This window comes from Caretta caretta, chromosome 8 (genome assembly GCF_965140235.1).
Source record: "Caretta caretta isolate rCarCar2 chromosome 8, rCarCar1.hap1, whole genome shotgun sequence".
NCBI classification, from domain to species: Eukaryota; Metazoa; Chordata; order Testudines; family Cheloniidae; genus Caretta; species Caretta caretta.
In genome coordinates, this window is record NC_134213.1 from 22657710 (window position 1) to 22920679 (window position 262970).

General features: G+C 43.0%; 1 protein-coding gene across 4 annotated transcripts; it reads left to right on the forward strand.

Annotated features, from left to right (window-relative positions):
• The first annotated feature begins 25310 nt into the window (after nucleotides 1-25310).
• On the forward strand, nucleotides 25311-237910 carry HTR4 (5-hydroxytryptamine receptor 4). 4 transcript variants are annotated; one of them, XR_012669597.1, is made up of 9 exons: nucleotides 25311-25539; nucleotides 90964-91048; nucleotides 124218-124343; nucleotides 127030-127230; nucleotides 146842-146995; nucleotides 150210-150775; nucleotides 184614-184689; nucleotides 207340-207399; nucleotides 233967-237910. XR_012669597.1 is itself a non-coding variant. In XM_048861979.2 (8 exons), the coding sequence occupies exons 2-7, from the start codon at nucleotides 91023-91025 to the stop codon at nucleotides 184672-184674; spliced, it is 1134 nt and encodes a 377-aa protein (XP_048717936.1). In that variant the 5' UTR covers nucleotides 25311-25539; nucleotides 90964-91022; the 3' UTR covers nucleotides 184675-184689; nucleotides 233967-237910. The 4 variants fall into 4 exon arrangements, 2 of the variants coding, with proteins under 2 accessions (XP_048717936.1, XP_048717935.1); XR_007358115.2 differs by lacking the exon at nucleotides 184614-184689; XM_048861979.2 differs by lacking the exon at nucleotides 207340-207399.
• Nucleotides 237911-262970: the final 25060 nt, after the last annotated feature.

Consider the following 262970-nt stretch of genomic DNA (forward strand, 5'->3'; position numbering starts at 1 on the left):
CCGGATGACTGGAAAAAGGCTAATGTAGTGCCAATCTTTAAAAAAGGGAAGAAGGAGGATCCTGGGAACTACAGGCCAGTCAGCCTCACTTCAGTCCCTGGAAAAATCATGGAGCAGGTCCTCAAAGAATCAATCCTGAAGCACTTGCATGAGAGGAAAGTGATCAGGAACAGCCAGCATGGATTCACCAAGGGAAGGTCATGCCTGACTAATCTAATCGCCTTTTATGATGAGATTACTGGTTCTGTGGATGAAGGGAAAGCAGTGGATGTATTGTTTCTTGACTTTAGCAAAGCTTTTGACACGGTCTCCCACAGTATTCTTGTCAGCAAGTTAAGGAAGTATGGGCTGGATGAATGCACTACAAGGTGGGTAGAAAGCTGGCTAGATTGTTGGGCTCAACGGGTAGTGATCAATGGCTCCATATCTAGTTGGCAGCCGGTATCAAGTGGAGTACCCCAAGGGTCGGTCCTGGGGCCGGTTTTGTTCAATATCTTCATAAATGATCTGGAGGATGGTGTGGATTGCACTCTCAGCAAATTTGCGGATGATACTAAACTGGGAGGAGTGGTAGATACGCTGGAGGGGAGGGATAGGATACAGAAAGACCTGAACAAATTGGAGGATTGGGCCAAAAGAAATCTGATGAGGTTCAATAAGGATAAGTGCAGGGTCCTGCACTTAGGACGGAAGAACCCAATGCACAGCTACAGACTAGGGACCGAATGGCTAGGCAGCAGTTCTGCGGAAAAGGACCTAGGGGTGACAGTGGACGAGAAGCTGGATATGAGCCAGCAGTGTGCCCTTGTTGCCAAGAAGGCCAATGGCATTTTGGGATGTATAAGTAGGGGCATAGCGAGCAGATCGAGGGACGTGATCGTTCCCCTCTATTCGACATTGGTGAGGCCTCATCTGGAGTACTGTGTCCAGTTTTGGGCCCCACACTTCAAGAAGGATGTGGATAAATTGGAGAGAGTCCAGCGAAGGGCAACAAAAATGATTAGGGGACTGGAACACATGAGTTATGAGGAGAGGCTGAGGGAGCTGGGATTGTTTAGCCTGCAGAAGAGAAGAATGAGGGGGGATTTGATAGCTGCTTTCAACTACCTGAAAGGGGGTTCCAAAGAGGATGGCTCTAGACTGTTCTCAATGGTAGCAGATGACAGAACGAGGAGTAATGGTCTCAAGTTGCAGTGGGGGAGGTTTAGATTGGATATTAGGAAAAACTTTTTCACTAAGAGGGTGGTGAAACACTAGAATGCGTTACCTAGGGAGGTGGTAGAATCTCCTTCCTTAGAGGTTTTTAAGGTCAGGCTTGACAAAGCCCTGGCTGGGATGATTTAACTGGGAATTGGTCCTGCTTCGAGCAGGGGGTTGGACTAGATGACCTTCTGGGGTCCCTTCCAACCCTGATATTCTATGATTCTATGATTCATTCTATCTATTCTACCTTGTTCAGGCAATGAGAGTGAAGTTCACCCCAATGCAGTGGTGGTCACACCTGTTCTGGGACTTAAGACACATACTAGCCCTCTGCACTGGGGCAAATTTCACCCTAAATTTATTAATTATTGAAATAAAACATCATCATAGTCTCTTGTTTTGTCATGAAGACTACATGGCACAGGACAGCACTGGGAATAGAACTTTCTTTCACACAGAAGGTTCAGAAGAAGTGTGTGTGTGTGTGTGTGTGTGTGTGTGTGTGTGTGTGTGTGTACAAGAGGTGGGAAGGTGTTGAGTGTGTTGGGATGTGTGTGTGTGCATTTGTTTTGTGAGTGGGTATGTTTGTGTGAGAGTGTGTGGGTATGAGAGAAAGTTTACTGTGTGTACATATGTCTGAGAATGTTTTTTTCTTTTGAGAGGAGGTGGTATTTAAATAAAGACAAGTCTAAATAGTTCTGGGAGATTTAATGTTTGGAGTTTAGAGAACAAGACTTCCAGGTCTGGATTCCTCTGGGATTTTCCAATGCTGTATTCTTCCTGTGAGTGTTATTTTCTCTGTCAGAGAGGGTGGGAGACAGAGACAGAACTAGTCCAAACCCTTCACTGTGTATGATGGTATACTGGACATAAGCCAACAAATCACATTACATTCCTTCTCTCACCAGAGTCCAAGCTGCTGTTTTGACATGCAGACAGCAAAAGGATAAGGGGTGGCTTTTGGCAAGATCCTACCTCCTTCCAGCTCTCACTGGGGGAAAAACACAACACAAGTGTAATCCTCAACACAAACTATATCAGTGTTTGTGTTACACTGAGCCATAAGAACATAAAAACACACAAATTGCCATATTGCCATACCAATGGTCTGTCTAGCCCAGCATCCTGTCTGCTGACAGTGGCTGGTGTCAGCTGCTTCAGAGGGCATAAACAGAATAGGGCAAGTATTTAATGACCCATCTCCTGTTGTTCCGTCCCAGCTTCTGTCAGTCAAATGTTTAGGGACACCCAGAGCATGAGGATTGTCTCTAATAGCCATTAATGGACCTATTGTTCACTTTCTCCACACCAGTCATGATTGTATAGACCTCTATCATCTCCCCCCATTAGTTGTCTCTTTTCCAAGCTGAACAGGCCCAGTTTTTAAAATCTCTCCTTGCATGGAGGCTGTGCCATACCCCTAATCATTTTTGTTATCCTTCTCTTTACTTTCCCCAATTTTAATACATCTTTTTTGAGATGGGGCGACCATAACTGATCGCACATGATCACCTGACAGTGTACAGAGATACAACAAGAAGTCCTTTGGAAAAGGGAAGCGGGGATTGTTCAGAAGAGACACAAAAAAACCACCATCAGAACACAGTATGATGCTGTTCCTCTGACCCTGGTGATTAACTCTTGAGCAACAGGAAGATAGTGATTGACTTGACCACCACCCGGGAAGGGAGTAACAGGCTGAGACTGCAAAGTGCAAGACAGTCATGAATTTGACTAACCAAAGGGTGGCACTGCTGATTTACATTGGCAAATGCAGGAGTGTTGACTTCATAGTCTAAGAGTTATCTCTGAGATGCTGAAGGAGGCAACACATGAACTTTCAGAAGAACTGTGGCTCCTTTAAGAATAATACAAAGAAAGGGTCAGGGACTTCATGAATCCTGAGGCCTCGAGAGCTGATCTAAATGAAGTCATCTGATCTAAATGAAGACTGTATTGGCAATAGTCCTTTGGTGCTAGGAAACCAGACTCTGGGATCATAGTCCTCTGCAGTTCTGCTTAGGGCCCCACAAGTTTTCCACAAAGAAAAGCGAAATTGTGACTACAACTTTATTAGACATATGCTGTTCTTTTATAGCTGCCTTTCATCCAAGAGTCTCAAAGCACCTTACAAATGTTGAATAAGTCCCAAAGCCACAGCTCCCCTTTGTGATTGTCAAGACTACCATAAACCTTTGACATATGGGGAAACTGAGGTACTGAGGGGTTACATGACTTGCCCACAGTTACACTGTAAGTCAGTGAAAGAGACAAGGTTGGTGAAGTGATATCTTCTATTGGATCAACTTCTGTCGGCGGAAGGAACAAGCTTTTTGAGCTTCACAGACCTCTCTCTGAGGTCTGGAGAAGGTAACCAGAGACAGTGAGTCAATGGAAGAACGGGGAATAGAGGCCATTCTGCTGCCCTAACCACCAAACATACCTCCTGTCCTACTGAGGGATCCTGGGGCCACTGCTTGTCCAGTGCTAGCCTGGGGCTGTAAAGTTCAGCACCCTGCCCATATTGCAAGTGTCTTGAGGTGTGACACAGCCAGTGCTACTGTCTGGGAGCACCATTAAACCTGATTGGGCATTGAGGGGACACTGAATGCACCTCCTCTAAGAGGATAGTGGATATCTAGCCTGACAATGCCATTCTGCCTGTGCACTGAAGGAAGGAAGAAACCACCTACCACAGGCTTATGACTGCCCCCATTTTCACCACTGCTCTGGCAGAGGCTTGCAATACAGTCAAAGCAGCTCAGAGGCTCCTTTCAGTTGAGGCACTCTAAGCAGAGAGATACTAGCCCTTTGCCAGGTGCAGGGCCGGCTCCAGGCACCAGCTTTCTCTTCCCGCCACGGCAGCTTTCAGCAGCAGCTCCGCCGCTGTTGCAGCGGTGGCAATTCAGTGGCGACTGCTCTACCAATTTTGCTGCCCCTGGCCAGGTGTGAGGAATAAGGAGAAGAACAACAAGACTGAAGCTGAGAATTCAATGTGTGGAAGCTCCCTGCAGCAGGGGCTGCTATTGGAGATGCTCAGCAGATGACATTTGAAAGAAGGGGTCTGTTCAGGCATTATGCAGTAATGCTGACATACGGCTCTTTTATTCACGCCTCTGTTGGAAGAAATGAATCTTTGAAGAGGAAATGTTTGCACACGGGGGCTTGGTGTTCTGCTGCTGGCATGAGGTCCTGTGAGCTCTTTCTTGGTGTGAAGGCAGCTCCACTAGTTTTTCTTTTGAATTTGCTTTATACAGACATCCGCTCTCTCTAGCTAAAAGATGCACTTGTTCAGAGTCTCCTAAGCTTGAGATTCCTTGAGGAACACTGTCATAAATATAAAGGGAAGGGTAACCACCTTTCTATATACAGTGCTATAAAATCCCTTCTGGCCAGAGGCAAAATCCTTTCACCTGTAAAGGGTTAAGAAGCTAAGGTAACCTTGCTAGCACCTGACACAAAATGACCAATGCGGGGACAAGATACTTTCAAATCTGGAGGAGGGGAAAAAGGCTTTTGTCTGTCTGTCTGTCTGTGTGATGCCTCTGCCGGGGACAGATCAAGAAAGCAAGCAATTCAACTCCTATAAAGTTAGTAAGTAATCTAGCTAGAAAATGTGTTAGATTTTCTTTTGTTTTTTGGCTTGTGAAATTCGCTGTGCTGGAGGGAATGTGCATTCCTGTTTTTGTGTCTTTTTGTAACTTAAGGTTTTGCCTAGAGGGATTCTCTATGTTTTGAATCTGATTACCCTGTAAAGTATTTACCATCCTGATTTTACAGAGGTGATTCTTTTACCTTTTCTTTAAATAAAATTCTTCTTTTAAGAACCTGATTGATTTTTCATTGTTCTTAAGATCCAACAGTTTGGGTCTGTGTTCCTGTACCAATTGGTGAGGATATTATTATCAAGCCTTCCCCAGGAAAGGGGGTGTAGGGCTTGGAGGAATATTTTGGGGAATAGGTCTCCAAGTGGTCCTTTCCCTGTTCTTTGTCTAAAACACTTGGTGGTAGCAGTGTTTTAACTAATCCAAGGGCAAAGACTTTGTGCCTTGGGGAAGTTTTAACCTAAGCTGGTAGAAATAAGCTTTGGGGGGGTCTTTCATGTGGGTCCCCACATCTGTACCCTAGAGTTCAGAGTGGGGAGGGAACCTTGACAAATACTAACAATACAGCTAGAGAGTAAGGCACACTGGGGCCACAGCTTCAGTAGGAACCCTCAATTACTTGGAGAGATCTCAGCTAGGCAGGGTATGTATATCTATGTCCAGAGAGCTGGAGCAAATGGGTATAGGTTACAGAGAGGGCACGAGGCAACAGTAGCTAGACAGCTGGATGGAGATCTTTCCAAAGCTACTTACAAATCTACATCTATCTGCCAGCCATCAACAGTGCAATTTTTGAAGTGGCTATTTTTGTCACGGTGAGTGTTAAAGAAACAGGGATGGGGTAGGCCACAAGGGCTGTTCTTGAAAGCCCTTCATACACAGAATTCCCACTCGACTCATTCTGCATGGAGATGGCTTGGAAGATCAGGCCCTACATTTGCTGGGGTGTGGAACTTGTGATTTCCTCTCCTACGGGACCTCTCCCTCCAGCCCAGCCTGTTGGAGTGGCCCAGTGATTTAGTCTGAAACTGGGAAAACTACATGAAGGACATGCTGAGGTCACTCAAGAATTGCCTTTTATTTAGCAATAATCATGCAGGGCACAGAAAGGAGAAGTGAAAAATAATGCAGAAGTTAATTGAATGTTGAAAGCCAAATAGCAGAGAGTTTAAAACAAGGGGTGTGGGAATTCCATCACTGAGGCTAGTTCCTCTGAGCTGATGAAATTTAATTCTCTGTAGTGGGCACTGATTGTGGGGCCTGATCCTGTGGGGCCTGATCCTAACGTAGATCACTAGTTGTCTAGGGCTGCCTACATGAGTAAGGGTTTCCAAGATCAGGCCCAAGAGCTAGCAAAGGATGCCAGACTTCTGAAGGGGATGCCTTTATTTAGCACCTCTAGTGCACTGAGCTGTTGCACAGAATTTAGAATAATCTTTGACAGGATTATAATAAACTTAATTTTTATTGAAAACTCGTATGTTGAATTATCATCCATAACCATGTTTGTGCATTTTAAAAGTCCATTATGCATCTACTGTAATTTACCATACGCACATGCAGTTGCTGCATTTGCTGAAACTGCACGTGCAAATGAGCATGCAATCGTCAGAGATGGTTTCAGACAACTGGTAGGCTGAAGTGTGTTTCCATAAAGGATTTAAACAATTTTGATTAAAGAACTTTTATTTTTTTAGTCTGTTGGTGGATCAGAAACAGAACAAAAGGGCTACACTTATCAGATAAATGACTATGAATAGTTCTCCCAGCTCTAGGCCCTCCACGTTTCCTCTCATTCAAAAGACAGAAACTCTAGCAACACAGACTTCTTCATGCCATACTGAGCCATCTGCTCAAAAACTCCTCCAAGGCAAAACTCACACTTACTTAATAATCACCACCATTTCCTGGCACAATTGGCTTTTCCATGGTGGTCTCCCAATCAAGTACTAAACATGCTTACTTAGTTTATGAGCTCATGCAGAGCAAGGTGGCATGGCTGCCTCTGGAAAACGCAGGCCTTTTAGCTGGCGGTGTCAGTGGTTAGGCGTAGCTTAAACAACAAGAAAATCATCTGGAGAAGCAACACTGGAAGCCTGAAGCTCCTGGTTTAGCTCAGAAAATTAAAGTTTCCTCAAGGTGAAAGAGTGGGAAGAATTAAGTCACTATTCTAGTTTATTTTTGTTTGCATGTTAATCGTAGTGTAGCGTACAAGTGGAATCTTCTTACTGCTGCCATGGAAACAAAGGACCGTGTTCAGTCCACAAAACAATTTACAGCCATCTGCAATAGAAATAGTTTCTGGCCTGTTCATGTAAAATAATCTGGGGCTGTGGAAGAAGAAACTTTTAGGGCAAAGGGATGTTTGGAAAAGTTTACAAAATGTTAGCAGACTCTTGGACACCGGGCAACATTCCTGCAGTGCTCATTGCAGGTTAGGTCATGTGCTACACATAAATATGTATATTATATGCTATAATCATATGTTTGTGTGTGGTATGGATACATACAGTAGATCATATATATAATAATTATAGATATTGTTAGGATATAGATATTCAGGCCTGTCTGTAAAGGCCTATACGCTAAGAATTTAGGTGTATTCTTATCACTTGGCTAGTTATACAGGTACCAAAGAAAGAATCAAAATCACTGTCTGCCGGGGCCTTCTCTTACTGTGACAGTTTGAGGCTCTGTGCTTAGGCTAAGGCCTTTGGGTAAGCAGCAGAGGCAGCCATAAGATGAGAAGCGAACGGTCACATCCTCACATTCCAAACTAGTCCCCCTGAAATAAGGTGCTATTGGGCTGTTAGGAATACAATCCTGTCCTGATAATGCCTGTCACCTCCAGAGAAAGGGAAGTGCCTAGAAAATATAAAAGGAAACTTAGTTTGATAGCATCCTGTCTGGCAAGAACTCACTTATCAATAGCTGGGATGTGAAATCCTCACTTCTGTATTGTTTTGTCATTATAGTTCCCACTTTGCTATTGTTTGTCTGTATAATCTCTCTCTGGTTCTGTGATTGTTCCTGTCTGCTATATAATTAATTTTGCTGGGTGTAAACTAATTAAGGTGATGGGATATAATTGGTTACATAATCATGTTAGGATTGGTTAGTTAAATTTCAGGAAAATGATTGGTTAAGGTATAGCTAAGCAGAACTCAAGTTTTATTATATAGTCTGCAGTCAATCAGGAAGTGGGGGGGTGGGTATGTGGGTGGGGGAGATGGGAACAGGGAATGGGGGTGGAGAAATTGGAATAATGTTTTGCTAAGGGCAGGAATGGGAGCAGGGACACAGGTGTAAGGCTCTGTGGTGTCAGAGCTGGGAAGGAGGATACTAAGGAAGGAAACTGGAATCATGTTTGCTGGAAGTTCACACCAATAAACATCGAATTGTTTGCACCTTTGGACTTCGAGTATTGTTGCTCTCTGTTCATGCGAGAAGGACCAGGGAAGTAAGTGGGTGAAGGAATAAGCCCCCTAACAGATATATGAACTAATGTATGTTTACATATGTATACCTATTAGAGATTATATTGCAAAACCAATGAGTGAACACTGGCTTAAATTCCAAGTGCCTGTTTGATTTCTACATGTTCATTGTGCTTCTCATTCATGATTCACAAACATTTGTGGGTTGAGAGTTTGTTCACACTGATGTTCTGGAGTTGCATGCAAACAAGCATATTTGTGCACAAATAAGAATATTCACTAATTGTTATTTGTTGTTCACCACTTGCCGTTCATCATTCTTCTATTTCAAAAGTTTCTGGCACCCAGTCAGGGGGAAGAAACAATACCAAGTTACTTAGCTGACCAATCACCCCACAAATAACACATAGCAAATTATTAAAAGTGAACAGTATGCAAAGCAGACTGTTTTACCTTAAAACTATTAATGGAACAGGTCTGAATAGCACATAGGACCCTGCTTAACTTTATGCCTATGAATAGTCCTGTTGAATTCAATGGACCCACCCACTTCTTAAAGTTAAGCAGGTTCCTTAGTGTTTGCAGGACTGGGCATTAAGGGCACGATCCAACATGTGCGGAAGTCAGCGGGAGACCCTCCATTGCCTTAACTGGTGCTATGGAAAGCGAGTTCCATTTCCTAAAAATTGACAAAAAGCAATAAAGGTTAATAATTTAATTGCAGTGAATAACCTGATCGGCTCTAATCTCGTGCTCTGTCTCTCTTTCCCACCTATGTGGTCCTGATAAGTATGTGATAAATTTCGGGGCATGTGATAAATTATATTTATCATATATCTTGGCTCACTAGTCTATTGCTCCTGGGATTCAGACTCTTAGTGACGTCAAACTACCACCATTCCGAAAAGCAAAAAAGCACCTGCCAGAGAAACATTTTATTTTTTTCTTCCCAATACAGCAATGGCTTGAAGCCCAGGATGGGCAACATTCAATCCTGCACTAGCCTCTGTTAGGCACTGTTATAAATATAAAGGGAAGGGTAACCACCTTTTTGTATACAGTGCTATAAAATTTTTCCTGGCCGGGGCAGTCCTTTTATCTGTAAAGGGTTAAGAAGCTCAGGTAACCTGGCTGGCACCTGGCCCAAAATGACCAATGAAGGGACAAGATACTTTCAAATTTGGAGGGGGGGAAAGGCTTTTGTTTGTCTGTGTGATACCTTTGCCAGGAACAGATCAAGGATGCAAGCCCTCCAACTCCTGTAAAGTTAGTAAGTAATCTAGCTAGAAAATACGTTAGGTTTTCTTTGTTTTGGCTTGTAAAATTCGCTGTGCTGGAAGAAATGTGTATTCCTGTTTTTGAGTCTTTTTGTAACTTAAGGTTTTGCCGAGAGGAATTCTCTATGTTTTGAAGCTGACTGCCTGTAAGATTATCTTCCATTCTGATCCTACAGAGTTTTTCTTTTATCTTTTTTTGTTTTTCTAATAAAGTTTTGTTTTTTTAAGAATCTAATTGGGGTTTTTGGGTTTTAAAAATCCAAGGCTGGTTTGTGCTCATCTTGTTTATTCTCAAGCCTCCCCAGGAAAGGGGGTGTAAGGGCTTGGGGGGATATTTTGGGGAAATATGAACTCCAAGTGGTCCTTTCTCTGTTCTTTGTTTAAATCACTTGGTGGTGGCAGCATACTGTTCCAGGACAAGGCGAAATTTGTGCCTTGGGAAAGTTTTTAACCTAAGCTGGTAAAAATAAGCTTAGGAGGTCTTTCATGCGGGTCCCCACATCTGTACCCTAAAGTTCAGAGTGGGAAAGGAACCCTGGCAGGCACAATATGGCTTCTATCTGTCTGAGCACCATACAATTTTTAAGGGATTTCTTCTCACTAAGCCCCTGTGAGGAAGGGTGGTTCTTTCATAACCCATTTTACAGATGGGGAACTGAGGTACAGAGACTTATCTATGGGCATACCGAAAACTTGGGGCACAGGGGAATGGAACCTAAGTCCTAGGCTAGTGCCCTAAACCATTGGACCATCCTGCCTCTCTGCCTTGCAGCTATGGTAACTGGAATATGGAAGGGGAGATTCCCAGCTTTCCAATGGGATACACACCATGTGCTTCTAACCATGGAAGCTCCCAGGATTTTACAGTTATGATATTTGTATGTATAGAAAAGCAATTTAAAGTCATCCTTAGGGGTTTTCAAAATGTCATTATATTTTTGTTTCTCTCACTCAGAGGTCTGGAGGGAGAGAGAGAGAGAGAGAGACTTTCTAGAGAAACCATTGTCAATACCTTCATTTGAGGATCTGAATATGACGGGATCCCCCAGGGTGCAGTCTGGGACTGGGATGCAGCCTGAGACTGTGCCCCTGAACTCTCCCCAGCCTGGGCTGTCTCTCACAATGCTTTGCTAGTGACCAGCAGCAACCCCTCCAGGAGCTGCGATCACTCAGCACAGGTGCATGTGGAGCCCCACACCCAGCTAGATTGCATGAATGCTCCCAGAGCCACTCATGAATCACACAGAGAAAGGCACCAGCTAAATCCCTCAGTTCCCAGCACTGTACCCCACGAATATTCTGTCTTGCACTACTCAAGTTGGGCAGTTCAAATTTATTAATTGGTTCACCACTTCAACAATGGAAAGTTGACATACACGAGCCTTTGCCAACCTCAGCAGATTTGCCCCACTCTTCATACAAACTCACTGGTAAAGATAAACAATTAAACAAATTTATTGACTATAAAAGGTAGATTTTAAGTGATATTAAGTGATAGTCAGAGTGGTTACCAAAAGAAAAGAAAATATAAGCACGCAGTCTAAACTCTCAACCCTATCTAGATGAAGCAGTTTATCTCACCCCACTGGATACTGCTGTCCTTAATATACAGGTCTGTTTCCTAAACCTGGGCCAATCTCCTCTGTTGGAGTCTTGTCTTCTTCTCAGTGTCTTAGTTGCTTGCAGCGAAGGTGGGGGCAGGGAAGGGCCCAGTATGTGTCCACTCTGTCTGTTTTATACCCTCAGTCCATGTGCTTGGGGAGCACAAGTCCAGGCATGTCTGGGGGGCATTGCTGAATCTCTCCAAGCAAGGTTGAGCAATTCCCCTGATGTGGCCTCATGCAGGTGAGTCATTGCATTGTAGCTCCCTTGCTGGACAATGGCTGTTGATGGGTTGTTTGACACCCCACCTGGGTGTTGGTTACTTTCCTTGCTGTTGCCTCTGGGGAGCTAATATCTGGCTGATTCTCCAACTTACAGCATGTTTTAGTGGCCACCATACAACACAATTCTCATAACTTCCTATGCATTAATGATTCACATAATTAATATCCACATTATGATCTGCTGAAAGTCATATCCATTAACCTTTCCCTGATACCTTACAAGGCATGCTTTCTATGTAAGATCCCGGTTACATGAAAATGAGGAAATGGGGGTTACAGTACGCTCCCACAAGGTATAGAATGTCACACTGAAATCTGGATGTAAGTATAGAAAGCAAACAAAGAAAAGAGATACCAACTCAGAGAAAAAGAGAAGTGAAAGGCAGAGTTGTAAGTAGAGCCCGGAAAAGGAAAGCCACATGTTTTTCTCCTTATTTTGAACACATTTAAGACAAGGGATCAGTGCTTGAAGTTAGGCTCCTAAGTCCATATTTAGGAACCTGATTAAGTAACCTAATTTTCAAAAGTTTTGGCCATCCAGCACCTCCCATTATCTTCAGGACTTCTGAAAATCAAGCAATTTGTTTACGAACCTAAACAAAGAGGAATAAGGTTATGCACCTAACTTAGAAAATTTTGGCCTAAAATTTTAGTTATTTCAATTCACGTTTGAACTTGCACACCCTTAGACACACACACACACACTGTGCAGCACCTACATTCTTATTCACACTCACAGACAAGGCTTGCATAATATACGTATTATTTACCGTATACTGTAAGACATTTTCAGTGCATATTTGTTTAAATTTTTAAATTAATTCCTTTAATCTGTGCTTATCTCCACCCCCTCTTTTGTGTTCAAGTTCCTCCAACATCTGCGTGATGGAGCTTTACCTATGCAAATGCTCATGGGAAAAATTTTGTAAGCTACCTCGCTAATGTCTACAAAAAATACATTTGCTTTCTGTGAGCATTTGTACCAGGAGCCTCGTCATAAATGTTGCATTCTCCCAATCAGAGAAGAGAACTAATACTGTGTTCTATTAAACAATTTCAGAGAAGGAGTGAAGTAGAAAAACACACACAGCTTGTGGGCATTCTGAGAACAGAAAGAGAGGTGAAATTCATCATAAAAATAGGTTTCAGAGTAACAGCCGTGCTAGTCTGTATTCACAAAAAGAAAAGGAATACTTGTGGCACCTTTAGAGACTAACCAATTTCTTTGAGCATAAGCTTTCGTGAGCTACAGCTCACTCCGATGAAGTGACCTATGCTCAAATAAATTGGTTAGTTTCTAAGGTACCACAAGTACTCCTTTTCTTTTATCATAAAAATAGTCCATGGTGAAGGCTGAAAAAGCTGCCTCATAAAGTTGCAGTTAGTAATTTTTAAAATTTTTTTATAGTATTGCTAAGTTCAAGTACAGTTAATAAAGGGATGGAAAATCTTCCGAGGTTACTAAGATTTCTTACAGTCATTTTTTCTTAATTTTTAGATATTGTTTGGCATTTTTATTCAGAAAATCTTTTGCAGGAAGAAAAATTGTCTTCTTAAAATAATAACTTAGTTTGTTCAACTTTTCTGTTTGTGATGGGGTGCCTGCCCCATAGTGGGCTCTAAGGGGTTAACAGAGCCCTACGGAGGCTATGCAGGAGGCAGCCAATCAGAGAAGGGCTAGGAAGAGCAGCCAATAAGGGCCTGGCCGGCCCATATAAGAAAAACTGCAGGGCAAAGCAGCTTGAGCAGCTGACTGGAGCTCCAGGGGAGAAGACCAGGCTTCTTGCAGGAGGAAGGAACGCCAGCACCTGGGACAGAGCAGTGCTGCAAGCAGGGATCAGGGGAGCTAGAGAAAGCTCCTGGCTGGCTGCTAGGGCCTGCAGGCTGAGGCCCTGGTGTAAGGGCAGAAGAGGGTGCTGGAGCCACATGGGAAGCAGCCCTGGGACAATAGACTGCAGTTGTCACTGAGAGAGTGGCTGGACAGAGATTGAAGCCCCCCCCTCCCCCCCGGAAGGGGAGAACACAGAGTGTGGCACAGCCGGAGGGCAGTGTCACTGAAGAGGATGCCGCAGTCCTGGGAGTGGCGCAAGTCCTGGAACAAAAGTGACAGTGGTGTGGCACCACCAGAGGAGGGAGTCCTGGTGAGCAGAGCTAATTCCCATGACAGCCAGCAGGAGGCACCAGAGTGGTGAGTCCCACCCCGTCACACTGTTGCTTTGCACAAATCCATTATTAGAGGTCCCCATTATCAACTCAAAATTGTATTTCATAGGCATTTCATGCTGCTCATTACCATTGCCTCTGAATGTCTACATATATATGCTATAATTTAAAACACTACCTATGTACATTTCAAAAGGAATTGTTCTGGGAAAGTTCTCTGGCCTGTGTTATACAGGAGGTCAGAATAGGTGGTCACAATGGCCTGGGAATGTGATTCACTTGCCTCTGTTATTCACACTTGCATATAGTTATAGATGATGTGGACTGTGATTTGGGTTTGGCTGCTTATATTTGGCTGCTTTCTTCACTTACAGTGTTCAAAAGGGTAGTGGTTGTGGATTTAGGGCAGTAAGCCCTACCCCCATGCAAACCTTTCTCTACATACTTACAGAGGCTGAAATTCACTCCTGACCAGACCCCCGGTGTACACACTGGGCCTGATTCTCCTCTCACATATGCCACTTTTACATGGATGTCACTCCATTGGCTTCAGTAGAGTTACTCCCAATTCCCACCAGCATGAGCAAAGAATCTGGCCCTTTGTGCTGGCCCTTTGCACAGGGATGAATTTCACTCAGACACCCAAACTGAATGATCCTGATTTTCTATCCTGCACAGTGGAAAGTCTTGAGAAGTTCTTCTAGAGACCGATAGAGAATCTCCACTGAAAAGAATGGGAGCTGGATGCTGCAAGATCAGCGTGGTGAGACTAGAAAAAGCAAACTCATTGAGCATCTGGTAGGGAATGCAGCATGCAGGCAAGAGTCTGCCCCCTGCTGCCTGTCTATCACTTACACTCTCCAACCAAACCCCCTCCTAAATGAAAACTTTCCTGCAGGAGAACAGAGACAAAACAAACTCAGCTAAAGTTTCTCTTGAAAATCAAAGCTCTTAGCAAACTTTCCTGGCTAAGGAGCGAATCCGAGCTGGCACTGTGGGGGCTCCTTTCATTTGACTGCGTGACTCACACAAGCTGGCTAACGGGGTGTTTAATAAGCTAGCAGCTGAAAGAACAATGTGTGTGGGCTGCAGAAACCTTTTCTCCCTTTCTTCTTTCATTTTTTTTAAGTGCCTATGATACAATTCCCCCCCCCCCCTTTTTTTTTTTTTTACTCCCTGGGGAATTGAGAAAATCTAATCTGGAAGGGTTGATGGCTTGGGTGCAACTGTCGCTCTTTGGAGAGATTGACCTCTTCTCACCAGTCACAACAAGGGTTACTTTTTGCTGCCTTGAGAATGGAGAAGCTAGGGTAGCTGGTGCTTAATTGCCCTTGGATCTGTGGGATGGAATTCATCACCCTGAAGTACAGAGGGTAAGGTGGGTGCTGGTACGATATGCATTTGTAGGGATGCCCAATGCGTGCATGCACAGGTCACACGGACACACTCCGAGAGCACGAGCGGCATGTGCACTCACAGCGACAGCCAGAGAGGTACTGTCTGCACATACGCATGATCAGATAGGAACCCTATTGTGTGGGCATACACCCACACTCACGCCCAGACACACACAGCAACTGTCCACCCGTAGAACACACAGCCCTGCTGTCCCTTATCTTAACCAAGGGAGCTATCTTCCCTCCCCACCATTTCCCCTTTCCTTCAAGCCAGGCTCAAATATCTCAGCTGCCTCTGATTTCACAGCAAAAGTTTGGCCTCTTCTTTCTCATGTTGGTCCTCCCCACTCTCCCACCCCCTCATATTAGCCAATGGTGCAGAGGAGAGGGAAGGGAAGGGGTTTACAGAGAGGGGCGATGGGACCTGAAACTCAGAAAACATGTCTCTTCTGAAACAAAGGCTGAGCTTCCTACTATAACGAATTATCTCTTCTAAACCCTTTGAAGAATGGGGCAACTTTTAACCCCCAGTCTGACAAAGGCCACGGCTGGGCCTGATTACCCACTGCCCTCCCTCAGAGTTAGCCCTCTGACAGCTGTGAACAGGGAGTTCAGAATGGGGGTAAAATGCTACCACATTAGATTGATTGGTTTGGTGGCTGAACCGAAAAACCAGAAAATCTTTTAGTTTTGGGCCCATCGGAAATGCCAATTTTTAATTTTTTCTCAATGAAACAACAAAGAACAACGAAGAACAAATCCAAAAAAATGTTTTGGATTAAACGATGTTTTTCGTTTGATCCAAAATTAAACATGTTTAATTTTCAGAGTTTTTTTACCCTTTTGTTTTTGGTTAAATCTAGTTAAACTTCCAAACAAACCATGGTTTTGAAATGAAACATTTTGATTTTTTCTGGGGGAAAAATTACTCTTTTTTTGTCAGCTGAAACGATTCACCAAACTTGAGCAGAATTCACAAACAGGTTCAGTTATCCTGAAACTGCATGGCATGTCAGATAAACTATTAGCTGAAAAAATTTACCCAACTGTACCCTTTTACCCAACATGCTGGCAAAACTTGTAATTTTGGGAAATACCCCCCCCACCACCGTAGGGTGTGTCCCAGTGTAGACACTGCAAATTCATTTGAGAATTTATAACTTGGAGCAGCAATACCTCTTCCCCCTGTGCTGAATTGTGCCTTGATATTAAGGTACCAAGAACTCTGAGGAAATAATAAGACACATTTAGCTACAGCTGGTTGAAAAAGAGACAAATTTTTCACAAAAAAAGTGAAAAGATTGTCTGTTTCTTCATTGACAGATGTTGAAATTTGATACCAGAGCTATCGCCGCAGTACAACTGTGCATCGGTTTCTCCATCTATAAAATGGAGTGGGGAGGTATAAAACTTAATTCATTCACGTTTGCAAGACACTTTGAGATCCTAGGCAGAAAGGGGTTCTAGTAAATGCCAGGTATTTCTAAAGAACAAACTGCATTTGTTTTCTTCTAACTTTGCAGCAGTTTGGAAGAATTCTCTCCTTATTGGACATATTTTTGGTCTAAGGAATGCAACACCACAGAGACATCCACATGTCATCTGGTCTCATGCCCTGCTGCATCTTCTCTCTTTAGTCTCACTGAGCTGTTTTTTTTAAAAGGCACTGAATTGGCGTGTTAAAAAGACAAAAAGAAAATGTGTTTATAGGCACTGTCCCCAAATGGTGACTGACCACCTATTTGCATACATGCTGCCTAGCAACATTACCTAGCAATGCCATGCTATGAGGATGGAAAGCAGAAAATGAGCTGAAGGGACACATAAGCACAATGTTTGCCTGCTGGAAGATACGAGGGTCTGCTCAGATTTAGGAAGGATTTTTTTTTCAGCCCTGACAACCCCCTATCCCAGTGCATACATTCGTAATGGGTTGTTTGACACATGGCTTGCTTTCTATTCACACCTTGTAAATGGAGAAAAAGGGAATCTTAAAATTTGTTTCCCACAAAGAATGAAAGAAAGAAAATTTTGTTACTATGTATGACATATTTAATACTCTGACTACAGGACTCTGGGAGGCAGGAGTTCAAGGTCTATTCCCAGCGCTGCCACTAACTCACTGCGTGAGCCTGGAATAGCTTCTTGATGCCTCAGTTTCCCCATTTATACTCATGAGGTAATAAATACTTTTGAAGGGCCACTGTGAGGATTAGTTCTTTAATGCTTATAAAATAATTTGCAACCTTCAGATGGAAGCCGCTAGTGAAAAGCAAGGTATATATTATGAATAATTATTGATACACTATTAATACAAATTCTCACCTGTAAAGCAGAAAGGCAGGATTTAGCATTTTCTAAATTTGGATTTTAGATTTGTATTTCCACATAGCATTACAAATACAGTATGATGAATTAGCACCGCTAATTGTTCTCCTGGTAAAATGTGACAAGTCATCCTAAGGTAGTCTGAGGAAACTGACCTTTCTGATAATCTGCCTTATATCACACAAACTGCACACACATGCTAAACACACACTGACCACACACACATATCAAACACACACATGCAAGCTAAACTCACTCCACCCTCCAAGTATATACATGTAAACTAAGCACATTGAGCACCCATGACACAGTTGGTAAAAGGTCCAGGTCAAGAAAGAGTAACTGACGAAGAGAGAAAACTGCATTGAACTAACTGAACTCTTGCCAGTGGAGAGAAAGTAGCAACACAATTAAGAAAAAATAAAGGTATTTTTCCCCCAGCACTCCCTCATCAGTATCAGGAATGTATTTGGGTCCAGTCTAAATTGATATAAGATATGCTGATGAGAATGAGCCCGTTGCAGCAGGAACAGAAAGGCTGCCATGAAGTTACATGTATCAGATGTAAAGGTGATACCTGGATAGAGGAGATAACGGGAGCTATTTCATCCCTTGAAACCTCATGTCCACCTAAGTTACTGCACACAAAAGTTGTGGAGGGAGAGTTGTTTTTCCTCAGACTCCGGTCATCTCACTAGAATCAACACGTCTTTTGAAAATGTTGCCCCCAAACACTGAAAGCAAATTGGTCTGGCTGTTTCCAAGTGCACCAGTTCCCCGGAGCCAAACCCTTTTGTGCTACTCTAACCTTCACCACCAACATAAGGCCATTCACCACCTTGACCACTTGTGTTTTGGACCACTCCCTTGCCCTCTTTCTGCAGACTGTGAGCTGTTGCCTAGGAACTGTGCCCTGTTTTCTGTTTGGAAAGCACCTTGCGTATTGTGGGTGCTACTGGAATGAAAAAGAAATACTACTACTACTAAAGTATAGAAAAGAAGATAGTGGTAGCACAGAGACTGTAATGCACCTGAAGGACTGAGCTGATCCCAAACTAGAACGTTTGGTCTCAACACTCCTGAACTCTGATGGTGTTCAAAATCTAAACCCAGAACTAAATCCACATTTTGCAAATGGCTCATCTCTTTCTAATGGACTAATCCCAAACCCAGCTGAAACCTAATGGCCCTGAATGTTGGCGTATTCAACTTCCAGATCTGGACATTGCAACTTGGGCCTGGACTCATGGATGGGCCCAAGAACAAACCCTATTCAGAGGTAACCTCCAAACCGTTGGTTTGGAGTGAGAGGGCAAGGAAGTGTTAAACCTTAAATTGGATTCAATATTTTAATCTTGGATTGGACTAAAAAGGAGGGTGCAATCTTGTTCGAGGCAGGGGAATGGATCTAATAGGTCATATAAACCTATCAAACCTCCTATATTCAGCTTTTTCTTTTTTGGAAAAAGTAACCCCAGTAACCAGGCAAAGGAGACTGTGCTGCTTTCAAAGGGAACATGCCACACACATAAAAAAAGCCAAGCCAGCCAAGTCAGTTTTATCTCCCTTTCTCACATCTATGATTGAGACCACAGCTAACAGGCATGCAAAACGGCAACAGAGTTACAACCCCAGCAGCAAAGACAGAATTCCATTGAGGACTGATTGTGACTCAGTCTCAATGAATCATATCAAGTTTCCTTAAAACTAGAGCCTTGATTTGTTATTATTACAGAGGAAAAAACACCCCCCTTTACTTTCCCGCTCTGTATAATCCTGTCAGGTTTTTCTTTCTTTTTTTTTTTTTAAATTGAATTAATATTTTGGCCTCATGTTCATGCTGGACACATTTATAGTCTGGGAGGGAATTTGCATTAAAACAAGGCATGATGCAATACACCAAGAAGCATGACGAATTAGCATGCAGCACTCCCTGTTCTTAGGATTTGTGAAGGTTCCAAGGTACAAGACTCCTGTGTTCTTTCTCCTATCTGCAGTGGTCTTTTCACCCACGTTATAGCATGCACTTCAGTATAGCTAACGGTGCTGGGCTCCAATGAACAGTTTTGTAGCAAGGTAGTGCTCAACTTCCACTCTACTCCAATCAATCAGACATCAAGGAGTCAATACCCATGTGATAAGATAAGATAGGTAAGATCCCATGGGATGCAAGTGTAAGGGAAAAAAACAACTGAAGACAGTTGGCAGTTTTTCAAAGAGACATTATTAAGGGCACAAGAGCAAACTATCCCACTGCGTAGGAAAGATAGGAAGTAAGGCAAGAGACCACTCTGGCTTAACCAGGAGATCTTCAATGATCTAAAAATCAAAGAAGAGACTTACAAAAAGTGGAAACTCAGTCAAATTACAAAGGATGAATATAAACAAATAACACAAGTATGTAGTGATAAAATTTGAAAGGCCAAGGCACAAAGCGAGATCAAACTAGCTAGAGACTTAAAGGGAAACAAGAAAACCTTCTACAAATACATTAGAAGCAAGAGGAAGACTAAGGACAGGGTAGGCCCGTTACTCAATGGGGGGGGGAGGAGGGAACAATAACAGAAAATGTGGAAATGGCAGAGGTGCTTATTGACTTATTTGTTTCGGTTTTCGCCAAGAACGTTGATGGTGACTGGACATCTAACATAATGAATGCCAGTGAAAATTAAGTAGCATCAGGGGCTAAAACAGGGAACAAACAAGTTAAAAATTACTTAGATAAATTAGATGTCTTCAAGTCACCAGGGCCTGATGAAATGCATCCTGGAATACTCAAGTTGCTGACTGAGGAGATATCTGAGCCATTAGCAATTATCTTTGAAAAGTCATGGGAGACGGGAGAGATTCCAGAAAACTGGAAAAGGCCGAATATAATGACAATCTATAAAAAGGGAAATAGGACAACCCAGGGAATTACAGAACAGTCATCTTAACTTCTGTACCTGAAAAGATAATGGAGCAAATAATTAAGCAATCAATTTGCAAACATCTAGAAGATAATAAGGTGATAAGTAACAGTCAGCATGACTGAACAAATCTTGTCAAACCAACCTGATAGCTTTCTTTGACAGGGTAACAAGACTTGTGGATAGTGGGGAAGTGGGAGATGTGGTATCTGTACTGTTTTCTTTTTACTTCAACATCATCTTAATAAAAGCTTTTGATACTGTCTCGTATGACATAAACAAACTAGCGAAAGGCAACCTAGATGGAGCTACTATAAGGTGAGTGCATAACTGGTTGGAAAACCGTTCCCAGAGAGTAGTTATTGGTGGTTCACAGTCATGCTGGAAGGGCATAATGATAGGGGTCTCGCAGGGATCAGTTCTGGGTCCAGTTCTGTTCAGTATCTTCATCAATGATTTAGATAATGGGATAGAGAGTACACTTATAAAGTTTGTGGACAATACCAAGCTGGGATTGGAAGGGGTTGCAAGTGCTTTGGAGGGTAGGATTATAATTCAAAATGATCTGGACAAACTGGAGAAATGGTCTGAAGTAAATAGGATGAAAGTCGATAAGGACAAATGCAAAGTACTCCGCTTAGGAAGGAACAATCAGTTGCACACATACAAAATGGGAAATGACTGCCTAGGAAGGAGTGCTGTGGAAAGGGATCTGGGGGTCATAGTGGACCACAAGCTAAATATGAGTCGACAGTGTAACACTGTTGCAAAAAAAGTGAACATCATTCTGGGAAATATTAGCAGGACATGAGAAATAATTCTTCTGCTCTACTCTGTGCTGATTAGGTCTCAACTGGAGTATTGTGTCCAGTTCTGGGTGCCACATTTCAGGAAAGATGTGGACAAATTGGAGGAAGTCCAGAGAATAGCAACAAAAATGCTTAAAGGTCTAGAAAACATGACCTATGAAGGAAGATTGAAAAAAACTGGGTTTCTTTAGTCTGGAGAAGAGAAGACGAAGAGTGGACATGATAACCGTTTTCAAGTACATAAAAGGTTGTTACAAGGAGAGGGAGAAAAATTGTTCTTCTTAACCTCTGAGGATAGCACAAGAAGCAATGGGCTTAAATTGCAGCAAGGGAGGTTTAGGCTGGACATTAGGAAAAACTTCCTAACTGTCAGGGTGGTTAAGCAGTGGAATAAATTGCCTAGGGAGGTTGTGGAATCTCCATCATTGGAGATTTTTAAGAGCAGGTTAAACGAACACCTGTCAGGGATGGCCTAGATAATATTTAGTCCTGCCATGAGTGCAGGGGACTGTGAACTAGATTATCTCTTGAGGTCCCTTCCAGTCCTAGGATTCTATGATGCAGGAGAAGTCTGTCCTGTACATTTCTCCATTAATGACCCGCACTGACACACCAACCCTTCTGTTGCCTTTGGCTAACTGGGGAATATCTGCCTCTTCCAATTTGCTGTCACTCACACACTAAAGAATCACTAAACACTTTGCTGCCCCTAGGTGACCTGTTGGTTTTGTCTGGATGGGAGGACTGGCCTTGCATGTGGCTAATTCCTATTGTGCAGAATATTTACCCTCAGACTTCTTTACCATAATACACACACACAGACAAAAAGGATCAGATGTGAACAATGGATGTAACAGAGATAAAAACAACGAGGGTCCAACTCACAGCCTGTCTGCAGAATGGGTGGATTCTGCCTTGGGAACTCAGAACAGACTTTCAATAGCACCATTAAAATCAAACTTAATTTGCGTGATGTGAAGAATTTCCCTTGTCACCCAGTTGAGCTCACAAACACCTTCACGCCGAGTACAGGAACCAATAAGAGATTTGTCAATGTAGGCTCTATTCTGTACTCTAATCTCTTAGGCCTGTTGAGGGTCAGCCTCTAAAACATCAAGAGGACTTGGACCACCCTCTGAATTAGACTCAAAGTTTCTGGATCCAAATCAGGGGGTTCATGATTTCAGAATGTATTTCCCTTTATCTTTCTGTCCTTCTGTCTTTTTTCCTATTCTCTTATTTTTGGAAATAAACCAATAAAATATAAATAAAAAAGTGTATTTCCCTAAAAACATCCAGGGACCAGTAGAGTTGATCAGAGCTTTGAGTGTTTTGCTGTGATGCAACAAAGCAGTGTTTGGTAGGGATTTTCTTTAATGTAGTTCCAACTCCCTAATTCATCAATCCCCAGTCATCAATTTAATGTTATGGATTAGGGTGAAAGAGGACAGGATCTCATGTACCATAGTGTTGGTTGCAGAATAAGAACATAGGCAGATAGATAGAAGTGATTTTGATTTATGCTACAGGTAGACAGTTACGAATACCAGAGTTATGAACTGACCAGTCAACCACACACCTGATTTGGAACTGGAAATATGCAATCAGGCAGCGGCAGGGAGAAGAAAAAAAAAAGATGCAAATACAGTACATTACATTGTGTTAAACGTAAATTACTAAAACAAAAAAAAGGGAAAGCAGCATATTTCTTCTGCATAGTAAAGTTTCAAATCTGTATTAAGTCAATGTTCAGTTGTAAAGTTTTGAAAGAACAACCGTAAGGTTTTGTTCAGAGTTACGAGCAACTTCCATTCCCGAGGTGTTCGTAACTCTGTGGTTCTACTGTATATATGCTCCTGTTCCAGCAAAGCATATGCTTAACTTCAAGCATGTGAGTAAATCCATTGACTTCAACAGCACCACTCATGCTTAGAGTTAAGTCAGTGTTTAAATATGTTGTTGGATTGGGACCTATATGCTCTGAGGTTTGTCATTTTATTTTGTCAGGCTTACACTTACGGACAGTAGTCCTGTGGTAGTGTTGCAGATATTGTCTTAGCAGCAGCCTTCTTGCTGTCATAATTGTTCTATCAGGCCTGTCAGACAGTATGCCGTGGAAGGTATCTTCTCCATTGCAGGAGGAGATCACAGTGAGTGGGGTGTGTGTTGCGGTGTGGGGGGTGCAGGAACAGCAGTATCATGATCTATCAGTAGGAACTAAAACCACGAGATTAAGGCAAATAGATGTGGGATTAATATTAAAAACAAAAGCTATGATCACGAGCAGCACTGGAAGCTCATAGTACTGGGAAGATACAAAATGAAATCTCTGTTGAGAATTCATTAAAATTAACCTTCAACTTTGGGAGGGCTCCTCTCAGGCCTGTATAGACCAATGGATAGAGCCTGTGCTGTGGGGCCAAAGTTTGACAGAATCTGGTCTGTGGTTAGAGACAGCATTTCTTCCTGGATCCAACCCTGCAAATAATTTTCTTAACACATAATATATTATTATTCTTAATCTTGCATTTCATTACTAAAGTGACTAACATCTAATAAATGTACGTAATGAACAAAAATAAATTGTATCGTAGCCTTGTGTGTCAGATTTTGTGCAACTAGGTTGTTAGAGCTGGTGGAAAAAGCTGACAAATTTTCACAGACCATTGTTGAAAGTTTTCCATCCAAATCTCAACCATTCTATGAATGGGTTGGAAAAGGGAAAGGATGAAAGATTGAAAAAATTGGGGGTTTTCTGTGAAAAATGTTTGTTGTATTTTGGAAAATTTGAAAAAGTTCAACCACCATTATGTGCTGTAATGTGGTAGATAACCTTCCTCATAAACACAGGCACCTTTATAGGCTGTCCATTTTCCCATACTGAGAACCCTAAATTTTCACTTTGGTGTAAAATGCCCTTTTATATCCCAACCTAAGTGGCATTCTGAGTATCCAAAAGCTTGACTGGAACACCCTATTACAGTGTGGTCCTCCTCTGAAGAATGCCTGTATTAAAATGGCACCTTTTTTTACCCTAATCCTGCAGTGGCATCTGCCTGAACTCAATTAAGCTCCTTGCGGGGTCTGGGGTCTGCTTAGGTTGATGTCATCATGGCAGGACCACGGTCTTATTCAAGAGACCTGTTCTCATTGTGTATCAGAGTCCTATCTGCTGACATTCATAGTAAAAACCAGTTGATTCAAAGATAGAGTGTGCTTTGGATTCTGACCCATCTTGGGCATGATCAACAGTAGGGGTTACTAAATTCCAGGTAGTCACAGCTGGATAAGCCTGTTACTGGAAATGTGATTGCACAGGTATCACTTAGGGTGTAATCTGAAGACCACACAGTTACACAGAGATAGCTGTGGCCCTAATATGTCCTGAAGAGTTGGAGATACTGGTGATGATAAGCTAGGTGGAAGGACAGCAGCTTGACACCCAGAGCCCAGGCTGGGTCTGCAGGGCTGGCGGTTAGAGAAAACAAATTTTCCTTGGCAAACAGATCTGATTTGGATTGAAAATCACTGAGACAGTCAACAGGAGCCTCACGGTCACATTTTCATAGCCAGGTCAGACAAGAACAGGACTTAGGGTTCTCCTGTTTGAAAGCTGCACTCCCTGTTATAGATGCGCTCACAGGGCAGAACTGGGATCCTGATCTGGGATTGTGAAGACACCCTCGTTTAGGGCGCTCACATGCGGGGTTTTGGCTCAACCCCGTATTTAAGTGAGCATTTTCAAAATTCAGAGCAGGATTTAGGTTCAAATTTCCAGCACCCGGAAGATGCAGGAGCCTATGGAGCCGGAGGCCCACTTCTCAGCAGGCCATAGAGCTAGTTCCATGTATGACATCCGCTGAAGATCTAGCCCCGGCTTAGGGTGATCTGGCTACTCCGTGTCCGTCTGTCTATCTTCCTCCCTACTACAGAAACGTCAGACTCGTCTTCCAAAGGAAGGAGGAGAGCTGGGAAGCAAGTGCTAAGCTGTCCGCAGGACGCCGCAGGCAGGCGGGGACTTCCCCAGCCAGTGACCCGGCAGTGTGACGGCTGAGAAGAGTTGACGCTCTCCGGACACGCAGCGAGAAGCTCCCGTCCCCAGAGCCCGGCTGGAGCAATGAGGGCACGGCCGGGTGCGCGATGCCCGCTCCGCACCGCCACTGCCCGTGCCGCCGCTGTCCCGCCTGCCCCGCTCCTCCCGGCTCCTCCCTAGCTCAGCCGGCGGGCGCGGCTGGCAGGCCGCCGGCCGGCGCTGATTGGCTGCCTCTGAAAGGCGGCGCCGGAGCATCCAGGACTTAGGAAGCCCGGGGAACCGGCGGCGCGGTCAGCCGGCGGGGGAGCTGCTGGTCCGTGCGCTCGTGGCTGGCCAGCAACTTGGCTGGGAGCGGGGCCAGCGAGCGGCGCCTGCCCGAGGGGAGCGGGCTGTGGGACAGGCCGGGGAGGCAGCCAGCCCGCGGGAGGATGCAGACGGCCGCGTAGGGAGCTGGGCCATGCCCCGGGGGGCCAGGCTGCGCACACGGCAATGGTAAGGCGCCGCTGCCCTGCCCGGGGTGCAGCCCCGATCCTGCCAGGGTCCCTTAGTGAGCGCCCGGCCCGCGGAGACCTGCCTCCCCGAGGGGCGCGAAGGGCCGTCGGGCTGTCGTCGGGCTTTCTCCGTCTGCCCCGCGCGCCGGAGGGGCAGGGATGCGGCGTGGGGCCGGAGTGGCTCCGGAGGCAGTGGCGGAGTCTGTCCGGGGCACGTGCTCCGAATTAGACTTGGGGTGGCGGGACTGTGGGTGTGCGGCGGACAGGAGGAGCTCTCCCACGGGGGCAGACTTTGAACTTGGCCGCCTGCCGGGTCAGTTCCGCGTCCCTTTCACACTGAGGAACAAACACCCCATCCTCCGTGGGGAGGGCAGCTCCCTCCGGCCCGGGCAGGGGGCCGAGCCAGTGCGCTCCTGGGGCATTTCCACCTCCAAGAGTTGCGGCAAGACAACTCCGCTTTGTAGCTCTGATTCCGGCTCACGCGTGCATCCCCCGATTGATTCACGGCAGGAGGATACAATACAGAGAACTAATGCTCGAGGGACGAAGAAGCACAAGCCAGGAGCTGTTTTCAGCCGGCGTTTGAGAGCAGGGCTAGGCTCGCTGAAGCGGGGAACTAGGGGGAGGGCTGATCCACCACCTGGCAGGAGCTGTAGAGGAGACGGCTCTGGCCCCAGTAGTGACCAGACTGCGTGGAGAAGTGGCCCGTTCGAGTTGGGCAGAGAGTAGGGAGGAGACTGGCTGGTGCAAGCCCCGGAAAAAGGGGGCCACGGTTCTCCTTGCCACTTGGTGCTACTCAGCAGTGGCACGGGCGTTGGAGAGAAGGTGTCTCTCTCTCTTGCGCTCCGGCTTCTAGTCTTATCTGAGTCCGAGGGTGAGAAGTTGGTGCATCGCCTTGCTCTTGGAGCCTGCGAAGCCCTAACCGCGGGTTGATTTCCTTGCAGCGTGAAGCAGGAGTGTAGCTGAGCCGTGAGGGAGGACACTGTCCTTGATCAGAATGCCATAGGCAACGGAGTAAATGCCTTTACGGGGTCTCCGTTGTTCCTGGCCTTAAAATATTCCATCAGTAGATGCACTTTGTCCAAGAGACTGTGGCTAACAGTCAACCCACTGCAACATATTGCCCTCTCTGCCCAAAACACCCCAGAGGCAACAAGTGCTTTTAGTCTGAGGAGCTCAGGGGGACACTTTTCAGTCTGACTGTGTTTGATAGGGTGTATTCTGAACAACCATGATGTTACTAATCTCTGATTACCGGCTAGATACCACAGCATGTGTTACCGGGCCAAGTTTATTATTATGAGGTTACAATAGCAAATCACCACCAGACTTTGTATATGAGTATAATTCTTAAATCTCTAAGCTTCATGGGCCAAATTGATCTGCCAGATAAACCCAATGAAGTCAGTGGAGTTACACCAAGAAAGAATTGATCTAATTTTGTCTGATTTTATTGGTCAAGGTTTATAGAATTGCATATGTAAAAATACTGTCATAGTGATTGTACATGCATAGGGAAAGCTATCTAATTAGTGATTGTCTGGGCAAATGCCTACAACTACAGGTGCAAGGTTTGTGTCTATAATTTTGGGCACAAACTACAAATCCAGTCTATTGCTTATATGGTGCCAGAAGACTGACTTAAATGGCAAAGCAATAGAAGGTGGAAAGTACAAGTTTAAATGGCATGTACTACTTGATGGAAGGAGATCTCTCTAGCCATTTTGTACTGCCTTCGATCACCATAGTGTCCAGGTACCTCCCCCAGGTTAATGAATTGTTATAGCAACATCCCCTGGTACCCTTGACTTGATGTCACTGAATGTGTCTGCTAATATTTTCAGTCAGCTGGAATTGTTAGTAATGATCCACGTGAAGGTGAGGCACCTGTGACTGTCTGTTATCTGGCAACAGCAGTAGAGAATGCAGATGGTGTATCAAGGAGTGTGCAGAGAAAGAGGGGTTTGCTGGGCTCTGCTGGAGTTGATAACCTTCATTTAATTAAGCTTATATTAGAATTGCTGTTGCTTGCTTGAGGGATCAATGTTTTCTGGTGAGTAATGGTGCTATTGGAATTAAAACAGCTTTCTACTTTGACAATTACATCCACAGAGAAGGGCTTTCCATGGTGTTTGGATGTGATAGGGCAAACCTGTGGTCACTGCAAACTCCTGTGACTGAAGGCAGGGCTTAGTACTCTCCAAGTCAGACTCCACATCACCAAGGACCTAAACTAAAGTCATGTGTGGGTGTCTTTCCATTCACTCCAGTGGGCTTTGGATCATGTCCTAAGAGCATGGCCACTTCATGGATCTGAGCGTTGTGAAGAGAGAGTATCTATCTCCTTCCGTGGATGTTCTCTCTGTGAGAGAGACTGAATAACTGGAGCATGAGGAGCCCCTTCTGGAGAGCAGCTTGAGAGAGGTTGAGTTTGAACTGGCAGTTTTCTTTAACCACAGAGCCATCTTTTATGGCTCCAAAACAACTTTCCCCCATGGAAAGTTCATAAAGTCTGAGGAATTAAACATGCAGCTGCAGTTTTTGGCTGCATCAGTGCAGTCAGCAGAAGATAAGCTCTAGTTTATCAGGTCTGAGCACTGAAATGAAGGGGTGGCAGCTAACCTGGGTTGGCTCTGTGGAGCATGTGATGTCATGACTTCTTCATTTCTCTTATTTCATGGAAGGAAGTGGACAAAGCTTTACGTGAATATAATCTTGTGTTTAATTAGGGGACAAGGAAAGATTTAATTACTCAATCACTTTGGCAGCTGACTGCAGTTGCCAGGGATAGAGGAGACTGTGCACTGGTTTTGATAAAGGTTACTAGGTTTTATTGTTTCTGAATGATGACTCTGTTCCCAAATCCACTCCAAGGAACTGGCTGCAGTCAGGTCTGAGATTCAGTCCCTAATGAAGGTTGTCTTGCAGTCTGCATAAGGCTGTGAAATACCAAGGAACTGAAGAGTTCACATTGTACAGCACCTAAAGCCCACAAATGGGCTTGGCTGCTGCATCTCTTCTCCACTTTAAAAGCTGAAAGGACCACTGATCGGATTTCCCTGTAGCATTCCCTCCAGGAGGGGGAACTCACGCTATCCTCAGTGGTTAGCACTATATCCTTTGTCTCACAGAAAAATGTGCATACACTACACATGTTGGTTGATTTTTAACTAAAGATTTGATAAACTTGTCAATTTCCTTTCAAATAGTTGATTACTAGGGACAGATCTAACTGTCTGTGATCCTCATGGTTTTGTAAACAATGACTTAAAAGTGAGAAGAGAGTAGTTCACGGACATCTCTTGCTCATTTATTCAAAATACCCTAGGATGTCTCCAAACAGTGCACTGTGCTAATGTATGCCAATTCTATTCCTGTATCCATTGCCCTGGTGTCTTCCCTCCCTTTGCCCCCCCCCCCTCGACTACAAGGTGGTCTACATCCACCTGTCACCACTTGTACCTATTTAGGATCTCATGTGCTACCCTTATTCACGTTGTCCTGCTCTCCATGAGTTGTCCCTTGGAAATCTACAGGACTGCTTGGAGAGTCGGGTACTAACCAACATGAGTAAAGGTGACAGAAGCAAAACCCTTGATTGTAAGCTCTTTGGGGCAGGGACTGTCCTTTATATCTGTACATAACCAGTGACCCCTTTTTACTGGGCTAAACCAATACATTTAAAACAAAGTTTAAACTTCTTCCCATGACTCATCATAAGTCTATGGAACTCAGTGTCACAAAGTGTTATTGAGCAAAGACCTTGGTAGGATTCAAGGAGCCAGATCCACAGCTGGTGTAAATCTGCAGAATGTCAATTGATTTCAATGGAATTGTGCCAATTTAAACCAGCAGAACATCTGGCCCAAAGAGTTTAGTAATGATTTATATGAATAATACCTCCAGCAATTGTAATCCTAGCTAGTTTAATCTACCACACCTATAAACCCTCATGTGTCAGGGCATAACTCAACCACTACCCTCCTTGGGGTTAGGAAGAAGCTCTGTAGACTGCTCCATAATTATCCACTTCAGATTTTCTTGCACCTCCCTCTGAAGCATCTGGTACAGACCACTGTCAGATAAGATAGCCGATTAAAGGGATCATGGTATGAGCCACTGTGACCATACCTGTGTTCCTTTGTTCAGCTTGTTAGGTAATGTCCCAAACTTAAAAACAAATCTGCCTCAGAGGTCCCCAGATTCCAGGTAACATGGCTCTAGGGAAATGGGCTGTCTATTGAAATTAAACAAAGATAGATGCCTATCTAGAAACCTTGTTTTGCATTTTGTCACTTTGCCTGGAAAAAAAACAACCTTGCTTAGAAAGGCAGTGGGACAAGAATACAAGAATTAGTCTAACGGAGGGAGTATTTCCATTTCTCCTAATAGTTGCTCTATCTTTAGATAGTCAGTTATATTTTAACTCACCCCCTTTCTTTGCCTCAGCTCTGCTCTCATCGATCTGATGCCCTCTCCTTTATGGCTTATGTAGGGAAAATAACCTACATAGTGGTAAAAGCGTCAGAGTCCTGTGGCACCTTTTAGACAGATGTATTGGAGCATAAGCTTATGCACCAATACATCTGTTAGTCTATAAGATGCCACAGGACTCTGCTGCTTTTACAGATCCAGACTAACATGGCTACCCCTCTGATACTTGACATACACGGTGGTAATTTTTGAGTTGGATTCTTGTGAAAAGTGGATTCTAAAAGGTAGGAAGGTGTCCAGTTAATTGGATTGTGACCTATTGACTGCCACTATTCCATATAATCTTTTACCTAAGTTGCCGCTGGTGTAAATTAGTGTCCCTCCATTAGGGTTAGGCTTAGGCTTAGACCCATATGCTCAGTGGAAGTCAATGGGACTTGTGGCAATATCCTGTCTGATACATTTTCATGCTAAAAATAAATATTGCAATGGTCTCTATTTTTTTTCCTTGTTAGTCTCTGTTCCCTAGGGTGCCCTTTAGTCTCATGACACCTTCCACTACAAATACCTTGGTTCTCCATACTGCACCAATGTGTGCATCATGAGGTGCAGTTTGGTGTGCATTACCTCCCAAGAGGTGGAGAAGGGACAGTCAGTAGCTTGGATAACATGAAACTGACTCCCATATTTTTGAAGCAGCTGACTTGAAATTACACAATGTGACCAGATTAATTAGACTTATTGTTTTAACAAATTTCATTTGGGGTGGGGGTGAATCCAAATGAATAACAGTGGTTGCAGACACATGAGTTACACTGGGAGACAAATCCAGCAGTATACAGTGGAAAGCAAATTAATTTGAGGAAAAGACAAATTGAACTTTGCCAGCTTTATGTAATTAGGGAAACAATTACAGAAAATAGCAGGAGGTGCAATCAGCAAGTAGCAGTGATGGAGGCTGGGTGCAGGGTGACAGCTGTTCTCTAGGGATGTAAGTCACCCAATGCATAGGGGCACCATGAAGCAGATGCAGCCCCACTCTTGTCCTATTTTGAAGGCTTCTTAGGGGAGCAAAATGGCAATAGACCTCGTGCTGGGCCCCCTGCTCAGGAGTGACTTCCCTCTTGTATCCCTGTTGCAGTCTGACTTAAAAATGTTTATTTTTAATTACTTTTACAAACCTTTCCAATTTAAAATGTTTGTTTTGTGCAGCATGGGCTGGTTTCAAAGCCCATTCATTGGCAACAACGGGAGTCTTTTTCTATTGACTTCCACATGCTGTGGATCAGGTCCTGTATTTCACATGGCTTACATACATGTTTTGTGCTCAGCATTCTGCTGGCACATCCACACATACTTTCTCACTCCACCTCACTATTCTGTACTCCTCATCATATGGCCTGACTTTCAGGCATGCTCCACACCCACCACTCCAACTCAAGTTAATCAGAGCTGCGTGGGCTCAGTAGCTCTGAAAATCACACCTGAACTGTCAGGCTTGTACACCCATCCTCTCCCGTTCCCACATCCACTCTGACTCCCCATCCTCTTCCTTGCACACCTCTGACTTGGTGGCCCACGTTGATCTTTGGTAGCGTGAGAGCTGTCCAGCCAAAAAAAAAACAGTGCAAAGCTGCAGTCACAGCCAGCAAGACTAGAGTGCAGACCCACTAGTGCTCAAGGTTTATGCTGCAGCAACATGGTTCACAGCAGCAAGTGCTGGAATTGTTATTTCACAAAGAATTCATCCAAGCTTAGAAAAAGCAAAACAAAGAGACAGCATGGGGCAACAAAAAGGCATTTGCTCATTCCAGCTGCTCCAACTCAGTTTACTCAGTCATATCACTGTGGAAAGGCTCATTATTTTCTTAATTCCCCCCCCCCCTCAGTTTGAGATGGTAAAGAGAAGTCCTGCCCTCATTACAGTTCCCATGGAGACAGATCTGATGCTGTACTTCAAAGAGGGGCTGGGCAGGCAGCTGGCATTTTTGTCTCCGCTAGCAGAACTCACTGTCTGGGAGGATCCTACTGCCTGGCTCTGCACCATCAGTTATCTCGGCAGTCTGTTGCTTCATCCGCTAACTAGGCTCCCTTAAAGCCAACTAGCAAACAGTAGGGGCTTTGCTGATAAGGAGGAAAAGATCCTGTACCTGTGCTATGCCCAAAGTTGATGTGAGAAAATTCCCACCTCTGTAAAGTGCTGCACATTAATTTGAATGTAGTCTGGTGCCTGGAGCACAGAACACAGATGTTGCACATTGGAGGAGTCCAAGGATATGTCTACACTACCCAAAAAAAGTGTGTACTTAATTCAAGTTAGCGAATTCTGCTTAAAATAGCTGTGAAGACACAGCAACTCCACTTTTTAAATTCAGATAAGCAACTTGAGTTCAACCACAGTCCTCTCTATAGGCTTTAACAGAAAAGGGGTAGGCAGGGAATCAGAACTCCTGGCTCTGACACTGACTTCCTCTGTTGGCTTTGGTAAATCCTGTCTTCTTATTCTATTGGTATAATACGGACTTACCTCCCTCACAGGGTTATTGTGAGAATGATTACATCACCTTACCTCTGAATTTAGCCTGTAAATTCTAGAATACTTATCCAACTATAACACTTATGTCCATAAAATGTGAACTGGACAAATTTTGACATTGTCCCTTTAAATGTCAAATCAGCCACTCTAGTAGTGCAGGCATCAACAAAGGTCCTGCTGTTTTTTCCCTCCAGTAAATTAAAGCACCTTGCAAAGATGAGAGAGGATTTCCTGATGGCCTGCTCTGGGATATTCTTCCTCATCTGAATAGTCCTCCCTCATGCCACGAATGCGTAGAGTTTTGTGGGACTCATTGGCTGAGCAAGCATGTACAGGATTAGGCCCCAGGTCTGTAATTAATGCAGCAGCAGGAGGGGATCCAGTTTGATTTAATACAAGTCTAAATTTTTAGAAAGTTTGCGGAGTAAATTACTGAAATCTGCTGAAACACAGGCCCACTTTGTTGCTGCACTGGTTACAATTGTCATTGTTTCCATCATAAAATTTTCCTGAGGGGTGGGGCAGGGGGAAGGGGATGGTTTGAAAAGCAGCACAGCTGATTTCACTGAGATCAGGTGAAGTGGCAGACTGTTTCTTTTCATGTGTTCATTTTGCAAAATGTTGTCACTTTAACCCCTCTTTTTTGAGGGGCAGAGGAGGATGGGTTTCAATAACTCAGAGCTGGATTCCAGGTTTAGCAAAGGCCCGGGAAGCCAAAATGAGATGTCTGTTGTGAGTCACATTAAGTTGCAAAATGTACATCCTGCTGAAATCCTTTTTATTCTGTCTTGATGCATGAAATGTTTGTCTTTAACAGGGGGTTCTTAGCCTCTTCCATATTATGATACCATCTTGTAAGAGAATGGTTTGGCCAACCTCTCCTATATGTTTTGAGCCCCACTTCCCAGCGTACCCAGGAAGAAAGGGGGGAATGGTCACAATGCCCTTGGAACCTGATTGTGAGAACACCTAGTTTATAGAACAGGGAAGGTTTTGGTGAAACTCTAACATACTCTTCGGTTCCCAGATAAACCGTCCCATTGGTAATGTATACCTTTTGTGCTATATGCAAAGATGATGGGCCAGATGCTCAGCTGGTGTAAATTAGCATAGTGCTATGCTGATTTATGCCAGTTGGGAATATGTCTCAGTCTTTTTCAGATCATCTAGTCTGACTTCCTGCTTAAGACACAGCTGAAGCTGAAAAATCTGTAAGAAAGACACACACAAGAAAAATTTAAACTGGCTGAGGATTTGGATCTAAAATGGCACCAGTGATTCATTGTAAATCAAGGGAGAGGGGGAATAAAAAAAAGAAACCAGTATTTGAAGAAGGAAATTGTTTCCTTTTAATAATTAAAAAACAAAAAACAAACCTGTTTAAAAGTGTATTTCACTGTGAGAATTTCCAGACAGCACATGTAAAAGTGTCTGGAAAGAGAATAAAAAGCAGCAACTTCAGGCAGTGGTTAGACCTCTCGCTCTCCTTTCATCCCCGGCACTACGCTTCACTTTAGACTTTTCCTTGGAGCTTTGCTTTGTGGTCAGGACTAGCATTTTTATTAGGTTTTGTGCAATGTTCAACTAAGCATTTATAAGACTATGAGAGCCCAGCTATATTGCATGAGGACAGAATCTGGCACCCTTCCCCATGTCCCACTGAAATCAGCAGGATGACGCCGTAAGGTGCTACTAGCTGGAGTAAAAGTATCCAAAGCAGGCTCACGGGGATAAGCAAAGCAAAAGATGGGACATTTTAGCCACCCAGTGTCCCATTTGCTGGTGTGATGTGCCAGACATCCGCCAGCACAGATGGAATACCTTGATATTCTGTTACAACCAAGGGCAAATGCTCAACTTAGGAAATGTTTGCAGCATGTGGGGCATCCCACAAATGCCTCCCCATGGATAGGAGTGGCAGCTCCTAGGGGACTTTGCATGCCTTGCTGGAGCCTGAAGGATGCTTTTGCTCCTCTCTGCTCCAAAGGCACCACTCCTATGTGGGCACCAACCTGGCAAATTTGGCTGACAGCCAGGTACTCACAGACAGAGTGGCTTTGAGGAGAGCCATTAAGGAAGAAATGACTTGAAAATGCTGCTAGTTAATCCCCACCCAAAGCCATAACCATCCAACACAAGAAACCACAAACCAGGGAGCAAATGGAGATAGATCCTATTAGAGAGATTCTGAGGACTGAATTGGCCATAGAGGCTGAACTGCTCTTAACACTTTAGAAAAAAAAAGAGGAGTACTTGTGGCACCTTAGAGACTAACCAATTTATTTGAGCATAAGCTTTCGTGAGCTACAGCTCACTTCATCGGATGCCTTCCACTGAATGCATCCGATGAAGTGAGCTGTAGCTCACGAAAGCTTATGCTCAAATAAATTGGTTAGTCTTTAAGGTGCCACAAGTACTCCTCTTTTTTTTTTTTTTTTTTTGCAGATACAGACTAACATGGCCGCTACTCTGAAACCTAACACTTTAGAATGATCCCTTCAGGGCAGGGGTGGTGATAGGGCAGTGGGTGGGAGGGGAGCTTCCTCTACTACTGCCTTTGTTGTACTTACTCTGTGGGTAGTGGACTTTGGCCTCAGTGGTTGTGATTCTAGAGCCTTTCAAAAGCACAAAACTCCGCTGAAAAGGACAGTAGGGAAAGATGTTGGTTTCAGCTATTCTTAGGGAAGAGGCAGAGGCTGCAAAATAGAAGGAAGAGAGGCAGATAAGATCCAGAGCCTTAACTGGTGCTATGTAGATGGATTAGACAGAGAGCATTTCTCTTCTGTGGGATGCTTGGGAACAGCTGTTCTTTAACAGTATTGTGAAGAAGTGCTGACAGCCCTCTCCCAGCCTTTCACTTACATAGGGGAGCTCTTCCTAGAAAGCAGGACAAGATTTTTACACAGGAAATATATTCCTGGACAGCTCTCTTCCTTTGCAGAGGCTCTGACATCTGGTGGGCAATTGGACATTTTCCGTATTGCACCTGTCGCCTGACAGAAATCAGATGTTTAACTGTTTGTCAACTGTTAATCCAGTGGGATGGAAAAAGAAGATGTTAATAGGGCAGCTTCCTTTTCTGGAGAGTGGCAACGACCATAATCTCCTCCCTCCCTGGGATGTTTACAAAGCCTAATGAATTAATCTTTACAAGGGCTCTATTGGTGCAGAGTGATACGTGCGTGCTGAGAGTTATGATACTCCCTGTGCTCTAGCTAGGAGGATGGAAGCCATGTGTCTGATTGGGTGTGGGGGATGTAAATTGCATTTCTTTGGGCCAAAGAAGTCCTGATCTTCCCCTCCCTCCCCCCAGGAGAGCATTTCTCCAAGAGAGGTCCGGTGGTGTTACCAGGTACAGGAGCTGTTAGTTTTGGGGGCAGGGTGAAAACTGAGAGAGGATGCACACATTGGTGCCCTCCATCTAGCCAGAATTGCCTACTTCCCTGGTAGGGTGGATTGCATCTGCTCTCCTCTGCTGCAGCCTCCTTCCCGGGTGAACTACCAGCCATCGGGGGCCCTGGGTCAGGGTGTACATGGCAAAAACTGGTTTGCACCTCAGTTGAATCTGTCCCTCTGTCATTTTCTTCATGAGAAACCTTTCCCAGCATCAGTATCGATGTGGTCCAAAAGAGAATTCGGCACTAATCAGTAGTAAATCAGCCCTTAAACCCCAGGAAATACATGGCTTTGCAGTGCAGCTGCTTCTACTGCTCTGGGAGGGACCCTCTGGCCAGGTGAGCTACCCACCATGAAAGTCCAGAGGTAAAGAGAATGTCTGGAAGAACAAGCCCTGTGAAGTTGGTTGCAATATTTAACTGGTCATGCACAGGGTGACCAGATGTTCTGGTTTTTAAAGGGACAGTCCTGTATTTAAGCCCTCCTGCAGGTGGCCTGACTTTCTTAAACAGGCATATTGGCTGATATTTTCTGTCCCCCCACGTCCCCAACAGTGTTGGTGGGCCCTACTGGTGGGGGATCCAATGATGGGGGGTGAGTGTGCAAGGCTGGTGGTGGGGCCCTTGACCTGCTTCCCCTCTCGCTGTCCTCTCCCTGCTTTGCCCCTTCACCCTCAAGCCCCACTGCTCCTCCGTTATTCCCCCATCACCAGGGCGCATCCCGTCCCACTCCCAGCACTGTGCAGAGAACCAGCCCCTGGTCAGCACGCTCAGCTCATGAACAACCTGGCCGGCAGGCTCCTTCCTTCCTTCCCCCACTGCCTCTGGCTGGGCCAGCACGCCTGGAAAGCCCAAGACTCTCCAGCCTGCAGTGCTGGCCAGGAGGAGCCGAGCCTGCATGTGCCAAAGCCACGCACAGTACTGGGACAGGGAAGCCTCTCTGCCCCTCAGCTAAACTCTGGAGGGGGAGGGGAGGGGAAGCAGTTTCCAGACTGTTCATGCCTCAAACCTGTAGGCTCCATAGCAGCCCCCGGGGCAGGCGCTTAGCACTCTTTTCGCACCCCTGCCTCCTGGGTCTTGCCCCCAGGGAGTGCAGGGCAGCTCCGTCCCCTAGGCACCCTCCCCTGCTGAGCCACCTCTCTGGCTGGGTTTGCTGGAGCCCTGCAGTCAGGTTCCCTGGGCCCTGGTGCACAATGCATTGTTGGGGCTTAACCCCTTCCTGCCCATGCTGTAGCGGGGCGGAGAGGGGGACAGGAAGTTGCTGGGTTATATTGGTGGCCAGAAGTAGCTTGGAAGTGTTAGCTGGCTTTTGACACTGTGCAGGCAGGAAGGGACAAGCTGCTTCCAGCTTCACAAGCAGTTGGGGGAGGAGGGAGATGAACTCTGCACAGACACAGGCCAAGTCCCGGCTCCGCCCCTCCCCCACTCCTGCCCTGCAGCAGGAAGCAGCTCCCATCCCTTCCTTCCCGCACAGTGCTGAAAGGCTACTGCTGGCCACATTCTGGTATGAACTCTGGCAGAAATCTGAGGATGGGATCTTGCATCCCCCCCTCCCCACCATGTGTTGCCTCAGGAAGATGCAGTGCCAGGTACCAGGAGAGGCAGGTCTGTCCTGGGGACCCAGTCAGTCATGGAGGGTGGAGAGCACCAGGCAGGGAGGGTCAGGTGTCGGTCAGTCACCCCTCCCTCTGTGAGAGAGGTGTATGGGAGTGTGTGTCACCCCTCCCCGGGTGTATGTAGGGGCTAGGGGTGTGTGCCACCCTTCCCCATGTGAACCCTAAAGCAAGAACAAAAAATAGTCTCCAGGAGACGCCACTGTGTCTCAGAAAACACATACAATCTGCACCGAACACAAACTCGCTGCTGGCCTGTTAAGTCATCTAAGTCATTAGAGATGTAAAGGTGCACTACATGGACAACAAAGGCATAGTTGTCACACAGATAAACGCAGCATAGATTAGTTATGTTTATCTTGGGTACTTATGGCCCCCCATTACCACAGCATCTTATAGTCTGACATATTTATCCTCCCACAGTCTCTGTGAGAGGGCAGTACTATTACCAACATCTTAAAAGCTGAGGGAATGTGACTTGCCCAAAGTCACATAGGACAACTATGGCAGAGCAGGGACTTGAAGCTGAGTCCTAAGCTAATGTCCTAAACCATTAACAATCCTCTTCTTAGGTTACAGTCACAAACTCCTTTGGTCCTCCCCTTTACTTTACATTGGCAGCTGATAGCAGTTCCCTCAAATGCCATGCAACCAGTAGTCTGTGTGTCCTGCTCTCATCCCACTTACACTCTTAAAGGAGAAGTAACCCATTCCACCATGACTGCCTTGAACACCAGTTCTAACAGCCTATCAGAGCATTTGGGGTGGCAGGTGACAGTTTCTCCTCCAATCGAATTTTCACCCTAACTCAGTCTTGTTTGTTTCAATTGTGAATTCTCCTCTTATTTCCCCATCATTCCCATATATTTAAAAATAAGAAATCCCAAATCCAGCAGTGCTTGGGAGAAGCTCAGGTTAGCCATGAACATCCTCATGTCTCCTAGTGGCCAGACCTTGAGGGGGAGGTAAAAGGTGGGGGAGTCATACTTCTGGGAAGTCAGAGATGTTCTTTTCTAGGGGCCAAATGCCAAAGTCCATACTGAGGTTTCACTTGGTTCTTACTGAGACAAAACTTTTGATTGAAATTAACAGACTTTTGAGCAAAGCAAAACCTGAATGAAGAATCCAGAATTTGTCTACCTCAGCTTGTGATGCATGACTAGGAACACTGAAGCGGCTGGGGAATGGAGAATGGAGCAGAATGGAGCAGGGGTTGATCTGAATCCAGGCATCCATCCAAGTGAAAGACTGCAAAATTGGCCTCTAGCATCAGGCTGATTTGACCCAAGGGACAATGCATAAATATCTTTTTGGCTACATCTAAACGATGAGCTATTGGTGCGATTCCCCGCACACATGCACGTACTCGCGCTAGGTCTTATCAGGCTAGCATGAGTGTGTGTATAAATAGCCGTGGAGCCATGGTAGCACAGGCAGTGATGGTGGCAGCATGGCTGAGCTGTGCCAGGAACCGGTAGGTACATTCTCCACATGGCTAAGCCGTGCTGCTGTGGCTACGCAGCTATTTATCCTCGCATTAGCGCCCTGAGAGTGTGTATGAGTATGTGGATGAGAGTTGGGAATTACATGCCTCGCTCGTAGTGTAGATATAGCCTAATTGACATAACTGATTTGGAGAGAAGGGGCTGTCACAAGATGAGGATGGTGATGGGTAGTGGACATTCATTGCTGAAGAGGTGATGTCTACATTTTCATGGAGAAGGAGAGATGAGGGATACACAGGGTTGGTTTTAAATTGTCTTTCTCAGGCTTTCCAGGAGATGTCAGCAGCTCTAGTACTGAAGGGTGTTTCCTTGCTTGTGATGCAGTAGGAGACATGAAGAATATGTAAACAGGTTAGAAAGCCTGGTCCATCCTCTATGTGAATATGGAACTGGGATTCAGTGACTATGCCCCTGTACCATCGAAGCCAATGGGAGATTTTCCATTGAGTTGAAATGGGAGCGGAATGGTCCATTATGTTAACTGGATTATTGGTGGTGGGTCTGGCAGAATCTGTTTACAACATTCCTTCTCCGTGAGACAGAGACGGAAAGACAAGTCCCTCCCAGAGCACCATGATAGGAGACTAAGGCCAGGTCTACGCTACAGACCTATATCAGTAAAACTATGTTGCTCCAGGGTGTGAAAAATCCACTCCCCTGAGCAACATAGTTCTACTGACCTAGTCCCCATGTAGACAGAACTATGTCAGCAGGACAACGTCTCCTGCTGACATAGCTGCCACCTTGCAGGGAGGTGGATTATCTATGCTGATGGGAGAAGCTCTCCCATCTGTGTAAGAGCATCTTCACTAAGGCTCTGGCTACACTAGCACTTTTGTTGGTATAAATTACATTGCTCTGGTGTGTGGGGGAAAAACACCCCTCTGAACCATCTGAGTTACACTGACAGAAGTGCTGGTGTGGACAGCGCTATGTTGGTGGGAGACACTCTCCCCCTGACATAGCGATGGCTGCTCGTTGGGGGTGGTTTAATTATGTTGACAGGAGAGCTCTCACATCAGCATCGAGCGGCTACACAAGCAATTTTTACAGAAGTGCAGCTGAATTGGTATAGCTGTTCTCCTGTAAGCTCGCTAGTGTAGACATGGCCTACACCGATGCAGCTGCTGCATGAAGCCAAGCCCTTTCTAAAGTCACAAATGGTTGTACAGCTCTTTGAGATCCTTAGACAGAAGGTGCTATATACACTCTGTTCAAGAGGTGTTAATGGACCACTTTATCTTGAATGGTCCTTTACAATATGTGCTAACTACTTATGCTAAAAGAAAAGGAGTACTTGTGGCAGCTTAGAGACTAACCAATTTATTTGAGCATAAGCTTTCGTGAGCTACAGCTCACTTCACGAAAGCTTATGCTCAAATAAATTGGTTAGTCTCTAAGGTACCACAAGTCCTCCTTTTCTTTTTGCGAATACAGACTAACACAGCTGCTACTCTGAAACCTACTTATGCTAAACAATCTGTTCCACCTTGCATTTTGCTGTGATGATGCGAGTACCAGGAAAAGCTCCGTGGCTGGAAAGCTTGTCTCTCATTGGACTAACTTCTGTTGGTGAGAAAGACATTACCTCACCCACCTTGTCTCTCAAAACTACTATGAAAGATCACGTAGAAACATTAGCTAATACAGAATGTAACAACACTACTTATGTAATGATACTACACAAAGAGAGAGAATGCTGTGCTTCAGGGAATGCACTGGTTACTAATCTTTTTCAGAGCACAATTCAGGGTTTTAATTTAAGCTGTTTGTTTTGATCCTGCCTCTCTTGGCAATAAGGTGTACTATTTTAACAGCTGAAAGCAGCAGATAAGCTACCTTTGCATTCCTGCTTGCACTTTGGCCATAGCTGAGGATCGGCCTCATGTAAAGATGTGCACTTTGGTTAGAATTGTTTTAAGGGATGGTGAGTGCACAGTATTCTGCATGTGATTTCACAGTTTATTACCTTGGCCATGATGGGCTACTGCAAGCTGAGGATGATGGCTCTACAGGTGTAGCATTGTTGCTTAAGGAGAAACTTTGCTTAGCTGGCAGAGAAATTGTTAACTATTGCAGACAGTGCCCAGAGCTTTTCACATGAAACAGCAGAACTCTAGTATCATATTGTATCAAAGATTTAAAAAAAACTTCCAAAACTTGTTACATTTTGGATTGGGCTCTAATATAGTACATGAACTGGAACCATAAACTCACTGAACATTAAATCCCACCAAATGATGGTAAATCCATCCTCCTCATTGTATCCACTCATTGTACTCCACACCTGCACATAGCCATTATATGGACAACATACCCTCATATCTCAATGTCTGTACTTTGACCCATTAATCTTTTACCCCCAATCGGGGAGATTGCAGATTATGTATTCCTTATGTCACCCGTTCCTAAACCGAATTTCGAATTTCCCTTGATAAGCTGTACCTTATTCCCTGATAACCAGAAACTTCTATGCTTAAACTCTGTACTGTTTTTTTACTTCAACATTATCTTAATAAAATTATTAAATCTGTTAAAAATGCAGGGACAAAGCTGAGATTGCTTGGGTGCCAGCCACAGATATAGTTTTTTCTCTCTGTTTCAGGCTGCGTATATTAAGATTTGGTGCCAGAATTGTTTATGTAACCTTAACTTGTGAATTCCACAGCATTTATTTATTTTATTTATTTATACAGATGTGTTCAGTGATTTTTTTTGTTTCAAATTATGTTTAATAACCTCAACTGCAATTAAAAAAAAATTCTTTTGGAATTATGACATTGGAGTGCCCACAGGCTTGCATTTGCACTGTAATGTCATCACAAGGGGATATTATCTATAGACTTTGATTAAGATTACAGCGATATGCTGTATGAGCTGTAAAGGCTGCATGGTAAATGTATACTTCATGAAAAACACTGCTCAGCAATTATTCTTCAAAACATTAAAACCGAAATACAAGAAATCAAAAGGAATTGGGCCCAGATTAAGGGTCTAGCTTCCTGCAAATTACATTTTGCTAAAAAAAGATATTATTTGTATATAAGCTGAATCCATGAAAACGGGGAAGTTTAAAAACGGACTAAATGATACAAGTCTAAGTGGATTTTCACATAGAATTAGCATTCAGGCTACAGTTTTGATAGTCATAGATATTAAGGTCAGAAGGGACCATTATGATCATCTAGTCTGACCTCCTGTTGAAATCCAAAACAGCTGAGATATTTATTAACATACCACTCACTGATCACTTGGAGAGAGAGAGAGACTTTTGCTTGACTTCTCCCACATTTAAGAAGAATGTTCTGTCGGCCTCTTCCCTCCATTTTCTCAATAGTTTTTAAATGAGAGTTTGTTTTCTAAAATTTTCTCTCCTGGGGCCTGATACTGACAGCACTGCTCAGCATAAGGGTGCTCACTCTACAGCTGGTCTCACTGAGTGGGGAGCAGTTGTGTAGTGCCATTCAGTGTGAGTATGGGTGGCAAATAATAATTGTTAGAAGGCCTAACACCTGTGTGTCTATGGGACACCCTCCCAAAGGCTCTTTTGGACAGTCCTTTCATTCGTCTTTCACCAAGCTCTGAAACAGAAATAAAGGAGCTCCAATTTCTGGTTGCTTTCTCCAGCATCTGCCATTGGACCAAATCCTGAGGTCCTTACTCAGGCAACCCCACCAATTAACTGAATGGACCAGTGGTGTGGTTTTCAGAGATGTTGAGTCCTTCCAGTTCCCATTTAAGATTGCAGCTGCTTAGTATCTCTCTGGATTTTACCCTAGTCCCGTGGGACTTGTGACTTCAGGGCTTCAAAGATTTGGCACCTAGACTTTACTTTTATCAGTGAAGGAAGTCACTCCACTCTTGCTTTCACACTATCAAGGTCACAGGAATTATTGGTGCAATAAAGTCACCTTTTAATGAGGGGGAAGAACTGGAGCTGGGTATGACAAGGAAAGTTTTAGCACAGATCCCATCAGCAACTGTGTTAACATTTCAACACAGCCCTGCTGTGAGACAGAACAATTATGCAAGATGATAAATGAAACAACTTAGGAACACCTGTGCCAGCATACACTGCTTGGGAAATTCCAACTCCAGAACAGACACTGTATTTTGATACCATGGGGATTGGGACTTTATAAATACCTAGAAAGATAGGCAGATAAGACTGAACTTCGGTGCTGCATGATGATTTTGATTAGAGTTATTATCCTGCTGGAGGTAAACAAAGTAAAATTATATGCTATAAATAAGTGTCCCTGACCTGTGGCTGGGTCAGTTCACCATCTGTACACAGAACTGTAATCTCTGTAGGGATCTGACACTACCTGGCATCTCTGCTGAGATCTGTTTGTAATGCTGTATTGACTAAGGCTTGCTGAAAATTTCCCATCACAACTGTGTTTGACAGAAAATTGGATTTTCAACTACAATTCTTTTGTGAAAAGTGTCTAATCTTTGTTTGTTTGTTTTTGTTTCGGGGGGAGGGAGGAGAAACAACAGAAAACTGAAATATTTCAGTTTGGACATACTGCCACAGTGCCTTGTGGGAACAGTAATTCAGTTGCCCCATGTCCTTCCATGGCTCAGGTTCTCCAGCAAAACTACATCTCCCTTGATACACCATGGACAGGGCTCCCATTGTGGACTGCCTCCCGTCTCCAAGATGGGAGAACGTGGTGCATCCTGGGAGATAGAATCTGAGTTGGGAGCTTGGCCTATAGATGAGAATAGGACCATGAAGCACCCAAACTACAAGTCCCATGAGGGATTGCAGCAGCATTTCTGAATCAAAATATTTTGGTTTTCAGCTGAATTTGTTTTTTTGACTGAAAGTTTATGGTATTTGAATTTTTGCCAAGAAATCTACATTTTTCCATGGAAAGTTTAGTAGAAACTGGTTTTGTTTTGTTTTCATCAACATTTTCAGCTGACAAATTGACCATTTTCTGACCAGCTCTCCCATTTACATGTAAGCCAATGAGAACAGTGAATGAAGGGCAACTTTCAATGGTTAAGAAAGAGACAGCAGGAATAAAGAGAGACTCAAACGACTTCTCATAGCATGTTTTCCTTTTTCCTTGTTTGATTGAAAAATGCATTTCATTGTGGTTCCTGGAGATTCACTGATTGCTTAGAGCATAGAAGATTAGGGTTGGAAGAGACCTCAGGAGGTCATCTAGTCCAACCCCCTGCTCAAAGCAGGACCAACACCAACTAAATCATCCCAGCCAGGGCTTTGTCAAGCCAGGCCTTAAAAACCTCTAAGGATGGAGATCCCACCACTTCCCTAGGTAACCCATTCCAGTGTTTCACCACCCTCCTAGTGAAATAGTGTTTCCTAATATCCAACCTAGACCTCCCCCAGATGCTGTGGACCAGATCTTCAGCTGGTATAAATATCATTGCTCCATAAAATCTCTATGGCACTACACTGATTTACATCACCTGAGAATCAGGCCACGTGCCTAATGCTTACTTGTGTATAGTTATAGTTTAGCCTGTGTACCCAGGCAGCCTATAGGAAGTTGGAAACAAAGTTTTGGTTTTTTTTTCCTAATACTTCCTGCCCCATTGATTCAATGGGCCACATCAATCATTTCAGCCTCAGCTAGTACACTAAAAAGTGTTCCTCCATTACTGTGTATTGGCAGGATTTTGTCTCTTAGTTCTGTAACAGGAAGTGATGAGAAAAGGAGTACTTGTGGCACCTTAGAGACTAACCAATTTATTTGAGCATAAGCTTTCGTGAGCTATAGCTCACTTCATCGGATGCATACTGTGGAAAGTGTAGATCATCTTTTTATACACACAAAGCATGAAAAAATGGGTGTTTACCAATACAAAAGGTTTTCTCTCCCCCACCCCACTCTCCTGCTGGTAATAGCTTATTTAAAGTGATCACTCTCCTTACAATGTGTATGATAATCAAGTTGGGCCATTTCCAGCACAAATTCAGGGTTTAACAAGAAAGTCTGAGGGGGTGGGGGGAGGATAGGAAAAAACAAGGGGAAATAGGTTACCTTGCATAATGACTTAGCCATTCCCAGTCTCTATTCAAGCCTAAGTTAATTGTATCCAATTTGCAAATGAATTCCAATTCAACAGTCTCTCGCTGGAGTCTGGTTTTGAAGTTTTTTTGTTGTAATATCGCAACTATCATGTCTGTAATCGCGTGACCAGAGAGATTGAAGTGTTCTCCGACTGGTTTATGAATGTTATAATTCTTGACATCTGATTTGTGTCCATTTATTCTTTTACGTAGAGACTGTCCAGTTTGACCAATGTACGTGGCAGAGGGGCATTGCTGGCACATGACATATATCACATTGGTGGATGTGCAGGTGAATGAGCCTCTGATAGTGTGGCTGATGTTATCAGGCCCTATGATGGTGTCCCCTGAATAGATATGTGGGCACAGTTGGCAACGGACTTTGTTGCAAGGATAGGTTTCAGCTTTCTTAGGTCCTCCCACTCCCTACAAATCAGTCCTGATGAAAACTTTGCGAATACAGACTAACACGGCTGTTACTCTGAAAGGAAGTGATGAATATCTCAGGAGATATTCAGACTTGGCTGGAATAGCAACTGCCTGGAGATTTTGCCACAAAGCCTGTCTTAGGGCCTTTTCAGTCAATTTCTAGATCCAAGAGGTTTGGATCCGTTCAGATGAAGTGATAGGCAAACCTCAAAGGGCTGAGAGGTCTGGTGAGAATGGATGCTTATCTGCTTGTGTTCTCACAGAACAATTTCTAGGATCAGGAATGCCTTCTGAATGAGGGGGGAGTGCTGAAAATGGCTTGATTACTTCTAAATATGGAAAGCTGTCTCCTTCCCCTCCAAGATTTCTCATCCCCTCAAATAGTCCCAGTGAATCAGTTTGGAATTACTCCATGACATGGGCATGACAAAGACTAACAAGAAGTGTCCATTTTGAAGATTCAGTTTTTGGTTGTACTATCGCTGTGCTGCTCAGTTTACACGGTGTGTGGGGATCTACTAAAGGCTTCAAGCTTTTCATGAATGCTTGGCTATTTGCAGCCATCTCTGCAAGTTTTGTCCTGTATTGATTCTGCTGTTCCACATGACAGACAGCTCTCTCTTCTCTCCCCTTTTCAATGCCAGCCATATTCTGCTGATATTGTGCTTTGCATGTCCACACCTATAGCCATTTAAAATGCCATAGATAGCACACAGCTCTGGGTACTACAAAGTACATTATGAAATCTTCACAGAGGCTTGATTGAGGGAATGCTTGATCTAGGTCAGCACAGAGAATCCTTAACCCAAGGTTAAGTGCTCCAGTGGTCCTGCTGCCCCAGCTTGGGTGCCAGTAGGGGAGAAGTTAATATCTGAAATGAAGCTAGAGCCCTTTCTTCTTTCACTAGCTCCTCCCAGATACGTTGTTTTTTTCTTCTTCAGGAGGGTAAGTAGAGAGGTTCTGATTTGCTGATGTTTCCTGAAACAGGTGCATGTGGACTCTGGTAATTACATGACATGAGAAAGGGCAAAAGGGGCTGGATACAAGTGTGGGCTGCTGCACATGGAACTGCAGGGTTGTCTGAAATGCACCAGGAAAAAATAATTGCCAATTGCACTTTGCCACAGGCCTTCTCAGGATTACCTTAATAGAAAGCAGCTTTCTTAGGTCCTCCCACTCCCTACAAATCAGTCCTGATGAAAACTTCTTGGTCAAAAAATCATTGCTGGCTACATTTACAATAATCGGTGCATGATTCAGAGAAACCACCTTCTTCCATTTAGAAGAAACAGTCTCCTCACCTTACTACAGTTATCAGGTGCATTCTGGAAAATACTGTTCGGATGCTGTTGGTAGTTGGTAAGCACAGGAAGGCTGTAGTGGTCTGGGGAGGGTGGGTGTTGCCTAGTGGTTAGATAAGCAGGCATGGGTTCCAGTCTCTGTTCTGTTATTGATGTGCTGTGTCACTTCCCTGCTCTGACTCCCCCTGACCCCATCTGAAAACTAGGGATAATGAACGTTAACCGATGGAGGATGAGGTGGGTGTTGAGGCCTAGTTAATATTTCAGAGCCTTTTGCCATCCTTGGATAAATTAAATAATTCTGCTTTTGTTCCAACAGTCCATATCCCTGTTCTAGTCAATCTGGCAGTCTGGAGATAATACTGAATTAGCTGGCAAGTGTGTGGAGGGAAAGAGGTGGATGGAGGAGGAACAAACGCTCCTCCCACTTTCTTCTCTGCTGCCTCCCCACCCACTTTCTCCTGGGGCTGGCAGCAAACCCAACACCTCAAATTGACTGGATCACTCTCATTTATTCACTCCCTTGCTTTTTCTCTCTGCTACGCCAACTGCCAGATAAGGCGTGAAGTCTTCTGGGGCATTTGGCTCTGTAACCCTTTCCCTTCTTCTGCATCTTAATTTCTCCATCCCATCAGTTCCTTCCCTTGACCAAGGCAGTGTTCCTCCCCTTCAGCAAACGGCTGGTCCCCGCCATAGCTGTTCGGGTCCCAGGACATTTTTTACAGCTTTTGTTTAATAAAATAAAATAGTAATAATAAACAAATCAGAGCATAGCCTGAGGAGCCAAAACTAGGAAACCCAAGAGAGACTCAAAGCCTCAGGCTTGGCACGCCAGAACATTTTTAGGTGATTAAGACAAAAAAGGCATGTTAAAAAAACACCACCACAAAAAGAACCCCAATGACTTCTGAAAAGAAAAATGACAAACACTGTGTACAGTGATTACCATTCTTCACTTAAGTTCAAGCCCTAGGCAAAAATAGTATCATGTACAGGATGCTCTGTAGTATTGTTAGTACTGAATCAAACAGGGAACGCTGCTGAGAGACATTCCAGGGCACAGACACACACAGGCCCAGACTGCTGCTTGCAGATCTGACCTTCCTCTTCTTTGCATGGATTGTAAAACAGAGGTCCTGACATCCATGATCACTAGCGATCGCAGGGCACTTATTGTAAATGTCAGGATGTTAACCCCACATTCCTTCAGATACTGTGTTCTGCCTCCTTGTTTTGCTGCCGCGCAATACTCATCTCAGCTTCCTGTTTTAAACTGGTATGCAGTCTGGTGGTGCTGTGCACTTGTGAACAGTGACGAGGCTTCGCTACATTGGCAGCTGCCCTTCCAGTGTAATTGCGGCGATTGCTGTGTACTGTGTGGATTGCATAGCAGTTTGTTCAGCTTCATGCTTGCGGGTTGCAATCTAGGAAGGCTGCCATGTAAACGTCAGATGCTGTCATTATTGGCCAGGATCTTTGCAGGCAGGGCTGGTTGAGAATCCATCAGAGGGAAAGAGGAGGAGCAAGTTTCATCTCCCCTACTCTGGGGCTGTGAGGGCCAGTTTGGCTCCTAATGCAAGCTAAGGCTCTCTGGGGCAGCTGCGCACAGCACCCTCCACTCACATAGCTCCTATGTGCCTCAGGGTATCTGGGAATGGAGGTCTGCCCTGGCCATAGCTCCTCCTGCCCCTAACATGTCCGCTGCCTTCAGTGGCTTACCTATGGCCTACCTCTGCTTCACTTCCAGCTAGGGTTGCCAACCCTCCTGGATTGTCCGGGAGTCTCCAGGAATTGATCTTTAATTAGAGATAATGTCACGTGATGAAACCTCCAGGAATTCATCCAACCAAAGCTGTTAACCCTACTTCCAGCCCATCCCAAAATGCCCCTGTGGAGGCTTCCCCTGTTCTCCCCATGGTGGTGGTGGTAGGGGGCATACTCTGTACCGGCAGGAAATCAGGGAGTTTGGGGCCTTGCTGCATAAAGTGCCTGTATGGCAGTGATGAATTCTCCCAGGATCTCTATAGGATGCAGAAAAGGGTGGCAGTTTGAGGCTGTTTCTTGGCCACACTAGGCGTGTAATGGTCCCCCTGTATGGCATGGCCCACTCTCGCGCTGAGGGAGATCCAGACCACTGTCCAGGGCCCAGCCTGAGTATCCTATGGTCCTGGCCCTCCTCTGCCCCTCCATGCTTCCCTCAACTTTCCCGTGAACAGCTGAATTGCACTAGGTTTTGCTGCGGGAGGCCTTAAATGCCATGATCAAGCAGGATTTTCCCCTATGAATATAAAGACTTCAGTTCTCTGCTTGCTTATTAAACCACTGAGTCTTGTTACTCTTTGAGCAAATTGGCTCTAATTGCGCTGGTGCTTTCTTCCTATCAGTAATTAATAGATATGCCACATAACAAGCCTGGGCTTAGTTGTGTACCATAAACATTTGCAGAAAGACATTACAAGAGCCCATATTTTGGCCATAGTATTTCATACTCCAGAGAATAGGATTTACAGTACATGTGATTCTTAGCCTAGTCATGTGATGGTGTCCAGGTGAAGCAATTCAGTCTCTTACCCGCTCTCCTGCATATTTCACTTTGGAGCCCAGATCCCCTGGCTTGTTGGGATATGAAGATGAATCAACAAAAATATTTCTTTTGAGATTTCCCCTTTAGCTCAGGCTGTAACTACATGATGGGAAGGTGAATTCTTGGGTGAGCAAGCTCTCCTAGAGGAAGAAGGAAGATCTTTATAAGATGTTTATAGGATGTAATAGGGACAACCTATCCTAAATTCTAAATTACTGAGGGACAATCTACACTCATTGCTGTATTTGCTTTTCACGAGCTACTCTTAGTATAACCTTTTATGAGTGATGTACCCAAATATTTGGATGCTAATACTTTAACTATCTCACTGAATTTATAAACCCTAATTTGGGATATTGCAGATTATGTACTATATGTATTTCATGACTTTTAAACCAAACTTTGTACTTTTAGATAATTTAAGCATTATACCCAGATGTACAGACACTTTCCTTAACCTAGGTATTAGATAATTTTAACATTTGCTTTAATAACAATCTTTAAATCTCTCCATTGCTAGAATTTTATAAAATGTCCTGTCTAGCTGCTCTGCACATTCCTCCCACCCCTTTCTTTCACAGGCTTCCTGGTTTTTATAGCATCAAATTCCTCGCCTAAAAAGCATTTTAAATGCCTCTTTGCTTACATCTCTGCTTTCATTTTTCTCTTTCTCTCCCCCTCTGTCTTTCCCATTCGTGATTTTTTTTTGGCCGCCCCAATGCTTGGAACACCTTTTCCACTTCCTTTCTTCTCCTTCCATCTGGATCTTCTCACCAGTAACATGATTGCTGCTCTGAGTCTTGGTGTTGCCTGGATTGGACTTTGAGCTCTTTGGGGCAGGGAGTGCACCTTATTCTAGGTTTTGCTAAGCTGTATGTAAATTTTTTGTATCAGATAAATGAACAGCCACAATCTTATGTGAAAACAACAAGGAGTCTGCTGCCACCTTAAAGACTAACAGATTTATTTGGGCATAAGCTTTTGTGAGTAAAAAACCCACTTCTTCAGTTTCATGGAGTGAAAATTACAGATACAGGCATAAATATATTGGCACATGAATTTATGGCACGCGTAGATACAGACTAACATAGCTACCGCTCTGAATCTTATGTGCCATCCATAAAGTGAACAATGTGAGTGAAAATCCCTGTTTGGGACTCAATCCTGCTAACATAAATTTACTCACTTGAGGAATCCCCTTAAACTCACACGAGTAAAGTTATTTCCAGATCTGTTAATAGGATCAGAGCCTTTGTTTGTTTGGTGGTGTGAACTAGCTCTGTAACCCAACTCTGTAATATTGTGTGTAGCCAACGATGAAAAAGGATTGCCCAAAAAGATACACTTTTGCTACCCGGGCAATCCTGACTGTTGTGCACCTGCACGGACTCACCACTACCCACATCTGAGCAGGTGACAATTTATTTGCAGGTAGCCAGAGTTCACTTAAACATGAGCTTAGATATGTCTGGTTGTGCATGAGGCTAGGGTTATCTAACTACATCACTGCATTTTCTACCCTGCATCCAAACTCCATTGATAGAGACAGAATTGTGATTTAATGGAAGGTGCTTGGTCTGTTCTAGGTAGAGCCTCTATTTTCTGAGGATCAAATTACTCAGAGATGGGCTTGACTCTGAAACAAATCTGACAATATTTTCATCTTATGCATGTGAAAGAAATGAAGGAGGAAAGTGCAGCTATTTCTGCATTTATAGTGAGGCACATTGCTGGCCAAAGGTTAGTATTCTAATAGAACAAAGGAGGGAATTTTAAAAATGTCTACATGACGTAGGAACACTTTCAATGGAACTTGTGCTCCTAAGTCATTTAGGTGCTTTTGAAATTCCCACCCCAAGTATTTGAGAGGCAGCAATCTGTATCTGATGTCTATGTGGAGTTACAACAGCATATGGAAAGGATACAACTTTAGGTCATAATGTTTTAATGTTAGTGGCATTGCTATCATGGGCCTTATCTACATGAAAGAATTGCCCCAGTTTCAACCATTAGTGTCATGTCTACTACATTGCAGCTTTGTCTGTCTACAGTAGGAAGCAATGTGTTGCATTTTGCTCTGGTGCAACTTGATTTGGGTACACCAAAAGCTGCTCACTCACTACAGCACCTGGTGGGCACAAGGCCTCGGTCTGTTTCTCAAGCCTTTTCCCACTGCCAATTCTATTCTCTCTTTGGCTGCAGAGGCAATTGTTCGATTGAAGGGAATGGGAGAGCCCACGACATATGATTTAAGTAGCACCGATGCTTCCATAAATAGGCAAGCACACACGCATTCATGGGAAAGGATGAATGCAGAACCTTTCTCTCTAACTGGCTTGAAAACCTTTTTAGCTTGTGTACATGGAAACTTGGAGTGGAAATAACTCGGCTGTAGAACCAGTTGAAGTTTTTCATTCACACATTTATTGTTATGAAGAATGCCTATTTGGTCAAAATTCAATAATCTGAAAAAAAATATCTTGTCAAAATCCCAAAAGTGTTTATGGGGGGAGGGTGGATATTTTTGACCAGCTCTACTAAATTGGATGTAGGTAATTAGTTTTAGTGCAAGTCTGTGTCATAGACTCCTAGAAATGTAGGGCTCCAGAGGTAATCTAGTCCATTCCTCCACATTGAGACAGGATCTTAAGTGTACCTAGGCCATTCCTGACAGGTATCTGTCTAACCTGTTCTTAAAAACCTCCAGTGCTGGGGATTCCATAAACTTCCTGGGCTGGGCACTCTTATTTGTGATTAAAAGCATATTTCAATATAACTAAAATAGTAGTGCCCACATACAGACTTGCACCAAAAGAACAAGAGTGTGAATGATAACTGATTTAGGTGCTTCGGTTCCAGCTTTGGTGTAGACAAGCCCTTTATAGTCTATGCAAGTGAGCTCTTTAAAAAGATCCGCCATACAACTGCAGGTGCAAATATTCCCTGCTACACCGATCTAATTATCTGCATGCCCTGTTGCTCCCTAGGGCATACTCAAAATTAATTCAGTGACCATTTAGGTTTGAAGGATAGAACTGCCCTGCCCTGAGAGTTAGAAGCAATGAGCCCATTCTTCGTGCATGACACTGGGTTAAAATCCCATTCATGCTGCTCCCGCTGATGCGCTGCTTCTGCAAACTCCTCCTTTCCCTTTGCCCCCGTGCTGTCACGCCCAGCAGCACGATTCAGCATGGTTGGCTAGCAGTGCCCAGGTGAGCGGGAGCCACTCATTACCATAAGTGGCAATCAATGTCATAGTTTTGCATTGAAGTGCCCGACTCACGTTAAAAAGAGAGGTCAAACGCACTCAGTCCAGCCACATGAAAAGACTTTATAGTTTTCCTTTTTCTTCCTAATGACAGGAATTTTTTATTCTTGCTGATTTTTCTAAATGTTTTTTTAAAAAAAACTTCTTTTCTGATATGAATAATTAGTGCCATATTTGATAGCTACCCATTTTCTGCTAGTCACCAATCACACACCTTTCCCTTTATTGTAAAAGACACGCACATACATATAGCAGTTAACGTGAAACTCAGCTGCTGTTCTGACAAACATTTTTCAGCAATCTTCCCTAATTCTTTAATGTAAAACAAACAAAACAGAAAAAGAAGAAAGGAAAGTGAAATCAGTTATTCTCCCTAGACCAGATCTCTTCACCGAGCACATACCTCTGGTTTTCCTGCCCCTTCCCATGCTGTATCTTAATGGCTGATTAGCTATTATGAAAAGTAGGCAGAAAGGCAACTGATTGCTTCAGATAAAAGCCTGAATTGACAATGTTTCAGGTGTAACCGGGATATCATCTAGCTCAACAAAAGCAAAGCAATTCACAATCTGCTCAAGGAGACAATGTGGTTCTTCCGCATAATAGACAAGTGACTTGAACTAAATGTGCTGAAAATTCTGTTTCCATCCAAACCTCACCCTATAAGACATGATGTAATTCACTGTCAGGCTAGTGGAAAATTGAACACCTGATCTGTTGCTTTCAATGAGGTAGGCTTCCAACAATATAGGGAAAAGATAAGACAGCAGGGAGAAGAAGGAAGCAAAGAAGCTGATAGAGAGATATGGAGCTTACATCAGGCCAGTTTCTGATACCCTTTTCCCCCACTCAGTAGTACCTTATTCCTTGAGCAGTTCCATTGAAATCACAGGGGAAGATACTATTCAGTCTAGCCAAAGATTTAAAAACCTGCTGCCCCCGAAGTGCCCCCAGCCCTGGAAGAGATCTGCTTGTTGGTTCCATCCGGTGAAAACTCCACAGTTTGTGGGTCTTTGCAGCCATTATATTAAGCTGGAGGAGAGTAATAGAATGGTGCTTTCAGAAAGAACAGCTATCCTAGTGGGGATTTTGAGTGGTGAACACAGCATTAATTATCTGCAACTGTTGCTCACCGTCTGCAGTCAGCATGGCAACCCCACTTCATTTAATTTGTTGCCAAATTATTTCCCCTTAAAATTCAAACACCACTACTTATCCCCAGGAAGAGCAGCATATTAATAGCTGGCACTTTGATTCCGGCTCTGTTAGCCTTCACTAGGGCATAGTATGTTCTCTCGCGCATCCAGTTAAACAACAAATATACTTTCAAGAAACTTGTGACTTCTGGTTGATCTCTCTCAGGAGTACAAATACTTGAGTAACACGGTCTAGCATTTCAGCCCAGACTTCCTTTTGCCTGCTGCGGACTCAGTTTCTTGGCTATGTGTCAGCCTTAAACTACTGGCCTACAGCCCTGGTGTGATCCCAGCTCCGCTCCAGCTTGAGCTAATTGTTTAAGGGGGAGCAGATGCACCCATTCTGGCAGAACTTCAGACTGATGAGAGAGTGCTTGTGGTTAGTGGAGTCCCCAAGTATCTCTCCTGAAGGAAGTTCATATTAAATTAGAATCCACTCATGTCTGGCAATGGGGTTCTAAGAGATCTGACCAGCACAGAAATACAAAGCTGCTAAAGTAGGATACATTGCATAGGGTGCACTTTACTAATTCTACAGTCCATAGTTAGTCTTTTTTTTTTTTCTGACACTTGATGCTTATTTTGGATTTGGCTCTAGACTTGCAGCTATGACTGGAGGAAGGATCATCACTCAATCATGTAGAAAAGCTGCTCTTCTGGATAAAGCACATAACTGGGAAACAGGCAGCCTGGGTCCTGTTCCCATTGGGCTCTCCCGCATACTTCCAGTATGAAGTCTCTGTGACTCAGATTCCCTATCTGTAAGAAGAGGATAATGATTCTGACCGACTTCACAGGGCAGCCATGTGGCTGAGTCCCTTAATGTTTGTAATGTGCTTTGAAGATGTACAGTGAGATCTAAATGCAAAGTATTAGTATGATCACTTATTATTTAGAGCTGGTTTAAAGCCAAGAACTTTGCAAAAAAAATAAAGTTTGCCATAAAACATTGATTCTTTTTTGTTAAAAACAATCTGGAACATTTTGACTGCATCTTCTTTTATTATTTATTAACTGGACCCCGTCAAGGTTACTTAGGCCAAGGTTAATTAGGCCAAATACACCTGTAAGGATGGACAGACAGCATATATAAAGTAATTAAATAAACCTTAGCTGCAAGTGATACAATGCCCTTAACACACCTGTAAAACAGGTTATAAAAGCCTACAAGATGCATCAGTGGAGATATTGGATAAGACCTCAGAGTCATCAGGTGGAAAGGAAGGAGATTCAGGAAATCATGTCATTGAGAGATGTCTGCATTTGAATTGACTTGCAAAATATGGCTCATCCTCCTGACAGCTGTGCAGGCTACATGCTGCTCAATTTTTTTTTTAAATGACAGTTTCACGTTGTTCTGGAGTTACAGCATCATCCCAAATAGAGGGGCACTGCATGATTATTTAAAGGCTGCTTCATTGTAAAATGAACTGGAAGGATATACAGAACTTTGCATTATTCAACAGAGGGTATCAGCTAGTCATACAGACTCTATTTTCAGGGGCTGAAGGGTTAGATTCTATGTATGAAAATACCATTTGCAATCATTTAAGTGCTCCAAGTGAAGTGTCCTGAGCAAGCTGAGATGACTTGCTGAGATTTGCCAATATTGTCATGAATAAAGGCAATGAGTTTAGTTTACCATTACTCCAAAGATTCACAAGTATGTTCAGGAACCCTGGAAGTTTTACATATTTAAGCACAGATAATTATGCATCTGAAAATTCAGTGTAAAGGGCAATATTTATTTTTCATTATTTGTTGGTCTCCTGTTAAATATGTTTGACAGCTCAAATTTTCCCTATCTACATCTCCGAGGGTTTGTACTGCTGCTCATCACCAAAACACCTACATACCAAAGTGAGATATCTAGTGGACGTCACAGAATCTGTCCCAGTGGGCTAGCTTGCCTTTATTATATTCACTGCTTTCAATTATATTCAGCAGTAATGCAAGAAACCTACAGGCCTGTATCCTGTAAGACACTAGCTTCAGCAAGTTAGCATAAGGCTTGAGGCCTATGAATTTTGAACAGATAAACTTTGCACAGATACACTGCCCAACACAAACCCAAAATACTGGGGAGCTGAAAATAGTGTTTAAGGGGAGTTCCTGACCATAGGAACAGGACCCAGCCAGAAGCGGTTCCTGGCAACAAACTGATGTACATAACATGCTACATTCACAAGGTGGCCATGGTAATGAATTGATGTATATGCTAAGATCAGTAATAAACTAACCTATAGGAGAAGGATACTTCAAAATTAGAAAGGTAAGGATATACAAATAAGGAAAAAGGGAAATACCCCTGCTGAATATGCATCACACATAGTGTCATCAGTATATCATATTATAGAAGTGGCATCGCAGCCGAGAGATGTAGTCCTTTGGAAGGTGCCAGAATGATGGCCACTGGTGATGAGGAGGAAGATGATGGCTACCACTTCAGGTTGTTTTGCAATGGATGGTGGGAGTATATGGATGTGCAGATGTACATTCTGTAGTATCTCTATCTACCTTACTGAGTTGGGGTGTTTTTGACTGTGCTAAATACATTAATAAACTATTTTTAATTGTAGAAGAGTTCCTATAGTGTCAGTGTTGCAACTGTGCACATTGGGGTTCCCAACTATATATAATTTGAATAACACTGGGCCTGATCTTGGGATGAGAACCTGTCACTCCTCAAAGAAATAATGGGGGATTCTTAAGTAATCCATATAATTAATTTGTAATCTAAACATCGGGCTATACTGCTGAACCTGTTTTCAGGTCGCTCAATCACAAACATACCCAGGCTCTTTCCTTTCTATCCCGTGTATATTAATCACTAGATTCAGTTCATACCAGAGCATACCCCATGTGCCACACAACTTCTCTCCCAGCTCCCCCTCTGAGCTCCTTTGTTCCTCCCAGATATATATCTACCCAGTTACTGACCCAATTGTCTCATGAGCCCATCAATTGACACCAAATGTCAGGAATCTTCATTAGGAACTTGCTGACTGACTCCAATCAAGACTTTAGCCTCCTCTGTCCTGCAGCAAGTTCAGTGACCAGGGTGCTACAGTAGCTAACACTTCCTCACAGAGTCTTTTGTTCTTCACCCTTCCTTTGTCATATATATATAAGTAAACACCACATTTGTAGAAACCTGGTTTGTCTCCTGAGGAATCCACGACCAGTAGAAAGGACTAAATTTGCAACAAATGATTCAACTAGTTCTTATCTCCTCCCTCACTGATAAAAGCACATTGCACTAAGTGTCTGTGTTAGCCAGAATAGAGCATCATCCTCAAATTATTTTCAAAGGAAGACATGAAGGTATTGGAAGCACAGGAGCTGTTCGCTCTCTCTCACGCTGGCACAAATCAGAAGTAACTCCAACGAAGTCAGTGGACTTGCACTGGTATCAAATTGGTGTGAGAAGAGAATCCCTCCCAATGGAAAAAAAATCCATCACCCATCTCTTTGGAACAGGTTCTCAAAGGTAGGGTAGGATACCATTGAGGAAATGCTGTGGTGGAGCTGGGGAGGATATTTTAGGGGAAGGGTATTTTAAACAAATCGTGTGTGTGTGTGCATGCGCTCATGTGCCTATAAATATATGTCCCAGTTGGGGATTGGGAATGTTTTCCCAGTATAAACAGCTTTAACAATGGGAGTAGAGACTATGTGAAACTATTCCAGGACTGCATAAATCAGAATCTAGCAGAAGAAAATGACAAATCTCATCCTGAGAACTTTTCCCATGCATAATGAATGGGGTGGGGGCAGGGAGGCCAAAATGACAAATGATTAGTTTCAAGTGACAGTGGGGGCTGTTTGGCTTTGGGTTTTGGAAACCATTTTACTGAGGTAGCACTTATCTGCCTTTCTCCTAAAGTGACTGTAATGGTGTCCTGGACACATGCAACTTATGTTTCTCATACATTGGTCTTATGTCATGCCCCTCACTGCTGAGCTTACAGTGAAGCATGTATGCCAGAAGGATAGCACCATGAAAGACATGGAATTTTGAACATTAGGAGTAGACATGGGAGTTAGAGCAGCTCCAGAAGCTTCCGCGGGTAGGTCTTCATGTCCCTTTGCTTTTGGCAAGCTCCCCCAGACGATTATCTGTTACTTGAATGGTTTTCAAACATTTTAGGCTGTGTACCCATTTCCAAATAATGTCTACTGTGTACCCCATCTGAGACAGGCAGAGGCGACGCATGCCCCCTCCTCAGATTTCAGCCTTCCCTTTAGCAAGAGCTCTAGACATTTTCAACTGTGGGATGTACCCCCCGCAGCAGGGAGCGGCGGAACTGTTGGGGGAGGGGGGAGTGGCGATGTCAGGCAGCTCAGTGAGGGCACCTCCGCCCCCTGACTCACTTCAGCAGGCCTGGGTTGCAGGGGGGGTGGGGGGAGTCACAACCAAAAATTGTAACTCAATTGAGCTGAGCCACTTGCCCTCCTGAATGTTCCTCCACACCCCCAATGGGGGCACACACCATGGTTTGAAAACTTCTGTACTAAATAAAATACGTTGTCTACCGTTACAGCATTTTTCTCATATACCCACTGACGAGAGCTCAGAGTACCCCAGTTTGAAAACTGCTGTCTTACTTGAATCTGACACGGTTAATTTGAAAGATCAAGACTGGAATTTCCCATCATCTATTGCGGCCCAATCCAACTCCTTTGAAATTTGGTGGAATTTCGATCCAATCCAATTCCTTTGGACCTAGTCCGTACTCCTTGAAACTATAAAGCGGACAAGTGAGAACTCAACCCTTCTACAGCACAGTCCAGACTTGCATTCCGTTCCCTGAGCTTGGACTCCACTTGCTTTGAAATTATTAAGTCTGAGAAGCATTTTGAGTCATGTGTCGCAAACAACCAACCCAGGGATCTGTCTTTGCTTCAGAATTCCATTCTCCAGTATCACCTCAGCCACTAGCTCTTTCCCTGCTTTAGGCTTATCTGACTGGCACGCATCTCTCATACTGCAGACAGGGATCAGCAAACTTTTTAGTAATCAAATGTCAACCTGGTGCATATTCACTCGTAAAAACTTTATTAACATGGCAGTAAGAATGCAGGTACTTAGTGCATTCGGCTCTGCATGCCCTTCCAGACCATGAGAGCTTAATTCCCAAAACTCACATGATGAAAAACCAGGAAATGTGCAGGTAAGGTGCACTCTGTCCCTTTTAATAAACAGTTCCTCAGGAAGGTCACTGTGTCTTAACCCTCTCTCAGCCCCTTTGTCCAGTGTGATCTCTGCCACCACCACCGAGTCCTCCCCAGATCAATAGTGCTGCATGGATCACTGTGAGGATCCACTGTGTTGTGTCAATAAGAGTACTGATTTGGAATTGTGGAGAGAAAATGGCAGGTTTTGTTACTGAGGGATAAAATAGAGTTGTTATTCTCAATTTCTCAGGTACTATTACAGTCCCTGTGGGGGCCGGGGCCATGCCTATGTTGGGTGGCAAGTGTCACCTTAATGCTGCATGTTTTGGATATTAAATCCTCACAGTGTGGAAGGGCATGGGAACTGCTGAGTACCTGCAACATGAACTTCGTGCTAACAAAAGCTTTTGCATGTGAATATCAAACATTAGTTGTCACGGGGTATTTGGCGGGGAGGGGATGTGGATCTGTTGACTGGGATCTCAGGTGAGACCACCAACTCATCTGACATAAGCCACTGAACAACCTTCACATGGGATGACTTTCTAATCTCTACTAACTGGAGCCACATTTGAACTGATGATTTAGGTCCCTGAGCCATCCAGTCCCTGTCATCTGTACAGTGCATGTTCTAAGATGCCTTAGGGGTGCATGGATCAACATTCACGTTGCACTCCCTGTCAGAACCCAGCCCAGGCCTGGGAAGCTAATGATCCAACCAGCAGACCAAATTCAGTGGGGAATCCTGGTCACGTGCCCTCTGAGGCTAATGCTAATGAGCATATGCTTAGAAGAAGTTTCCTTAGCTCTTCAGCTAACATATTTACTTGTCTCTCTCTCTTTTGAATTCCTATGAAATTTCCCAGAGGGTGGGGCAGGAGTCAGTGAGCCGGATTCTCTTCTCATTCTGATTTCACAGCAGTATAACTCCATTGACTTCAGTGCAATTGCTGCTGATTTGCTTAATTTTAGTCAGGTAGGTAATCACCCACAATGAATCTAGGTTAAGAGCCCTCCATGTAATTATGTGGCAAAACCCTACAAAATGTAACTGTTGCTATTGTCCAGAAGATAGTAATTAAACTGTACTTAACAGCAGAGGCTTAAAGGCATAGATGGCTTGTGAAGGTCAGCTCATAAATATTACTGTCCATAATAATTCCAAAGTACGTTTGTTTACCTCACTTTGGGGAGTAACATTTAAACAATAAGATCCCGTAAAAGCTGCAGAGGTATTTATTGTATTTGTAACCATTTGTACAGAGGGGTTTGAATCTGAAAAGTGCTTATCTAGTGCACTGAGGTAAGTTTTGACCAGGAAGTGCCTGCTCTGTGTAGAAGCTTTGTGGGAACCAGGCAGCACACTGAGAATAAACTCAAATAGAGCAAGGCTTAAGTACTCTGACAGTTGATTCTGGCATGTTGTGCACTCAGTGCACAAACACTAGCCGGCAATTTAACAGGTGTGTAATAATACACTTTGGGGTTCCCAGGGAAGACAAGCTGCTGACCTGACACTGTGCAAGTCAGGTTAAAACCCTCATTATGCAGCATTCCAAGCTGTTCCTCCCATCAAGCTGGGAAACAGAACTTACTTTCTAGCTGCAAATATTTGCCAGATGGTTTCAGTGTATGTGAAGTCCTTGGTCCTCTCGTGTGGTTCCAGTGCCAGATTTCTATGAACTATCTAGATTATGCTAATATAGTTGGGCTTTTAGTTTCATTAGAGAAGAAAGCTAAAGACCTCCCTGTGCTGCACACAGCAGCCTGTCTGGGCCTTCTGGCCTGATACCAATTCACTTACTTGTTTTGTGCTTTGCAAGTGAAGCGCCTTCTCTCCCCATTTCTAGCTATGAGTCCAGAAGTCCTGAAAATAATGTGGGTACAGAGTACAGGTAATGGACGACTCTACCACCAAACCCTCCACCAACGTATCCCAGCACTGACCAAGAGACAGCCAGCTGAGAGAGTGAGTCAAGCTCCCTTAATCTTTCTTCTATGAATATGTAGTCCATTTGTGATCTTGGGGGAGAAATATCTGTTCAGTAGCATCTGAACTGGGACAAACTGACTTCATTAAGGCCACTAAACAGCCTTCAGATGGAAATGACTACTTGGCCATCTTGTGCCTTTGGCCCCAGGGCTGGAGGGATTGGGAATAGGAGGGGCAGAATTAAATTTTCCTGTGGGCACCTTAACTGAGAATTTCCCAACTAATGGAGAAAGGATGGTTGACTTGACTCTTAACCTTAATTTGTATCAGTGACATATCTGATGGTGCTGGAGCTGTTCTCTAATAGCATGAACACTGTATGTTGACCTGGTTATTGGTTATATATGTTTACTGTGTAAACATGTTGATTTAGTTTAATAGGAAGGATTTTTCAGGAAGAAAAGCTGGAAGGGAAAGAATATCTTTTTTTTTTTTTTTAAATGAGATTACAAGTTTGGTTGATAAGGGTAATAGTGTTGATGTAATATACTTAGACTTCTGTAAGCCATTTTTTGGCTTGGAACGGTACGACTTTGTGTTTAAAAAAATAGAATGATATAAAATTAACACGGCACACATTAAATAGCTGACTGATAAGTTATCAAATGTAATTGTAAATGGGGAATCATCATTGAACGGGTGTGTTTCAAGTGAGGTCCATCAGGGATTGGTTCTTGGCTCTGTGCTATTTAGCATTTTTATCAATGACTGGGAAGTAAAAACAAAATTCTCACTGATAAAGTTTGCAGATGACACAAAAGTTGGGGGAGTGGAAAATAATTAAGAGGACTGGTCACTGAAAGAGAGCTCTGGATTGCTTGGTAAACTGGACAAAAGCAAACAATATGTGTTTGAATATAGCTAAATGTAAGTGTATATGTCAAGGAACAATGAATGGAGGCCATATTAACTTATAGTATGGAGAACCGTATCCTGAGAAGCAGTGACTGGAAAAGATTTTGGGGTCAGGGTGGATAATCAGCTGAACGTGAGCTCCCAGTATGATATTGTGGCCAAAAGGGCTAACATGATCCTTGGCTGCTTACAACAGGGGAACCTCAGGTAGCTGGAGAGAGGTTATTTTACCCTCTGTATATGGCACCAGTGCGACCACTACTGGAATAGTGGCAACTCCCATCTTTTCTTGTGCTGTATCTTTATGACTGCCTCCTGTAATTTTCACTCCATACATCTGAAGAAGTGGGTCATAGCCCACGAAAGCTTATGACCAAATAAATTTATTAGTCTTTAAGGTGCCACAAGGCTCCTCGTTGTTTTTACTGGAATACTGTGTCCACTTCTGGTGTCCACAATTCAAGAAGGATGTTGATAAATTGGAGCGCTTGCAGAGAAGAGCCATAATTAAAAAATTCTAATTACAAAATTAGAAAACCTGCCTAACAGTGATAGAGGCAAGGAGCTCAGTCTATTTAGCTCAACAAAGAGAAGGTTAAGGGGTTCCTTGATTACAGTTTGATTAGATAATGGGCTGTTCCGTCTTGCAGAGACAGGTATAATCTGATCCAATGGTTGGAAGCTGAAGCTAAAATTCAGACTGGAAATCAGGCATACATTTTTAACAATAAGAGTAATTAACCACTGGAACAATTTACCAAGGGTGATGGTCGACCACTGAAAATTTTAAAGTCAAGATTGGATGCTTTATTAAAGACACACTCTAGGAATTATTTGGGGGATGTTCCATGTCCTGTGTTACGCAGGAGGACAAACCAGATGGTCCCTTCTGGACGTGGAATCTCTGAATGTCTCAAGACAAGTCACCCCTCAGTAAACACTTAAGAGTTAGGAGACAATGTCTGAACTATGAGCTTTGAAAATTCTCTACTTCCTGACTCCAGCCAACTTAGAGAACTGGTTTTGATGAGCAAGGCCAAAGCCCAGGAGCTCACAAGAACAAAGGAACTCTTGCTGGATTAAAAGGGACTCTCTCTCAAGAGATTGGGAGATATTTGGGGGAATCGGACTAAGATGTAGGCACTTCCTGAGGTTTGAAAAAGTTTGCCCTGTCTAGGTTGCCACCAGGGAATGGCAGGGCTTTAGGTAACACAGACACGAGTGTAGCCTGTGTGGTTTTTTTAAAATCCTCTTTCTCTAATGCTTTTTCTTACTGTTAAAATGAAAAATACTTTGATTTCAAGAAGGCTGTCTGGTCACTGCACAACACTGGTTGCAGACTCCCAAAGGGAAGAATCACTGTAAAGGGAATTCTCTTGGACCTGCAGGTAAGCACAATTGATCAACAGGATGCTGGAGCCCAGCGTGCCGCAGCCCAGCACTATCAGCAGGAGACTGGTGGAATTCCACCTGAGGATAGGTAAAGGGCTGACACCTGAGGGGGTGCCTTCAGAGAGACCACAAAGGGGAGGGACAGAGGTGCAGCTGGCCCTGTAACTGTGGCACTGAATTTGCTGTGTCTGACTCTAGTGTCCTCAAAAGAAATCAAGGCAAAGCAGCTGATTTCAAAGGCAGGTTCAGAACCAAAATACTTTGATTATAAATAGCTTTGCAATGCACTTCAGAGTGACTGGGGAAAAAGAAGACATAGTCCCTGCTCTGAAGAGCTTTCAACCTAAATTAGATAAACTTAGAAAATGAAGCTAGATAAAGAAACGAAGTAGAGCACAGAAATAATACTCAATGTGTATGGATTACTTTTCATGCATTTGCTTACATGTTAGAGGTTATTTTTACTGTAGCTCATCCTTCCATTTGAGCATCACAACTTCCTCTAGTTTATTTTAGCCAGACACATGGAAAGAGGTTTCCACTGTCTATACTACGGAAACCACAACAGGAAAAGGAGGATTAACAGGCTCCATCCTCAGCTACGTCTGAGATCTGGCCCCATCTGAGGGCTGAGAAGAGGTGGCAGAGATACAGTTATGCCACCTTCCCACACCCTTGCTATCCTGGGTCTGCTTTGGTCCCTGACATACATTAGAGCAGCCAGAGGGTTATGTCAGTTAGAGTCATTTGATTGGCCGAGGATCAGGTGGAACTTTTTGCATTTTGGTCCCACCTCCTGGTTTTCCCATCATGCAGCTTACATGTCCTCATGCTGCAGGAATTCTCAACTGCTTGCTTAAGGCAGTTTTAAGTCCTTTCTGTGCTGCTGTTGCGGGGCAAGATTGAGCCTAATAACTCCATAATTGTCTATTCATCCTTGTTTTCCTGTGACAATTATATCGGTACAGATTGGAGGGAACTGGATAACACATATTGTAGAGCACGGTGGGGTGTGTGAGAGAGCACTGCCAATGATCTGAGAATGGGAATCCCCAAATGCTTGCTGCTGCTTTCTTTCCTTTTTTTTCCCTTCCTCCCAGACTTTTCTATTTGTGCACAGTTGCTGGTATCCAATAGCTTACCAATGAGGTCAAGCACGCCTGTTGAAGTTATTACCCAAAGTAGGATTTTGTATTCCTTCAAAAAAAAACTGCAGCAATTACAGAGAAGCAAAAGATGTTAATGGACTTTGTCTTAGAACCAGACCAATATATGCAGATATCTTACCTACATTGACACTCAATTGCTCCCAGGGGGAATTTTGAGTCACTGTAAATGCGCAGAATTTATGGCCCATACCGATTTTTTTTGCTTACTTGCAGAAAAATGACTTCTGATGGGGAAGGAAATGGAAGCTGCAAGAGTGGTCATGTGCCTACTCCCTGGCACTGCAGACTGTTGGTTTGGGCCCAGAGCAGCCAGCAGAGACGTGTGTGTGAGAGAGACACTCTGTCCCTCTCGCTCGCTATTGCAGCATGCTCGGCGTGGAGGGGCGGGGCTTTGGGATATTTCTCAAGTGTTAGGCGTGGGGAAGTCTTTGTTCCCTTAAGCAGAGGAGAATGTAGCAGCTTGCCTCCTTAGTGAATTGTTACCATTGTTCTTAGTGAATTCCCCCAGGAGTATAAAACGTGTAAAAAATTTTAAGGTTCCTTTACATTGCCAGAATGGTGTAAAGGGGGCCTTATTGTAAAGGACAATATGGCCTTATAAATGCTTTTGGTGCTTTTAGTGATTAAACTGGTCTAAATTTTTGGACTGAAAAAATTTCCTGTCAAAATGTGCTCCATGACCTATTTGACTGACCTTTTCGGAGATGATCAGTACCCAGTATAAATTATACGTTTGAGTCCCCAACCTTCACTTGCTCTTTAGCAGCCTATGATTTAACACTGAGAATATGGCTGCAGATATTTGTTGACTAATAATTAGAGGTAAAGGGTCAGTACTAGCTACATTACTATTATACAGGGGGGGTTTGGTGATTTCCTCCAATGCTCCCCACTCCCATTCTCCATCCATTGTATGGTAGTTTAAATAAATTACCAAAATAATTGAAACTAGCTGGATTGTATTGCATTATTTTGAAAAAAAAACCCGCAGAATTTTAAAATATTGTGCACAGAATTTTTTTTTTTTGGTGCAGAATTTTTAGGCACAGAATTCCCACAAGAGTAACATAATAGCTTTTCATAGTCTATCATTGTGCGGCTATAATTAGTGATTCTCTTCCTTGCAGATTAATGCCTTGATTCATAGCTTTTATCATCCGGTTCTGTGTACAAAACAAGCTAATGGTATTCTTTTTAAAACTGCTGTTTTATTTACTGATCTTTGGTCTAAATCCTTAAACTGATTAAATATCGATCCTGTTGCACTAAGTATCAAATTACCGTGCGAGCTGAAATAAATCACATGTTACTGAATTATGCAAATGGACTCATGGACTCTCTGTAATGGGCTCTATTTACAGGTCTGCCACCTTTAAGGAAAAACAAATCTTATAATGTTGAAGTGTCTTTAGCTGGGGAGAAGGGGCCTGCACTGACCGCTCTGGAGGGTGAATGCATCTTCTTTGGCATTATTGTGTGGCCATGTGGCCTGCCACTTCTACCATTTCTCAGCTGCAACCTGAATGGACCACCCATCCTTAGGGTTATAAGGGAGTTCAGGCCTTCATCGTTCTTTCAGTCTGTGACCTTTCTGCTGAGATTGCCAATGAAGATGCTAGTTCTTCTGTAATGTGATGGCAGCTTTTGTGATGCAGACCTCTAGCCACTAGAACTGAACTGAGAAAAAAACAAAACAAAAACCTCCGAACACCACCATTCAGTTCACGCAGGCCGCTGCACAAACCAACCGAGTTGGGAAAGACTCGATCACTTCCAGCCTGGGTCAGATCTGAAGTAGCAACCTAGAAGTGAAAGGATTTGCACCTCTTAGTGAGTCACTGTTAACTGCAGGGCTAGCATCAAATCAGGCTGAAACTTCCCAACCCACAAAGCCTCAGCTGATAAAGCCCGCACTCTGTAAAGCTTATTGAGAGATTTGTAGCTGGGGTGGCAGTGGGATCTGTTCCCTTTCATCTTGCATTGCTGATGGAGAGGATGAGTAAGATTGTGTTCTGCTGGCAGAATAGGGACATGGAGAAGATGGAGTCTAGTACATTCTTTTGCTGAGTGGAAAATCATTATGGTTGTTTTTATTATAGTAACATTTGGAGTCTTTAACTCCATTGTGCTAGGTGCTCTACAAACACATAGTAAGAGACAGTCCCTGACCTTAAGAGCTTATGTTCCAGATAGACACAGGAGAGGAGAGGATACAAGCACAGAAAGGGGAAGTGACTTGCCCAGGTCATACAGTAACAAGTGGTAGAGCCTCCCATGTGTTCACTAGGCCACACTGCCTCTCTGTAGACCACAAGAGATGTTCTCAAGCTGCTTATTCTCCTCTTCGAGAAGTTCTCCTTTCTGAAGTTGGTCCAATAAAAGATATTACCTCACCCATTCTTGTCTCTCTAACATCCTTGGACCAACCCGGCTACAGCAACACAGCATACAACAGTGGAAGTTATTCTTCTCTTGACTTTCATAATGCTGTCATGTGAACGGAGCCTCTTTCTGATTTACTGCCCTATCCCCTGTGATAAGTATTTCAGGCGGTGCTAAGCACCCTCCTTTCTCATTGATTGCAATGTGAATTTAAGGCGTCCGGCATCTTGCAGGAAGAAGCCTAAAATCTCGGCGTCTTTAGGGAGAGCTTGTAAAAATATCCCTCAAGGTACTAGCCATGCAACTTTCAACAATGATGCAATTTTTATCACTTCTAGATTGAAGGATGTGCTTGTCCCAAACCTAAGGAACCAGGTGGAATTTACAGCCACCATTTCATCATCAGGCACCTAGATACAATGATGACTGCTGCATTAGAAATACTGATGTGAACACATCCCATAAAAATGGAGTTGCAAAGGTGACTTCAAGCAAACAAATTATGAATCAAGCTTCAAAGAAGTTGGAAAATTAACCCTAAAATCAACAACAACAAAAAACAATTTCTGGAGAGAACCTGGATCTGCAGGACAGTCTGGTGAACATTTTGCACTGAAATCTGTTTGGACATTAAAACAGGCAGCGGATTGTGTCTGGTTACACTCGTTCATATGGGCAGTTCTCAGAAAAGGCAAAATGCAGACATCAAGCCTTTTCTGTCCCAGTAGATGGCTTTTTGTTTCCTTATCTCAAGTCCCTTTAACCATTAAGGTATTTATACCATGAATGTTTCTGCAAGTTCTCTTCCTTCCCCCGCATTTATTATCTTTTATACTGAATGATCTCAGGGTAATCCTAATGCTTCCTCCTGGATGGGATCCCATCCCAAGGTGGGGCTGTTTGCTTTCTAGGAGTACTGCATCTCGCTCCAGAATTGAGAGAAGTGATGGGAGTCAGACAGAAATTACCCTCCACATTACCACCCTCCACAAACATCCCTCAAAACATCTGCAGTTTAATAGATAATTAATTTGCCTTCTTTCTCAGTCCCCACTGCTTAACAAGAATCTCCATTAGCTGTTAGTGGCATAGGGCCTTTGACACATCTAACCCTCAGAGAGGAGTGGTGCATAGATACATATAGATATAAACAATAGTCAGTTCATTCCATTAGTATTTATTTAGTATTTGCATGAGAGTAGAGCCCTGAGGCCACAATCCATTGTGCTAGGTGTTGTACAAACACAGAGACACAAATAAAAGGCAGGCCCTGCCCACACTCTAAATAAGGACAAGATGTGGCAGATGGGTGTTGAATATAATTGGGGGAAGAAAAGGAGAGAGTAACAGGAATACAAGGTTTCATATATTACAATTTGGAGGCTTCACTGGATTTTGTTCCTTTTAAAGTAATATTACTTGAATTACTTCTAGGCCACATGTCTAGCCAGGTTGCAGTGTGGTCCATTAAACGCTCCCCTAGTTTGGGAGTAGGGCATACATAGCGGGCCATGGAGAGGGCTTCTGGTTTTTGGTTTGTGTTTATTTTTTGGCAGCTTTTGTGCCTTTCAGCTCCTTCAAAAATAGATTTTTATTGGTTTACTTCACTGCTGACTGCATAAATATCAGTAAAAACTGGTTGTTTCATTAGCAATGAAATAAAGTCTTTTTCTTCAAACACCCACATAAAAGCTTTTTAAAGCAGTCTCAAGTAGCATTGGTTTCCTATGGGCCCAATTCTCTCCTACCCTGGACACGGTTTCTTCATTCACAACACCTGCAAAAGGAGTGCAAAATGACGCCACACCACATGGTAGCATTTTAAACCCACTTTGCACTTGTGTAAATAACTACACAAGATGCAGAGCAGTCCTGAATCAAGCCCTATTCCAGATGTGTAACTTGCACACACAAATGACTTACTATGCTGCTGCTTTGTTTGATCCAGAACTGAGCCATGAAGACAAGTATCAGGAAATGATACAGGCTGGAATGTACAGCAGGCATTCTGAACAAGGTGTGAATTCCACTTAAAGTCCCTGTAAGGGAAACTTGCCATCTTTTGTTTTTCTTTTCCCTAGCAGAACGCTCCAGATCCTTTATAATTGTTATCCATGGAATATTTTTCTCTAGTAATTCCTTATCTGTAGACCATTTACTAGAACATTTTGGTAATTGAAATTCTATGCTTCATTGGTTTCAGAGTAACAGCCGTGTTAGTCTGTATTCGCAAAAAGAAAAGGAGTACTTGTGGCACCTTAGAGACTAACCAATTTATTTGAGCATGAGCTTTCGTGAGCTACAGCTCACTTTATCAGATGCATACCGTGGAAACTGCAGCAGACTTTATATATACACAGAGAATATGAAACAATAACTCCTCCCACCCCACTGTCCTGCTGGTAATAGCTTATCTAAAGTGATCATCAGGTGGGCCATTTCCAGCACAAAGTTTAACTCTGAGAATCAGTTGCCCAGCTTACATAGTACACAATTCAAACTAGCTTTCTATGCATCTTGTCCAATATTCACTGAAACTTGCTGTTTTCATGAACTTTCCTGACAGTAAACTTGGTTGCTAGAAAATTCCTGGCAGGTGAGCCCTAAAGGAGCATGAACACAGTCAAAGAGCATTTGTTTAAAAATGTGAGTGCATATTTGTAGAATTTTTGGGCAGTATTCACTCAGCTCTCGTTTTCAACAGTTTTGTAAGAAGAAGAAATTATGCTCTAAGTGCAGCTATTTTAATGTATTTTAAGACAGAAATGGAGGTTGATAGCTTTTATTGCAAAACCAAATATCAGTACAGTCACTCTTCTCTCCAAATTGTTAGTGTAAGGTCTCTCCTAGCCAAATCATTCCTGATAAGCAGGCATTCAGCTACCTCAGGAGAGTCTTTTTTTTCTCTTGCCTGCCCTTGTCACGTAGGGCTTCTCTGAACAGGGATGTTCAGGAATGGTAAGATGAATTAACTGAAGGTGTGAAGTTAAAGTGCATTAACCCCTTAGTCAATCGCTCTTCTTCAGAAGTAAAGTGGCCAAATTAGTTTGCTTCAGGTTAATGCTCTTTGAAGGATTAATGTGCCTCAGTCTCCTACATCTGCAAAATGGTGATAATAGCACTTTCCTACCACACAAGGGTGTTATGAAGATACACACATTCAAGATTATTACAGTAATGGGGGCCATATAAGTGCCTTAAATAGGTAGAATCGGGCACTTCTCTGTTAAGGATCACCTTTGGCCAATCCTTAGCTGATGTACATTGGCATCAATCCACAGTGAAGCACCAGCTGAAGAAGACCTGGCCCTTTCTACTGAAACAAAATAACATGTAGTTGCAACCTCCAAATGACTATAATTATTTATCTGAATATGTTTATGCAACCCAGGGGTGAATGTGTGTTACAGGACCCTTGCTGTGCTCTGCCACAGAGGATGTGAGTAGTTACATCACACTGTAGAGAACTTTGGCTCTTTAGCTGTAGCAGCTCATGTGTGTTTAGCACTGGAGAAGCCAGGTTCATTCTCCCATGTGCTGGCCAAGAAGGTGGTGGTCACATTCACTTATCTGTTGCTATTTATAGGTAACATAAAGTTCCCACACCCAGCGTGGCTTGGACTGAGCAATGTTTGCTGGACAGAAGGCCGTTGGTTTTAATGGGAGATTGTTTACAGCTTTGAGGCATGGTTGAGTGGGAAATTACAATCTGTAAACATTGCAGAGAGAAGAGTGAACACTATTTATTCAGCATAATAACAGAGCAACAGTGGGGCTAGTCAAACAGCAATTAACAACAGGTTGTGCTATAATTAGTGACTCAGTTTCAGTTGGCCACCTCTTACGCAGGCCATCAGTAAGTCATCAAATATTGAGGGCTAGTAGAGGAGCAAATAAATATATCAGACACAGTGAGGAGTGTTTGGGGACATGGGAGCTCCTTTTCTTTTCCTTATTTATTCTGGCAATTATCATAACAGAAGGGTTTTGAAGTGGCACTTGGTTCTCTATTACTTGCATGAAATCTTGAACAGTCTCCAAGGTGCTTTCTAAAGAGAATAAAGCACCTTTGAAAAGAGCTTCAAGTCTCACTGATTACAAAGGAGTATTCTTCCCCCTCCTTCATTACAATGGGGAACATAATAAAGTTGTATTTCTCATGCATAGGTGTATATTTTACACCTGTGGGTTGTTGATTTTTTTGTCCTCGTAGCTGCTATTGTGCGAATTATCTTTCCATAGTTCTGTTGGCTGAAAATCTTAGCTAGATGGGCTCTGAGATTTCAGTACTTTATCACTAAAGGGAAGATGCTTGATATCAACATCAGCTAAGTATTCAAGGATTGTTGTATTTTTCCTTTTAGAGAGTAAATTTCTGTGTTTAAGAAAATGAAGGATTGATAGCTCTGGCTAGAGGCAGCTGAGTAACTACTGGGTAAATTCCATCCATCTCGCTCTGGCTAAACCACTCAATCCTGACATGTAACATCTCATGTCCTCCTAGCCTCAGATCTCCACAGAACTCTACCAATGCTTCTGAATCCTCCCCTCCTGCCCTTCCTGTCCTGGACCTTCCACAGTTTAGCCAACATACCTCAATCTGACACGCTGTTTTAGCACATCATCAGACCTCACAGATCTTGACTCTGCCTCTGGCCAAGTTCAGCAGAAACCTGATGAGGCTGTAGAAATATTTTTGGGCAATGTCTCTGTTTGTCTGCTATGCAAACAGTTCTCACAGTCACTCAGACGTTTCTCTGTGTGATTCGGTATGATTAAAAACTGGCCCTACAGTCCAGTTGGCCCAGCTTTGTGCGCCCAATAACTATGGTTTTGGCAGCCCCTCTGATGTCTGCCAATGGGAGTCACTCTACCTTGAATGGTCAATTAGAATACGTGCTATAAACAATCTGTTCCACCTTTCATTTAGCCATGATGCTTGGAGTACGTTTCCTAGACCTGAGAAAGAGCTCTGTGTGGCTCGAAAGCTTGTCTCTCTCACCAACAGATATTACCTCACCCACCATTTTTCTCTAAGGGGAGTCTCCATCAGTGTGATCTAGGTGCTGCTCTGTGCAGTCAGAATTGGCAAACCCAACGCACACTGAATTGATGTCAGTGCTTTCAAAGAACATGTCCATAGAATCCAAGTAATATCACCAGAGATGGGCATTTGAGGGCAGGGGAGCTGGAAGAGGGGGAGTTTGCACAGTCGTCCTTGCAAATCTACATGATACCCTCACCCTCTCCATGAGTGTGAGGGAATGGAATGGAGCCCCAGACCCTGCACTCTCACAATGTAGTTAAATCTACGTCCCTTGGATCCGGTTGATGGGTGTCAAGACAGAAAATCCTGCAGGAACCTCTGAACCCAGCCTCTCATATTCCCCCCCCCCCACCCCCCCATAAAATCCCTCTTGCAGCCCAAAGCCCATTATGGAAACCGCTCATGGACATTGGATCCTGAAAATTCCCTTCATTATCCAAACCCTCAGTTATCAAGACTAATTTGTTGCTACAAATTCCATTCAAATCCTCAAGGGTTTTGACTTTGTACCAGCATCCCTAGAGAGCAGTTCATCTTCATAGAGGTCTATGGACAATGAATAACCTTCACCACCTCCTCTGAGGTAGGCAGGTACAAGTATCCCTATTTTAGACCCCAATCTTCTCCCTGAAGAAGAGACACAAAGTGGCCTGCTCAAGACCGAACAGGGAGTTCTTGTCAGAGCTTGGATTAGAAGTACAGGAGTCCTTGGCTTCCAGTCCTGTGATGTGTCATCATCATAATTACAATGAATAATCGCAATAATAATCTGCATGTAACACTGTGGGTCTATATGGTACTTCCCAAAGAGAATGAAGATATGATATCTCTCCTGAGGAGTATATATCTAGACTACACCTAGAAACACTCTGTCTTTCCCAAGCACATCTCTCACTACGTGTAGAGATAGAAATTTTACACCTGCTGTTCCAGTTGTGATGTAACCACATCCCCAATCTGTTTGCATCTCATTGGGTCTTTGGCTGCATTCTGTCTGGCTCAGACATTTTTATTACTATTAGACCTTTGATGTTTAGTCCTGTTGAATTTTCAGTTCATTATTTTCCCTGTGTCTCGCCCTGCAGATGTAAAATAAACAGACACATTAGCAACCCAATGCATCAACAACACACAAAGAGATGCTGTCACCTCACCTGCTGCACATGGTCTCTCGGGGGGGGGGGGGGGGAACAGAGTGGGGAGTGTAATACAGAGTCTAAGCACTGAAAAAAATAACTGAGATTGATGCACTGACTAAGGTCATTTTCCAGGAGTTATTAGCATCCTGTGCTGAGCTAGCCTTGCAGCTAGATTTGAAAAACCCACCTTTGTGAAAGTGCACATGCCTGTCTATGTACTGTCTAAGAGCAGAGAAAAAAATGCCATTCATTGAAATGGAGACTAAACCATGCTGCATTTTTACCTGCCAGATATTTAATGCCTGGGGCCAAATATAACCGTTGCCTAGACTGCTATTTCAAATGGTTGTCCATCCAGGCAAAATATATACAGGTGCATCTCCCATTAATTTCGGCAAGGAGGAGAGAGCCCTGGAATGGGAGTCACGAACCTTGAGTTTTCTTTCTGGCTCTGCCCTGGATATACTGTGTGATCTTGGGCATATGGCTTCCCTTCTCTGAACCTCAGTTTCCCCAGGTGGCAAATGATACTGACTCATCCTTGTGAAGAGCTTGGAAATCAATAGATTAAAAGAACTAGGTGTTATGCAGCCTTATCCAGTTTCAACAGTATAGCACATTGTGCCAGACAGCAATAAAGCCAAGATGAAACAACATTAATAAGTTAATACTAACTCCACAAGACTTGAATCGTCCACCTAGTCTCAGTTCATTGAATGGATCTATTTGCATCACTAAGGGCCACTCAAGGGAGTGATGGTTTGCAAGACATAGACTTTATTTGGAGATAGCTATCTGAATGCCATCTGTCTTCCGAACTCATAATTAGTGTATTTCTAAATCATGTCATACGGTAAAGGCTGATTCCTGCAGTTTACCCATCCCAGGAAAGAGCTGCAGGATTGGTCCTTCGTGGGTGAAAGGTACATTGGATTTTTAGAATTACTTCACTTTGAATAGTCTAAAAGAATTGGCTTGGCAGGGGGAAGGTGACTATAATACGCTGTCTGCCTTCCCTGACCCGGAGTCCTTCAGAAATAAAAGGGTCTCTAAGCTATGTCAGCTACTGTGGTCCTGCGGGGACTACAATGCTGGTTGAGGATCAGGTAGAGCTCCATGAGCTCCAGTCTTCCTGCCACCAGCTATACCTCCGGCCTGTGGCTCTCCACTTCTATAGAGAGTGGGAGGAGTGGGCAGCATAGAGCTGGCCACTCCGGCTTTACACTCTCTGGTCAGTGCATCACACTTAGCAGCCATGGGATTTTAGTCCTTGTTCTTCAGGGTTTGAGTTTTATTGTTTCACTATAAGAGCTCAGCATATAAATTTGGCCCTATCCCCTGACCCAGGGTCCCCTTCAGGAGTCTATCTACTCCCTGCAGGTCTCGCTCCCGGTCCCCAGGCCCTTTGCCTGGGATTTAAGGCAAGCCTCTTCACTCCCTTTGGCTGGAGCTTTCCTCTGACAGACTGGTTTCTAGCGTGCTCTCTGCTGGTCTGTACTTCCAGACCCTCTGCCCAGTAGCTCAGGAAAGCCTCTCTGCTCCCTCCTCATCTCTTGCTCCCTGAACTCAGGCTACACTTTGTATCCCACCAGGCCTGGCTCTGAATCACAATCTTCTACCCTATGATCCTGGGACTTATTCCCCTCGCCTGGGAAGATGGGCTGAGCTTGGAACATGGTATAGCTGAGCCCCAGTCCCTTAAATGGCCCACTCATCCTGTGACACTACATCAGTGGCATCCTTATTTGCCACTGTAGGGCAGTTTCCTGGCTGCCAGAGCAGTACAAAGTGGCCACATTAGGGGCTGGGTATTGAGCCCGTGATGCTCATCTTAACAGCTTCCTCTTAGGAAATATTGTGTAGTATGTTCTCTGATCATGGGCAGATAACGTCTAGGCTTTCCCATAGCCATTTATCCTCCAAATTATTAGTATTTACAATGACTGAACAACAGTCCTTGCCATGAAAACATTTGGAAGGATCTCTATTCTTAGAGAGGATCAGAGAAGTATATGGTAAGAAAGTTTCATTAAAAATACCCCACACAGTTTCTGCTTACACATTTTTTACCTTTATCCACTGACATGAACTTCTTAACAGCTGCCACAGACCTCTGTGTATTTTTCTCTTTATTTGGTATAGCTCTGGAGAAAAACATGCTCTGTTTGGAGTTCGTGATCATTTTAGCTCCCTGATCAGCTAACCCTCCCCACCCCTCTTTAGTTTAAATAAAGTGAACTATAAACAGAATGGGTTTGTAAGATTATGCTCACCCAATTTTCTGTCTGAAGAATCCTTTTAATGGAGGGTGAAGAAATGGTAGCACAAGTGTGAGTCTGTTTGGTTAGTTGCATGTACCATGGTTCAGAGCTTTGGGGATTTATCTCAACTGAATGCTAAGATCCATTCAAAAACCAAAAACCCAGTGAGGATGCAGAATATTTAGCATTGAGGCCATGCAGTTTTACAGTTCAACAAGAGCGGTGTCAGAAGAATTCTTAGGGAAAGCAACTGTAAGATAACTTCTGCTGCAAAGTTGTCCTTTCAATCATGCCCCAAAACACACAATTATCAGGTTGGTCATCCAAAATTAATAAATGCATTTTAGAAATACAAGGTGAGTGAGATAATATCTTTTATTGGACCAACTTCTGTTGGTGAAAGAGACAAGGTTTCACACTTACACAGAATAGAAGCAGCACGAAAGTTTATCTCTTTCACCAACAGATAATGGTTCAGTAAAAGATATTACTTCACCCACCTCGTCGCTCTAATATCCTGGCACCAACACGGCTGCAAGAAGAAATTAATTTTAAACAGTTCAAACTTTGAGCTTAAATTATTTGACAATGTTCTTTTTGAAAGCTATAGGGCCAGAGAACCTCAACAGGTGTAATTCAGTTTAGTTCCACTGAAGTCATTACTCAGAATGAGTTGTTGTAAGATATTTCCAAGGGCCTGGTCCCATGTAAGGTGACCAGATAGCAACTGTGAAAAAAAACGGGACAGGGGGTGGGGGGTAATAGGTGCCTATATAAGAAAAAGTCCCCAAAACCAGGACTGTCCCTTTAAAAACAGGACATCTGGTCACCCTACCGATGAGAAGCTAAGTATTGTCATTTCCCACTCAACTCAGTGAACTCTAGAACCTCAAAGAAGATGATTGACACCTCACAGAATCAAGCCAAAGGTCTTGAGCTTATTTCCTTCTTTTGGTTGCCAAGCTCTTAATCTAGCTTGTGACAAAGATAGAAATGTTCTGTGTTTGTACAACGGCTAGCACAATGGGGTCCTGCTCTATGATTAGGGATCCTAAATGCTATGGTAATGCAAATAACAAATAATAATGATAACAAAGGAGCCAGGATAACATTATTACAGCACTACAAAATTGCAGTCATGCATGGCATCTTGATGGAAAGGGGTATGCTTCCAATACTGTGAGTAAAGAAAATGGCCAGAAACTGGTGATGGTGCTAATAGGAGGGAAAGTGCAAACATGAGCTAAGCTATCATTGTCATTAAGATACAGCTATATCATGCTCTCTGCAGTGAAGTCTGTGCTCCTGTGGAAAGTGAAATCAGGACTCCTTCAAGATTGTGATCTGCTTTGACTCTTTGTTCCTCTTTCTGGCACTGATGAGGCAGAGCTATGAAGGGGGGCTTTTGACACAGTGTGTAAATCAATCTGTAACTGAAAAGGAAAGGAGACAGGTACTGCTTGCACAGCCTGAAGGGAGACTAGTAATAATAACAACAGTAATAATACATTTTAAAATGGCTGGACTGTGGGTGACTCTGGGCTCTTTCTATTTCAAATCAGCACTAGGGTAACATTTTCGTTAACTATTCTTTCAAGTGTGGCAATTGTTGGACTGATCTCTCGTGACACTTAGAACAACATACTTTGTGACAGTTTGGGTTGGGCCAGATGGCTACAGGAGAGTGATCGAAGGCAGATATATTAGCCCCAGATTAAGCAGGTCCCTTTTCCCTGGGTAAGGTAACAGGGGCGGCTCCAGAAGAATCAAGAATTTGCTGGAACCAATTAAGGCAGGCAGGCTAATTAGGACACCTGGAGTCAATTAAGAAGCTGCTAGAATCAATTAAGACAGGCAGGCTAATCAGGGCACCTGGTTTAAAAAGGACCTCACTTCAGTCAGTGGGGGGTGCGCAAGGAGCTGAGAGTGAGAAGGTGTGCTGGTAGAGGACTGAGGATGCTTTCTGGCATCAGGAAGAAGGTCCTGTGGTGAGGATAAATAAGGTGTTGTGAGGAGGCCATGGGGAAGTAGCCCAGGGAGTTGTTGCTGTCACACTGCTGTTACAAGAAACACTATAGACAGCTGTGAACCCAGGGTCCTGGGCTGGAACCCGGAGTAGAGGGTGGGCCTGGGTTCCCCCCATCCCCACAATTCCCTACTGGATACAGGAGGAGTTGTCCTGGACTGTGGGTCCCACCAGGTCCCTGGCTGTCCACCGACCCAGTAGGTGGATCAGCAGAGACTGCGGGGATGGTTCTCCTTCCATTTCCCGATGCTGGCCAGTGATGAGGATAACTGAGTGAACAGCAGGTTTGAGCCACTAGCAAAAGTGGCCAAACTGAGGGCTGCTGTAAATCTCTGAGGCGAGCAAATCTGCCAATAAGCACAGGACCCACCAAGGCAGAGGAGGAACTTTATCACAACTTGTGTTCCATGACAGGATGGATGCTTTCCCCAGTCTAAGTGAGAGATTCCCCGGCTTGCTCCCTCTGTTCTCTAGCCAGCGTTGACTAGTAAGAAGTGTTGCTTTATAGACAATAGATCAGATTCTACTCTTGATTATACTGGTGTAAATCTGGAGGCAATTTTATTACTCCACCTTCACATCTGTGCTGGGGGGAGCAGCATTTGGCCAAGTATGCCTTTTGCAATACTAACCTCTGGCACAAGGCTGTCTCTGAGTAAAGTTCATTTTAAATATATGTTTTACCAAATAATAATTTATTACAGGTAATTGATAATAGCAAGGTTTTCATAGATTCATAGATACTAAGGTCAGAAGGGACCATTATGATCATCTAGTCTGACCTCCTGCACAACACAGGCCACAGAATTTCACCCACCCACTTCTGCGAAAAACCTCTCACCTATGTCTGAGCTATTGAAGTCCTCAAATCATGGTTTAAAGACTTCAAGGAGCAGAGAATCCTCCAATAAGTGACCTGTGCCCCATGCTACAGAGGAAGGTGAAAAAACTCCAGGGCCTCTTCCAATCTGCCCTAGAGGAAAATTCCTTCCCGACCCCAAATATGGTGATCAGCTAAACCCTGAGGTTCTCAGCTATACAAGATAACAACATACAGCTGCACTGAACTGCAGTAAGCCTTGGGTTATAGTACGTATACTTGCGGTACTGATGTAATAAAAGTGCTATCAGTCATTTATTTTACTCAGTCCATCTCATTTGCTCCATCTTTCCTTCAGTACCTGCCATTAGATTTTTAAGCTAGTGAGTGTTTCCATTTCTCTTAATTCGTTCATTCCACATTTCTGCAGTGGGTGTTTTCTTTTCCAGCTAAACAACGAAATACATTTAATTGACTACAGTTACTACCTGTCTTTTGTTTGATTTGTTGAATATGTTTTTCTGCATGGATGTTCTTGCAATTCACCTTGCAATGCCATCCAGTTACTCTGGTTATACAAAGGAGGGGAAATTTACAATGAACTACAGATAAAGTTTATGACAAATGTCAGTGAACCAAAATGCCATACAGTAGCTCTTTAGTTTCCTTATGACTTTCCAGCAAAGGCCGACTCATTGGAAAGCTGCACTGTAATGTCCCTTTTATTCCTTGTTGTTGATAAGGGAACAATAATAGTCTGCATGAGTGCAAACAAAAGAATTTAGTAGAATGTCTCTCTATGTCTCTGTTATCATCACACATACTTTCATTGCACTCAACATTCTCTTCTTTCCTCCCTTCACTAGTTAAGCCTTTTACATCCTGGTCTTTCTAAAATATTCACAAGCTCAGTCTGGCAGTTGGATCTTGATATGATCACTGGAAAGATATCCAGCATCTACCTTTTCTGCATCCACATATATGCTAGAGCAGTTTGACTACTGTTTAATAATAATTTTCAAACAGTAATAGTGGTGGATTTTGGAATATATTAAGTAATAATAACAATTAACCACATTACATGTATAGATTTGCTTCCCATCCAGAGCTCTTTAACAAATTTAGGATGATACACACACAGGTATCCTGTCATGTGTCAGTGGAATGCAGACACCTTTGGGGTGAAACACAGCAGCTCTTTAGCAGTGCATAGCAACATTATAATAAACCAGAATTCAGCACAGAAAATGAAGAAGAATCCCATGTCTAGCTGCAAATGCAGGGAGTGTTTGAGGTTTTTATCCTATCATCCCTAATGAAAACTTGAAAATAAACCTCTCTCAAATTCATGATTTTAAAGGATAAAATCATGAAATTGCGGGAAATATTTCTTCTATCATTAGCACTGACATAAATATAAAGGGAAGGAAAAAGAAAAGGAGTACTTGTGGCACCTTAGAGACTAACCAATTTATTTGAGCATAAGCTTTCATGAGCTACAGCTCACTTCATCGGACCTGTAGCTCACGAAAGCTTATGCTCAAATAAACTGGTTAGTCTCTAAGGTGCCACAAGTACTCCTTTTCTTTTTGTGAATACAGACTAACATGGCTGTTACTCTGAAACCTGCCATAAAGGGAAGGGTAACAACCTTTTATGTATGCAGTACATCAAATCCCCCCTGGCCAGAGGTACAGAATCACTTACTTGTAAGGGGTTAATCAGTTCCATTAACATAGTTGGCACCTGACCAGAAGGACCAATGTGCTCTTTTGTTCTGTTCCCTCCTGGGACAAAGAGAGAAACCAAGCAGATAACCAGCTCCTACTGAAATGATACATCTAAAATTACAAGAAATTGTAAGTAATAGCAAGTAAATGCATTAGATTATCTTTTGTTTTAGCTTGTGAATTTTCCTTATGCTAAGAGGGAGGTTTATTCTTGTTTTGTAACTTTGAAGTTGAGCCTAGTGGGGAATCCTCTGTGTTTTAAATCTTTTTATTACCCTGTAAAATTACCTTCCATCCTGATTTTACAGAGGTGCTTATTTTACTTTTTTTTTTTTTTTATAATAAAGTTCTTCTTTTAAGAACCTGATTGGTTTTTAGTGTCCTAAAAACCCAAGGGTCTGGTCTGTGCTCACCTTGTTAACCTATTGGTTGGTATATTATTCTCAAGCCTCCCCAGGAAAGGGGGTGAAGGGGCTTGGGGGGATATCTGGGGGCAGGATAGGACTCCAAGTGGCCTCTCCCTGAATGTTTGTTTAAATCACTTATTGGTGGCAGCAATACTGCCAAGGACAAGGAAAGGAATTTGTGGCTTGGGGAAGTTTTTAACCTAAGCTGGTGGACTATAAGCTTAGGGGGTCTTTCATGCAGATCCCCATATCTGTACCCCAGAGTTCAGAGTGGGGAGGGAACTGTGACAAGCACATATTAGATCTATATATCTGTGCACACAAACAAAAAGCAAAGATTTCTGCAACCAGGTATGAGAATTTGAATATGCCTGTGGAAAGACTTCAGTTGATGACGCGCTGAGATTTGGCAGTTGACAGCACAGCAGTGCAGTATTAATTCCAACTTTACATCGGCCTGTAAGATGCTTCTTATGCGTCTAGTGTACAGTCTCAGAATTCTTGCCCCATATTCTCTGTGCTGGGGGAATGGGCCCGAGAAAACAGGAAGCTAAGTTGCATCCATTCACTTGTTGCTATGGGATGACTATTTTTTTGTGTGATCACAAGTAGAACTTAGGTGTTTTGTTTTTTAAAGTGAAAAATAATTTAGTGGGGACGTTTCAAAAGAAAGGTCTTAAGGGAGTGGGACAGGTGAGCCTTAGCCCACAGCTTCAGTCTCCTGTAATGGGAAGATGGGGAGAGGGTTGTGAGGTTATTCACATGCCTCAGTCATCTCCACCTTCTGTTTCTCTGTTAGAGCTAGAGAAGGACTTGAACTCAAATCACACCCCCAAACCCTATGGGCTTGTCTACACTACAGGTTATGTCGGTATAATTTATGCTGCTCAGGTATGTGAGAAAACCACCCCACCCTTCCAAGCGACATAAGTTACGCCAACCTAAGCGCCGGTGTAAACAGTGCTACGTCAGTGGGAGAGCTCTCTCCCGTTGGCATAGAGCATCATCACCAGATGCAGCTGCGCCGCTGTAGCGCTTCTAGTGTAGACTAGCCCTGAGTGTGGTGAGGATGGGGACATAGGACTGCTGGTTCAGTCCCACCTTTAGTTTTGCAGCTGGCCTCTACATTGATAAGGGAGCTGAACCAAAACCCCAGATCCAAACATTATTAATGTTTGTTATTTGTGGTTCAGTGACTCCAGAGGCTTCAGCGAAGGACTGGGGCTCCATTGTGCTAGGTGCTGTACAAACACATAGTAAGCAACAATCCCAGTCCCAAAGAGCTTACAATTGAAATAGACAAGCCAAACAAAAGGTGTGGAGAAGGAGGGTTATTATCTTTCTTTCCACTGATTCCCAGAGAGATTAAGTGCCTTAACCACAAGACCACCCTTCATCTCTAGCTCCCCTTGAATTAAACTTTTAGAGGGAGGTAAAATCTAGATCTGTCTGAATGTTGCAGCTGCAGCCCACCTCTAGTTCAAATGAAAATGAGTTTTGAGACTCCCCACTGAGCGGGAAAGCCTGCTCTCTTTAACGTGTCTGAAATGATCAAGGTGCATAGCCCAACAAGCAAGAAACTCAGGTGTAAGTTTTCAGTAACGTGATTCAACACTTCTGTTGTCAGCATCTCAGGAGTGACAGAATGTGGAATTAGAAGGGCTTGAGTGGGATGGAAGGAAATTGGATCCAGAATGTAGCAGTGTCTCACTTAATCAGTAGCTCTCAAGAGAAATATCTGGCAGGATTTGCGCAGCTATTACTGTTGTGTGTGGTGGGTAGGACATTTTGTTCTCTGCCAGGCATACCCATGCTACTAAGGGGCAGTTATTGGTAGGAGCAACCAGGCTTGCTGCAGCAAACCAAATAACTTTGGTGGAGAGGTAAGAGGCACTCCTGACAAAACATGATTGGTTTGGGCAGGACTCTCTGTCTCTCTCTCTCTCTCTGTTTTACAGTCTTTGAGAAGACAGTTTGTATTTCTTAAGGGCTCTGAATAAAGCTTTCCTGTGGTTTCTTGTAAATTGGCTGTTTGTTAGGGAAGATATATTTATTTTTCCAAATATTTCCCGTCTTGAACTTCCCTCTGCATCCTTCCCCCAATGGGGCTGATGCAAATTGCATTGGAGAGGGGGTGAAGTGGGGTGGGGGCTGCCATGGTACTGGATGGGTGAGACCGATGATTAACTCAGCAGTGGGTCTTGCTTTGGCCAGCTGAGTGGGTTCTGATGACCTCAACACTGTCCCCAAGGTACTCTTGCCCACACTTGACACTTGTTTCAGCCCCCCTCCCCCAAATCAGTGTCAGTCTCCTTTGCAGCCTGTGAGGATTAGGGACAAAGCATTTACTTTGTGCTCTTAGGTGGCAGCAGTAGTTAATGTAGATTAAAACAGGAGGAGGAGCTTTCACCTCACAAGCCAAGCAGGGAGAGATCTCACTCTTCTTAGTGGCTAGATCCAGAGAGGAGGTAGAACTTTAACCCCTAGGTGGTAGATGCTCAGGAGTAACATTTTCCTGAGCGTTGGCTCAGGGCAGTAGGAAAGATGACTCCTTAGCTGTTGTCGTTAAGTGGATCACTCAGATGAGTGGGTCTTTACTGTTTCATTACAGTTTCTGACAGTCTGGAAGTCCCCCATCTAAAATAAAACAAGACTCATTTAGACAGGAGTACCCAACAGATGGAAGAGATGCAACCCAGCCCTGACTCAATGCAAACCAGCAGCAAGATGTCTGAAAGAGGAGGGCGTGCAAATGTGGTGGAACTGGAGTCAGGATCTGGAAAAGATACATTCTTCCTGGATCAGGTTAAGCATGGCTTGTTCACTGGCAGCTCGAGGTAGATAGAATTTTGGCTACATGAGAGAAGGCAGAAGGTGATCTTGGCTTCTATAACCATTTCTCTTGGCAGGGGGAGCAGATTCCGTAATGCAGAAACACTGCTCATGATCCATTATAAATTAAACATTTGGAAGAAGAAGCTACTTTGGCAGGGCTACAGGAACGCACAGGGCTCTATCATGCCAACAAGGGAATCTCTGTAAGGGACAACAGAAGAGATACTTTCTGTATATAGCAGAATACATAATGGAGTGTGGGGTATATGATTGGCACGAGTTGGAAAGGACACATTATCCATGAGCGACAGAGAAGGTCATGCTAAATGAGCATCAATTAAACCCTTTAATACCACACCACATTGTATTCTACGTGTGTTGTATGTTTTACAGTAAAACTGTTCGGAAGAATTTTTAAAAATATTATTGATGCTCTTTTCATATCCTCCAAGGGTCTCTAGATGCAGTGAGCCAACTGCATTGGACTAAGAGTGAGAGAAAAATGATAACTAGTCCTATTTTAGAAACCTCTAAAGAATGACCAGAAATAGCTATTGAAGTCACTGTTTTAAGGCCCTGTACATCAGGACCTTTCAGGGCTAGCTGGAAGTGCTGTATCCATTAGAACGTCACTAATCAGTCCTTTTTGGGGGTCTAAGACTGATGATGTTCCTAGCCCTGAAAAGTTGAGAGATATCGGACCTGAAACCTGTCACTGGTTCAGGTCTGAATGTTGTCTGTTTCCACATTTATGGGGGAAAGGTAACATTTCTGTGAAAGTTGGATTTAAAATGGGGGAGAGGGAGACAAACTGTTTCAAGGTGTTCAGAAGTTAGGAATATTGGAATGTGTCTTGGGCGGGAATAGATTAGAGGGCAGAACATGGGTAAGATTGTAAAAGGTGTATGACAAATTAATTTCCCACACAATTCCACAATTTATCATACGGATAAGAACATAAGAATGACCATATTGGGTCAGACCAGTGTTCCAGCTAGCCCAGTATCCTGTCTTCTGACAGTGGCTGATGCCAGGTGCTTCAGAAAGAATCAACAAAACAGGACAATTACTGAGTGATCCAGCTCCTGTCATCCAGCCCCAGCATCTGGCAGTCATAGAATCATAGAATATCAGGGTTGGAAGGGACCTCAGGAGGTCATCTAGTCCAACCCCCTTGCTCAAAGCAGGACCAATCCCCAATTTTTGCCCCATATCCCTAAATGGCCTCCTCAAGGATTGAACTTACAACCCTGGGTTTAGCAGGCCAAAGCTCAAACCACTGAGCTATCCCTCCCCCCAGAAGTTTAGGAACATCCAGAGCATGGGGTTGCATCCCTCACCATTGTGGCTAATAGCCATTGATGAACCTGTCGTCCATGAAAGTAGCTCATTCTTTTTTGAACCCAGTTATACTTTTTGACTTCACAACATCCCTTGGCCACGAGTCCCAAAGGATGACTGTGTGTAGTGTGAAGAAGTACTTCCTTTCCTTTGTTTTAAACCTGCTGCCTATTAATTTAATTGGGTGACCCCTGGTTCTTGTGTTATGTGAAGGGGTAAATAACACTTCCTTATTCACTTTCTCCACATCATTCATGATTTTATAGACCTCTATTATTTCTCTGCTTAGTCATTTCTTTTCCAAGCTGAACAGTCCAGTCTTCATATGGAAGCTGTTCCATAACCCTAACTATTTTTGTTGCCCTTTGCTGTACCTTTTCCAATTGTAATATATCTTTTTTGAGATGCGGAGGCCAGAACTGCATACAGTATTAAAGGTGTGGGTGTACCATGAATGAATATGTCTCTAATGCATGTTTACATGCATACACTGATCTATTAGAGTTGGTCAAAAATTTTCCATTAAAACTTTTGTTTATGGAAAATGGCTTTTTGACAAAACAAATATTTTAAACAAAAACTTTCCCTTTCACCAAAAAAATTGGGTTGCCATTGAGGAACTTAAATCCTGCCAGCTGAAATTCTAAATTTTTCTGCTTTAAGTGAAAAGTTTTTGGTTTTCAGTTTTTCTAAGAAAACCCCCAAAAAGTGGAAGACAATTTTTGATGGGGGAAAAAAAAAGTGTTTTCATCAAAGTTTTTGATGGGGAAAAATAAATTATTTCCTGACTGGATGAATTATCCAATTATAGATATAGAATATGTCTGAAAAATGTGCTGTTTACTCAGGAAAAAGTCTGATTTTCAGCTCAGTGAAATGCTGTATTCTTTTATTTATGTGAATCTTATTTATCAGGATAGCAGCACTACAGTTAAGGCTCATTTTGCATTTTCAGGATAACTTCTGGGTTTTGATGACTTACTTATTAAGATATTTATGGTCCTAGCTCCACCTTGGTAGATTAGTTGCCATGCTAGGTGTGACTTTTTCTTATTATAAATTGTAAGTTTTAAATATTTGAAGCTTTCTTTGAAAAAAGTATGATTGGACCTTAATGTCGGATATCTTATTTTTCCTCCCCACAAACTACAGACCGAAAATCATCTTCATGTAGGAGGTATACTTTTGAAGGCAGTTAACAATTTTGGATGGACTTTGCATATTTAAAGGTTTACCAATGCCTGAAGTTAAAATTCAAACGAGAACTAAAAAGGGCAGAAGTAACTGTTGTTTGAGCAGGGACTGTCTTTTTTGTTCTGTGTTTGTACAGCACCTTCCACAATGAGGGGCCTATTACTGAAGATCCTAGGTACTATGGTCATACAAATAAAAAAATAAGTAAATATACTTTAAAAATATTGTGAACAATTTAAATGTGGCTCAAACTATTTGGGACTGAAGAATCATTTACTCTGGTGAGAATTTTCTTCATTGTGATCTGGTTATGTTGAGAGATCACAGATCTATGATGACTCTCATTGTACTGAAACTGTGAGCTTTGCATGTTTCAAAATGATTCCCAATTAATTTCTTAGTTGCTGCTCTAGCAAAGCGACATGGGGGGGCAAGAGTATCACAAGTAGGTAACTATTTATCCCTTACACGCACCCACACTTACATTTTGATTTAGAATTGTAACCAGTGTGGATTACAGTGAAGGAATTCTGAAACTTCCTGCTACGAAAGCAATTTTTAGTAGCTACTTTAGCTACTAAAGCCACTTTTTGTCTGTGTAGCAAAAGACCAGATTCCTCCCTCCTTGTCTGTGACAGAGGGCAAGTTCTAAAGAATAAAGGTAAATCCTTTCAGATTTTTTCTCTTTGGAGATTTCAGTAAAAATAAGACAGTAATGACTTTTAAAATACTTGTGGCACCTTAGAGACTAACCAATTTATTTGAGCACGAGCTTTCGTGAGCTACATCCGATGCTGCATCCGATGAAGTGAGCTGTAGCTCACGAAAGCTCATGGTCAAATAAATTGGTTAGTCTCTAAGGTGCCACAAGTCCTCCTTTTCTTTTGCGAAAACAGACTAACACGGCTGTTCCTCTGAAACCAGTAAATTTCCAGCGTCATTTCCAGGGTGTCTGTCTAAGAACTCCCATTCTCTTTCCATTGATCCCAAGAAACTGTATATCATTATTGTTTGCGTTAGTAGTAGCACTATAGCAGTGACACTCTGTTAAGCTTTCTGTAAACTTATAACGAGAGAGACCCTAATTCTAGGTCTAATTTCAGTTGTTGGGTTTAGTGTGTGGGTGCTGGGTGACCTGTGATAAAAAGGAGGTCAGACTAGATGATCTATGGTCCCTTCTGGCCTTAAACTCTATAACTCCAATTGAGGCCTGGAAGAGTTTACAATGTATTTTGAAGACATGATCCTAGAAATTAGTCCCATTTTTTTTGCACTGGGTCACCTGTAGCAAACACGCAAATTGTTTATCATAAAAGCATATTCATTTCTGTTAACTCAAGATGGAGTTTTGATACTATTAGAAATTACATTGATATTCATACCAATTAAAGTCATTGGGGCATGCTACATTTTGTTTACCATGTGTTGAAAATCATTCATTTCTTTATAATTACAGCAGTACCATGTATTCATGTGGCTGTACTCTGCAATGCTATAGGAAAACTATTTCAAGCTAACATTAAGTCAAGGTGTGAACTTCATGTAAAAAGTGAAACTAATTTACCCAGCCTTCTTGCTTGCTTTTTCCAGCCAGGTTTGCAACCCTCTTCAACTGACTGTTTTTGTATTATTATTCTTTTAAAATAAAAATATTACTCATTTATGACAATGTTGTTGTAGCCATGTTGGTCACAGACTATTAGAGAGACAAGGTAGGTGAGGTAATTTCTTTTATTGGACCGACTTCTGTTGGTGAAGAGACAAACTTTGAACTACAAGAGCTCTATGTCACTCAAAAGCTTGTCTCCTTCACCAACAGAAGTCAGGCCACTAAAAGATATTACCTCACTCACCTTGTCTCTCATTTATGACAGGGATTTTCAAAGAACCTTAAGAAAATTAGTTACTTCTTTAAACATCCCAGCTAGATGTGGGTGGGAACATTTTCAAAAATATATTTTCATTGAAATAAGCTGTTTCTCCAAAGCTTGAAATGTTTCACAGAGAGGTATAGGTTTTAACAAAGTTTTCATCCAGAGGGTTTCTGAGGTCAAGAACTCTCAGGTAACTTCTCATATGAGAGATAGGGAGGGAGAACTGAAAATCTGATCTTTTTGAGGGGCTTTTGACACAAGTTGAAAATGTTTGGGAGGTTTTGCTTTCATTCCGATGTGGAACAAAAATAAATTTTGAAACCGCAAAAGTTGACACAACACGGAATTGTCATCCTCTGGCCAACTCAACCCCAGCCTATAGATTGATACACTGATCTTTCCAGTTATTTTGCATGGGTGCAAGGGGTTGTTCTTGTAGAGCCACTCACAGGATTGGGGCCATAGTTATGGATTTATCATGTTGCTTTTATTTATAGAAATAAAGCATGTGAAAAATATACCAGACTGGGAAATGTGTTAAGTTAAGGGGACATCTGTAAGTGGTAAAGACATCTTTGTGACTTAGTTTTTATAAAAGGACTATTCAACAGAGGTCTAATGCAGAATTCAGCTTTGAGATTCGGATCTATGCAATATTCCTTTGAGGCCAGTGGAAGTTTACTTGCAGAGGAAAATAAAATGGGACAACTTGGTCACTGGAGCTGTCATGTGTGGCCTTATCTACCCCAGGTAATCGAACCATTGCTAACTGAACTGGTGGGACAGCACCAGTGTAAACAGTGTGCAGCATGTGCACACAAGGCATGCTGTTCTGGATTGAGGTCTGCTGCAGAATTTCCCCCATAGTTACACTGGCATTGTACTCCGCTGATGCAGTTAAACAGTCTTCTGGGTACCTAGCTCTGTAGTTTCAGACATTGCTCCCTGAAGCAGTGGCTTGTGGGATATTTTGAAAGGCTTTCAGGGTTCATGTTGAACTTGAACTTCCCAAGTGTACAGAGGGCTTGTGTGTGTAATATCTGGTTAAATCCTGCCATGCTCTATCTCCCAGAGGGCTGCCAGGAGACTGAATCTTGATTACTCAGTTCTATATGATACATACATGTTATAAGCTTTCACGCTGTGAATTCCCATATTTGTATTTTGTGCTGGGGGGTTGTATTCTCTTGAATGAGATTTTTGTTTTATTTTCATGATGATTGGAAATCTTCAGCAAACAGGTGACTTAATTGAAAATGCAGCACTAAGGCAGAGACAGACAGTGCACCCAGGTCAGGTCTGGAGTCTGAAAGAGTCACGTGGGAAAATATACACAGGTTGTGTCTATGCTTCCAACCAAACTGTAGCTGTATCAGCCATGCAATGTAGGTGGGGTGATCTGTTTGCAGAGAATAGAGGTGGGCAGCATGTCAATAGGTGGGAGGTCGGTAGCAAATGCAGGAGCTGCAGCTGCTGTGTTCTGCACGTTTTACCTGCAAACCACCAGCTGACTCCACACCTCCTCTCTCTTGTGTTCAGGGAGTGGGATTCTGGCTGCCCACTGCTCAGGAGTGTAGATGAAGGGAAAAGCCCTGGCTACATTCACACAATAATGGCCAGAACCTGACATTTCTCATCTTTCCTGCATTGCATCATCTGTCTTACTGAATACTGAGAAATTAGAAAGGAAAATCATTTCCTTGCCCTTCATTTTCATCACGCTTTATAACAAAACACAGCAATGATCTGCAAACAAAATGGAACAGACAATGCTGGCAACATCAAAGATCAGCAGTCACAGGTCAGAAACTACAGACAGAAGAGAAGCAGTCTCCTCTCACAAGACGATGCAACAATAGGCCACAGTGATAACTTACAAAGTGCGAGCTCCCCTCAGTTATAGGAGAGGCTTTTAGGCAAGATCATGGCATGGCAGGTGGATCCACTGGGGTATTCTTGCCATGATGAAAGGTACTCAGTATTCCATGACCAGTGACTGAGTGTTCTCAGCTGGATGTCCTTGCACCTTAGGGAGCAGCTCCTACTGACGATGTTCCACAGGCGAGTTTGATAGTCCTAGGGCAGGCTGGGAGGCCTTTTTTCTTCATTGCAGCCTTTGATTGCTCCACTGAGTTTTATTTACTCTCCTCAAGGCAGGGGTCTGCTTTGGGCAGCAGCACGACATTGACTGATTGCGACTGCATCACCTACTGCATTAATGTTTGTGTTTGTTTTTAATAACCTCTTTCCTGCCTAGCTACATATGATTATTGGTGTGATCTAAATCTGCAAATAAATAGAATAAATAAAGGCACTGGATGGCAGGAGGTTATGGGGAAGGAGCTCAGCAAATAGACAGATACAAATAACCCCTCTCTCCTGCCTCAGTTTAACTCAGAGACATTTAAAAAAAAAAAAAGGGAACCAACATGAAGTATAAAGAGAGCAGCCAAGTAAGTGCTTAAGGATCTGGACCAGCTCCCATTGAAGCTAATGGGAGTCTTAGCATTCATTTCATTAGTATGGGGATGGCCCATAAGCCTCTCTCCCATTCCCATCCCCTGGTCTAGAATCTCTCTCATTGCCATGCTGTGTCTTACCTAACCTTGGGCCAGACAGTGCAAGATTAGTCCAGTGAATAAGTGTTTGTAGGATCTGACCCTTAGATTGTACCTTGAGGAAAGGACCCATGGCCAAATTCTGATCTCTGATATACTAGTAAATCCAGAGTAACTCAATTGCCTTCAGTGACATCGCTCCAGGTCAGTTACTGTGTAAATGACTTTAATTGAGTTACTCTTGATTTATATGACAACTTGGGTCATAAGCAGGGATTGAACCTGGGCTATCTTCATCTAAAATGACAAGCCTCTACTGTTTGAGTTAAAGAACTAAATGCATTAGGTAAGAGTGGTAGCAGGCCCATAAACTTTCTATGTGGACCAGCTACTAGAGTGGGACAAAGACTCAGTGCATGTTACATTTACACCAGTGTAAATGAGATCAAAATTTGATCCCAGTGTCTTTGGGTGAAAGCTGACCCCACTGAAGTGAATGGGAGTTTTGCCATTGACTTCAGTGGAGCCAGGATTTTGCCCTTTGTCTTTAAAGTGCTATACACACTTATGATTATATATGAGTAGATAATAAAGACAAAACTATAAAAGGATTAGCTAAACCTGTTTTTGACTCACTCTCAAACATAAGTTTGTTTATCTCAGTGTTATCATAAATAACTACATTTCCTCCATGTGAGCAATGCAAGTAATTCCTCTCTTGTAAAAAGGTTTTAAAGCCATGTTGATTTTATTTTTGTGTGTTATTTATTCATTTTGTTTTCAAGCAAACTCTGGCTAGAGGGGCACAGGGGCAATGGTGCCAATATAAGGGCATTTCCACAATGGGGAGAAGCAAACAATGGTCAGACCATTTAACTTATAATTATCTTTTCTCATTGTCTCCACTCCAGGACCAGGTTTCTTCTATGGGCGCTGAACTCCCATAGGCTACCTATGCCTATTGCCTGTGATGGAAGAACTTGATGCTAATGTGAGGTAGGAGAAACTGTGCGGCATACTGTACATTGCAGATCTTCTGTCTACAGAGCTGCAGGAGGTCAATAATAACATAGTGTATTTGCAAAGCTGCAGGATGTAGGATTTTTCTGTTTGCCTGTATTGTTAAGTTATTGTTACTGCAGCAATAGTTGGTTTTGGGTTTCCTTGAGTATGCATGGTTAGGTAGCTTTGCGCTGTTATTTTTATAAATGTGTAGCCACCACAGCCAAACCCACAGTAGTGTAATACAACATTACTAAGCTCTGTATCATACGCCACAAGTCAGATCCTCACCTAAGGGAGCTGTTTAAGTTGAGGGTAGGGATGGGGAGAGAGGAGGGCAGGTGTCAGTTTACACCAGCTGAGGATCTGCTCCTAGGTTTTTATTCAAAAATTATTTTTTGGTTTTTATTCTAAAAATTAAGAGCCTGGTTATCCTCTTCCTGACACTGAGGTAAACCAGGAATAACACCACTAAAGTCAGTTCAGAGACACTGGCGTAAACCTGATGTCCCTAAGCGGAAAATTAGCGCTGTGATTGCTTTGTGCCAATTCAGTGCGAGTGTAAAATGCCGGAATGACAGCCCTGGAAACTGAAGTTCCCTATTTTTATTGAGGTATCCCTAGGGGAGAGACAGGGCTGCTTTCTCTCTCCCTGCCAAGGTAGCCCATCCTGAATTAAAGTTCCTCCTGTCGTCCTGAGATAGGAGTTCAACCTCAGTGGCTCATGTAGCACTTTGCCTCTTTGATGGGACTGCCCCAAGGTTGCCAGTCAGTCTGATGGCAGTGCTGTTTTGTGTGGATTGAGACCCCACCAAACTCATTTCACATAAGGCCACCAAACAACTATCAGAGAGTAGGAATTTGGGATTGCTGCTGATAGACCTTGAATCTGCACTGCTGACTCTGAGGGGAAGGCAGAATTCCACTAGCAATTGAGAGAGGCATCCAGAATTAAATGCTCCAGTCTTCTTAAAATCTGTTTTCTATATCTTCTCCATCGCTTGCATTTCAGTTTATTTTTCAATGCAGCATTTCTCTGAAAAAGTTCTCTGCATTACAGTGCTTAGACACCTTCTTGAGAGGTGCCTGGGAAGGTCCACAGAACAGATCAGTTATCAATTAAAATCAAATAGATCAAATACATTTGCACTCATTTTCCAAGGATTCTTTCCCTAATGAGTTGCCTAACAGAGAGCATAAGTGTTTCAAAAGTCTTCGTCGTGATGATGAGTGGTGAGTTGCAGAATCAGACTGAGGTTAGTGCGGGATAGCTATGTAATGTGGGGGGTTGGGAGCCTAATTCCACTTTGGGGACCTGAGTATCCTCTCACTTGCAATGGTGCAAATGATGAGTAACTTCATGGAGGTGATTGGAGCTACATGAGGGAAAACCAGTGTTCATGACAGGAGAATCATGCCCCTGGTGTAACACTTGACATCTGTATGGTTGGATTATGGAGAAGGGGAAAAAGCATGAAGCTGAATGTATCCGAAGACTCTCTGCCTGTCCTCTCTTTCCACTGGGATTGACATGAGACAGGGCTGCTTTCTCTTTGAGGCTGTTCAGGTGGGCCCCTAGAAGAATGCTTTGCCTAGCTCTCTTACCACTGGGGAGGCCCTCATCTCAGTTCCTGGTTGGTGGGCTGGTCACCTCAGCAAATACATCCCTTTCTCCCTGGCTGGGTGGGAGGAGAGAGGGGAGGTAACTAGCTCTCTCAGGCAATTTCTGTGAACAGCAGTTTTCATTTTGGGGGCTGCCACCCAACCCAAGATAATATCTCTGCTTCTCACTCACTTTCTAATATAGCAAATGAAGTTTTTGGGTTCTAATGGCCATACAGCATGCTGCCCTTGGTTTGTGCACTACTCACACTCATGTCAGACGGGAGAGTTCCTTGCAAGACATGTGCCTTACACCCCGGAGTTAGTCAGTTTGGGCCTGATCAAAGCCCGTTCAGGTCAATGGAAAGACTGTCACTGACTTGGGGTTTGACTCAGACTCTTCATCACTTCAGGAAAAGCACAAACTCCTTCTCCCCCCCCCCCCCCCATGCAACTCTATAAATTTTTTTGGAAATCAGTGTTTTAATGAATATTGAACAGGTCACATTTATAACCTGGCAATTGATTCTGAGAGGTAATGTGTTTTGCTTAATGAAATTTGTTTTGGCTTTGCTTTGCCAGTAACAGAGCACAGTGCTTATGCTGCTGTTCTTTTTCTGTGAGGGGAATTCTAGTGCTGATACCTAGAGTGCTATCGTGTTACTTCCATTTTCTCTCCCCTTCCTTTGAATATTTCAGAAATCTCCTCCTCATTATTGATTAATAAAAGAAAAAGTATTAAAACTTCCTAAGAAACTTTTCACCCCCTAGGCTGGTTGTTGGCTTTTTGCATTTCACTAGGAATGGCCACATTTGATCAGGCTAATGGTCCATTTAGACCAGTGGCTCTCAACCTTTCCAGACTACTGTTCCCCTTTCAGGAGTCTGATTTATTTCACCTCACTTAAAAACTACTTGCTTACATAATCAGACATAAAAATACAAAAGTGTCACAGCACACTATTACTGAAAAATTGCTTACTTTCTCATTTTTACCATATAATTATAAAATACATTGATTGGCTTTCCCCCACTGCAGAGAAATGTTTATGCTAAGACAGACTGTTTCCTTTGAATTGAAAACAAAAAATACTCCCCTCCCCCCACCATTTTAATTCCTATCAGAGTTAGATGTTGTGAGAACCTTCACTCCCTATGTTGCCATTTAAAATGTTTTAAAATAAAATTTGTAGTCCAAATAAGTGAAAAGTGTCCCTTTAAACGTGACTGGAAAGGATCCTCTTTCAGAAATGCTCCCCCAAAGTACATTATCTCCTGGAAACTATTTTGTGTTGTAGCTAATTTTGTCTCATCCAGGTAGAACAGTGAAAGGCTCTCTGATGGGAGATGGCTCTCTCTCTCACTCAGTAATTATTTAATCCTGCTTGTCATTCAGATGTTAAAAGATAGCATAATGCAACTCTCTGTCTTTGTATGGACATTTGAAACCTGTCCTAAATACTTATTGGTTCAGTGTTTTGCATTTGGTTTGATATGTCAAACACTGGGGTCAAATCTCACTCTCATTTATAACTTAAAAATGAATTATTTTTCCTTTGTTCTTATTGGATTTGTTCATGAACCATATAACACAGGCCCTCATTTTACACTATGCTGGAAAGTTTTATACACAGCACATCCCTTCAGGCATGTACTTTTGTTTTAACCCCACAAATCTCCAGCCATGGGATTTTTGTTTTTGAGAGGTTCGCTTGTCAGCTACCAGTAGAAAGAAAAGGAGGACTTGTGGCACCTTAGAGACTAACCAATTTATTTGAGCATGAGCTTTCGTGAGCTACAGCTCACTTACACGGCTGTTCCTCTGAAAGCTACCAGTAGGTAGCTGATATTTCCATGCTTTCCTGATTTCAAGGTTAGCTATTTCACCTAGAAGTAACATATAGAACATTTTTATAGAAGAAAAGAGTTTCCAAATTTTGTTCTTAAAAATTGCTCAAGGCCACATAGTAAACCAGTGAGATTAAAACCCACAAATCCTGACTTCCAGTCCCCCATTGCCACTCACAGATAATCCAGTGGAAAGTCCAGACATGTAGGGGGAGCAGATTCTAGAGAGGCACTCTGATACCATGTGGATGACAGTGGGATGGATGGATGGAAGGATATCAGGCAGGCATATTGGAACGGAACTTCCTGAAAACAGAATTTTGATCTCATTCAGCAGGCCCTTCCTTAAGCATGTATTTAAGTTTAAGCATCTGAGTAGTCTCATTGACTTCATTCAATGGGACTACTTACATGTTTGAAGTTAAGCACTTACCTTGCTGATGGGGACCTTAGTGGTGCTACTTTTGCTGAAATTTATGGAAGACATTCCAGCAGCAAAGCCTTTGGCAAGATAGAACCTAATTAGAGAAAGAACAGAGTCTGTCTCTCCCTATCTGCATGAAGCCAGGTAGTCAGAATCAGCTGTGTGACTGTTGTACAGAATGTTTTACTTGAATGAAAAGGTCATTATAGATTATGAAGGCTTTCGTGCAGAGCTGTGCAGAGTCTCCTTTGTGACTGGTATTTATCACTGTCGATGTGATTGGCAGACCTCCTTCTCTCTAATTCTAGGGTGGAAAACTAAAGGACCTGGCAACTATTTTAGATGTCTATTTCACAGGATTTTTCAACTTACTGTGTCCTGCTTGTTGTTGTTGGACACATTCATTATATGCAGCCAGTTAACGAGATACCACCAAGAAGTTTGGGATCAAAGTTTGACTTAACTGTTTCAATGTGGAGAAGAACGTCCCCTGGATTTTAATAAACTTTTTAAAAAGAAGCCACAATCTATGGACTCATCCATATATCTGCATGCAAATCAGATAGGTGGCTTATAAAATGGCCAGGTAGATTAATAATAACTCAGTTTGCATGTATAGATAAAGGGGATTCCATGCTCCAAGAACTGCACCTACAGAATTTGGTGGTGCATCTTACCAGGCCCTCTGAAAGTGCAACTCTTCCTGCATGATTAGCATTGCAAGAAGGGGGATCCCTTAGTTCAGTGGTTCCCAAACTAGGGGTGCAGCTTGTTCAGGGAAAGCCCCTAGCGGGCCGGGCCGGTTTGTTTACCTGCTGTGTCCGCAGGTTTGGCTGATCGCAGCTCCCAGTGGCTGCTGTTCACCGCTCCAGGCCAATGGGGGCTGTGGGAAGCAGTGGCCAGCATGTCCCTTGGCCCGCACTGCCTCTCGCAGCTCCCATTAGCTGAGAACGGCAAACTGTGGCCATTGGAAGCTGCGATCAGCCGAACCTGCGGACATGGCAGGTAAACAAACCGGCCCAGCTTGCCAGAGGCTTTCCCTGAACAAGCAGCGCCCCTAGTTTGAGAACCACTGCTCTAGTTCTTTTGAGCATCTGCAAGTCTGGGCAGCAAATGTTATGCTTTGCCTAGACAGCGCTGAAGAATGGGGTTACCAAAAGAGTCTTTGAAAGTCTTCCCAGTCCTTCAGAGGCTTCCATTATCTCACTCTGTAGTGTTCCTGATAGCCAGGATAAAGTAAAACTGCCCATCACGGATCCACTCGCTGTTTGACTCATAAGAAGCAAACGCAATCCCCCCCTATTATCTGGATGCAGGACTGGTGAAATCTTTTGGGCAGTTTGACATTGGCTGATGGTCAATCAGACTCACCTCCTTCCCCCTCTGTCAGCACTGATGCTTGTCATTCATTCATTCAGCCCCCAAATGGCCACTTGTTTCCTAGCAACCTTAGCATTATTGCTGTGCATCCTCTGCAAGTCTTGTGCTTTTATGTATCAATTTATTTAAAATCAAATAGAATAAGGGGAGGAGGGAGGAAGAGAAAATAGCTGCAATTTGGTTGCCTCTGTCTTGTGGAAGAGGATTCCTCAAAACGAAGGGAAATTTTTTGCCATAAAGACTGAGAGAGGTTTCAGGAAGTGATCTATGATGGGGGCATTTAAATGTTCTGAATAGAACTAGAGAATTTTTTTTCAGGGAATACAGTTTCACCAAAAAATGCATTTTTGGGGCCCCCGAAATATTTATGAATTCAGGTTGAATTTGATATATAATTTCAGCTGAAAAAATACCTGATCTTTTCCCCCCCAAAAATGTCGAAACGTTTCATTTTGACCATTTCAAAATGTTTTGTTTCGACTTTTTCATTATGAAATGGCATTTCATTTTCATATTTGGTCAATTAAAAACACAAACACACACACACACACACAATGTTTAGGTCAATTCGAAACAATGTTTTTGATTTTAGTTTGAATCAAACCAGATTTGTTTTCAGATTTTTTTTTGGTTCCATTCCTGAACTGAAAAATCCATTATTCACTCAGCTCCAGTTTTGAGTGACTCAATCAGACTTTTAACACAGTCTATTGATTGCTTCAGAGTAAATTACTGGACATATCACTTCAATCAAACACTCCCGGTTACCTCTTTGCTGCCATATTGGACTCCAGGCCCATGCATTTCTGGACCTTGCCTTAGCTGTTAGCTTTTGCCATTCTGCTGAAGTGACCCTTAGTGAGGTCTTTCGTATAATGCCTTTTGTATAACCATCAGGATTCAGTGTCAGCTTTAAATGTCGTCCGCTTTGTGGGGTTGCCGATACATACATCCCAGGGAAGAGACATTTGAGAGTGTCACTCTAAGCTCCCACTTGTAGTTTTTCTGCTGGGCTTTGGGGCATTGTCTCTCACAACTGCATGTGCTCTAATCCATTTTGCCTGGTGGATGGGAGTTCAGCTCCTTCATTTTGTGGACCACTTTTTAAGGGAAAGTTTCCCCAGTGGACTGACTTGCTCTCCTGCCCTTTCAACCCTCTACTGCCTGGTTCTCATCTGCTTTAATCTGTAGACTACCTTGAAATGCTTTGCAGATCACACAGCTCAACGGCTGCTGGCTTAAGCCTTTTAAAAGTTCCTTCACCCAGCCAAAAGCAGCACCAGCTCTGATGTGGGTTAGAGGTGTACAAGCAATTGGGAGGCTGCAGACACCAGCTAGCCTAGTCTAGGGCTTTGTCTGGTAAACTGGTCCACTTGTCCCCAAAAAGCTTTGAACCACTGATCACACACTATCTCTAGCTGGCGGATTTCCATTAAATAAGCATCCAGTAGAACACACTCCCTAATCTACCTACAACCACATTTCAAGTATTCAGGGTAGAATGTCTTTTTTATAACCGTGTCGAGGGAGAAGCACTGGGTATCTCTACTGGCATTGTGGCCCTTGGGTACGGCACCCGACTGGCAGGGCCGGCTCCAGGCACCAGCTTTCCAAGCAGGTGCTTGGGGTGGCACTGAGAATGGGGTGGCAGTCCGTGTCCCACGGCGGCAATTCGGTGCCAGCTCTACTGCTCTTCCCGCTGTGGAGGCTTTTGGGCGGCAGCTCCGCCATTGGGGTGGCAGCAATTCGGCGGCGACTGCTTGGGGCAGCAAAATTGGTAGAGCCGCCCCAGACGACTGGGAATGAGGAGACCTGAGTTCTTTTCCCAGCTCTGATACTAATTCATTATGTGATCTTGGGCAAATCATGGAACCCAACTGGGCCCCAGTTTCCGCATCTGTAGCAAACCTGTAAGAACTAGAAACCCTCAAACTGCAGGGCCCATTTTTGTGTGTGGTTTAACTTGTTTTATTTAATTTCATAATCATAAACTTAACTCTGCCATCCAGCTAGACTTGGGAAGGTAGAGAAAAGTGAAATGCAGCAGTAAGTCAGGAACACAAGGATTACAGGGGGCTAAATCGCAGCAAGGTATGTTAGCCCCAGCTACAGAAGGAATGCTTGGTTAAGACAGAAAGGAATTTTGCCAACTTCTCACAGCTTCCTGCCTTCCCTTATAGATAGGTTAGCAGGAAGTAACTTCCCCTATAGACAGGTTATAATGGGGGTGTTTCTTGTGCTGAAACAGCTCGTGCTGGGCCATTGTCAGAGATGAGATATTACTGGACAATATGGACCACTGGTCTGATCTGGTAGAGCAGCTCTTCTATTCCTGCACACTGAAATCTTCAGATGAAGTACAAAGTGTTATAATTAGTCGGTTTCAGTTCAGGGTGTGATCACAGTTATATTGTTATAATTAGTCGGTTTCAGTTCAGGGTGTGATCACAGTTATATTGTTTACTGAACACAGTTATGTAAAAGGTCTGTTGTTTTTCTCAGGTGTTGAGGACTTAGAGCTATTTAGGAATTATCTTTTGCCTTACATTGCTACAGAGTTCAGTGCCTTTACATAAACACTCCAATGGCAACTTGCGTAGGAGGTAGACTCCCTTTACTAAATAAATAAAAGAGAAAGCCGTCTGGGTTTGTCATGCTGATAATTGCTTTTTATTTTGAAATCAAGTACCTGAAATGACTGAATTTTAGGATAATATTAATTGCCCCCAAACTTTCGGTATTATCAGCTGAAGTTCTGACAGGCAATTGCTAAAGGTGTTCTGCAGATCAGGGCATATTGAGAAATGCAGGGCCTGCTAGGAGTACAGCAAACGGTTCATTAATCTCATCCCGACTTTGAGAAATGAGAATCAAGGGGAAGGAACAGGGAACCAAATTGACTGAATTAGTTTTGTTTATTTGGAAGCATGGGTGGTATTCTGTTATTTAATCCAGATGGCATCCCTCTAGATGGTTCATTTAAAAAAAAATCAATATTGGCTGGCCTAGCCATTTGGCATAGTGTGTTCTTGCAGGTCAGCTACTTCAGAGCACTTAGGAATCCAGGAAGGAGAAGACCTTCTCTGCAGCCCCACATTCCCTGAGAGTCAGGTCTCTGATCAGAATGAGTCCCAATTCCTGAACCTCACTGTATCGGCCAAAGCAGCCACTTTTCACATGTAACAGTGGGAAGAAATTTGCTTCAGCAATGCCATGGATAGGATTATTGAGGTATTGTAAGGAAGGCAGGGAAGAGGTGGCAAGTGGCCATGGAAGAAGTGGCATGGGCAGAGCTGTCTACTGTTAGGATGTCATTGCGATAACTTTACAGTGAGATGGAGAAGATGCAGGAAGAGGGATGGACTCAGGCCCGTCTCTCAGTCTAATCCTTTGGGAAAGAGGGACCCAGAGTCACAATAAGAGGCACAAGGGGACAGATTCTGCCACCCTTACTTGCATGGAACAGCACTTGCACAGCACTGTCGGGGAGGCAGGCATGAGACAAGCCTGTTTTCTCTCCTAAAACACCTCAGGCTTAGTTCAAAGGGTCAAAGGATCACAACACATTCCAGCAGTCACTTTAGACTTTGTGTTTGCCTTCAGGAGGGAACACAGAGACAGCTGGCTAGATAGAAACACTGTACAAAGGAGACTCAGAAGGGAAAGGAGACACCTGGTGGCAGGTAAGGCAGAAAATGGACTTGGGTTTAAGGAGAGATGATTGGAGGAGCTACATGCTTTTGTGGGTTAATGGAAGAGAACAAGCCCTATCTGAACATGCTGCGGTATGTTTGCTTTCCAGGAATCACGGTTTACTGTTTGCAGTGTGTCCATAGAACACAGAGGGCCTTTTGTAGAGCCCTTACTAGCTTCTTCAGTTGAAGTCATTAAAATATAATTTCTCTCAACCTTTTGGCTCAGATTCCTTTTTAGGTGCATTAGCCAAGATCAGGGCAAATGCCAGGCTAAAATGACTGAAGAAGATCTCTGTGTGGCTCACCAACAGAAGTTGGTCCAATAGATATTCCTTCACTTATCATGTCTCTCATTTTGTGAACTATGACCAGCAGGGCGCTCTTCCTCCCTCTCTCCAGGCTCCTTTCCCAGTGAAGATCAATTGTAGCCATTCTGTAACCTCTGCTGCATCCTCTCTTGCAGGTGGGGCACTAGATCCAGTGCTTGCATGGAGATGGACTTGATTTAGTAGGCCTTTTACTACCTCTACCTTCTCTGACCCTGTCCTCCTAGCAGGAGGGTTGTCGAGGCCAAAGGCATGATTAGGTGAAATTGGGATATTTGCATTCCTCAGTGTTGTTCCAGTGACATTAACCTCTTGTTCAAATTGTTAAACTGATAAGGGTATTAACAGAATCTCTTGAGGAAAGTGGCAGTGGGAAGAACAGGAAATGCCAGTGGAAAGAGGAGGAAATGGAAACTAACAGTCCAATCCTGGAGGTCCTTACTGAGGCAAAGCTCCCTCTGTCAGTTCACACCAGCTGAGGATCTGGCCCCACATAAAGCACCCTGCTGACACTACCAAGAGAACAGCATATGTGTTTATGTTGTGTAGACACATGGGGCCTGTCAAGGTTCCTTCCCCACTCTGAACTCTAGGGTACAGATGTGGGGACCCGCGTGAAAACCCCCTAAGCTTATTTTTACCAGTTTAGGTTAAAACTTCCCCAAGGTACACACTATTTTCCTTTTTCTCTTGGACTTTCTTGCTGCCACCACCAAACACCTAACAGATATATAACCGGGAAAGAGTCCGCTTGGAAACGTCTTTCCCCCCAAAATCCTCCCCAAACCCTACACCCCCTTTCCTGGGGAAAGCTTGATAAAAATCCTCACCAATTTGCATAGGTGAACACAGACCCAAACCCTTGGATCTTAAGAACAATGAAAAAGCAATCAGGTTCTTAAAAGAAGAATTTTAATGGAAGAAAAAGTAAAAGAATCACCTCTGTAAAATCAGGATGGTAAATACCTTACAGGGTAATCAGATTCAAAACATAGAGAATCCCTCTAGGCAAAACCTTAAGTTACAAAAAGACACAAAAACAGGAATATCCATTCCATTCAGCACAGCTATTTTATCAGCCATTTAAACAAAACAGAATCTAACGCATATCTAGCTAGATTACTTACTAAGTTCTAAGACTCCATTCCTGTTCTGTTCCTGGCAAAAGCATCACACACACACAGAGAGCCATTGTTTCTCCCCCCCTCCAGCTTTGAAAATATCTTGTCTCCTCATTGGTCATTTTGGTCAGGTGCCAGCGAGGTATCCTAGCTTCTTGACCCTTTACAGGTGAAAGGGTTTTTCCTCTGGCCAGGAGGGATTTTAAAGGTGTTTACCCTTCCCTTTATATTTATGACAGGGCCAAATTATTAGGTGTGGCTTGGCCATTTGTACTGCACCACTGGCAGAATCTGGCAATAGTGCCAGAGTAATTGGCCACCACAGGATCATCCCAGTGTTGGGCCCATGATCCAGGGAGCGCAAAGGTGAGCTGTGATAGTTTTATAGACACAAAAGGAGCAGCATGATTAATTTGCACTAATGCAGAGTTACAGAAACTGTGGGGAGACTGAAAAGTATATTAAACTTAGGAACAGAGTAGAGGTGATAGCCATTTCTAACCACACATGGTCCTCTGTCTTATGACAAAGCATTCACCACCACCACTGTACTGCTTGTGAGTGTCAGGTGTGGCTTCATATTTTTGTGCCTGTCTGTCTAAAATCCTTATTAACTGAATAAAGCAGCATGTAATGCTGTCTACGCTGAATTCTCTGCAGTGCCTCGGTATGGCTTAGTACCAGTGGCACAATATATCAGCCGGAGCACTTTTCATATTGTTGAACTTTTCTCTCAGTTTCTAGGGAAACATTTTATAGCACTATATTTATCAGAACGTCTTTCCAAACACCTCCACCAACACTTAATTAATGGAATTTTAAAGCTTTGCTCCAACTACTGCAAGTTAATAGAGTGCTCACCGACAACAGCTGTGGAGCTAGGGAGACATTTATACATGCAATACATTTACAGGGTGAATATGCATAATAGGGGCATCTCTCCCTGATCCATCTATACATCCTCAGTATCCTGGATTGGGAGATATAACAATGTTAAATTTTACAATCTGACTCTTTAACAAGGACAGTTTTATCTGGGAAGATTCCTCATTGTAATCGAACACAAATACAGAGTAACTTAAACAATAGAATTTTATGGCCATATTGGAGAGTGCAGTCTTTCTTGAACTTGAGTGCCTCTGCAAATAATCGCCGCTGTCTCTCGTTAAAGATTCGGTGGGGGGAGAGGAGATTTTTGGAGTTGATTGGAAAATATTGTGCATTAGGGTGCAGGATTGGAATAGCAAGAGGTGCTGTAGGTCAAGATTGTGAAGGGGCCCCAGGAAAACAATAGAAAGAGGCACTGCAATTCAGGATTGAACTGCATAAACCGATCTGTGTGGGAGTTCGGGACCAGATCAGCCGTGTGTAGGTCAGGGTTAATAGGTCTAGTACAGGTCACAAATGAGTTGCATTGACAAAGCTGTATCTAGTAATCAGGTCTGGAATAGTTGGTAGTGTTACAAGACAAAACTGAAGTGCACTTGCTGTTAGTGGGAACCTCATGGCTCTCTGTCTGCCTCATATCTACCCACATTGAAGTTAAAATTCCCAGGGCTTTTGGAAAAGTGCAGGGGGACAAGCCCAGTGTTCTGGAAATGGTTCTCTCCGAGTAGAGCCAGTTGTAAGGTCCAAAGCTGCAGTGAGCTATTGCTGAGTGCAGAACACCTACTGCAGTGCCACATTAGCCTATGCAGTTCCTGAACTGGCTGTATCCATATTACTGGTTTGGAAAGAACATTTGCTATATCTTGAATATGAATGATACTTCATAAAACCCAGTTCTGGTTGCATGTACTTGGCCTATCAGATATCTGTGGCAGATATGGATAATATATAGCACTGTAGGTGAACTGTCTCCTTGAAATAAAGTGCACACACCATGCATATGGAATTGATACTTATTTGTCTTGCCAAATCGAGTGCTTCCACTATTTATTTTGCCCCTGATATATTGTGGCAATGAGTCATTGATTATATGACTTACTGGTCTGGCAAATATTCATGTCGTCTGCTGCTCTTACTACTGTGCAGAAGGAAGCCATTTACAACAGTAACTTATCGTCTTGCTGCATCTGTTAGCCCAGTAGTTAGCATAATGTGTCCTCTGAACAGCAGTCTCTGCCTCTCTAATGATAAGGCTTCATTAAAAATGCCATTCCTCTGAACATTTGCCCTGGTGTCTTGAAATGATGCAGAAAATCCTGGGGGAATGAAGTTTTCAGGGGGTGCTTGGCAGTTTGAGAGTTAATTCAGTGTAGGTCAAGGTAAAGAAAGAACATTGAGGTGTCTGGGGAAGTGTTACAGGACAGAAAATTGTCTGTATAGCCAGATTTGTGTGTGTTGAAATCTTGTAGCAGAACTTTCTTCATCTTTCTGTCATTCTGCATACTCCACCTCCCACTTCTAAAGGGGAAAAGGTGTTGTTGACCATGTAAACTCTCTGGGTCAGATTCACGAAGGAGCATGCCAAAGGTGTGCCCGTGAAAATGCCCATGCACCTCTTGCACCCAGCTTCGCCTGAGCTGTTTGTACAAATCAGGCAACTGCAAGCTAAACTGTGCAGTTTGCAAGCATATATGTGGGTTTTTGAGTGTCCAATTGTGGGTGCATTTTTGAAGGTGGACTTATAGGGCTGGATCCTAATCTATTATATTAATGTAAATCCAGAATAACCGAGAGATTAATTTTGCTCAGAATGTGTATTTTGGAAAATGTGGCCTTTCTTCTGTGGAAAATGTGGCCTTTTCTTCCCATGACATGAGACTGGCTAAGCTCAAGTGCAGTGTTGTTTAATATCTGACCTCTTCTTTGGAGCACTATAACCTGTAATTGCAAGGGCATGGACTTGATACTACAACAGCCATTTTCCACCTGTAACTTCTGTGCCTTAAGCACCCCCTTGCTGGCTATTGTGATAAATATTGGAATCCAAACCTGAACTCCCCAAGGAACAATTGGTGGTGTGATGGGATTTCATTCTTATACACCTTCCCCTTTCCCCAATTCTGTTCTCTGTTACACCCACCAATGCAGCTCCTGTGTGTATGTGCGCGCGTGCGTGCACCAGGGGAGAGGGGGAAGGCTTGGGTAACTGGAGACAGAATTTAGCCCCATATTTGCAAGATTCTCTTGTGCTTTTTATACCTGGGTATGGCAAGTCCAGAAACCTAGCCACTGCCCTTTCAGGAACATAGCTACAACAGGGCATTAGTCTGTGGCTCATGTTCATTGCTTACTCAGTCAGAGCCCTCATTTGCTTTGATGGGAATTTCCAGTGGTTAGGCAGAGAAAGGCCAGGAGGCTCCGGCCAGCTGAGATTAATATTCTTTCCAAAACCTTTTGAAAACTTTGGGCTAAATTAGTTTGGACTCCTGAACAGTGGGTAGCCCACGAGGGAAGCAGCTGCAACCTCTCCAAAGTACTTGGGCTCACAGGGGCAATCACTGCCCAAAGAGTAGGCTGTTCTGGCTGGGGAGGGACAGTCCATTGCCAGCTTTTGCCAGGTTTTAAAGCTGCCTTTGCATAGCCCCTTTGCAGAAAACACAGCCTGATGTCCTCTGCTGCTAGGACAGGAAGGGAGAAATCTGGCCCTGGAACTGCCATTATTTACAATATTGGCTTTTATGGGCAATAATAGGGCTAAGGTGGTCAGGCTCATCTGGCAGCTTCAATGAAATATCTGCTCTTTATTTTCTGCACTTCAGCTACTGTTCTATGAGTTTTTTCTTTTGAGCCCAAGAGCTTTAGGTCTCATCCAAGCAGCCGCCTTGTGTTTTCATATTGTTTGCTCTTTTTCCTTCAAGCCACGCTCAAAACCCTCATTACGCTGTCTCCCTGCAGCAATGCAGGGATCTTTGTGTAAAACTACATCCAGTGACATGCTGAAAACAGCAGTTGATCTAATGGGAGCCTGAGTTTATTGGGAGTTTGTTTCAAAAGCTGTAAACTGACATAGCTCCTCCACCCACCCAAACCCTCTTATTAAATTTAGTAACACAGTTTAACTGGCAAAAGCCAAAAGGAGGAAATGAAGGCTTATGATTCTTGGGAGTTAATCACAAAGTGACCACAACTGGCAGCCCCTCCTTATCTTTTTGGCCATGGGTGCCCAATTTTTGCCCACCTAAGAGGTACCTTAGCAACTTGCCAGGAGCCTGGGGGCAGCACATAACTGATCTGAGCAGATTGCAGTTGTGGCCCATGGAGACTACAGGTGGCAGCTTGCAATGCTTCATCCTGACCCTAGAGCAGGTCTGTTTGCCTCTGGGCCTGTCCTTTCCCCAAGGACGAGAATGAGTGTAAGTGGTTGAGCTTTCAGTACCATTTTGTATAATTAAGAGGCAGGTCTGGCATTCAAATAGGGCCAGATCCAATTCCATTGAAGTCACTGGAAAGAGTTCTATTCCCTTCAGGGGGCTTTATCTCAGGCCTGTAGTCTAGTATACATACCAATGTATCTTAAAATTAGTCACACTCAGGGTCTGCATGCTCAGAGTCTAGATGTGACCTTGCTTTGTATTTAATAAAGAGAGTTGCGCTTTAAATTTTATTTCCCTGGTCACATTCTGAGTTCCTGAAGTACAGAGGCTGCAGCATGCTCATGAGAAGATACTGTCTGCTACCTGACCATGTTAGGCAACACGATACATGAGTCCTTTAATCTCAAAGCTCCATGGGAACTATGTAGGCACACAAACTCATCTTAAATGCACATCCTCACTTCTTCCACAATCCTTCAGGCCCTCTTCTGCTCCTGCACTTCCTTCATTGTTTCCTCCAGTTGCAGATCTTTGGATAACTCCCTGCTTCTCATCCTCTATAGCCGACAGGCATCAACTTCTAGTAGGGTTCCGGAGTTGTCTTCCACTCTTGGTACAATGCTCACTGTCTTATTTTCCAGGGTGGAGGAGACTTTAGCATTTAAATTTGCTGACATTCCAATGAGGAACTCCTCTATTAAATACTGCGCCATTGTGGAGCTGCAGGTTGTATCTTCGGGGGTTTCCCTTTACACTTGGCTATGTTTTCTTCTTTTTCACTTCGCTTGGAGCAATTTTCTCAGTCTCTGGTCAGAAATCCTAAAGGGATGTTACCAAGCATGTTTTAGCACAATTTATGTGAAAAGGGTCAGCTCCAGGCTATTAAAAATCAAACTTAAAATGAATTCAGTGGGAGACCACAAAGCAGCTGCTTGCTTCCTTGTACTCACTCATCATCTGACCCTGCAGCTCAAAAAGTTTTTTTTGTTTTTTTTTTAAACTGAATATCATCCCTGGTTTACAGATCAGAAAATTAATCTGCAGAATGGTTAAATTACTTGTCCAAAATCATAAAGCAATCAGTGAGAGGCAGAGCTGCAAAAAGAACCCATTGCTACTGACTCCCAGTCTTGCGGTTTAACCTGTAGATTATACACACTCACTCACATGCTTTCTCTAGAACATACGTGTACTGTCTTCTCTGCTGGGCTTATCCTGTTCTGTCAGGATGCTTGTCTCCAGGATCCTTATGCAAGTGATTATTCAGGGAAGATATCCATTTGCAAAATAATAGTATGAAGAATTCCCTTCAGAAAGCCTTGCACATCTTTACCAATGTAAATCACAACTTGATGTTCAAAATCACTGCACAATCACATGCAAAGTAACCCTTCTTGCCACATTTTCACTCATGATTGAACTGTCTGTTTTTGTTAGATAGTTGATTTCTCCTCCAGTTTACTTAAATTTGAGCATGGCTTGGGAAGTGTTCAGAAGAAACAAGTACTAAGCTGCAGGGATAGGAGCAAGGTTTAAACAAAACAACACGGCCCTAGTCCAGGATTTTGTGTCAGGTGGCCAAACAGGAACAGACATCTGAGCCTAAATGCAAAGGCAGGATTCACTTAGGCAATATGGTAACAAATATATGCTTTGTTCTCTGGCAGATCGCTGGCTGCTACCTCAGGCATTTGTGTTGCTGGGTTCTGTTCTGTATGGGCAAGCAGATGGGTTTTCACAAATGTAGCAGTATTAGATGGGGAGACTCCTCCCTTTCCCAAAAGGTTTGTATTGGAACAGGATCTGGGGAGCAGATCGGGTGCAATGAACGTATTTCATATCTGTGGTGCATTTTCTTGAAGGTCCGGAAATTTGCAAGTCCATTGGGAAGTGAATCTAGCAGCATTTGATTAATTGGCTGCATGAACTTCAGAGACTGAACACATGAACCCTAACCATGCAGATAGATCATGCTTTAAAACTCAATAGGATGTACAGTACCCTCTGAAGACCACAAAGACAAAATTACTTCCTGTCATCGTCTCATAATGAATGAGTTGTGAAATGATTTCTCTGTGGTTGAGGACCTGGTTTTATGAGGGATGTCTCAAATAAAAGACCTTCATGGAAATCAACAAGTTAGCTCCTCTGTGCCAAATCTTCCATTAGTGCTAGTGACAGTGAGGACCAGTTTGATTCACCTAAACTCTTGAAACTTGGAGTCTGTCCAGGAAACATTAGGAGTTGGACACCTGATAGCTATGTAAAAACAATGAGGAGTCCTTATGGCACCTTCGAGACTAACAAATTTATTTGGGCATAAGCTTTTGTGGGCTAAAACCCACTTCATCAGATGCATGGAGTGGAAAATACAGTCGGCAGGTATAAATACACAGCACATGAAAAGATGGGAGTTGCCTTGCATCTGATGAAGTGGGTTTTAGCCCACGAAAGCTGATGCCCAAATAACTTTGTTCGTCTCTAAGGTGCCACAAGTACTCCTCGTTGTTTTTGCTGATACAGACTAACACGGCTGCCCCTCTGAAACCTGATAGCTGTGTGTGTCCCACTCTGTCCAGAATAGAAACTGGCAGTGAGAAAAATACACAGCACAGCTCTCTTAATAGCCAAGTTGACACTGTCATTCTCTGCCTGAACACTTGTTCCTTTAATACCCCTAATTGAAAATGTATCTTGGGAGAGTTGAGCACGACTCTTATGTTTTTTTTATTTGAAATTCTTAATAATCCACCTGAAAGATTTCACAAGGAGGTGAATAGAGGCTTCACTCTGATGTGAAAACAAGACCGCAGTGCTGTCATAGTAATTGGTCCAATAAAGGATATTACTGCACCCACCTTGCCTCCCTCAGACAAATTAAAAATAAGAACTGCTATTATTGGGTTCTTATCAATAATTACCTGAGGAGAGGGGGGCGGTTATTTTCAGACTGGCGCAGAAAACCATCAGAGAGGGAAAAGAGCTTCTTCAGCTCAATGACCTATCTTGATGTCAATTTCAGTGCGCTAGGGTGTATTTCTAAATACAAGTTGTGACACTGGTAAAGCAGGTGCCAGCTATTGCCCAGTCTATAGGCGTCAGCTAAGCACTGACAGATTCATAGCTGGTAACCAGACGAGTTCATCTATCTGTTACCATTGTTCAAGATAGGGGTTAGACTTGTAAGGATGTGTGCAGTTTTTAGACTAAATGCTTGTAAATTGCTGTATGTGTTAATCTCACTTGCAATGTCTGTATTCCTGATACAAGGTAAAATGTTTGTTTTTATAATTGTAAAAATATCTGCTCTGAACTTGTGAACTCAGACAGGAAGAGTGGCTCTGCACCCGCCCATCTAAGAACTTCAGTGAAATTGAATGGTCCCCGTGAAATGTTTCAGTTTTTACCATAGTGGTAAACTGTGACAAAAGAGCTTCATAGGTATTTTTCTAGCCAGCTCTAATTTAAATACAGATTTTCCATGTTACAGCTCTTTGTTATAAGCCTGCTTTCTACAGTGTAAAGCTACTATCCTATAGCTTGTGCATTTGGAATTTTCAAGGAACCTGAAGTCTGTTGTAAAGAATGGAATTGAACTCAGGTCCTAAGTAAATGCCCAACCACTGGACCATCCTTCCTCTCAACTTCCATTGGCTTCCTTAAGCACCTTTAAAAATCCAAGCCAGAAGTGTCTTATAATGATACTAGCTTTATTATAAACCATGCAAAATTATTTCCTTCCCCCAACAAAAATAACTGCAATGGAAATTAAAAGACTAAAAACTACAGCATCATCTAAGCGCTGGTCTACACATGGAAGTTTGCGCTGGTTTAACTACTTTAGTTAAACAAGTGCAACTTTGTTTGTAGACTTCCTAACACAAGAGTAGCAATTCAATAGTTAAAACTAATACTCTGTGCTTGAGATGCCTCACTGGGTCTAAGTATTGCACCTGGCTACAACAGGATACATTAAACAGTACGTTGAGACTTCTGTGTATGTACAACATGTACAGTTTGTTTATCAGTTTTCTTGTATCTGAATCTTGATTATCTGAAACACTCTCATCATCCCTTATCATCATTATTTAAGCTCAGTACCAATGTGGACACAAGAACAAATGGATATAAACTGGTCATTGGGAAGTTTAGACTTGAAATTAGATGAAGGTTTCTAACCATCAGAGCAGTGAATTTTTGGAATAGCCTTCCAAGGGAAGCAGTGGGGGCAAAAGACCTATCTGGCTTTAAGATTAAACTCGATAAGTTTATGGAGGAGATGGTATAATGGGATAACATGATTTTGGTAATTAATTGATCTTTAAATATTCATGGTAAATAGGCCCAGTGGCCTGTGATGGCATGTTAGATGGGGTGGGATCTGAGTTACTACAGAAAATTCTTTCCTGGGTCTCTGGCTGGTGACTCTTGCCCACATGCTCAGGGTTTAGCTGATTGGCATATTTGGGGTCGGGAAGGAATTTTCCTCTAGGGCAGATTGGAAGAGGCCCTGGAGTTTTTTTGCCTTTCTCTGTAGCATGGGGCACGGGTCACTTGCTGGAGGATTCTCTGCTCCTTGAAGTCTTTAAACTACGATTTGAGGACTTCAATAGCTCAGACATAGGTGAGAGGTTTTTTGCAGGAGTGGGTGGGTGAGATTCTATGGCCTGCGTTGTGCAGGAGGTTGGACTAGATGATCATAATGGTCCCTTCTGACCTTAGTATCTATGAATCCAAAATGAGCTTATACCACTGATGTGTATCAAATACATTCAGTTCCCTTCATGTCCCTCTATTTCTGAGATAAATAAGAGACAAGGGTATTTGTGTGTATATCTATATACCAGAGAGAGAGAATGATGTCAGTTACCTTGGTGCAAATGGAGTTATTCTGGATTTAAACCTCGCTAATTGAGAACAGAATCTGAAACACAGAGTCAGTTATCATAATTCTTAGTCTGAAGCATTGAATAGACTTTGCCTTTTGGATCTGAGATTAATGACAATTAATGGGAACACTGCTAGGAAAATAATCTGGTTGATTAAATCTGAGCTACTTAGCATAGCTGTGTGGTATTCATCTTTTTAATATAGAGCTCTCCGTGTTTAAGGCGTACATAGGGGATGGGATGGGCTGGAGCCACTTACCCTGAATATACAGAATAATCACATTATTCTGATTGTAGGTGTACTTTGGTGTGGTTCTCTCTCTGCTTTGTCCTCTATCTGCTTTATTAAAATGAAATGTATCGTTTGGCAGATGTCATGGGCTTATTTCTGAAGAAGGAATCCTGAGCTAGGTCTGGGACAAGACATTTCTGAATAAAGAGGCGTCAGATCTTTGGTTTCACTCAGTACCTACAAAACAGAAAGGGATACTGCAACAGAGCACTGCAGCCATCCCCCTTGCGCTTTATGGTGTGTACAAATAAGGAACACAATGACATGCACTCAGATGTGAGGGCATGTGGGCCAAAATTGTCAAGCTTCAGCAGGTATAAACCGATGAAGGTCCATTGACTACAAGGGACTTATGCCCATTTACAGCAGCGGAGGATGGGACCCAGGAGCTCTCTATTTCTATTGGACCTTGAACCAGCGCCCTGAATCTGAGAGGTGCGGGGGGGTGCGGGGGGGAATGAACCCAGATCCAAATTTTGTTGTTCAAACCCATGTCAGATGCTAACGTTTCCCTCTGTAGGTTAATTAGCTAGGGGTGAAATTGCTGTGGGAGCATATGGAGGGCCCCACAGGGCACCAGCCGTTCCTGTACCCACCTGATGTCTAAATGGAGAGAGTGTTATTAGCACGTACTTGATTGACTACGCATCCCACATAAAGCATTTTTAAAAGCATTTAACTAGTCTGTCTCCTTTTCTTGGTACTTGATTCTAAGCGGTGTCAAGCAGCTATTTAAAAACTTTGATCCTATAAGACATCTTAGCTTTTGGTCCAGCTAGCTGAGCTGGTACATACAGCCGGCGCATAGCATCAATGATTTTAAACAGCCTAGGCCTGGACATAAATTACTCTCCCAAATAATATGTAAGTTCTTGAGTTTCCTCAGGTCCACCAGGCATGCATACTGCAGTGTTACTGTATTCTGCTGCAGCTCATCATCCGCAGTATTTATTATTAGTCATTTGGCTGTTTACTTAGCTCTCTCTTCTGGTCCTAGCTAGAGACACCCAATCTCCTTATGGTCAGAGGTGGATCAGGATGAGCATATCAATATTATTAAGAGTTACAGTCACTTCCTCCACCTGACACTGTGAGAGGAGGATATACTCTCTTGCCCTGCACTCCCCAGCTTGGGTTTCTCAGGCATTAAAGACCTCAACAACATGAGCATCCCTGGCTGGATTCTGGTTTTGAACTTTGTTTTCGAAGGGCGCATCTGCACTGCAACTGGGCATGTGCTTCCTAGCTCGGGAAGGCAGACGCACGCTAGCATTGCTCAAGCTAGCGTACTAAAAATAGCAGTGCACTGTGTGTAGGGCAGCTGGGGCTCGCTGTCCGATACGTACCCAGGGGGTCCTTGCAGCTTTGTTCTCAGGGGTCTAGTCCAAGCTGCTGCCCACACTACGCACAACTACACTGCTATGTTTAAGGTGCTACTTCAAGCAGAGCTAGTCTGTGTCTGTCAGCCCAAGCTGGGAAGCACACTCCCAGCTGTAGTGTAGAGATGCCTTGAATGACGTTATTGCTGGTGAAAGGTGATAGGGTGAGACTCCAGAAAAGGTAAAGCTTGTGGAGTGGCAATGCAAGGTTCGCCTGTGTGGCCCCATCAGGGTGTCTCATCCCCATTACAGAGAGACCATCTTTAATTTTGAGTGGCTGGGTTCAGCCTCCTGGGCCTCCTTGTGTGAAACTAGTGTGTAGGTCTGACCTGAAAACAATCATTTGGGTTCACAAAGTGTGTTGAGGTTTTCAAAATCGGTTTTCATTATACATTGGAACGCAACCTTTCCTGAAGTAAGACTCTCCACAGCCCAGTGGTTAAAGCACTGCCCTGTGATGTGGGGAACCCATGCTCAAGTCCCTGCTCTACCTAATTCAGAGCAGAGTTTTTCATCCCTGATCACTCCAAATGAGGCAGCTCAAGGACTTCATCCTGGGTCTCCTATACCTCAGGCCAGTACCCTAATCCCTGGGATGCCGAGACTCAGAATTTCTCTTTTCCTGGACCTACAAAATTGATGTTTCTGCAAAAAGTTTTGTTTTAGACAAAACATCGGTTTCCATCAGAAAAAAGTTAACCAGCAACATTTCAATCGGCTGTAACAGTGCTGGTTTTGTGGTGCAGATACTGATCCAACAGGAACTGGCCTGAGACCTATTTGGCACAGCCTACGGAATAGATGTTGGATGGGGATGACTTCCTGGCACTGCTGAATGGGGATGGATTTTCAGTAGAAAGGTGCTTGTTTCTGCTTTATCTGATGTTATTTGCTACAGAATAATGTTCTCCACATCCCACTCCACAGCAAACATCATCTAGTGGAAGCCAAGCAGCCAGCAGTCCTCTCCTGAGCTTTCATCAGAAAAAAGCAACATTGTTTTTTCAAATTATTAGGGGAGAAACAAACCCCAAACAAATAAACCAAGAGCATGATTTTATTATTTTGCTTCATGTAAAGTCATTTATTTGTGCCTTGTCAATAATTTAATTAATCCAAATCTGTTTCTAAAACAGAAGTGAAATGTGTAATTCATTTTAAACCATTAGATATGGTCCTGCCATCTGCACAAGCAGGAAGAGGATAGCTGTATAACTGATGTATAACTCATGAAAATATGTACTGGATTCAATGGGACACCACGTAGCAGAAAAGATATCATGCTAATTGAATGCTGACCTCTAATATTTGTGGAGGGTAGTATACACTGTAAGAGCCTGACAGGTATAGGTCAGGTAATTACTTTTCTACTGTAATGTTTTTGCACTGAGACAAAGATCATTATTTTACTCATGAAGGAACACGTACCAATTTAAAAAGCATTTCCATTCAGCCTCTGATTTTGTTCCTGAAAATAATTGTGGGTGCAAATAACTGGATGTTCATTTTATTAATTAAAATATTTAAGTGAAATGCAACTGCAGATCCTGAGGGCAAAAGCAAGGTTCTTTTTAAAAAAATCTGGTTCCATACATTCTCCCAAAGCTTTAAGGTCTTTGTGAAATCCGTTATTTCCACTAGGTCAACATAGTCCAAGACATCACCCTAATCTTTTAATCATCTTCAGTGAGTCAATGAGGGTCATGATATGTCCTGTTTATAAGATATTTATTAATGTCCCTGACCATCTCCAGCAGATGCATAATCATTTCTTCCTCTATATTCTGATTTTTTCTCTCCTGTTTTAAAATGACTCCCTGTTGCCTTCCAATCCCCCACTTTGCTGCGCTCTGTTATCCCGGAAATGTAAATCCTATTGTGCCTTCATTCTCATTCTCTCTCTCCTTTTGTGTTTGCAGAAATCACATGAATTTCATCTTTCATTTTCTCCAAGCTTTAAATTGGATAATAAGCGTAGCTGTAATTATTTCACAATAATCCACTCTGGTGTCTAAAAGCCTGATCCGGGCCATGGCCTAATGCAGGCAGACCCCAATATCAGTAGAGGTTCACTGTGGGACTCCTTGGAAGCTCTGCTAGCTCTTCTCCTGTAAGGTGTCCCATTGACTCCAACACCGAAGAGCAGTGTGTGCATGCACACTAGTGATTCCCAGTGCAGTATTAGTGCCTGAATGACTTTAACCAATTCACTTCCAAACCATTATAACAGCCGGGAGCCCATGGCATAACATGTCTAATAAAAGCTGATGGAGAAATACTACTGCTAATACAGCATGACTAATCCATATGTTCTAATTGCTAGGTAAAAAGTGTAAAAGCATGTAGTGTCATTTAGAAAACATTGGGTGTTTACAAGAAACTAGGAACTGAGCTTGACAAATAATTATAGAAAACAAAACTTCAGCCCACACTAATAACTAGATATATGAGCTTTTTCAATGTACCTGAAAAACTGTTTTAGTATCTCCTTATATGTGGGGTTTTGTACATTCATTCAGCATCAGCGTTTCACTTTTTTCCTTAAATGACTTCTATATTCTTACTAGCCAATAATTATTTTGCCTGAACTTCTTTCCCTGATAACAGCAAACTCTTGAATCCCCACAGTATTAAACAAGCAAACATGCTCAGGAGGCAAAATGTTCAAATTTGAGAAAAACAATGTCATGCCAAACCACTGATTTTAATTTACATCCATATTCACTTCTTCCATTATTAAGAGCTTTGAATTACTGTAGTTGCATAATTAACAAATATTCCCATTTGACAATAGATTATTCAAAAGGCACATGCACAGTAATGCATCATGGTTGAGCACTCATGCTGTGTCTTCAGTGATACATGCTTCTATTTAAGGTTTCAGAGTAGCAGCCATGTTCTGTATTCGCAAAAAGAAAAGGAGGACTTGTGGCACCTTAGAGATTAACAAATTTATTTGAGCATAAGCTTTCATGGGCTACAGCCCGCTTCACTGGATGCATGTAGTGGAAAATACAGTGGGGAGATTTATATACACAGAGAACATGAAACAATGGGTGTTACCATACACGCTGTAAGGAGAGGTTTCAGAGGAACAGCCGTGTTAGTCTGTATTCGCAAAAAGAAAAGGAGTACTTGTGGCACCTTAGAGACTAACCAATTTATTTGAGCATGAGCTTTCGTGAGCTACAGCTCACTTCATCAGATGCAGATAAGGAGAGTGATCACTTAAGGTGAGCTATTATCATCAGGAGGGGGGGGGGGGCGACCTTTTGTAGTGATAATCAAGGTGGGCCATTTCCAGCAGTTGACAAGAATGTCTGAGGAATGGTGTGGGGTGGGGAATAAACGTGACACATTAAACAAAGTAAAACTATTTCCCCATGTTTATTCCCCCCACGCCCACTGCTCCTCAGACGTTCTTGTCAACTGCTGGAAATAGCCCACCTTGATTATCACTACAAAAGGTCCCCCCCCCCGCCACCCACCTCCCTCTCCCTCCCCCTCCCTCCCTCCCCCACCACTCTCCTGTTGATAATAGCTCACCTGAAGTGATCACTCTCGTTACAGTGTGCATGGTAACACCCATTGTTTCATGTTCTCTCTGTATATAAATCTCCCCACTGTATTTTCCACTACATGCATCCAATGAAGTGACCTGTAGCTCACGAAAGCTTATGCTCAAATAAATTTGTTAGTCTCTAAGGTCCTCCTTTTCTTTTTACTTCTATTTAAGTTCACTCTGGGGCACAGTACCACACAACTTGTGGGAATAGACTGTAGAAATTTCATAAGTTCTCCCTGGTGGCTCAAAAATTGTTGTATATGTAGGGGGTGCATGTGGAAGATATGCAAATAAATGTGCATTTCTCTGCCCATTCTATATTGTGTTTCTACACCAATGGGGACATACGTCTCCTCCTACATCCTCAAAAATTAGAATGTAAAGGTCAGATCCTCAGCTGGTGTAAAGGTGCATAACTCCATCGACTTCAGTGGAACTATGCCAGTTAGAGCAGCTGGTAGTCTGGTCCTGAAGCAATATCCTGCTAGTCCTCACTTGGAGTCAGCCTCTAATTGTGCCCTTTGGACTCGTGGAGCTCTGCAGAGCTGCTTACCTCTTGATGCTGAAACGCTGTCAGTGAGATTGCCAGTGTTGCCAACCCCAAATGTTCAAAAATCATGAGTCAGTCTCACTAAAAATCATGAGATTGGCTTTAAAATCATCAGATTATATAAAAATAATAGATTTGGTGGGGTTTTTTATTTGCCTTCTGCTTTTGGAGCCTTTAGGGTGCACTAGAGTCACATTTTGAAGCTTTCTCCGCAGGCATGAGGACTAGAAACTTACTTTTTCTTCAAGAATGAAGGCTGAAATCATCACACATCCACTTGACTCCAGGAGCTCAGGCTTTAAGGAAAACAATAAATTGGTTAGTCTCTAAGGTGCCACAAGTACTGCTTTTCTTTTTGTGAATACAGACTAACACGGCTGTTACTCTGAAACCTGTCAATACTTATCATGAGACTCTCAACAGAAAAACATGAGAGTTGGCAACACTGGATTTCCTAGTAACTATGGCTCAGTCCAGGCCTCTTTTAGGATTTCCAGAAAATTTTCTGACCAAATAAATTCATACCTTTGTTTTCCTTTGTGGGGTATTCCTTTGGTGTCAGTTCAGCCATGATGACTTCTGCAGATGAGCCCAAAGCTGGAAGGGGTTAGATAACAGGCTGATTGCCATCTTTCCTCTCTGAATTGGTCTGTTCATACAATAGGAAGGCTAGAATCACAGCAGAAAACTGAGTGACCACCTACTGCCCTGAATGATCCATGCTACTCCTTACTAGCAAGAAACAATCAAGAGTATGTGGCACTCCTACTAACTGAGATTGTCAACACCTCATTTGCAAAGACAAATCTACCTACAGTGCACCTGTAGTCTGGCCAGTACTCAAAATGTCATCACTCAGCACAACTGGCTTCTCCCAGCTACTGCCCAGCATCCCCCCTCCTGTAAGCAAATCCATCACTCCCATTCCTGAGCAAGCTAAGTGGAAAGATTGCCAGGGCCCACCTCTCACTTCACCTAGATGCTACCAATATCCTTCATGAAGAGCAGCTGGCTGAAGCTGAGCCTGAGCGTGACCTAATAACCCCTCAATGCCAGCTAGCAAAGGGTTCACTGTTCTGTAACAGCAGGTCTGCCAAAGTCACTACCCCAACCACACTGCTGTCATAGTATTCACCCAGAAAGGTTCTTGCGAGGGGTCTAATGGAAGCTCACGTCACACTGATCCTTCTAATTGTTGTGTGATGTATGTACGAGTGATGGTTACGAAGTTATAGGTATGTATTGAAAATATGTTTAGAATCTGTGTCACAGGAAGGGTTGGCAACTCATTCTGCCAGACAAAGGGATGTGGAATCACATGCCTTGGTTCATATATAAATCAAGCATTGTAAAGCCAACACAAGGGAGGTTCCATTTACATGTGAAAGTCAACAAGAAAAACAGGTTGGGGGAGATGTGAAACAAACAGGAGTATGCAAAGACACCTTGGAGCCAGCACCTTTAGGAGAGAAACCATAGGGAGTTGTCCTGACTTTGGCCGTAAGAAGAAGGCACCAGGACCCCTCTTTTGTCCTACACTTGAAGGGGTAGCTGGGTAGTACAGTTATACCCAACCAACCTTGGATCAAACGCTGCAAGAAAGAGCTTAGGTGAGAAATTGCTTAAGACAAAGTTAGCCTATTAAAGTCTTTGTCTAGAAGAAGCGTGTTATACTTTGTTTTGTTTGTAACCCATTGTTCTTATTGCCCTGGCTCACTATCTCATAAATCTTTGCCTTTGTTAATAAGCTTACATTTGTTTTCAGTATGAATAGATCACAGTGCTGTGTTGTTATATAGGAGCAGATACTCAGTTGAAACAAACAAGCTGATGCGTGTTGCTGTTCTCTTGGGAGTAGCGCGCCTGGTAATTTTTGTGCATGTCCAGTGACAGGGGATGGACACTGTAGCAGGATACTTTCGGAATGGCTCACGGGCTGGGGTGCACCTACTGTTAACCTGCAAGACAAAGTGGGGGCTGGCAGGGCCCGGAGGAGAGTGCTTGAGTGGCTGTAGGGCTAGCAGTGTCAGGGAGCTGACCTCCAGCTGCCACATGCTTGAAATGGGGGTGGGGTAATGAGGTGACCCGTGTAGTCCTGGGCACCCCGAGAAAGTGTCATACTTGGAAAGACTGATGCAATGCTAATGAGGAGAGGGATGCACTTTGAAGAACCTACCACCCTTATAGCATCACCCTGCCTTTAGAGAGTCCATAGCCTGTGTGTCCACCTGGACTGTTCACTGCTTCTAGATACCGCAGTATCCACGACTGCCTCCTAATGTTAGATTCAGACTTAGCCACAGAGATGCATGGTTTTCTTATATCCAGGTTTGATGGTTGTCCTTTTCTGTATCTCAGGGCGAAACCAAGGCCTGTTAGAAGCTATAATTGGTTCAGAACCCAGCAGCCTGGCTGCCCACTAATACTAGGGTGACCAGATGTCCCAATTTTATAGGGACAGTCCCGATTTTTGTATCTTTTTCTTATATAGGCTCCTATTACGCCCCACTCCCTGTCCCGATTTTTCATACTTGCTGTCTGGTCACCGTAACTAACACAGGCCACCAAGAGCCCATTGTCCTCAGGCTCTACTCTGCACAGCTCCCTGGTGAACATCAAGCCTAATTAAAGGTCTCAAAACCCTCCATGGACTGGATCCGAACTGTGTGGAAGATCCTGCAAAATCAAGGCCTCCCATGACAGTTGCATTCCACTGGGTCGACAAAACTGTCCCTTGCAAAGGTGAAACTCGTGTGAAACTCCCGGCATGCAGGCTCACAAAGATGGAGCTGACCCCAAAGGACAGTAAATGATCACAAACATTGGCACCTTCAGAACAAAATGCAAGGCCCACTCTTCCTTCAGCCTCCTCTTCCCACACCAGCAGCACAAACCAACCAGCTGATGCCCTGTCTCTGCTGACAGGAGGGGAAAGAAATACATATAGCATCATATGTACACTTCAGAATTCAGAGAAGTGTTCTGGTATCATGATGATGGGCAGGTATCATGATGATGGGCACCATATAGGAAAGAAGGAGGGACAGAGAAAGATAGAATAGTCAGACAACTCTAAAAAAGCAAACAAAAAACCTAGCACCCTGAACAACTATGGCACTGTATAAATTAACCCATCATCATCTTCACGGTGACGGCGTGTACTGCCACACTCTCCCAGGAGGAAAAGGAACATCTTTTGTATAGAGACATTCAATGCAGCCTGACATTTTGTTTCACAGATGCAGCCACTGAGCTACCATTAGTCTATTATGAATACTCCGTTCAGGCAGGCACAATTACAGTTCCCTAATCAAGGTGCCTTTGATCATAGCAACCCCTTTGTTTCTGGATGCTTTTAGTCCCACTGTGTTCCCAGCAAGTGAGCCTGTGGCTGTAAGACCTGCCTTTGAAGTTGTCTTTTGTTTTCCCCCTAAATATAAATGGTGTCTTCCTCTGCTGAGGAACGTTATTAACAGGCTGGGTGTTCTGACATGCAGTTTTGCTCAACATAACTCGTGTTTTGGCAAGTACATAACCTACCCCAGTTGTGCAATAGCCATCTGTGGAAGTATCGAACAACGGGGAGAGAGAGTTCTGTGCATCTCCAAAAGAGGAAAATTACCTTGTCCTTTCTAGTTTTGCATAATTCACATCAGACAAGGACTGATTCTCATTGGCTGTTTTCTGGTTCTTTTCTAAAGCACAGTGATGCACGGCAGATTAAGTTGTCATAATTATCAGCATCTTTTCTCCTAACACTGTCAGGAAAACTTTTATTTCTATGGGAAATAAACTCTTTCAAATCAGATGTAAATAGAGGGAAGTGGGAGAGGGAGAATGTCCAAGGATAGAAATCAGATGACTTCCTTAACACTCCTTTTCTTAGATCATCCACATGATCACTGACTCATATTGGATGGTGGCCTGGGATTGTGGAGTTAGAAAGAAGGAGCAAGGAGTTTAGATTACACTAATCAGCTTGGTTATCCATCAACGGTCTTTCCTGCCGCCCCTTGGGTCTGTGCAGACCATGGACTGAAGAGTGAGAAGTGCAGTAAATGGTAACATTTGTCTAGCTTTGAATTGGTTGGTGAGTTTACAGAGGTGGAAAGCTGCCGGGAGCTAGTATTGGCCATGCTATGAGTGGTCTCAAAAGTGGGGCAGAGGGAGGGAAGCACAGGAGGTGTGAGGGAGCGACCAAGGACAGATTTCAGAGTAGCAGCCATGTTAGTCTGTATCCGCAAAAAGAAAAGGAGTACTTGTTGCACCTTAGAGACTAACAAATTTATTTGAGCATAAGCTTTGCCAGTGATTAAGAGTCACGTGAGGACAATTGTGGGGACTAGAAAAACAAAACCACTCATTTCTGCAGCTGTCCAAGAACCAATGACCCAAGGCAGCTGGAAGCAGAGCTCCTCAACAAATGCTATGAAACTGTAACTGTGCTACAGTGAAGGCTTGTCAACATTTTTGAATGGAGCAAGAGACACATGTTGGTGATTCTCTAAGCCTTAATTGCCCTCACTGAAGTTGCGCTGAGTTCAGTAGACATCTTCCTAATTAAGTGTAATTTCCTTCAGGTGCTAATAAATAAATAAATCCCATCCTTGTCTTGGGCATCCGTGAAAGGTTTGCACTTCCTAATTGGCAAATTTTCCAGCTGAACCTCACCTGTAGTTAAATTTGACCCTTTGCACAGAATGGTGAAAACCTCAGTCTTTATTGCTCTAAAGACAGGTTTCAGAGTAACAGCCGTGTTAGTCTGTATTCGCAAAAAGAAAAGGAGTACTTGTGGCACCTTAGAGACTAACCAATTTATTTGAGCATGAGCTTGTAGCTCACGAAAGCTCATGCTCAAATAAATTGGTTAGTCTGTAAGGTGCCACAAGTACTCCTTTTCTTATTGCTCTAAAGGTTTCACTGGCACCAGCATCAAAAAATCTCTTCTTTGGGTGAAAGAGTGCAGTATTCCTGCTGTTGTGGCCACCATCTGTGCTGACAGGAATGGAGAGGCATTTGACCTGTAGGGTTAACACCACACCTGGAATATCTGCACACCTGCTATCTCACAGTGCATTGGTATTACTCCCAAAATGTCACCTCCAGAGGGGCTTCGATGCTGCCAGCTGGCATAGAACTTTTTCCTGTGGAATCTGGGTAGGTATCTGGGAACAGCCTGTAGGTATCTGGGAACAGCCAGTTGCCTGTTGTGACGTGTTAAAATCTGAAGGTTTCAGAGTAGCAGCCGTGTTAGTTTGTATCCGCAAAAAGAAAAGAAGTACTTGTGGCACCTTAGAGACTAACAAATTTATTTGAGCATAAGCTTTCGTGAGCTACAGCTCACTTCATCGGATGCATGTAGTGGAAAATACAGTGGGGAGATTTTATATACACAGAGAACATGAAACAATGGGTGATGATTATCACTACAAAAGGTTTCTTCCCCTGCCAGCTCTCCTCCTGGTAATAGCTCACCTTACCTGATGACTCTTGTTATAGTCTGTATGGTAACACCCATTGTTTCATGTTCTCTGTGTATATAAAATCTCCCCACTGTATTTTCCACTACATGCATCCGATGAAGTGAGCTGTAGCTCACGAAAGCTTATGCTCCAATAAATTTGTTAGTCTCTAAGGTGCCACAAGTCCTCCTTTTTTTTAAAATCTGAAGGTTCCCAGTAGGAAAGCATACAAAGCTGTGGTGTTAAAAGCTACATCATCACATGTTTTCTCATGTGTTTGAGAGGGAAATCTTGGGGGGGCTGGGGTGTACAAACATAGGGGTTGCTTTAAGCCCAGCTCAGTTATAATACTATCTTCTGCACTTGTTTTGTAACCTAGCTTAACTGGCTTCAGGACAGTATAACCAGTGATGGTGTGGTAAAAAAAAAAAAAAAGAAGAAGTGAATAAACTAAACTCTATATTCCCCAAATGAGAAATGGGTAAACTCTATTTACCAGGATTACCCTTGACTACGTTACTAAGTATAATACCTCTGTGTATCAAGTATAAAGGGTTTGTGATGAAGACAGAGCATCCTTTCTCCTCTCTCCCTCATATACTTATAAATATTTTCACTCCAAAAACTTGCTAAAGTCAGTGTTAAGGAAACACGGGTGTTATTTCCTGATCAAAACACTAAAAAGCAAGGAATTCCTAAGTTAAGACAACACTCCAAGCACTAGCCTGTTATCATCATGACACTCCAGCACAGTAACACACTAATATCCTCTCTGCCATACTCATGTTCAATTCAGCAATACTGTCACTCAGTACACATCAAAGTACTGAAAACTTTTCAAAATAAAAGCTTAGATTGTGGAGCATCCACTCAATGACAACATAGATTCCATGATGAAGATATTTGGTAACCGTTAGAAAGGATATGGAAGTGGTGTAACCAGTAGGGTTGGGACATCAATAAAGTTTAAAGGGATCCTATATCTTAGCTTTTGCCAACCTAGAAAGGAGTCAATTAGCAAATTTCATAAATCAGAAATGTATTTAGTAGCTATATCCTAGAAAAAGTTACCTATGAAAAAACAAAAATTCTGAGGGAGCATTTAAAAACGATTATTGCTCAAACTAATTGGCAGATTTTCAATTATCTGAAAATTCTCACAAAATTCATTCTGTATTTTAAGTCCTTCTTGTTCTGTACATTAGGCGAAGATACACTATTTTATTCCTACATTGTGAAGAGGATTTTCCTGCTTAAATCCCTGCTTCAAGGGCAAATCTTAATGCAATCTTAACTATAGAGACATTACAGAATCTCCATTATCTGAACACACACCCATCCACACATTTGTGTAATAAATAATACTTTTGTTTTTAAAAGTATGTAGTAATTTTGGATATCTTAGATTTTGGGTATCTCTTGTGGACACCAGGTAGACTAGGTTAAAAAATGAAAAAAATAATTTCACAAAAAAATTCAAAGTGTTGATCTAATTTTGAAGGGTTCAAAACAGAACAATTTGTATTTTTTTCCAAAACGGTTTTACTTTTCATATTTTTTCTTTCTTTCTTTCCTTTTGCACAAAAATTAAATACATAACATTAACCATGTCTAGGGTTGGGTATTTTAACCCTTTTCCAAATTTTTCCTTTTTCCTTTTGCTACTTAGCAAATTTTTGAAAACTTTTCCAACTTTAGAAAAATTACAAAGTAGCAACAGTAAAAAGTAAAAGAACAATGTCATGGACACCACTAATTCTATTGTATTCAGTGGGAAAAAAGGAACAAAAAAGTGCATAAAGGGAAAAAAAACAGAAATACAAAATGTCACAATTCTAAAATTTTCAGTTTTGGTGAAAGAACGGAACATTTTGAAAAAAAGAAAAAGCTTTTCAATTAAAAAAAAAAGATTGAAAATAAAATTAATGAAAAAATTCATCCAGCACTACTCAGATTGCTCTGATTTTCAGAAAGTGCTGAGCACCTACCTTTGATAACTGGACCTTTTTTATCTCAAGTTCAGCACCCAAAAAAATAGCTCTTTGTAATCAGTTTTTTTAGCCCTATGGTGAACAGGCAGAGTATTTGCAGATATTCTACATATTAACCTTTCCTTTGAAAACTCCAGAACACATACGTGTCCCATATATTTTCCATAAGTAAGAAAATTTTAACACAAAACAGGTTTTTTTTTCAAGAACATTTTCCCCAAATTCTGGTGCAGAGGCAGATTTCAGAGGAAACTGTGGTCAGAAAGAGTTGTTTAAACACATGCATCTGCCTGAAATTATTTGCTGAAAGCTTGTGGCTCAAGACACCCTCGTTTTCCCTGCCCTCCTCTGATGCATTCTCTTTTTATGGTTTCCAGTTCGAGTGAGGGGTTCGGCGTGGCAGAGAAGGTCGCACTGCTCATCTTTATCTCGGCGGTTATACTCATGGCCATCCTGGGGAACTTGCTGGTGATGGTGGCAGTATGCAGAGACAGGCAGCTCAGGTGAGCCAGCATGCAAGCCCACTCAGTCCCCTCCTTTAGGCAGAATTTTACAAGGACACAGCCTTGTCATTTGCATGGGCGAGGGAGGCAAAAAACAAAACAAACCTAAACCCAGACAGCTAAGAACATAAAATGTTGTGATAAAGATGAATCCGATGAAGTGAGCTGTAGCTTACGAAAGCTTATGCTCAAATCAATTTGTTAGTCTCTAAGGTTCCACAAGTCCTCCTTTTCTTTTTGTGATAAAGAACAGTCTCTCCTTTCTTCTCCCCACCATTGAAGTCATGGCAAAGTCAGACTCTGATAGGGTGTCCCGATTTTATAGGGACAGTCCCAATTTTTGGGTCTTTTTCTTATATAGGTTCCTATTACCCCCCACCCCCTGTCCCGATTTTTCACACTTGCTGTCTGGTCACCCTAGACTCTGATATTGTTCCCAGTGTGTCTGGACTCAGATTTATACTGCAGAAGTGTGATCATTTTATTATCCAATCATTATATTTTTAGCACTCCAGGTATGAAAAACAGATAAATCACTTGCAGAAAGCCACACAGGGAACTCTAGAGAAGCATTACAGCACCTTCCCTTTCCTATTTCAGTTCCTTTTAAACAAAACATGTCAGAAAAATGCAGGGAGCAGGAGCCGTGTCTGTCACAATTAGCATGTTACCAGGATTCAGCAGGGCATAAAGTGGGGTTTACAAAGGAGCCTAAAGAAGTGAGGCACCCAGCTCACAACAGACACTTGGGCACCCCCCTTAGATTTCTTTCAATCCTCAGCCAAGATGGAACATGCTTTCTCTAGTGATAGTTGATAGCCTTTGGATTCTGCAAATGTACCTCCATGCACATGACTAAAAGCACTTCAAATCCACATTTCTTCCATCCAAAGCCCCACCTGCCCCAGCTCTGCTAATAGAAAAGGAGGACTTGTGGCACCTTAGAGACTAACCAATTTATTTGAGCATGAGCTTTCGTGAGCTACAGCTCACTTCATCGGATGCTAATGCAGCTCTACCGTGACTTGCAGTTCTGCCTGCTACTCCAGCCCTGAGCTTCCACACAGCTCTGCCAATGAGTCGAATCATGCAGCCATTATCTTTTTCAACTGTCTTCGCTAAAAACTGAAAGAAAAATTCAAATGAATAATGATTAACGTGCAGGTAATAAAATTAGAGACCAAGTCTTATTAAACTCTATTAATTCTCTATTTAGAACAGGTTACCTAATAGTATACAACTTACAAAGAGGACAAACAAGTCATATGTGTGGACTTTGCTTCCGTTATAAAGACTGCAGGTTATCTAGTCTAGTGAGACTCACACAGTCACTGGACAGGGATACGATAAGCCGAGCGTTTCCCATGCCAGAGTAGTAGCTTGGGGACCTGCTAATTAGCAGTTTGTCATCTGACTGTCAGCTTCTGAGAGCTCCCTCCTTATACTGGCAGGTTAGCTTTAATCAGGCTGTGTGCAGCACTGGAAGTGCTGAGGAAAGTCTGTATGTTTCACAAAAGTCTCTTTCTCAGTCCTCCTCCATCTTCTCCTGGGGCATTTGCTCTCCTTCCACCTGTCCTGCACGCCTTAGAAAACATATTCAAGCATATTCATGTCACCAACTCATTTTCTGAAAGCCCAGACCTTCAAGATTATCCCTACAGAAGCTCCAATTGGGTAATGCTCAATCATCTCCTGGAAGCCCAGGCCTTTTATGCTGTTACCATAGCGCCTCTGTCTCCTACTTTAGCTGCCATCTTCAGATGGAACAGGGCTTCCCGAGAAACAACATGACATTTCTTCTTATATTGAAACTCTTTGCAGGTTGCTAGAGCCCACTTTCCTGAGGGAATAACAGGATGGGAAGGAGAAGAGGGTGTGTTTAAGAGTACAACTATATTACAGTCAGAGGTGAGACTGCAGCGCCGGCAGACCTATCCGAGCTAGGTTTGATCTAGCTAGCACAAATAATAGCAGTGAAGCAGCACGGGTGAACTGCTCAAGGATCCTGGGTGGGCTTGTACGGTGCTGCTGCAGCTTCACTGCTATGAGTACTTACACTAGCTAGATCAAAGCTAGGTTAGGTATGTCAATATGTCCCGCAGTCAGACCTCTGACTGAAATGTAGACAGACCCTAAGACACCCTGGTAGCTGCAGAAGGCAGAAGATGAGCCTTGACTCTTTGTGACTGCTTAAGAAGTGGGTGGTTTGAGAGAGGCTTGATACTTTTATTAATGTTTATGGCAAGGCTAGTGGGATAAAGAGGGAAATCAAACATAGAGGCCACAGAGCACAAGGAAAACAATAGAAAATGCTGGTGCTTTCTTAATGTTTATTAAGAGCCACTGAAAATGCACTCAACTTGAGAATCTATTTGTATTTGCACAGTGCTGCATTCTGCACACATAGAATGGAAAGTGGTGCATATAACATGCTAGTTTGGTCACACAAACTGGCATGTGAATGCCTAGTTGCATCTTTTGTGTGCACAGGTAGAAACACACCTGCAGTTATTCAGGGGACCTTGTGAACAGTTGGCCCCAAAACCAGGAAAGTGATTAGGGACAACCATTTAAAATAGTTCAGAGGTAGGTTAAAGGACCCTTTAGTGAACAGTTGGGTCTGTCCGCACATGGGATGTATCGCTTTGAGAAGTCCCACTGAGTTTTTTTAATATATGTCTTGTAGGAAAATCAAGACCAATTATTTCATTGTCTCACTTGCCTTTGCGGACCTGCTGGTGTCGGTGCTGGTGATGCCCTTTGGAGCTATTGAGCTGGTTCAGGATAACTGGATTTATGGAGAGATATTCTGCCTGGTCCGAACATCTCTAGATGTCCTGCTCACCACAGCATCAATCCTTCACCTGTGCTGTATCTCCCTAGACAGGTATGAGCAGAAAGACATGTACAGGGTACATGTTCTTGCCAGCTGTTTCTTTTGTCATGATGGTCTTAAGAAAAAGTAACATATCCAAGGGTTCTTTCTCAGTTCAGAGGCATGTATGAATACGTTGTATAATGTGTAGCACAGCTGTAAACATCTTACCGTAGCAGCTAATGGAGAGAGCACACTGAAGCTTCATCAGTGTAACAAGAGTTGAAGAAAGGTATTATTTATATTGATAGAGTGAGTGAGCTCATCACCGCTGGTGTAAATTGGTGTAGTTCTGTTGACTTCAGGAGCTGAGGCTCTGGCTCAGTATCTTGCAAGAACATGTCCATTGTTTCTTAAAAAAAAGATATTTAAAACATATATTACAGAAGAGACTCCCGGCAGTCACAAAGAGCTATTCCGTCCTGGTGAAGCATTTGGTACACTTTTAGTAGGAGTTTGTCTTCTTTTGAAATATCAGGTATTGGTCTGGAGGCTGGATTCCAGACTTGATTAGCAACTGGTTTGATTCATTATAATGAATCTTACGTCCCCAGGCATAGATACACCAAATTACTATCCGGCTTTATATTCACAATGCTATCTCCTTGACATATGTTTAAAATGCATTTGGTTTCTACTTCTATTATTAGCAGCTGCATAACCAGATGAAAATTATATTAAAGTATGATATATTTTGGCATATTATTACGAGATTGTAGAAAAAAATAAACAGCAGCACTTAATGTTTATAATGCTTGCTATTCCCAGGCATTCTTGGTCACTTTTAAACGTCTCTTGTGGTGATGGCTAATAAGTACAGCTGGTATAACATCAAAAAAAAGCAATTATTTTTTGTAGGATATTTTGAAACATTTTTGCTTTTCCAAAATTTCCTGTGAAGAAATTAGTTTTTTCTACAAAACCAAAAACCAACTCCTCCCTGAAAGCCAAAACTTCTTTCACTGTAAATTTTTTCTACCAAAAATATGTTTTGATTTTTGACTTCCAGTTTTTCTAGAAAAACTAGATTTTTTTTGAACTCACAGAAAAATATTCTATAAAAAGTTTCATTGTGGTTTCATCAGAAAATGTTTTGAGATTTTTTTTTTGACCAGATGTACTAATAAGTAAAGGTTAAGCTTTGCATTCTAGGTTCTGAGGAGAGAGGAACTTTTCTGATTTGAATGACAACTAATATTTAATGGCAAATAATTGTCAGGGCAACTATTATTTATGTAGTGTTTTGTCCAAAGATTCCAAAGCCACCTACACACTTTGCAAGATATTTAATATGCTGAATTCACCACTCAGATGTAGCTTTTCTTTGGGGTGGGACACAGCAGCTGTTTAACAGTACACTGCAACACTGTGCAACAGTTCAGAGTGGCAAGTGAAGCAATCATTCATCTGAATGAAATGGAAGAGGATATTTTGATCGCCAAGACATATTTCCTGCCTTGGAATGTCATCTGGAATTCAAGATAGCTGGCCTGTGAAAATGAAGCATTAAATCTGAGGGTGCCACCTGAGACATTCATTACCTCAGGGAGGGTCACAGACTTCCATTTTTAGCTGATTATCAATCAAGCAGATGTTATGCACTGAGCTGCGAAAATTGAAATGCCTGATAAACATTTGCCAAGTTAGCGAGTTAAATCCTCCAGCCTTTAATTAAACCCAGTGGGTCATAGAGACATGAGAACACCAAGGCCATTCGGCTGCCTCCCGAAAAAGGTTCTCAGACAATTATAGTGAAAAGATCTCTCCCCATTGTGGGTTTCTTGCCTCTCTTTGAAGAGCAAGACCGTACCCCTTGAATGTAGACCCCAGGCTCTTGTGTCTACTCCACACAAGCTGCTTTCCACTTTCTGCCTGAGCCTGTCGAACTTCCCATGAAATTCTCTGTCTTCTGAGGGCTGCCTCCTTCCGACAGGGAAGGTGCTGAGATTTTTCGAGCAACAAGCAGAGTTTTGTTTCTCATTAACTTTGTTAGAGCTGCTATATTTGAGTCACTGTTGGATCAGTTACTGTCAAGATGTGTGGCTTGAGTCTAATGTTCTGGTGATGCAGATCTTGCAATGATCACAGTTTTATATGGAAAGAAGTTTTTGTAAACAAACCTGAAACTTACTATATGTAGCCTGCCCAATAAATCAAGGGCTGCTAAAAGTACACACCAGCTTAAAGGGAATCTGCAAGGTGATGAGGACTCACTTATTCCTAAGGACTTGGGCCTATGAAAAAAACAGAGCTAGTTTGGTTCAAGGAAGAACAGAGGAAAGCAGTTTATAAATCATGTGAGTTAAGTGAGGGTTAATAGAAGAGTTAACTGAGCAAAGGGGAGTCGAAAGGGGACAATTGGAAGGTAGCAGCGAGAATGGGCCCTCGTGTTCTCAAACCTTTCCATATTAGGGGCTGTTTGTGAAGACTGTGAGTCTCTGGTGGGCCCCTTCCCGCCTCATCCCAATCTTACAACTTCTCTGTGGCAACTGCATCCCTTACTCACATGATGGAAACTACTGCAAATAGTGTATCACAAGGTACTGGGGTTTGGAGCAGCACAGACAGAAATGGGAGCTCAGCAGTACCACCTTGTGGGCCACCCATCTGAAGCTCATCATTAAAGATGCGGGGGGAAGCCCAGACTTTTTCCAACACAAGGCTGAAGCACAAGCACTGAAACCATGTGAAAGTGATGGGTACCACTAATTTGGCAGTGGATGCAGAGGATGCTGTTGCAGTATAATAATGCAGCGCAGTTATTGCATATTGCAGTGTGTCTCTGCGTGTTAATATACAATGCTATTGTTATGTGTATTATGGTGATATCTAGAGGCCCTACGATCAGGCCTCCATTGTGCCAGCTATGTACAAACAAGTATAAAAGGCAAGCCCTGCTATAGGGATCTCGGTATCTAGATTCGTGAGCACAAGCAACAGATGGAAGAAACAGACTAAAGAATGGGGTGGGAGGTAGGCAAGGAGAGAGTAATGGTAAAATGAGTTACTTTCTCATAGTAAATTCATAGTCTCAGCTCTCCACCAGCCAAGCCCTGCTGGATCTCTGGTGAATTCAGTATGATGGGGCCTATGAAGCAGGGACTGTACTTCATTTTTGTACAGTGTCTAGCTCATTCAAATACATATGCTTTGGGAATGTCCATTTGTGTATGCATTCCGGAATGAAGTACTTCAAATAACTATCATGAGCTTAATCCATGACCTCCCTTGGATAGTAACATTTTTCCAGTAAAAAAACCTATATGTACCTGTTAGCAAACCAGGTTAATTTTTGGGGAGAGCTAGTCTAGTAGGTGAAAGATTGAAAAATGGAAAAACATCTGAAGATTTAGGGTGAGAGAGACAGACTCAGCATGGGCCTAGCTCTGTTCTGGCAAAACTCTCTTTGACTTCAGTGGAAACAGAGCTAGGCCAGTGCTCACTTCTTTTGAAGACACCACCCTTAAACATTATGGAATGGTGCATTATGACTCCGAGTGAACTACCAGACTGAGGGCCTTACCTTGCAAGGTAAAGATATCCATCAACTTCCCATTGGCTTCAGTGAGATTTAAGGGTGCTCAGCAGTCCACGTGGTAGGGTCCTCAGAGAGAGGACCATTCCATTTAAATGGTCAGCCGAATGAACAGATAGGCTTGTACTTCCCTGAGACAGTTAGTATCCTGGTTTTGCAAATTTCATATACTGTGGTTTTCAACCTATCACTTATATAGAATATTCTTCTTCTTTTAGAATTTAAAATAAATTTTAATAGAAAAAGGATATATATATTCCCTGGTTAAAGAGTCAAAGTCACCTAGACCAGGTGCAGAACTGATGGAGAGAAATGAACCATTTTGGAAACCTTGGGATTTGCAAATTCCAGGAGTTGGATGCCACCCTGAGTTGGTGGGCCACAGTCATATCATTGGAAAATCTTATAACCGTCTGCTTATGAACTCACTGGCAGTTATAAATGGTTATAAACAGCAGAGCCCCAGGAGAAATCCCATAATATGTAGTCACAAGGAAATATTAGACTAAACAGCGGTGTAATCGTTTGAGAAGAACCAGAAGGCACTTAGAAACCAAATGAATTATGAGTGCGCTGAAATTCTATCCATGTTTGAGAGTTAGGGCATAGAGATGCAATGCTTCAAACAGAAGGTCATAGCTCTTCTTTCCTTTTGGTGTTGTCAGGCTGGTCACTGCCAGATGTTAGGCTGCTGTTTCTGGGCACTCACTCTGTCTCTCTTGCTCTCCCTACACGTGCTGCTCTGTGTATGGTGTGAGAAGTGCTTTGCTCTGACTCAGAGGGAGGGGAGGAGAAATAAGCTCTCTAGGCTGGCTGCTGAATACAGTCTGACACTGGTAATTATCACAGCAGTTATCTGCCGCTCCATGCCTTCATGCAGAGAGACTGACATTTCTATAGCACAAGTCTGCTGAGAATTGCAGGTAATTCTCTGGCACTGTAATTTTCTTGATTCTCTTTTTGAAATGACTTAAAATACCTGCTACAGAAGTGACCACTACAGGCAATAAAGACCATGACAGAGCACTAGCAAAAACAGCCTTATGCAATGCTGTTCCTCTCGAAAGGTACTTGGATTTGCCATAGGATAATGAGATTTTCTCTGTCTATGCATGACATATGTTCCTCTCCCTCCCCTTACATCTCATTATGGAATTTCACCTGCAAAGTTACCTGGTCTGACTCCCTGGGTAAAATCCTGACCTCATTGAAATCAGTGTGTTTTGCCATTGACATCAAAGGGGCCAAGGGTTCACTCAGTATTTTTAACATGATATGCTATGTGTCCTAGTGCAAATGGGTGCAATAAACCCTATGCTCACTTACAGTGACAGTCTCATCTAAGAGAGACTAGAGGACATTCTGGCTTGTGAGGAATGGAGAATCCATAATCAAATTAGCTGTCTTTAGCTGTTTCCATTCAATGAGATTCTACAGAGATGAGACTGTTATTTATTCTGTAAAAGTCCCAGTTCCAAGGATAACAGCTGTCAAGCTGACGAAGGACAAAGTCACCTATTTTAGTGAACAGATCCTCTGTGAGAGGATGTGTCAGTATAACCTTTCCACCTGTAAGAACAGACAAAGGAAATCACATGGCAGTGAATACTGGAGTCCTTTCCATAGTTAGGTTCCCAACACTACTGAGATGCATCAGACTTCTCTGGCCAGGTACTTAAGTTTAGTGAAATGCAGATGAACTATTCTAAACTGCTACAAATAAAATCAGTATGGAAGTGAGTCACGGAAAGCAATTTGCCAGCCTTCCCTCCTCAGAGTAACCCTACATCTCTTTTTTTCCAGTCTTCGCCATCTCTTTGGAGAGGAGTGATGGAAGCTGAATTTTTTTATTAAACTTATTACAGCAATTTGAAAAATGTAGCATCTTTCTGATGCACCCTCTACATGCTGGAGTCATTTTAAAGCAGATTGGACAAAGCGCCTCAGAGTGTGTTGCAGGGAACAATCCTGCATGGCGGCTGGATAAACCAAAATGACCACATGAAAGTCTTTTTCACCTCTAATTTCTATGCTCATTTGTGTCATGAGACTTTCCTTCTTCATTAACTTCCATCATCTATACTGTATTTGTGTCTCACTGACTCACCAATGTGATCTGGCAGCTTTCAGAAAATCTGGAAATTCCCATATCTCCGACCCATCTGTGCTACAATAGGCAATGACGATCCAGTGCACAAAATGAAGACAATGCTGCTTGCAGATTAAAAAGCCTGAAACCATTCATGCACCCAGGGTAAAATGATTAAAGACCAAAAGCACATTAACTTCCTCATGGGCATGTCCATTCAAGATTTGGCTACGAATGTCAACCTCTTATTTGGCTTATCTTGTACACAGCTCATTGATTAAAATGAATCCTCAGGCTTCCATCTCCATGTCCCATATTAGGAGTTTGGCTAGAAGAGCAGAGGGAAAGCAAAGACTGCCTTAGGACCCCATCTACACGAGGAACATGTATAACTGTGTTTAGGGTGTAACATGGAAACAGGTACAGTAGCAGTGATGTTACCAGCCTAGTGTCAGCTCTCCTCTCTCAGGAGATATTGTAAAAGCACTGCAGCAGAGCTGCAAAGAGTGTCAAACCCCTAGGGTGAAATCCTGGCAGCAGTGAAGTCAATGGCAAAATTCCCATTAACTTCCACGAAGGCAGGATATCACTCCTGATGTTCATGAGTGGTCCTTAAATATTTTATGACTTTTGGTAGAGATTAATTAACCTTCACTTTCAAGAAGTTGATTCCTGCTCCAAAGCTCCCTTACAAGAAAAACAATGTAAATTTGAACTAGGAATTGGTGAAAACACTGAGATTCATGGATCCATTTGACAAGTTGGGGGCTGCAACCTGTATTTCTCAACTCTTAAATTTGCCACTACCTTGTTGGGACTACCCCAAGGGAAGTGTTCCTCCCTTGAAATAAAATTGCCAGTTGTGAATGTTTTGATCTGGGAGCCCCTGGAGTAGGGCAACGTGGAAATTTCAGTGTCACTTCACTTCTGTTCCAGAAGTAAAAGATAAAAAGCCCATTTCTCACACACATTTTTAATAGAAACCACTAAAAGAATTTTCTTAATTCCACCAGTTCCTTTAAATTCTTTGATATTTTGATTTCAGATTATTTTTAATCATTGCAGAATGACCACAAAATATTATTGTGGGACTGCTACAGACTAAAAGAAAGATGTGCACCTTACCATGCATTCTAATAGTAATTAATGACTGGACAGACCCACCATTGTGTAATCCAAATGCACTGTGCGTGCAACACTTGTTGATTATAGAAGGGATGTAGGAGGCTCAGAAAAGCTTCTGATTTCTAATCACAATTCTAAAATTTTCACCTGGAACTAGGCCTTCAGGCTTGTAAGGCTTATTTCCCCTCCCTTGTACAAACGTTAATTGAGACTTGAAAAGGTTTCCAAGTAGTTTGATCTTTGCAGGGTTCTGCAGGCATTTCAGCCGGCTCTTCAGTCTCACTCAAAATGTTCACTTGGATGCTGTTAGAACTAGAGCTGTTGGAGAAACTTAGATGGAACCATTTTACACTGGAATGTGCAATTCTGTCAAAATTGAAAATCTCCATGAATTCAGGTCAGTTTATCTGGAATTTGGTTCTGAACAAAAACCCAGGAAAAAAGTTCTGACAATGTCAGAATGTCCCACTTTTTCAGAATGACCCATTTTGATTTTTTTATTTTGAAATGACTTTCCATTTTGTATTATATTATACAAAATAAACACTGACAAACCTCTGATACCTTGTTAAATATTATAAATATAAGTATCATAAAACAAAATAAAAGTCAACATCAAAATCAATTGTTTCAGTTTTGTCAAAATGAAACATTTTGAATCACCCAAAACAATTTTTTTCAGAATTTTCCTTCCCAGAGAATTTTGAAATTTTTGGTTCTCTCTCCAATTTGGAATGAAGCCAGATTTTGAAACCTCTAAATCCTTAGTGAAACAAAATTTGTCTTCCACACAGCTCTAGTTAGAAGAATGTTCCTTTGCTTAATCTATTACCAGTGAGTTCTCGGAGTTGAGGTTTAAAGTTTCTTGGCAAAGATGTGGATGTTTAATTTATCATTTTCCCCCAAGAGAATATTGAATCATGAAATTGTGTTTAGAGATGCAAGTAGATGAGGTGATCATGACGGACGGCACTGAAAAGATAACAGCAGCTACGTAAGTGCCAGGATTTCTGTCCAGGGGAGTATGACTCAGCCTAGCATCTAGGCACGGTTTATCACTGGCATTTCGGCAGCCCTGACAGCTAGGTTCTGCATGAACACAGACTATGTCCCGGCACATCTCATTGGGCCTCTTTTCTTTTAAGATTCTCTTGACAGGAGCACTTTTCTCTTGTTATTTTTTCTAGCTATTGCTATTCCATTCATTCAGACTTCACTGGAGTCTATTTTTCTAGCCAGTATTTTTCTGTGTTTCATAAGTCCCCTGCCTTTTGTTTATTTTATGGGCACACTTATATTTTTAGGAAATAGCATTGTTTATCTAATTCTCAGAATCCACTTTGGAAAGTGATTCTGTTGATCATTTCAGGAAAGAGCGGAAGGTGCCGCTTTACAAGACTTTTATTCAATAACATCTTGTATCTCTTTTCATTACTGTCTCTGAAAAATACTCAGATGAATTTGGCATTGCCTTCAGGTGGGGAAGCAGCAGAAACAGATGACCTGACCTTGGCAACAAAGTATAGAGAGCAGAGAAATGCAGAGACATGCAGATACAGTATTAGCAGAATGGTGTCAGAATAAACTGTTTTTCACAATGTGTCAGAAGTTCAATGTTAAATTGAATCCAGATTTTCTTGCCACTGGGTTATGCTATTTGATCATCTCTTTTGTGCTGGGGAAAGAATTAGACCTGAATATTTATTTATTTATAGCAGTTCTTTATGTATACCTAACCACCTGCTCTAGAAGTCTGTACAATAAAAACAGTGACATCACTTACAAAGAGACCAAGGAGAAAGAATAAAATCTTTCACACACAATGAACTTACCAGGACTAGCAATTAGCTCCTTCGATATATGCCTTTGCAAGCCAACTCCTTCTCGAAAACTGATGGGCACTACATATCAGCAGTCTTGAGCTCTGTTGGACCAAAGAAGAAGCAAGTTCCAGAGTCAAGGGCCCTTTAATGAGGATGCTTTGCCAGAAGCTGCCTCCTGTTTAAACCCAGGGATTGTTTGCCCAGTTGCCCTTGTACCCCACACGGAGAGGGGAATAAGGTAGGAAGACAGAATCCAAGCCATTTAGGGCTTTATAAATTGAAAACAACCTCTTCAGTGTCATTGGGGAGTGAATTGAATGTCAGTGTAGATATTGGAGGACAGGTGCAGAGCTCTCCATAGAGAAGGCACCACTAAGCAACTGGGCCACTGCTCTGCACTCGCTGAATCTCCTAATGGTTGTCAGGAGCAGGCCCCTATACAGAATGCCCTGGAGATGATAAAAATATCAAGGTCCCATCTCATCAGACAGGAATAGTCACAAAACTTCTCACTAGGCACAGATGGGGAAAACCCCACTGATGTTGCTTGGATATCCTGGAGCAGGTGGGGATCCAAAAAGAACCTCAGGTTGTGAACCCGCATAGCGAACAGCAAGCATACTCTCCCTATCAGTGGAGCCAAAATAACCTCTGTCATTGCACCTAGCCTGCAAGCACTGCCTCAGTATTGTTTGACCGGTATCTCAGCCAGCTAAATCCACATCCAAATCTACATTTCTGTTTGGCACTGGTTACGTTGTCTGGCTACCCCGACTAAACATTTGCAGGTTCGCTATACAGCATGCCGCATAACAGATGCGTGTGTATATTAAGAGCTAATGTTAATGGAATAGAAACATGTCATGTAATAGTGATCTCCTACTGCTAAATAAACGCTAAGGCAAAACAGATGAGTCTGAGGAGTGTTGGAGCAGTAGAATGACAGTTGCTCCTTGTGCCATGTACAAACATTAATTAACATTAATGTAATGTTCAAACATTAAATTAACACAATCCCTTAAGGAGATGACATTCTGGAGCCTTAAAGTACAATCTTCCCTACGAGAAGTCAATATTATTCAATGAAATTTCTCCTGAAGAATTTCCCCCCTTCATGACAGGTTGATTTTGAGGGCTTAAGGATGGAGATGTGTAAGTATTGATCTTTACTTTACAGATGAGAAAATGGAGGCATAAAGAGGTCAAGTTACTTGCCCAAAGAGGGTGTGAGTGGCCAAGCTATGGTTAGAACTCAGGAACTCCTTGCACACTGACCGCTAAACAGTACATCTCCTTCTCAAAGCAAGTGAGAAAGCAGCTTACTCATAACATTGCTGCTTAATAGATAGTGCTTTGGGAAATCATCTGGGTTCTGCCTTGCTGAAAGTGGGTTATTTTTGGAGAGTTATTTTGTTTTAAATATTTATCAGTGAGTAATGATCAGCGATCTGACTATGTGGCACACCTTCCGTCTGGTACCATTTAAAACCAGTCTATAAATTCCCTATCCCCTTTCCAGCTACAAATGAACCCTGCCTCTTACAGCATTCACCTGAAGCACAATCTGTGTGAAAAGGGAATAGAAACTTGGGGGAAAAGAGGAGGGCAAGGTAGAGTAAATTAATACCATTTACGAAGGGTGGAAGACACGATAGGTAACGTTAGAAATGTTCCATAACAGCGTTCAGCTCTGTACTTTCTTTGCGTTACCTAGGGAGGTGGTAGAATCTCCTTCCTTAGAGGTTTTTAAGGTCAGGCTTGACAAAGCCCTGGCTGGGATGATTTAACTGGGAATTGATCCTGCTTTGAGCAGGGGGTTGGACTAGATGACCTTCTGGGGTCCCTTCCAACCCTGATATTCTATGATTCTATGATTCTATGCTCTTTAGGAAAATTCATGCAATGACTGCAGAATTCAAGGGCTGAAAGTATAAAGAAAAATATCAGAGCAGATGGTCATGGCACAGCCTGAGGGAAGCAATGTCCTTTACTAATCTTTACAAAATCCCTAGATATATTATAAATATATTTTGCCGCTATTGCTGCCAATTTCTTCCCCTTCCCGCAAGGGACTATGGTGGAGTCTTCCGTCTCTATTTGGCAACATGCATTTGTTTGTGTTAGTAGCTAAATTTACCCAGCTCCAATTAACTGTTCTCTTTAGGATTATTCCCCAGAATAATTATCTTGACACCAGAGGGCCATTATTTTTCTAACAAGGGTTTTCATTTTGTTAGATGAAATCATTTTTGGACATTTTCATTCTCCACCAGGAATTGACATTATTTGGAATACTGGGGGACAGTAGCTGGAATACTGGGGGCCCTAGTGTGTTTGCTTTGCAGGGAAAAGGGGAAGAGGAGGGGTTGTTTTAGTCAAAAATGGAAGAATCTGGTAATTTGGGGGCGATCTCACACTTCTTTGAAGCCACCTAAATCAATAAAAGTTGATCCAATTTTACACTGCATAAATAAGTTGAGATGCTGCCTTTTAGATTTCAAATGGTAGCAGAATTCTTGACTCAAAACTTTATCTTCTCCATATTTTTGTGTTGAGAGAGTGTTGTAAAATTTTGTTCTTTACTGGACTAAAACAAACAAAAAACTGCAAATGCAAAGAACAGGGTTTAAGTAGCCAGATTATTACACAAGTTGTGACCTGCAAAGAAAAAATTGATTTTCACACAGGCAAGTTGGAAAGAAGAGTTTTCCAATGGGATTGCTCTTTCTCTGACTGTTCTACAAGGTGGCTGCGTACACCAGTGCACTTCATATGGAGAGAGCCTCCCAGGAATTTCTTGGCTGTTGGGACATGAGGACACAATTGGGAGGTGATGATTAGTCTAGGTTTTGCTGTGCCTTGGTGTATTATGCTGGCTGAACATGGTGGCTTCTTAGGATAATGTGGAAATAAATTGGTCCTACCCTGCTATACAAAGCAGATTGGAGCAGACAATACTGCCGTGGAGGGGTGTTCAGACACCGGGTACACAGCCTGCTTGTATGTGGCATGGTGTATCATAGCATGGAGGAAGAACAAACAAAAGTGACAGACTTTCCTCCCTCTCAGCAAGAAACTACTACTTTTCCCAGACACTTTATGGGGATTTTTGTTTTAACTTATTCAAATGAAAATGCAACACATTTTCCTCCATCTAACTGTGTTCTTCTGGGTTTCATAAAACACGTGGCCCATGCACGGGATATGTACATGACAACACATCAGACAGATTTAAAATACAGAGAACACCCAAGGGACCCAGACTGCCTAGTAGAGGTGGGTGTGTAAGTACCTTTTGTAACTAAGGAGCAACCCTCATTACAGTGTACAGATACGCACAGCTCAAACAAAATTGTATTAGAAACCCTGCGGATAATTTAGAGTGGTCTTCTAGGGCCATGGAGTGTCTGTTACATAATTATTATTATTTTTTGTATATCAGCAGTGCCCATGGGCCCCAATTAGGATCAAGGCTTCACTGTGCTTGGTGCTGTGCAAACACACACCATGATCTATACCTTCCACTTCCATGCCCCACAATGCTCCCAACCAGCCTGAGTCACGAATATGCAGAATCCCTTCATTTTCCTTCCTCTCTTCTGTGCGCCCAGCAGGCGAAGGCTCCTTTGCAGTAATTAAGACTGCCATCCCATGAAGGTTGGTTTGATTATGAGGCACTGTATTTTCCTTTTCCTTTGGTTTTGCAGGGTTTTTTGGGGGGGAAAGTCGTTGTGGGGACAGAGTGACTCCTTCTATATAGCTGAAATCATAGCAGCCGACACCCGTGACTCGGGATATAGCAACTTCCTTGGCACAGCCTTAGGCCAGCATGACAGCTTTGGTGTTCTGCAGCAGAAATTCATGGAGAGAAATGAGGGGCATTTTCCTTTCTGTTTCCTCTGCATCTTCACAATCCCTCTCTGCTGTCTCCACAGTTTAAAGTTAGACAAGCTGTCCACGATTCCTGCTTCCAGGGAATGTGATCTATGTCTCCTCCCTGTGGAGCACTGAGAGCTGTTAGTTACAAACGTATTGTTAATAGGGGACATCTCACACTTCACCAGCATTTATGTCTGCTTCATGGCCTGATTTGTTTGGTAACCAGCCAGAAACGTGTGAGTCCCACAGGCAGGAACAGGACACGTTTGCTCTTATGACACTTTGATTTTGTGAGCTTCATATTTTATCTTGTGTGCTCAGCTGATCCATTGGTTAGGGGCATAGAAACATGGCAGAAATTGCCATACAGGATCAGTCTAATGGTGTAGCTAGTCCAGTGTTCCATCTCTGACAGTAGCCCGCACTAGCAGCTTCAGAAGAAGGTGAAAGATGCCACAGAACAGACAATTTATCCAATAAAACTGCCCTTTGGGGAAGTTTCCACTTAACCCCAGGTAGTTAGTGATTGGCTTATGACCTGAAGCATGGAGGTTTATTTATAGCTCTCACAAACGGTTATGGCCAAGATACGGGTCTGTCAGCATCTCTTCAGAGTTAGGGAGACAGTGTTCTCTAGTGGTTAGGGTGTAGTTCTGGGAACCAGGAAGTATGGCACCAAATTCATCCAGATATGAAGCCCACTGAAGTTAAAGAGGAAGTCAGGAGGAAGAGCTCAAAAGCTTTTTTCTCTCACCAACAGAAGTTGTCCCATAAAAAATATTACCTCCATTGGGAGCTGGAGCTGGGATAGGGAGCTGGATTCTTCTCTGCCTCACACGTCATTTGCAAAATTGTTTTCCATGTTCTGGTTGCAGAACCTTTATTCTTGATAATGATGATAAAAAGAAAGAAGGACTTGACTTTCCAGTCGTAGGTGAAGTGTGCAGCAATGCTATTTAGAAAAATAAATAAATCACATTTTGACATGTATGTGGAGAAATACTGTACTGCTGTGGGATCACTGAGAGGGAAGAAATATGAGAGCCTATGATGTTATTTTTACAGTCCTAATTTTTATTTTAATGGCCCTTTAATAATACACATAAGCCAATGTAATGCTGTCAGCTGCAGTGTAGATAAAGGTTCAGAAAGCTAACAACTGGAACCACTTGGATGAATGGTTTCTCCAACATGGTTAATTGGAAACATTTCCTGATGATTTCCTTATCAGTTTATTACTCCTGACTCAACATGTTAATTGCTAGAGGGATTTTTGAGCTCTCTTTTTCCCTCTCCCATTTATTTATTTTCATTTTTTACCCTCTCTGCAAAATACACACATTCTGTCTGGACTCAGCAATTATTTGCTATAAAGCTGCTTCTGCTGAATGCTACAAACATCTAACACTGAACAGAACCTTCCAGTTGGCATCTCTTCATGCCCGGGGAAAAAAGGTATCTCAGTCCATGTCTCTGGTACTTAGTGACACAAGGGCTGTTGTAAATGGTGCCCAAAGTAGTACCATCTGTCTCACTAAGAAGTAAATTACTTTACTGGAAATGCCTGTTTGATCTCAAGGGTCAAACAGTTTATTTCCTTAGCACAGAAGCATACAGAGAATGGGGGAAAACCCAGCCTCAATAAGCTACAGTAAACATGGTACAAGGTTATGTAGACTGACTGGTTATCACAAGACACACGGTGCTCAGTCGGACTGTGGAACTCAACATGTAATGTTGCGTAGGCCAAAAGTACAACTGGGTTCAAAAAAGAAATAATTTCCTGCAGGTGAGGTCCTTCAGTGGCTGTTAGCCAAGACGGTCAGGGATGCAACCCCATGCTCTGAGTATCCCTAACCCTCCAACTGCCAGAAGATCAGACTGGACAACAGGGGACAGATCATTCCAAATTGCCCTGTTCTGTTCATTCCCTGTGAAGCATCTGGCACTGGCCCCTGTCGGAAAAGAAGATAGTGGGCTACATGGACCATTGGTCTAACCCAGTGTGGCTGTTCTTATGTAGGGAAGTATTTATTCTGTCCCTTTTTTAAGGCTGACATTGACCTTCCTGTCTGTTTGCAACATCTCTCATTCCCTCACTCCAAGAGAATGACCTAAAGCTCACACCAGTTCTTAGTCCACTGAATGTATCAGATGAAGTGAGCTGTAGCTCACGAAAGCTTATGCTCAAATAAATTTGTTAGTCTCTAAGGTGCCACAAGTACTCCTTTTCAGTTCTTAGCAGTAACTCAAGACCTGCTCCTAGCAAATAAAGGCCCAAGACTGCCTTCCATTAAGGTAAATGGGATTGATTCCCATTTACACTAAGGCCCCTTTACACTGCTAGAGTGATGTTAAATGTAAATAAGAATCAGGCTGATTAGTATTCTTTCCATTAACATTAATGGGAATTGGATCCAACCCTGGAAGAAGGATATATTAGACAAAGTATATCGGCTATTGCAAGTGAAATCATTATGGAAACCATCTTTTTAACATGCATGGCTTATGTTATCTGTGCAATTGAGGATGTAATATATAGAAATGGGATGTTTGCTCTCTAAGTCTGGCTTGGCGTGTCCTGTGCAGTCAAGTCAGGGACTCTCTCAGAACAGTGGTTACAGTATTCACTGTGTCCTGGCCATTGCTACTCCTTGTTGTCACATTTTAGGATGAGGCTATTACGCTCATAAAGTGGGATGGCACAGGCACAGGAGCTGACTTTCCAGTGTGCCGGGGGGTGCTTGGCCTGCAGCTCTGCCCCAGGCCTCGCCATTTCCTGCCCCTGCTCCACTGCTACCCTGCCTCTTCCTGCCCTGTTCTGCCCCCTCCCCCAAGCATGCTGTGTCTTCGCTCCTCCCCCCTCCCTCCCAGCCTTCTGATTGCGGGGGACAGGAGGCTCAGGGAGTGAGGGGGAAGCGCTGATCCATGGGGCCACCGGCAGGCGGGAGGTGGTGATAGGGTTGAGGGGAGCTGATGGGGGGCTGCTGATAGATGGGTGCTCAGCACTCATATTTTCCCGTGGGTGCCCCAGCCCCGGAGCACCCATGGAGTCGGCACGTACGGTCATAGGTGTCCTTCCCTTGCCTCCATTCAGAGATTAGGCCAATCTCAGCATCAAGCCTAACACAAAGTACCTCTCTTTGCCGGCAGCCATTGTTTGTTCCTATTTTTAATGGCTTTTTTATTTGAAGGCAACTACTTTAATGCAGTGCTCTTATCCCATGGTTTCCCAGACACCTTTAGTGCATCACACAGCACTGCTCCTGAGCTTTTGCAGGCCAGATCTTCAAAATATCGCTTCCAAACCATAATTGCCCATTCAATATTAAAATACATACAGCATTCCGATAGTTTAGTTACTATGTGTAAATATTTAACCCATCTCTACCCTGTAGAGAATATAGCTGCATAGCTCTGGTGCTGTAGCTATGTTGGTATAAGCCAGTAGTGTAGACACCGCCTACAGCAGCATTTTTCCCATCCCTGCAGGTGCGTCACATCCCCAGGCGACCGTAGCTAGGTGGACAGAAGCATTCAACACAAGAGGTTGGGTCGGCAAAGCTATGGCACTCAGGTGCGTGGATTTGAAGAGTACATCAGGTGTTACACTCTTGAGACAGGATCTCTTGCACTGCCACTTGTGACTCGACATTTGTGTGTGTGTCTCACTGACTCACAATCACTAAACGGCACGTTGCCAGCTCGTAATTAGCACTACACATGTGGGACTACTGTCTCGCTCAGGAGCCAAGTTTGGCTGTTGCAGTACAGCTGTCTATAATCTCATGACTGAAACTTTATGTCCTGCAGTACCTTTCCATGTGATTTTAAAGGTCATTTTCCATCAGAAGTCTCCTGTTCAATTGGATGTCGGATCCAAAGCCCATTGAAGTCATTAGGAGTCTTTCCTCTGACTTCAGTGAGTTTTGGATCAGGCGCTTTGAGGGACTTGCTCTTTCCCCACCTATTCCTAGTAGGGTGCAAACACGGTCAGAACAATTCACTTAAAATACAGCCAAATATTCAAGGAATAGGGTTTTGTTTGGTTGGTTTTAGCATTTTTCACTCAGCTTTACCTTGAGTCTGTTCCTGAGTGTGCCAGTGACTCAGTCTCTGACCCTGAACTACTCACCTCTCCGCTCCGTTGCCTCAGTTTCTCCATTTGTAAAAAGGAGACTATACTTATAACTACCCACCTTTGTAAAATGCTTTGAGGCATTTGGGTTAAAGACATGACATAAATGCAAACTGGTATTATGCCACACCCATAATTAACTTGACTGATGATGATCCAATATTCTGAGTGAAGAAATACATCCTTGGTCTCAGTTAGTGATTATTTCTTTAGTAATCTATAGAGCTGGGCTGAGGACGGAAGTGGAGGCTTTCAAGATTTTGAAATGTGGCTTCAAAATTTCAAAATTCTTTGTGAAGGAAAATTCTTAAATAAATAAAAACAAATTGCTTTTGGTTAATCAAAATGTTTCAAAATATAACACAAAATACAAAAATTAAAATGAAAATTCATTTCAAAACAAAAAAATCAAAATGTTTCATTCCAAAAACATCAACATGGGATGTTTGGACATTGTCCGAACATTTCTCCCTGGAGAATTGACCCAATTTCATGAAGTGTATTGATTTTGATGGAGCTGCATATTCTGTCAGAATATGATTCTGTCCAAGTGTCTCTGACCAGTTCTAGTGAAATATACCAGTCAAACCACCACTACTCCACCCTAGGAATATACCCTGATACGAGGAGACGCTTTCTGCAAATGCTGGGTCATGTCTTTCCTACCTGCTAAGGGCTCGTTGTAATCCTGGAGACTCCTCGTTGTCAGTGAGCAGAAACATCCCCCAACAGGTTACTCCCACATTAGCATCCTGTCAGGCAGTGCAGCAATCTGAACATTTCTTTTGCCACGTAGGAGTCAACTTTCTCTTCCCCTTTCCCCGTGGGCAAGATACTCTGTGATTCTCTTCTGCAGGAATTCTTGCATCTTCCTCTGAAACAGCTTGGACTTCTCACTGTCAGTGACAAGATGCTGAACTAGCTTGATCACTGCTCTGAATTGTTATGGCAATTCCTGTATTCCCCTGATGGTCCTCTCTTCCCTGTTCAGGCTAATAAAGAAATATGTCTAGTTAACTCAGGCTGCGGAGCAGTCTTCTAAGAGCTATCAGATCTGCTGGATCCGTGGGGACTTTAAAAAGCAAATTGAAAATGTTCTCATCTGCAAATGCTTCCAGTTTGTGAAGTGCATAGCTGATGTATTAAAGGAGTTTTTAATGTAGTTTTGTGAGCAGAGATATCAAACACTTTACATAAAAAGTCACTTTGCAAATGTGCTTGCTTCATCTCGCTTAATATGGTCAAGGAAGACATTGTGTTGTGTCACCTGAGTATTCAATTTACTCCTTATCTGTTCTGTTGGTGAAAGGTGCAGGTTGGGGACTTTCCTTGGTATTGTGGTTATATTGCCCCCTGTCAGCTGAATATCTTTGCAGTCCACATCCCAATATCTATATACTGACACCACTTGGCTTTTGTTCCTCCTACTCCATCAAATATAATCCCGGCAAACTACAGAGACCTCTATAGCAAAGCAGCATGGATTGAACACTTGAATAGGGGTCAGGAGATCCAGTGTCTATTCCTGGCTCTGCCAATGACGTTGATCAAGTCACCGTGCCTCAGTCTCTCCATCTGAAAAGTGGGAATGATAATCCTGGTACATCTTTGTAAAATGTTTTGAGATTCATAGAATCATAGAAATATAGGGCTGGAAGGGACCTCGAGAGGTCACCTACGCCAGTCCCCTGCTCTCAAGGCAGGACAACATCATAACTTGACCATTCCTAACAGGTGTTTGTCTAACCTGTTTTTAAAAATCTCCAGTGATGGAGATTCCACAACCTCCCTAGGCAATTTGTTGATCAAATACCAGCAGGACCATGGATCAAAAATATCATACAAGAGCTTTTACTAAGGGCAAGTATTGCCCAAGCAAAGCCTGCAGAATCAGGCCCAACAGAACCCTGCAGTGTAGTAACATGGCTGGTGCACTGCTTTGTTTATGGGCATGAACATGCTGAGTTCAGAAATGGCCTTAGAGTTCAAGGCCTGGATGGTGCCTTGGGGATACTTTTAGGCAGATAGCAGGTAAATTCTCTTGAAGCAGATGTGTAACTCCAAGTGACATGTCAATTGTACAGAGGGCTGGGAGTCAGTCTTCTACTCACTCGGCTAAGTGGCCTTGGGCATGGCATGGCACCCTTTCCTGCTTCAGTTTCCCCATGTGTGCAAGGGAAATAATTATACTGTTTTGTGAAGTGCTTTGAAATCTATGAAAGAAAAGTGCTATATCCTGTTGTTATTATGAATGCTAAATGCACGTGGGGCTATGAACAGAACTTAAATTTCTCAGAGAACCTCTCTGATGGGAAGAGAATGGAAAATAATCAGTTTTCCAGGGCAGACTTTGGGTCTGCCCTCATAGCTGTATGTTTAAGTGCTGCAGGGAAAGAGTCTAGTAGAAGAAAGGTGGACAGGAAGAGGGCTAAGAATAAGGAAACCCCAAGGGAGTCGCATAAATATGGTCACATTTTATAGAAGACATTTTCATGACTATGAAATGCTTTGTTAATTTGTATATACTGCTTTTGCTATCCCATCCCCCACCACTCCAAAAACACCAAGTCCATTGTCCTGAAGTTAAAAAAAAAAAATCATCCTCTCAGTAATGGCTGAACTGAAGGCAGTTGAACTAGCTCCTCATCATCATTCAGAGGAGGAAGATGGCTCAGTGTCTAAAGTACAAGAGTAGGAATCAGGCAATCAGTGCTAAATTAGAGGTTCTGCCACTATCTTGCTCTCTGACTTTGGATAAATTACTGCATTGCTCTGTGCCTCAGTTACCCCACCTGTAAAACAGTGATATTGACTTCCCTCAAAGGAAAATTGTGAGGCTTCATTCATTCATTCATGCTTTCAAAGTGCTTTGAGACCCTTGGATGAAAAGCAGCTATAAAAAGCAAGACATTGTTTCAGTTTTTAAAAAGTAGAGGAAAAAGGTTGGATAAACTGACTGTATTTTTGTTTTGTCTTTAAAAGCCCTGGAGTGATCTCCATTATTTATGAGCAGTGTCTCTCCTTCCCCTTTTAGGTATTATGCTATCTGCTGCCAGCCTCTGGTTTACAGGAATAAGATGACACCACTGCGCATTGCTCTAATGCTCGGAGGGTGCTGGACCATCCCGACATTTATTTCTTTTCTCCCTATAATGCAAGGCTGGAATAGCATTGGTATATTAGACTTGGTGAGTAATAGCTATGATTCCAATTGCTTGATGTGAAATGCCTTCAGTGATTGCAGCAAAGGTGCTCTCCTCTCCTCCCCCTTTTAAATATCACTGTCCACAGAGACTTGAAGGAGAGAGGTGTTGAATTACAAACTCAGTGATATTTTTGTAGAGGTGCTGCTGAATGCCTAGAGGGTGCCTGCCATGGAGATGAGGCCTTTGCTTTAGGTCCAGTGGGAGATCTGCTTGAGTAAGAACAGCAGGATTGGGATGAAATCTAGGGAAGGAGACATTTGTATTTAGAAATCATGGTCCTGATTTCCATGGGATGTGAAGTTGCACTATGCCTTTCAGGATTGGGCCCCTAAGGAGCATGTCAAGAGATAGTGGCATCTCTCGGTCAGAAGTTTAGACAAGGGTTAACTCACCAGTGCTGCACATGTGCTTATTAGTCACGTGGCCTTTTGAAAGTGCCACCCAGTGGCCTGCTGTGGGTGCCAGGCTGTTCGACGATACAAGCTGAATCTACTGTGTATGGGCCTAGCACACTCTTAAATTTAACATTCCCTTTCTTGTGGGTTTTCCTGCAGAAGGGGATGATTTGTCTCCCTGTATTTATAATGACCCCCTCTAATTGTATGACTGATAGCCTTGCCACTCAAGGTATATCATAGAATGAAAAGACCTGCAATTCTCCTGCAACAGGAAGATATTTGTGGTGGCAATGTTTTCTGAACTACATAGTGATTTGGAGTGTCCAGCCTGAGACACCTTAAAGGGGCCTGATTTTCAGAGGATGGGTGCTCAGCACGTTCTGAAAATCAAGCTCCTTGAAAGTGTCTCCAGTTGGGCACCCCAACACAGAGATGCCTCAAATCCCCACTCACTTTTGAAAATCTTGGCCATTGACTGTGACAGTGCTGCCCAATGGAGAGCCCAAGAGTGAAGTCTGTTTGCTGTGGGGACTAAACATGTATGGATAGCTGGGACTTGAACTGAGACCCTTGGGTGGCTTGATGGCATAAGTGCTAGCAAGTGAGCCAAGAAGGATGATGCTTCTCTTGCTTTTTTTTCTGGTCCCACCAACACTCCATTTTCAATGTTGCACTGATGGAGTTGGGGTGGGGAAACCTTCCCAACTGGGTGGGTCATTTAGTTAGTAGTCAGTTTTTATACCACTCCCTTTGTCTTTATTTTCACAACCTCTGTTGTTGGGCATGGGGCATAAAAGCCATAAGTCACTGTCTGTCCTGTCAGCGTGTAGATGAAGGAATTAATGATAATAAAAAACAATAGAGTAAAAACGCTCCATTTAAAGAGGGCCTGGGATTAGTGCCTTGTATGTGAATCTCAGAGCAAACAAAATTGGAAACCCTGAAAGAAGATTTTAATACTTGTGGGCTCACTTTGGATACCAAGGGCACTCTGTCAGGTGAATTGACTGGGTGATAAGCACAAATATTCCTCTAGCGGGGCTTGGGAGTCATTTAAGGATGCTTAAAGGAATCATTTCTTCTCCTATTGATTTTTTCCATTGACTTCTCTGCTTGTATCCTTTCAGAAAAGGCTCTGCTTTTATTTCTCTGCCATCAACACTTTACATACCAGAGCACAGTCCCCACCACTCCTCATAATTGTCTTTAAATTGATCCTCCACGCAGTTTACTGGGTGCACCCTGGGGAGTAACATCGGGGGAAATGCGATAACGGTTTCCAAGAGGCTCAGATGTGACTGTGTGACAACACATCATAGCTCCCTTTTCACCATCTTTAGACCAATGTGACGCTGACCAAGCTCTAAAGAACAAGATGGGGTTACTCACACGCTGTCTTGTCAAAATCACTGCAGGAGAGAAAATGAGAGGGAGAGGTACTTCTCACATAGACACCTAGTGACAGGCATTTCGTGATCTCTGGAGTTGATGCTGCAACTGTTCTGTAGCAGGAATTTTCTCCCAGAGGATTCCCCTTTCCCCCAAACTCACATGCTTCACTTTCCTCCATTCTCCCATGGCTTCTCTTTCACCAGTGGGTGCCTATGTTGTAGCCCATGGGCCAAGTGCAGCCCTTTGAATTCTATGATACAGTCTGCAGCTGTCCTCATCTTTAATGTGGTAGAGCAGCACAAGATGACTTGCAGTCTACTTGGCTCAAGATGGAACACTACGCATGGACAGGAACTCTCTGTGGGCCACACTTCCATAGTAGAAAGAAGAGGCTGGCTGCAGTCTGCTCTATTTTATAGAGAGCTTTCAGAGTAACAGCCGTGTTAGTCTGTATTCGCAAAAAGAAAAGGAGTACTTGTGGCACCTTAGAGACTAAATTGGTTAGTCTCTAAGGTGCCACAAGTACTCCTTTTCTTTTTATAGAGAGCGTGCATTTCATTCAGGTTCTTTTCTTGTTCCCAGCATGAAGTTTGGCTGGGCAAAGTTTTGGACATCTTTGCTTTAAAACTGGATACAGGTGCATAATGTATAAATAGCAGAGAGTAAATGGGTTACCTTCCTTCCCCCCGCTTCCTGTCTGGGATTGTTCTTTTCCATCTATATTCCTTGGTCTCTATTTTAGGGAGGGAATGAATATTCGATAACCATGTTGAGAAGTTCTCTGGAATGTTTGGAGTTGTGACACTAACTACAGTGTAGTAGGGCTTAAGAACTGCAATGCAACAAATTCTATGGGGATGACCACACAGGATATGTCTACACTACACACTAAGCCTGGACTCTGACTCAGGTTTGAGCCTAACCCTCCCTTTTGTCCACACATAAATTAGTCTGACTCGGGTCAGCAAGCTCAGAACATGGGTGCTAGGACCTTGCTGGGCGGGGGGGTCGGGTCAGAGTCTCACTCTGACTTGGGCCCAAGCCCTGTCATTTTGCAGTGTGGATGCAAGTCAAGCTGCACACTCGATAGAAAAGGTCTGTTCAGTGCAGTGTGGATGCTCCAGCCATTGTAAACCCAGTTTTTGCAACACAGTGTGGATGCTCAAGTGTGTGCTTGGAAACGTTTCACAAATCTAGGCCCCACAGACCCAGGCTTTGTAGACGTACCCAGAAAGCAAATAAGAGAGAGCGAGCAAATGGATGAGACAGGTACAAAAGACAGTGGAGAGATGAGAGAGATAAGGAAGAGATAGACAGAAGCAAAAGCTGGTGGAGGAGTTGGCACAGTGACCACTCAGAGAAGCTGTGATAAGCCTCTTTTGTTCTTAGTCCGTTTTTTCTTTCAGATACAACAAAGACAGTTCAACAAGGCTTCCAACTCAACCTACTGCGTATTCATGGTCAACAAACCCTACGCCATCACCTGCTCAGTGGTGGCCTTCTACATTCCATTCCTCTTGATGGTGTTGGCCTACTATCGGATCTACATCACGGCCAGGGAGCATGCCCGCCAGATCCGGATCCTCCAGCGTGCAGGGGCACCTACAGAGGGGAGGCACCACCCGGACCAGCATAGCACTCACCGTATGAAGACTGAGACCAAAGCTGCTAAGACCCTGTGTATCATCATGGGGTGCTTCTGTCTGTGCTGGGCCCCATTCTTTATCACTAATATCGTGGACCCGTTCATAAACTATACTGTACCTGAGCAGCTGTGGACAGCTTTCCTGTGGTTGGGCTACATCAATTCAGGGTTGAACCCCTTCCTGTATGCCTTCCTGAACAAGTCTTTCAGACGTGCCTTCCTCATCATTCTGTGCTGTGGGGACGAACGCTACCGAAGGCCTTCCATCTTGGGGCAAACTGTTCCCTGTTCCACCACCACTATAAATGGATCAACGCACGTGCTAAGGTAAGTGCTCCTCAGAAGCAGCAGAGTACTCCGAACCACTGAAAGCAGTTCACTGTTGTCAATGGGCTTTTATTGAAGGGCAGATTTCTTCTTCTGTTAGGGCATGGGAAGGGTTAAATTTCCAAAGGAGGTGCAATAGGAGCACCTGAAGAATCTGGATTTGTGCCTGCGCTCTGGCATTTGCGCACACACAGCAGATAATGGCATGCCTGCCACCGTGTGCAATTCCTTGATTTCTGTGTGCACAGAAGAGGTTATGCAGGTGCAATACGCATGTGACCATTTTTGAAGGGGCTTCTCAGTTTAAATGTTTCACCCCAATCGGTCAAAATGAACACCACTCTGGATCCTGTGAACAGCTGTCTGCACTTAGAGCTCTGAGCAGATAAGGGGTCACGACCCTGCTGGGCACTTGAGATTGGGAGCAGGATAAGGTCGCACTTGAGATTGGGAGCAGGATAAGGTCGACTGGTGAAGATCAGGCACCTGATGATTCTCTGTGCAAGTGCTGTGTGAAAAACACCCCTCTTGACTCCCGGTCAGAGGGTTGGGGAAGTGGGTGGTGGAGTTATATGGGGAATGAGAAAATCAGTGCTCCCCAGAATGTCAGTGTGAACTCCTCTTCTTCTCTGAGGGATGGGGATGTAAGCAGCACCTCCGTAGCACAGTCGTGTGTTTATTGGGGAGGATAGTAATGAACATCTCTCAGCTCTAACTCCCAGAGTGTAATGCCCAGGTGATTTTATCTACAGCCTGGAGGCTCAGTTCCGAAGCTGAACTCTCCCAAACTGGGTTCCATCAGGGGGTTTGTCTCAGACATATTTTTATTGTAAACATCCATGTCCTCTTGCAATGGGCTTCTGAGGTACAATGGATGGGAGAGGGGAATGACTCAGCATAGTAACTCATGCACTCAGGAATGCCTTTTTTAGGTTTCCAGGCCATTAACAAGGGTTTTTAAAAATACCTTCTGCTGATTAAAATTGGGTTTCCGAGGCTAAGCTCCCTGTGCCCTCATTCTGTAACTGAGTCTTGGCTCTGCACCACTCTGCTGTGTGAGCTCTTATTTATATCATAGCAGTGCTCCTAGTGATGAGCCAAATGTTGGTCTCCTGAAGGAGGATTTACAGAGCAGCCAGGCTGTCTCTGGCATTGCTCATTTTGAAGCCTCTCTCCAGTCCATCATAAGCAAGTCAGTAATTTTTCTGGAGCTCTATAGCAGTGGATGTTGTAAACACGTCATTGGGAGGGAAGAGACTGTGGTCTTACAGTAGTGCTGGATGGTTTTCACTGTTGTAAGGCTCAGTGTTTTATGGGACCAGTCACACCTGGGACTAGCCAGTGGCTTGCCATTTAGAAGGTGCAGGAGTCTGAGGACAGCACAGTGGTCTGGAGAGGAAGGGAGGGAGACCTGCATCTAGTTTTAGTTAGTGGGTACTGAGATCTGGCACTTGACTATCAAGCATAGAAGCCAGAGGATCTGCAATGCACTTCCTTCCACTCTTCAGTGCATAATGATTTGAGTTTGGGGGAAAGGGAGCTGTGAAGGAAACTCATCATGATTGGAGGGGATGCGTTGCTTGTGGTTTTCCTAGCTCCAGCACTGAACACCCCAGTCAGTCATCACAATGGCCTCTTACCATCAAACTCTTCTTGGACACACACAGCTGTGTCCTGCAGCTAGAGAGCATGGTGAACATCAGTCCCTGCAGAGCTAGAGATGTACACAAGATCAGCATTGGCTGGGAAAACACTGTACAGCTAGAGAAGGTGAATGGGTTATAACAAAGGGGATTCCGTATCTTAGCTGAGATCACAGCAGGGTTATTTCTGTTTGCAACCTTCTCTACCTGCATCCTGCCTTTCCCTGTGTTCACCCTCTTGCAAGTCCCCCAAAAGTGAATGAATGGCAAGTAACGGAACCACTTGCATAGGTTTCCTGTACTCCTATAATTCTGTCAGACTGGATGGAGCACTAGTATAATGCCCCATAGAGAATAATTCTACATAGGACAGGAACATGGGCCTGGTGACCTTTAAATCTTTTCCACATTTACCTTCTCTGTCTCTAATGACAAGCCATAAAGAAAGCTTTTGGGTAAGATTGTATCATCTCTCTTTAGTGTTCTTACATAAATGCACCTCAGCTCACTTCCCATTGGCTCACCATCATCTCTCAGTACCTCCCAAACCCTGCTTAGCATGGCAGTACTGTACTTAGATGCTTGCTTCACATTGCAGGTTTCCTTTTCTTCCCCCTTGGAGGCTGGGATGATCAAATGGGGCTGCTCAGGAATGCCTGCTCTGCACACCAGTCCTTCAGAGGCCAATTACCTTTTGGTTTCCTCAGCTTTCTAAATTGAGGAGGGAGGTGTTAGTTATTTCCCACAAGGTGGGGGTGGGCGGTGGCATATATTTATGCTGATAGAGGTTTGGGGTTTAAGAACGGAAATCCACGTAATTATGATCTGTGGGCATCTATTCTTGCCTGAAAGCTTTTCTTAGTTAAATTGCATCAATACTTTTCTTTTAAACACAAAGCACATTGTTATCAGCAAGGAAGGAGGATAAATGCAGTGAGCTACATTCTCCCAAGCCCTAACTTACACCTCTCTTCACCAGCCTGGTAACCCTGGGATCTTCACTCAGCAGGTGGGTGTTGACACCCTTCCATGGAATTTTCTGCTGGATTGGGGCAGTTCTAGGGACAGTTATGTCCCAGGCTTCATAGGAGCCTCATTGGAGAAGATGCCCAGGGGATGTGCTGAATCAACACATTGCCAGGATAGAGAGCCAATGATCCTTCTTTGGCCAACATCTCCCATTTATGGGGCTCTGACAACCTCTACAGGTCCCTCAGCAGGGAGGATTGTCAGCTGCTTTCTTCATTCTGTCAGTGATGGCAGAAGTTGAAGTAGACCTTTTGCTGAGTCCTTCTTCCAAAAATTCAGGGAATTTTAGGGTTTGGTTAAAGGAATTTAACTCATTCAACCCAATTAGAAAGAAGGAGTGAATGACAATGTTCATGGGAATGGATGTCTCATACACATCAGATGCCTCAACCCTCACTTGGCTCAGAATTTTCATTGGGTCACATGTTCCCTCCCCATCCAAACCATTTTACTCTCACTGAGTACTGTGCATCTAATTGAGCATAAGCATCGAATATATCCGATGAAGTGAGCTGTAGCTCACGAAAGCTTATGCTCAAATAAATTGATTAGTCTCTAAGGTGCCACAAGTACTCCTTTTCTTTTTGCGAATACAGACTAACACGGCTGCTACTCTTAAACCTGTGCATCTAATGAATTTCTGAGGAGAACTGGAGGTTCCAGATGCAATGGGTGTCTTTGTCTTTGTTTGAGATGAGACGCAGACACTGTTCTGGAATGCGACTGACTTTTAAGAAAGTTTTCTCATCAAAGAATGCAGTGTTTTATTTTTCTGACAACATTAAGTGTCAAAATGTTCTGACAGAGCTATTTTAGGATTTTTCACATTTATGTTAGAAATGAAAAAACAAACAAACCACTCTGAGGATCAGAGTGTGCTAAAAACACTGTAATGTTTCCCTCACCAAATACAAATGGACACAATCGGAGACAGATTTTATTGCCGTGTGTGTGTGCGCGCGTGCTTGAAAGATATAGCATTGTAGTCCTAGAAGACTAAATTTCTCCAGGGTATAGGCATAACCCAGGCAGAGACAGTGCATGTCACTCTGACCATGTGCTTTAACCACAACTCAGCACTAGGAGGTGCCAGCAGACATCAATTTTCATAGTGCCCATTCAGTTCTTCATCTCTCTGCCAATCAGTGCCATAAGGCCTCTGTTCACTGGGACTTTGAATGAGACCAACACGCTTCCCCCACCCAAATATACAACTGAATAGCTATTAGATGGAAACAAGCTGCAATCACAACTAGAACTGTGTGTGCAGAGGGAAAAATATTCATTCAGATATTCATTCAGCTTTGAAAGTGCATTTTGATTTGATCATATCTACAAACCTTTGGCATTTGCTTTCCGCAAACATATGAGCACTTGAGCTCTATTAGAACAAATACTCCTCCAAAGTGCATTTTTATCTTAATGTTTGAATTTTCACCTACATTAATTTTGAACTATACATACAGTTGCAAAATTCAAGCTGGGTTGGTGCAAATTGTGAATTATAAAGTCTGCAGTCATCTCTACAATGTGGAATTCACACTGTATTAGTGCTTTATAATTTATGTCATTTACCTGAGTTAGCTACTCAAGTTACAGCATGAATTATATATCTGATTGTGATATTTGCAATTCACAATTCTAGTGAACTGCAGATTCGGAAATTATTCGTTGAAAGAATTAGGATCTGTAGTATTCCCACATAGAACAAGTTCCAGAATTTTGCTATAGTGCAGAATATGGCTGTGGTGAAGGTGTAACTGAGCAGTGGTCAGAGCTGACAAGCCCTGAAAGTATTCAAGGGGTCACTTTTGCTTTAGGAGAGGTGATGAAAGTAAGCTGATAAGCGTAGGTCTATTGGGAAAGCCTAATCAACATACAATGGGGACAATGTGTTTCTGAGAACTTGTTAGAGAGCTGGATGACTGTGGTGTCACTAAACTGCAACTTGTTTGGGTTCATTCTCAATCATTAAGGCTCGTGGTGAAAGTATCTTTTTTTAAATGTGACTTTGAAAGTGCTTTGTGAGTCAGAGGGGTAAATTTTTCATGGTTGCAGTGATTTAAGGTTTAGTCATATAGTCAGAGTTTAAGGCTTGAAGGAACCACCAGATCATGTAGTCCAGTGGTTCTCAACCAGGGGCACGCTTACCCCTGGGCTACGTAGAGGTCTTCCAGGGGGTACATCAACTCATTTAGATATTTGCCTAGTTTTACAACAGGCTTCATAAAAAGCACTAGCAAAGTCAGTACAAACTAAAATTTCATACTGACAATGACTTGTTTATACTGCTCTATAGATGATACACTGTAATGTAAGTACAATATTTATATTCCAGTTAATTTTATAATTATATGGTAAAAATGAGAAAGCAAACCATTGTTCAGTAACAGTGTGTCTGTGACACTTGTGTATGTTTATGTCTGATTTTGTAAGCAAGTCATTTGTAAGTGAGGTGAAACGTGGTGTATGCAAGACAAATCAGACTCCTGAAAAGGGGACAGTAGTCTGGAGAGGTTGACAGTCACTGATCTAGTCTGACCTCCTGGATGTCACAGGCCATCAACACCACCCAGCAATGACAGTGCTAGTTCATTGGGGGCCCTAGGCAGGAATATTCTCCCCGCCCCCCAATACTAAAACAGGCAAGTTCTTATAATAAAAAGCAAATAGGGTTCCCCCTGGAGCTGCTCAGAGTCCTAAGCAATGGCTTAGTCTGCATATGCCTTGTGCCGGTTCTGCCACCCAGCACCCACACACTAAACCGAACAACCGAAATAAGACCGAAGTGCCACAGCCCACAGGGGATGAGACCACTATGTGACACAGGCAGAAAACAGGAGGGATCGAGGTGCACCAATGTCTGTTTCCTCTCATTATAGCCATCTCTTCTCATTCCCATGTTCTGGATGGGTTATCCAGACTCCTTCATTGCTTCTCCAGAGGTAGCTGCCATAATCCATAGGAAACTTGGTTGAGATTTTCAAAGCTGTCTGGGGATTTTGCTATGTGACTCCCATTGAAATCAACCCTCTAGCTGCCTTTGAAACACTCATCCCTCGACCTTGCAGGGCTTTAGACTTCTGCATCCTGCTCTGAATTCCAGTGGGTGCTCTGCTATCTTCTCTGTTGTGGAAAGGGAGGGAGAGTGGAAAATGGGTAAAAGGAGAGCTTCCGCACCCCTCGCCTACATTCAGTTGTGAAGATTCTGAAGTCATCTCTGATGCTGTGAGTGTTCAGTAGGACTTGTGGGAATAGTTTGCACACATGATCTTTTAATGCTTTATGCTTCCACTTTACCTCTGCCAGGGGGTGTCACGGCACATTAGTGAAGGTATGAATTCTCAGACTCACACGGTGAGATTAGTATTCTCATGACAGACAGGTAAACAGACACAGACTGGAGGATAGACTTGCCCAAGGTCACCATGTGAGTTAATGGGAGAACTAGGAACATAACCTAGATCTTCTGTTTCTCAGTTCTGTGCTTTAGTGGTACCATCCTTCTCCATCTTGGGCACTGTTTGGACATAGAGCATATAGAAAGGTGAGCTCAGGAGGGATAAAGTGATAAATCCATCAGTTTTCTTGCAGAAAGGCAGACCAAATAATATGTCTGTTCTCTTTCCTTTGGGGAGAAGCCTCCTCACCTGCTGCTGATCTTATTTCTCTAAGCCAACCAAAGTACACGTTTTCCCTCTAACAAGAGCAAAGGGAGGAGGAGAAAATGCAGGCTCTGAAGGTGATGAACCATTGTTCCTTATATATACAAAATAAATAACCCACCTACCCCTTGCTCCATTCTCAGAACAGCAAGGCTGTATAAAATTCTTTGAACTCCATGCAGAAGTTAATGCCTAGCACTGTGCTGTAGCCTTATCAATTCCCCCCGCAGAGACCACAGGTAATTGCTTCTATAAAGCTGAAGTCATCTTGATCCGGTGCTTTCTTTCTGCTATTTGCACAGTTGATCTGTTGTCACCAGTTTCTCACGTGCCCGGGTTTTTTAAGTTTACCAATTATATGGCTTAGAACTCAGTAGGCATAAAAATAAATCCAGTCTGGTTGTTGGGAAGAAAAAGTTGTAATTTCCATAAAAGAAAGAGAGAATTGTTGTGTGAAATGGTATTTCCATCCCCCTGAAAGGTCTGTTTGGAATGTGTTGGGGAGACTGTCACTGCTGTGTGATATAGAAGCTTGCATGAAAAGAGTATTAACCAAGTATCTGTATCCAAGCGGATACATTCCTTTGGATGTCTCCTTCTCCCAGCAGTCATCCATGTTTGTGCTGGATGAACACAGCGGGTCTGTTCTTCTCTTTACACAGGAGCATTGCTCAGACTTCCCATGTGACCCTGGGCAAGTCCCTTAGGCCTAGTCCACGCATAAAATTTAGGTCAACATAGCTACAGTGCTCAGGGGTGTGCAAAATCCACATCCCTGAGTGCCGGAGCTCTGCTGACCTAACAGACAGTTTCAATGCAGCTAGGCTGATGGAAGAATGCTTCCGTCGATCTAGCTACTGTCACTCGGGGAAGTGAAGCTGTTACAGCAACGGAAAACCCACTTCCGTGGCTGTAGTCTGTGTCTGTAGTGTAGATATGGCCTTAATCTCTCTGTCTCAATTCCCCATCTGTAAAATTGGGTCAATAGCACTTTTCTTCTCCTGTCTTTTGTCTGCCTTGGCAGTGGTGGATGGGAGACTGTGCAACAGGCTATTGCACACAGAGAGAAGGGACTGACACATTGATTGTATTTGAGAATTATATGACTATGCAATAGAACACTACGGAAACTAATAAATAAAACAGACCTGCACAGTAAGTCCTTTCAGATGTGATTTTTGATAATTGAAGAAGGCTTCAATCTCACAAGGCCCTTAATCCCCTCAGCACCTGATTGCATCTCCACAGATCATTGGCCCATCGATAGCATTATGTCTTACATCCAACTGAGAAGTCTCCCTCAGTACCATTAGCTACAAACTCTCCCTCCCTTGCATGCTATGCAAATCAAATGACACCCCATTAAAGTGGGCAGCCCTTGAGTGCACCCTCTGTGGTTCTCCAGGGATTGATTTCTGGGAGAAGTATCTGAGATACCAAAGAGAATTAGTCCTGATTGCAATAAAATGGGACTTGGTCAGTAGATTTCGGCAATAAATTAATTCCCAGGACAGCAGATCTTTGTCTCGCCAAACAGTAATTAAAATTACACCCAAGACATGAGTGATTGAAAGAGTGAGTGACTTAAAGAGACAGACAAAGCAATAGAGAACTGTGTGGAAGAATGAAGTCAGGAGGAAGGAGTGTGGCTGTCTCAGCAGAATTCAGATCTAACCAGTCCAGAGCATCTGATGTGTCAGTATCTGTGGAGTGGGAAGCTCAGCGCACCAGTCCTCTTCTGCTGTTTATGGCTCTGGTGATGATGGAGATACCAGCTGGTGCTGCCAGATAAAGTTTCACCTGCATGGCCTTGCTGCTCTGGAGCATCGAAGAGCTAGTATCTTACCTTCACCATGCCTATTCAATGGTGCCTGTACACCTCACCTTCTCAATGCCCTCTGAATGCCCAACCCGCCCCTCCCCATTCCTCACACAACTGGTTTTTGAAGGAGGATTCCTTTGCGTAGGGTGGCACTAGCATTCTACATAGTCCTCCCCTCCCCCAACCACCAACTTCTTTCTGAGCAGTTGAGCTTTGGTCAGAACCAATCTACACTTGGGTTAGTTCTCAATGAGGTCTTTGCCGATACACTTTGTGGGTATAGCACAACCCCGCACACCAGGTGTACTCTAGCACGGGTCTGTCCATGCTTATATGTGCTCTGATGTTTCTGGCTGTGCCCCCACCCTGCAATATTTACCGAGAACCTATATCATGCTTGGCCCTGCACAGCTGGGGAAACTGATTCTTAGACTATAGAGGACACACAGCCTCAGCAATACCGACACCTACAGCACAATGGGTCCCTGTATGAATCTGAGGTGATGTAAGAACCTAACTGGGCTAATTGTTGAAAGGCTTTGTGGAATATGTCTGGTTCAAGGAGGGATTTGAGGGGGGTTGTTTGGACATAAGAGGGAAACTTTATCCAGGCAGAAGGGGCATGAATTGAGGAAGGGGGAAGGATACAAAAAAGGCAGTGAGGCAGGAAGAGCAAAGGGAATAAGAGGGGAGTATGACTGATTTGGAGCTGCTCTGTAATAATTTAGGAATACTGTATATTGATATTGACCTGGTTAATGGGATGTTTACTGTATGAATAGATTGGGTTTGTGTAACAGGGGGTTATAAGTAAGGCTAAGATTTTGTCATGTATATTTTTTAGTAAAAGTCACGGACAGGTCAAGGGCAAAAAAGAAAAATTCATGGAAGCCATGACCTGTTCTTGACTTTTACTAAAAATATACCTGACAAAATGGGGATCTGCTGGTCCCCACACCACCTGAAGTGGCGCAGCTGTGCAGAGGTTAGGAGCCACCTGCAACAGCTAGGGGCTGCGGGGTACCCCTGCCACCTGCAGCTCCGGGGGTCTCTCGCTGCCCATGGGGGCCGGGAGCTGTGAGGTGCCCCCGCCTCCCATGTCGGCCGGAAGCTGCAGGGTACCCCCATCAGCGGTGGTCCGGGAGCTGTGGGGGTTCCCCCGCCATGGCCGGGAGCTTCAGGGTTCCCTGCCACCTGCGGTGGCTGTGGGCTCGGGAGTTACCCCGCCACCCATGGCGGCTGGGAGCTGGGGTTCCCCACCACCAGCAGTGGCCGGGAACTGTGCAGTACCCTGCCACCCACAGCAACTTGGAGCTCTGGGTTGGCAGCTCCCAAACACCGCAGGCTGAAGTCACGGAGGTTGCAGAAGTCATGGATTCCATTACTTCTGCGACCTCCGTGACTAAATTGTAGCCTTAGTTATAAGGAAATACCAGCAGAAAAGAAAAAGAATGGCAGAAGATCAGACACCCCTCAGGAAACACTTAGGAGTTGTTATGGGACAGTGCCAGAGCATTGGCTCAGTCTCTGATGAGCTTACAGGACTGATTTGGATGAGAAAGGCCAAAGCCCACAAATACAGAAGAACAAAAGAACTGTGGCTGTTTAAACAGGATCTCTCTTTTTGGAGAGAGGGAATTGTTCAGTGGAATCGGGCTGAAACATAAGGGCTCCCCAAGGTGTCTGAAGATGGTAGGCCTACCTAGTTTACCATCAGGGAATGATAAGTGTAGGTAAGATAGACATGTGGGTGGATTGTTTTTAAAAAAAATTTCTATAAATTCTTTGTTTCTACTTCAAAATAAACAACACTTATCGTAAGGAGGCTGCTTGGTCACAGAGTCCTGAAAGAAGAGTCTCAAGAACTGAACCCAGTGGGGCCTGCTGGGTATCATGAGTGATCCACAGGGTCCTGTAGCTCAGGGCTCGATCTAAGGATAGGAGAATTATGGAATTCCACCACAGGATAGATAAAGGCATGTGGTTTAACACCTAGCCCTGAAATTCTGACCGGGAGACATAGGCAGGAGCAGAACCATGTGGGGCCTCGCAGGTGAAGATGAGAAGGTTGAAATTATTGTGGAAGGTTAGGAGAAGCCAGAAGATAGATTCGAAGGTGAAGCAACATGCCAAAGCAGCAGGAGAGGAAATCTGTTCAGAAGGCATATAGTACATCTCTCTCCCTGTGCACACTGATGCACCTGCAATCTGCCTGTTCCCTCATGGTGCCATCTGTGGACCCGGCCTGCTCCAGTCTGGCACCATCTGTGCTCCCCACACTTCTCCTGAGAATCATACTTTAGAACAATACAGACATGACTCTGAAAGGGATGAATTACAAGTCCTACTCATTTCCCTAAACAGTTTTAAACAGATGGGTAATCACCATAGCAATAAAGCCTGTGCTAATGAGGAGTCCTCGCAGAAATTCACTCTTGATGGCATGTTCCCTATCTACCTTCAACTCTCCTAGCCACTATCTCACTGGCTATGGCCACGTTCAGGCTCACTCTCTTTTACGGAATTAGATCTAGGGCTAGGATTTTCCAATGTGGCCGCAGTGAATGAGTGTGTCTGCAAAACTGGGAAGCACAAACAAGCAATGACACCTGCACATTAGGTAGCTGTGCCCCACTTTTCTCAGCCTGCACACACAGACTCCCGGGTCTGCACATGTTGTGTCTAAGTTTGTAAATTTACTTCTTTCCATCCAGATACGCACAAATTGGTAATAGCACTTGCTGAATGATACCAGCATGCTCTGTGTATCACTTACTCAATCCAGTCTTCTCTAACAAGGTAGCCAGAGAGCTGCATGGAGCGATACATTTGTACCTGCTTTGGTGGGATTTTGTGCACAGGGGATGCTGTTTGAATCAGGAAATCCGGAGATTAGTTACAAAATGTGTCATTATGTTGCATTCTGATATAACGGACAAGCGTCTTTCAAGGACCTGCTTTTATGGCTAGAAATCCCTTCTTCTGCCTATACAGCTTCCCTTTATTCTTATCTGTTATCCATTACTGGGCATTAAACAGATGCCCAGCAATTAGACCTTCCTGAGTTGGACTAAAATGCATTCATTGCCATTTACCCAAAGGGTTTGGAAGCGCCAGAGTTTTCTCCCATTTTCCAATCAGGATATACCAAGGATCAGAGGGGAAGAGACTCCTTATTCCCAAACAGCTGGAGATTTATACTCTGAATATCTTCAGATGACAGCCTTTCAAATGCAGCCTCCCTCTTTTCTGGTCACTTGCCTCTCCTCCAGCTTTCCAGGGTCAGAGCTGTCCCTTGAGACGTGACAAGCTGACAGCATGGGCGTTTTTTGTCAGGGAAAATGCATTAGCCTCAGGTATGAGCTAACCTGTAGCATGACTTATGCCTCCATTGTCTCTCTCTCTCACTCATAAAATTCAAATGTCTATAAGCACCAAAACAGCTGCTAGTAGGAAGGTTGGACTGCAAGGAGCAACTAAAAAGAGACAGTCCCGAGGAGTGCAAGATACTGTGGGCCAATTTCCTCCGCCACCCCACCTCCATTAGAATTCTATGGAAGCTAGGAGAATAACAGTAGAGAAGAATTTTTTCTCATATTTTTGCTGTACAGCAATAAACGTGCTTCCTCCACCCATTCATTCTTTCTCTCACACACACAGAAATTAGAAAAATATTTCTGGAGAGGGGACTGTGTTGTGTACAGTCTATCTGACCAGCAAGTTGCTACATTCCCACTGTGATATTTATGATGCTGGAAATAGAATGTCTGAACACTTCAAAAAGGACCTGGATTTTCTCTTGAGGGTGCAAGGGTTTCTACCAGAGATGGGGGAAGATTTCTCTTTAAACTAAAAATTTGCTTTTTCTGTACATAATGCAGCTTTGCTTGGACAAACTTGCTAAATATTCTGATCTTCCCCTTGCTCAGAGATGAAAGATTAAGTCAAACCCAGGATCTCCTGCTTGTCGGTAAATATCAAGCTGACCCCTGACTCTGTTTGAATTTTGGACTGACTATTTAGCTTGTAGGCTGCTTGGGTTGGCTCTGTTGCACTAAGTCAATTGGCAACGTGCACCTCTACCAGTACTCCAAGAGCGACTGGAAGTTTTGCTGCCCCTTGTCCCTGCTGAGCAATGGATAAGATAATGTAGAGAGAGCACCTCCACTAGACTATGCAGTAAACTCAGGAGCACCCCTAGTCAAGAATAGGTTGGTCATGGTAGAAAAACCCTATGACAAAGTTAAAATAAAAAAAAATCATTACATATTTTGCATTTATTTTTAGCTCGAGCCCAGCTAGTGTGCATCTGTCTACCCATGCTGGGAGGCTTCTTCCCAGCTGCAGGGTAGAAATACCCAGGGAGAACTTAGGTGGGCAGAATGTTGCTACTCAAAATGGAATCTGACCAGGCCACAAGGGCTAACACCCCTAACTCCTGCAAAAACTGCCACGGAAACTTTAATGATCCCAGATGGTGGAAATGTTGGCTTTACATCTGTAAGATGTAGCTTAAGTATCTCCAGGATCACACTATTCTTTAGCAGTAGGGGGTGGGATATTGCCATATTCTGAATCATCCACAATGCTTCCTGCAGCACACTGGATTTCCATGGATGTTCTCCCATACATGATCAGTAGTAATCTTGCTCTGCTTAGGAGATCTGACATGATCACAGCCCATGGAATGATAGGAGGTGTAATATATTGTCTTCTAGCAGTGACCTTCCCAATGATAAAATCCACTGACCATGAAATTCACCTGATTGCAAAGTACATAAAATAACCAATTGACTACAGTGCCACTATTCCCACTGAGGAAATAACTGACCCAAGAATCTGAGAAAAGCTACATTTATGAAATCTCCCACACTCCAGCACTTTTGCTTTTCTGTGTGTCTATATTTAATTCCTCTTAGAGAAATGATTTTTAACAGAAATTTTATGAACTGGGTATTAGAGACCTGAGTGGTTTATTAGTGAAGCTGATAAAGCACTATTTTGATTCATCTGTCAAATTAAAATGGATTCCAGCCTCTCCAGTTTTCTTTCAAAATGTAAAGTTGCAGACGTCTATTTTTCTTCACTTAGGTAAATAGAATTCTTTTTTTATGTGCTGTTGTAATTTATTGGGCTGATTAAGTGTGATTGTGCACCATTGTGCCCTCTGCCGACCTGCTCAAGTATGTTATTGTATTGCCTTCTAGGGGTTGGAAAGAGCCATGGAGAAATAGGGTTCCTTCTCTTTTATAGCTAATGGAGATTTCTTCACAGAGCTCATGGTTTTGGAGCAGAACGTCCAGAGTTCTATTCTCAGTGAAGCCTTTGTGACCTAGCATGCAGGGCTGGCTCCAGGCACCAGCTTTCCAAGCAGGTGCTTGGGGCAGCATTTAGAATGGGGCGGCAGTCCGTGTCCCGCGGCAGCAATTCGGCAGTGACTGCTTGTGGTGGCAAAATTGGTAGAGCCGCCCCTGCTAGCATGTGGGAGGGCTGATAACTGAAGCACACAAAATCATTACACAAGGGAGACTTAGGTGGTTTAGTGCTCTTTTTTTCATCATGGCATGAGCATCAGGTGAACACAGAGCTCAGAGATTTAGGGAACATAATTTAGAGGCAATTACTAGCACATGGCATGAATTTCGGATTTGCTATGGCTCTCCATTTTCATCTTGTGTCAGTTTAAAATAATAGAGCAAAAGGAGAAAAAGCTTATTTAAACTGTAACATTTAATGATGTTAAAGAATATTTCCCTCCAGGGTTTAATTTGGAAATGTTTGTTGGTTTCAGTTCTCTGGGCAATGTAATGGAAAGTGTTGTACAATACAATATTTCAATTCAAGAATAATGTTAAGAGACAAGAATAGCACCGTATAGCTTCAATGCATCCCTCTTGCAGGAAGTCAGAAGCTGTATTGTGTGGCTGCAGCTCATGTCATGACCTGACATCATCTGGAATAAAAGTTGTCTTACTTCTGTTATTATAAAGCACTAAGGGGCAGATTCTCTGCCCTACTCTACTCCTTTGCATCATTCAAGCAGCATATAGAGAGCAGAGACTGTCCACAACTCCCAAACTGGGCAATCTCCAGCAGGTATAGATCTGGCTACTGTGCTTTCCTCCCATCCACTCCCAGTATAGGTGGCATATAGAGGCTGGAAGGGGTAGTGGTTGGAGTGGAATGCTATCTCCCAGGTGGAAAATAGTGTCTTGGGGGGTCATAACTGGCTTGCACAATTTAGAAGCCCTGAGATTGCTCTAACCTGTGCCCAGGACCAGGGACAAGCAGAGACTCAGGAAGCTGTAACCAGCCAATTGATAGTCCTCCTCTGCTGGCTTGGCCAAGCATAAACAAGACAGAGAGAATCTATCCTCAGATGATAGTGAGATAACCAGAACATTTGATACTGGCTGATTCAAGTCTCGATTAATAAAAAATTTAAGAGGGGAATATAATTAATGCCAATCAACATGAGTTTATAGAAAATTTATCTGCTGGGATTACAGGTTTGGTTGATAAAGGTAACAGTGTTGATAAAATATACTTTTACTTCTGTAAGGCACAAAATTTTGATTAAGAAACTAGAATTATATAAAAATCAGCATGGCACATGTTTTAAAATGGATCAAAACTAGCTAACTGATAGGTCTCAAAATGTAATTGTAAATGAGGAATTGTCATGGAGCAGCTGTGTTTCTAGTGGGATTGTTTCTTGGCCCTATGCTGTTTAATATTTTTATCAATGACCTAGAAAAAATATGAAATCATTATTGATAAAGTTTGCAGGTGACACAAAGCTTGGGGGACTGGTGAATAATGAGGAGGACAAGTTATTGATACAGAGCAATATGGATTGCTTGGTAAACTGGTTTTTCAGTATGGCCAAATATAAGGTCATGCACCTAGGAACAAAGAACGCAGTCCATACGTATACGTAGAGACTCTATCCGGGTAAGCAGTGAGTCCACTGAATGCATCCGATTAAGTAAGCTGTAGCTCACGAAAGCTTATGTTCAAATAAATTTGTTAGTCTCTAAGGTGTCACAAGTACTCCTCTTCTTTTTGCGGATACAGACTAACATGGCTGCTACTCTGAAACCTGAAAAAGACTTGGGGGTCTTGGTGAATATCAGCTGAACATGAGCTTCCAGTGTAATGCTGAGGCCAAAAGGGCTAATGCATTCCTTGGATGTATAAGCAGGGAATATTGAGTAGAAGTAGTGAGGTTTATTACCTCTAGATTTGGCACTGGTGTGACCACTCCTGTAATACGGAGTCCAGCTTGGATGTCCGCAATTCAAGAAAGATGCTGAGATAGGGTTCAGAGAAGAGCTGTGAGAAAGACTAAAGAATGGGAAAACATACCTCATCGTGAGAGAGCTGAGACGCTCAATCAAAAACAAAGTAAAGGGGTGACTTGATCACAGTCTATAACTACCTACATAAGGAACAGAAATTTGATGATAAAGGGCTCTTAAATCTAGCAAAGATATGACAATGGATGAAAATTGAAGGTAGACAAATTCAGACTAGAAATAAGTCACAATTGTTTAAGAGAGAGCCACCAGAACAGCTTACTAAGGTGGTGGGCTTTCAGTCAAGATTGCATGTTTTTCAAAAAGATCTGCTCTAGTTTAACCACAGCTGTTGGACTTAAGGCAGGAATTAATTCAGGGAATTTCTATGGCTTGTGTTATTCCAGAGAGTAGATTAGATGATCACAACGGTCTCTTCCGGTCTTAAAATCTATAAATCTATGAGTAGTTGATCATTCCTAACCCAAAAACTCTTCAGAGAGGAAGTGACACAGATACGGCCATAAAAGTTCTTTGTTCTGTTAGAGCAGTTGGAACCCAGCATTTTGCAAGTTCCACTGAGGAGGGGGAAGAATGCCCTTGATGTTGATCATATAAAGTTTGTTTTGAGGTTGTGTTTGGTATGGCATATTTCCATACTCACAGCACATTTCTCTGTGGCACTGCAGCGTAATTTCCAGTGTAAAGGTGTGTGCTCTCATAAGTACAGGATTATGGATGCCATTCACCACTGGCAAAAGTGGCTCAGCTCCATTGACTTCAGTGGATATGTATTTGCTAGTTATTATTATTCATTAATATTTGTATTGCAGTAGCACCTAGGATCCCCAGTCCATTGTGCTAGGCGCTGTACAAACACAGAGCAAAGATGCAGTCCCTGCTCCAAAGAATTTATCGCCTAAATATATGACAAGAGATGACATGTAGATTCAGCCAGATGGGGGAGCACATGGAAACAATGACACATTATTGATCAGTGTGATAGACAATAGTCTGAGCACACCAGCTGCCTAACTGCTGTTTGGTAGACATAAAAAATGCTTATGCTAATGGTGAATTCAGCCCCATCATTTGGAGAAAAGATAATAGAAGGAGAAAGCTTTTATGCAACTACAAATAACTGAACTAATAGCAGAGGGAGCACAAATATACAGTTTTATGGTCTGAACCCAGTGCCCATTAATATCACTGAAAACTCTCTCATTGACTTTAATGGAACTTGGATCAGGCCCTAAATAAATTTCTTTTTGTGCAGCTGTTCTCTTTGTCCAGTCTTTCTCCTTCAGGTTAAGCATTGATGGGATGGTAGTAAATGTAGCCTTGTAATATCATTGGTTGAGATATTTAAACCTAGACTTGGCAATGCACTTGAAAAAAATATATTGTAGGGGGGACAATCTTGCATTGGGCAGAGGAAAGTGTGAGTGAGAGATGGGGAAGTAGACTAAATAACTTAATTAATGTCTAATTTTAGGTTAACCTTAGTCAAGAGCAAAATTGCTTTTAATTTTACCTTCATTAACTTCTACTCTGAAGACTTGTTTTGTAAAAACCTAAGGGGTAATTCGACATAAAGTGAAGAAAAATGTTGCAATTTATTTGATGAGATTTCTTGTAATTTTTAAAAATGTTTTTCCAATATTGGCAATAAAACATATGCTCCAGCTTCTGAGGGATGCTTGGCATCTCACTGTATTTTACATTTTAGCATAATAGCCATTGCCTGCATACAAGATTTTTAAAGTAAGTTTCACAAATGCTGAGATTGGCAGATCTTTACGCATAGGATCAAAAGGCAGAATACGGAGAGCCATAAATGTCAGTGAAGGTAATTAACCATTGGCACAACTTACCTATGGATGTGGTCAATTCTCCATCACTTGTGAGCTTTAAGTCAAGACAGAAGATGCTGTAGCTCAAACAGAAGTGATGAACTTGATGTAGGAATTATTGGGTGAGGTTTTATGACTCATATTACGCAGGACATCAGGCTAGATGATCATAATGGTCCCTTCTGGCCTTAAAATCTATGAGTCAACAGCAGAGAAACCCCTCACCAGAACAAAAAGAGAACTGCACATACACCAAAGGAGCTGACAACTAGGTGTGCTCTGTACAGCATTAAAGGCAGTTAAATTTAAGATTCAATCAGCACCCTCTGTATAATTACCCTGCCCTTTCCTCCCTGGCTGAGCTAGATGGAAGAGCAACACATTTAGTCAATTTTAAAGGGCTGTCAGACTGCAGATGTGAAGCCAAGGGTATTTGTGATGGTCAGAATGTGCCTAGAATGGGGAGAACCATACATGGAGACACAGACAGTGAGGCAGAAGAGACATGAAAGACCATTTAGAAGTGTCTCTCATCAAGCACTGGGCTTCCTTCCTTGTCCTTTAGGTTTCCAGTGGCTTTTCCCTGCCTGACCCCCGCACTCACTCCTTCAATAAATGCTCTCATTACTGAGCTCTGTCTCATGCAGCCTTCTAAGCTCTTATTTAGCTGCTTCCCTTTCAATGTTAGGACAGATGAGTTAAAAAGGAGAGCTGGGAGCAATGGAAAAAGGGCAAGCCCACCATTATATACACACTTTAATTGCTTCATATAATGAGGTATATTTAGGAGGAAAAATACCTTCTTTAAAAAAAAAAAGAAATATTTGCCAGTAATACATATGGGGCCAGATCCTCAGCTGATGTAAATCAGCCTCTTTCTAGCTCTGTTTACTTCAGTGGAATTATGTTGATCTACACCAGCTGAGGATCTTGCCTATGTTGTTTAACAAGCACACTAGCTACATCTCACAGGCTTCCTCAGGCCTGTTGAAGTTTAACCTGAGTGGGAATGGAGCAGAAGATGTCAGTGGGGTCACTAGTATGTGAGGTGTCTTTGAGCTATAGGTTCATTACACATTACCGCCTGGCTAGCCAGCCTTTATGCTGGATCATTAATTCAAAGTTCCTCCCTATAAAAACCAACCGTCAGACAAAATTTCAAAGGCAAGAACTCGGGACCGGTGCTACATAGAGAGAGGAGACTGGAGTCATATCTAGAATGGAAAGAGTGTGACTTGTAGTGTTACTAAATCAAAGCAACAAACATGGTTGGGGATTTTTTGTGGCTAGTAATTGTACTGAAGAATTGATTCTAGGCTGTGCTTAATGTGTGAAATATATTCACAGCTCTGCTTTAATTCTTTGTTTGGAGAGGGTGACAAGATTTCACAACTATTGAAGCAAAAACCCTTCAACATGGGGGTCAGGGGAGGTTGTAGTTTTGCTGAATCCTTCCCTTTTACTTGTAATTGTAATAGATTTATTGGTCTTGTGTTCTCCCCCGGATAAAAAGCTGAGGTGCTTATTTCTTTTTACAGAGCTGTCAACCTGGAAGTTGAGGCTGAGTTCCCCACACCCCCAACCCTTTTTTTTTCTTTCCTAGTGTTTTGTGCAAAATTTAAACCTTTTCAGGTCTAATACCAGTTATCAGATATTTAAATACTTCGGATATATCTAGGCTTTTGCCTGGTTGTTTAGAATGATCCTGCGAAGTTCAGGAAAAGGGGGTGTGGAAGGGGTGCAGTCTTCTTCCCACAGACCTCAAAAGTTCACTGGCATCCATCCCCTGTTGGGGGACCTGTAGCATCCCTGGTTTATCCGGATCGTTGGATTATAGTAACATTGATGGGTTCACTTAAGGAATCTGTGCAACAATTGTGCTGCTTCATCTGTGTGATGCATTCACCAGCCCAGGGAAGCTCTGCACTAGGCAGGTAACATACAGACTACATATGCCAGCTCTGGTTTCATGTGTTCCTAGTGAGACACCTGCTGTGTACCTGTTCTGAAACTCTCTGCCCATTTACAGTTGTCATTTCTCCTCCAGACTCCTGAGCTAATACCAGTATTTGAGCCATATCCCTGTTGGCGGGGAGTCCTTCTTATAATGGCAATGATTTGCCAGCCTCGACAGCGTTAACTCTGGCTGCTGTGCTGTGGCCTGGTGCACAGTTTAAAAATGCCTCATCAGAAAAAGCCAAGAATCTTACAATAAGACAAAAGCTTCTTGTAATTGCACTGAATTAATATCAATATAATTAATATCAAGATATTTATCTTATTTTATACAAGGGAGAATGGATTATGGCTTTAAAATACCACAATTTCCTTTATTTTAAGTAAGATATTCTCTTTTTTCAATATGTCTGTATTTTGAAAAAACAGATTAGTCTTGAAATAACCCCTTTTGTTATGTGGGAGAAGATAAGATTTATGATTGACATCAGAACTTCTACTTTGTCTGTCAGTTTGACTCTGGAGGTGAAGCAAAGTTACACCCAGAGTACCTCGAGTCTGGGAGCGACTGTAATATCAATACATTCTAGTCTATTTTTAATTGTACAGTATGTGCTTTGGCTAATGAAAGCAGCCAATATATTTGCAAGGTGACACTGCGAATCCTCAGTAAGAGTGTCTCTCTGTTCTAAGACTACCTCTTGCTGTGCATCCCACTAGAGATATCCACCTATATCCTGGTTTTCTGTATGATTCACTTTATGTCTGGGTTCCTTTGAAAGCCCCTTCTGCAGGGAGCAATTGGGATGCTCCGTTGGTATTTTCAGAAGCTTAGTGCATTGCAACAGCTCTTGTTTCTATCTCCCTTCTCTGCTCGATTCGAGTTCTGTAGTCAGCTATTCTGCATCCAGTAGCATCATCAAAGACACCCTCATCCCCGAGCTCCTGGCTCAGCCTAGTGGCTTTCTGCAAGGCATCAATTAATCTGTCTATCATTTATGAGTAATAGACAATAATTTGGCTTACAGAAGCCTGCAAAGAATCACATGTGGTAACTTTACATTGACAAAGCTCTGTCCAGCTCTGCTGGAAGGCAGCCCTGATTAGAAGGGCAGCATTTATGAAAACCGAAGTGGAGACAATGGAGGGGAAAGCGGGGACAGCAATGGCTGCTATTGCTGTAGATTGACAAGCAGCCCAAGGCTTATTCTGTATGTAATTTTTGTTGGTTTGATTTCATTTTCTCCCTGATTCAAATGTAAACTTTAACTTAAATTAAATGTTGTCTCTGTAAATTAAACCTCTCCAGTCTTTCATGTGCACAACTGTTTCCCAATGCTCTCTGCTTTGCCTGGCCAGCTTGCATAATGAATAATTTGTCTCCTGCATTTTGGAAACATTGGCATGTAGCATGAATATTATTTCCATACGGAGTGCTGGAGAACAATGGTAGCTATTTCCCAGGTGTTTCAGCAATGCATCGCTACAGATGGACCTGTAGCAGCTACTTCAGTTCTCTCATCAACTTTCCTTCTACCCAGCATCTCTGTGCACAAAGCCCAGAGAATCTACTGCTCCTCCTATCTTGCATGTTTGCCACAAACTGTGTCTCTGATGTAAGTACTAGCTGACAGAGAGAATGCACAAAGATGCAGTCCACATATCTGCAGGGACACTGCCCTGAATGAAAATAAACTGGCTTTTCAGCACTATGTTTGCATCCTTCTAGGTCTCCTGACAGTAAAGGCAGCAGTTCCTGTTCTGCGGAAAGCTATTTGAATGGTAATTTTAATTGGTTTGGAGGTTTTGATGAAAAGGCAAGACATTAGCTGTTGGAAAAACTGGGTATTGGGAAGGGCTCAAGTGAAATCAGATTAGAGAGCATCAACCAAGTGCCATTATTGGATTGTATAATTTCGTTCCAGTCCTGTTCCCCGCATCAGCTTTATTATAATGATAGATATTTATGCAGGCTTATCCACCACAAATGGAACACACATGCTGCGCCTTAAATGCAAAGCTCCATGCGTACAAAGCGCTTCTCGCTCTCTCTTTCATTCAAGGGCATGGTAGCTGGGCTTCTCCTATCTAATGAACCCTATACCAATGGCACATCTCTTACAACACTCAGAATGCTTGAAGCCTAGGGATGGTGTGGTGATAAGGAAGTGGTTGTATGGAGATTTGCTCTATACTTAAGTCTGGTCTCCCCTCCATTAAAACCATATCTCCCACTGACGCTAATGGGAACTATGTATGTGTGTTGTTGGACATGCAGTTTATACTCAACATCTCCCAGAGCTTCCTGTGGGGTGGGGTGGGGTGGGGTGGGGTGACTCAACATCATCCCTCATTACAAGGCAGTGCCCAAAAGGCATATTCCTGCCCTGAGATGTGAACACTTGTTGAAGATTTAAAGTCTGATCCAAAGGCCATTGGAGGCTTTCCATTGACTTTGGAGGGCTTTGGATCAAGCCCTTAGGGAGATTTGTGGTATTATCCTTGGTATCCCAATTAAATTCCACCTACATCCCCCTTCTGTAGTTTCAACTGCAATCTTTTCTGCCTCCTGCCCTATGTCATTGTATAGTTTTGATGTGCATTGTTAATCAGCTTTGCTCCCCAGAAGCTGCTGCATTTCATCTTTGGACAGAGGAACTCTTGGACAGTCCATATCAACATTTGCAAAGTGCTTTGTGTTCCTTGTGGATAAAGGTGCTATATAAATCGAAGCTACTTTTGCTATGTTGTTCATTGTGGCTGCAGATATACTTACATCTAAAACGTAGAACTAATCATTTAAGTGCACTTTAATTTTAGGCTGACTTTCTTAAAAAGTCTTTTCCTTCCTCACTGCTGAAGGAAATGCTTTTTAAGTGTATCTCTGGGGAAGGGTGGGGACTTTGAAGAGCTGGTTAATTCAATCAAATGCCACATGGATTGTTCTGGGAATATTTCACAAAGATCTCCCAGGCTTTCCTCCCCAGTGAAGGAAGAATGTGACCACTTTGTGGATAGTGAACACTGCAGGTCCATAGGATCCCTTAGCGACTTCCCGGGTGTTATAAGCCCTGTGTTGAGCATGGTAACTGGAGAGGAAAAACAATTACGTCAAAAGCTGTTTGGAGCTTGGAAACTATGCGTTTTCTACGGTTGTAGCAGAACACTGTAGGGAATTGATTATGGCCTCTCCCTTCCACTTCCTGGCAACACAAACATGCATTTGTCAATACCCCTCTCACCACTAAGCACCTCAACATAAACTTTCCCTCCTTCTCTATGCCATCTGAGCATGGACTTTCCCCATCAAACCTTGCCATCTCCATTTTCTCATATGTGCTGTCTCCAGTTGCTAGTATAAGTCTGTCTTATATTTGTGGATTTATTTGTCTTTAAAAGGGGTCCTACAAGGTTTTAACAAACTCAGAAGTAGGAAAGGCTCCTGCGGCATGTGTAAAATGTATGTAAATCTGCTATATGCTATTTGGCCAGAAGATCACTGAAGGGAAAATGGGCAAGTGTCCTTTATGATTGCCTGATATAATAAAACCTCTCAGTCTTACACAGATTTGAAGAACTTAGCTCTCATCCAACTTCCAATAGAGAACACAAAGCATGCTTCATGAGAAGGGCCAAGGGAAAATTTTGCCTCCCATACTCCTTCAAAATCAGAATTGCATGGGCTACACAAATTAAGTCCACATCAGCTTCAGGAGAGAATCAATGTAGCACAGCCCTCTAACATGTAACTTCCTCTAACAAGCCCTCAAATAAGATAGGAGCTTCCTGTGCCTGCAGCATTAATCCATCTTGCACTGGCTCTGAGCCTCAGAAAGCCTGCCACTAAGGGGCTACATCTAATAAGGTGAACACTGCGGCCCAGTGCTCAGATCCCATGGTGATGAGTGCAGTAGAAAAGCCTAGACCCATAGATTCACTAATGGGAAAATCTTTGCAGTTAAAGTCAAATCAATCCACCTCATTTGGCATTCATGGCATTCATAGTCAGAGGTTCTTCAGGTGTGAAATGTGTAAATTCCACAGGAACCATATTGCAACACACAAGGTACATCCTGGCTGGAGGAGGAGGAGGAAGGAATACTATGGGCTAGCACAAGGACTCATGCAAGTCAGAACACTGGGTTCTTCCAAATCTGCAACTGACTCACTGTGTGATCCTGGGAAAGGCATTCTTCTCTGAGTGTCTCATTTTATTCATCTGCAGAAATGGGCATGCTAATCCCTGCCTATCTCTGAGATGGTTCAGGGTTTAACTAATGTCTGTAAAGCTCCTCCAGAACCTTTGATAACAGGTTGCTAAATATATAAGTGCAAAATTGCTTATTTATTTCCCAAAAGTGGGAAAAACCCTTCACCTAACACATAGAGGCTGGCCCTCCCCAGCTGTTGAAGTCATCCAGTTGATATCAGCATGTACCTGTCTTTACATTTAGATCTAAAGGATAAAAAGCCTTTTGTGCAAGTCTGATAACATCTATTATTTTGGAAAGGGAGCATCTGGAGAATGAAAGTCCAAAGTGCAATCAGCAATGGCCATTGAAATGACTTCAAATAACTTGTCAGAGATGCTGGGAATTTTTCTCTGGTGCACTGAAAACCCAGTTCATCCCTCTTCTTTGCCCACCATGTCCTTGCCCAGACATCAAAGAGATAATCCTTCAGTGCAATATATGAGTCAATATTTGTTCAAGATGAAGTTGCAAAGCCCGCTCAGCATCCCATCTGTTCCTACCAATTCTCTTTGTGGTGGTGAATACAATAATCAACTTCACCTTGTAAACAGGTTGGCTAATGAGCTGGATGAAGGTATTTCTCAGATGGAAGCTACACCAAAGTACTTTGTCTCTGTGAAGGCTATGAAGAGAACTGGATGAGATAATGAACCAAGATTAAAAATAATTAACTACATTTTATTTTGCAAGAAACTCACTTTCTCTAGGGCCAGATTGTGATGCCATCATTCACATTGGCTTTGACTTACCACACTGTCCGAGCCTCACAGTCACACAGAACGGAGAGAGGAATCTGCTTACAGCTTCAGGTGTCCAGCTCCTGCACAACATAGGCCTATACTCTCCCCTCCCTATTCTGTTTAAGAACCTGTTGTTCCACTGACACCAGCTTTCCATTTGCTTGTGCGTGGAGTTCCCCAGTAACAGGGAACTGGTCCATCTGTCATCTCCAGCCAATTTAAGGCCACTTAGCTCTGCAGTGCTTTAATGGAACATAGTAGTCTTAGCAAACCAGAGAATCTGGCCTATTGAATAGGATCTTGAAGTCACATTGGAGTCAGTGGGGCTACTTATGGCACAAGGTATTACTCAGATACCCTGTGATCTGTCTCAAGGCCTACTAAATTTTTTGTTAAAGCTAGACTGTGAGCTCCTCTGGCAGGGAACCTCCTTCTTGAGTGTTTGAAAAATGTGTATATATACACTACCATAATTAAATGATGAATAATCAAAGATCAAGTTTGACCATAAACACTAAAGATGGGAAAGATTTACAAGAATTTCTAGTCTAACCCCAAGCTGGCCAAGGCTGGATTGGTCCCTACAGTAAATTTTGTAGCCTAATGTAACCAAGGGAACTTCTACTACCTCCTCTGGGCTGGGTGAGGAGGCCTGTTCCATGGTTTGTAATAGACTTCATGGTTAGGAACTTTTTTCCTGGTGTTTATCCTAACATTTCTCTTTCCTTAATTTCATTCTATTATGCATAGTTAAAAATTATACCAACCTAAACTATTCCTCACCCTCTTGATAGTCACACCCATGATATCTAGCACCTGAAGTCTATATTAGCAGTTAGCACAAGGTAGAGCCATGGTACTGTGTGAGTTAATATGTTTGAAACTAGCCTACACATTCTACTCCTTAAATCATTGTCCATGAATTTCCCAGGAGATCACTGAAGCATAGAAATGTTGCTAGCATTGCACATCAAGTATAATTAATTGCACTGCAGGTGCTGGGAGAAAAGTAACACTAGATTTTATGGTAGCTAGTGTAAAGTTTTTTTAATAACTTCAGTACTGTTATACAAATATATGTTCGTCATCATAGGCAGAAAGAGCACAGAAACATCATGAGGGATGTCAGTGAGCAAGATACCAGTAAGTCCTGGCTGGCATTAAACACAGTTCTCTCCCACAACAACTTTGAGAAGTGTGCATGATTGTAACTTAAATCTTGCGGGCCCCAAATGAGGAACAATGGAAGGACAAATGAAGAGGAAGTTTGAAATGACAATGAATTCAGTTGTCTGGATTAGAAGAAACAATATTTTCCAGAAACTAGTTTCCTGATTTGCTATCTTTAATGTCAATAATGAAAAATAATCAATAATGGGCTAGAGCTGAAAGCAGCTATAGGGAAAGGTAGATTTTACTGAAAGATCATTCATGAGATGTGGTAATATGTAGAGCTATGGCCATAAAAAGAATGTTTTTCCACAGTTTTTCCATGTACTCAGAGTGAAATGATGTTAAGTATTTCCTGCTAAAGATACACTCATACATCTTCCATCAATTGCTGTGCTGTGAGTAGCTGGTAAGAAAAAGAGTTTAGATACTGTCTCACAGGGTGAGACAACTGGAATCAAGCTGTTTCATCATGGAGAAAGAACAGGAGTACTTGTGGCACCTTAGAGACTAACAAATTTATTAGAGCATAAGCTTTCGTGGGCTACAGCCCACTTCATCGGATGCATAGAATGGAACATATAGTAAGATATAACACCACCCTATACCAGAAACCTACTGTCCGCTATACTTACCTACATGCCTCCAGCTTTCACCCTGACCACACCACACGATCCATTGTCTACAGCCAAGCTCTGCGATACAACCGCATTTGCTCCAACCCCTCAGACAGAGACAAACACCTAAAAGATCTCTATCAAGCATTCTTAAAACTACAATACCCACCTGCTGAAGTGAAAAAACAGATTGACAGAGCCAGAAGAGTACCCAGAAGTCACCTACTACAGGACAGGCCTAACAAAGAAAATAACAGAACGCCATTAGCTGTCACCTTCAGCCCCCAACTAAAACCTCTCCAGCGCATCATCAAAGATTTACAACCTATCCTGAAAAATGATCCCTCACTCTCAAAGATCTTGGGAGACAGACCAGTCCTAGCTTACAGACAACCCCCCAACCTGAAGCAAATACTCACCAGCAACTACACACGACACAACAAAATCACTAACCCAGGAACCTATCCTTGCAACACAGCCCGATGCCAACTCTGTCCACATATTTATTCAAATGACACCATCATAGGACCTAATCACATTAGCCACACCGTCAGGGGCTCGTTCACCTGCACATCTACCAATGTGATATATGCCATCATGTGCCAGCAATGCCCCTCTGCCATGTACATTGGCCAAACTGGACAGTCTCTGCGCAAAAGAATAAATGGACACCAATCTGACATCAGGAATCATAACATTCAAAAACCGGTAGGAGAACACTTCAACCTCTCTGGCTACTCAGTAAAAGATTTAAGGGTGGCAATTTTGCAACAGAAAAGCTTCAAAAACAGACTCCAGCGAGAAACTGCTGAGCTTGAATTAATATGCAAACTAGATACCATTAACTTGGGTTTGAATAGAGACTGGGAGTGGCTGGGTCATTACACATATTGAATCTATTTCCTTAAGTTAAGTATCCTCACACCTTCTTGTCAACTGTCTAAACGGGCCATCTTGATTATCAGGACAAAAGTTTTTTTCTCCTGCTGATAATAGCTCATTTTAACTAATTAGCCTCTCACAGTTTGTATGGTAACTTCCAACTTATGTGTGTGCGTATATATATATATATATATATATATATATATATATATATTACTATATGTTCCATTCTATGCATCCGATGAAGTGGGCTGTAGCCCACGAAAACTTATGCTCTAATAAATTTGTTAGTCTCTAAGGTGCTACAAGTACGCCTGTTCTTTTTGCAGATACAGACTAACACAGCTGCTACTCTGAAACCTGTCATTATGGAGAGTTATTTCTGGGCAGTTCCCAGAGTTTCGGTTGCTATCTTAAGGCTGCTGGTTTGTCCTGTTAATGGATCAGGAGCTGACAAGCTGATGGTTGGGTGACAGACTCAAGCAGATTGTTGTTCTTTCTGTTTTGTTTTTTTCTTTCATCAAGTGAGGGAGGACATTTCAGAGATGGAAACTTGATAGAGCTTTCTGGGCTTTCGGATGCAATAGAAAGGAACTCATACTGTGGTAAACTCTGCAGGGGGAGGGATTGATTCAGTCTCTCTTCAGGTGCCCAGATCTTACTCTTCATTCCAAAGCATCTTTCAGAACTCCCCTGCTACTGACAGATCTGGGCTCTTTTAGATTCCTTCCCCCATGAATCTGAATCCTCCCTGATGCAGTGATGCCCGTAACATATAAAAAATTGACCACAGCTCCTAGCAGCTGCTGTTCTGCAGAGAAGGTTTCTAATTGTACATAATAGCCTGATTCCTTTCCCTACTACACTGTGAAAAGCTGTTCCTAGCGCGAACAGGATACAGGTACCAAACATGTAACTACCTTCCCCCAAGAAGCAATACCCCAAATCTGACCATTCAGCACCTCCACGGCCCTAGCTGTCCTGAGTCTGCAACAATGTTACATTAACAGTAGAACCAGACAGCAGCTCATCAGTTTGTGTTGGCTGCAAGTCCACACTGAGTCCCGGGCAGCTAAGGGTCATTTTAGAGGTGGTTTATCAGACTATATTTTGGAGAACCTTGCAGACACAAGGGAGTGGCTATCAGATTGACCTGAGTCTGTCCCTGTGCAGGGAATGGAACATTTTATATCCTCTCTTGTTTTTTTCTTAGTGTTTGACCTTTGAATAAGTGTGATAATGCGTCATGACAGTCTCATGGGAGCATCACACTGCTTTGAAACCCACTCATAAGGCATCAATTCACTGCTAGATAATCACTGAAATTTCTGTAGCGCTATAGGACCCCAGGGCTCTTTACCGAATGGTAGACAAGCTATATTTAGGGAGCACTTTATTTGCTACTGAAATTAAGCCAACTCTAATATGAAACATGACAGCTATTTAATTGCACACTACAACACTTCACAACAGTTTAAGACAGGAAGTGAAGGAAAAAACATATTCACTTATTATTTCAGAGAGCTTTTAAAGGGGCAGGATATTATTACCAGAGGTGGAATTTGTCCAGACACATGCACTAACATTTGTATGGTTTCAGAGGAACAGCCGTGTTAGTCTGTATTCGCAAAAAGAAAAGGAGTACTTGTGGCACCTTAGAGACTAACCAATTTATTTGAGCATGAGCTTTCGTGAGCCACAGCTCACTTCATCAGATGGTATATTTACCAAAAAAAAAAAAAAAAAAAAAGTGTCATGAAATTGGTAGCACCCTATGTTAAGGAGACTTCCATAAATAGTTTTATTATTTCGTAAAGTATAAGCCACTTTATAGTATACTGGAGAGCAATAACAGATTAAGTTCATGTATTAAAGATATACATTGGTTCAGAACAATTTATGCCTTATAGTTTCTTTTGTTAACAGATTGTCATTGTATAATTGGTTAAGCATTTATTACTAATGCATTTTATAACACTTTATAATACACTAAGGGGGTAACTGCACTGAGTTTTCATTTATAGGTAAGGATAAAACAGTTATAAAAGACACCTTCATTTAAAGTGTTACCATGGTATCTTTAATGATTTCAAGTGGCTCTGAGCTCAGTTTGAAATTATTCAAAAGTGAGCACCTGCAATAGTGTAATGGCACCTAGCACCACCCTGGGCCATGCGTTCAGCAGTAACTCAGCTGGTATACTCACTTCCAACTTTCAAAATCATCAGCATCATTACTACTGCTGTACCTAGGCACTCACTGAAAGTCTCCCCTTCAAAATACTCCCCAGCTTAGCTTATAAGATCAGACAGGAACACAGCACACAGTATCTCCACATGTTGGTTCACTTACTGGAGAAGGTTCCATTATACATACAAACAAATTATTTATTGAAATATAACAATACATTTAAAATATTTAAAAGATGCTAAAAATGCACTTTGGCAAGTATTATTAAAATAGTTTCTACCCGTTGTTGTTTATAATTATAACAAGTCCTTGTTAGTGAGAAGCTAAATTGGTTTCCTTAAAATAATATGCCTCATATCATGCACATGTTCATATTGATTTGTCATTGTAACAGTTTGATTGTCTTTAAACACGAAATGCTCACAGTGGTGTGTTGTTGTAGAGTTACTCGTGATGGTTAAGCAGTGCACACTGCTTTGTTGTTACTGAATAGGACTGTGGGCATTCCTGACATTTTCCCCCCAACTCTGAAGAGGATTGAAGTATTTGCTTTAAAAACAAAATAAACTGATAGGCCTTGGTTTTCAGAGGCTTCAGTTGGACTTGTGAGTGCTTAGCCCTTCTGAAACTTAGGTGATTATGGATTTGCAAAGTTCATGTGCATTTTTAAGAAAAATTGATCTAAAGCTATTTGGAAGGGACAGAAGCGGTGACCTGTCTCTTAGAATATTCAAAACTATGGACAGAACTGGGATGTACAATAAACAATGGTCCCTCATTTTCAGTTCCTAAGCCTAAGAGATGGTAGAGACATTCAGGTGTTCCCTTTGCCCTGCAGCCCTATCCTTCCCCATTTAGCACAGCTGAACCTTGACAGCCCTATGACTTGGGTTCTTCATCAGTCCTTTCATGCAGCATCCCGAGTGTCTTTCCTCACCACTGCCATTTTTGTCCATCTGCATTACAAATAACACAGAACCAGGCAGACATCGTGGTCAGCTGAGCCCCTGGTAGCTTTCCTCCTCAAGCTCGATTATTCACAGAGGAGAATTACATTAGCACTGCCCGAGATGCTACTTATATGACTATTAAAGCCTGTTAAACCAACTCAGTGGCACTGACTTCAAGGAAATGAATTAAAGAGCAAGTCAAAAAAAGGTTAAGCTGTTTTGGTGCCATTCCAAAGTCCATCTGTTCTAGAAACATCACCTCCTCCATAGAAGGAAGGCAGAAACTAAGGCAGGTGTGAGCTCCACAGATAACTTTGTGACCATAAAGGAAAAGCACTGGCATATCCCAATTCCCACCCACCCCCAATCTTACAACTATTTCTGATGTTTAAATTTCTCAGTGAAGTCGTGGATTTAAAAGAAACCCAAGAAACAAAAGCAATGAAATCTTCTACACTTAAAATTGGGGGATTTTCCCTCTGACTTTCAAGCAGATTCTTGGCAGTATCCCCATTACAAGATGAACTTCTAAATGGAGGAAGGTTATTTGAATACTCACCATAAAACATGGAAATTCTGACAGTAGGTTTTGTTCATTCACCATTGCTTCCCATAACCTGAACCTCAACTGGATATTCAAAGTGGGGTAGGCAAGTCATCCAGGTATCTTGTCTTCCATTTCCTTCTCCAAGCCCCATGTAGCTGCCTGGATACTGCATTACCTTGCTATAAACTGCTTAGGTGTGAAAACACCTGAACAGGCAGGAAACAGTTGGCATGGGGTTTTAGATGACATTTTCCATGCTTTCTTTGTGTTGGGAAAAATGAACTGGAATACGTCTCTAGCCCTGGTGATCTGGTGGGAATATCCATGGCAACATCCGTGGGAAGAGAGTCAGTTTGGGGTTGTACAGGGAAAATGGCACTGGGAAAATGTTAGAAAACACATTAACTAGTTGAGTGTTAAACAAAGCTTTATGCTTAGTATGGATGAGGATAAATTGTGTTAAAATATATTAGCTGGCTGTGGTTAATTTTAGGGTTAACTAACACATATTTCATACAAGTCATGTTTAAAAATGTGCTTAGCTGGTCTTGGCACCAACTAGCATGTTTTAAAGCACAGCTTGTCCTTTTCTACACAGGTACATGGAGTAATGCTCCATGTCACATTTTCTAACACAGTGTCTTTCCCCAAGTAGGCAAGGCCTTAGAAAGGTTCTGCTTTTCCTTTGCTGGCTAGACAAGGGGCAGTGAAAAATAATCTCAATTCTTCTTCCTCTTCCATGAAGTGGGAGAAGGTGGATTGGGATATGGTGGCAGCTAAGGGTCCAGGGTTTGAAATATAAATGGCCAGATCCTACACCCAATAAAATCAATGGAACAGGATCAAACTCAATATAGCTTTTAAACAGAGAATGCTACATGGACAAAGGTGGGGGGGGGGGGGCTATGTGAGGAGGAGGCCAGTAGCGGCACCTATAGCCAGCTCTCCAAGGCAATCTGTGAGTGGAGTTAGTAGGTTCTAGTCCTCCACATCTGAACAAAGGGGGATGTGTCCTAGGGACTCAAGGAAGGGTGAGATGCAGCTGGTGGAAAATGGTGGGGGTTGGCGCTACAGAGATTTCATGAGGAACGCAGAAAGGTGGGGAGGGATGTCTTCCAGTCTTGGGAAAACTGACAGCATTTGCCAAAGGGACAGTCTCAGTGACTGAGAGACTAAGAACAAGGAATGCAGGCCATATCTCAGGAGAGAGGATTCTATCATGGGAAGCAGTGATTGAAAAGGAGTTGGGGGTCATGGAAGATTATCAGCTTAACACGAGTTCCCATTGCAATACCCTAGTCAAACAGGCAAATGTGATCCTTTGATGAATTAACAGGGAAATAATGAGTAAGAGTTGGGAGGTTATATTGTGTCTATATTCAACACTGGTGTGACCACCATTGGAACACGGTGTCCAGTTTTGGTGCTCACAATTCAAGAAGGATGTTAATAAATTTGAAAAGATTCAAAGAAGAGCCATGAGAATGATTTAACGATAGTGAAAGACTGAAGGAGCTCAGTAGGTTTAGCTTAACAGAGAGAAGGTTAAGGCTTGACTTGATCACAGTCTATAAGTACCTAAATGGGGAACAGAAATTTGATACTACAGGGTTCTTCAACCTAGCAGGAAAAGTATAACAAGATACAATGCCAGGAAGTTGAGGCTTGACAAATTCAGATTAGAAATAAAGTGCCAATTTAACGGGGAGGGTAATAAACCATAGGAACAATTTTTTAAGGTTTGAATGGATTCTCCATCACTGGAAATTTTTTGAATCAAGATTGGATGTTTTTGTAAAAGATGCTTTGAGTTCAAGTAGGAATTAAGCCAGTGGACTCTTATAGCCTGTGTTGTACAAGAGGTCAGACTAGATGATCAGAAAAGTTCCTTCTGGCCTTGGAATCTATGAAATCCATGACTCAAGGATCTGGCCCCAAATCCCAAACTGTCCAGCCAAAAAAAGAAAAAAGAAAAGAAATTCAGCCAATTCTGATTGACAAAGCTTTGTGGAGCCCTCATCTCTACCTCTCCACTTGAGAGTATGCATCAGAGTACTAGGTTTTCACCTAAGGAAGACTAGACTCTCCCTTTGCAGTCTATCAGTGATCAGCTGGAGGGACTGCTCCCTTCATCCCTGTGGCTGAGCACCAACTCTGCATAGAGCTCAGCCCTTGCCAGCATGGGATGGTGAAGATGGGGACTAGGTGCCAGCCCTATCATTCTGAAGAACATTGAGCATTAAGAAACCACTTGCTGGGACCTGTGGTCATACTTATTTCCCATTAAACTTGGGTGTAGTGGAGAGATGGCCAGCTGCATGTTTTATGCAGCAAACAATTATTAGAACTTTGTGCTGGATCCTGGCTGCCAGCCACTGGAAGAGCTTTACTAGAAATGAAATCACAGTTGTCCCAGCTGTGCACTTCAGCCTGAAGAGTTCTGATAAAACAGGGACTAAGTAATTAGTCAAATGTGTACATCTAGAAAAATAGGCAGACATTCCCATGTCCAGTATAACGGAGTTGTCTGAGCATCCTAGGATTGCCAGCTAGAGGTGCTGTAGATAATGATGTGTCCACTTTTCCACCATAAATCCAGTTTCTCAGAGGCTGACATGTTAGTTCTTTATGATGGGTGGGAATGAGGGGAGATTGATATGTAGCCTCACAGTGTAGATATGGAATTTATCTGCACCCTTCGCAGAGACAGGTCGCTTTCATAGATGTAGCTGAGAGATATGATTATGGAGGATATGTGCCATCCCCTCTAGTCAGATGATTCTGGTCATGTGACTAGTGTGTGGGAGGGGGCATATAAATATCACAATATCCAACCAGACCTCCCTGGAGCAAACCTGAGAACTTTTGGAAAAGGAAAATGTGGGGCTATTTTGCTAAAGAAAGCATGAGTGAGAAGACAGAGAACACCTGTGGAGGAAGACGGAACACCTCCCCTCCTGAGCATTTCAAAGGGTTTATTTAGCAAGGGACCACATGATCTGCCTTATTCCTCTGACCCAATCGCCATCAATATTAGCTGAGATTTTCCCTTCCCTTGAGGGAGAGGGCATATTTGGAGCTTGAGGTTATTTTAACATAATTTCTTGGTGTTTAATGACAGGTTAACTGGAGGTCATTTTCCTATTAACCATCTCTGTGTTTTCTTTCCTTTCTCTCTTTACCCCCTCACTGTGTCTGTCTTTTCTCCCGTCTGCACTAAAAGTGGCTGTTCTTCTATCTCCAAGTTCCTCCTGCTGTTCTGCAATAGACCAGTTCCTGTCTAACCCTGAACATGCTCTGTAAGTCTTTTCTTTTATTACTGTAGCATTGTGTGTATGTGTGTGCGTATGTGCGTTTATTATTCCTTTTTAATACACTTCCCTTGTTGTGTGGCTCACCAGGGATGGGGTTGATGGGAAAACTTTAAACAAACCATGTCAAGAACTTACATCAGAATGGTGTGTGTCATTTCCTGTATGCAGATACTCTTATTGTTGGCAATACAACGGGTAGGATGCATTCTTTTTATGGTACTCTTCTGACTTTGAGGATTATTATTTATATTATGGTAGTTCACAGCCCCATTGCACTACGTGCTGTACAAAAGAATAACAAAGATGACAAAGCTTTAGCTGACAGACTGATATTAATTACATGCCAGATTTGTATAGCACTATGCATACTGATCTGTGTTTAGACCAGTGGTTCTCAAACTTCTTTTTCCACAGACCACTTGAAAATTGCTGAGGGTCTCGGCGGACCACTTAATGATCTTTCCAAATGTTGTTTGTACCGTTAGCTAAGTATTATAAATCGCTTTGGATAAAAGCGCAATATAAAAAAACCTCAATAATAAACAACTTTCTTTTGTTCTACAAATAAAAGCGCACAACTCATATTTTAATTTCAGTATTCTTGATGCTTGCTCTCACTTTCTAATGCGATGGATGTGCCCTCTCTCCCCCGCCATGGCAGCCCCCGAGCTGGGGCTGGGAAGGAGGGCCGCCTTTCCCTGGCAGCCACAACTCTGGAGCTGGGGAAAGTCACCTCTTTCTCTGGATGCCACAGCCCTGCACATCCCAAATTCCCCCCACCTCCTCTTCTCACTCCACTGCCCCCCTCCCACCTACCCCCTACTCCTCTCAAAGCCACCACCTCACCTTACATGTGCGTCTTCTTCAGGGTCCAGGCACCTAATTAGGTGGATGGCCCTTCATTCTTTTGCGTGTGGCCGCTCAGGCACGCACCTTAGAGGGACCTATCCGCAGACCACTTGAATGGACCTCGCGGACACTGGTGGTCCGCAGACCACAGTTTGAGAACCTCTGGTTTAGACATAAAATCTTTCTAAGCCCCTTGCTCTGCCAGATATAGCACTTAGGAAATTTACCCAGTGAATTCCACCAAGGTTCTGACTAAGTCTGACTAGGGGGTCTGACCAGGTACTGACGACAGTAACTAACCTTGGGGAGAATTGCGCCTCCTACCACCGAAAAGAACACACACAATGACAACACTAGGAAAGGTAGGAGCTCTGTCCTAGTGCAAGCTGCCACCTCAAACCCACTAGACAACTTTCACCACAGGGAGCAATAGCCTGGTTTTGCTTGGCTTTCAGAGTTACTACAGATGGGATAAGCTAGTGGAAAATAATGGTATCCTGCATGACTTTGATGTGCCAGTAGCAACAGTCCACATAACGCAGTAACAGCAAGGGACCCAGTGATTAAGAAGAATCCAAATGCCCAGTAAATAGAAAAGGACTCTGGCAGGCAGAGGATTAATCCCTCTTTCTTCAATACTTTTTTATTCTGATGTGGATATTGCTGCTCGATGTTAATATCAGAAAATGGAATACGTGCTCTAGCTGGATTTCTTATGATCCCTGCGTGTCTACTGAATCTTTGACACAGTTTAAGTTTAAAGAAAACCCAAGCCAGTATCTACAGTTGTTTGAATACAGCAGTGTGACTTGGGTGATACAGTATCTGTTTCTGCCATCTGTAATTTCACCTAGTTAGGCCCCTGGATAGACAGCACCATCTGCAAGTCCCAGGGCAGTGACCATGATGCAAGCTGCTCCATTGCTACGTGTCAGGTTTTTCTAACCTACTTCGGAATAGTTCTGCTGCAGGAATTGAAGAGTGCAATGACCAATTTGGCAGAGGACTTCTTTTTCCCCTCTAAAGGGCTGTAAGTAGAAATGAAGGAAAAGTTAAGCTGTCAGGGAAATTTTCTCAATAATGAGGTTCATTAGGGTGTGTACTAGTCTCCCAAGGGCAGTAGAGAAAACCCTATAACAGTGGATATTTGGGAGTGGACTGTATAACTCATTGGAGCAGGGAATAAACCAGTTTCAGCCAGCCAGGATGGAGAGAGGGAGAGAGAATGGGGAGGCTACACCAGTCATTTCCATCTCTAACCAGCAGGATTCATTTTGTGGAATTTATAAAGTACCTGTTGCCAGAAAAATCTCAGTAACTTCCAGCATCTATGACCCCATCACCACTGCACCCTGTCTGACCCTGATTTTTAAGGGCCAAGAACAGAATCCTGGGCATGTGTGTGTGACCAGACTCTCTCCTAAGCAGGGTTCTCTTCTGAACACAACTGAGATTAATGGTCAGGAATTTTACATCATGCTTCACAACTATTACAGATCACAGAACATTCCCCTAGTTAGTTGGTAGGCTGCCAGAACTGCACCCTGGCTCCTTAGGCCTCACTTTGAAAGGTTCCTTCCAAACAGGCTTTAGCATCAGATGGTCTCTGTCAAACACCTTAATTCCTGCCCGTGCACCCACTCTCTCTGCTAGCCTTTTCCAGGGATGGAGAGAGGAACTATGTGTCAAATTATTATTATTGTTAACTAATTATTAGCTCAGCTCCTCTTTGCTTGGACATGGAAATTAGCAACTCCACACACCCTGCACTGTGCTTAAGAATGCCTAGTCACCTGAGCTCAGAGCCAGGCTGGTTCTGATTTCAGGTGGCTAGCCTGAGCCACTGCCAGTGTCACAGAATCCACACAGCTACTTTTAGCGTGCTGGCATAAGCCCCACTAACAGAAGTCTGTCTATGTGAGTTGGGAGGCTCAGTCCCAGTTGCTCAGTGGTCACAAGCAAGCAGCTTTTAGCCAGGTCAGCCAGGAGATACGTGCACCCAGACACTATGCTGAGGAGGTGATTATTAATGAATCCAGCTGCATTCAACTTTCCCATTTTGGCTGATTTGGGCTGAACCTCACATATATGATATAAGGGAATTTGCAGTCTAGCTCTGGAGTTCAGGAACCAGATCGGGGAGAAATATGGCCTGTCTTTTTTTTAGGTAATGAAGAATGACAGAGGCCTTTTCTTCTACAGGGGATCTTCATTTTCTGTTTGTGTGTGTCTATCAGCTATAGTCTGAAGAGAATGACAGGGCTTCCTCAGCCCAAATAAATACAAGCTAAAGCCAAGCTGGCTTCAGTTAACATAGCTACTCTTATTATCACTTCTAGAACTAGCTGCTGTAATGTCTTTACATCATATACTAGGTGCATCCTGTATAACTGAGCTTTGTGTGCTTTAAAAAAAAAAATGGTATTAGCATTATGCTAACCACAGCTTTCTTGTACCACATTCCCTCCCTTTCCCCCACTCCCAGCTCTGCCATTAGCACCTCTTCCCTGCTCTTTTATTTCCTTCCTTCAGCAATCAGGTGCCTGCTGCCAATGAGGCAAATTAACATTTCTGTATAGAGCACCTGCTACTCCACCCATCCATGTTAGCACACTGCAGGGATGTCTGGCTGTTTGGAATGAGGGTTTTAACCCTCTCCTTGCCAGATGCTGTGCGAGAGCCCTTCTCCTAATCATTAAGGCCACTGTTTTCTTGTACAAGTTGCTGGTGAACCCTAATGTGAGTTTTTGTGTCTCGCTCCCTCACCCTGGTATCTCCTCCACTGTCATTTCCATTCATTTCCTATTAAATGGCTGTACAGCCAAAGTGCCTCACAGAGAATAACGCAATCGGCACATGACTCATTGTATATTGTCAGGCACTGGGGTTCTCACAAGCAGCTTGACTGAAGGGAGCATGAAAGTAGCATATAGTGAGATTTTTGCCAAAGATATTTAGAGGCCTCTGTTCTACAGTCTCCATATATGCCTGCTGCAGTATCATCTCACAATGAAATAATTGGCTCCAGCAGGGACAGTCAGAGACAACAGACAAATTCCCAAGAACTTCTGAGCCACTTGTGTGTAACCTTCTTATAGAATCCCATGACCTTGCACCTCCAGTGAGTGTGTATGAGGTGGTGATCCATTTTTCATAAGTACAAACCCCAGGGCCCAGGGACTTAGGCACCTAGGGCCCAGATTTAGGCACTACTGCAATCCACAAACTTCCCGCCTAACTCTAAACTCATTTGACACCTATGTTTTTGCTGTAAAAGTTCCCGAGGTGCCTGAGTTTCTGTTCCTGGGCATGCGCACTGCTGCCTCAGACAGACATCCAGGTGCCTGTCTCACACCTAAGCCACCGTGTGAGCCTCAGACTAGGTGAAGCTAGATGGGGGAACACCTGTCTTGCCTGTGGGACCCAGTCAAGTAGGTGTGCTCTGAATATTCCTAACTCCACACAAGATGTCCAGGAGGAAAGGAGACTCCCTAGTAACCTTTAGCTCAGGGGTTTGTGCATTCCGCCAGGATATTGGAAATCCCAGTTCAATTCCCTTCTCTGGTGAGTGCTCTAACTACTGGCCTATGGGACTTTATGATGTGGCTCTCCCTCATTCTACTTTGTATTATATAGTGATTGGATCACTATACTCCAGAGAGTGGTGCTCACCCAAGAGGTAGGAAACCCTTCCCCTACTGTAAGCAGAGGGGAGAATTGAACCTGGGTCTCCTATACCTCCCCGTGAGTACCCTAACCACTGGGCCAAGATTATAATGAAGAGCACCACCTCCTTCCCCCTAACTGGTTTGGGTACAGTTAGGCCTTCCTTATAACCATTAGGCCAGAGGTTAGCGTCCTCATCCAGGATGTGGGAGACCCCTAGCTCAAACTCCCTCTCTGCAAGAACAACCAAGGCATCTGATTCCAGGCGATAGGGGTTCCTGGCTGTGGGTTGCAAGCAGGGATGGGGCCTCCCTGCAACCTGAACTATAAGAGGGGTAGGGTTTAGGACGCACTCAGTCACTGGCATCTCCACATGGCTAGCTTTGGTGGGGAGCCACCTAGCACAGTCACTTTTGTGGATCCTTTTCTCAGGCACCCATGTCTTCCCATTCATTGTATGGGGAGCCTAGGCGACTAGCCCAGAGTTTGTGGATACCAGCGATTTTCAAGGTGTCTAAAGCATTGCAACACCTAATTCCCTTTGTAGATCCCCGCCTGGGGTTAATTATTATCTCAACCAGGAAAAAAAGAAAAAAAAAAGAAAGCTCAACTCCATTTTAGGTTTTTTTCCAGTCGGGGTTTTTTGATTTGTTTAGTTTTAATTCGTATTTCATCTAATTTCTGATAGTTTTTACTATTTCTTTTTGAAAAATGTCTTCTGTGAACAGAGAGAACTCTTGACCTTCAAGCTGTTTGACCTCCTTTTCACCCACAGGAGGCTGGAATCTGCTAAAGGAAATCTCACAGGGCCTGTGAGTTATACAGAAAAAATTGTGGACCAGATTCTGTAATGTGGCTGAGCCATAAAACTAGGGGTAGTAAAAGGCAGTAGCTTTAAGTCCCGTTTGGAGGCCCTGGATCCTGTGGCTACTCTACTTTGGCCCAGAAGATGCCCAGCACAGATTAGAGCAGCCTGTGGGCATCTTTAATTTATGTTGACTGGCCACAACCCCCAAGAGGCTGTTAGAGCAGGCAGATATTGCCAGGGGATAGGGATTCCCCAGCTACATTGCTGTACCAGTGAAGGTCGGGAAAATGGTGACATAAGAGTCCCGACAGCATCTGTGTGTCATCCAAGGGCTTTCCCAATGTGTGGGAAATTCTAAAATGGCCAGGTAAGCTTTGTACTGCTAGCACAGCTCAGTGCATCCAGAGCAGGGTTTGTCATCTTGACGGAAATACTGTAAACATCTACTGTTGCCACCAGCAGCACAAGAAATCTAGGGCCTTATTCTCTGCTCCCTCACTCTGGTGTTAATCAGGAGGAGCTTCACTGTGGTCAATGGAGTTGCACTCATAACAAAGCACAATCCAGCTCAGAGTCTTTCAGGATGAGTCTCCTTTCTGCTAGCCATCGGTGCGTGAGTGTTATGCTTCTGCTGGACTTCCTCTGCTCCCGAGAATGGTGCATTACTCCTCATCTCCAGCCTGGGTTTTAGCAGAGTATACTACATCTGCATTCCTCCACTGCCAAGTGACACTGGGCTCAAGGTAACAGATTGCTCCAGGGGATGCATGCCACCATGATCAGGATTCTAGAGAAAGGCATACCCAGTTTCCTTTCTTCTCTCCAACTTGAGTAACAGCCCTGATGGCCAATTGGTAGCCCAGCTGTCTTGCTCTCATTTGTCCTGCTAGCTATAGATAGAGGGCCTGAATGTCCACTGCCATGTGAAGTCATTTACACCTGTTCTAAGTAGGTCCAAAACAAAGGTCTGGCAGCATTTTTACATCCTCTTAGTTTAAGTATAAATGGTTACAGACAGGGCAGGGAGAATCAGGGCCAAGGTCTTGCAAGAGGGAAGGTGTCTGGGAGGAAGGATACAGAGAAGAGAATGGAACTTATATGGGCCAGATCCTCAGTTGCTTTAAAATCAGCATACACCCTTTGAGTTCTGTAGAGCTGCATCTGTTTACACTAGCTGAGGATCTGGCCCAATGGCTTCATCAGCTAAGCAGGCTCCTGTGCCAGGATGCTCTCTTGCCAACTGCATTGTGAGAGTCGGCGTTAAAGCAGAAGCATATTTCACAATTTGCTGTTGTCAAAACCAGCCCTGATTTGTCAGAGTCTTCAAAGTCATCACTTTGATTAGGCCCCGACACAGAAAAACATTTAGGTTGTCAAGGCAATCTTCAAACCAAGTGATTCATCCAGAAGGGAATGAGCTGTTCTAAGATATCTGGTTCTGATGAACTGATTAAATGTGACAGGCTGGAAAGGTGGCAGTGGGGAAGGTGATTAGGGGAGGGGAGATGTGCCTTTCGGGGAAGGAGGGGGGCTGTGTGACATTTTGTAGAGCCTGCTCAGTTGCAGTTTGTTGTGACCAAGAAAACAGGTGTCTTGGGTTTAGGGTCCCTGGTGGGAATAATTAGAAGTTCATCAAGCCAAAATATGCACTGCAGATAGGATGAAGGCTGTGGCTGGAGGTTACAAAGGCAATATTCAGCCCAGTCGTGATGGGATTTTTGGTGCAAATTGGTGAAGCCTATTTTGGGTCACCTGTTGGACACAAATAATTCTGCTAGAAATTGATCAGTCAGAACCAGCAAAAAAGCAGCAAAAATCCCAGAAAGGAAAAGAAACCAGGAGACCCAAATGCTCCTCCAAATTAAAACTGTGTATGTCTGTCTGTCTGTGTAAATGATTGTGAGTCCATGGGTATGAGTGGTTGTTTGTGAATGGATCTAGGGTGTGAAAGTAATCCTGCATGGGTCTAAATGGGTCTGCGAGTGGTGAGGAAGTTGCCAAGATGTATATGAATACGTGTGTTTATCTGTAACCGTACATGTGTAGGGATAAACGTTCACTGCTTTCTCTGTGCCACCAGTTTTACTGATGGGGGAGAATGCTTAGCGCTGAGAAAAAGGTTGGTAAGTTAACCACTTGGGGAAATGTACACATAGTTCTTTTATGTCTCAGACTGAAGAAGGGCAGTTTTCCTAATTTAATTTTTCATTGAGTGTGAGTTGAAATTAAGAAAAAAGTATAGAAAAAAATTAAGGTAGGTCCCATTTTGTTCTAAACCAGTACAATGCGTCCCTTTAAAGAGCTGAAACAGACACAGTGGGGTGGAGTCTCCCCTGAGTTAAACTGGTCTAACCCAGGATTAACACCAGTAAAGCTAGTGCAGTTATACCACTGTAAAACAAGTGTGAGTCAAGAATCAGACCCTGGCTGTAAGCTGTTTGAGGCTCTTCGACCCTGGGCTGTCCCTAAAACATCTTCGCACCAAGAACATTACACTGTCTGCACTAGGAGCTGCAAGGGAGTGTGACACCATCTGGGGATTGTCCTGCACCAGAAAAATCACCAGCTAGCTGGTTCAGGCAGCTTTATGAATAATCTGCATAGCCAGAGCAGAACAACGGGGCTGTAACACATCTGCTCCCCCTGTAAATTTTATTATATAGTGTTTTATTATATTTATTATATATTATAACTGGTGCACACTCCTTGAAATATCACATAGAGAACAGAATCTCTGTCTTACAAAGCCAGGAGTCTGAAAGGGTGAATACAGTGCAGAGCAAGCAACTATATGATAGAAAGTACTGTACCCTGCTTGAGAATATTCCCTGAATTTACCAGGGAACTATAAAGTGTTTTCAAGTCTCTAAAATAAGGATGCAATTAATTGTAGTCAGAAATTCATGTTCAAACCCACGCAGAGCGGTTTTTTTTTCAACTTGAGGTCATTCTTTAATGCATTTTAAATTGCTTTGCCAGTGGAAAATGAAGTAGTTTATATTTCTGAAAGGTAAATGTGCTTCCTAAAATAAATGTTAGCCATTGCTTTAATCTCGCTTTAAAATCAGTTACTGATGAACACATTGCGGCTTGTGAAACTTAAAGTGAATATGTACCTTGTAGTGAATGTCTTTGTCTGTGTAGCCTAGATGTATAATCCCTGGAGAATATGTAGATATAATTAACTAAAGGTCTGATCCTTTTGGTTTCAGTGGGACTTTCAAATGTTCAGCATGTACCAGAATCACACCTTAGATCCTTTTTTAGCCTGAGGGTTAAACACAGTATTTTAAGAAAGCTAAGAGGTCACAGTCAGTACTACAGGTAGATTCTCTGCCCTGTTCTGCATCCTTTCTGCCACTTGGGCAGCACAGCAGGAGCAGAAACCACCCAACAAATCCTCTCCTGGAGATTCTCTTGCATGGGGAGTGTCCAATAAGCACAGAGCCAGCATAGCCAGCCTCTGTGCCTCCCTCCCTCCTATCAGTCCAAGCACAGGGACATGTCAGGGTTTTGAGGGGGGTACACGGTGCTCTAGTTATCCCCAGCTAGCATATGAATCCTTGGAAATCAATGCCAGCTGGCACAAGTTACATCCGCTGATCTAACCTGGGCTGGGGGCAAAGACTCAAAGACTAGAACTGGTGACTGTTTTGCAGATTCTCCCTTTCCCCCTCTCCTAGGGTACCCTGAGTGGCAGCATTGGGGAGAGGAGCCATCATTTCCTAGGTATTCCCTGAAGCTCAGGCAGAGCCATTCAAGTTCCTGTCTTGCTCTCTCTGGGGTTTGCATGCCTTGGCAGGAGAGCCCCCGCCTTCTCCCCATAGTGACAGGAAGGTTTCAAATACTTCTGGTTAAAAATCAAAGGGCACGGAGCAGGAAAGATATTTGTAACTCACACCATAATCAAATACAAACTTCCTCCTTACCAAAGTCACCCTTGAAGGCTGGAGGTTAGACACCACTGTCCAAGATGAATTAAAGCTCCCGCTTTGGTGTTGTCTCTTTCCCCACTTTCAAGAGCTCTTTAGTGTGCGAGGGATGCACTCTTGTACTTGCTATAGCTCCCCATCACACAGCAATTGTTCCAGACCAGAAGTTGCTTTGGCAACAGAGATACAAATGCATGTACCATTCTCCAAACAGTATCATCAAGAAAGACTTCAGATCTAATGAATGCTACTGAGGACCAACTGCAAATAATACAGCTGAGCCCTGGCTTCCTGCTCAAAAGGACAATAACACTTATCCACACTTCATCACAAGCAGCCCAATGGGATTAATGGAGAAATTGTGTCTGATGATTTACTCAGTAGGTATTATTGTGGGTGGCACACTGTATGAAGCTTCACAGGAATGCTTTTGTGTGGGGGTGTGAATTAATGTCCAAATATTGTGGAGCATTTACTAACCACGCTAGTCAAAGAAGTAGGATAGAGCACACATCCACACAGCACCTTAAAGCTGCACAGAAGGAAGAGGAAAAACAAGAATGTGCCAATATATTAAAGGGGGGAGGAAAGAGGAATGCCCCTCCTCTCCTGTTAGAGTGCAGAGTAAAAGAGGAGATCTGTATATATGATGATCAGTGCTTTTACAGTATGACACCTGCCCAGAATGGCTACCAGTGTGTTAGCATCTCAATGCCAATCCTATCCTCAATGCCACCTGTAGTGTTAACTGTAAAATAATGTGCAATCTGTGTCACCCCATCATTCCTTTCTCCAGACAACCAGAACAAGAGCTCAGAAGGGTGATTTTTCTCACAGAATAGAGAGTGATTTTGTTTCATTCCAGTTTCCAGGGGTTGCATTGTGTCATAGCCACCCTTTAGCACAATAGAACAGCAGGTCCAAGAACTTGTCCCTCTACAGAACCCTCGCTTCCTGGTGAGCAGAACCACTGCATGCATGGTGCAGATGGCAGCGCCATTTTCAGAGCTATAAACAGTATCATTGTCATAGCTCTTTGAATGGTACTGCCATATGTACTGGAGAATCAGCATTTATGCTTGTAAGGGCTATGGGCAAGCTGGATTTTCTCCCCAAATGAAGCTGACACCTGAAGTGTGAGTGAACACATCATGCTGCTTTGGAGGGATTCCCCCTCCCCAATACTCATTCTTGAATCTCCAGGGACCTTCTCATCTGTCCTCTAACCTGCAAAAAGCAAGTGTCCTGCATTCCTAGAGGTTTATTGTGAAGCCAAACCTCTTTGATCAATGCAAGAAGCAGGAGCAAGTCCATGAAGATGTTTGATGGCAAATCAATCACACTGTGTGCATTTTCTTTACCACAGCAATTTATTTTTATGGCACAGTATATTCCAGTGTGTGTGTAGAGAGAGAGAGAGAGAGAGTGAGCTCTTCTTAAACAATCAGGTTTCTGTGGCTATAGACTTGTCTGATTTTCAATACAATCCATAATGTACTTTCTTACATTTTTGTTGGTGAATGTATAGCAGCTATACGTTGTGCAGTAAAGTCAGAAAAACATGATGACAGAGCTCTATAAATAAAAAAGGGAATCATACAGAGGTTTTAAAAACCTGTTGCAGGAGAATGAATGTGTTGGCGCAGAGTGAATATTTCACTGTGAAAACAGAAGCCAAGTTTTCATCAGTGAATAGGAACCTCCCATACAATCCACAGCAGAGCTTGTTTCCTGTAATGATGCTTTGGCTCTGTCTACTTATGGTTTTAGAGAGGCAAGGATGGACAGGTGAGGTAATATCTTTTATCAAACCAACTTCTGCTGGTGGGAAAGACAAGTTTTCAAGCTGCACAGAGCTCTTCTTCAGGTCCGGGAAAGGTACTAAGGCCAGGTCTAGACTAGGAAATTAGGTCGCTATAACTATGTCGCTCAGCGGTATAAAAAATCCACACCCCTGAGCAATGCAGTTAAACCGACCTAAGCCCTGGGTACACAGCGCTATGTCAACAGAAGGGCCTCTCCTGTTGACATAACTCCCGCCTCTCATGGAGGTGGATTAACCAGGCTGACAGGAGAAGCTCTCCTGTCAGTGTAGGTAGCGTCTTCACCGAAGCGCGACAGTGGCTCAGTTTACTGGTGCAGCTGTGTCACTGCAGTGTTTTAAGTGTAGACCTGCCCTTAGAGCGTGTCAGCTAAATATCAGATGGAACAGATAGTTTCGCAGAAGTAATTAGCACATATTCTAAGGGACCATTCAAGGTGACCCATTAACACCCCTGTAGTCATAGGACAAAAAAGGGGGGTTAACGGTTACAGATTGTTGTAATAAGCCGTAAATCCAGTGTCTTTATTAAGACCTAATTTTCAGTGTCTAGCAAAGTTTTGAATTTAAGCTCCCAGGCTTGTCTGTTGAAAGCGGATCTTAGATTTAGCTGTGACGCTCAGGAAGAGCTCTGTCTCTCTCACCAACAGAAGTTGGTCCAATAAAATTATTACCTCATCCACCATGTCTGTCTAATATCCTGGGACCGATGTGGCCACAACTGCATAGTTATGGCTTTGTATCTGTGTGAAACTGATTTAAAATGCAGTTACATCCTAACATTATAGTTGTAACTATAGATGGGTTCAAACCAAAACCTACCTGAACCCAACCAAACTTCTCAGAAGTTAAGATCTACCCTAAATGAAATGTTTTGGGAGGAGGTTTGGGGGGAGGGGGGAGGGAGGTGGGAAAGAACAAAGAATTAAATTTAGGCAAATTTTAAAATGAAACATCATTTTGAAATGAAAAATGAAATTGTTTCATTTTGAAAATGTTGAAACAAAACACTGACTTTTAAAAAATGTAATAACAATTTTTTTTGGCCAAAACTGTTTGCCAAATTCAACATAAATTTGCAACTAGTTCTGGTTGACTCAAAACTGCATTTTTCCATGAATAAAATATTTGTCTGAAACATTTTGCCTAGTTCTAGTTGTATCGTATGAGAATGCATGAGACCTGCAGTCATGATGAGGTAGACAGCAAAATAATGCCAGGTTGTGGTAGGATATATCCCCTTTGGGGTTACACCTGTGAAGTAGGGAGTGGGTTGGGCTACTGTAAGAGACCACATCATTTGATTAAGGATTAATGCTTTCTGTGCAGAAGAATAATTGGCAACACAAAGCTGAATTTCTAATGCCAGGAACTTTATTCCTGTTGTATATTAAACTAAAAGATCCAACAAACCAGAGGAAACAAAGAGGAAGGAAATCTCATATTTCTCTGTTCCGGAGTCTGTAAGTTCTGGGCAACCACCAGCTCGGACTCTTTAGTGGGGGCAGTTCAGGAGAGCAGGGCTAACATGTGAATGCTGTAACAGGGAGTTGATGTGTAGAAAAGGAGTGAAGTGGTTTGTCTCATTGTCCCAGAATCCATTCTTGGCTAAACCAGTGTAAATATAGAATATCTCTACACTGACTTCCCTTGGAGGGGGGCAGTGAACCACCTTCAGTACCTTTCAGAATGGAAAGAGCGTGTTAAGTGATGGCCTTCGCATACCAAAATATCTTATTTCTAGCAAACACATTGAGACATAAATCCTGATTCAGTTCTGTGTCATCTGTTATTAAATACTAACTAGGATTTCAGATTGCTGATCTGTAAGTTGCCTGTGTGTCAGTAACATTCCTCTGGGCTGGCTTTATGTCCATTGAGATTCTAGCTCAGATAAAAGCAAGAGCACTGGAGCAAACATCACATGGGAGCTGTATCACAGGAACAATACTTGCATTTGGTTTGTGTTTTTTTAATTCACACCTTCTCTGGGTTTATTCCTATGGCTGCTGGCAATGAAGCTCAATCTAGCTGTTCAGTGATATCAAAACCAGACTCACCCAGTTCCACAGAGGCTGTAGGTCGTGTATATGCATCCTTTTGTTTTGTGGGCTAGCAGATGGGATGCTGCCTTTGCTTAGACCAGTCATTGTGCAAGGATTTTGTTGGTTTGTTAATTTTTGCTGACTCACTTTTCTATTCGGGTCACTAATCTCATGGCTGTCTTAATGCAAGTAATCAGCATGGGCTTTTTAAAAAATGCAAACAAATAGCAACTTTCCACAGAAAAATCACCCGCAACTATTCCTTTTTACACAGGACAAATGTCTGAGCATCCGCCTCGGGAAATATTGGTGACTTTTTTTTATAGTTCAGATTATCAAGTTTGCTGATTTCATGTCATTCCAGCAGTGTTAGCACTGACAGTCCGCTAGGGAGAGGAGCTCCTTTTCTGTAGTGATGCTGAACTGATCCCCTGCAAGAGACAGTGGCACACTGGGGCTGATTCGGATCTGACACCAGCTTTACATGGATGGAACACAGTTGAGGTTGAGGGTCTTAGTCCATTTTTGCATCAGTGTAAGTGAACGAAGAGTCAGACTCACTGTCATAATGTGGCTGAGGAAGCTAGGGATGGGGCAGTTTGCCTGAGTGAAGATTTTGAGGATTGGAGCCTTAGATTGTAAGCTTGTGGGTGGGGGCCATGTGTTTTATCTGACAAACACCATATGTATTTATTATTATTATCCTTCAAAATTACATCGTAGGGATTTTTTGATAACTAGCCTTCACAACATACAGGATCTTTAAACATTTAAAATTTATCCCCATGAGTCCCCAGTAAATCTTGATTGTGAATCAACTCTGTAGGTTTCAGTAGTCAGGAGTTCTGTTAAACTCTCTGCAAAATTCCTGCATTTGAGGTGCTCAAATGCACATTTTTTCCTTTGACTTTCCTTAAAAGTGCCTTGGAGAGCTGTCTCCTGCAGATCCTGCATTGTGATGTCTTGCACTCCTGACATGTTGTTGAGCTGCTTATTCAGACCTTTAGGGATCACTCCAAGTGCTCCAGTGATCACCAGGATCATCTTCTTTCTTGTTTTCCATAATTGTTCCACTTCATGGCAGAGTTCTTCATACATCACCATCTTCTCTTCTTGTTTCTTTATGTTTTTGTGTGCTGGTCTGGCACTATCAATCAGCAAGGTCTTCTTTGACTTCTTTCCTACAACTATGTCCAGTCTGTCTGCCTGCCCCATTTGGTCTTTGACAATTGCCAGATCCTGTAAAATCATAGCCTCTTTCATTCTCTAGAGCGCCTTCAGTTTGGTGCTCATAATACTGCATGGTTTGTTTAAATACATGCTTGCCACAGAGACTCCAATGCAGACACTTGGCAACTTAATTATGCCTGTTCATGTATTTCTGCCAGTCAGGCACCTGCAGGTGCTCAACACATGCTCCATGGTCTCTTCCTTTTCAGTTCTGCAGTTCAGGGGACAGTTCTGTCAGTCAGTTTTGTTTTGAACATAATTAAGCCTTAAGGACTGCTCTGGTACACTCATGAGACTCTCCACTTTTCTTTTGAGGTATCTTTCTACAACTAAGCCATGAATCTGTTAATCTTCAGTCACTAATGAGTGTGCGGGGTCTCCACCACTGTCTGTACAGTGATTTCTGTGTAAATATTTTGAGTCTTTCTTTGGCAGTTTGTATCTCCTTTCTTTGATGCTTTCTGGGGCTGGGAACACACTTGGCCATTGCTTGTTATTGCAGCCAGATGATCTTTTACTTTGGCTGAATCCTTGTATATTTTGATTGATTGTCAATTCCTCCACAGATAGCAAAACTTTTCCTTAATCTCATCACTAGATGTACATCCTGTCCATATCTTCATTGCAATCCATGACACTACGCATCACCAAGATCTTTCTTGTTTGGAAATCAAGTTTTTTTTCTTCTTCTCTTGATTTCACTTGATCATTCTAGAGGTGTACTGTACTATTTGGTATCCCCCATGTATTAATGGCTCAGATCAAATTATTCAAGTTGAGTTTTGTCCTCAGAGTAGTTCTTGTTAGTCTGTAATGTTCTTTCCTCACTTCTTCTTTGATTTCTTATGTTGTAACTCTAACAGTTCTGTTATCCCAAGGAATTTATAGGGGCCATGTTGAGAAATATCTTGGATAGTACCTTTGTTAGCTTGTACCAGTCTACCCCTCTTTACAGATGCCAATGCACATTTAGCCAAGCCAACCCGTAGCTTTATATCATCACCAAACTTTTCTGGACATCATCAATCTCTGTATCTCCTTTTGTGATCATCCATATCATTTAAGATTATCCATGTATAGTATTTATTAATTATTAATTATTATTATTACTATTATTATTGCAATGGAGCCTAGAGGAATCAGGGCTGCATAGTGCTAGGCAGTATATTTCTATATTGTATAAGCAATAACAATAATTATCACTAATGATGAATGAGTCCAAGCACTTCTGGCTAATATGAACACAGTAGCTAATTTAGACTCCAATTTAGCCTCTGTGTTTATTCTGAGAACTAATTAACCCTTTTATTTGCTGGATGAAACTATTGTGCAGAGCATCCTGTCAAACAGAGGACACAGTACAGTATGTTACTGTAATTAAATAAACAGATAACTGAGCTCAAGAAATTGCCTACAATCATTAATTAGGATTAATTAGGCAAAATGATTTACAACTACAGAACACAAAACTAAGCAATGCTTTTATTGGCCAGGAGAAGCAGCTGTGATATACTGTACTCATTACTTATATATCAGGAACATGCTGTTCAGTAACACTAAAAAGCAGCCTCACGAAATAAGTTAATTCAATTAACTGTGTTTTGCCCCAGAATACAACCACATTCTTGGTGAACTACAGATATTGTAATGATCAATGCAGACAGTTCCTCCCTCAGTAGATGGTACTGTATCCTTAACTTAATAAGAAGCGACTGTCTTGTGTGTTATTATGTTGTTGTGTGATCTGAGGCTTTTAGCAGGAATTTCAGTCCTGCCTGCATGTGCTGGAGTTGGGACTTGCCATGTTCCAATAAATCTCTGTGATTCAATAAGCAAGTATTAAACATGTCTATTGAGCAGTTACATGTTAGGAGCCTGGCCATAGAGAAGATGGAAGGAGAGATGAAGAGCTCCCAAAGTATAAAGAAGCTTTTCTTTCTAAACCATGCTTGAGGCCAGCACATAGATCAGCTGGGTTCATGATTTGTCTCATCTTTTACTTTAAAAGCAACACTTTCATCTGCATGATAGAATGATTACTCATGAGGGGTCACTAATGCTGCTCAGAAATAGCTAGCTCATCTTGGAGTATTCAGATATGATAGACAATTATAGTAATTGTCAGTGTTTCTTATTTTAGAAGGAGGGGAGTTCAAATTTGTCTCTTCCCCCACTCAGAAATAATACCACCACAAAACATTGCTCCCGGTCAAATCTGACAGGCAGAATTGGAGCTAAGTTTTACAAAAATGAAAAGAAAAAGTGTCTACCAAAGAAATGTTTATTTAATCCAGGATTCACAAAATAACCAGCTGCTCTCCATTGTGTCCAAGTCCTGAAGGGACACTGCATCTCACAGGAGATGCTCAGCACTTAGAAGAATCAGAGCCTTTTTCCTAGCTCTTATCTAGTACTTTCATCAGTAGATCTCAACGTACTTTACAAGGAGGTCAGTATTATTATCTCCATTTTAGAGTTGGGAACCTTAGACACAGACAGGGGAAGTGCCTTGCTCAAAGTCATCCAGCAGGCCCATGGCAGAGCAATGAATACCCAGATCTTCCAAGTCCCAGTCCAGTGTACTAGCCACTAGACCATACAGCCTAGCAGTGAATTGCTTTTGCTCTTTGTGGTTTTTTTTCCACATACTTTCAAATGTGCAAACCTGTGTGAAATCTAATGTTCACAGACAACTATCTGACAGGTTTCAGAGTAGCAGCCATTTTAGTCTGTATCCACAAAAAGAAAAGGAGTACTTGTGGCACCTGAGAAACTAACAAATTTATTTGAGCATAAGCTTTCGTGAGTTACAGCTCACTTGATCGGATGCATTCAGAAGTGAGCTGTAGCTCACAAAAGCTTATACTCAAATAAATGTGTTAGTCTCTAAGGTGCCACAGGTACTCCTTTTCTTTTTGCAGACAACTATCTGTTCATCACATAAACACGGCTAGTAAGAGCTGCTGCTATGTTTCTTGTCAGCTGGTCTTAAAATACTTGGGTGACGTTAAACTGTGTGAAGTGTTTACAGTAACAAGCTGATGATCGTAAAACACTTTACCTGGAGAGCATTTTATTATAAGTGGCCACTAACAATAGGCAGCTTAGAGTCTAACACTCTGAGGTGGCCTTGCAATACTTGTATAGCAATCCCTCCTAGTAGGTGCTGAGCAACTTGAACTCCTGTTGAAGTGAATGCGAGTGAAGAGTGAGGAGCATCTCCCCGGAGGCTCTCAACACTTTGCCAGATCAGGCCCATAATGGCAAAGGCCCAGACCTAGCAAAGCACATAAATGTGCTTAACTTCAAGAGTGTGAGTAGTACCATTAAAGCCAATGTCCCAACTCTTAAAGCTAAGCATGTGCTCAAATGCTTTGCTGGATCAGGACCTAAAACATTCCTGGAACATGCTGAGAGCAAACAGTGCTTTTCCTTCTTGGTGCAGCAAAGATAATTATGCCATCAATTTATTTGCTGGATTTAATATTATGTTTCTTTCCGAGCTTCTGATTTTGCAAACATAATGTGTATATATAGAATGTATATGGAAAGATAATCTCCATATTTTATCTATTTACCAGGACCATGTTGCCTTACTAATGGTGGTTTCCTTCTAGACTGATGAAACCGATCATCCTTGTAGTGGTCCGACTGACTTCTCTCAGTAACATTGTTTTCATATATGCGTGGCGTGCTCCAAGGCTTACAGTTCCTGATTTCTTAACTGGCACTCTAATACTTAGTTTGAGTTGCTAAACCCACACTTTTGCAACTGTTGTTGATCACTCTAGGACCTCGTATAGTGATTTAAAATACTGGAACACACTAAAACTCGTTTGGCTTGGAAACAGTTGAGATTCTGTGCCTGTATTTATTGTCACTGCCTTAATGCCTCAATGTAAAATGATTGAATTATCTTAAAAATTTAAGAGGTTTTTGATTTTGACAACTGAACTGGTATAAGAGGTGAGTATAGTTGAGTCCGGCTGGAGCCATAAGAGGTTCATGTGTAGTTTGCAGTCAAATCATTCCTAGAATGCACTAGATACTTAGGTGTGAATCTGATTTCCAATTCCTCTTTCAAAGTAAGGCCCATTTTTCAGGGAGGATGCGCTGGGCCCTTCTGTACCATTAGGGAAATCTGTGTAACTGTAAGAACCATTTGGAGGTAGGATGATCTTCCAAAGGAAGTGGCGGAATAACTACCTTTGGAGATAATGAAGTTTGGACCAATCAGTGAGGTCTGGGATAATTAAATGACCTTGCCTTTTCTTTCTGCACACATGGGATCTAAGGAGGAGAGAGCATCAGTATTTACAGCGAACATACAGTCTTCTCTTCTTTCTTGTCATTCTACCTTCATGTTATTTTAAATATACTTTACTAAATGTAGAACATTTTAATCGCCTGGTCCCATCTGCCAGGTTAAGGTGAAAGACGCACCAACCCCTGTTTTCATTTATTTGCAATGCTGGAAGCCAAGAACATAAAGGGATATAATGAATTTTCCTTCCCTGTCAGCCTGCTGTCTCAACATCTCCAAAAGATCTCTAGTCTTCTTGCCAGTTTACACCAGCTGGGGTAGCTCCACTGATTTCAGAGGAGCTAGGCCAGTTCACATCAGCAGAAGATCTGGACCCACATATTTTGTTGGTTTGAAGAATCCTAGAAATTAGAGTTGGAACGGCCAGTTAGGTCTCCCACTGCAGCTCAGTGCCAATGCAGGTTGTTCCCTTTTATACATTTTTTTAGTGTCCAAAATGATGAAGCTTCCACTATTCCTCTGGGGAATTTACTCCCCAGACTAATATTCAGTTTACATTTTCCCCTCCTTATTTTAATTCCATTACTCCTAATTCTACCTTCATGTTCTCACTAAATAATTCTTCCCCCTTCTTGCTGGTTAGACCCCACACACATTTTGTTGACTGTTCTCATTTCCCCCATCATCATCCGTTATCGTGAGCAGCAATTGCAGAAAGTCAAGGCTGTCTGTGTAATAATATTAAGCTTCAAAACCAAAAAATTTAAATTGAGAGCTGATGCTGTCTACATCCTGGGGGACATTCGAGAAGGTTTAATTTAATTGTCTGCATATATTTGATCACATCTTATAGCTAGGTACCCAAGGACCTGACCATCCTTTATTCCATTCTAAAATAAGAGAGTTCAGATAAAGCTAAATTCTGCTCATGAATTCAGATCCTATTTATGAACATCCAAATCTAAATATTTACAACTAATAATACAGTGGGCACAAACAAAGGCTTCAAGACTTGATGAGTGCCTTTGGGTGTTGGTTCAAGGAAATGAGTTTTACACCTTGCCTCTGTACTCCAGAATAAACCACACACATTTTGGCAGAAAGAGAGATCTTTGCTCTAGAATGAATCACTTCTTGCTTAGAGAGAATGGATGTCTCTTCGATTTTCCCAGATCATCATAATCATCACCACCATCATCATCGTTTATTTATTTGAATAAACTTAGTGCTAGGAGCCCTAGTTATGGATCACAACTTCATTGTGCTAGGCACTGTGCAAACACAGAACAATGCCAAGGATTGATGTGTAAGCAGAGGATTTAGGATGAGTATCTACAAGATAATAATAGATTAGTGTATGACAAGAAAAGCAAAAATCTTAGAATGCGTTTTACAATAGTACCTAGGAACCCCACTCAAGGAACAGGGTCACATTGTGCTACGTGTTGTACAGATAAAAAAGGGGGCTGCACCTCATAATAGTTTTTGTTTTTTAGGGGTTTTTTTGTCACACAAAATCATGCATGTGTATGATCCTTTGAACAGTTATTTCTAAAATAAGGGGCAAAGTTCATCCTGTATTGGCTTGATCTAGAACGGGGAACAGTAAGCATAAAGGAAGGTCTGTCTCTTAAAAAAACAGACAGCTGGTTGCCCTAAAAGGTCTCAGTCTCAGATCACTCAAGTTTGAGACCACTGAGCTAAATTGGAATGTTCTGCTTTGATTGACATCGATTATTGGTTTTTGCAGTCTCAGAATGGAGACAAAGGTAAATCTGAGCAAGATTCTGTTAGCAATGGGAGAATCATTAAGCTGTCAGACTAAGACAGAGAATGAGGACATGTCTAGTAGTACAGCGCTGTAGTATAAACATTTCCTAAATCGATTGCAAGGGTTCTCCTGTTGCTGTAGTTAATCCACCTCTCTGAGAGGCAGTAGCTAGGTCAACAGAATGATTTTTCCATCAATCTAGCCGCATCTACACTTCGGTTAGATCAACCTAATTACATTGTCCTGGGAGCAAAATTTTTCACCTCCCCGAGTGATGTAGCTAGGTTGACCTAAGGCCTTAAAGACAGGATCATCTTCTCTCTGAGGCAGAAAATACAGAAACCCTGAGAAAATCGAAGAACAGGATATTGCTTCCTGAAGCAATTCTACCTTATTTGGTTTCTTGTTAACTTGAAATTATAAGACAACACATAAACCAACAGGCTATTGAGGGGGGCTACTGTTTTTGTGTTGCTTGGCTGAATCGTCATACATGTAGAAAGACTTCATCTTTAAAGGACGTCATAAAATGCATGTGCACTCACTCATACCAATATTGCTTTAAAGGTCACATTCACACCAGAGCATTCTGAGTCTTGGGATATTCCAATAAATCTCATTCTGAGAATCAGAAAAGATAAACTCTGATTGGTTTGGTGAAGTCCTTCAATTAACATACAGCACAGGAAAGTCTCAAGCAGTCATCTATGGCAGAGTGATTCATTAACTGGTAAAGACAGAGGAATCACCGTCATAGAAGCATGGTGTAGGGGAAATGATTTGGACTGTAGGTATCAAACTATGAATTCAAGTATCCTTTCAATGTACTTTCCTAATTCCCTTTAGTATTAAAAAGGTAAAAAATACAAACAGGAAGTTCTAGGTCCAAAAATGTAATCTTTTAACGAGTTTTACAAAGCCTAATGTGAATCCTCTGGAAATGTTTTCATGGTTATGTTTTATTGCAGTAGTAACATTTTGTTTTTAATCTAAACATGCTACAGATTTGGAAGCCCAAAGTCTGTGATAGCACATGAGTTCATCAGTGAATTTGACCACAACAGAGGGACAGATCTCAGTGGATGTAATTTTGTGTAGTCCCATTGACTTCAATGGAACTATGCTGATGTACACCAGCTGAGTATCAGGCCCAGAAAGTGAAACTAACCAATCCAGTTTCACTGCTCAGGCTGAAGGAAATGCAAATAATAAGTAATAAAAACAGCATAAACTGATGACAAGTCAATTAGATTTTTTTTAAAAATTGTCTGGGTTTAACTAAATTGCTACTAGCAATGTGGTAGATAAGGAATTTCTTTTAAATATATCATTTTTATCCTGACAGTGCTTTTCTAAATGGAAGTTTCATGCATGGACCAAAGGGAAAATTCACCCCTTAGCGTTTACATGAAACCCACACCACTAATCTAGTTTTCATTTTAAAAAGAAGTTGTTCAAGCATTTATATCTTGTCCTTAAATTCATGCTACTTTTTTCTTTGTAGAAAACATTCGCACTTCTGCCCCACAATGATTATTGATTTATTACAAAGTAAGGCTGATCAAACAAAATTTGCCAAATGCAGATTTGGTGAATTTTGGCTTATTTGTTGCATCTTAAAGTATTTGCATAATACTGTTAATTGAGAATCTATTTGGTATTTTAAAAATATCCCAGGCACATGAATGACAAGCATCTGGATTGTTCATTAACTATTTGATCTTGAAATTCAGTATTCAGACTTCAATACCCAAATTGCAAGTGGGTTGTTCTCTGTCATGTGGACATTACTCATGTAACTGTGATATGTTACTTAAATAGGGCTGAAGATATGTATTTGACTGAATCATTCAGTCAGTTCCAAAGCTTTATGAATGCCAATGGGCTAACTATGATTGAGTCAATCAAAGACTAAATATTTATCAAGTATTGGGGAATTTTGTTTGATCAGCACTGTTGCAGAGTTTTCTGCTCCTCTCCTTTTCTGTGTGTGGTGTTGCTACAGAGCCGTAGAATTCACTTTAGAGGAATAGAATCACTGATTGCCGGGGCAGAGTGCTGATGTCTGATGTAGGGAGCACATTCTCTGCTACTTCTGATGACTGTAAGTCCGGGAGCTGCTGCTTTTGAGTTAAACAAGTAATTTCAGCTGTGGCAATTGTTAGAATCTGGCCTTTGAATCCAATGAGACTCCATGGTGTTGTTTTTCCTGATCCTGTTGAGCCCTTCAATTTTCTCTTGCTTCCAGGATTTACTGAGCTCCAGCATGATCCTCATCCTGGTCCTTTCATCCTTCCCTGATGACCAGGTAACTCACTCAGTTTAGATCTAGATTCATCTGTGTCCTGCAAAAACCTGCTCTCTCGTGCGTGCACATGCTCCCTCATTGTAAATCACTGGCATCAGAAATAGCTTACAAACTATGCCCAGCTGTTTGCTTTTTGGTGTCTTTCATTTCATGTGGGGCTCTGTGACATACCCTCTGACATACAGCACCCCACACATTTGTGCGCTAACAGATTTGGAAGCCTGGTCCCTTTCACTTTAGTAATCTAATAGTCACTTTATTCTCAGGTGATTTCAGTTGCTTGTTACAATTTACTCTGTAGGGGTGAAATCCTGACTCTGTTGAAGTCAGTGGGAGTTTTGCCCTTAGTCTGTTAACTAGGCCCAGTCCTGTGAGTGCTGAGCCCTAGGTCAGTACATTTCTAATTTTAAACAATTTGCTTAGGATACCTTTCAAATGTTGTCAGTTAGCTTAAAACAAAGCATAGTTTTGAGTGAAAGCCCGTTAGACAATGCCAAATGCATTCATTTGGTAGCTACCCATCTTTAATAACTACACCTTTACTGTGCAAGCTTAAGGGTAAAATAATAGAATTTAAAAGAAGTCATGGCTTCTAAATAAAGATATATTATATGGGCATCCTCTACTTTTTTGGTGAAGGCTCAGATTTGTAGAATTGCCCCTACAAAGGTGTATGTGCATATAAATGAACACTTTAGCGGTGAATGCAATAATGGTAACTGTGTAATCTCATATGACCAGTTGGATGTCTAGCTACACAAGCAATTACCTTGGCTTGCACATGCAGTTGCAATAATGGGCACACATTTCTTCATATGCATTTCTAGTTATCTGAGCATAGCTATACAGATATATATTTAAGGCTAGCTTTTTTTTAAACCCAGAGAATTAAGTGCTATTGAAATTTATAATAAATAACAATCATGTTGCCTGCTTCAATACAGGTCACACAGTGTTTCTTTGATCCTGAGATAGCTACTTAGCTAATCACCATAATTTAAACTGCAGAAGGAGGCATTGTCTAATGGGCATTAATTACAAAACAAGCGTATTGCCGGATATTAAAGAGACTCTCAACTTATAGTTGCAGGTAATGTTAAACCCCATGCCCTTTGGCCCTTATTTTTCATGTTTCATGTTTCATGAATACAAGGGCTTTGGTTTGATTTTACCTTGTTTGTGCCCATTGTTATCCTGCTAATTAAATGTAAATGGACTAAAACTTGCAAGGAACATGGCTTATTGCAGTCTTGGCAAAGGGTTCCCAGTTTCATGTGTGGTGCAGACAGCAGCACTAATTACTTGCAAGGTAACTATGAGCCTTCCAACTGAGCCTGCATGCCAGATAGCATCAGAGCTCCAGGTGCTAAGTGAAAGGACTCCAGGAACCTTTGACTTCCGTATGGAAAGGAGACTTTCTGGAGAAAGAGGGTCATGCCGGAGCAGGGAAGGGAGATGACTTTGTTGGTGATCGGTGTATGTGTTCCTCTCACCTGGTTGCCAGACATTCTGAATGGGCCTAGTTACCTCATCCTCTGGCCAGAATCAATGCATTGACCAATGCAGCCAAGACTCTTACAGAGTGAATTGCAGTCTGCAGGCAACATGTGCAATAGTGGATCTGAAAAGGGCCTGCCCCACTGCTCTTTTTTCTCACCAGACCCCTCAGAGGACAGACAGAGGTCTGTGACTATGCTGTCCATTCCCTTGGAGCCCCCGACTGACTGTCCCTCACTCCAGTGCAGCTTGTCCTCAGCCTGTCTCCCTCACTGCCCCCCAGTTGGAGAAAAGTCCTCCAGTTCTGACCAATTCAGATAGTCTGTGCGTGACCTTAACCAGTCTCTACTGGATACTTTCTGAAGAGGGGGAGCTCTTTTCGCCATGGTATTTGGAGCCAGAACCAGTGCTCCTATTAGAAAGATTTGGAGGCAGTTTTTTTCACTGGGTTAATGTCACACATGAAAGTGTATTTATGTGAACCCCCTGACCTTGTTGGGAAAAGCTGGTGGGGCTGACACATAGGAATTGCCTGGGCTTCTTGCTAGGAGATGCTCAAGAGCAGTGTCACTAAGACTGGGAGAGCTGTATTCAGATAAGGGGCCATCACACCAGGATGTCTGGGAGTATGTGTATCTAACACAGCATGCCTAGACTTAGCCACTGAATCCTATCAAAATGAATGGCAGTGGGGATGTTACATCCCAGCACACAGTGACAAATATTTAGCCACCGGTGTCACTTTCCATTGCTCCCCACTGCATCCATGAAGGGCAGCTAGCCCACAATTTGTCCAGCTAGCCATTAATTTGCCAGTGAATGAGTGAGAGAAATAATCTGGTGGGAGGATCCTCTCTGGAATGTCAATATGTCAAAACTCAGGCACTAAAAACATACCTATTCGTTGTATTATTTTGGTATTATATTTAACTAAGCTAAAGATGGGGATCAGCTATTAGGGAAAGGGATGCGTATATGGGGTGGGGGACCAGACAGCATAAGTGAGATCACTTGAGCTACCATCCCTTGGGGGATTGGGGAAAACACTATATTATGCTCATCTTCTATAAGGGTCTCATTTATATTTGAGGTTAGGCACATGCTTAGGCTGGAGCTGGTTAGCGTTTTTCATTCAAAACACTTTTCAATTTTTTTTGTGGTCAAAATGGAAAATTCCCTCTGAAATGTCTGATTATAACAAAACAAATGTTTTTGTCAAAAAAACCCAAAAACTTTTACAATTCATTTTTTTATGAAACTCTAAAAACTTTTGAAGAAAAAAAATCAAAATTTATCAAAATTTTTTTGCAAGAATAAAAAAAATATTTCCCAAGCAGCTCAAGCTTAACTGCCTTCTTGGACAGGGCCCTAAGTAACCAGAGTTCCAGGCACTATGGGCATAGTACTGGCCTTCATGGTCTGCGTCACTGGGAAGCCAACCATTCTGGAATGCAATGTCTCCATTCCATGAAATATCAACCTCAGTTGTTTTTGTCACCACTTACTTGCTTTGAAAAATGGACTATATTTTTTTCCAGCAGATAAAAGATCTAATTATGGTAGTTGCAAGATCTCCTATTATGAAGAACATTCATTGTCTTCTATCTGAATTTTCTTGTTCCAAGAAACCCACTGTGAACTATTGCACATGTGTAGATAGCAATAAATCCCTCATAATGGGATGCTGTATATTTCTAACATTGCTGAGCACTACTGAGCACCTAATTACTCTGCTAATTATCAGACCTGCTATGTGTGCTGTGCTAATTATGATGCAAAAATAAACTATAGACCAAAATGCACAGGTAATCACAGTAGATAATGTAACTCCAAATGTAATGCTAATGAGGGAGAAATGTAAATGTAAAGCCAGTGAGAGGAGGAGGGGAATGAATGGGTTTGGATTCTGTAGTGTGTAGATTAAATGGCCTCTCTCGCTCCCCCACTCCCATTTCCTCTCTCCCTGGTGTGAATAAAGATAAAATGGTTTTAGAACCCTGAACACTAGTATTTCTCTCAGTGATGTCAGGGCCATGATAGTCGTGCAGGGTCTGATTGTTTGCCTTACTTCTATGAACACATTAAATATCATAACAGAAAAAGGACAATGCAGAGAGGAAGAGCTATGGCATGTCTGAAGTGGGAAGAGTCACCTTCTCTTGATTGACCTCATCCTATGGAGCCTCTTTTTGCCACTATCTCTCTGTGCCATACCCAGGATCATAGCCCCTAAGTTCCATAACTTATTGCTAAAGTTGACAGGAATATCCGGAAATGGAAAATGGGGGCACATGATAGCCATGTGTGAGTGAGGGTCTGAAGGGTGTAAACACCTGAGGAGGGTGCAGAACTGGCCAGTCTGGAACAGGGGGGGAATCTAACTTGGAGTAATGGGGTTGGAATAGAGCTCAGGGATATTTAAGATGATGAGCGGCATAAGTTTCTCAGCAGTGACATCCATTAGCATGTGGAATAGTCTCTCAAGTGGAGTACCACTACCTGGGACATCTGAAATTAGACTGGACAAAGCAATGGAAAGTGTGCTTTCGGGAACAATCCAGCATTGGCAGAGAGATGGCTTGGGTGAATTAACAGGTCTTTACCATCTCTAAAGTCTGTGATGAGGAGAGTACGAGTCAGAGAAGGAGTGAGTTAGGGAAGGGTTCTCTTCACTGAGAATGATTATGCTCCTGAATGCTGTTAAGCAAGATTTACTTCTGACAAAAATCACCAGTCATTCCATCTCATCCAACTGCCCCCTACCACTCTTTGAGAGGAGATCTGAAGCTCTGCACTTGTTTCCACTGAGATCCTCTGAGCAGCTGTGAACAAAAAGCAAAATCCCCAGTTAAAATATAAAGATGTTTTTAAAAATTGTATATATTTCAACACAACATAACCTGGTATTTTATCATATTGGTACTTAGACACCGTGGTGATGGGCTCTTCATAAACACAAAGGGACCGATGATTAATTAGGTAGGGGACTCTCCATCATCATTTCTCAGCGCATTTAGAGATTTGTCTTTCAGGTGCTTGGCACAACAAATTCACTCAGCCTCTGTCTGCAACTCACAGAAGAACAGTGTCCAATAGCCAAGGAGTATTGAGCCACCATCATCACTGTAAATGGAGGGGAAGAATTCAGACTGAATTAGCTGATTAAGGTTCCAAGCTAGACTCTAGAGTATGGTGCATAGTGAACAGCAAGGAGTAAGCCTCAAAGGCCCAGATCCTCAAAGGTATTTAGGCTCCTAATTCCCATTGATTTCAGTGGGAGTTAGGAGCCTAAATGCCTTTGAGGATCTGGGCCAAAATGTTCAGAAGTTGTGTTCACATAAACACCCAAATTCTGAAGTTTTTTCGGAACTCTTTAGCGTCTCAAGTCTGTAGGATTTGTCTGGGAGCTTTTTCCTTTCGTCTATGAAGAGGTGAGAGATAAACCATTAGTCATTTTCAAGAGAGGTGTGCGGTGAATGTATTAACGATGTGCTGGAGGAACACAGCATCTATTGTTCTAGGGGGAATCAAAACTGTCATTAGGAAAATGAGGCAGATTACTTTTAAAGTGAATTTTGTGCTGGTGAAAGCTGCCACGTTTGCTAGCTCTGTAAGATGTCATCTGCTCGTGCACAGAATAGAAACATGGGAGTCACCATAACAGATCAGACTAATGGGCTATCTAAGCACAGAGACAACAGCAGCAAAAGCTTCCAACGTTCCTGTCTCCTACCTCTGAAGGACCATGTTTGGTGCTTAGCCTTCATCCTCATCAAGTCATTGTTCTCTCTGAGACTGACAACAAGGCGGGCAATTATGACAACGGTGATAGTGCATTTTGGGATGTGGACACTTCTCTAATTAGGACACAACTGTACTTCAGTGGCTTATTTGACAAAGGCCACCAAACCAAGCAATCAATGGCTAATTGCTTTTGGTCGTGGTGCTGACCTGAGCTGGATTCAAACAAGTCTCTAGAGGAAAAAGGCTCTGCACCCCACAACCACCCTCCTGAGTACTCTCTCCCGTGGATAATGCTGATTTAAATTTTGAACTAACAGTTTTTTAATATGTTCCACGGCCTGTTACAGGGAGAGATTATTTGCATATGACTAGAGCAGACATGGAGATGTGCAAGCCACACAGGCTTAATTTGAGAGTTCAGATCCTATTCTAGTCACAAGAAAAAATGAATTTACTGCTGTCATCTGAAATCAAACCAGGCCTATGTTAGCAATGTCACATCAAGCAATCAATCACTGATCAACAAGGAATGGACTTCGAAGGCCCAGTCCACTGCCTATGGAAGCCAATGGAAAAACTCCATTTGTCTTCAACAGGGGAGGGGTGGGATGACTAGGGCCATAGAACCCTGTATTTGGCATGTGTCCACATCTTGTGAGGTCTGAAACAATGACAGATAACAACTGACATGCGAAAGGCTTCTTGGTATTGGAGGGAATGTGAAACACTGTCATGGCAAATGGGCTGCAGCTGGAGCATGCTGCTATTGCACTGAGCACCTTCCTCTGTGGTTTATGCTCAGCAGGAGGGTGCAGGTTTCAAATGAGAGTCTGGTGCATAAGCATTGCTGCAGTGTGACTGTTATAGCATGGAATGGGATCCAGCATTTGATGAGGCAAAGAGAGAGAGAGGAGGGGAGTTTATTGCCCTGCTAGTCAGTAAAGCAAATTAGAACTGAACGAAGATTTGATTTTCATTGCTGCTATATACATATTCCATGCAAGAGCTTATTGCTGCTCTCCTCAAAACTTTGACCTTTGAAAGAACTTGTTGGCTGTAATTCATGCTGAAATCTTTGCTCTGAATGACAGCCATAATTCCATAGTTATTTCCATTTATTGAAAAAAAAATCACTGCTAGATGAAGCAGACTAAATGTACAGTCTAAGTACTTTGACTTTATATACACACACAAACTGGATGCATGAAACCGTACCTGCAATTATCTCTACATTTTCATTTAGCAAACTTAGAACACTTCAGAAACTTCAGTAATCTAGATGCAAGTATTTCCTATGCTATGATGATAATAAGGAGGAAAAGGAGAATCATAACCATGAGGAAGATGCCCTTAGATAACTGTAGCAAAGGGCTTTGGGCAAATATAATCTAATACTAGTTACTTATCTAGTTGGAAACATATACTAGACTTCACAAATGAAGGAAGAAGGAATTTTAGCAAATACTTGTAGAGTGATTGGATTTTCAAAAAGTACTTAATACAGCCTCAGATTGTACTGTACTGAAGGGTATTTTAGCCTAGTCCCATTTTACATAAGCAAAACATTTTAAACTAAACTACATATGTTATTTGGAATAAACTATTATATTAATTATTTTTTCTTACAATAGCACCTCGAGGCCCCAACCAAGACAATGTCCAAATTGTGCTAGATACTTTACATACAGGTGGCAAGAGACAGCCTCTAGCCCTAAGAGCTTACAATCTAAAATGGCAAGATGGACAAAGGGAGTATTAATTTCCCCATTTTATAGATGAAGAACTGAGGCACAGAGAAATTAAGTAACTTGCCAAAGGTCACACAGAAAATCTGGCAGATCTCAGAACTGAACCTAGTTCCCTTAAGGTCCAGACTAGTGTCTTAACTCCAAGACCATCTTCTCTTAACAAACTCTTTAAAGAAATCTTTTAAAAGCTCAGCTGTTCTCTATTCTATTAGTTCATAGTCAGTATTTGTAAATAGGGTTAAGATCAGATAGTTTTAGTCTCATGCTTTTCTCTTCTTCTTCTACACTTCCATGGTGTATAAAGCATACAATTGCCTTCTTAGAAGGTTATTAATCAGCTTGACTGTTCTGAGTGGGGCCAGACTTTCAGCAACCTTTCAGAAATGGTGTGCCGAGTCTTCATTGATTCACTCTAATTTAAGGTTTTGCATGCCAGTAACAAGAATCCATGCAATCCATGCTGAGCTGTGCCCCCTCTTGGCCCTGTCTGCAACTGTCACTGCGCCAGGCTGGGGCCAGAGGGCCACAGCTGGGAGCGGCTGCAGAGCCCCGGGCTAAGGCCAGGAGCAGAGCCCCGGGCCGGTGGCCAGTACCTCAGGGCAGCAGCAGAGGCCCCCTGGACCAGTGGCTGGGACCCAGGGCTGGCAGCAGGCTGAGCAGGGCCGGCGGATGGAACCCCAGGCTGGCATCAGAGCCCCCCTGGACCAGTGGTCAGGACTCAGGCAATGTGAGTGCCACTGAAAATCAGCTCGCGTGCCACCTTTGGTACGCATCCCATAGGTTGCCTACCCCTGCTTTATAGCATCATGCATGAGGATCTGGGCTGGTAAGCAAAGATAATGGAATGCAGAGCCTTTGCCCTCTCAGTCCTGTCTGTAATGACTGTAAGTCACTGCCACCGTGGTGACTCACATGAAATGCATCGGTTGTCTCAAACTAGTTCCCTGTTTTTGATTTTTGATAAATCTCTCTCTCTTCTGGGGTCTGTGGCAGGGGGACGGCAGTGCCTGGCAATCTCCCTTGAGAGGCCAAGCTGAATTGTCCACACCCATAGAAATGATCTGTCAGGGTCAGGTTTGAGGCACATTGGAGAGAGGCAGTACAGGCAAACTTGCACTAATGGTGACCATGCTGTAACTCTCCAGTGGATAAATAAAGAACTTCAGTCTCTGAGGTTCTCAATCCAGCACACTCCTCCCAACCAGTGAGCTTTGCCATATAACATAGGAAAAAGAGGCTCAGTGACCAATGTTCTCTAAAATTCACTCCAGTACCGTTGATTGGGCTGGAGGCTACAGACTTACCACCAAGTGTTTGATAGTCCCCGTCCTGTATTCCACTCTTGAGTTTGGATCTCCTGAAAGTTACCATCCAGTTATCAGACTGGCTTCTTCAATTTCATTTCCTGAACATAATCCAGTGAGGTCCTCAGCTGTATAAATCACATTACTTTACCTAACTGAGCTGATGTAACTTTGACACAGACCAAACTCAAGGAGCCAGATTCACCCTTGGTATAACTCCACTGTCTTCCATGGAATTGCACATGTCTGGTTGGATGCAGTCTTGAAATGAGCCTGAGACTGCAGCTAATGCAGAGCCAGTCCACTGGAGCCAAAGCTGAATGGGCAGAGTGAGAACCCAGGCAGAGTTCCGCTAATAAACAGTGTGCAGGGACTATTTGAGTTACATCTGTAAAGAAGAGAAAAGGGAGAAGAGGAACAAACTGAAGTAAAGGAAGTCAAAATACACATTTCCTTTCAGTGGCATGTTTCTTTCTTGAAGTGAGAACTGGGAGCTCATTTTAGGACTTGATTATGTAAAGAGTTGTCACTTTGGATGGGCTAGCACCAGCAGGAGAGTGAATTTGTGTGGGGGGGTGGAGGGTGAGAAAACCTGGATTTGTGCTGGAAATGGCCCACCTGATGATCACTTTAGATAAGCTATTACCAGCAGGACAGTGGGGTGGGAGGAGGTATTGTCTCATATTCTCTGTGTATATATAAAGTCTGCTGCAGTTTCCACGGTATACATCTGATGAAGTGAGCTGTAGCTCACGAAAGCTTATGCTCAAATAAATTGGTTAGTCTCTAAGGTGCTACAAGTACTCCTTTTCATTTTAGGAGTGAGGCTCTATGGAGAGATCTGACAAGATATACCAGAAGCTGGAATAAGTGGGATGGGAAGCAATTGTTTTTATAAAAGTCCAACTAAATTTTAATAAAGAATGATGAGCATATGCTTAGTTCCAGGTCACAAGATGTGATGGAATGTACTTGATCTGAAGTAGATACTTCACACATTGAGTACGATGGCTCAAGAACGTCAAGTGATTCCGAGACAAATTTGTATTTGAATTTGACTACAAAATGTTTTAAAATCCACATTGCTGGTGAATCCATCTAAATGCCTTCATGAGAAACTGATGTTAAAAATGCAGCTGTAGTGAGAAAGTTGCTTTTTTGACTATATTTATGTACATTTTACACACTGCACCACACTGTCCACTGTGCACTGCTTAGGCCCAAACTGTAAATTTTCTTTCCTTTAAAAAAATATTAAGGAGACAATAGCAGGTCAAATATACCTTCAAACTTGATTGGGGTATTTTAGGAAATTTTGAATCTTTTCAGGGACGTACTGGTGTTGCTGGAGTATGGTTCCCATCGTGCTAGGGGCCATACAAACATAGAACAAAAGATGGTGCTTGGCCCAAACAGCTTCCAATCTAAGTATAAGACAAGAAACAAGAAGTGGATACAGACAGACAGATGGGGAGCACAAGGAAAAAATTCGATCATATTGGTCAGCCTGATAAGCTGTGGTCTCAACACACCAGCTGTGTATCCATTGTCAAGATGTATCCTATTGTAGGATTTGTTGGCTGACTGTTGAAGAGTATAACTTATGTGCATGTATGATTCTAGCTACAAAGATACTAGTCTGACTTGTTTAACTGTTTCTTTGCCAGCACTGTGGTAAGGGAGCCCTGTACTCCTGCCTCATTAAGCAGTGCCTTACATAAAATATGCTTACTGGCTTTACTGACTGTCAGTATGCAATGAAGATAAATAGTCATGGCAGAAGAGGGTGGAGACATTTGTCAGCTAGGCAGAAAAATTTAGCTCCCAAGCAGATGCAGGGAGCCAGTCTGAATATTGGCACAAGCAGAGTTTCACCTTGGCATTTCTAGCTTAAAATTTACTTTCCTCAAGCATTTGTGGGAGTAAAACATATGCTTGAATCTTCAAAGGAAGTGAGCAAATGTGTAAATGTGACTAAAGGAAATGCGTTCTTAAACATCAGTGAGCACTAACACAACAGCTCTATGGTGGTCTCCCAGCTCTTGCATACACTTAAACTTCATTGCTGCTTTGGTCCATTCAAAATAAATTCCTTAAAAATTTGCCACTCAGAAGGCAAAGAAGATCCTAAGGAATTACAGAGGTGTATGTGAAAGGGCTAACATATCTTTAACAAATACACCTTCTATAAATCATTAATCTGTCTCTGGGTGAAAAGACGTCAATCATGCAAAGAAACACAAAGATTACAAATCAGAAACCAAAATCCTTCTCTCTCTTGAAATTAGGATAAATGAGTAATTTACAGAGAGACAATCTGAGCAGTTGTACTGGAAACATTAGATAGGTTACCAACAGGGAATATGAAATCAATTTAAGATGTTCTGCAACATTAACACATATCAGCAAAAAAGAAGAATGAGAGGTAAATTCCAAGCTCAATTTCACCCCAGAAATTGTATTGAGCAGGTTCAGAAAGTCATAAATTCCAAGGCCAGAAGGGACCACTGGGATCCTCTAGCCCTGACCTTCTGTATAACACAAGCCATAGAACTTCCCCAAAATAATTTCTAGAGCAGATCTTTTGGGAAAACATCCAATATTGACTTAAAAAATGATGGAGAATTATGGAGAATCCAATACAACACTTGGTAAGTTGTTCCAGTAGTTAATTACGGTCACTTTGTGCCTTATTTCCAGTCTGAATTTGTCTAGCTTCAACTTCCACCATTGGATTGTATTATACCTTTCTCTGCTAGATTGAAGAACCCATTATTAAATATTTGTTCCCCATGTAGGTAATTATAGACTGTAATCAAGTCACTCCTTAACATTCCCTTTGTTAAGCTAAATAAATAGAACTCCTTGACCCTGTTACTATAAAGCATGTTTTCTAACCCTTTAATCGTTCTTGGAGCTCTTCTCTGAACCCTCTCCAGTCTATCCACATCCTTCTTGAATTGTGAACACCAGAACTGGGCACAGTATTCCAGCAGATATCACACCAGTGCCAAATGCAGAGGTAAAATAGCCTCTCTATTCCTACTCGAGATTGTTTATTCATCCAGAGGTCAAATTAGCCCTTTTGTCCACACTGTCACACTGGGAGCACATGTTCAGCTGATGATTCACCACAACCCCCAAATCTTTTTCCAGCAGAGTCACTACTTCCCAGGATAAAGTAGGCGGTGCTGTCCTCCTTAACATCCTGTAACGATTTTCAGCTGTTACCCAAATGTGGCAGTTCAATTTCCCTCTCTGGAGGCATGAGTCATTCTGCTCAGAGCCAGCAGAGAGAAGGAAGTCAGTTTGTTCCATGAAGTCCATACACTTATTAAGAGTGGGGCACAGATAAGCATGAGAACCATCTGTGATTAGTGATTTGCAATATAGGTTTGGACCCACAGATTTAAAAAGCCTCCAAATGTGGAGGAAGAACTGGAACTTCTGGTGATGGAGCTTCTTGTATCATTGTGCCAACAGCCCAATAGGAATAGGTTGTGGGGTGAATTTTTTGTCTTGTTTTACATACTTTTCAGTGCAAATATAATTCTCCCTTTACTTTTGTTCCCCATCTTCCTTACCAGAGGCCCACTAATATTTGCTTATGAGAAGCCATAAGGGGAAAGGCATGCCTTGCTTATTAGTGCCACAGTAAATAGCCTGAAGATGTAGAATCTTGATTTTCCCAGATGGATTTGTTGAAGACTAATTTGTAATTATATCATAATGTGCAGAGAATAGAGTTGGTCAAAATTGTTCCAGTGAGATTTTTTTTTTCAATGTAAAAAGCAGTTTTTGTTTAACCAAAATGTTTCACAATTTGCATTGAATATTTTCCATTTTTCATTTTGTTTCCTTTTGAACTGAATTTTTCTTTTTTATCTGGTTGGCAAAGAACAAAAATGTCAATTGAAAACAAAATGGATGAAGAATTTGTCCAAATTAGGCTGTGTGCTTGATCAAGCAGAACGTTCCAGTCTCATCCCAGTCTAGTAATGGGATTAAGCATACTCTTGCATTTAAAACAAACTAAGAGTAACAGAACCTACCAGGACTTAAAGTCACTGCTGTTTGCACCCTTTGGGTTCCATGTAGGTTGCTACAGCTGGTAAATCCACATATTGCAATTGAAATGAAAACCAAGAGCATCACCAAGAGCATATGATTGCTGTTCACTTCCATTGCATAACACCACAAATATAGGCTATGGAGGGGGCTTCTGTTTTTAATAAAAAATTCAAAGCAGCTTCATCAGCAAAGAACTTGTGACTAAAGTGGGAAGCAAATCAAAATTAAGGTATAGAATTATCTTCAGTGGAAATTAATTCTAAACATTGTAAGGACGGTCCACTGGTTAGGGTGCTATCCTGGGACTCAAGATATTCACGTTCAGTTCTCTGCCACAGACTTCTTGTGTTACCTTGGGCAAACCACTTAGCGTGTGTGAGCCATAGTTCCCCATCCGTTAGTTGGGGAGAATAGCACTTACCTATCTAAATGGATGTTATAACTTACAGTATAAATACATTCAAGATTGTGCAGAGCTTAGATGGAGGCCAAATAAGTAAGACAGACAGGAGTTACTCTGGATTTTCCCTGATGTAACTTAAAGCAGAAGTTGGGCCACAACTAATCAGTTGGGCCTGATTCTTAGCTCCTTACACACACAGCCTCCAAATGCCATATGTTTCAATGTATGCAGTGTTATTGTTGCCATGTTCTGTGTGCCCCATCTACAGAGAAAATCATTGTTACCTACCTCAGAGTAAGTAGCTAAGTATCATTTAATGTTTAAAAAGAACTTTGCAGTCCTTGGATGAAAGATGTTACATGAGTGCAGATAATTAATGATTAATGTTATTGTTCTCATCTATTGCAAGCTCTGCTTGCTTTTGAACCGGCACCATTAAACAGGAATAAGGGGTATACCTTGTATATACTACGTCCCTGAAGAAATTTGCAATGTGTAACTATTTCTTCGATATTGTTAGGGGTAAAATTTTCAAAAGAACCTACGTGGCTTAGGGCCCAGATCCTCAAAGTCACTGGGTATTCAATGGGAGTTAAGTGCCTAAATACCTTTGAGGATCTGGGCCTTAGATGAACCTAAGTCTCATTGAAAGTCAATGCAACTTCAGGTGCTTTTGAAAATGGGGTTTAGGCTTCTATGTCACTTAGGTGCTTTTGAAAATTTTACTCCATACCTTTTTGCCAGGCATTTTTCTACTGAAGAGTTGTAGCTTAATATCTACACTGTAAATGCTTTATGATAATATTGATATACTGTATATAGTTTTTATAGTTACTCAAGTATCACAGCTGAGAATTAAGCAAACAGAACTACTGGAAATTCAAGTCGGCAGGGCCTGGTGAAATTCATCCTATGGTATGTAAGGAACTAGTTGTTATCTAACTAGTTTTCTAATGGGGGAAAGGGTGGAGATAAATGAGCAGGGAGAGGAATGAGTGGGCTGGAGGCGGAGCAGCTCATCGTCCATTTTCCAAGTTCATAGAAGTAATTTGGGAAAGATAACACAGCCATGGGCTGCATAACCTTGCCCATGAAGTCCCCACTCACACATCTTGGGATCTCTGGGATCTACTGTGTTTCCCTTAACACTGTTAAACATGGGAAATACTACTTTTAAAAGTGAAGTGTTTCTTTCCTTTTGCCCCCTTTCTCCCCTTTCTAACTCTTTTGCAACTTCTTCCAGTTGTGGTTGGGATAAACCTGCGTCCCTGCCCAAAATGCTTCATGGCCTACTCTGCTTCAGCACAGCCTAAATGGGTCTCTTCGCCTCACCACTAATGCGGACATGAGTATATCACATTGTCAGCCCGAAACCTTCCCCACTTTCTCTTGCTACATCTGTAACTACTGCAGGAAAACACATTGTGAATTACAGTTTGCTACAAAATAAAGAATCAGAGAGGCTGATTTCCACCTGTGCCTGAAACAGGAATAAATCAGAACAGATGCTTGATGGCCTGGAATAACTACCATACACAATCATCTTAATCTCGTCTCTATTTTTTTTTTATGTTGCAATTGTGAATTATGTTGTTTGCATTTGTAATTATGAGGACAAACAGATGGTGGAAGACTTATTTCAGAATGATGGGTCCATTAAAATAACCTACTTTGGGCTGCCAAGTGATTGGTCACTGTAATTCTGATGCGCTATAGCGAAGGGTTATTTCTCTCTCTCTCTCTCTCTCTCAGTGCATCAGAAGGGAACAGAGCTTTGAGAAATGGACACTATATTGGGTGACTGCTATAAAAGGGATGTTGTTAACAGCCACAGTGGGTCAGAACAGAATATGTCTGCAGACTATGTCTGTTTGCCAGAAGCTGGGAATGGATGACAGGGGATGGACCACTTGATGATTAGAACATAACATAGGAACATAAGAACGGCCATACTGTGTCCGACCAAAGGTCCATCAAGCCCAGTATCCTGTCCTCTGACATTGGCGAATGGCCGGTGCCCCAAAGGGAATGAACAGACAGGTTATCATCAAGTGATCTATGCCCTGTCACCCAATCCCAGCTTCTGGCAAACAGAGGCTAGGGACACTATTCCTGCCCATCCTGGCTAATAGCCATTGATGGACCTATCTTCCATGAATCTATCTAGCTCTGTTTTGAATCCTGTTATAGTATTGGCCTTCACAACAACCTCTGGCAAGGAGTTCCAGAGGTTGACAGTGTTTTGCGTGAAAAAATACTTTCGTGTGTTTGTTTTAAACCTGCTACCTATTAATTTCATTTGGTGGCCCCTTGTTCTTGTATTATGAGAAGGAGTAAATAACACTTCCTTATTTACTTTCTCGATACCACTCATGATTTTATAGACCTCTATCATATCCCCCCTTAGTCGCCTCTTTTCCAAGCTGAAAAGTCCCAGTCTTATTAATCTCTCCTCATATGGAAGCCGTTCAATACCCCTAATCATTTTTGTTGCCCTTTTTCTGAATCTTTTCCAATTCCAATAGATCTTTTTTGAGATGGGGCGACCACATCTGCACGCAGTATTCAAGGTGTGGGTATACCATGGATTTATATAGAGGCAATATGATATTTTATGTCTTATTATCTATCCCTTTCTTGATGATTCCCAACATTCTGTTCACTTTTCTGACTGCTGCTGCACATTGAGTGGATGATTTCAGAAAACTATCCACAATGACTCCAAGATCTCTTTCTTGAATGGTAACAGCTGATTTAGACCCCATCATTGTATATGTATAGTTAGGATTATGTTTTCCAATGTGCTTTACTTTGCATTTATCAACATTAAATTTCATCTGCCATTTTGTTGCCCAGTCACCCAGTTTTGTGAGATCCTTTTGTAGCTCTTCACAGTCTGCCTGGGACTTAACTATCTTGAGTAGTTTTGTATCATCTGCAAATTTTGCCACCTCACTGTTTACCCCTTTTTCCAGATCATTTATGAATATCTTAAATAGGACTGGGTCCAGTACAGATCCCTGGGGGAAACCACTATTTTCCTCTCTCCATTCTGAAAACTGACTATTTATTCCTACCCTTTGTTTCCTATCTTTTAACCAGTTACCAATCCATGAGAGAACCTTCCCTCTTATCCCATGACTGCTTATTTTGCTTAAGAGCCTTTGGTGAGGGACCTTGTCAAAGGCTTTCTGAAAATCTAAATACACTATATCCACTGGATATCCTTTGTCTGCATGCTTGTTCACTCCCTCAAAGAATTCTAGTAGATTGGTGAGGCATGATTTTCCTTTACAAAAAAACATGTTGACTATTTCCCAACAAATTATGTTCATCTATGTGTCTGACAATTTTGTTCTTTATGATAGTTTCAATCAATTTGCTTTGTAGTGAAGTGAGGCTTACTGGCCTGTAGTTGCCAGGGTCACCTCTGGAGCCCTTTTAAAAAATTGGCGTCATATTAGCTATCCTCCAGTCATTTGTTTCAGAAGCTGATTTAAATGATAGGTTACAGCTGACAGTTAGTAGTCCTGCAATTTCACATCTGAGTTCCTTCAGAACTCTTGGGTGAATACCATAAGGTCCTGGAGACTGATTACAGTTTAGTTTATCAATTTGTTCCAAAACCTCCTCTAATGACATCTCAATTTGGGACAGTTCCTCAGATCTGTCACCCAAAAAGAGTGGCTCAGGTTTGGGAATCTCCCTCTTGATGATTACCTGTTCTGGGTGACTGGGGCACCTGGCATTGGCCACTGTTGGAAGATAGGATACTGGGCTAGATAGACCTTTGGTCTGACCCAGTATGGCCATTCTTATGTTCTTATGTATCAGTCTCCTAAGAAAAGGCAGTCATGGAAGGTTATTAGACCAACACAGTTTTCAACCCTAAGAGGTGCCCTCAACTCCTGATTCACCTTGTTTGTTGGGTTCCAGTGATATATGGCCACCACCCCACCCACCTCCCCTCTTGTTCTGATTTCACTCAAACGCTCCTACTACAGTTTGTCTGCATAATGTAGTTGGGACTTAAGTCTTCTTGAACCTGTTAGGATCTAATCATAGAAGAAGTCCTAGGTCTTCAAATTTTTCAGCATCTCGGGATGCTTCTATCTCTGTTGCCTTTCAGGACATCCTGCTTAAGGACATCCTGCCTGCCTTTATCTACCCACAGTGACAGGGTACTCAACATGTCTGACAATAACAGAGGCTCCTTGGAATCTCATACTGGAATTGGAAGTGGCCATCTGTCAACCCAGGCTCCTTTCTTGAAATCTCATTTCACCATCTCCCTCTCCTTTATTTTGTGGGGTGCTTCAACTTTGCCATCTACTGGACATTCTGCTCAGACAGACAATAATGTGTATTTTAGATCTTTTGGATTATTTTGTCTCTGAGCCTTCTGTGCCACTGCTTTTGATATTAAGACTTCAGGATCTGATCTAACAAAAATAAAGGCAGAGATGCGTGTCAAGGCCTCTTTAGGTTGCAATGCTCTGTACTGGCCCAGCTCAGAGTGTTACCTACATTCCAGCCCTGTTACCACACCCTATTTATGTGCACTTGTTCCCACTTAGGCTTCAGCACACAACTCCATAGCAATTAGCATAGTCCATTACACTAGAGAGGTTTGGGGGCTGCCCAGTGTAACTGCCTTTGGTAAGCTGTTCCAAAATGAAGCTTCTCTCATCAGACAGGTTCTTCACAGCCCTCATCAGAAGAGAAACAGCTGAGGGTTTTGTTCCTCCTCCACTCATCAGTTATGAAACAGAAGACCAGAGTAATCAGCATCACTCCTACCCACAGCTATGACACAGCTACAGGATCCATTAGTACTTCACTGATGCAATTCAAATACTTTCAGGGCACAGATGGAGAACTAAGTGTAATGATACAAGGCTGCTGTTGAGTTGAGCCCCCAGAGTGCGGGGTACAGGTGGAGCAGGGGGCAGCTGAAAGGCTGGCTGCATTTGCTACCAAGCTTCATCAGGGATCCCTGAGATCACTACTATTTCTGGTTTATTTAAAAATGTATTTTAACTTGAAGCCTGCTAATTGTCATGTAGCAAGTCTATGTAACTATGTTCCTGTGAGAGTTACCCTGAACCTCCGTCCGCTCCAATCATCTGTTACACCCACTTGTTGGATCTAAATTAGATTGTAAACCCATCAGGGCAGGCACTGTCTTTTAATATATCTGGCCAGAGCTCAGCACAATGGGGTTTCTATCTTGTGCTACAGTGATGCAAATAGTAATATGTTCAACTCTCCTAGAGTTCAGATTTAAAGTTTTCTTGGTACCCAAATCCCAAAGTGGGGACAGATTATTTTTAAACAGGTGTATTACATAGCAGACAGAATGTTCTTACTATGTACTAGGGGCTGGTGTATACTGCAAACTTACATTGGCATAGCTACGTCTCTCAGGGGTGTGAAAAATCCACAGCACTGAGAGAAGCCATTAAGCCAGCCTAACCCCTGGTGTAGACAGTGTAAGAAAGAACCCCTTCCACTGCTGTAATGTGGTGCAACTGTGCCGCGGTAGCATTTTAAGTGTAGACATAGCCTAGGTCTTACAAGGCTGTGCGGTCCATGAAAAAGGCAAGGGGTTCCAGCTAAGTTAAAGCATTTGATTCAGCAAATGTGTGAATTAAAACAGATGTACCTACGAACTGTGCACAGTCCCAACTCAGATACTTACAAAACCACATATACACTAACACAGCTACATGCAGAACACAAATGTTCGATGTACGTGGAGAAGCAAAAGCACAGATGTACAAACACAAAACAAACATGCACCTACAGAGACTTTTACTACCCTCAGGTGATACAAAAAAACCCTCTCTTTCTCTGTAAATATTGATGATGAAAAACTGTTTCCTTCATTTTCTAGGTGGGGTACAGAATTAACAAACCCCCAATCGAATCAAATCTTTCCAAGCCTAGTCTGTAAGCAGCTGCAGAACTTGGTATAAGTCTTCCACAAATGTTTCCCCACCATAAAAACAGAAACCAGGCTCCCGTGAATTGAAAATAAAGTTTCCTATTCAGAAAGCACTTGATACTATAAACAGGCAGATTCGGGGGTGATTACCAAACGGAGATCAGATGTGGCTGCACTCCCTGGAATAGGTTTAGGGAGGCAGAGGTATTCTCTGTCAATCTGTCCTCAGCAAGGCTTAGATTGATGCTTTCGCCATGCTTGGAGGGTTCTGAGTATTTTGCTTTTGGGTTTTTTCTCTGCTGTTGTTACACTTTGGGAATAAATATTTTTATTTGTAAAGGTTAACAAGACTTGAGCCAGCGATAAGCCCAATGTTTATTCAACGGCTTCGAAAAGTGCAGGTAGCTGCCACGCATGAGTTCCCTTCTGTAGTCCATTAGTGAGACAGCTCGAGCCAGCAGGGGCCATCTTCACTCCCCACAGGGTTTTCATGTGCTGTGCCTGCTATTGCAGCCCAAATCCTTGCACGTTGTTCGTGACATTGTTCCAGGTGTGGAGCGGCCCCTTGTCCTTGCGGTAGCCACCAAGGTTAATTTAATGTAAGATTACAGACTTGAATCAAGCCAGGGTTATTGAGATGACGATGGATATGAGTGTGAGGGCTAGGCCCGGGCTATTGTTAAAGTTAGGAGGACTGATTCTACAGTGCTTTTACATTTTCTCTGCTGGCATGTAATGCTGTATATGGCCATTGGAGAATTCCCTTGGTGTAGGGGGCATCCTGGGCAGGTATAGTCAGTGTAGCTAGCTTTATACTACCCTCACAGAGACCCAGGCGTAAGGGGCATGTTCCTGTTCTCCAGCTATTTCTGCCTGCTAGAAGGGTGCCGGCACCCTTGGTAGTGGAGCACACCATAGAGTAGCCCTCAGAAAGAGGAGGTACAAAAGTGTCAAACCACTATTTACCCCAGCCCCCGCACCACGCTCAGGATGGGAATTGGGATGAATTTGGCCCCTTGACTAGAACAAATCCTGGGTCTAATGTTGGGCTCAGGATTAGAGTTCACATCCAGGAAGCTCAGCCACCATAGCACATTGAGCTTCATTCCAGGGTTAGCTCATGTTATTCTTGCAGGTGACACACCACCCTGGTCTGTCACCTCTGTGAGACAACTTTCCAGGGGCTTTTCTTCTAGGGCAGAGATGCCCACCTTTGCTTCTGCTGGCTTCTTCCCTGCTTTGGCTTTAATACTATAAAGCCCCATAAATAATCTTCTAGTCTCCCCACCGTGATGGCAGGTAATTCTATAGGGAGCCTTGTCAACTAATTCATCCAAGTTTCAACGTTCCCATTGGAAGGAGCGGGACAAGCAGGCACAACAGACTCCCACAGTTCTGGGGACTGTTTTGCAGCACAGGGTAGCTGGGGGAGCCAAAGACTACTAACTATCTTGGCTTTGCTTCCCTAATTGTACAAATCAGTATGGGGGTGGGGGGGAGGGGAAGAGAGAGGAGAGTGGGTGATCAGCTGACAGTTTAACAGAGAAACTGCAAGAAAGTTATATCCTATTGTGATTATTTTCCTTGTATTTGGTGAATTCCCAAGATATTTTAGGATCACAGCCTCCTCATTTTGATCCTGAATCTGTCAAGGATTTATCCAGACAGTCACCTCAACTGTGCCGAAAGCTAATTCCAACCATTTAATTAAAAAGCCCATTTTACTGTCAGAAACAGTGTGTGCTGGAGAAGCAATTATCTCCAAATTGGTCATGATCACAATTAAAATACCATTTTGCAAGCATGCAAACAGCCTGAGGCAGAAGTTCCTTTATGGGTAATAATGGCTCTCCTTTATCGGGCATTATTGCTGGGTGATTTGTGGTCTGAAATGAAATGGCAAGAGCACTCTTTACTGAGTTAGGGGAGGAGTCAGCTTCAGACATGATAGGAAGAGTGGGGAGCTATTTCGAATGGAGTTTGATATACCAGCATTTAAAAATCCCATACTAGAAACTCATTGTAGGTAGCAGAACTGAGCAAATAATTTGCAGTGAATAATTTACTCAATGAGTTTAGCCTCTTTTTCTGTTCATGGATTGTGATTTTCTCAGATTTATTCATTATTCAAACCTACTTGACAAATATCTCGTGACATATTTATCCTGACTATTCAGAATCCATGTATGTTGCTTAATTGTGATTGGTGAGAGAAGTCACATGGCATGTTGTTTCCCAATTGGATGACTACGCATGTGCTTCAAGTGTCAGTAAATGTAAAATTCAGTTGCACAAATGCTTGTGCATTTCAATTTGAAATGTGCTTTCTGTGAATGTTTGTGCCTGTAAAGTGAAGATGATGATCCCAGAGAGCAGACTGAATAAAGTGTTGTAATCTGAGATTGGCAGGGCCCTATGATCTTCTACATCTGGACTTTAAAGGTTAGCAGTGTAATAGTTAAGCAGTCTGAAGTGTCACATGAAAGGAGAAACCACTGAGAAACCATCACATAGCACAGTAGTCCTCCAATGGAAAAGTCCTTAGGCAGTATATTTATGAAACCTTCCAGGCATCAATAGTACAGAACATCTATTATTCCCTTGTTTTAGTTTTCACACCGTGGCATGATTGCTCATTGTGATACAGAATGCTTCTCCCTCCCCCATATGCCCATCTCCCAAGATGGCAAACAGTTGGAATTTTTGGGCCAAGCACCAGAAGCAATATGAAAATAAATTTCTGCCCTGAGAGATTCTGCAGCACACTAACAGTTTCTCTTTAGCTCACACATTTTTCATACAGATGGCACCTTCTTCTGCTAAAATGCCAAATGTGGACAATTCCTTTCTGACTGCAAGCAGAGCTGCATGATATGCTGCCTCCTTTGAGTGTCTTGTATGAAGCCACTTTTCAATAGCTGCCTCTCCTGCTGCTGAACAGACTGTGCATCATTCTGCAGCATGGCTTCCATGCTCGCAGAGTACATGGTCTCTCTTAACTCAGCTGTAGCACAGATCCTGGCTTGCTGATGTTTCCTTGGTGGAGCTTCTTGCACAAATGAGTTCAGTCTGACTTGGCACAATATACAAAAATCAAGTCTGCAAATTGTTCTTACATTTTTAGTGACAGAAAGGACCATTATGTTAATCTTGTCTGACTTCCTGTCTAGCACAGGCCATAGCATTTCATAGAATCATAGAATATCAGGGTTGGAGGGGACCTCAGGAGGTCATCTAGTCCAACCTCCTGCTCAAAGTAGGACCGATCCCCAATTAAATCATCCCAGCCAGGGCTTTGTCAAGCCTGACCTTAAAAACTTCTAAGGAAGGAGATTCCACCACCTCCCTAGGTAACCCATTCCAGTGTTTCACCACCCTCCTAGTAAAAAAGTTTTTCCTAATATCCAATCTAAATCTCCCACACTGCAACTTGAGACCATTACTCCTTGTTCTGTCATCTGCTACCACTGAGAACAGTCTAGATCCATCCTTTTTGGAACCCCCTTTCAGGTAGTTGAAAGCAGCTATCAAATCCCCCCTCATTCTTCTCTTCCGTAGACTAAACATCCCCAGTTCCCTCAGCCTCTCCTCATAAGTCATGTGTTCCAGTCCCCTAATCATTTTTGTTGCCTTCCGCTGGACTCTTTCCAATTTTTCCACATCCTTCTTGTAGTGTGGGGCCAAAAACTGGACACAGTACTCCAGATGAGGCCTCACCAGTGTCGAATAGAGGGGAACGATCACGTCCCTCGATCTGCTGGCAATGCCCCTACTTATACATCCCAAAATGCCATTGGCCTTCTTGGCAACAAGGGCACACTGTTGACTCATATCCAGCTTCTTGTCCACTGTAACCCCTAGGTCCTTTTCTGCAGAACTACTAACCTAGCCATTTGGTCCCTAGTCTGTAGCGGTGCATTGGATTCTTCCATCCTAAGTGCAGGAGTCTGCACTTGTCCTTGTTGAACCTCATCAGATTTCTTTTGGCCCAATCCTCCAATTTGTCTAGGTCCCTCTGTATCCTATCCCTACCCTCCAGCGTATCTACCTCTCCTCCCAGTTTAGTGTCATCTGCAAACTTGCTGAGGGTGCAATCCACGCCATACTCCAGATCATTTATGAAGATATTGAACAAAACTGGCCCCAGGACCAACCCTTGGGGCACTCCACTTGATACCGGCTGCTAACTAGATATGGAGCCATTGATCACTACCCGTTGAGCCCGACAATCTAGCCAGCTTTCTAGCCACCTTATAGTCCACTCATCCAGCCCATACTTCTTTAACTTGCTGGCAAGAATACTGTGGGAGACAGTGTCAAAAGCTTTGCTAAAGTCAAGGAACAGCACGTCCACTGCTTTCCCTTCATCCACAGAACCAGTTATCTCATCATAGAAGGCAGTTAGATTAGTCAGGCATGACTTGCCCTTGGTGAATCCATGCTGACTGTTCCTGATCACTTTCCTCTCCTCTAAGTGCTTCAGAATTGATTCCTTGAGGACCTGCTCCATGATTTTTCCAGAGACTGAGGTGAGGCTGACTGGCCTGTAGTTCCCAGGATCCTCCTTCTTCCCCTTTTTAAAGATGGGCACTACATTAGCCTTTTTCCAGTTGTCCAGGACTTCCCCCGATCGCCATGAGTTTTCAAAGATAATGGCCAATGGCTCTGCAATCACATCCACCAACTCCTTTAACACTCTCGGATGCAACGCATCCGGCCCCATGGACTTGTGCACGTCCAGCTTTTCTAACTAGTCCCGAACCACTTCTTTCTCCACAGAGGGCTGGTCACCTCCTCCCCATGCTGTGCTGCCCAGTGCAGCAGTCTGGGAGCTGACCTTGTTCGTGAAGACAGAGGCAAAAAAAGCATTGAGTACATTAGCTTTTTCCACATCCTCTGTCACTAGGTTGCCTCCCTCATTCAGTAAGGGGCCCACACTTTCCTTGACTTTCTTCTTGTTGCTAACATACCTGAAAAAACCCTTCTTGTTACTCTTAACATCTCTTGCTAGCTGCAACTCCAGGTGTGATTTGGCCTTCCTGATTTCACTCCTGCATACCCGAGCAATAAATATTTTTATACTCATCCCTGGTCATTTGTCCAATCTTCCACTTCTTGTAAGCTTCTTTTTTGTATTTAAGATCAGCAAGGATTTCACTGTTAAGCCAAGCTGGTCGCCTGCCATATTTACTATTCTTTCTACACATCGGGATGGTTTGTCCCTGTAACCTCAATAAGGATTCTTTAAAATACAGCCAGCTCTCCTGGACTCCTTTCCCCCTCATGTTATTCTCCCAGGGGATCTTGCCCATCAGTTCCCTGAGGGAGTCAAAGTCTGCTTTTCTGAAGTCCAGGGTCCGTATTCCGCTGCTTTCCTTTCTTCCTTGTGTCAGGATCCTGAACTCGACCATCTTATGGTCACTGCCTCCCAGGTTCCCATCCACTTTTGCTTCCCCTACTAATTCTTCCCGGTTTGTGAGCAGCAGGTCAAGAAGAGCTCTGCCCCTAGTTGGTTCCTCCAGCACTTGCACCAGGAAATTGTCTCCTACACTTTCCAAAAATGTCCTGGATTGTCTGTGCACCGCTGTATTGCTCTCCCAGCAGATATCAGGGTGATTGAAGTCTCCCATGAGAACCAGGGTGTGCGATCTAGTAACTTCTGCGAGTTGCCGGAAGAAAGCCTCGTCCACCTCATCCCCCTGGTCCGGTAGTCTATAGTAGACCTTAGAGACTAACCAATTTATTTGAGCATAAGCTTTCGTGAGCTACAGCTCACTTCATCGGATGCATACTGTGGAAAGTGTAGAAGATCTTTTATACACACAAAGCATGAAAAAATACCTCCCCCCACCGCACTCTCCTGCTGGCAATAGCTTATCTAAAGTGATCACTCTCCTTACAATGTGTATGATAATCAAGGTGGGCCATTTCCAGCACAAATCCAGGGTTTAACAAGAACGTCTGAGGGAGTAGGGGTTAGGAAAAACAAGGGGAAATAGGTTACCTTGCATAATGACTTAGCCACTCCCAGTCTCTATTCAAGCCTAAGTTAATTGTATCCAATTTGCAAATGAATTCCAATTCAACAGTTTCTCGCTGGAGTCTGGATTTGAAGTTTTTTTGTTGAAGAATTGCAACTTTCATGTCTGTAATCGCGTGACCAGAGAGATTGAAGTGTTCTCCGACTGGTTTATGAATGTTATAATTCTTGACATCTGATTTGTGTCCACTTATTCTTTTACGTAGAGACTGTCCAGTTTGACCAATGTACATGGCAGAGGGGCATTGCTGGCACATGATGGCATATATCACATTGGTGGATGTGCAGGTGAACGAGCCTCTGATAGCGTGGCTGATGTTATTAGGCCCTGTGATGGTGTCCCCTGAATAGATATGTGGGCACAGTTGGCAACGGGCTTTGTTGCAAGGATAGGTTCCTGGGTTAGTGGTTCTGTAGTGTGGTATGTGGTTGCTGGTGAGTATTTGCTTCAGGTTGGGGGGCTGTCTGTAGGCAAGGACTGGCCTGTCTCCCAGGATTTGTGAGAGTGTTGGGTCATCCTTCAGGATAGGTTGTAGATCCTTAATAATGCATTGGAGGGGTTTTAGTTGGGGGCTAAAGGTGACGGTTAGTGGCGTTCTGTTATTTTCTTTGTTAGGCCTGTCCTGTAGTAGATGACTTCTGGGAACTCTTCTGGCTCTATCAATCTGTTTCTTCACTTCCGCAGGTGGGTATTGTAGTTGTAAGAATGCTTGATAGAGATCTTGTAGGTGTTTGTCTCTGTCTGAGGGGTTGGAGCAAATGTGGTTGTATCGCAGAGCTTGGCTGTAGACGATGGATCGTGTGGTGTGGTCAGGATGAAAGCTGGAGGCATGTAGGTAGGAATAGCGGTCAGTAGGTTTCTGGTACAGGGTGGTGTTTATGTGACCATCGTTTATTAGCACTGTAGTGTCCAGGAAGTGGATCTCTTGTGTGGACTGGACCAGGCTGAGGTTGATGGTGGAATGGAAATTGTTGAAATCATGGTGGAATTCCTCAAGGGCTTCTTTTCCATGGGTCCAGATGATGAAGATGTCATCAATATAGTGCAAGTAGAGTAGGGGCGTTAGGGGACGAGAGCTGAGGAAGCATTGTTCTAAGTCAGCCATAAAAATGCTGGCATACTGTGGGGCCATGCGGGTACCCATAGCAGTGCCACTGATCTGAAGGTATATATTGTCCCCAAATGTAAAATAGTTATGGGTAAGGACAAAGTCACAAAGTTCAGCCACCAGGTTAGCCGTGACATTATCGGGGATAGTGTTCTTGACGGCTTGTAGTCCATCTTTGTGTGGAATGTTGGTGTAGAGGGCTTCTACATCCATAGTGAGATTACTAGCAAGCAATTGTTTTTAGTGTATGGTTCACGTGACTCAGAGGGTAGGTCTCTGTGTCATTCTAAAGGACACATACATTCCAAGCCAAAGCAAAGTGATTTTTTAATACTTGCTTTAAACAGATTCAATTCTGTGTTGACAACTCAGTCACCAACATCCACCCCAGAATCCTGGGTCTCCTAATTCATTAGCTTGGTTTGTTATGGGTACGTGTTATAGCTCAGACCTACATGAACCAGCAGGTTACTACTTTGCAGGGGTTGGGGTTAACATTAGGATCACAGACATCTTCTGCCATCATGAACAGGGTTTGGATTTACATTTTACTTGGCAGGTGGAGTATGGAAACGGGATATTGGGAGCACTGTGAAGTCACACCTGCCTGGGTCTCAGACTCTCCTGAGAAAAGAAAAGGCTCAGTCTGTCCTTTTTAATTTGCTCTAGTGACTCCTATTTGTTTTGCTTTTCCCCCCACCTAGGTACACAGTTTTACGTAATGGGCATCATCAGGAACACGAGAAGCTTCCCATCCACAATGACCCAGAATCCCAGGAGTCCTGTTTCTAATGAAGACCCTGGCAGGAGAACCGCACACTTGCACACCAGATGATTTTGGGCAGCAGGATTCTAACGCAAGCTCATATGTCTGCATTTCCATGGTGCCTCCTGTATTGATTTGATAGGAATGGCGAACAGCATGAATATGGTGACTGATGAGGCTGAGGGGACGCAATGTGCAGAACTATTGAGGAGACCTCTCTGTTGCTTCAGGAGGATGTCTGGACTTTATTAACGCAGCAGGGCCTTAATGTCAGTGCTTTTCAGAGGTGTGCAAACTTCCATCCCTGTATACAAAAAGCACACACACAGGCCTTCGCACACACATACCCACACTGAGATTTATGCTTTTTCGCCAGCTGCCATTTTTTGCTGCATGCCTCCTCTTTGTTTTGTGGCAACAATATTGTGATCTTAAAGATTTCAAAGTCTGACTTGAAGTGGTAATGCTGAACTGCAGTAAATGCCTCCTGTGTCTGCTCAAGGTCACACCTACGCCTAACATGGTGCTGTCAGGAGAGATGTAGTGCTTATGTTTTCTTTCTGAAAAGAAGAGGAATTCTTTTCCTTCTCAGTTACCTTCAATGGTGAGATCTGTCAGTGTGAGCTGACAATTCCCCCTGTCCAGTGCAATATCAAATAGAAACAGTGTTTCCCTGTAGATACTTTCCAGTGAGGGTCCTCTCCAAGATCTCTGGTAAAAGAGCCAATGAGCAAAAATAGCCCATGAGGATCTAAAATGCAGCCCACAGAGACATATAATCTTTGATATGGAGACATGGCCCACAGAGACTGCAAGTCCCAGCAAGTGCTGCTCTATATTAGCCAGAAAACAGTAGTCACAATCTGCCCCATTTTCTACCTGTTAGATGCAGTAGTCCTTATTTGGGCAAACTTTGGGCATCCCGCCTGTGAAAGAAGGGTTGATCAAGAGACATAGTCCTTAGGGAATATCAATCTGTAATAGCTCACTAAGTGCCATGTTGATAAATATATGTCATCTAAAGAGCTTTTCTAGCTACAATTGGAAGACAAACTCTTACTTGGGTGTTTTGCTTTTTCTTCCCTCCCCGTTTCCAGCTGTGAGGCTTAAAAAAAAAAAAGCTTCAGAACTTTCAAATGTTGCCCTATGCACCTGTCCTTTTACAATAATCTCATATCCTGCATGCAGATATTACTACATTCCTTGTAGGCAGCTTCCTCCTTTGCATGTAAATGTAAATGCAGGCAACACTGTAGATCAAGGAACCCTGGGAGTCTGATTTTCGTGCAGTGGGAAATACACAGGTTCTAAACCGTGAGCCTGTAACCTCCTTAGATGAAGATCTAACCCAAAGATGACGGCCTTAGCCTGGAAAACAGAAATGTATTTTGTTACATTGTGTAATCATGTACAGATTTTTTTTTAATGTAAAGAAAAAAGTTGACATTATTTATTATTATTTTTAAAAAGAAGTGTTTTTCCCATTCTAAGCTTCTAAAACATGGGAGTTTAACATAAATATAATTATTATTATTTTATTAATGATCTGTTGCTATGTGACAGGTATCTACTGTAAAAACAACCTGCTTTGAACAAAGAAAAAGTATTTCTGAGAAAGAGGATTTTGTGCATGATAACAGCAAGCAGCTTTCCAGCCGTGGTGTCTGATTAGCCTTCTCTTCCTTGAAGTGTTCTTTGCCCTTGGACAAACTCCATGCTAAAGTTTCTCATCGTTGTCTTTTAAAAATCATTAGAGCACTGGCCAGGAATAGCCCTAATTAGATGAAATGGTAGAGCCAAACAATTTAAATTTAGAAAACCCAAAGAGGTTAGCAGCAGGCACAGAACTGTTGGCTTTGACACTTCATATTTTACTGAGGGCACTGGCAGCAAATATAAGATGTTCTAAGAGCGCGTGTGCCATAAATATAAAGGGAAGGGTAACAACCTTTATGTATGCAGTAAGATAAAATCCCTCTTGGCCAGAGGTACAGAATCCCCTTGCCTGTAAGGGTTAATCAGTTCAATTAACCTATTTGGCACCTGGCCAGAAGGACCAATGGGGAAAGAAGATACTTTCAAATGGGGGGCCGGGAAGATTTGGTTTTGTGCTCTGTGTGTGTTCTCTCGGGAGACAAAGAGAGAGACCAAGCAAGTAATCCAGTTCCTACTGAATGATACCTCTAAAATTACAGGAATAGTAAGTAATAGCAAGGAAATGCGTTAGAGTATCTTTTGTTTTAGCTTGTGAATTTTCCCTATGCTTAGAGGGAGGTTTATCCCTGTTTTTTGTAACTTTAAAGTTTTGCCTAGAGGGGAATTCTCTCTGTTTTGAATCTGATTACCCTGTAAAAATTACCTTCCATCCTGATTTTACAGAGGTGCTTCTTTTACTTTTTTTTCTTTATAATAAAGTCCTGTTTTTTTTAAGAATCTGATTGGGTTTAGTGTCCTAAAAACCCAGGGATTTTGTCTGTGCTCACCTGTACCAATTGGTGAGGATATTATTCTCAAGCCTCCCCAGGAAAGGGGGTGAAGGGGCTTAGGGGGAATATTTTGGGGAATAGGAACTCCAAGTGGTTCTTTTCCTTGAATCTTTGTTTAACTCACTTGGTGGTGGCAGTGAATACCGTCCAAGGATAAGAAGGGACTTGTGTCTTGGGGAAGTTTTAACTTAAGCTGGTAGAAATAAGCTTAGGGGGTCTTTCATGCGGGTCCCCACATTTGTACCCCAGAGTTCAGAGTGGGGAGGGAACCCTGACAGCTCATGAGAGACACAATTTGAGATAAATACTGGTTCATCACAAAGGCCCAGGTATAGGTTGGCTTTTCAAAAGTGCTCAGGATTGGCCTAATTCTGCTCCCATTGAAGTTAATGATACAACTTCCATTGACTTCAATGGGAGAAGGGTTAGGCCATTGCTGAGTGCTTTTGAGAAAATCATCCCCAAGCAACTTTACTCCTGTGATTTAGTTCTCAGTGAAACTTTTCATGTGAACAGTGTTTGCAGGATTGAGTTCTGTGACAGTAGCCCAAGCAGTGTTGGGACCTTGCATTCATCCTAAGTGGCAAACAAACCAACGAAAAACCAAGTAAACCCTTTTCTCTTTCCCCATAAAAAGGCACTGAAAAAGATCAGTGGAAGATTTCTGTGAGTGAGATGAGACCCGTAGCATGGTGACATGTGCAATCGAGTTTCATTTTTCCTTCTTTCGCTCTTGGAGTATTATGTTTTCCTAATGTATTCTAATGTGCTTTAAGAGTATATCTCATCTTAATTTAAAATAAAATCCAGAACACTGTTTTACTCACTCATGGCAAATGTGCAAGGGGGTTCTAAATGGGACATTTGATTCACAAGCCAAAATAATCAGCCGCTCTGAAACAAGAAGTACTCCTGTTCTAAAACCTCATAGTACATTTAGGAAATGTAAATGTCCATGATTTGGGTCACTTCTGGCTAATGACTGGTTGGTACCAAAGTGTAAGAGGTTTCATGTAAGTTAACCTGTCACTAGCCACTTGGCAGCTATTATTTTATAACTACTCAATAGTTTCAGCAATGCTTCTCTGGTCAAAGTAAATCATATTTTCAAACACCACAGCAATGTAGTGCTTCTCTGGAGAACAGGAGGTCTCTTGGTTGGAACCAATCCTTGTTTTTCTCCTTCTCTGAAGTTTCAGTTGCTGCTCATTGATTGACTTCCGTGGTTTGTGAGTTCATAATTTCAATGACCATTCTGGGTAGTGATTTCCATGCCACTTTGGAGCACAGGCCCGGAGACCTGGTCTCAATCTGATTCAGCATAGCAGAAGTACGGTGCTGAATAGTATGTAATGCATAAGCCATTGAAAAAAATAAAATTCCTCTATGTATATTACTGTCTAGTTCACTCCAATTTGTTTGCATTGTTTACACTGTATTTACATGGGACGACCCAATTGGAGGAGCATTCCCAAGTGGCTATAGCACCTCTTGGTGATGCTACGTGAGAGGCAGTGCCTTTCTGATTAGTGCTATTACACTTAGTGGGAAAGCTATGCAGTTCTGAACAATTATGCAATACCGTGATCGGGGAGGAAGCAATAAGACATGAATTCTAAGTGCTTTGGACTGCTCAATGACTGTAACAATCATCCTGAAACATCAGGGCAGCACTTTATCACCACAGTTATGGAAGGAAATCAACATTCAAAAGTTAGGAAAATCAGACTGGATACATAGCATGTTACAGCTAGTCAGAAAGGTCCAGTTTTTTAAAGAGGATCAGATCCTCAGCTTATGTAAATCAACAGATCCCCACTGACGATGGATCTATGACAGCTAAGCATCTGGCCCAGAGTGCTGAAGTTGTTTCCTCATTTGCTATCTAGTGAATCAGTGTCGGGCCTGATTCTCCCCTGCCTGGCATCCTGTGTCATCATTTACACCAGTGCAAAGTTAGTGTAAAAAGCCACGCAAGCAAGTTGGTATGGTTTTACACCTGCTTTGCACTGCCTGAAAGTGACTATGCAAATCAGGGGACAATCGAACCTCAGCTGAGAAAATACTATGGGTTACACAACAAGATCCTTAAAGTTTCCTTATCCTTAACAAGTCTGGGCTTGTGCTTCAAGACCTTCTCGCTCTTTGCCCACCTCCTTCAGACCTCTCTCCAAAATGCACTTTTTTCATCTCCCAATGAATCCCTATCCTGTGTTATGTACACATCCCAGCTTGCTCTAATACTCTGACTCCCTTGCTATGTAGTGAGTGTCATGGTGAGAATTTTAAAAATAATGATATTTTACCCATCTTCCTTTCAAAAACCTATTTCTGTAGGGTGAGAGAACAGGTATAATTTTGTGAGACTGATCTGTAGGGCTAGTATCAATTCTCAGAGTATCTCACTGAACATCACAGAGCTGAGAGGAGAGTTTCTTTCTTACTTTCTTTATGTTCATTCTAAAACTAAGAATACATTCTTGCATTTTAACCAATGACCAAATTCTTTACCGCCTCATCTGTGCACTTCAGCACTAACCATCAAACTGCTGCATTGCAAAATTTACATTCCTGCATCATTTTGCATTCTTGGGCATGCAATAAGTCCCTGAAGTGTAGACTATGAGCCTCACTGTAATTCTGACTGTTAGATCCTTAGATATCCAGCCTTTGGCCAGAGATTAAGGGCTAGCATCACGGCTAACTGGTCGAAAGTTGGCTGCTCAACTCATTGCTAACCTCCCATCTTCAGAGGATTGCTCTGTTGCCAACACAACTGATTTTGCAGACTTTCCTAGATCCTGGAGGAGGAACTACTTTCTGATCCGTCATGGAGTCTGCTAGTGGGGCTCCTGCCGAGATATGCAAATCCAAAGTCTCACTGAGCGCACTTCAGAAAGTTTGGTAATGGTAAAAGAGGATGGGCAAAGGAATGAGATAATTACTTCCAGGGACAGATTGGAGATATCGTCTAACTCTCACCTGCCTGGAGAAGCTTCCTTTAGGTGGGTTTCAGAGAGTATAAAGTTCTCGATATATAATGTTATGTAGAGCAGTGTCATCACATGCCCTCTTCAGTGTGGGAAATTTTCATCTCACAGGAAGATGATTGGGTCTCCCCCCGAATTCAGTCACCGTTTTGCTGTAGAAGCATAATAAATGACTGCACCACAAATAGGGAAAAGTTGGTGCCTGCAAAATGGAAGCTCTGAGACAGAGCGCAGAGGAGAGGCCATTCACTTTAATTAGCAGATGATCAAGACTGTCAGGAGGGACGTGAGGCAATAACTGGATGACACATGACACATGCTCTGTAAAAGCCCAACATTTGACCCAGGTTAAAGTTGCAGATTATGGTGTCTGTCTAAACAGAAGAAAGAAAGAAATCCACTGCTCTTTGGCTAAGAAATTTATGTAGGACCTACATAAAAGCAATATCCTGTGCTCTTCTATGCCTGCTGGGTTGAAGTGTACTGGCTAAGTTGTGGAGGGAGGACTGGAATAGTAGATAGTGCCAGATACTGGGATTGAAGTATATTGGCAGAGCTGTCTGGGGAACACTTATACAGCTCTTCCACACTTTCCATATCTAACCTGTTTTGAGCATTAAAATTCACCAACACCTGAAAAATAATTGAAATATGATATAAATAACTGATAAGTTGTGTGGGGGGGTGTATATATAAACATATCTCCAATGGCATTATGTATTATTCCCTTTAGTTTTGCTTTTTAAAGCCTAAAATTACACCCACCCACTAATAAATACATAAGCAACTTCTCAGTGCTTCAAATAGAAAGATGAGGCCAGCTAGTGCACATGGCAGACCCCTTTCTCTGTGCCCTAATAGCCTCACCATGTGTGGACCTAGATACTTAGCCATCTTTCTACTTTGCCAGCTATGTGAGGATGGAAAGGGGTGTAGAATATCCATTGGCCACCAGAGCTACCAAGCTATTAGTAAGCTTGTATTATTATTGTTGTTTATATAGTTATTTATTGGTATTCCTGTAGCCCCCAGGAGCCCTAGTCATCATAGACCATGCCCCTATAGTGCTAGGTGCAGTACAAGCATGTGTGTCAATGGGTCATAATTTCGGATTCATTCTGTCGATGTGTTGCAGTATTGTATGCTATATCTTCCTAACAGAGGACTCATGCGAGCTACTAAAGCCATAGTCAACTTGATTCTGTGTGATATGAAATCTTGGCTTCAAAGAGTCAATTATCCTGTCTATAAGCTTCGGCTGTACAGGAGTGGCTGCCTCAATGAAGGACACTACCAGGTAGAACGTATACCTGAAATGCTTGGGATTAGCGAGGCAACTAATTAAACACTTGAATGAGAGAGAGCTGATGATTATCTATGCTGCCCTTGACTTAAGGCACTTGTTTTGCTCTGGCTGCTACCACAGTCCACTACATGCAAATTAGAGGTGAGGAAATAAGCAATAAACAACTGCTAGATAAATTTCACTTCATTGTTCAGCTTGCAGTTTTTCTGAGTACCATCTTAAAATGACTGAATTTGTTTGTTATTCAGAATGACTTGCAATGATCTGAAAATCATTTGACTTAAAGATTGTGACTATTACAATCACATGGACATCCAGAACGGCCTGGAAAAAATGTCTCAGAGCAACAGGTGGTAGAAAGAAACTAAGGGGGCAATAAGGTGTTACCTTGGCTCCTGCCTCACTTAATCCTGCACAATGAAACCAGCCAATCCAGTCCAAATCCAATAGAATTTTATCCCTCATGTAGATGGAAAATTCATCACAGTTGATTGTTTCTTAGAGGACACAGCCTGGATTTCTCAGGTTACTGGCCACCCAGAAGAGCCCCATTAGTTGAGGCTTCACCCATACTACAGCAGAGGTAGAGAACATTTTCTTAGGTCCTAAACTGGTGCTTGTTAAAGCCAATGGCAAAACTCTCATTGAGTTCAGTGATTATCAGGATCAAGCCTTTGCCACAGCATTGACGTGACAAAGCTCGCTCTGTTTATTATCATGTCACTAACCCCTAATTCTGTGGATTTTTCTACTGGATAATCCAATCAATTAAAAAAAAAGAGTTCTGATTTAGCTCATTGATTTATTTTTTTTATATTAAATCTCTCTGAACTGAAGAGTATTATCTTTGTATTCATTTAGCATTTTATTAATGTGATTCAATTTTAATCTTAAAGGGATTTTGTATTGAATAACCATGTCTAGTTTAACTCAAATTTACCTGATTAAAAATTCCATTTGGGTTTAGTTCTGTATTATATGTTGTAAGTCTCATATGCTGAAAGGAAATCCTCTAGTACTGTTAGCCTTTCTGTCTAATATATTTTTGTTACTCGATGCCTTTTCAGGATTTTGCAGTGAGGTATTTATCTTAATGTACATTATTTGCCTTGACAGGTTACAGAATTTGCTTGGTCATTTGTTTTTCAATGATTCTTTTACTCATCTAAAGCCATTGAAATTAATTTAAAACCCAACCTCCCCTGTGCTATATTTACTCAGACTGGGAATGGGATGACTGCCAAAGTCACTTCCCCTGTCCCAGTATACTGTGGGTGGCAGAGTAAGAGAATCTTTAGGAGATACCATATTGATAGTCGAGGACAAAAGATGACCTTAGAGTCATCAAAAGGTGTATTGCTATCTCTTAGAGACCCCAAGAAGTGCACTCACCGGTCTTCTTTGGTTTACAATAAATAGCTTCATTGCCCTTCTGGGTGCTGTGGCATACTCCGCATCCCCCTTCCATGTCTGCTTGTTCCAAGCCAGGACTTTGGGAAACCCTGGTTGGTGACATTAAGCAGCATGGGTTGTGATCAGTTAGTCAGCAAGTGAGTGAACCAAGGAGAGTGACAGTATCCTGCTATGCCCAGTAGTCTCAATAACAAATCCCTTTTCAGATTCATCGCAGCTGAATCCTGTCTCCCGTCTGTCACAAAAGGCAGTAGAGGCATAAAGGGGATGTCACTGAAGGAGCTGTGGGTCACAGATCACATCAACAGGGTGATCCTCACACCCCTAATGTCCCAACCCAATCCCCAAATAAGATCCAGGATTTGTCCACCTATATATATATATATATATATATATTAAGCCAGAAACCAGCTGGGATGGTCTCAAAAGATATCACAGCTCACAAAGAGCTGATAATAATTGAGCAAGCATCATCAGTTCAGGATTGATATACATTCCACCAAGTGGATTAACACTAGCAGTCTGTGACATCTAATAAACAGATGTGTTTAATCCATATTGATTCCCACAGCCAGGTTCTACAATCACCCTCTGGAAATGTTGCTTTCTTTGAAAGAGCTGATTCACCTGTTACCTCCATCCCTGCTCCCAGCTAGTGGTCTGAGGGTTTGAAACAGAATCATCTGTACACAGGTGTTCAAGCTGTGGCCATCTGGGCACATCTTGCAGAAGCCACAATGAACAAAGAACACGGGGAGTTTCCTGTTTCATTACCCCTTTGGCATACAGAACTGAGCACATCCTACATCAGTCACACTGACTGACCCCATGTGCTGTGAAAGGCAGTGGTGCGGCTGCTGGCCTCTTGGACAGAGGTGTTGCACTCTGTTTTAAAAAAAAAATTAGGGGCAGTGAGAGAGCCCAGAAAACAGCCCAGGAGCCTGAAGTCTTTCTTGGTTTAACCCTGCTTACAAGTACAGCACAGGCAGAAGTGATGCAAGCTCCTCCCATGCAAACCACAGCCAATACACCTGTCTGGCTATGGCTGACCATAAAAGCCCTCATCAAAAGCCAGTTGTGGTGGACATTTTTGGCACCAACCCTTCGTGAATTGTTCTGTCTGAAACCACCAGCTCATGTCAAGCTGTCAGACTTTTGGCCACCAGTGGAACAGGCAGAATTTCGACTAACGATCTCTGTATCTGATTACCAACTCTCCTGACCTACATGGCTCACAAGGCTCTTGATTTCTGAGATGGCAAGTGGAATCTAGGTCCTCATTTAACACTGAATCTGCACTTGGTCACTTTTCATCACTGTTGCTGTGTTTCTCAGTTTCACTTCCACAGCACTGGGGAAGCAGGGCTGCAGAGGCTGGTTTAGAAGTCAGGAGAAGGTAGCTTAGAACCTAGAGTAGGTGAAAGGTAAGTGTGGCCTATGGAGATTAAAATCTCTCATGCATGGTGGTGCAGTCCAGTGTGGGATATTAGTTGTATCATCATTTCCACCAGTGCCATAGTCACACAGTGCAATGAAAGATCACCAGGAAATAAGTCTCAAACCAATATTTGCTTCAGTGCCTCAACTCAGAAGATTTAGACTCCCCCTGGATGTGGGGAAGGGGAGGAGAGGGATCTTTCACTAATGGAAACCAGGGAGAATTTTGCTAAGGGTTTTTATAATCCACTGGCCTGTTTCCCTAACTCAGGAAGGAGTCTCTGCCATGCTTAAAGACTCAGGATACAGGTTAAGCCTTCAATATAAAACTTAGGCAAAAATATCAAATCAAGCATGCTTCTCTGCCTTCCCAAGGCTATACAGTGCCTAGAGCCTTTTCCCCTTGCCTTCCTCCATGCTAAAAGGACACCCCCCCACTTCAAACCCTCTACTTCAGGATCTACTACAGAAGCCCCTCTCCTACTTACAGCTCCTTTCAGCTGCATTTTCCCAGCCCTATGTAAAGATCACCTGACCCCTTCCCAGTTGAGTCTGATCATTGAACAGGGCTGGCTGGCCCTGAGAGTCAAGCTACTCTGATACAATGTTAACCTATGTGAATGTAGTCCCTCCCTTTTTTTATTCTCAGCCATTCATAAATCCTTCAGCTGCTCAACATGGATTCAAATACCTTCAGATAGGGTCAGAGTGAGGACATTCTGAATCCCTTACAAAGCTATTCAACTGGTGCCCCCCTTACATTGTGTATAGTGCCCCATAGATTGCACAGTATAACTGCAGCACCTGCCAAGGTAAGTGGGGCTATGGCTGGATCTGTAGAACCTCAGCATTCTTCTCTGATGCCTTGTCTGCACATGTCTAACCCAGCCAGGGACCGGTTGTGGCCACAGCTTTGATGGCTTGTCTACTGAGCACAGGTAAAAATTGTTTGTTTGCAGTAAAAACTTTCCTTCTTACTCTTCTCTTTTAAAGCCCTGATGTTCAGTGCTTGCTTTGTCCTTGTAGCTAATATTTTTAAAAGATTGGATCTGAACTTTGGATATAGGGGTATTTATTGAGGATAAAGGAAGAAACTGACCACTCTTCCATGTCTTGGCTTGTATGTGTGTGTATGCTGTGGGAGCAGAGGTGTGCTCCCCTCCACAGCTACAAACAGCATGAGTGCTGCAAACATGCTCCTTACTGGAAATAATTTCATTCAGAGTTAGGGGAACGGTTTATTTCCAAACACACTGATTCCTCAGCAGCTGTTCCTTCTGGTGGCCATTTTCCCAAGGGCTGGGAAATGTTTTTTTTTTTGTTTGTTTGTTTGTTTTTAAATGAAGGGCTGTAGCACAATGAAGCGTATGCTGAGTGTTCCAGTATCAGATGAATCAAGGCTTTTGAGACAGTGCCTTCTAAATTAAGTGCCTCGAGCCTTTCTGCTAAAGGGCAGCAGATTTTAGCATTACCCACTGGCTTCTCTGGAATCATAGAATATCAGGATTGGAAGGGACCTCAGGAAGGGTGACTACATCTGAAAACACCCACTCTGAATGAACAGCCTCTATGAAGAGAAACTAATAAGGATTAAATGGTCCCTCAAGGATGAAGAAAACCTCCCATTTCCAGACAAGGTGGCTGAGTTTGGGCCTGGTGCTAACATGCTGCTCATCTCTACCCTGCCCAATGAATTGTTTCCAGCTTGGAGGGGGTTCTGCAGACAACAGCAAATATAATTTCCTCCCTGCATGCATGGGTGTGGTGACTTAGTTCTCTTAGTTCTGAGAGAGACATTCACCTCAGCTGTCTGGCTCATCAGGACCCTTTGGAGCTAAAGGTGCAGCTCTCAAAGGCCCCTGGTCTGAGTTTGAACATGCTCTCAGGCATACCTACACATCCAATGTGTTGGACCAGGACTAAGCTGAAGTCTGCTACTGATTGTGGCTCCCGCATGGCAGATGCAGCAGACAGTGTAGAGATTGTGGATGAGGAGGTGAGTCTATGGCAATTTCTGGCACCAATAAGAGGCTTCCTGTGAAGCTAGGGCTAAGCAAGACCCAGATGCCCCACCCCCACAAACACTTCATGGTCTCCCTGGGATGGAATCACCCTCCAAGTTCCCCTTCTCCCCATGCCCCAGATGCATTTTAATTTTGCTTGTTAGTCCACCTTCCTCCCATGTGAAGCTGATGATGCCACCCCTGGAGGCAGCAGTCAGATATACACTCTTGCTGCCTCTTCCTGTAGCTCAGTGCTCTATCTATGCTCCTCTGTCCCTATGGCCTAATGCCAAGTATGCTTCCAGCTCTAATGTGGGTACTCATATGGCCCCTATTACAGTCTGAATGCCTCACAGTTTTCACTATATTGATCTTCACTACACCTCTGTGAGGTAGGGCGGTGCTACTGACCCCATTTTTACAGATGGGGAATTGAGGCACAGAGAGGGTAAGGCCCAGATCCACAAAGGTATTTAGGATCTTGAAGTCCTTTGAAATCAGTGGAAGTTAAGAGTCTAAATAACTCTGTGAATCTGGGCCTGAGAGACTTGCCTAAGGTCATACAGGAAGTCTGTGGCAGAGCAGACTTGAAGCTGATGCTCCCAAATCCTAGGTTGGTGTCCTGCCCTCTGGACCATCTTTCCTCTGTTTAATATCCCTGACCCCTCCCAAATATGTAGCAAGTCCGGGATAATGGGACCATGCAAAGGTATCACTTTTACTTTACCTATGTATGAGGTTTAATAGTTGCCAAGGGGCCTTCAAACTCCAGCAAGTAGCTTAGTTTGTTTTTATGCACACCAGGGTAATAGCAGTTTGTGAAGTGGACTGTAAATGAATTTCAAAGCTCATTCCAGAGCTGCGGCATGCAAACAAGGTAAATGGGAAGCCCCAGCAGGCAATTGCTCTGTCTCCAGGAAAAATGAACGGGGCAGGGTCATTTGGCACTGTTAGCTGCATCAACTGCAGGTAGCTTCTTGTACCAAGGACTCTGAGGACAGAGGACTACTACTGAAATCCAGGGTGGGAAGGGAAGGGTCTTTTACTTACTGAGGAAAATATCATTTGGGCTTGATTGTTTGCTGAAGGACTTGAAGAGCTGAGGGGTAAAACATCCCCCACCCCACCCCCAACATATCTGTACCCCTTATTTTTGGTCTGACAAGGCAAACAGAGTACAGATGCCTAGAGACCCAGGAGGAGCAAATGTATAATAGAACTCTCTCCCAGAGCAGGGATAATGCCAGTCTCAATCGACAACTGAAAAGAAACTTGTAACCCCAGGGGAAGTGCAAATATGTTAGGAATCAGACCAGAACTCCCCATCCCCAGTGAAGTCAGTGGGAGCTGTAGGTGCTCAGCTCCTCTAAAAAAAAAAAATCCGGCTGTTTATGTAGATACCTAATTTTAGGAACCCACCTTTTAAAACGTGAAGAGCCAGAGCAAAGAGCCCTATCATCCCTGTTTAAGGCCAGACCCTCAATTGGTGTAAATCAGCATAGTGCCATCAACTTCAGTGGAGAGATGTCAATATACACTGTCTGAGGCTCTGGCCCATAGATCTCAAAATGGCTCACCTGGCCCAGCCCGAGTGCAAATCGCTTTGAAACACATGAAAAATATTAACATTAAAAAACAAACAAACAAAAAAAACCTGCCTACAGCAAAGCCTAGAAGCTGTTTAGATACCACTTTAATCTCTGTCTTAAAATTGGTACTGTTAACCTAGTCTCAGCATGATGGAAATCTGAGCCATAACAGATCACAAGCTCAGATGTGTAAACACACAACCTGGTCCGCTGTAGCTCTGTTGACCTCTCAGAATCAAATTGTTTAAACATCAATATAAGAATATGATTGATTTCCATGTCAGTTAACACAGGAGCTGTTGGGTGTGTTTATCCTGGGTGGGTATTTATTTAAATTTAAGTATTGTGACAAAGTTCCTCCTCTGCCTTGGTGGGTCCTGCACTTACTGGCGGATTTGCTCGCCTCAGAGGTTTACGGCAGCCCTCAGTTTGGCCACTTTCGTGGCTCAAATCTGCCATTCATTCAGTTATCCTCATCGCTGGCCAGCATGGGGAAAAGGAAGAACAATCCCTGCAGTCTCTGCTGATCCACCTAGTGAATCAGGGAAACAGGCCAGAGACCTTCCCCTCTGGCAGAACCCACGGTCCACGTCAACTCCTCCAGTATCAAGTAGGGAGAATGGAGGGATGGGGGGAACCCAGGCCCACCTTCTACTCCCCGTTCCAGCCCAGGGCCCTGTGGACTGCAGCTGTCTACAGTGGCTCCTGTAACAGCTGGGTGACAGCTACAACTCCCTGGGCTACTTCCCCATGGCCTCCTCCCAACACCTTCTTTATTCTCACCACAGGACCTTCCACCTGATATCTGATAATGCTTGTACTTCTCAGTCTTCCCGTAGTACGCCGCCTTGTACCTCTTGCTCCCAGCTCCTCACACGCACACCACAAACTGCCGTGAGCTCCTTTTAAACCCAGGTGCCCGGATGAGCCTGCCTGTCTTAATTGATTCTGGCAGCTTCTTGATTGGCTGCAGGGGTTCTAATCAGCCTGTCTGCCTTAATTGTTTCCAGAAAGTTCCTGATTGTTCTGGAACCTTCCCTGTTATCTTACCCAGGGAAAAGGGACCTACTTAACCTGGGGCTAACATATCTGCCTTCTGTCACTCTCCTGTAGCGATCTGGTCTGATCCTGTCACAATATGTATTTGTAATAGGTTCTTTGCTGGTCGTCAGAGCTCAGAAAGGGGCTAAGGATCCATCTGTACAAATGGAGCGTGTTTCTGCTACTCCTTTCAGGGAAGTGGAAAGGGATTCTGCATGGAGAAAAAACAACTGTTCTTTTTGGCGTGAGACTCAGGCCTTGTCTACATGGGCAAGTTTCTGCGCAGTAAAGCAGCTTTCTGTGGTGTAACTCCCGGGGTGTACACACTGCCAAGCCACTCAGTGCGCAGAAACTGACTTGCAGCGCTGTAAAAAAAAAAAAAGCCACCCCGACGAGAGGCGTAGAGCTTTCTGTGCCAGGTGCCAGTGTAGACATTCTGGTCTATTACAGCACTGCAATTGGCCTCTGGTAGGTGTCCCACAATGTTTGTTCTCACCTCTCTGGTCATCTGTTTGAACCCTGCCCTCAGGTGACCAACTGTGAGCCCCACCCCTTAAATTTCTTTAGAATTTTGAAAGTCCCCTTCCTGATTGCTTAGTGATGCATGCAGTGGTCTCAGCACATCTTTCCAGGTGGCCATGCCTGCTCCGAGCACCAGGTGATCCCCCGCTTGGAGCAATGCTGAGCTGCTGGACCTCCTCAGCATTTGGGGAGAGGAGGCTGTGCAGTCCCAGCTGTGCGTCAGCCATAGGAATTTGATACCTAAGGACAGATTTCACAATGCATGACAGAAAGGGGCCATGACTGGAACACACTGCAGTGCAGGGTCAGAGTGAAGGAGATGCGGAACGCCTACCACAAGGCATAGGAGGCAAACCATTGCTCCAGTGCTGTGCCCATGAGCTGCCGGTTCTACAAAGAGTTGGACGTGATACTCGGTGGCGACCCCACCTCCACTGTGAAGCCCACTGTGGATACTTCGATGGCTCATGTGCCAAACAAGAGTGGACCGAGCCAGGAGGAGGAAATCTTGGATGAGGAGGGGGAGGGGGACCCAGAGGCAGAGGACAACTCGGAGGTCAGAGATGCATGCAGCCAGGAGCTCTTTTCCACACCTGAGGAGGCTAGCCAGTCATAGCTGTTCGAGTTTGGCAAAGCGCAAACAGGAGAGAAGGCCCCTGGTAAGTGGCTTTGATTTTGGGAATTGCTGAAGCGATTTGTTGGGAGCAGGAGGGTTGCAGAAAGCAGGCTTGTGTCTGTATGATGTGCGTACCACCATATGCCTAGTCTGAGTGGCAGAACGGGGTGTTGATTGACTCCCTCACTTAATGGGAATCTGCCTCAGAGATCTCCACGAAAATTTCATGGAGATACTGGGCAATCTGCTGCAGCAGGTTCTTTGGCAGACCTGCTTTGTTTCTTACCCCATTAACGGTAACTTTCCCAGGCCACTCTGCTGTCAGAGGGTGGGGGTGGGGGGAGAGCATTGCTGCACACAGGTGAGCCGCATGAGGGCCAGGGCAGAAGCCACAGTCCTGGAGAAGACCCTCTCTTGATTCCATGCTCACCCTCAGCAGCGAGAGATATTCCATAATGCACACACCCTGCGGAAAATGTGGGGACAATAATGATTATAAGGCACTATCTCCCCCGCCCCCAGTGCTGGCTCTCCTCAAGAGCCATGTGCCCAGTGTACAGTACGGTCCTGGAACAATGATTTCCCCAGCCCCTGCGGTTACTGCCCACTTTGGGGCTCTTGTGGCTCATGTGTGCTTGCCTGGGGTCAGCCAGTTAGTGACAGGCATGTGAATAGTGGCTGTGTTTTAAATCACTGAATCAGTGTGGTCTGTGTGTTGCAATCAGTACTGCCTCTGTAAAACGTTGCATTTTGGCTTCACAGATATGACCTTGGGAGTCCAGCCTCCCTCTTTGTTATCGCCGGCTGAAAGGCTGCGCAGAATTAGAAAGCAGCCATGAAGAACTAAAGAGGGCTTTCTGCGTGATGTCATGATGCACTCTGCGGCTGAAAAACTAGAATTGAAGGAGTGGCGGGACAGCGAGAAGAGGGCCTGAAAGGAGAACGCGGGTTGCCAGAACGAAGCCAGGGAGTGGCTCTTCAATGCTATGGAGCGCCAAGCAGACATGATCCAGGCGCTACTAGAGCTGCAAACTGAGCAGCTCTGCACCCATCCTCCCCTGCAGCTGCTGTCGCAAAACTCTTTCCCATGCGCCCCGCAGACACCACCAACACACTTTTATCAACCTCCTGGCTCCAGTCTCTACCTGCTGCATTCCACTCCTCCCCCCTCATAGTCCAGCACTGCGGACTCCCAGTACCCTCTGCACTCAACGCCCATCCCTCTGCAGTTTAGCCCTGCTGAAGTACAGTACCCGCTGCATTGTACTCCAGAGGATCCCTGGACATCTCTTTGCATATGATCCCTGGACATACACAAATCTTTAACTGTCCCAAGACCCCACCTCCTCCTGAGACCCTCCTTTCCTCCATCCCCCCCAGTGCTGATGTGGTTTTTTTGTTTGTCTCTCTCCTCCGGTTGTTGTTTTTTAATAAAAGAATTGTTTTGGTTTGAAAGCTGCTTTATTCCATTAATTGAAAGCAAACCGAACCCTGCAAAGCAACAAGCAATTTTCTGAAACCTTCATAGTGCATCATCTGCACCAATCACAATCACCTCCTAGCATTACAAGCACTGCACTCCCATGCATAGCAACAAATATTAGTGGCTTTCAGCTTCAAATTGCTGCCTCAAGGCATCCCTGATCCTTATGGTCCCGTGCTGTGCCCCTCTAATAGCCCTGCTCTCTGGCTGTTCAAATTCAGCCTCCAGACACTAAGCCTCAGCAGTCCAGCCCTGAGTGAAGCTTTCACCCTTCCTTTCACAAATATTATTGAGTGCATAGCACGTGGCTATAAGTATAGGAATATTGTCATCAGCCAGGAGCCAGATCCAGCCGCCCATATAGGCAGAGGCAGCGGGCCTTTAAATGGCCAAAAGCACACTCAACAGTCCTGCTGCACTTGCTCAGCCTGTTGAACCATTCCTTGCTGCTGTCAAGGTTCCCCATGTATGGCTTCATAAGTCCCAGCATTAAGGGGTAGGCAGGGTCTCCCAGGATCAAATGAGTATTTTGACTTCCCCTATGATGATCTTCTGTGCCAGGAAGAAAGTCCCTGCTGGCAGTTTCCTGAACAGGCCAGTGTTCCGGAAGATGCATGAGTCATGCACCTTTCCAGACCAGCCTGCGTTAATGTCCGGGAAACGCCCATGGTGATCCACAAGTGCCTAGAGAACCATAGAGAAATAGCCCTTCCGATTAATGTACTTGGTGACTAGGTGCTCTGGTGCCAGAAGTGGAATATGTGTGCCATCTATCACCCCTCTGCACTTAAGGAAGCCCATTTGTGCAAAGCAAGCCATCCACAATGTCATGCACGTTGCCCAGAGTCATGGTCTCTTGGAGCAGGATGTGATTAATGGCCCTGCACACTTCCGTCAACACACGTCCAACAGTCAACTTTCCCACTCCTAGCGGCCGAGCGGTAGCAGTCTGGAGTAGCCAGCTTCCATGGTACAATTGCCATGTGCTTCTCCAATGGCAGGACAGCTCTCATTTTCGGATTCTTGTACTGCAGGGCTGGGGCGAGCTCATCACACAGTCCCATGAATGTGGCTTTCCTCATGCGAAAGTTCTGCAGCCCCTGCTAGTCATCCCATGCATGGCGATGTGATCCCACCACTCAGTGCTTCTTTCCTGAGCCCAAAAGCGGCATTCCACTGTGGTCAGCACCTCCGTGAATGCCAGAAGCAATCTCATATCGTAACGACTATGTGTGGTGAGATTGTCCAACTCCTCTTGCCTTTGTAGTTTAAGGAATAATGCCACTGCCACTCGTGATGCGTTAGTCAGAGACAGCAGCATATTGGTCAACAGTGCAGGATCCATTTCTGCAGTCCAAAGAGGCAGATCACGCAGTACACAAACCGTTGAAAGACGACACCAAACACGAAAGGACGCACAGGGATTGCTGGGATGTGAAGCAATGCATCATAGGGCATGGGGATTGGACCCAGGATGCCCCGCGACCCCGTCCGCCTTCCCATTACTCTTAGCGGCAGAAGAGGAAGAGATGCTCTGTGGAATAGCTGCCCAGAGTGCACCGCTCAAAATATCACGCTGTTGCACAGGCAGCTGACAGCGTGAACACACAACAGAGGTTTCCCTTCAGTGCTGTCTGAGCAGCGGTGTGACTGCCGGCGATGTAACTCTGCCAGTGTAGACGTACCCTAATTCTTCACTGTGAATGGGCACCTTATGACAAGCCTGAGCTTGTCCAAGGCTGCCAACCAGGGCTGGCCTTACCATGAGGCTAACTGAGGCGGCTGCTTCAGGTCCCAGACTGTAGGGGGGTGCCACTAGGACCCAGAGTGTTGAAAATTGTGGCTGCTGCTGGTGCATATGTATTCTCTCTGCTCGAGATGCACAGAGATGGTGGAGTGCTGTGCTGGAGGAAGGAGGGCACAAGAGACCTAACAGGCAGGCAGGAGAAAAGGTGAGAGGGAATAACAGAAAGCAGCAGCAGCTGCAGGGAGAGAGAGGAGGAGAAGCCTCTTATGTACCTCTCTAGCACCCCCAGGAGCCTGGACTGATTAACACCAGCTTCTCAGGGAGCTTCCTGTTTCCTGCTGCTTCCCTGAACCCACTTGAGGAGAGCAGGCAGTCAACTGTAGTAGTAGGAGCCAGTTAGGCCCTTACAACGCTGATATCTTCCCTCACTCAGGCCCTCTTACCACCCTGCTTATTTGTCCCCTTCAACTGAGTGTTGAGAGCCACTCTAGCTGGCACAGAACAGCAGTCATGAGTGAAAGAAAAAAATGCCGCTCTGGGGCAGCATTCAGAAAAAGAAAGAAAGCAAAGGAAGCTTTTCTGTCTAAGCAGGAAGGAGCTCTCCTGAGATACGTAGACACAAATGTTCACAGTGAGCCTTCCAGCCCCAGTGAGGATGTGCGTGGTGAGGAGATGCCTGATCTTCCAGTTAGTCAGAGTGCAGGTGACCTGGCAGCTACTGCAGCATCCATATCTCCATCTCAAATGGATGTAACCATGCACATTCCTGAAGAAAAATGTAGATCAGAGAAGAGTGTGGTGAAGGCGAAAGAAACAGCTGCTGCTGAGTTTAGTTCCTTAAGTCTAGATGATCCAGGACTGTGGACCCACTTGAGCAGTAGCCGGAGGGACTTCCTTGTACTGCATGGGCCACAGCAAGTGAAAAACTTCATGTTCCCCAAAGACAATGAAAATAGAAGTTTCCATCCAACACATTACTGGCTTGAAATCCCCAATGGTGACAAAGTGGAGAGGCCATGGCTTACATACTCAAAAACCCAGAATGCTGCATACTGTTTTTGTTGCAAACTCTTCCAGTCTAATGTTCCAGCCACAGTGGGTTCTACAGGAACAAAGGACTGGAAAAATCTGGCTAGAAATCTGGCATGCCATGAGAAGGCAGCAAATCACCAGAGATCGTTCCATAGGTGGAAAGAGCTTGAGATGAGATGGAGGTTAAAGGCCACCATAGATAATCAGCATCAAGAGAAGATTGCATCAGAGTCTCTTTACTGGCAAAATGTTCTGAAAAGGCTCATTGCCATTGTGAGAATGCTTGCTACCCAAAACCTAGCACTGCGTGGCACTTCAGATCAGCTGTATCTGCCAAACAATGGAAACTTCCTTAAAATTGTGGAGCTGATGGCTGAGTTTGATGCTGTACTCCAGGAGCATCTAAGAAGAGTCACCACCCAAGAAATGTACACACACCACTACCTTGGAAAAACAATTCAAAATGAGATCATACAGTTACTGGCAACAAAAGTCAAACAGAAGATTGTGGCAGATCTGAAGTCAGCAAGATATTACTCTGTTATTCTGGACTGCACACCTGACATCAGCCATACGGAACAAAATGACTTTAATGGTGCATTTTGTAACAACAACAGAACCTAGTGAAAATGTCCCTGCAACGGTGATGGGCAGAGAGCATTTTCTAGAATGTATTGACATTGATGATACTACAGGAGCTGGTATCACAAATGTGCTTCTTAAAAAGCTGGAAGATATGGGAATTGCGATAGCTGACATGAGAGGTCAGGGCTATGATAATGGTGCCAACATGAGAGGAAAGAACAGAGGAGTGCAGACATGGATCCGAGAGTTAAGCCCTCAAGCTTTTTTTGTCCCATTCAGTTCTCATTCACTGAACTTGGTGGTCAGTGATGCAGCATCAGCTTCTAGTGAGGCTGCTGAATTTTTTAATGTAATTCAAAGCATCTATGTAGTTTTCTTTGCATCAGCTCGTTGATGGCAAATTTTGAAGCAACATCTGGGAACATCCAGGGCCGGCTCTACCTTTTTTGCCACCCCAAGCAGCGAAGCAAAAAAAAAAAAAAAAAAAAATGCGGCCACCAAAGAATAAAAAATGACAAAGCTGCCGCCGAAGTGCCACCGAGAAAGGGAAAAAAAAAAACCACCGCTGGAGTGCTGCCCCAAGAATGGCCAAAGTGCCGCTCCTTCTGATTTGCCACCCCAGGCACCAGCTTCCTTAGCTGGTGCCTAGAGCCAGCCCTGGGAACATCCTCTCTGACCCTGAAACCACTGAGTGCCAGACGATGGGAAAGTTGAGTGGAGGCGATAAAGCCTATCAAACACCAAATTGGGAAGATAGATGATGCCATAGTTGCTATTATGGAGGAAGATGCGGAACTGTTTGTGGGAGAACAGTGGAAGAGGGAAATGGAATCACCAGAATATACATAACTTCACATTTCTGTGTGGCTTAGTGTTGTGGCATGACCTACTGTTTGAAATAAATGTTGTAAGCAAGAGTGTGAAATGTTGTGGCATGACCTACTGTTTGAAATAAATGTTGTAAGCAAGAGACTCCAAGGTGTTGATTTTGATATATCTGGAGCAATGGAACAACTGGAGAAAGCAAAGTCATACCTGCAGTCTTACCGATCAGATGAGGGATTTCAAAACATTCTGAAGAGTGCATAGAAGTTGGCAGAGGAACTTCACACTGAAGCTCTTTTCCCACCCATTCAAGAACACAAGAGTCACCGAAGAAGAAGGCATTTTGATTACGAGGCACGGGATCCTCCATAAGAGACCCCAAACAACAATTCAAAGTTGAATTCTTTAACTGGGTGCTAGATTGTACAATGCAGTCAGTTTAAAGAATGTTTCATGCAGCTCAAGAAACACAGCAGTATATTTGGGATGTTGTATGATACTCCAAAACTTCTCACTATACCTGAAGAAGACCTACACCAGCAATGCAGGGCACTAGAGGCAATGTTGACACATGATGACATGCGCGATATTGATGCGAGTGATTTACGTGATGAACTGAAAGCCCTTTCCAGATACATTTCAGCAGGATCAACTCCAAAAGTTGTCCTGAAATATATGTGCACAAGTAAAATGACCCTCTTTCCAAATGCTTTTGTTGCTCTGTGCATACTTCTAACACTTCCTGTAACAGTTGCCAGTGGAGAACGCAGCTTCTCCAAGCTGAAGTTAATAAAAACACATCTACACTCTACAATGACACAGGAGAGGCTGGTCGGTCTTGCAACCATCTCAACAGAGCATGAGCTGGCCTAGACTGTGGACCTTCAGAGAAATTCGCTGAGCTTGAATTAATATGCAAACTAGATACCATTAACTTGGGTTTGAATAGAGACTGGGAGTGCCTGGGTCATTACACATATTGAATCTATTTCCCTAAGTTAAGTATCTCACACCTTCTTGTCAACTGTCTAAATGGGCCATCTCGATTATCACGACAAAAGTTTTTTTCTCCTGCTGATACTAGCTCATCTTAACTAATTACAGGTTTCAGAGTAACAGCCCTGTTAGTCTGTATTCGCAAAAAGAAAGGGAGTACTTGTGGCACCTTAGAGACTAACCAATTTATTTGAGCATAAGCTTTCGTGAGCTACAGCTCCCTTTATCGGATGCATACTGTGGAAAATACAGAAGATGTTTTTATATACATAAATCATGAAAAAATGGGTGTTTATCACTACAAAAGGTTTTCTCTCCCCCCACCCCACTCTCCTGCTGGTAATAGCTTATCTAAAGTGATCACTCTCCTTACAATGTGTATGATAATCAAGGTGGGCCATTTCCAGCACAAATCCAGGTTTTCTCCCACCCTCCCCACACTCCTGAAGATCGAGACAGCAGACTAGACTTCTACATAGAGTGCTTCCGCCGACGTGCACAGGCTGAAATTGTGGAAAAGCAGCATCACTTGCCCCACAGCCTCAGCCATGCAAAACACAATGCCATCCACAGCCTCAGTAACAACTCTGACATCATAATCAAAAAGGCTGACAAAGGAGGTGCTGTTGTCATCATGAATAGGTTGGAATATGAACAAGAGGCTGCTCGGCAGCTCTCCAACACCACTTTGTACAAGCCATTACCCTCTGATCCCACTGAGAGTTACCAAAAGAAACTACAGCATTTGCTCAAGAAACTCCCTGAAAAAGCACAAGATCAAATCCGCACAGACACACCCCTGGAACCCCGACCTGGGATATTCTATCTACTACCCAAGATCCATAAACCTGGAAATCCTGGGCGCCCCATCATCTCAGGCATTGGCACCCTGACAGCAGGATTGTCTGGCTATGTAGACTCCTTCCTCAGGCCCTACGCTACCAGCACTCCCAGCTACCTTTGAGACACGACTGACTTCCTGAGGAAACTACAATCCATCGGTGATCTTCCTGATAACACCATCCGGGCCACTATGGATGTAGAAGCCCTCTACACCAACATTCCACACAAAGATGGACTACAAGCCGTCAAGAACACTATCCCCGATAATGTCACGGCTAACCTGGTGGCTGAACTTTGTGACTTTGTCCTTACCCATAATTATTTTACATTTGGGGACAATGTATACCTTAAAATCAGTGGCACTGCTATGGGTACCCGCATGGCCCCACAGTATGCCAACATTTTTATGGTTGACTTAGAACAACGCTTCCTCAGCTCTCGTCCCCTAACACCTCTACTCTATGTGCACTATATTGATGACATCTTCATCATCTGGACCCATGGAAAAGAAGCCCTTGAGGAATTCCACCATGATTTCAACAATTTCCATCCCACCATCAACCTCAGCCTGGTCCAGTCCACACAAGAGATCCACTTTCTGGACACTACAGTGCTAATAAACGATGGTCACATAAACACCACCCTATACCGGAAACCTACTGACTGCTATTCCTACCTACATGCCCCCAGCTTTCACCCTGACCACACCACACAATCCATCGTCTACAGCCAAGCTCTGCGATACAACCGCATTTGCTCCAACCCCTCAGACAGAGACAAACACCTACAAGATCTCTATCAAGCATTCTTACAACTACAGTACCCACCTGCAGAAGTGAAGAAACAGATTGATAGAGCCAGAAGAGTTCCCAGAAGTCACCTACTACAGAACAGGCCTAACAAAGAAAATAACAGAACGCCACTAGCCGTCACCTTCAGCCCCCAACTAAAACCCCTACAACGCATTATCAAGGATCTACAACCTATCCTGAAGGATGACCCAACACTCTCACAATCTTGGGAGACAGGCCAGTCCTTGCCTACAGACAGCCCCCCAACCTGAAGCGAATACTCACCAGCAACCACATACCCACAACAGAACCACTAACCCAGGAACCTATCCTTGCAACAAAGCCTTTTGCCAACTGTGCCCACATATCTATTCAGGGGACACCATCATAGGGCCTAATAACATCAGCCACACTTTCAGAGGCTCATTCACCTGCACATCTACCAATGTGATATATGCCATCATGTGCCAGCAATGCCCCTCTGCCATGTACATTGGTCAAACTGGACAGTCTCTATGTAAAAGAATAAATGGACACAAATCAGATGTCAAGAATTATAACATTCATAAACCAGTCGGAGAACACTTCAATCTCTCTAGTCACGCGATTACAGACATGAAAGTTGCGATATTACAACAGAAAAACTTCAAAACCAGGCTCCAGTGAGAGACTGCTGAATTGGAATTCATTTGCAAATTGGATACAATTAACTTAGCCACTCCCAGTCTCTATTCAAGCCTAAGTCATTATGCAAGGTAACCTATTTCCCCTTGTTTTTTCCTACCCCCCCCCCCCGACCCCTTCCTCAGACGTTCTTGTTAAACCCTGGATTTGTGCTGGAAATGGCCCACCTTGATTATCATACACATTGTAAGGAGAGTGATCGCTTTAGATAAGCTATTACCAACAGGAGAGTGGGGTGGGGGGAGAGAAAACCTTTTGTAGTGATAAACACCCATTTTTTTATTGGTTTGTTTCCACAGTATGCATCCGATGAAGTGAGCTGTAGCTCACGAAAGCTTATGCTCAAATAAATTGGTTAGTCTCTAACGTGCCACAAGTACGCCTTTTCTCTTAACTAATTAGCCTCTTACAGTTTGTATGGCAACTTCCAACTTCTCTGTATGTATGTATGTGTATATATATATCTTCTTACTATATGTTCCATTCTATGCATCCGACGAAGTGGGCTGTAGCCCACGAAAGCTTATGCTCTAATAAATTGGTTAGTCTCTAAGGTGCCACATGGACTCCTGTTCTTTTTGCGGATACAGAGTAACAAGGCTGCTACTCTGAAACCTATAAGCTTTGTAGAGTAGCTACATCTAGTGTCTGAATTGGACACTACAGTAACCAGAGAGAGAAGGTAGGTGAGGTCAAGAGGTCTTCTTCAGCCGTGTGTGGCTCAAAAGCTTGTATCTCACGCACCAACAGAAGTTTGCCCAATAAAAGATATTACCTCACTCTTCCATCCCCCCGCCCCCCCCGACTCTCTAATATCCTGGGACTGACATGGCTACAACTGTAATGCATTACACTAATCAGTCAGTCGCTGATAAGGTAGCTTGCAAGTGGTGGTTTTATTTTGACAGCTAATGCCTGAAGGCAGGGTCCACTTTGCAACACAAGATCATGGATTTTTATGTTCGTGGTTAACAATCAGCCAGAGTTAGCTGAGACATAAGAGGCTGAACAAGGAGAGGCTTTGTGATGTGAAATTTCAGGCACTTCCTGGAAGTTTCAAGTACAACGCTTCTGGGTCTGGAATGTAGAAGCACCCTCTCCTGGTACAATTATGACAGTTTTTAATATAATTATCAGATTATTTTTCTTAAGATGACTAAGCAGTGATGAGTTACAGACCACTTGCCCAGCCCATGGGAGAGTGAACTCATTTAACAATTTGAGATGGAGCAGATCTACAGTCAGCCTCCAGAAATGTTCAAGGTGAGGGCACTGGAGTACTGAAATATGAATGGCAAGACAACTTTTCCTGAAATCCTGAGGTGGGGAAAAAGCACTTGGTAGAGTAAAGATTTAGGCAAATTCAGCTTTAAAGCCCTAAAAATGAAGGGTTAAATAGCTTATTTATAAAGGAAATGGTTCAACTTCCATCTTAACACCAGGCTTCACTTCTCTAGGTTTTGCAGGCTGGCTTACTATACCAAGGGTGGCCAACCTGAGCCTGAGAAGGAGCCAGAATTTACCAATGTACATTGCCAGAGAGCCACAGTAATAGGTCAGCAGCTCTCCCCGCACCTTTTCCCAGCACCTCCTGCCCACCAGCAGCCCCACCCAATCAGCTGTTTTGTGGTGTGCAGGAGGCTGGGGGGGGGGGGGGAAAGAAGGAGCGAGGACACTGCAGGGACGGGGTGGAATGGGGGCAGAGCAGTGAGCACCCCCCCCTCTCCCCGGCACTTTAGAAAGTTGGCACCTGTAGCTCCAGCCCCGGAGTCGGTGCCTATACAAGGAGCCGCATAGTAACTTCTGAAGAGCCGCATGTGGCTCCGGAGCCACAGGTTGGCCACCCCCGGACTATACGATCAGTTGAGCACTGTGACTGAGTCTGTTCCCCAATAATACTAGCCATCCCTTCTCAACGTACTTGAGTTGGTGTCAGAGAAATCAAATGCAAATACTACCCCCTCACACTAGAGCTCCAAGTAAGCAGCAAAGGCCCTGAACAAGATGCCATCTCTTTTCAGTTTTCATTAGAAAAAAGTTTGTAGCCATTTCAATTAACAAGAAAACCTCCGGGTGGTGAATTGATGCAGTCGTGAATGGGTTAATTCTTCATAGGTGTAATCCACTGAAGTCAAGGAGTGATGACAGGACTCAAGTTCACACAGGAGATTTGACAGAGGCAAATTGCTCCCATTCATCTAGTTGCAGGGTTGAAACTGAAACCTAATGGTGAATTAACTCTATCATTGCCAGGCATGTTTAGCAGACACTGCTGGCAAATGTTTGTGCAGTGTAGTTTGCTCTCACAAAATGTAGAGATGGAAAAAACCCTCACTAATTTTATATTCATGCATTTTACAGGGACACTGTTCAGTTGCTTCCTACTCTATATTCTCTAGCAGTCTTAAATGACAAAAGCAACGAGTCTCCTTTGTCAAGTAGGAAGATATCCTAGTCATCAGTCTAAACATCCCTTTGCTCAATTTCGGATGTTGAAATTCAGAATTATCAATTGTTGTAGTCTAGCGTTTCTCCAACTGGGGTCTGTGGACCCCGCTGATCAATTCCTCCCCCTCCCTTCCAGTGCCTCCTGCATGCTGGAGAACAACTGTTCAGCGGCATATAGGAGGCGCTGGGAGGGAGTGGGAGGAGCAGGGATGCGGTGTGCTCAGGGGAGGAAAGAAACAGGGAAGAGCAGGGGTGGGGCCTTGTGGGAAGGGGTGGAGTGGGGGCAGGGTCTGGGGCTGAGCAGGTGGCTTGGGGGGGGGTTCACAAAAAAATTTAAATCAAAATGGGGGTCTGCAGGTTGCTAGTTTGAGAACCGCTGTTATAGTCCACAGTTGAAAACAAGGAAGCTATTCATACTCCTGGGTTCTATTTTATACTCTGACACTGAGTTGCTCAGAGTTTCAGTAAGCCATTTGAACACCCCAGTACCTCAACTGATCCATGTGTAAAATGGGTATAACCTACTTATTGCAGTATTGTAAAGCTTCATTAATAGTTTGCAAGGAGGAAAAATTGACTAAATAAGGGCAAAGTAGTATAAACATCTGTACAAATAATTCCTCTGGTAGCCAAGATTTAACTACCAGAAAATAGTAGATGGTGTCTGGATGTCTAGAATGAGTCTCCAGAAATATAGACATATTGGAGTAGAAATGATTCTATTAAACATTGGCTTTGCCCCCTCACCAACTTTGAACTATGCACACCAATGACCCAGAATTCTGGTAAGCTGGCTAGTTTGTTTTGCCTGACCTCAGCCTCAACCTCACTGGAGTATGTTTGGTTAAACATGCTTAACAGAATACAGAGACCAAGTTTGTGATTTAGCAAGAACTTATCGAGCTCAGACTGAACCTACAGTTAATGTGTAAAATATATTCACTATTCATTGGTGGAAGAGCACAGGAACGCACTCCTTACACGCATTGTGAAGAACATTAATTGATCAAAATCTTTTGCTGCTTCCACTTGTTGGACTGGAGACCTGTGGCTATCCAATGACCATATATATTCACTACAAGTGGTAGAGGGGATCCTTCAAATATTTTTGCAAACATAGTAACACAGGTGTGAGTAGTGTGTCTACAATGAAAATTGCCAGCATAGTTAAAATGGCAAAATGTCCCTAGCATAGGCACAGTTGTATGGGTATAAAAATGCTTAATTCAGTTTGGTGAAGCAACATCTTCTATATGGATATAAAGCACCTCACACTAGAATAACCTCATCTGCACTCAAGCTTTTACTGGCATAGCTGTCAGAAAATCTCACGCTGTACTTAACAGTCATTCCGATAAAACTTTAAATGTAGATCAGGCCTTAATTGATCTCCATTAACTTCTTAGCTTGTTATTGCTGTAGAGGCTAACTTACATTATGTACCAATAAGTGACAAGATGGGTGAAGTAATATCTTTACTGGACAAATGTCTGTTGGTGAAAGAGACAAGCTTTCCTGCTTACACAGAGCTCATCTTCAGGTCTGGGAAACTTGCTTCTGATGATGAGCTTGGAGAAGTTTGGGGCACGGGGAGGGTTGTTTGAACGCCAGAAGAGATGTTCAGAATAATTCCTGTTTGGAAAAGGAGGTATATTTTTGCTGCCTATGGGGCAATTTTCAGATACCTTCTCTATTTAGTTCTATCTGCTATGACTGACAAACGTCTAATGCAGTTCAAGCCCTACCCTTCCCAACTTCAGTAAATGCATGTACTGTGTACAACAGAATCAAAATTCTGGCTCTTATTGCTGGAACCATAGAGGGAACCTGTAGATACAGTAGAAACTTAAGGCATTCTGTCTGTACAGTAAAAACCAGGACTGTCTCCATGGTTGTTCACTTATTGCATCTGTAAAAAGGTGCAGCTGAAGGGCAAGCACGAAGCAGACAGAGGGCTGATTAGTTCAAAGTGATTCAGAAGGGGCTTCTGATTTCATAATTCAAGCCAGTTGAACCCTGTGCTTTCAGCCATTTGCCAGTAATTACATGGCCTTTACCTTCTGGAATTCCAAGAATGTTATCGATTTCAGTTAGATGTCTCATAT

Excerpts from the sequence above, each read along its gene's own strand:
- HTR4 (XM_048861978.2), top strand. The coding sequence starts at position 91,023 with ATGGAAGAACTTGATGCTAATGTGAG. Across the intron at positions 91,049-124,217 it reads GAACTTGATGCTAATGTGAG|TTCGAGTGAGGGGTTCGGCG; the intron begins GTAGGAGAAACT and ends TATGGTTTCCAG. Across the intron at positions 124,344-127,029 it reads TGCAGAGACAGGCAGCTCAG|GAAAATCAAGACCAATTATT; the intron begins GTGAGCCAGCAT and ends TATGTCTTGTAG.